This window comes from Micropterus salmoides, unplaced genomic scaffold, assembly GCF_014851395.1.
Source record: "Micropterus salmoides isolate LMB-PRFRI ecotype aquatic unplaced genomic scaffold, ASM1485139v1 Ms_hic_scaffold_23, whole genome shotgun sequence".
NCBI lineage: Eukaryota > Metazoa > Chordata > Actinopteri > Centrarchiformes > Centrarchidae > Micropterus > Micropterus salmoides.
In genome coordinates this window covers 2218419-2475056 of record NW_024041484.1, presented here as the reverse complement: position 1 = coordinate 2475056, position 256638 = coordinate 2218419, and the positions used below count along the sequence as shown (strand labels likewise).

Genomic DNA, 256638 nt, shown 5'->3' with positions numbered 1-256638 from the left:
GCACTGAGGGCAGGAAGCCTGGGAAGTCCTGCCAAGACCTCCCTGGATATCCATGGGATGACGTTCTGGTCTATGCAGAGACTGAGCAGAGTTGGGGTGGTGAGATCTGCTGTTGGAGCCGAGTTGGAGGCGTGTCAGCTTGTGAAACTGAGACAGATCCTCATGCATTATGGCTGTTATGCCCATCTTTGACAAGTCAGTGTTCTTAACGTTGGACCACAGGTATTGCTGTTGCTCGGGTTGTTATCTCCCAGGCTGAGCTCAGCCAGGTGAATAGGCCAAGAGCAGTCCCTGTCCACGTAGATGGAGTTGAAGCTGAGGTTCAGAGACCTTTTTACAAGAGCACCATGATCACACTTTTGCCAGTGAATTCCTGCTCCCAAAACCAGATTATGCAAAGAAAATATATGTTATAGCACATCCAGATTTGTTAGGTTCTGAAATGATGTTGGAATTTGATAGCTGTTCAGATTGTTAGCCAAATCAATGATTTTCAGTGGTTTCAATGAAATGTCAGGGACGATATAGGTCACTGTAAGATGTATTGAGAACTTTGAGTTCCGGAGAAATCTCCTGCAGGCCACAGTGAGTTACCTTCATCTTTACCTATCTTCGCAGGTGTGGTCTTTGTTAGTGAAAATATAATATACTGCACATTGGAGCACAAGGTGGTGATTAGAAATCCCTCAAGGTCTGGAGGAATTTATCTGCAAAGACAAAAGATGAACTTTCAGAATAATACTTTGAGTTGACTTCACTATTTCAGTTCACTTTCCTTGTTTGTGGCTACAGAGGCTTCAATATAGGACTTTATTGACTTTCCCAGTCTTTGATCAACTCCTTTTTTACCTTATAATAAATGGTGTGGTTATATGTATATTTATTAAACAGTGTTGGAAATCAAAATATTTTTGTATCCATTATCTCAGCCTTTTCATTTGCAACAATACTATATATAATTTGTGTCAAAAAACATATAGTATAATAATAATACAATTATTGTTTATGAATATATTACTTTATCTTATTACAAATTTAGTTTAAAATATGACTTAGACTAGAGGCGAAAATGAAATACGCTAATTCACTATTTTGCGCAGGTTTTGCTCACACTGTCCTGTCATTTGGCTGCGATAGATCACATAGCAAACCCTGTTCATTGGTGGGCAGGACACCCGGGTTTTCATTTACAACCACATCACAGTATATTTGGTAAAGCGGTCATGGGGCCACAGAAACATGTACCTTTTTGTTGCGACAGGCCCTTCAGCTGGCACGTTCCCAGGGTCAGGTTGCAGGTGTACAGTCCTAAGCATCCTGTGCAGTGTGAAGAAGAGCTGCAGCTCCTTCTTTGGATTCCACTGCAGCCATGCTGAGGATAAATAACAACTATATGCTGTTATTGTCTTTCTTAGAAAGAGGAAGAGTAGTAAGGTAATGTGAAAGCTCATTAGTGTTTAGAAATAATGCATTTTACTGATTGACAAACAGCTCCCTTAATAATGTACTGTAAGAAGTAGGACAGTGGTCCTGCTGTCGACCTTTGTTCACAGGATATTTTATTCCTGTTGGAGTTCCCAAAATTTCAAAAGATACCAAATATGTAAGGCTGAGTTTTAGAGAAATATGAAATGAATAAAATGCGGAATATTTTCTTTGAATGGAATAGTGCAGTCATTAAAGAAAATGATAAGGTCTTGTGTTTGAATATTTTACTAATGTAAACATATAGATGTCTTCATTGTTATGTTAATATTATTAGTATTCATCATATTCAGTTTACTGTTGTATGCAGACGTATCTTTAATAAGTGTCTGTGTTGCGCTGGATGAAAAGCAATGGCCCAGAAGGTAGAAAAATATTAATTCCATTCACCTCCATTTTACTGGGAAGGACACAGATATCTCAAAACCTGGACACAACACCCTAACTACTGGCATGTCCAATGAGAAATTAGCTTCTTGCTAAACACTCATTTTCAAAGATTTCCTTTTCCTTGCCTTTATTCAACTTCTGTGTAATTGCGGATTATATGATTTTATCATTATGTCATTATGCACATAGTATGGTATCATTTGTTTTGGCATAAGATAAATAAGATTTACAAATGCATACAATAACAGTTTTCCAATGCCACATCAAACCTGAAATATTAATATTTCCGGACGTATTTTTAACTTCAGCTTCACAGATCTGATCATTTTCACTTCCAAAAGCTCCCTGTGACAACTATCTAAAGATATTTGTGACTTTTGTGTGTATTTACAGATTGTTAAATGTGTGTGCACATGATTTTGTTTACTGTTGTGCTTGCTGAAGTGCGATACGTTCACTTCCCAACCCTTTAATGTATCATATTAATGTTACTGCTCCCCTGCTGCTGTGTTCTATGACTCTTTTTGTTCAGCACTCACCGTGTCTGAGTTAAACTGTCCAAAATGCCTCACATGGCCCACTTTGACACCCTTCTTCCTGGTGAATCCTCCGAAACCTCCGTGCAAGGGGACCATATCTGTTCCCTGTGTTGCTCCAGCATCATAAGAATACTCCTGTCTGGCTTCAGGTAGGGAGGACCGCTGTCTCCCACTGTTTGTCATCAGAGGGGGAGGCTGAAAGACGCTGGTCCACCCAGCCTCTCTTTGCCATGGTGTTATCAGTCTTTTACCTGACTCTACAGAGGGAATATGCAGGCAAGCTATGTAGAAGATAAAAAAGCATTTCGTCAATAGGACATGGACATCCATTGGACTCTCTGCAAGTAATTGAACGGTTTCCAAGCTCCCAAGTCTCCAGCACTGCGATTTCATTTATATGTCCCTTCCAGCACTCCACCTCTGCCACGCCCTGCTCCAGAGTGTTTTGCAGTGACGTGATTAGTTCCCTGATGTGTCGCACCTTGACATACAGACCAGCTTTTCTCTTTTATTTCCCAGAACCAATGGGTGCTTTGTTGCAGAATATGATGCGAGGATCTATCCAAGAATAAGACAACTATATTGATATTTTCATTTCTCTGCCACTGATGTGAATGAGAAGTGGAAAACATGTGACAACAATTAGTGAGCTGTCAATCAGTGATGGAGGCCTGCCACACTTTGGATCGGGTCAAGTAGAACTCAGGTCAAGACTGTTAGTGCTCTGACTGGTAGACTGTCAGTGTGTTCAGAATTTAGAGGTGGATAGGAGTGCTGTAGCCAACTTGATTTTTGATTTGGATGTGTGTGTTGAACTGGTTCTAAGTGCAGACATAAATATTCAATTCAATTCAATTTTATTTATATAGCGCCAAATCACAACAACAGTTATCTCACAGCGCTTTCATAAAAGAGCAGGTCTAGACCGTACTCTGTGATTTTCTGTATTTACAGAAGCCCAACAGTTCCCACCAAGAGCAGCACTAGGAGACAGAGGCAAGGAAAAACTTCCTTTTAAGAGGCAGAAACCTCGAGCAGAACCATGGCTCAGGGTGGGCGACCATCTGCCTCGACTGGTTGGGGTGAAGGAGAGAGAGGGAGAGAGAGAGAGAATGGGGGAGAGAGAGAGAGAGAGAGGAACAGCGAGAGGAACAGAGAGAAAGAGGGAGGGGGATGGAAGGAGAGAGAGGGGAGGGAGGCAGCCTACACAATATACACACAGAGGTACAGACAGTAAAGGTGATGTTGCTATAGACTAAATGAAAAATGGTACAAATATTTATAGTAGTGTTAATGATAACAATCGTAATGTTAATGATTATAATAACAATAATAACAATAGGACTAGTAATAATAGTTGCAGCAGAGGGTGTCGAGCAGGAACACGGGGGCAGCAGGTGACCCGCAGCCACAGATCCAGACTCCACAGCTCCAGAGCCAGAAACACCTGCAGGAAGTGATAGGAGGAGAGAGGAGAGGACGAGAAAGCACAAGACTACCAGAAAGGGGAGAAGTTGTGTTAGTAACATGCAATAATGGGATGAGGTTGCATACAGAGGGAGAGAAAGTAGAGGAGAGAGGAGCTCAGTGCATCATGGGAAGTCCCCCGGCAGTCTAGGCCTATAGCAGCATAACTAAGGGATGGTTCAGGACTCACCTGAGCCAGCCCTAACTATAAGCTTTATCAAAGAGGAAAGTCTTAAGCCTACTCTTAAATGTGGAGATGGTGTCTGCCTCCTGAACCCAAACTGGAACCTGGTTCCACAGGAGAGGAGCTTGATAGCTGAACGCTCTGGCTCCTAGTCTACTTTTGGAGACTCTAGGAACCACAAGTAACCCTGCATTCTGGGAGCGCAGTGCTCTGGTGGGGTAGTAAGGTACTATGAGCTCTTTAAGATAAGATGGTGCCTGACCATTAAGAGCTTTGTAGGTAATAAGAATGATTTTAAATTCTATTCTGGATTTTACTGGAAGCCAATGCAGAGAAGCTAAGACAGGAGAAATGTGATCTCTTTTCCTGGTTCCTGTCAGAACAGCAGCGGTCTGGATCAGCTGAAGAGTCTTAATGGACTTTTTCGAGCAGAACTGATAATAAGGAATTACAGTAATCCAGCCTAGAAGTAACAAATGCATGGACTAGTTTTTCTGCATCATTTTTAGATGTTCTCCCCATAACATGATTTTGACGGACTAGCAACACAAGCTGAGCACAGAGAAGAATACAGCTGCCATGCGGGCTTAAGTCCAGTCATTTAGTCCCAAGGAAACAAAACAAATCCCAGCAGACACTGGTTTCTAACCCCTTGTTGCATGTTGTTATGGGGATCAAAGCAATATGTGCACATCAAACTTTGGTGGTTTCTAGTCCTCAACACAGGAAGAGCCTGTAAAGAGTTCATTAAATAGTTACCATTGTTATTTATTGGTTAGCAACCAATAACTAAATCTTTGATGGATGTGAAAAAGTTCTCAGCGTCTTTGGAGTTTATTTTCCATTGTTCAATCGGATGACAAGAGTGGATACAAACTGGTTAATGATATGTGTGTGTGTATATATAAGAGCTGGACGATATGGCCAAAAATCATGATAAAAAGTTTCATATATATATCTTCGATATTGATTATTATCACCATAAGTATCAAATTGTTTAAATGCTGATTTTTGCTCCTGAGTGAAATCTGATGTTTACTTGTGGTTTAAAGTCTTCTTTATGGTCAACACTTGATTCCAGTGGATCACTTCACAAATCTGAGGAACAACATTAAAAACAATTATGATTATGAACAAATATTCATGAGTTTTCCTCAACAAAATAAACATCCTAATTTGTGTATGATTCAAGTGAATAAAATCAAACATTCAATATTTATTGAACAATTGAATATTGAATTGTTATTGTTTTATTGTCCAGCATATATACATATACAGGTGAAACTCGAAAAATTAGCATATCGTGCAAAAGTTCATTTATTTCAGTAATTCAACTTAAAAGGTGAAACTAATATATATATAGACTCATTACATGCAAAGTGAGATATTTCAAGCCTTTATTTGATATAATTTTGATGATTATGGCTTACAGCTTATGAAAACCCCAAATTAAAAATCTTGAAAATTAAAATTAGAATATTGTGAAAAGGTTCAGTATTGTAGGCTCAAAGTGTCACACTCTAATCAGCTAATTAATCCAAAACACCTGCAAAGGCTTCCTGAGCCTTTAATTGGTCTCTCAGTCTGGTTCAGTGGAATTCACAATCATGGGGAAAACTGCTGAGCTGACAGTTGTGCAGAAAACCATCACTGACACCCTCCACAAGGAGGGAAAGCCTCAAAAGGTAATTGCAAAAGACGTTGGATGTTCTCAAAGTGCTGTATCAAGGCACATGAATAGAAAGTTAAGTGGAAGGGAAAGTGTGGAAGAAAAAGGTGCACAAGCAGCAGGGATGACCGTAGCCTGGAGAGGATTGTCAGGAAAAGGCCATTCAAATGTGTGGGGGAGCTTCACAAGGAGTGGACTGAGGCTGGAGTTACTGCATCAAGAGCCAGCACACACAGACGGGTCCTGGACATGGGCTTCAAATGTCGTATTCCTCTTGTCAAGCCGCTCCTGAACAACAACCAGCGTCAGAAGAGTCTTACCTGGGCTAAAGAAAAAAAGAACTGGTCTGTTTCTCAGTGGTCCAAAGTCCTCTTTTCTGATGAGAGCAAATTTTGCATCTCACTTGGAAACCAAGGTGCCAGAGTCTGGAGGAAGAATGGAGAGGCACACAATCCAAGATGCTTGAAGTCCAGTGTGACGTTTCCACAGTCTGTGTTGGTTTGGGGGCCATGTCATCTGCTGGTTTTGGTCCACTGTGCTTTATTAAGTCCAGAGTCAGCGCAGCCGTCTACCAGGACATTCAGAGCACTTTATGCTTCCTTCAGCAGACGAGCTTTATGGAGATGCTGACTTCATTTTCCAGCAGGACTTGGCACCTGCCCACACTGCCAAAAGTACCAAAACCTGGTTCAGTGACCATGGGATTACTGTGCTTGACTGGCCAGCAAACTGGCCTGACCTGAACCCCATAGAGAATCTATGAGAGCGAACAATGCAGAAGAGCTGAAGGCCGCTATTGAAGCATCCTGGTCTTCCATAACACCTCAGCAGTGCCACAGGCTGATATCCATCCACACCGCACTGAGGCAGTAATTCATGCAAAAGAGCCCCATATGCATGATTATACTTTTCAGAGGGCTGACATTTCATTTAAAAGCCTTCTTTTTTTATTGATTTCATGTAATATTCTAATTTTCTGAGATTTTGAATTTGGGGTTTTCATAAGCTGTACACAATAATCATCAAAATCACTCTCTTTGCATGTAATGAGTCTATATAATATTAGTTTCACCTTTTTAAGTTGAATTATTGAAATAAATGAACTTTTGCATGATATGTAAATTTTTCAAGTTTCTCGTGTGTGTGTGTGTGTGTGCACACACACACATGCCAATGGCATGCTCTTGGATGATATTGGATCATTCATCAGATTAGGCGAGTTCAAGGCCATGATGAATTTGTCTCCACTGTCTGGGGCCCATCTATGAGTAGGATTTAATTTATACAGGTTACTGAGTTCCCTTTTTGTTTAGCTTTTTTGTATAGCTCTGCTGATGACATTGGTGGGCAGGGGCTAAGGATGGGGGAGGGTAACCTCCTATGGCTGTGCTTCACAGTGGTGAGGTGGTGGGCACGTAGGGAGTCGGGGGTCCAGGCTGAACTTTTGTGTCTTCTCACTGCGGGGGGTCCTGGAGTGGTGACGGGGAGGAGGAGGTCTGGGATGGTCTCTAAGTAGAGGAGGGAGTGGGAGCACTGCGTCCCAGGGCCTTGTCTTTGAGGGCCTTTGCAAATATCTCCACCCTCTCTCTGTGTAGATGGAGTCCATCATAGAGGTACTAGCTGCTAATGACTGGGAGTAGGGCCAGGTGGACATTGGCTAAGGTGGGACATCCTCCTCTGATCTCCATATCAATGTCATGGATGACATGAGGAAGGGTGTCTGTCCACCACAATGCAGGTGTCAGGGAACTCCCTACTGGCCTGCTCCGCCATCTTTCTCTGTCTTTGTGAGGGCTGTGCAGGTCTTTAGGGTTAGGGTCTCCTGTGTAGATCACCAGCATTGAGGGCTCCTGAGGGTCGTCACTGCCTAGCCTGTGGGGCTACATCAGATAAACAGCACTTTCTAAGCAGGGAGAAGCTAGTTTGAGCTGACTGTTGGCAGCTGGCTGTGTGGATGTCTCAGGAGGTGCTGTTGGGATGGATACAGAGCAGAGGTTGGGACAGTTTATCTACTTGCCTAAGGTGACTTTGGCCCCGAAAAGAAGAGCATGACATTTTGTATTGAGAGTTTAGTCAACTGAAAGTAAAGAGTTCTTTCAAAGCAATCATGACAACAATGTAAACAGACAGACCAACAGACTTTTGTGGGCAATTCCATCTTAAATGTAGTACTATAAATAATGTACTTATTACACTGATTTAAACTGAACTGCACTTACTATACATTTCCTTTAGGAGATACAGTGCCCTCCTGTAGTGGGAACAGCAAGGTCAAGTTATTTTTGGGGTTTTTTGCAATACACTGATACACATTTGGATTTGAGATCAAAAGATTATATGAAACAAGAGATCAGAGATCAGTTTTTATGGTATTTACATGCATATAGCCTACTGTATGTTTTCCAGTTTTATAAAATAGCACCTTAAGTTTCGAACCTGTCCCGTCTTTAGGTGTGCAAAGGGGTGGGAACATGTTCTGCAGAACAGGCGTTTTTTGTTGCTCAAGTGCTTCTTGTTGTGCATTGATTGTTCACACATGACAGGTCAGCCATTGCCAACAACATCCAGAAGGTATCACAGTATCACAGTCTACCATTCGCACAAGACTTTGAGAGGCTTGATGCTGTTTTTGCATGCTAAGGATATGCAACCAAATATTAAGTAGTATTCACTTTGATTTTCTTTAAGTGAATCTGTTCCCATACTTTTGCTCACCTAAAAATGGGGGGGTTGTTGAAACAGAAATTTCTTTTGTTTCTTAGATGTTGATGGTACAGAATAAAACTGAACACAGCCGTTGTTTGTTACAATGAAGAAGACATGGTAGGTTTCTGTATAGGCTAGTTTTTAGAGATCTTTGATCAGTGTTGGAATGTAACTGTATAAATTGAACTTGCCTCTCACTTCTTGTCAGGAAACTCGCTGAGAGTTGAGGCAGAACATCAGGGAAAACCAGAAGATTTTCTCCATAAAATATGATCCGGTTTCTCCAAAAATCTATGAATGAAGTTGCAAAGTTGTGTTTTGTACAGTAGTCAGTGAAGACCCGGCCCCCAGAAACACACTCTGGCGGCATCTATCATTTTTTCCAAACCTAGTTCTTGTCTCATTTTGGGTTTGATAAAAAGTATATTCCTTAAATTCATGTTAAAGAAACAACACATTTGGTCTTTGCAAACTGAAATGTTGTACTTGTTTATATGCATATAGATCCGATCACATCATTCGAGACGTATTCTAATGCCAGGTGTAAACTAACGTACTTATGATCGAATCACCCAAGATGCATGTTAATGCCAGGTGTTATCAGGGCCTTTGTAACCCTGAGGTTGTTTATTCTCTGTAAATAAACCAATCCTGATCTCACTCATATTTCCACACAGGTAGCACTCAAACTGATTAGCCAACTGAGAGCGCATGTTGTGATCACACACACACTCATACTCTCCACTGTGGACACACGATGAAAGAGATACGAAGTGTTTACCATGAGACGGTTGTGCACTGACATAACTGATGTGTTGTCCCCATGGAGACCAACCTCGAGCACAGGATGTCTGCTCTGGCGATGAGAGGCTGAACAATGCCAGGGACGGTGTTGTGGTGTCATGCACCAAAACACACACTGTGATCAAATGAATGGTCTTACACTTTCAAACAGCACCATTGAAATCATGGAGGACGCAGAGACAAAGACAGCGATGGAGGAGAGAACACCTGCTGCCTGCTCTGTTTGCTTTGCTTTAACTTATTAGCCCTGTGCTGTATGGGCTGATGGATGTTTGCAGGATATTGACTCCTGGGATCCAAGCAACATACTATCACACTGTGGGTATGTGGCTTAGAAATTAGTCTGTGCATATTCCCCTATTCCCACACCAAATGTTATACACTTACAGTAATTCCATCTTATTAGGTATACTCAGCTAAAACTAATACATTTTAATCCAGCAGCTCTGTAAGAAATCCTACCTTCATGAAGGCTCTAATGTGCCTTCCAAATGGTCTTTTTGGCAGCTTTTAGGAGTTTGTGCAGCTGTTGACTTTCAAGGGTGCACTAATAGATGAGCTGCAAATGTATATTGTGAGTTCTTTGAGAAAAGATTCTGCTCAAAATGACACAAGACGACAAGAGCTTTCTGAATTTTCATGTTGATGTATGAAGGGCTTTCATCTTGTGTGCTTCATGCTGAAAGCAGGTGCTTTCCCCTATTCTTCTCAGGTAAGGATAGTGACGTGGTGGTGGTGGCAGGAGGCTGACCAGCAGTAGCAGTGAGAAGTGGAAGGGGGCTGTGGATGTATTCAAGTTTCATAAGTACAATGGGTCCTGATTTCCATTTTTTCCCATATAATAGGCAATAGTGTAAACCAAACTCCAAAAACAAACAAACATTTTGGCCAACCTTCACGCTTTCTAGTCCAAACAAAGGAATTCTCACAGATAGAGTCACATGACTGTTTCAACTTACTTAGTGAATAGAGCGAATTTCAGTGAGCAAACTAACATTTTGACAAGTAATGTCCAAGAAATACCAGAATAAATTACAAGAAATGGCATGTAAGCACAATGGTCAATTTAATAATAAGAATAAAATATTGATTTGCATTGTAGTCATCATTGCAATGTCACCTTCTTGTCCAGGCCTTGTAATTCTTTGGATACCACAGAATATCAAGTCTGATACTTGGTCCTTGAAGCGCCTGGCCACTGGAGAGTGGGGTTCATCTCTTCTGACTGCAGTCTTGTGTTTTTTTATTCTTATTTTCAGTTGTCTGCTTTGCCAGTGCACTGGAGTTTGTAGGGACATAGGTACGGTAGAAAACATTGATGACCTCTGTGAAGTTTGACTCTCTTTGTGTGACTACAAAATGTGACCTGCAGTGTAATTATATTTTGTTTCATTGACCGACAGTCTTACAGTCATGACTCAGCCTTATGGAGCACTCTGGTTTAGACCAACAGAGAAACACCATCCATCTGTTGGATGGCGGACTTCTTTTCTGCAAGGCCAAGTCTTCCCTATCAGCCTTTGATTAACTATTCAAAATACAGTATGTGTTTGGCATCTCCTATAACCAGGTCTTAAACAGCATGTACAAATTTGTACAGACCACCATCTACAACAGTGATGTTGGTCACTCTCACAAAACTCCCAGAGTTAAGGACTTCAGGGCTGAGCTCCTCACCTGAAGAGTTATGATCTTTACATGCTTTGTTTGCAAGTCTGCTTTTGTCATCATTCAACAGGCCAGTCATCTCATGCTATCACATTACCCTGAAAGTGTTGGGAAAAATGAAAAATGCAGGAGTATGTGAACCATAGAGTCCTTTTTCACTCTCCAAGTGTTAACTAATCCACTCTGCAAAGTGCTACAAAAACCCGCAAAAACCCTCCTTTAGTGTTTTACTCACAGAAGGGTCTAGGTTTACACTGCAGGTGTTGGAAAGTCCTGAAATGGTGTCAAACAGTAGCCGTTATGGAGTATATTTGCATCCTCCCTCTTCAAATGTAACTATATTTGAGCATATATTTTACACTTTTGACAATGTTCAGTGAAAATATAATTGTTAAACTTACACTTCTCTGTTAGGATTAGAGTTTTTTATGGTACAACTCACAGGGTGGTACAGTGGTCTGTTGGATAGCGCTGTGGCTTCACAGCAAGAAGGTTGCAGGTTCAAACCCTGGTTGCCCTGGCCTGTTTGCGTGGGTTCTCTCCGGGTGCTCTCGCTTAGAAAGCTCTCCTTGCTTTGTCCCTCAAATCTTTCACAGCCATGTTGAGGTTTCCTGTGTATGTAATGTTGAGGCCAAGGTAAGTGTAGTTTTTTTGTATGTTGCAATTTAGTGGTGCCTAATTGGAAATTGTGTGTAACCTGATTTCTGTATTGTTTCTGAAAGATCATTATCTTAGTCTTTGCTTTGTTTGCTGTCAGGGCCCATGTCTGACAGGATCTCTGCAGGAGGTTAAGGTGCTGCTGCAAACCTTCTTTAGTAGGTGAAAGCAACACTAAGTCATCTGCATACAGCAGACCTCTGACCCCCCCCCCCCCCACCTGTTCCTGTTGGTAACCCAGCTTCTTACAAATTCTATTACTAAAACCTCTCTAGATGGTATTCTTATAGCAGGCATAGAGATTGTGATAAACCAACTGGCGGACAATACTACACTTTTTCTCAGAGATGATACACAGATTTATGCTTCACTTAAAGTAATAGAGCCATTTTCCAAAGCATCTGGTCTATTTCTGAACATTAAGAAACGTAAACTCATGGCTGTTAAAAAAACTTCTACAGAGGCCTAGTTAACTCTAACCCTATTATTAAAAAGACTCAAACAAAACTAAATCAGTGGTTACAGCGGGATTTATCACTTAAGAGTCCTTATTAAGGCCTTATTAAGGCTGAAGTAATATCTAGGCTGACTTATGCTGCTCTGTCCCTGTATCTTGATGACAAAGTGTGCTGGAAAATAGACCAAATGCTGTTTAATTTTTTGTGGAAAAAACGTATTTATTATATTAGGAGGAGTGTTATTATGAATACCTATGAGTATGGTGGGCTAAACTTTCTGGACTTTTCTACGTTAAATAAGACCTATAAGATTAATTGGATTAAATAATTTGTAAAGAATACGGACTCGATGTGGAACTTGATTCCCAATCATGTATTCTCTATGTTTGGTGGCCTTAACTTTATGTTGGTTTGTAATTATGATATTGACAAAGTACCTGTTAAGCTCGCTGCTTTTCACCGGCAGGCCTTTTTGTCATGGGCCTTAATTTACAAACACAATTTCTCTCCACACAGATATTATATCTGGAATAATCGTGACATTCTGTATAAAAACAAGTCCCTCTTCTTGGGATATTGGTTCAGGAATATAATTTTACTGGTAAGTCAGCTTGTAAATGAGGAGGGTTTTCTTCTTACTTCTTACCTTCAGGTTGTATCTGCATTTGATCCTGGTGACTATCCAGTAGGTAAAGTCTGCTTCTCTTCCCATCCACCTAACAACAGAGCTATTTGTGCCTTGTTCCAACAAGAAATAGTTTCTATTCCATATGTCATGTATTATTGGAATAAGTTTGTCAATGATCTGTGCTGGAGAAACATTTGGATGTTGCCCCATAAATATTTACTTATTTACAAGGTTATGGAAGTATCCTTTAAGATCATTCATTGTGTGTACCCCACTAAGTATTACATGAAGAGGTTTAAAAATGACATCAATCCTAAATGTACTTTCTGTGAGACTCATATAGAAACGATATTACATCTGTTCTGGCACTGTACTTTTGTAAAACAATTTTGGCAGGATGTATGTACTTTTATTAATGATTATATTTATCCAGGTTTCAGCTTGTTCTGGAAAAATTTTCTTTTTGGGGTTTTCAGTAATGAAAAGCAGCACTATGACCATTATTTTAAATAATAAATTTAGTTTTGTTTCTGTCAAATTTCATATACATAAATGCAAATTTATAGGGAAAAAAACTATTTATGGTCTTTAAGAAGGAAATGAACTTTATTTATATGTGTTGTAAGTATCCTTGTATGTTGTATTGTTAATACTTTTGTACTAATAAAGGCATGGGGGGGGGGGGGGTCTACGGCATCCACCCGGCGCCAGGCGGCGCTGCATCCACCAGGATCCATCAGGGATCCCTACGCAGTGCGGGCAGTACCCGGCGCGAGGTTTTCGGTAAACTCCGACTTGAACCCGTACAATAGCGAAAGAGGCCGAGCTGCAGCGGAGCTGTCCGGAACATCCGGCTGCAGCTCCTCAACATAAACAGCAATGGCGGAGGCAGCAGTAGCGTCTACGGCGGCTTCAGCAGTAACAGGAGGTTGGACCAAACACGTAACCTGCAGGTAAGACAAGACACATGACTATTAAAATATCGAAGAAGATTATATCGTCTATTGTTTCACACCAAAATAGTGGCGATGCGTTGGCTGGCGAGCGACTGACAGAAGCGTTTTCTGAGGCTCGGCTCAGCTCCTGGCTAGCTAGCTGTTCCTAGACTGCTGTGTTGTTGTGTTCGCTGTGTTGTGGTCACATCGCAGACTGGTGTGCTAGGTTGACGGCCAGTTTGCTAGGTATGTTTTGAACGATGAACTCGGCTACCAGTAATGCCAGACTCTAACGTTAGACTCACATTAACGTTACGCAGAACAGCTTCCATACAATAGAACAACAAAACCCATAATGCCAGTGTTAACTAGAAGGTAACTTAGCTGTTCACAGGCACTCAGCACACGTTCACTTTAAAATGAACCAACGGTTAGAACCAGCGAGCTTTGCTGGTTGGTGAGTGTAACTTGCATTTCTTAGTAGCTAGGTGCCACGTCCAGGTTACATTAGCTGCCGTAACCAGTTCATTTGTTTGTTGTGACCGCGCAATATTAGCCGGATTGCTTTACTAATATGAAAGTGAAAGACGACATCTACACACAGCTGCCTCGATTTTTATTTGTAGCGGGTTGTTCAGCCTTTTAAAGTTAACACAACTCCGTGTTATGAAAATAAACAACTGTTTCCTGTTAAAATTCTAGTTATATGGGTCTATTAACTAAACATTGTTCTTATTTTGTATTTTCAGATATTTCATGCATGGTCTTTGCAAAGAGGGAGACAACTGTCGATATTCTCATGATCTGACCAGCAGCAAACCTGCAGCCATGATTTGCAAGTTCTTTCAGAAGGGAAACTGTGTGTTTGGAGACCGTTGCAGGTAAAGACACAACTAAAATCAAAAGTTCTTTGACACAAAACCCCAAAATGATTCAAATGTGGATGGAATTAAAAAGGCTTGGGTGTTTGTACTCAACTGGCATGCTCAGAGTCAGCTGTGCTCCCAGTTGTCAGTGGAGCAGTATTATAACTTCCTTTCTAAAACCAGTTATACTCTCAGCCAAGTGACAGCACAGCAGCTTTGGTGGGGGTTTCTCAGAAGTGTTGCAGCATGCTGCTCAAGTGGACCTGACACCTGAGACTGCTGCTTCCTAATGTCAACATGTTGTTGGTCTGCGTCTGTGGCAGCTCAATGTTGGTCCAAGGAACTAGAATCACTCATCTGGCATTTCAGCACTGCTCTGCTGGATGAAACTGTGTATTATAAAATGTGGAGAAAATCTGAAGTTCTGTGGAGCCAGTGTAGGTTCAGCATGCCTGCCAGCATACGCTTCCCTCTGCCTGTCTCACCATAGGTCTTTGTTAAGATGGAAAGGACAACACTTCCAGTACATGCATGTGCGCTTGGCTGGTCATTTTGGTAAAATGGGAAGATTCTTTTGAGCAAATTTGTGTTTTGTCAAAAACCTACATGATACACATGGGTCTGGTCTGTGTTTGAACATCAGTGTTTTATCTTAAAGGACCATACCACTGAGCTAACCATCTTGGTTTTGTTTTAATTCATTTTCTGTTTTATGTGAAAAATCAAGTTGAAACATTGTTAACTATGTGTATATTATATCGCTTAGTGTTTTGGAAATAAAGTGATCCAGGTTCAGGTGTGATGAAGGGGTTTCGAGACTGATGAAGACTTGCACAGTGTGGTTTAATGAGACTCGGCCGAGGAGACGCAGTGCTGGCATACAGTTTGTGAACACATGCAATGCCAACACAAAAAATCTGAAGAATTCTTCCTGTCTGGGGATATTTATCCTTCGTAGATCTTCAGAGATTTGCTAAGTGTCCAAATAATGTTGTTGTTCACCCCTCTAGACGTGTGAAGGTTCTTTTGGTTATTTGTTCAAATCAAGACACTCTGCTTTCCCAAGTTAACCTTTGGTAAGCACACTTGTGTGTCATTTGAGCCACACTTTCTACATAGAGCCACTCAGTCTTCTGTAACGAAAAAAAATAAAGATAACCCCGACCTTGGGTTACCTAACAAATGGATAGCAGTGCATCATTATCAAGACAGCTGCGTCAGTCAGTCGACCAAGCAGGCAGAGAGAGAACCTGACCTGCTGAGTCCCTGGCTGTCACCTTTGGATTACTTTTGCCCAGCAATGGACCCCATCATTCCCTGAGGAGAACTGTGTCATAGTATCCATATATTCCTTCACAATTAGCTGCACAATTTGGCCATGAGATTTGCCTCTTGCGTTCAGTTGTACATTAAAAATATGTTTTAAATCGATACATACGGTTAATAACAAAGATGTCCTTACAGTTTTTATCATAGCTTCAGGTTGTCAAAGGACACTCATTTTCATGAAGCATCCCCATCCATGATGGTCCAGAGTACATTTCTAAACGCATCTTTTGTATCTTAATTAGATCTGTCCAACAACTTTCCTCTCCATGCACGCTGATATCAGTGTCAACCAGTGGCTTTCTAAAAAAAGGAGAACACTGCAGCATGCCTATGGTCAGTCATATTTATTTGAAGTAAATGGGCTTAAACATGCATCGGTACGGTCCTCTTCAGAGGCGGATTAGGCTCCCAGTTTGTTGTCAAGCTTGAGAGTACCCAGACAGCAGCAGCCAAATGCAGACGGTGTCTGCTCCGTGTCTGGCTTCAGGAGCATCCCCATAGTTACAGAGGCACTCAAGACCACCCCAACAGCAGCAGGGGCACAGCAGTTACTCGCATACTTGATAATTTTTCTTGAATAGTCAGCCTATTGCCTTTAGGAAGCCTTTGTTTGAGTCTAAATAGCAGCGAGTTGTTGTTGTTGCTTTGTGTTTAGTCACATTCCTCCATCCTTGGTAAGGAGCTGCAGTAAGGAGGGTTATGTGTCCCAGGGGCCTGTGCACCCTGTAGTCTGGAGAAAGGCTCTCGCTGTGGGGGTTTATTATGTTTGAATTCCCTGGGCCCTGTCTATTGTGATGAGCTCTGTCCTCGCTCTTTCGCTCTGCCTCTGTGTCTCTCTCCCTCCCTCTCTCTCTTTTGCAGCCCCCAGGGCCAGACGGAGTGCACTGCAGCCTGCATGGCAATTGCATAATGCTCTGTTCCCTCCTGCTCTCATTCCTCATTCTCTGCACCCCCCCATGTGCTGTTGATTCACTCTGCTGCAGCTCCCCCTCTCATTTATTTATGCATAGCTCCAGCACAAGTGTCTTCTGATGGAGCTGATGGAGGAGGCTGGAGGAGATATAGGCCAGGTCTTCCTTTTGTAAGGCTGTGTGCACAGGCTGTCATGGCCTGATAGTCATGCGTTTTCTATACAGAGGCCACTCTAACAGACCGATCCATGTGGACAGCTGAGGATCTATTATCAGGGCTGCAGTGTTAATCATGTGATTATTATTGTGATTTTGAATACCTCTAAGCAATCTCATTCTTATAACAAGGGTTCTACTGTACATGTATTGGGAAGAGATTAGTTACATTTAAGCACTGCTCAGTTCTACTGTGTTGGATCAACAAATGTGATAAGTATAACAAATGCCACATGACAAACTTCATAAACAAAGTAGTCATAAACAACTACCGTGTGTGCTGAAAAAAGAAGAGTACTCTAAATTTCTTCTCCCCTCAATAGCAGACCTTTTTTGGAACAGACTTGATTTTATTCATAAACTTTTCCCCAACAAATGAAACTGAGTCACAGGTAAGCTGCAACTAATGATGATTTTAGTACTTGAACTTCTATAGATTATTTCATCGATGCATTGTTTAAGCGTCATTAATAATAAGTTGTCAGGTGGTGCGACCAGCTAAAATATTGATTTAAACTGATAAATAATAGGTTAAAGCGAACATGTGGTTCACAACAATGATGATCATGGATACTGTATTGAAAACGTTTTTTTTGTAGAATTTTTTTTCCTCCATCAATAAATGTAAAATTGGATGCTGAAGATACTAAATAGCTGGCCTCTACAATGCAATAATCTTAGATAATTTGACAATTTAACAATTTGCTAAGCCTATAGATGCTCTCGGGAATGCTTGCCAAAGCTATAACTTAGAATGAATAGTAGGGAAAAAATATTTTACATATATTTTTTCTTTCAAATACAAAAAAGGTGTTTTAGTCAATAGTCTCTATTGAAGTAAAAGTAATGAACTGATTAAAAACAGGATACATGATATCTCATTCAGTAAAACAACTGGAATAGGCTAAGTCCTGTGGATACACTGTATTAGATTTTAATTGAACAACAATGTTTTTAATGTTCTCTCACTGTGCTTTCCACTGTTGCCTCACTATTTGCTATTCTGTTCTGGACCACTGGCTAATTGGGAGTTTCACAGTTTTCCCTCTATCTTCCTCCTCAGATAACTATAAATAGGGATCTTCAGATCCGAGTCATTTAATATTTAGTATCTGCCAATTCCGAGTCCCGATCCGATACTTGTATTTTACTAGATAATACAGTTGCACAGTCGACACTTCAGGATGGTTATGTTTAATTAAATTTCTCTATCCTTAAAAGTATCCTAGTGTGTTGCTTCGTGGCAGCTTTGGATTGAGTTACCTTTTACCTTTTTAGTATTCATTTTTTAGGTGCCTTATTAAATTGGTAGTATTGAACGCAGCTCTTCTGAAGCTAGTAAACACAACCTATTCCCATGAAAGAGAGTGTAAAACATTATTAATTTAAAACAACTTTTTTAATTTTAATTTTCAATCCAAACATTAGTCACTTTAGAATAACTTTCGTTGCAGTTGCGCCACCTGACATACTTTACAACTTATTTCAAATGAAACGGGCTTATAGTATGAAACTTGTATTGACATGTTTGCTTTTGTTAGCAAGTTTATACATATATTGTTTGGATTAAATAAAAGGTTTTATGATAAATTAATAATTTATCATAAAGTATTACATTGGTTGTACTGCCTGACATGGAAAGTGAACCAGGTATATTTGTCATTTTTATCATCAGGGATTTACAAACCTTTTCACTCAGACATAAAGGCTACTTGCGGTCCTCTGGATGATGCAATAACCTGTTACATTGACAAAAACATGCAAATTGCTGGACAGAAGTTTTTCAATTATCTCAGCAACTTTAAAACTATTGGAAATTGTAAAATTTGGCTTATTTGAAAGGTTTTAAACATCATGCCACAGTATTTTATTTTGAATTTAAAATGCTTAAAACACAATTTAAAATCTTTTCTTAATCTGTTTATTTGCACAGACGGTTGCACTGCCTGACATTTTGGGAGTTTTAGATGCCAAAACGTGAAAAATTAATCACACAAAATGGGTTTTGTAGAATAAATTTATATATGTTGTGAATTGATTAAAAATAATAAAAGAAAAGAATTCACTCGGACACAAAAATATGCATGTCATGTCATTGACCCAGGTGCCTTTTGAAGGGGAGTAAAGGATGGAAAATTCTGTATGCTCAGTTATTAACGTGGATTTGCTCAGAGATAGGGTTGGGCGATTATACTGTGAGACAACATACATTTGTCCACCATCTGAGATTTACCAGAGCCGTTACCAGTGTCAATGTTGCGTTTGCATTATAGAGATGTTTGCCACATTAGTAAGTTAGCTAAAAAGCTAAAGCCACATTATACCCATAACACTGCCCTAATACTCTCGACAAACTCCGATGCTAAAATAGGAGACTTTTCGAGTGGCCTTTTATTTTGGCCAACCTAAGGCCCCATCCACACTACTACGTTTTAGTTTACAAACGGAAAATTAAAATGAATACGATCTCCGTCCACACCAGCGTTTCCACTGCATTTTGGAGTTGATCTCCGTCTACATTAAAACGACTAAAAACGCACAGCTAGGACCCGTTCAGGTGCACTGGGCAAGCGTGTGCCAGTGTAAACATGAAGCAGATGGTCTATGCGTCATCGTCTCTTAAGTCCTCCGTTTTGGCCCGTCTTCGCTAAAACGCCCTCCGGAGTTTTGAAACGCAAAACGGGGTCGGCAGCACTTCAAAACGTCTCCGTTTTAGGTCTTCGTTTTCATCGTTGTAGTCTGGACGGGAGGTGCAAACGTAGCAAAAGGTCTCTGTTTTAATTCGAAAACGCAGTAGTGTGGATGGGGACTAAGGCACACCTGTGCAATCCCCATGCTGTCTGATCAGCATCTTGATATGCCACACCTGTGAGGTGGATGGATTATCTCTGCAAAGGAGAAGTGCTCACTAACACAGTGACAGATTTCAGAACAATATTTGAGAGAAATAGGCCTTTTGTATAGATAGAGAAAGTCTTAGATCTTTGAGTTCAGCTCATGATGAATGGGGGCAAAAACAAAAATGTTGCGTTTATAATTTTGTAAAGTGTATTTAGAGTCTCTGATACTGGATGTAATTTTGTTCTGTCTGGCTGTCTTTTTGTTTCTATCTGCTGTACTCGGGTCTCTCTTGATCTCAGTGAGTTACCTGATTAACAGCAGGTGGTGTATATAAATGAGGGGATATCTTGTGCAGGAATGGTGTTCCTATTTTTTAAGTGTCAGTAGTTAAATATCATCCTATTGTAATCTCTGACCATGCTCCGCTTTCTTTGAATATTCAGCTTTCCCCTCAACATCGTGGAGGTTTGATACTTTTTTTCTTTTTTCAGACCACGAATTTAATACATTTATTGCAGCTTCAGTTGACGATTTTATTGAAATCAATCAGACTTGGATTGAACCTATTTCCTGTTCTCTGCTGTGGGAATCACTAAAAGCGTACGGGGCCAAATAATCTCCTACTCTGCACATTTAAACAAAACGCACACAACCAAACTTCAAGAGCTATCGATTAAGATTGACAAAATGGATAATAGACAACTGGCCACCGACCCCTCTTACGCTTTACTTAAAGATCGTGTTGAATTACGGTCTGAATTTGACCTCATTACAACTACTGATGCAGAGCACCTTCTTCTACGTTTGCGTTCTGCATATTATGAACATGGTGATAAGGTGAGCAGACTCTTGGCCCACCAACTACATCGCCAGGCATCCTTGCGCATGATCCCTCAAATAAAAGATTCGTCTGGCATACTTCATACAGACCCTAATACCATTAACTCAGTCTTTCGCTCATTCTATTCCTCCCTGTATACGTCTGAATTTCCATCTGGGACTCCTGACATGAATGCTTTCTTAAGCAGTCTCAACTTCCCTACCATTAACCCAGATGTTGCTAAAGATCTTGATTCATCTTTGACCTTTAGAGGAAATCAACCTAGCCATAAATAGCATGCAAAACAATAAAGCATCTGGCCCTGATGGATTCCCAGTAGAATTTTTTTTTTTTTAAAGATTTAAATCTAAATAGTCGCCTTTATTGCATTCTGTATATAAGGAATTTCTGCAGGATGGCTCTCTTCCTCGCACTTTACGACAAGCCTTCTAGAACTCTGCTTTTAAAAAAAAGACAAAAAGGCTTTGGCTTGTCGCTTGGAAAGAATTCTTCCTATCATGGTTTCAGAAGAACAAACTGGATTTATAAAGGGGCGTCTGCTATTTTACAATGTCCTCACCCTTATAAACATTATCTATTCCAAACACTCCACCATAATCCCTGAAGTGGTGATCTCAGTTGACGCTGAAAAAGCGTTCGACAGGGTTGAATGGGACTTCCTGCTTGCTGTATTACATAAATTTGGATTGGGTGATGCATTTATTTCATGGATACGCCTTCTTTACACATCCCAGCTAGTATCTCCACCAATGGTATTCAGTCAATTTATTTTACTTTATCCCGTGGCACTTGACAGGGTTGTCCCTTGTCTCATTTACTTTTTGCGTTAGCTATAGAGCCCTTATCAGTTTATCTGAGGTCCTCCTCCTCTTTCACTGGGATATCACGTTTGGGAATGGAATTTAAACTATCTCTTTATGTGGATGATTTATTACTGTATGTTTCCAGCCCAAGTCTCTAACCAGGACTCTAACTTCACTCTTCTCTGCCAACTTCTCCCCATTAATGTCCAAAATCAAATCTGACCTTCATAGATGGAGATGTTTACCTCTATCGCATATAGGAAGAATTAACACAGTTAAAATGAATATCCTGCCTAAGTTCCTCTTTTTATTCCAATGTCTCCCTCTATTCTTATCAAAACGTTTTTTTAAGATAATTGATCGAGACATTTCTAGCTTTTTGTGGTGCGGCATGGCCCCCAGAATAAGTAAGCCAATGCTTCAGAGATGTAAACTCAGTGCCGGCCTATCTCTCCCAAACTTCCAGTTTATTACTGGGCATCACACATTCATAAAATCTTATTAGGGCCCGAGCACGAACCGCTCAATTTTGGGGGCCTAAACATACCCGAAAACTCACCAAACTTTGCACACATGTCAGAAGTGGTGAAAAATGTTGTATTTTATGGGTTTCGCGCATGGGCGTGGCAAAATGACTCGCTAGCGCCACCTAGAAAATTGGAAAAAATTAGCCCCTCGTCCCCGTTCAACCTACATGCACAAATTTTTCTGGGGACATGTATCATGTCCAGACGCACAAAAAAGCCTCAAGAATTTTGAATTTTACAGCCATTTTTGGATGTTTTACACACTCCGTACTTTAACGAACTCCTCCTAGGCGTTTAGTCGGATCGACCTCAAATTTCTGCTGTGCCTTCTAAAGGCATTGACGATGAAAAGTTGTGCTATGTGTGAGTTTTCGTCAATGGGCGTGTCTGTGGCGTCAAAGATCAACTCTTCGCCTTGACACAGGAAGTTGTTGTAACTTCAGTGTACATGCTCACATCTGAACCAAACTTTACGTGCTTGATAACTCTCCCACCCCGAAGACATCTACACGCCAATACCGATTTTATATTCATAGCGCCAAGTGCTATGTAGCTCCACTAAGGGGACACAGGAAGTGAGGTATAAACTCTAAAAATCTGGTACCAGTTTAGGAAGACTTTTAATTTTGATTCCGCGTCTGCTTTAGCTCCTTTACTGAAAAATCACTAATTTCAACCTGCACTATGTGATCCCACATTCTCTATCTGGCACGACAAAGGTCTCAAAACTTTCAAAGATCTCTATAGGAATGGTACTTTTCGTAGCTTTGCAGACCTGTCGAGTGAATTTCAGCTTCCACCGTCCCATCTCTTTCGCTATTTCAAAGTTAGACACTGCGGAAAATCATTGTTTCCTACATTTCCCTCCGCACCCCATTCATTTCTCCAAAGCACGTCTGTCACGGATCTATCCCACTGTCACTGATAGTGTGATAAATGTCATGGCTCTCCCTGCAACCTAACCCACATGTTCTTTTTCTGCCCATTATTGTTTTCCTTCTGGCAGAACTATTTTGATAGCATCTCAAAAATACGGTGGTGTTCCTCCCTCCAGTATGAACAAAATGACTTGGCAAGGAGCCCTGAAGCTGTTCTGGAGGCTCGTGTTGACCTGACTTGATGCTTGATGTTGCTTGTTACTTTCATTTCAGCCATCTGTTGCACATAGCCTACTTGTAATACAATATGAGTAACATACTATGAAAGTAAACAAAACTTTGTCTTACACCACTGGCGGGTCGGAAAGGAGAACGAGACCTGGGCCATGAAACCATTCTGTGTCTGAAATGTCAGTGTCTGAACTAGGTTGACGACTGGGTGCTCTTCGTCTTTGCCCAAGTCCTCTGTTTATCTGCCTACCCCTGGCATGTGTGCTATATCGATGAGAAATTTCAGTGTCTGCTCTGTCGTCTCCTTCACCTCTGTGATTGTCCTGTCTGTGTCACTGCCACCAACATGGCAATCCTGTTTTGACCCACCAGACTCGTCTGCTACTCCATTCAGAACTCTGATCAAAAAATTGTCTGAATCCATTTACAACTCCAAGGCTTGCGCAGATGCATACGGCGCCGGCATTTCGGATCTTCGGAAAGTTATTGTGTGTAATTATCCTATCCTAAATAAACTACTCTAACTGCTGCACTGACTCCCTCCAATCCTCCATAAACCGGGTGCTTGTTCGTATTGGCCATAATGACACGGCTCGTTGGGAATCTGAACGGACAAAAAAGGATTTTAATGAACTTTTTAGCCTTTTAAAAAGCTGTCTTGGCAAGTCTTTGTTTAGTCTTTTTTTATTTATTTTTTTTTTTATTGTTATCAGTGGTCCCTTACCAATGCTGTCCCATGACTCCGAGCGCATAAGCAGACTTCTTAGCATCAACACCTGACTCCAGTCCACCTGCAATGCTCACAACACACCGTTTTCTTTTTATAGGACCGATGAAGTGCACCCAAACAGACTAGGTAGCTTGTCTTTTAGCAGCCAACTTACAACATGCTATCGCATGACTACACCACATCCCTAAACACATTCCCTAAAGTCTTCTCCGCCCACCTTGGAAGTTTCCTGTTCAATTACCCTCACCTTGTGACCTCACATATCACTACTTCTTCCTCCACACAAATGCTCTGCTTGCCTATTTTTATACCACTTCACAACAACAAACTGCATCTCCTCACTGTGGTCTCAACGTATTTCCTTACCATGTCATCGCAACAGTTCACACGTAAATCTCTTCGATCTCCATCCTCCCAACAAATCCCAAAACATCATCACCTGAAAATGGGGGGGCCACTGTTTACAGAAAGGACATTAAAATAACCATTATCTCCACCCCAGCTGTTCTGTCATTTAAACATCTCGCCTTCAAACTATCTGCTTCCACTCCCCTTATCACTGCCATTATCTACCTAACTGTATCTAACAACCAGTTCAAACCATTTTAAATCTGGATTCTGCTTACAAGAGGTGGCTTTGACTCAGGAGGTAGAGCGGGTTGCCCGTTAATCGTTAGAAATCGGTTCAATTCCCGGCTCCTCCAGGCTGCACATATTGGGCAAGATACTGAACCCCGAATTGCCTCTGGTGGCTGTTCCGCCAGTGAGTGAGCGAGCGAGTGAGTGAATGAATGTGTGTGAATGTTAGTTTCTGTTTGAGCACCTAGGCTCAGTGTATGACTGTGTGTGCATGCAATTTAGTGTAAAAGCGCTTTTGAGTGGTCAAAGACTAGAAAGGCGCGCTATACAAATATGGAGCATTTACAACACAGCACTGACATAGCCCTTCTCAAAGTCACCAATGACCACCTCCTCTCATCTGTCCACCTTAACATTCTCATCATGCTCGACCTCAGTGCAGCCTTCGACACCATTAACCATTACGTTCTTCTTTCCTGACTGGAAACCTACCCAAACATCACAAGTACCGCACTCTCCTGGCTCCAGTCTTATCTCACCAAGAGACAACAGTTCATCAGCATCAACAACTGCACCTCTTCCACCGCTCCTTTGTCACAAGGCACCCCCTAAGGGTCGGTGTTTGGTCCCCTCCTGTTCATCATGTACATCCAGCCACTCTGAAATATCATACGTCAATATGGTCTCCACTTCCACTGCTACGCCGATGACGTCCAGATCTACATTTCCACCAAATCCATCCCTACACTTACCTCTACCACTCTGACCAATTGCCTCACCGACAAACCTGGATGCAAACCAGCTTCCAATTCACTTACAATAAATCTGACATTTTCATCATCGACCCCAAATTACTCACAAAAAACACCAACAACTTCAGTCTCCCCATCAAAACTCCACCTCATCTCTAGCCCCACAGATCAACAACCTCTGAGTCATCTTTGACAGCTACCTCACCTTTGAACACCACATCAACCGCATCACCATGACTGCCTTCTTTCACCACAAAAACATCCTGATGTAACCATCCTGGCCCTCTGCACTTTCTCAGGTTTGAACACTGCAAACCGGCAAAGAACGAGGAGCTGCCAGCCCCCCAGACGCTGCCGCTGCCCTCTGTCTCGCTGCCTGTCCCATCAGACCCAGAACCCAGTGGGCCAACACCTGGTCCAGGGGCACAAGACTGGGTCAACGCTGCTGAGTTTGTTCCAGGACAGCCGTACTGTGGACGAGGTGAGTGACCAGCATTCACGGAAACTTAACCATGAGTTCACACTTTTAACAACTTTTTTTTTTTGGGATTGTCTTTCATAATTTAACATTTGATGTTGAACCTGGCACAAGATAATTTGATCATTAAATGGAAATAAGGGGTGGTGCCAGCACATAGACTCATACCTGATCCTCTTTCTGAACGGGGTGTGTGCGCGTGTTTCTCAAGGTAGCTGAGTTTTCCAGGATGCTCAGCTCAGTTGGAAACGTAGTGATGAACGGCTTGCCACGCTGGCATCATTTAAAAAAAATTTTTTTTTTTTTTGTCTGTAACCCTTTTGGGGTCTGGGTACTTTATTTGAGATTCAAACATCCTGTGTCCATCTGACTGGGTCCATTTAGGCGTGTGAACACTTTTATTCAAACTCCAATGCCGGCCAGACAACTGGACCAAGACCACCTGAAAAGAACTCAGTTTGCCTTCCATTCACTCGGTCAGTGTGAACCCAAATACTGCAACTAAAAGCCGTCACTTTTCTTTGGTCTGAACTAAGCCAACTGAAAAACCGACGTGAATGTTTCCCAAATGACAGATTTATTTTTTTTATGTGAAGATGAAACCTGCTGTTTACATTCTCCTCCGACACAAATTTAAAACATGCACTGCAGAATGTTCTGGGTGTGTACGTGTAGCCTATGCATGTAAATATGTGTAGTATATTGATTTATTTTATATGTTACCGTATTTGATATGCATTTTAATTATCTGTTAATATCTGTAGCATGACAAACTTTCTTTTCGTTATACACCCTTGTGTTGCAGCTGAGCCAGTGAAGGTGGAGAGCTCCGTCCCTCTCATCGAGGAGTTTGACAGTGACGCAGCAGTGGATAACAAAGAGCTGAGGAAGCAGCTCTGTCCGTATGCTGCTGTTGGAGAGTGCCGCTACGGAATCAACTGCGCCTATCTCCACGGCGACGTTTGTGACATGTGTGGCCTCCAGGTGCTCCACCCCACTGACAACAACCAGCGCTCCGATCACATAAAGGTAACCGTTACAGAAAGAACCTGCTGGTGGGTCCACATCAACCATGCTGGGGTGTGCAGTCACTATCCCTCTGTCAGACATCTCCTGGAATACTCTGGATTTTCTACAGGTTTACAAAGGAAATCAAGGCAACGTGAACAATGAATGTCTGAGAATATCATAGGAGCTTTTCCACAGAATGCTTTCATACTTATCAGTTGTGTTGTTTTCTATGTGTTCATCCCCCTGGCTTTGGGGATCTGTAGAATATCTATATTTCACTATAAGACCTCTATGGATATCACCATTTTTATGTTTGTTTGGCTGTGTTTGATTAATTGTTTCTTGCTCATATAGTCCACCTTCATTCACAGATTTGTTGTATTTAATTAAGGTTTTGAAGTCCACTGTAAATGCAGATCGTTCAGCTCTTTACTACAGACAGATTGCAGTGTGTTGCTTCAGTTACTAGAGCTTTTTCTTTCAAAAAAATCTTAACAACTGAGACCCAAGGTTAACTTGGCAGAATCCATTTAAACATAACTCATGTAGTCTAATGGTAAGAGATGTTGAGAGTTGACACTTTGTCAGCCATATCAGGTAGGCCTATAGTCCATGAAGTCCAGTTTAAGTAGTCCATCCGTTTGCCAAAACGCTGCACAGCAGTTTAAATTAATTTACTTCTGGAGAGATATCAGGGTAAGTTATTTTTCTTTCATCACAACAACCACATGTTAAACAGTAAATGAATGCCGTTCACATTACAAAGTCATCTACTAGCAATGTGCATTTGCATGTATTTGATTGGCAAGGCCAGTGCGGTGCGTTGCTGGAGGATGCTGCACTGCATTACAGCAAAACTTGAGCCAGCTTCAAATGTTGTGCCTACAATGGCCACAGCTGCTTCAGTGCAGTGGTCACATTTAAAATGAATAAGGGAGCTGATGCAGTGCTACTGTAGTCTGAACACAACCTGATAAAACATTACCATCTAGTCTGTAAGAAGTTTATTAGAGCAAGAGCTGTAACATTAGAGATGTAGTGAACACCTTTTGTATTCTCTGCTGTTGGTCGATGATGGTTATCTGAGGAACGGAACCCTGGGGAACTGGAGAGGAGGTTGTGGTGTTGGTTTAACTGTTCCCTCTCCTAGGCATGCATCGAGGCCCATGAAAAAGACATGGAGATTTCCTTTGCCATCCAACGCAGCAAGGACATGATGTGTGGTGTGTGTATGGAAGTGGTGTTTGAGAAAGCCAACCCAAGTGAGCGCCGCTTCGGCATCCTCTCCAACTGCAGCCACTGCTACTGTCTAAAGTGCATCCGCAAGTGGAGGAGTGCCAAGCAGTTTGAGAGCAAAATCATCAAGTGAGTCACTTATACATGGCAAATTAGGATTTGTGAAGTGTCCCCAGTAGATTCTGGGCTCCATCACTCTAAGGCTAAATAGTGTTAAATCTGTATCTTTGGACAAGAGATTGAAACTAAAGACGGGAAAAAGTTGCCATGTCTATGTGACAAACAGTGTAGAAGCCAAATTATATTGCAGTTAAAGCTACCTGACACACAAAACAGAACCGAGACGCTTTAACCAACAAATGTCTGACATGTCTTCTTGATAAACCCATTAAACAAAAATAAATGATCTAAATTGCCATTGATTAATCCTCGGTCAGTAACCTATTCACGATCCACAAATGGACTAATGAGTTCAACACGATTATCTGTAGTGGTTCCACAGTTAGTCCTTGTTATGTCAGCTGTATTGAGTTGGTGATCTGCAGGCTTTAAAATGAAAACCATTTAGTTAGAAATATTCATAGTTCCAGTTCTCTAAACTGTCTGGAAAAGAAATTACAGGGATAGACTTAGTTCTAGCTCGTGTCATCCATGTGTGCCCAAAGACGAAGAGCATCTGCTTGTCTACTTTGAAATACTGTAAGGCATCATATCTAGACACAAGTAAGGTCACTGACGGTGGCTGTATGCAGGATAGGCAAATCGTTAATGAGTGCTAAGATAAGCAGGTTCAGGGAGTCAGGGTCAGGTCAGCTATGACACCAGAGTACTATATTCAAGGAATCCTTCTCTTTTAATCAGATCACTTTCATGTCCCCTCTATTTTAAAAAGTGAATTTGGACTGTATTTAAATACCAAAGTAGCCTGCAGTTCTTAAGTTCCAGTTTGTATTTTATGGGCTCATCTTAGAATCGGTAAGATTTTGAGTTTGTGAAATTATGGTCAGAATAATTTTTGAAGCCTGTTGTTGTATGTCAGCCTTTTGTTAAAAAAATAATAAAAAAAACTCAGTTTGAACAGAATGTTTGTACCTGTGGGACAGGGCTCCAGACTAGTTGTTTTTTGACCTCCGTCCCGGAACCGTCCTGAAAAACAATTTGAACCGTCCTGAAGTTAACGTATAGCGTCCCAAAATCAAAATGTTGTTTCTTTACTTTATTATCTTCTATAGTTGTTAGTGACATAATAAATTATTATAAATTGATAAAATAAATAATATTTATTTTGCTTAATTCAAACAAAAAAACTTTTCAGTTTTGTTAATCTATCTGTTGGGGCACATTTTTACCTTGATGATAAATTATTTAATTTCAGTTCAGTTAGAAACTCCTGGACTTTGTTTCACCAGCTTTTCTGCTCATGTTAAAAACTTTCTGCACGTTCAGAATCTCCCATATCTGTGTTCTGACATGTCCAGAAGAAAATAGACTAACATCATTATTTAATGAGAATTCTTTTTTTAAAAGTCTACCTGACCTACACTCTGCTGTGCCCCCCTTCAGACTGTACTGAATGAGACCAGTGCGCTGCACTTCATCAGAGGTAGCAACTGAAACCATCACTGCCAATCAAGCAGACATCTCAGCACAAATCCTCATGTTAACTTCTGCAGCTCCGATGAAGTGCAGCTCACAGTCCCAAACAGAGCCAGATTGTGCTTCAGGTTTTAGATGTTTATAATGCAAAACTCTACCGGCGAGTCTGCTGGCAGCGACTCAGCGTGCACAGGTTACTTCACGATCACGCCGTATGCTGAGTTTCATCAGCTGGGTGGAGATGATTCTCGCCGCTAGTCGGCGTTATCAGAATGTTGATTTGTTTTTCACTGCATGACAAGATTGATGTGTGGCGCTAAACGCTAGCCTACACAGTGCGATTGAGAAGTCAACAAGCCGTTTGTCACTGAGAGGACAGATGGACCTTTACCGCGGGAAGAGGTGAGCAGCCGGCCTCCTGTGTGAGTCCGGCGTGACTAGTAACAGTGTGAGAAGACGACCTCCGTTGTAGTCAGCGCTCGGTCGGTTCAGTTTGTCATTTGCTAAGCGTAATAAATAAACACCTAGGTCTACATAATCCCTTTTGTCCTAGAGGTGTCCTACAGAATATTTCTCTTCGTCCCAAACAAATTTTGTATCGTCCCCAGGACGCCGTTAGTCTCTAGCCCTGCTGTGGGAAAACAATTGAGAATCTAATGATAGACGGTATGCTTAAATGATATAGACAGGTTAACTAAAGAGTTAGGTTACAAGTTGTGTTCTTATTAAAATGTGATGGGCAGGATGTCACATTGGCCCAATCCCAGTGTGACCACACAGCTAATCTTTAACCTGACTACAATGTTCTAGGACCCTTCTCACCAATTGTTTGTTGGTTTTTTGTTTTTTTGCAGGTCTTGCCCAGAGTGTCGAATCACATCCAACTTTGTCATCCCCAGCGAGTACTGGGTGGAAGATAAGGACGACAAGCAGAAACTCATCCAGAAATACAAGGACGGCATGGGGTACACAGACCGTTCCCTATATTCAGGGACCACAGAGAATACACTCCCATACATTCACTACACAATCTTTAAACAATAACAGTATCACTGCTGCACAGAGACTGATTCTACCAACTGGTCTGTGTCTACTGTTTGAAACAACAAGTCAGAGAAGCAGGGAGCCAGTTCATAGTGTTTTTTTGCAAATTTAGGGGGGTTGTAATGGTGGGAAACTCAGCAGGAAGCAGTAAAATAAACAAAACTAAAACTCTTTAGAAAATGTTGTCTTCATTTAATTAAAGAAAAGCTCAACTGGGAAACATGCATCACTCAAAGATTGATTAGTGATGCTAGAGGTGTGTTTTGGTGTTCTGATCACTGAGACAGTCTAATTTGCTGTGCATCCTCTCTGGCTTCCCTTTCTTCTTCTCCAGGAGTAAACCGTGTCGATACTTTGATGAGGGTCGTGGAACGTGTCCTTTCGGCTCAAATTGCTTCTACAAGCATGCCTTTCCTGATGGGCGGCTGGAGGAAGCACAGCCCCAGCGAAGACAGAATGGATCCAACAGCAGGAATCGGGTAACTGTTCACACTGTCTCCTAACATACTGTCATACTATTCACCAATAAGTATTCCTAAAATACATTAATGCGAGCAAGATTGTAATTACATGGATTGGTACCGAAAATCCGAGACCTATGCTCTCGAGGCAGATAAAGACAAAGTGTCTGTGGACACACCTGCAGCAGCCTCGTCAGTGAGCTGCTGTGGAACGATGTCGGTGCTCCCTATTGTGAGTTTTTTTGAAGGCGGTGTTAGCCGGAAAGTTAGTTTGGAGCCCTAAATGTCCTCAAGTCACTATCGTCTTTTTCTGATTTGCTGTCTTAAGTGACAGCAGCTCTAATCTAATACCATCACTGGCTAGCGCTAAAAATAAATTTTAATATTACAGAGAGTAATGGAGCTGAATCACATTCTGAAATGTTCAGCAGAACTCATTTTTCTATTTCTTAATAAAGCTTCCATCTGAAACAACATATTACTGGCTAGATAACATTTGTATTAAATTGTACTCGGCATGGAATTATTCCTGACTTTTTTTGATTTGATACCGGCCATCAGCTGCCCTGCTCTCTAAACGTCACTCAATCACTAGTTTCAGTGCTCATGTCTGCTTTTATAGTCCTTAAAACAGTAACTACATCTCCTTAACTGTAGCTCCCTCTGCTGGATTTCGAAAGTGGAAGGTGTAATAACATGCAGGGAGATCAGAAAAGCACACTTTACAAAATTATAAACGCAACATTTTTGTTTTTGCCCCCATTCATCATGAGCTGAACTCAAAGATCTAAGACTTCCTCTATGTACACAAAAGGCCTATTTCTCTCAAATATTGTTCAGAAATCTGTCACAATCTGTGTCAGTGAGCACTTCTCCTTTGCCGAGATAATCCATCCACCTCACAGGTGTGGCATATCAAGATGCTGACAGATAATAATAATAATAATAATCCTTATTTGTAGAGCACTTTTCAAAAACAAGTTACAAAGTGCTTTAACAAGTGTAAAGAATAATACAAAAAAAAGATAAGAGCATGAAAATTTAATATAAAATACAATAAAATAAAAGGGATAAAATAGAGTCAAATAAGATCGGGAAAAGCTCTCCTATAAAAGTATGTTTTAAGAAGGGACTTAAAAGAGTTCACTGACTCAGCCGACCTGATTTCCTCGGGCAGGCTGTTCCAGAGCCTCGGGGCCCTGACAGCAAACGCTCTGTCCCCTTTAGTTTTCAGTCGAGACTCTGGAACAGACAACAGACCTCTGCCCGAGGATCTCAAGGTACGTGCTGGTGCGTATGGGACTAAAAGGTCAGAAATATAACAAGGCGAGAGGCCATGAAGAGCTTTAAAAGTGATCAATAGAATTTTAAAGTCAATTCTAAAACATACTGGGAGCCAGTGTAATGAAGCTAAAATAGGAGTAATGTGGTCATATTTCTTTGTTCTGGTTAAAAGCCTGGCAGCTGAGTTCTGGACAGTCTGGAGTCGATCAATAGATTTTTGGGTTAAACAGGTGAAAAGGCTGTTGCAATAATCCAGGCGTGATGAGATGAAGGCGTGTAAAATGGTCTCGGTGTCCTTAAAAGTTAACATAGATCGAATTTTAGCTATATTTCTAAGTTGATAAAAACATGATTGAACAAGCTTTGTGGTGTGCTGCTCGAAATTTAAATTACTATCAAACCAAACACCAAGGTTCTTTGCCACAGGCTTAATGTGATTTACTAGGGAACCAGCAGATGGCAGTATTTGATTTGCCATCTGCTGGGACCCTGCATGGGTACTGCACAGGTGTGCCTTAGGCTGGCCACAATAAAAGGTCTTAGGCTGGCCACAATAAAAGGCCACTCCAAAATGTGCGGTTCAGTGTAGAAACACATCTGAGGTGTAATGCAAACAGTAAACCTGCAATAAATACTACCACGCTTAAAAGGTTGTATATTTGTATTAATACAGTCCGATACCTATGTAGAGAGAAGATGTCTTAACTCTGTATTATAATGCAGTCCAGTTCACCTTGAGCACAAACTGTCAGAGAGCTCAATTTTCAGTTGCAGAGTGCCACCGACAGTTAAAATATGTAAAGTTAGAAGTGTTATAGGACAGTTGTGTGGAATTGCATAACAAAATCTGAATGAAAGAGTCCAGTCACTTCTGTAATGCAAAAACACCATAGTTCAGCTATTTATTGCCTTCATTAGCTCGATTTTGTTTTCCACTTTATTTTGTAAGAGCAAGTATTGGGCTGTGTTTATTGTAAACTTTGAGTGTACTGCTCTGACCATTCACAACTTTTCTGATAAGTGGGAATAAAAAGCCCATGTGAAAATCGGTACTCATCCTAAGTAGTGTTGGGCCAATAGACGATGTCATCATCAGATGGTTAATGGTTGAGCAGGCATCGTGATTGTAAAAATAAACAAATCCCCCCCCACCTCCAGAACTCGAGGCGAACGCCGCTGTGGGACATCTTTGACGAGCGGGAAAGCACCGACTCCTTTGACAACGAGGACGAGGAGATGGTGACGTTTGAGCTGAGCGAGATGCTCCTCATGCTGCTCGCCGCAGGAACTGACGACGAAGTGACAGATTCAGAGGACGAGTGGGACTTGTTTCACGAGGAGCTGGACGATTTCTATGAGATTTACCTATAGCAGCCCCACCTATTAACCCCCACCCCCACCCCCCATGTATACTAGACACTAGGATGGACTGTCTTGTGTGAGTGATGGACAGTAGCTTTTCCCCACCCCCTGTATTGTGGCAGTGCCTTTAAGCAGGCCATATTAATAAATGAACTTATAAAAGGTTTAAAAAAATGTCCAAGTCAGTGCGCTCGTGCTAAACATTTTCTAGACATCTATCCTCGTGAGTCTATCTTGTGCGGTTCTTGTTAAAAGGTAAAACGATAAAATGACAAAAAGAACTCGATATAAGATTTAACAGAAATTATAACTTTCTTCAAATATTGCTAATAAACATTGTCAAGTTTATTTGTGGGTGTGAGTTTGACTTGTTTGTCATCTACCCAGCTGTTAATACATACTCCTGAGACTCAGAGGATGCACACTTTGCACCGTTTACTGTAATCATGATGGGCATGTTGTAAGATTTAACTTTTCGAAGGCCGGAACTTCTCTTCTTTGTTTATTTCTTTTTTTTTTTTCTTCATTAAAGCTGCTGATAGGCAATATATTGTGCTGATGTTAAATACATTAACCATAATCAATTTCACGTTGTACGGAAAAGTATTTACTGTGGCCCCTACAAATCTAAACAAAAGCCTTTGTGAGGCCTTTAAATCAAAATGGAACACAAGCTGTCCATCAAAGCCCAAAAACCCTCGGAGGGTTTGTGGCTGTGCAGGGGGACCACTAGCCCTGATCCTTGGTAGCCGTCTTTGTAACTTGGACATTTCAGTCACAAATTAGTTACGGAAAGAATGTTAGAGATCTGAACGCACCAGATGGTAGACACCCTCCTTGGAGACAAAACAAAGTGAGAGTGGATAGTAACGATGCAGGACTTCTTTTACATTCACCAGCGGGATGTATGGACTCATATGGGTCAGTACAATATTGAGCTTATGAAATGATGAGTAATAATTTCAAAGCCTGTGCTTGCTTATGAGCTTTTGTTAACCTTGTGAAAAACTACATGATAACTCCAAGTTTGTCAATGTGTAAAAAAGATTTGGAGTAGTAGATACATAAGGAGAATGTTTAAATAAAACCTGAGCACTGCAAATCAGTGGTCAGGTTACAGCAGGACTACTGAACAAAATGGTAGTCACCTTTTATATCTTCTAGCCACCAGAGGCAGCACTGAGCACACTGCTGCTAAGCACTGCAGTCTGTGAGCTGTTCTGTGTCTGCAGCTGCAGGGTTACACAGATGACTACCTGGGACCTTGATACACTGTCTGACGGGTCTGGTTCAGGGTTCAGGGCTCAGGGTAAACCTGCTAAGTGACCCCAACCTTCCTCTTCACGCACCTGTGCACCTATTGTAGTCTTTATGTGCATTTAATGTGAAATGTTATGTCAGGTTTCCCAGATAATTCTGTCTTTCTGCAATCTAACTACAAAGGTCAGTAACCTGCCCAGCCAGAGAGCCAGAATAAAGATGGACCTCTTCATTTGATATCTTTCCCTTCCACCGTTCTGAATCTCAGCATCCAGGGACCAAAAAGCAAGTCCTTCCTCAGAACCAGGTTAAAGAGTCAGCGCTTGTGATTACAAACTCTTCAGCTGACTGACAGAAGAGCTGAGAGACTTTTCATTTCCCACCATGCCCGTGTAAAGTGTCCACTCACTGTTCTTTGGCTTCACTGAGTAATGCATACTAAGCTTTGCTGCTGAGATGCTCAGCCACAGACTCCTGATAGCTGGTCTCAACCTGTTGAACTCCGTTGGAATGCATATGTTTATACTGAAATGTGTGTTTTCTATGTTCCACAGCCATTCATCTTAACTTGAATTAAAGTTTATTATCAATCGGTACTGTGTGGAGTCTAAATCTTTTTGCTTGTGTTGACACAGACATGAAAGTATTTCAACTTGAAGATGTGTGTGCGCTCCCTTTCAAATGATTAGCTAAGTCCTGATACTTTCAGTTTGCTCTGTAGTTCTAATGTACAGCTCAATAAAGCTGCACCAATCAATATTTATGTCATTTATATTTTTACTCATTTAGCTGATGCTTTTATCCAAAGTGATTTACAATTGCTGAACGTGTCGCAGTCGGAATCAAACCCAGGTCTCTCACACTAAAGCCATGTGTCTTAGCCACTGGTCCATCACCACCCACTGTATTAAAGTACTCCAAGTATTTCAATAGGCGGCTATTTCCTGGGCCATTCACTGTGACACCTGTCTGTGATACTGAGTCTATGAGTTTTCACCTTTTTCTGCTTCCCCCGAGTGGCCAGCTGAAATCAATGGATGCTGCAGTTCCTTATTTCGTTTGAGATCAAACCGCTTTAGTCACTTCTGGCTGCAGGATAATCTCATGGTGATTGGTGACATCAAGATCTGGTCTTAACAAGCAGCAAATCATCAAACCCCATAACTTACACCTTGAGAACAGAATGCATGGTCACACCCTTGTTAAACTCAAGGGGCACTAGGAGATCCTCAGTGTCGGCTGCTTTGTGCTAATTTAATTCAACATTTCTTTAGGGCCAAAGTATCAGGTGATATAACTGGGACCTTAAGGTGGGTATGAGACTTTCACTGTATAATAACCGTCTCAGAAAATAGCATGGTTTCATGGTATTATACAGTTGTTGTTAGTAGTGTCAGTTACAATCTCCAAGGGAATTAAAGCAAGTTGTTTGGGTTTTTTTGGTCAAACTCTTTATTATAATTTCACAAAAACGTTCTCCTGACAGACATGAAACTTGATTTTAAGCTGAATCTTTTTAAATAACTGATACGGTAGATTTAATTACCGTAGATAAGCAAATGTACATGACATGATAACCAACAATATTCATACCACCGTGAAACCGGTATACCGCTGGAACCCTAGTCCTGCTACATCTGATCTTGAGGTCCTGTCTTGAAGAGGGCCCTTTACTTTCTACACCATCATAATTTCAGTTTTGTGCTTACATTCCTAACAGTGAAAAAAAAATCCAAATGAAAAAAACTGTATACATACAAAGAGTAGGAGGAATGGGGTTTAGGGCCCCAAAGGTTAATGCGGCCCCTGGTAGCACTGACAAGCAACACTTCTGTAGATGAAATACTTAAACAAATCTGACAACCAGTTAGCAAGAATATTTTTGTCATTAATTGAATAAATGCTTTCTTTTCTTTTTCTGTCAGTCTTTTGTAGCCTATATAAAATACTGTTGTGTTTGTTATAATTATGCCTGTGCATATATTTATAGGCTACTCAAGTTTTTGATGTTTGATTAAGGCTACTGAAAAGAAGATAACTGAAAAAGGTGATTCAAAGCAGCACTTTGGCTTCTCCGAGCTGCTGAGGGGAATTTGTAATTATGTTTTAAATTTACGTAGGAAATCATTTATTGCAATGAAAATCACTGCTGTCAAAAGCAGCTGTGGTCCATTCCATCAGGGTCCAGGCCTTTCTTTGCGCATGTCTCTTTCTCTCCCCCTTTAAAGGCATCAAGAAGGAAGTAAAGCGCAGAAAGGGAGGCGACCGCACAAATACAATGATCTCAGAAACTGGGAACGACAATCCGAAGGCCGACTACCTCCGATCCGAAGCGAGCTACTGCCCAGACTCCCCCGTCTCCTCTTCTCCGGAATCTGGGCCGCTGAGCAGGAGGCGGGACACCCAGACCACCAGCGGCAGCATCATCCCGGAGGAGAGCGGCAGCATCCAGCCCCTGGTCTCCTCAGCCGCGGCCGCCGCCTGCATCATGACATCGGGGGAGTTCATCCAGACCGCTCCCCTGCTGGCGCACAGATCCAAGAGGAGCCTGCTGTACAAGGCGCTCTGCTTCCTCCTCCTCATATTCCAAGGCGGCATTCTGGACTTCTACCTCATCATCTTCACCGACCTGTACTGGTGCTCGTGGATAGCCACGGACCTGGTGGTGATCTCGGGCTGGGGGATTTTCTTCATGAAGAACGCCCGGAGCAAGAGGGAGCGGGCCTGCGGCTTCCACCAGAAGAGCTCCATCTTCGGCTGCAACCTCGGGGAGTTCACGTACGCCTACCTGGCCTGGCTCATCTACGTGATTGCCTGCACTCCGAAGGTGGTGCTCATCCTGGAGACCTCCATCCTGGACCTGATCGCGCTCAAGGTCCCGTGCGGGGTGACCGGCTTCAAGATCATCATGCTGCTGTCCGCGCCCCTGCTCTTCTGCCTCATCAACTCCATCATCGAGGATCTGAACGGGGCGACGCGGCACCACTCCCAGAGCTGCTTCATGAGCACCTGCCTGGACCTGCTGGACTGCTTCACGCTGGTGGAGATGCTGCTGCGGAACGAGATCCCCACCGTCTACCTGAAATACACCGTGGTCTCGGTGTATTTCGTGGCCCTGGCCGTGCCGGTGATCTGGCTCTACGAGCTGACTGCGTCGGAGCTGCGCTGCCGGTGGCTGTGGGCCCGCTTCTCCACGGGCCTGGTGGTCAACGCGCCCCTGCTGGTGGTCCGGTGCTTCCAGGTCTTCGTGTACAAAATGCCCGTGTCGGTGTTCATGTTCAAAAACACCTTCTTCTTGGTGTGCAGGTTCCTGGAGCTGGTGGAGCAGTGCGTGGCGGTGCGGGGGGTCCGGAGGCTGGCCGGCGGCAACAACCCGGCCCAGTTCTCCCACTGCGTGTCCGAGAACGACATGTGTCCGCACGGATACGTCAACACCCTGGCAGTCACCCAGTCCTAGAGCCCGGGCCCAGGGCCCAGGGCCGCTTATTAAAAGCCGTCTGCCTGTGGTGATGGCGGGAAAGTGGAGAAGTGGTGCTGCGTTCCAGACACAGCTGGAAATTGGAAAACCCCAATTCGGTCCGAATTACACCTGCATTTATACAGGCTGCAAGGTGTTTAGGCAGCAAAGCATCAACTTAGACTAAATACTTTCCCACAAAATGATGTAGGGAACATTAATTCAGTGTGTAGACAAAGGAAATACTAAAAACTAAAAATCCCAGTAGGCTAATCTTAAAGAGCCATTTCACCCAAATCGCAAAAATACATGTTTTCTCAATAACCTATGGTGCTGAGAGGAGATTACTGCCTCCACATCGACACAATGGCAAGGCTGGTCGCAAACATGGGCAAATAAGGAGCTGTGGGCCCCCGTCGAGCACCATGTCTACCCAGCTTAGTTGGGTTATAAGATGATTAAACACTCATTTATTTATATGCATCATGCGGAAATCTCAAAGATATATAAAGACCAGTTCCACTGAAAATATCTGCAGGGTTAGATTCCACAAGTCAGAATGTTGGCCCTTTAAACAATATGTTTCTTTGTATCAAGAGCAAATATACACCAAAACCACAAATAGTAAATATAATGATGAAAGAAACCCAAAGAGACATTCCAGTTGTTATTTGCTAATTAGGGGCCTCAAGGCAGCTGCTTAGTAGTTTGGTCATATCAAGGGCTTACCAGTGCAAACTCCTTCGCTGAATAACAACAGTGCAATTGTACAGTTTTATCTCTATTGTTGCAAACAGGTCCCTTACGTCACTCTGAAACAAGAAGGAGCAGTTTGCTTAGCCAAAAACCTCAGAAAGCATCTTCTCTCTCTCTGTTTGTCCAGCCTGGTCTAAAATAACACCAGTATCTAAACACTACACACTCAGGAATACTCTAAAATACGCATTTCTATGACATGTTCCTGCACACATCAGCGTTCAGCCTGGGCACAGGCCATCAGCTATTTTAAATGCTGCCAAGGGCCAGCTGTGGATGGGGGGGGGGGGGACTCATGATAAAATGGATAAAAACACATGAGCCAAACATATTACCAAACACATTTGTAATGAATGAAATTACCACAAAGTAACTGCTACTTATACAACTTGAGATCTTCCAGGCCCCTGAGGGTCTGGGCCCCTGAGGCAGTTCCCCACTTGGTATTCCAGCCGCAACCAGTTATGGTGGATATAGTGTATTTTGCTACATTGGAAAAATGTCAGATAAATGCATCTCTGAGCTGAGTAACCTTTTGGACTTTTCAACTTGGAATTCGGACTTTTGGGACCGATTACATTTTAGATAAGAGAAGAATGGATTTTCCAATTTTAGGACATGTCTGGAACGCATCATCTGCAGCAGCCTTACAAAGCTCTCTTTTCAGACCAGTCTACAGGTGCTACAGTCAAACCGACACCTGCAATAGCCTACAACAAGCAGAGAACAGACTGCAGTGCATCGGACCTTGCTGAGTCGTGTGTTCAGTCTGTGAGTTTCACCGCTGCACTTGAATTTAATACGGAGAGACGCATAAAGTGCAATTTAAAGAATCCTCTGGTCTGACTCACCAGGGCTCCACCCATTCAGTGTTCTATTGACGACAGTGTTGTGGTCTGTGCTGGTTCTAAATGCTGTGTCTGGTGCTGAGAGTAGAGTAGACATGTTTGTGTAAGTTAATGCCATGCATACAGATCCGACAGTGCCATTACAGGTTGACAGGTTTTCTACAGCCCCGTTCAAACGGACCACTGACCAACAAGAGTTCCTGTTGGCATCTCTGGCTGTGCTACTGTTCTACTACTCCAGTCACTTTTTGGATCACAGGTCCTAAAAGATCACTGGCTACTGTCATTTTAAGCACTGTAGTTCGCCACGGACCGGGCGACCATATGATCATTCATAGACCTAGGTTAATTCTTTTTTTCTAAAAGGTCATTCCATGTACACAAATGCTCAGCAGACTCTCTCTTTTTATATATATCTATATATAGATATACATACATATTTATTTATTTATTTATTTTGGTAGCCTATTACTTTCTTAGGAATATAAAGTAGTAAAATATATGGAATCCCAATCTTTCAAGAAAATCAATAAAAAGATTAGTGATGACAAAAATAAAAACTTCATTTCAGTACGCCATGACACAGTAGGTCATTTATTACCGTCTCTTACTGGCCAAGTCAATCATGAGATATGAAGTCTGAGTCACAATCTAAACCTACTAAGTTTTACATAAAGCTGCACTGAACAATATTTTTACCGTAACAATGGATCAAATGGCGATGTGAAATGTAATGTTGCTCCTAGTGAGGAACCAAAAAAGAATAACTCCAATCTCTGCAGTTCCTCTCAGCTTTTTTGATTTCCCATCTCTCACAGCAGTATCTCCTCTTATTCACGATCGTCATGGAGACAAAGCTTAGGCTATGTGTTTTCTGTGGGATGTAAGTGCCTCTCAAAGTAAGCATTTGGCAGACGAATTATCACATGACAAATATGATTTTTTTTAATCTAGATTACCTAGTGGAAATGGGTTTCCATGACAACACCCTCCTGTTTGGTGCCACAAAGCAAGTCAGTAGATTTCCTACCAGCGATCCAATGGCACACAGTCATCAGCGCTTTCCATCGGACTATTCCATCTATGGAATTGAAATGAAAGAAAAGTGACATGCACGCTGCACACGACAGGGTGTGTTGAAATCCTTTCCAGAGTGTATGTGGAAGTTCACATATTGATGAGTTGAAATGGGAGACAGTCTGGATCCAGGTGCTGCTGGCTGGGATTCCATTTCAGTGGTCTGTGCTTTATTTATAGCAGTGCATTCATTAGACACGTACTGACACTACAGCTTTGAATAACAGCAGGTACAGTATGTCATGGCATGATCACTGTCCTCCTTCATTAGCGCTTCAATAAGCTTGCAGTAAGCTTGTATCTAGCACATGGCTGATCAGAGTATATTAGATGTGACTGAAGAGGATGTATAGTGAAGACATTGTGCAATATGAGTCAGAGGGGTCTGAACTGATTTTAGTGCCTAATATTTTGGAGCTGAATGAACTCTTACTTCATTGAGGCAAATTTAATCAGTGTGCCAGCTTTGTTTGCTTCTCTGTGAGCGATCAGTGTGTTCAGGTCGGAGGCTGTGCCTTGTGAGCAGCGTAGGACGACTGCTGAGGGGTCAAGAATGATGAGGTGGAAAACCCACCATGGATTTTGTGAAGTTTTAGCCCCTTTACGGCTAATCCCAAATACTTTAGCTTCCAGGCAGCCAGTTGTTTCTCATCATTTCAATACAGCATTGAAACTGAACTTGCAGCCACTATGCTTGTGTAGTAATACACTTTGAAAAGTCTGCACCACATGCCACATGGTATGTGTACTGTTGGTCTGGGTCTGTTTTTCCTGGTTTCTTCCGCTTTTGAGTCAACAGCTTGTGGATAGCGTGTCCTTCCCTGTTCAACATGAGCTTTTCCCAGTTTTGCTTGGAAGAACTTGAATGGCCTGCACAGAGCCCTGACCTTCTCACCAAACATCAGTGGCCAACAAACACTACTGGCCACGGAGCTGTACATGTCAATACAGACTGAAATGAAAATTCAGTCAACCATGAAACAAGATTTAAGTATGAAACTGTGAAAACAAGATATGATGTTCAAGCTGTATTGGAATGAACTCATACCAGTGACTGACTGGAGGAAAGCAATCTCAAAACATGCAGTTTCCTTAGAAAATGGCCAGCATTGATGCAAAGTGCGTGAGATCTGTAGATAAGGGTAAAACCAACTGGGACTTGCAAACAAGTCACTTGTTATTTGAATCACAGCAGTGCCATAAAAAAGGTTTGCCTGGCTAATTCTGCTCTAATGGGTCTTGGCCATAGACTGTATGGCCTTGGCATAGGTGTCATTTACACTGGGGACGCGGGGGACATGCCCCCACCACCATATTTTTTGAAAAATAGCTTGCAACAAGGAATTTTAAATAACTAATACAAATTCTATGAGAAAGGTTTACTTGCACAATAAGAAAACATGAAATGCAATTTAAATATAGAAGAAACAGATCCACCTTGTCCAAAAAAAGTAACAAAAAAAACAAGCTGATTACTGATGATTACTGCATCATATTAGATTAGATTTGTCACCGGCCGCCTGAATTTTGCTTCCCTTCATATAAATAAAGACATTTCCACCATACGTTGTCTCTAGAATGCAGGAAATTAAGAGTTTAATGCTCAAAATCTCCCCCCAGACCCTCCCCCCACCAGACCCTCCCCCTCCCAGTCTATTATTTCATCAATGAATATTTCTTCTAAATAGTGTAGGACTATCTTGTTGTCTTGTTCTCGTGACTCCAATATTGTAAACTATCACGTCGAGTGGACTAAGTGTTTTGTCACACCCCTAATATGAGCCCATAAATGTCCATCCGTCCATCGTCAAACGCTTATCCTGTGTACAGGGTCGCGGGGCCCATAAATGTCCCCAACACTTGTAAATACAGTGTCAGGTGGAACCTACAAGGATTAAGAACTTAAATTAAATCAATTTAAAATGAACTGAATCTCTATCTAATTTAAAGGTCCACTGTCAGAATGTTATTGCTCCCAATACTATTCTAAATATTCAAAAAATATATCTGGGTCTATTATTATGCATTTGCCAAAATCAGGGAATTGTTCATTTACCTATAGGGGTCCTGACACACCAAGCTGACGGTCAAAATGATGGCTGAATCAGCTGAACTGCCAAAGCCATAGCTGTGGAGATTGGATCTAAAGAGGGTTTAATCCTAGACTCATATTCACACTACAATGTGGAGTTCAAATTTCTTGAAGGAACCTTCTGCTGTTAGGAAGCTTTCAAATGAATTCCATGCGGAAAAAATTAAATCTTGAGTCCTAATAATTTAATAATGGAAACTCTGAAACCCTGCGATTTTCAGCTGATGGCTTCTTCTGTACAAAGACAAACAGGGGAGGTGAGCAACGCTAACAAACAATCCTAAATCTTGTGCATTCTGTTGCATCTTGTGCGGCGGAACTGACCATGTTTAAATCTGTTCACTTACCCCTGAAAGGTCCGACCTGCAGCCGACACAGGTCAGGGTGTGTCTAATGGTGTCCACCTGACACGTTTCTAGTATTTTCTAACTACAAACTAGGTACGTTCTCCAGAAAGCTGTCTGAGCTTACACAGTCCACCTCCTGTGGGTCAGCTTTGACTGGAGCATTGTGGGTAACGGGGCGGGACTTACATTCAGTCAATTCAGCTGTAGGCAATGCAATGGATTGTTTATTCTACATAATAATAATTCATTATGATCATTCTAGAACAATAAAATAATTTGACAAAATAATCTGATAATCTTTTCCAGAGCTTTCAACCACATCTCCCAGTCTTCCTCAGTGGATAGAGTTTGCTCAGGGGTCATCATATGATGTGGCTCTATGGTCACATGATTGGTGGTGGTGTATGGAACTGTCACTGTGACCCGTCTGTGTTCAGAGAGTCTCTGGTGTCAGATGTCAATGCCGTCCTTGATCTTTCTCCGATGACCTTTGACCTCCTCCCAGTGGACGCTCTATGTGGTTCTGGTCTGGTGTTCACAAACAGCTGATGGTGTCTGTTTCACGTGATCATGATGATGACACACACACACACACACACACACACACACACACACACACACACACACAGGCCAGTCTTCCTGGGTTTTCCACCAATATGTAAACTTATGTCACATGATGAGAGCAGCGGTGTCTCCATGACAATGACTATCTGCTCATGTAGACCGTGAGATGTGGTTGGAAACTGTAAAGTGGATCCTGAGATTATTTTTGTCAGATCACTATTGACAAGGCCCAGAAAGACTTTGGCTCTCAAAAATTAAATAGAACCTAGGATCAATAAAGCTTTCAATTTCAAATCCTTGAATAGTTAACTGCATCAGGGTGCTGCTGTGAAGTCTGAGCGCTCTGTGGAGGATTACAGATCACAGAGCTGCTGCTCTACACACATGTTGTATGACGTTATCTGCTTCAGCGGTTCTCTCAGCTTCTGTTTGCTTATTGCGTATCATATCTTGCCAAAGTATTTAAACGCATTTTATACAATTTTGTATTATTTCTATGTGCCGGTAATCTATGTGTCCTACGCTGTTGGAAAGGCTCTCTAACAGTCTTTATTTGGATTTGCACATGAACCTTACCACACAGTTTTAATCACAAGCAGGACCATTTGTTTACATTAAACTTTAAGCTGAAGTATAGTGGACCTTTAACCTGCATGGACAAGCACGGAGCATAGCTACACTGAAACAACCAAAGGCTTTCATGGACCTGGATATTTAAAGGAGCCGATCATGCTACCCAGAATCAAATGTTTTCTTCTTCTTTGGCCTTTGTGCAATGAAAAACACAACGTGTGCAATTGAGTGAACAACCCCGTCTGATATGATATGGGCTTTTATTTTCTTCAAACTTGTTTACAGGGAAAGAACATTGCTGTTTACAGAAAGGATTCTACCTTTTCTGTTAACTTGTGTGGTGTATATCTGTACTGATATAATCCAATCTATGTACTGTAGATGTAAGAGTATTATGTGGTTGAAACCTGAAATAAATCTGAGGAAAGTACTGTACACAGAGGATTGATTGAGTCTTTTAAAATGACACCCCCATATATTATTAAAGAAAATGTAATCCTTACATGAACACGCACTGATAATGTTATTGTATTTATATTTAGAAGACAACACATTTTAACAGCAGAAAAAAAAATCTGCAATTTAAAACCTCAACAGTAAACTTCAGAAAGAGTATGGATCTCTTTCTAGATACAACTTTACACAACAATGTTCAACAATCATACAGGTTGACTGGCCAACTTATTTTTGTCCACACCAAGCAACAACTATGCGGGGTCAGATTAACCCAGTACAAAATGAGCTGGAGGCCCCTAATGACCCCTCCATTTCCCCCAGCTTTATTTTCTCAGGAGCCCGACACAACATGGGGCATCAAGATTTGGTTTATGCTAAATTGCTAACATGGAACTTTCTGGCTCTTGAGGATCGGGGCCCCTGGGAAGTTGCTGTTTCGGCTGGTTGGTATTGTAATCCAGCCTTGCAACCTTCCGTGTGAGTGATGAACAAAAAGCACGGGTTCATTCAGTTGCAGTTCCTCTAATGACCACTAGATGCTGCCTCCGAGTCCAACATCTCTTAAGGCAGGTCACAGATTTTCTCTTTTTCAGACCCTTTTGACTGAATACAACAAATTAAACAATAAAAAAATAAATCTATATGTGCACCAGATGCTCTTTCTACTTCTTTGTTCTGTGAAAGTATGATCATGTTGATTTGTCTTTGTGTGTATACATCATACTAATAAATGGGTTTATTAGTGCAAATCAAATTAAGCACTGGTTATTATATCGAGAAAGTCATCAACAAACATTGAATGTCACATATAAGCCCCACACTTTACTGGCCACAGAATTACCTCTGTCCAGCTGTGTGATCTCACAGCGTTTGGACCTTCAGGCACTTAGTGAAAGTTCAGTACTCGTTCCTGCGGGTGGATTTTGGACTATCAGCAGCGGTTTCCTTCAGATTGTCTGAAACAGCTCCTCCTGCAGCCTTCTCAGAGCCACCAGGGGATCCTCTATGAAAGGGGGCTCATGCTGGGAGGACATTTTGGAGATGTAGCCTTGATCAGATCCACTGCTCGGACCCTTTCCGCTGGGCTCCAGAACCTCGTCCTCCTCCATCTCCTCAGGCTGAGAGTGGCTGATTTCAGATAGAGGGAAGTACTCACTCTGCATACATGAGGATTCTGGAGGGTTGGAGTCCAGGGAGTTCTGTAGGGCTGAGCTTCTCTGGTCCGAATGAGTGGAGAGCTGGATCACAGGTTGTAGGGAATCCTCTTCCTCATCCTCAGTGGGAACTTGACCCATGGGTTCTTCCTGGACGGAGAGCCAGTTGTGTCTCAGTGGTGGCGACCTGTTCAGAACAGGCTCAGCAATGTGGACAGATACTGGACTGGGGCTGTGAGGATACAGGTGATCCGTCAACACTTCATCCAGGTTTGACAGATACTGATATTTGCACTTGGGGCTCACAGTTGCCCTAAGTTCTACCACTGACGACAGCTGGCACTCTGTGTTCAGTTCAGGTGTAAGGACACGGACACTGTTGCGGTCATCATTGATTTCCACCTCACGGACGTAGACAGGAAGCCCCTCTCGGATTAGAGGAACACACTCTAGGACTGGAGGGATCGTCAGCTGGTCGATGAGCGGGTTAGCCTCAGTCAACACTTCCTCCTCACTGTCCACACACTCCTTCTCAAACCAATCAGGATTTTCCAGCTGGTAGGCCTGGAAGGTTTCGATGGCATTCTTCAGGGCTCTGCCTGAGGGACAGTTGAAATATTCGTCCCCACCGATCCCGCTGATGTGGTTGACCTGACCTGGCTGGTACTTCTCCATGTCTAGGATGCGGAAGTACAGCTCTTCGAAATGCTTCATCAGCTTGTACTTGACCGCAATGTCAAAAACCGATGGCACGTCTTGTTGGCTGCTGATGACATCAAAGTAAGCCACCATGTACTTACCCAGCATGCCTGCCTGGTGCATGTCTGGCAGGAAGAGGTTGAGAAAGGGAGTAAGCATGTCGTCAGTAGGGGAGGCAACGTCTTCCCTCAGTGTCACCCGACCTTCCCCGCACATGGCCCTCCACTTGGCCTGGACGCCTCGTGAGCACAGCACCAGGATTTTGTCAGAAGGATTTTTAAGCTGTTGCCGTTGCCATTCAAGCCAGCGAAGGCGACCCACCATGCCAACCGAGGTGGAGTCTAACAGGTCCACCAGCACCTTGGTGCCACACTTAGCCTGGAGGAAGGCACAGAGCTTTAGCACTATGTCCCTGTAGAGGGGGTGGTCCTGGGAGTAGATGACCAGCACTTTGGGAGGTTGTTTAAGCTGCTGCTGCCATGGTTTCTCACCTCCCACAGGTACTGTAGCAATACCAGGTTTGCCTGAAAGTGCACAAGAGCACCAATAAGATGCTATCAGCAAATTAAGAGTCATTTCAAACCAATGTTTCTTTATGAAAACAGGAACTTTTAAGTCCAACTCAGTAGATACAGAACTGAAAATGTATACTAACCTGGCTTCCTGCAGCGGACGCACATAATAACTGCCATCACCACACACAAAAACACCACGCCCAGGGTGACAAATGGGTACAGAGGGACGGTGGGCGCATCTGTTGGCTTTGCTGTGTAAATCAGAACACAGTTCATTACGGCTGCTTTTTTTTTCTTTTTTACAGAGTAAACTACGACGTTCATGGTCCCCGTGGCTAAATTCCTATGACTGTGTTGATCCCCTGAATTTTCCTTTTATGCTTTTCATTCATCCACTGAAATCATCCACATATATTGTTTTTCTTCTCTTTTTTTGTCCAAATCAGGTCCATGAGTCATGGCAGTCATTTAGTAGAGTCAGATTTGGTCTAAGTTTAGCCCCGGATGGATGTAGTAGAAACAGATGCTCTTATCTTTTTTCTTGTGAATAAGTGCATGACTCTGTCCAACTGATGGTAAAATGTTACTCATTTATGTTATCAAAATCGAAGCTGTGGGATTCAGCCTTCAGCTTTTAATTCTCAGCAAACAGTGGCCTAGCAAAGAAGGGCGGAGAGCTATGAATGGACAGAAGGAATACAAACTGTTAGTCTGTAAGGATAACGAATGAGAGATGTTAATTCTGGGGATCAATTTAAGGACATGTTGATGAATTAATGTATAATGTATGTGTGTATAAATAAAGATTTGTAGTTGTTATTTTAAGTTATTAGTCCAACACTTTGCTGCAGTCCAGCTGGAAAACGTTCATCATAAGAACCTTGTATTAAGGTGCTTCATATCACTGGGCTCTTTCAATTTGTTTGGTTTTGCTGTCTTAGTTGTTTTCCATTCTAGCCACTAACACACCAGCTACTGCACACAGTCTCCTGTATTTCCAAAAGAAGCGTTAGCTGACCAGCTAGTTTAGTTAGCCAGCCAGCTCCAGTCTTTCATCACCACTATTCTCACAGATCTCACAGTCAGATCTTCGTAGAGGTTATGAAACAAGGATCATACCATTTTGGCTGTATGGGGGTGCTTCATGTCTGATTTTACATAGAACTGCCAGTTTTCTAAGTTAATATACAGCCTATTATGATATAAATATCATCATATAATGCTGTAATAAATATGTGAAAAGAAATGTGTGAATAAATCCAAAATTACTACCCTAACTCTTAAGGAAGGGGGCGTCACTGCAGGTGTGGGCGTTGCGTGCACCTTGTGGGACTTTTGATCATTTATCACCATTGATGAACCACACAAAGAACATATTGTTTTTAAACAGTACTTGGTTCGATGATCAGTTGACTATAGGCAAGACTAGACAATTCTGATTCAACTAAGTTCTTAGTTGGAGACGCCAGAGACATTACAGGTCATACTGTACATCTGGCACATGCTTTACCCTGCTGGTATTCTATATGCCAACATACCAGGACAAATATCCAGAGTTTTCCTTTTACGGGTACAGTCATTGCCACATTTTGGGAAGAAAGGTTGGATCTGCAAGAAAGAATAAAGTCACATTAACTCTAGGCCTCGCCAGCTGAAAAAATGAGATTAGTAATTCACTAATATCACTCAGCAGAATAGATCTGACAAGATTTACCTCCGCATCAAACTGGCAGCAGGATCTAGGCCAATTATCAAGGCTGAATTTTACATTCAGGGTCTGATTAGCCTGGAGAAGAGAGTTTTTCAATAGAAAGAAGATGACGTAAGAACACTTCACAAGACAATAAAATAAAACAATAAAAATAAACACATTTCTGGTACATTTGAACATGAACAGGGTGGTAAAAAAAACAAAACAGAAAATAGTCAGTGTCGCGCCGCCCCCCCCCCCCTTAATTTAAAACCTTATTAGATTCTAAGACTAATGCACAGCCCTCCAACAAATCCCATGACCTGATGTGTTCCACTGAGGGAAGGCTATATACTGTATTAGAACACAATACAATAGAGAACCCCTAACAACAGCTTTAGAAATCACCATCATGACCACCCAAAGATTTGTGGCACAAGGCACACAGGTCAAAAATCCCCACAAGAACCTGGTCTGTGTTTTAAAGAGGAGAGTAGAATTAGTCTTAGCTAAGTTCACCCTCATTCTGTCTTTTCTAATAATCTTGTTAGATCTAATAGTAAAGACAGTTTCAATAGCATCTGAATATCCTGTACCCAGCAGGTAGACAGTAGTCCCAAGAAAGGACAGAGGGAGTTGCTGACACCTCACTCCTAACTGCAGCTCAGCTCCCTGTGAGGAGGCTGAGAGCTGCATTTTCAGGTGGCAGTATTCTTATTTGATGTCAAATTAAACCAAACTAAAAGGCGTAAATGTACTGAAGTACAGATAAAGTCCTCACACACACTCTGCGGTGTTGTAACTTGGATACTGTGCAGAACAACGTGGTATGTCAGCCCTAAAAGGTCTCTTTGACTGTTGAGATGTGTGTATTCAAGTGGTTAGAAAACATAATGAGCAGCCTTTTCTACAATCAGCAGAAAACAGTGCACAGAGAGGCAGGGCACGCAGTTTCCTGGACTGAAATAAAGACAAAAGTGGGGTAAAAACTAGGCTATGGTACAAAACAGAGGCTGCTGTAATGAGCACATACAGTAATGTTCTGGGTCAAATCGCTGAAAAGGAAACTGCATTCTTCTTCTGTGAGAGACAGCCTACTGCAAACCCACTCCTCAAATACAGAATCATTTGAATGTCCAGCATGTGACCTTACACTGTATGCATGGTGTTCTTGTTTAATGGCAGAACACTTCACAAAAACTTTGTACTTCTCAGCGAATCTGTCAGGATTGAAGCTGACAGCCAGCGCAGATCTTCCACTGGCTGCAGTGATCTGAGCCAGACTGATGTTAGGCTGCCATAGACTTCCTACAGCACAGCAACAAGACAACATGTTAGAAATGGTTTACATGATATACTCATTCTTACTGGACTTTAGAATATCAAGGACTCACCTCTCTCTATGCAAAACTGGGTCATCAGCACTCTAGGATCTTGACAATCTAGGTTAACCAAAATCAGAATTTCATCAAAGTCAAGAGGATTTAGTGTTGCAAATGAGACAGATGCAAAAAATCCCCTTGTTTTTTTTTATCTCACTTTAAACATAGTTGTTGTGAGTTTAGGAAATTGTGCAACATTATGAATAAGTTGCACAGTACGAGTATGCTGCCTACAATTTCTAATCCATGTCGGCTCGCTTTGCCATAGTAACATTTATATTTAAAGGCTCACTTTGGTTTGGTATTTCTCTCTAACGTATCACACCTCCTACAGCTTCAAGGTAAAGTGGAAAGTGCTTTGAGTAGCTGGAAGACTAGAAAGGCGCTCTACAAGTACAGACCATTTATTAATCTGACACTCTTTCTCAGCCCTCAAACCAATTTCTGATGCTCCAAAAATATATATTATATTATTAAATAATTAATTAATATCAGAAACCTGCAATGACTACTCAACTACTTTGACCCAAAATAAAGATTATATGTATTGAGGATGTGATTGAGTGGCGTCTCTCCTCTGTAAAATGTCTCTGAATGCAGGCAGTGGACCAAACCACTCTGGGACACATTGGACTTGCTTGTAGAGGGCAGCAGTTAACGGTTAGGCTTGTATAATGGGGAAACTACACAACCACTACACAAACGTAAAAGGGCCTACTGCTCAGGTCAAGGCTCAGCAGTTTGCCTAGATTTAACCACATGGTACCTGCCACCTATTTCCAGGAGAAACGCCTAAAACAGCATACCCAAAATAAATTAGTAATATTTCCTCAACCATTAGGCCTAGATGCATAATTCTGATCTCTTTTGAAAGGTCAGAAGCTAAGGAACATAATCCATTGTACATTAACTTATTTATTTTACCATTACAGACTACATGGAGATGCATAAAAATAAAATAAAAGCTATGATATTTTCATCCTCGGCTGGTAAAAAAAGCTATACATATATTTTAATGCAATAAACCATCAAAACCATCATAAGGACGATTATAATGCACCTGAATATCTTCTAATACAACTGTAACTGTAATTCTGATGAAAAGAAACTGATATACATTATTAAACAGTTTTTGACAAAATATACCAGGCCAATGTCCATGTTTTGGCCATATTTACTGTTTATATGTTCACTTTTATTGGGAGTTCTCTTTAAAACACTATGTCTCTCCATACAACCACGTTCCAAATATTGATAAAAACAGTCAATATTCCTATGAACAAAAGCACATCCTACAGGGCTGTAAGTGGGCTCTTTCTCTTCGTATTGAAGAGACGAATTGATTGATATGCTGTGTAGCTCCTATAGGTCGCCAGCAGATGCCAATAAAGGCTGCCTCCGCCAAAGCAAGCTCTTCTCTCCCTCAATCTGATGACAGAAAGGAAACTTATCAGCTCACCGGCCTCACCAAGATGGCAGCCCGCAAGGACGGTCTTTATTGACACAAGCTGTTTTAGGACTGAAAATGGCTATAACAGCGAAAATTGATCACCTGACTGATTTCAGGCAGATCCCGTACCACTTGGTTAAAGGCCAAAGGACACTCTTTTGAGGACAACAATAGGAGTAAAAGAGACATCTACACCAAAGTAGAGAAACCATCTCTCAATGGGGGAGGAGGTCTGCCACTTATTCTCTATATACAATGCTGTCCTTTCATCCTTTCCCAGGAGATTCAACTAACGCTCACATTTGGCCTCCGTGACAATGCCGACGCCAGCTGTTCTGACCTGGCCTCAGATGACTTCAACAACCATAAAGAGTGTTGTTACAACAGCCAGGAGCACTAACAAACCAAGTTGTATCCACCACCTTGATGACGACCCCACAGAGGGCAAATAGCTGGGACTCCCTGCCAGTCAGTCAGAACTGAAGAAGCCTCTTGGATGAGAAGCAAAATGTCCACCAGTATCTTCAACCAAGTCCAGCTGCCCTTGATTTAACCTTCCCTGAATAACTATGACCTGGATGACTGAAAACCTTCACAGACTTCTTTGGATTCTCTGAGATGATCTAGTTCAGATTTGACAAGTCTAGGTAGTCTGTTTTTTAATCTGGACCTGGTCTAAAGTGGTCTAGATGTGAAAAAAGAAATTGCCCTTTTTTGCATTTTCACGTGTGCAATTAAAGGTTTTACAAATCTAAATGTAGGTTGATATCAGACACTGTTGACACTTTACCCAAAATGTGTAACACGCTTTCACATTGCTCAACAATGTAAGTTAAGTTTCTCTTAACCGCGGACAGCGAAGCTGTGAATTAGAAGCTAACTTTAGTGTTGGTGTTTCAGTACATATCCTTTAATCCTGTAGAATCTAATTAACCATTTTATATAAGCTCCACACACACAGAAAACAGACTGATTACATGAGTTAAAAATGAACAAATAAGAAGGCTGAAATATATTTAATAAAAGAAAACTAAAGTCATTCATAACTTCAACCAAACAGTGACAGGACAATGCACAGACCAACCAACCTACTGCTGGTTTTGACTCACCAGGAACGCTGATGTTATCGCCAACGTTGTAGTTGCTGTGGCCCAACTCTGGTTTAGGGATGTTGAATACAGAGACCCAGTATGACTGACCAGGGTCCAACAGCACAACAGCCGAGAAAGACCACTGAAAACACAAAACAATACCGTCATATTATTGCCTGTCAGGGAATTAAAATGTGCTGACTGGGCTTCACCTAAAGCTATGCAACGGTTGTCCCAATCAGGGCGTTCTCTCTTGATTCTGGTCTGTAGCATTTAATATTCAGTATCTGCTTCAGATCTGATATTTATAACTCCTGTTATAATACAGCTGCGTATTTCACCTATATTAAAATCAACAAGATCAATCCAGTTTAGGGAAAGTATACGTGAGAACTGAATAGGTCTGCATTTCCTTTTAAATACTTTAACCTCATCATTTGAAGCTTTGGCCACGTTTAACATGAACATCCAACACTGTAGAAAAGTCATAAAATGTGGAAAAGCATAATAGGTCTCCTTTAAGAAGCAACAGTCTGCTTTTCTGCTTTCCTTCACTGCTTTTCCTCTGGAGTATCAGAGTAACCGTTTCATTCTGTAACACCCCATCCAAAGGGCTCAAGCTAGCTAATACTGATCAAAATGTGACCAGGTCAAGAAATGATCTTATTAACTGTGTGCATAACTATGGTGTCCAACAGAGCTCAATGCAGTGCAGCTCAGTAAAACACGAGCCACTGAAGAACATATCCCGATTGCTTTGACCATCTTCAGGGGAAAGAAATGCTGCAAATAACTAAAACACAAGCAAATTCAGAAACACATTCATCTATTTAACAACACATACATGGCATAAAGAAGCTGCAAACACAGACAAAGAAATGCTACAAGTCATTCAGAACACAAGAGACCACTAAAAACTGGAATTATGGTCAAACTGGATGGTAAAGTTTCCATAATACCAGCAGGACATATTTAAAAGAAACATATGTTCTGACTGAGTAAACATCTCAGTAATTGTTGTAAGACACCCACCTTTTCTTGTGATGGACTTCTCATTGGGAGTTTGTCTTTGAAAGAATATCGAACACACAGGTTCTGGTTGGTGGACTTCACAAGGACATGAAGCTCAGTGGCTTTCAGGTAACCAATGCTGCCTGAGGAGAAACAGAAGGTCACTTCCTGTCTCAATGCTCCTTCCCGTCTTCGCTACATCACATTGATCATGAGCTTAACTAAAGTCCTCACCAGAAATTTACACAACTAAGGTAAAAAGCTAATTTAATAAAAGCAGTTTACTCCGAGCTCCTCCCGCGAGTAAACAGCGTAGTTGTCAGAGCAGAATCCAGATCACCAAAAGCTGGAGCGCTGCTCCCTGCTCCTCTAGCCCAAGTTTAGCAGCTCTCACCCGGCCAGAAGATTTTCAATTGCCCACTCTGCCTGGCCCTCTCCACACAACGCTCTGAAGCTGTCGGTGACGTACGGACAATCTCAACGTTGATAGGCTATCGTGACTCAGCGTCATGCGACTTCTTCGCTTGAGTTGAAAATATTCAATATATATTCATATCCCCGCCCCGAACGCTCGCTTTGACAGTGCAAACAGGCAGTAAGAAGTGAGGCATCAGCAGGAAGAGTGGGAAAACTGGTGGATCCTGACCTACATGTGCAACAAGCATTTTTCTCAAACTGTAGAGTTTGAATCTAAAGTTATTCAAGGCCTAGTTTTAATTGTTATGTTAAATCAGTGGTTCTCAAACTTTTTCTGTCATGACCCCCTTTTAAAAGACAAAAATGGCTCATGCCCCCCCACTACATGTAACTGGATTGAATTCTTATCAGTCATTTCTCTACATAAATCATGTTCATTCAACTTAGTTCCACTCCATATTTTACCTCAGCAGTTTGCCTGCCCCCCAGTTTGAGAACCACTGGGTTACATAATGATCTTAACTGGTAATTAAGATTCAGTGGGATCATAACTCCAAATAAAGCAAGGTAAGGAAAAGGGACACTGAGACAGAATGACAATACTGAGTGTATCAACAAAGCTTTTCCTCTCTGGTGGACATAAGGAGCTAAAATGATCCTGTGATGTGCTGAAGTCTAATGTTTTTAACTAGCTACTGGCATTTTGTTAATATTTCAGCTCTTGGTTGCATATTGCGGTGCTGACGGTTTTTCCCTCCACTGGGTGTGTTATTTAGAGTATGACGAGTTGTGCGCCGTCTCTTTCCTTGAGCATTTCAAGACAGCAGAATGACTCACCATCATCCTTTAACTTCCAGTTAGCGACCACCACAGGATGAAGGTGTCCTTTCTCATCCTGCCTGGTGTCAAAAGACACCTTCAGGTCCTCTGGACTGCTGGGAGTGTAGTCATTAACATCCAACCACTTACTGTCCCAACAGTTACCTGCTTACACACACACAAAAAAAATTGCTTGCATTATGAGCATTAATATATTTACACCAAATCTTTTTTGTGTGCTAATTCACTTTTTAATTCAAATGCAAGAAAGTATTACACAGCTCCATATCAGTGAGTCAGTTTGGCGCAGAACACTGAAATTTTGTAGGATAAAAATGTTTTTAAGATGGAGAGTATGCACCTACTTTTGGTGACTAAACGTGTCTAAGAGTATCATTGTAACCCCTCAAAACCCAAATCTGTAATCTGTGAGTGTTAGGCACTCTGCTTTCTTCAACATGCGCTTAATAGACTAGACACATGAATACAGTTTAAACAAGAGTATAAAATCCCCTCACTTGTGCTGACTGTACACCTCAGACCCTGTGGCAGGAGAAACAGGAGAAAAGCAAAGATTAGAGATGCTGTATTGTCAACATTACAAATATAAAGACTACTGAAGAGCTTTACAGAACACATCTGACGAAAATATCATTACACATGAAACAAAATCAACACCAACAAGTTTGTAGGGCCCTAAAAAAGGCACAGCCCTGTTTTGTCCCAATCGCCTCCACTGTGTGTCATGTTATGATGACATTTTGGTTTGTTGTTACGTTGTTCAAAATGATCTTCAACAAGAAACTTTTTATACTAAGTCATGCGTCTAAATGCCAAGACAAAGCCTATATCAGAAATGAACAATGATTAATTAATAAACGAGTGAATTATTAATCTTGGTGAGTGAAGCAGACAGGCTGTTCCAGGTCAGAACTACATGGTAACCATTCCAGTATCTGGACTAACGTTGGTTTTAAGTTCGCCTATATTTGAAATAAAATTATGCTTTTTTCCTAAATGATCTGACCTTTGTTTCTTATTTGAATTTTCATATTTTGCGACATACTCACAACATTACCATATCAAAAAATGCTGTTAATTATTCTAATTGGACTTAGTGTTTCTGTCTGGCCGAGCATTGTTCAGTCCCAGCCTGTCCGGGGCTGCTAGCTTAACTAAACTCACCTGTTGAGAGCAGTTGGCAGGAGCCCATGTTGAAAGCCCCTCCGTGGCCGTCAGAGACACGCACGTTAAAACCGAAACCAGTCGCAGAAGGATCATTTTAAAGAAAAAAACCGTCACATCCATCATTTCCAGTCGAGAAGTCTCTGCTTTTCATACTGCTGTGGTCTAAACTAAAGCCAAAGCGCGACAACAGCGCCTGACCGACCCGCTGTTGACTAATGAAAAACTTCCTGCTCGCTATGCAAATTACCGCATCCGTTTACTGTAAGTTAGTGCATGCTGCCTTCAGGTCGCTCGGGAATGTAGGGCACTATTCTGTTAACTTTCTCTCTCTCTGGTTATGATCTTTACTGCATAAGGGTCACGAAATCACAGACAGGCATACAAAACATGTCATTTTGTTACAAAATGTTTTATTCCTTGAAACCCCCCCCCCCCCCATCAACTAAAATATCCTCCCACAAACACTTCACTTTACTAAATGCGCATAGACTATTAACAATAAACAGACTGAAAAAAGTAAATAAATTCTAAAAGGTTATTTGCATGTTCTGGCAGTGAATTCCAGCTGAAGGCTGCAGTGGTAGGTAATTTCTAGCAGGATGTTTTTGACCTGACATTCCTCCTATAAACATAGAATGCAACATGACTAGCTAGTCATGTCTCTTCCTTGTTGTGTGGGCTCAGTGGAAAATGTTGCTGCACTTTCACACAACTTCAAAGTGACACATTCCTGCTTGATCTTTTGTTCTTCATCATGATAATAGAAACAAAATCCTGCAAACTGCACTACAAACACAATTTTCAAATGTAGGCTCATATTTATATGAATATGTCACAGCCCGGCACTAATAAACGGAAGACATAAATGACAAAGTAATTTATTTAAAACAAAATAAGGAAAACCAACCCAAACTCATGATTAGGAGGAATCTGTAGTGTAGGGAGTGGATTCAATTCAATTTTATTTATATAGTGCCAAATCACAACAGTTATTTCACAGCACTATACATAAAGAGCAGGTCTAGACCGTACTCTGTGATGCTATTTACAGAAGCCCAACAGTTCCCACCAAGAGCAGCACTAGGCGACAGAGGCAAGGAAAAACTTCCTTTTAAGAGGCAGAAACCTCGAGCAGAACCATGGCTCAGGGTGGGCGGCCATCTGCCTCGACCGGTTGGGGTGAGAGAGAGAGAGAGGGACAAATAAATAAAAGGAAACCAAGCACCAACGCCTAAATGTGTGTGTCTCATGCCCCTGATTACCCAGCAGCCCTGGAGACAGAGAGCAAATCAACAGCAGTGTGAACCCAGCAGAAGGGCCGTCACAATAACAATTCAAAGTAAACTATATACACTTGTACAGAATGTAGATGGAGAACAGTCCAGTGGGCCAGCAGAAGAAGCCTAGAAAGCAGGCTGAGGGTGGCTCGGAGTCCAGGGACAGCTGGGACTGGAGCAGAGATAAAGCCAAGGTGGTGCTGAGAAAATGGAAAATAAAGAAAATCCACATCACATCATTCACCTAATCATGTTACAAACACACCAGTGATGTCATGGTTTACTATAATAATGATCTTTTTGAATTGATCAGGCCAACTGCCATAGTCTACTTCTGATTCCATCACTATGGAATACCAGTTATTGTGAAACCCATGAAGTCTCTTGACTTGAACTAAATGATTTCATGTGAGCTGTAACCTAAATTTGTTTAACATTATACAGCTAACACAGCGCTAACAAACAGTAGCCTAGGTAAACAGGCACTGCACAGCAGACTTACCTGGATGTGACAAGGATATACCTGATCCTGAGTGTTGGGTTAAAGATTCTCCACTTTATCTTTCACCTGCTGTTGAAACCACGCTACAGTCCTTCTCGTCTCCTGCAGATGAGGATGATACTAGGTAGTTTTCCTTGTATTTTCTGCTTGATATGTTTGACCTATACATTCCTTTTAAGTGTAAAGTGTATTGGGACCATGCTGAATGGTGAGTCTGCACAAGTAAAAGTAAAAATTGGATTTATTGATCGATTGATTGGTAATCCTGTCAGCTCATGTGAGGGAATGTAGCAGTTGCCACCTGCCTCTCATACTTGTGGATGTTTTCTACAGATTTCCACTGTACACACTGGACAAAATTCCACAAATACACAAAAGGGATGTCACAAATGTAACGGGACCCACAAATGGACAGGAAGTGGTCCACAAATTTGCAAAACCCACTTCACATGTACAATTTGTTGCATAATTTTGTGGATAAAATTTTTCACAACACAAATTTGAAAATACATGTTTGTGGACAGTAGGATGTTTATGGATTTTTTTCCTACAGATTTCCCCGTTACACATTTGAAAAACTTCCACATATAAAGTGCTTTAGCTACAGAGGTACCTCAGGGCGTTGACTTCTTGATAGAGGGTAACTCTTCCTCTATATGACAGTTTTTCCACTGCCGCAAGAAAACTTTGACCCAAACCTATGTATGGGACAAGGAACATTCATTTGACAAATGGTGTAGGCCTACTGCTTGTAAGGTTGAGGATTTTGCTTAACTACGTGAACTTACTGTGCAGGACTATGTACCGTATGCCATTTCCAGAAGCATCTGCATCATGCCCGATTTTTTGCAAGGGAGGTGCTCAGTAGTTCCCAAGTTGTTTTGCTGCCAATGAAACTAGTGGTTTATAGAAAGTTAAATGGAATGATCAAGGAGGATAACCTAAGCCAAATCCTTCAGGCAAACCTAAATCAAACAGAAGGTAGCTTCTTGGATGCATCTGGTGTTCCAACAGGACAATGACCCCAAACACACATCAAAGTGGTAAAGGAATAAATCAGTCCTAAATTAAGGTTTTAGATCTTTCCCAAAGTCCCGACTTGCCCCATTTAGAGTATTCAATTCAATTTATTTATGTAGCGCTGATTCACAACAAAGTAACCGGTGCACTGTGCTGAAGAAAACAGTCTGTCAGGAAGTCAACAATTTCAGCCGGCCAAGGGACATTTAACCAAATATTTGCATTGCTGTGTATTTTGACCCAGCATATTTGGTCATATTTTAGAAGACCCATAATAAATTTATGAAAGAACCAACCTTCATGAATGTTTTCTTGTGACAAAGAAGCATGTGCCTCTAATCATTCCATCTCAGAAATGATGACATACACCCTCTTTACAACTGAATGTAAACTTTTGTATCACAGACAGGAGGGCTATTATATAGGGGCTTCCATGTACCGTTATGTGCCCCAGTACAGTTTATAGATAAAAAAGATGGTGAACACAGTTTAATAACGACAGATAGGAGAGCCAGCTCAGTAACCAAGTACATTTGGTTTATCATATCACACATGCCACAGGCAGCAATACACTGAGAAATAGAAAGTACAACACAGAGCTGTGAATCTAACTGAATGAGTACAGGTGCTCTAGTAATACATGTAATAATTCCTGAATAGTATGTCAGTAAAGGAACAAATCCGATGTGTTTATCAGTCACAGCAGCTTAGAGATTCACTTTAGTGCTGGGAGCAATCTATAAAGACATTATGGGATTTCTGTTTATCATTATTTCAGATCATATTTCTAACTGTTTTTGTCAGCCAGAGAGAATAAATGCATGCTCCAGCAAATCAGTGATTCTCAATCCTGAACAGGCTGTATTCACCATACGGGAAGACAAATGTTTTCCAGGAGTCTCCTGTCTCTGCAGAGGTCACAGGCTAGACACGATGCAGCAACGAGTGCATCTATATAACAGACTATTAATACAGAGAGGAACGACGACATGCTGAGGAGCTGAGGAGGGAAGACAGATGAATGAGGAACACGGCCTGCTACTGGAGGAGCCATGTCACATGCGTTTGATGTAAAATGACTTGTTAAAAATCTTTTAGACTGTACTTTTGTCTTTCTTTAATATAATGATCCTTAGTTTTTTCATTTCATGTTTTTTTGTAATCAAATTGTGTCACTGTGCTTCTGCCACAGCTCAGCGTGAAAACAGTGTTAGGGAAAAACAAAAAGATGGGTATTTGGAAATAAAAACACTAGAAGAAAATAACTTGACTCAGACTGCTCAAGCATCAAAGTATAAACTTGGAGTTTAACAGATCAACTTTGCGGAATAAAAAAGGAGAATGGCAAAAAATATAGTCAAAAACATTAAAGAGTTGTGTATGTCCTTGTAGATACAAAATCAATTCTGGGCACTTTTTCAAAAAGGAAAAATGTTGTGTGGTGTATAATATATGTGCATTTGACACCACAGTTGCTACACCACTGTTCTGTGTCTCCATCTAGTGGATGTCAAGTGCTGAAAAACACACACACACACACGTTTTATTGGGACATTTCCATTATTTCCATCTCCAATCATGATTTCTAACCAGTGTAACAGCTTGGGATTTAGCAAACAGATGTACAATAGGAAAACAAATCTGTAAAATACACATTAAAATAAAATATATAAAGTATAATGCAGATGAAGCAAATATTTGTTGGTTTGTAAATAAAATATATAATAAAAGGATAAAGGACATGATAACCAGACAGTCAGCATGTAGAACATTATATCTGTTAACCAGGGTTTCTTTCCTGGATGCAGATACTGCACAGAAATCTACACAGAGACTTTTGTCATTTGTAGAATCCAGTGCAGCTGATGCACTCATTCAATTAATATTATAAGAATAGTTATTCCCCAGTGTTTCTCACAAGTAAGATAACTACTGTATATCTGGTAATCCAAGGAAGGTTAAAATCATTTCCTTTGATTAGATTGAGAAAAGAGCAGCAGCACTGATGCGTTCAGGTCATGTGGGACAAACGACAGCAACAGAAAATAGTTGGATAAACCCAGATGGTGATTGGCTGTGTTGTATTGGCTCAGAGGTAAGGGCGCACTGGTGTAAAACAACTGCCACGCAATATTCATGAAATGAATATAATGATGAAAAAGTGTCATGGGGGAAAAAAAATCCTTTTGGATATAAATTTCTATGATGAAGTGAACTCTAAGAAAACTAAAATGAAAGTGAAGGAAACAACACTGCACAGAGCGTTCGGTTTGCTTCAGTATGTGAAAAGTGAATGTAGGTGAAGACGAGTCACTCTTCCAATGAGCTGATTGGACAGAACCAACTGGAAAATGGAAAAGCTTTAACTGTATAAAGTGTCACACATTTACTTTTTAAAAATGGGACCTAGTCCAAGCCCTGTGGGGCCACCTGTACTAAGTTGAATATTATGCCGTGTCTTTCTTTAACCACCTATCCAAAAAGTTATTTTTAATTTCTTCCTTTCTCTTCTTTTCTAAAGTCTGCCTGTAAATGCAGTGCAAAAAGCGGACTGGCTGAAAAAGAGCCCCTGAACTGACTCGTGCAGAGTGTAGATGAACCTCCGCAGCAGCGCCCTGCTCACAGTTAAACATTAATCACATATTTGGTTTTTAAAGCAGCAGATCAAGATAGGTTATATTGCACAGGATGAGCAGAAGCTGAAGCTGCTGTTAGTAATAATCCTAACCTCTCCTGACCTCATATGTTGATATGTTAGAAAGCATAGTAAAAAATAAGCCGTAAAAATAAGTCACTGCACAGGCATACAGCTGCGTGTGTGTGTGTCACGTTTGGCAGAACTGGAACACAAAAGTCAATCTGAAGAGAAACTCTCAGACGGACCTGCACGCTCCACTATCATCAGACTGAATTCCATTCACAGTCTGAAGAAGAAGAAGTCATCCATCAGAGGATCACACAGCTGGATGTGGACGCCTCGGCACTGCTGGGCACACAAATAAAAGGTTTCAAATCATACTGAATCAGCAACAAAGCACATTTCTGTAAGCCCGTCAACCTCCTCTGAAATATGACTACCTTGATACCTGCCGCTGTCAGAAAGTCTTTAAAGATCCCCTCCAGACATCTTTTAAGGGTCTGCTTTGAATAATAATGTGTGTCTCGTATGGTTTTCCTACTCAGTATGAAAACAAGTTTCACTGCTGGACACAAGATGCAAGCATGTAAGGAAGTGAAATGCATGCTCGGGTTGAGATTAGGTGACTGACCTGGCCACTGCAGAATATTCTTTGCCTTAAAAAACTCCTGGGTTTTGCAGTATGTTTTGGGTCAGTGTCCATCTATACTGGTCGTCCAATCAACTTTACTGAATCTGAGGAGACAGTATATCCCTATACACCTCAGAATTCACCCGGCTGCTTCTGGTGCATCATCAATAAACACCACCCCTAACCCTACTGCCTCCCCTGGGTGTTTGGGCTGATCTTAAGATTCATCTGTCCAAAGAATGCTGTTCCAGAACTAGGCTGACTGTTTTAGATGGTTTTAGGCAAAGTCTAATCTGGCCTTTCTATTCTCGAGGTGATCAGTGGTTTGCACCTTGTGAACACCTGGTGAACCATCTGTGTTTGCTCTTGTTAAAGCTGGGGTAGGCAATTATTTCAGCTTATTTTGTTATATTAGTAGAAAGTCTCTTTACGTCCCGACAGCAATCAATAAATCAAATGCTTTGACAAAAAAAAAAAAATCTGATCTCTGTGGCAGCACAGTAATAAGCACAGCCAATGACTGGCTGGCTTAACTGCCTGTCTACCTGCCTATTGCACACACGTGCACTATGTGCACTCTCTGATACTTTCTATATCTAGCCAGTTCCTCCAACGTTGCCTTCTCCAGCTTTAAGTGTTCTCTTCATGTAAGGCAGGATAATGATATGCCTGCATCCTGGAGAATGTTCTTCACTTGGCTGGAGATTGTGAAGGGGCTTTTCTTTCACCGTGGAAAAGATCCTGAGATCATGCACCACTTTTTCTTTTAGAATGTACTCAACTGTTGTTTTGGCCACTGCTAACAGTTCCTGCCATCTCTCCTGCAGATTCATTTTATTTTTGCAGTCTAGAGTAGCGATCAGACAGAGTTTTTAAGCCCTGGAATATGTTCTAGTAAACAGATAAAATAACAAAACCTGTCCAAATATATATGGATCTGTAGCCATTCTGCTCGGTGGAGTTCAACAATCCAAACTGAAGTAACAATAAGCATAACACATTTTTGAGTGGAAGGGGAACTGCCGGTAGACCAGGAACCCAAGACCAAAAAAAACACTAAAATGATCCCACCTCTGCTCTGGAGCGTCAGACTTCTTCATCTTCTTTGGGGGACTGCCCTCCCACTCAACTGGAGGCTTCTGAGCATGCTCGCTGGTCTCAATGCTCATCTGAAGAGAGGGGCAGAGAAACTTTTTATTCCAATGGAAGCTCTGAAAATGGGCCCACTTCAAACTAGAATGTGACACGAGAGTGGATTGTCACACCTGTCCCATCTATTATAAAAATCAATAGATAAAAAGTGGGCCTATGATTCCCATCCCGCCGGCTCCCGTTTACTTTTTTCCCCCGTCCCGTCCTGTCCCAGTCACGCGATTAAAACCCATCCCACTGGAATCCTGAAAAATGTCAGCCTCTACTCTACAAGTAAGAACAGCTCAGACAAAACAAAAAAAACACAGAGTGTCTGTTGTATAATAACTAAACTCATAACTTAAATTAAATTAACATAAATTTTGTGTTGATTTTGTACTCCATCACTCAGAATAAGAAGCTGACTGAGAAAGTTAGTGGATGAGAGTCTTTCGAGCACCTCTGTTATCATTTTTTCTATCTGCAATCACTGATTGTTTGGCCACTTGGGGCCAGCAAAACTGACAACAACCTTTTTACAACCTTATAAAGTATATCTTCTTCTTCTTATCACTGTATTAAGCTTTTACGCTGAACCTGTTAGCACATCCAGAAGACACAGTGCAACATCATCATTTATTTGGAGTCATGTTTGTGTCCACCTGATGAAGTCAAATGTTCACTGTCCTCTTAGCTCCGGGATGTTCTCCAGAGAAATTGTGATTAGCTGCTAAATACTGGGAATCCAATAAAATGAGCTAAAAGAGTGTGAAAAGCTCAGTAGAGCTGAGGTGGTGATAATCTCTGTGGGTTCAGCATTACGACACCTTTTACATTTCACACAGTCATTTCATCCCATTGCTAAAATATAGATACTGATTAATGCTTCTGTTAGAGGAACAACCACCAAGTTCAGTCCCGATTTCATCAGGGTTGCATATATGGATACATTCATTATTAACATTATCATAAACTTGGGGAAAAGCAAATGAGAGTCGATTCCACTGATTTCAGACGCATCACTCCCTCAAACAAAGAACACGGGGTGAAACATTTACATCAGTCCTCACTGTATTTGCTTTTTCTACTTGAATGTCGCGACTCAAAAATTTAAAAGTCCATAAATGTTAAGCAGTTTGACGGCTTCACTGTGTGTGTGTGTAACTCACCATGTTTCTCTTCTTGCTGGGGTTGCTGCTGCTGTGTGTGTTGGCGGTTGAATGGAGTGGTCTGCGGCACAACTCATCTCTTTGACGGACTTCTGTCTTAGGCTGCAGCTTCCTGTAAAGAGAACACACACTAGGTTAGCAAGTAGGTTGATCTGTAGAATTTAATGATCTCATACACAACAGCGCTGCAATACACTTTATGACGCTTAAATTGCTTCAATTGAGAGTGTGTTGTCATTTTTAATGCTGCAGATAATGTTGGTGTCATATTGGAATGCATGCTCTTGAAAGGAAGTTCTGAAACAGAGACTGAAACCACAACAGAAACGTCCGCAGTCTCGTGTTGTGGTTCTGAGGGACAGAACTGGTGGTAGCTCTGTGTGTAACGTAGTGCATTTCTAGTAGATTATTTCATTATTTCAAATCTCCACCTTATTTAAGTATTTAGTCATGATGTGAATCTGCTCCCTTTCTCTTTTCCCCATACTCACTCACACCTACACCTCTGGTCTCGCACTGCAAACGCTTTGGCATGCCCCGCCTCTTCCCGCCTCTGTTCACTTTCTCCATCAGCAGTATGTGTTATGACGGTGCCGTTTTGTAAAGTCGCTGCGTTTATTGAACACAGCATGTGCGCTGCTTGTGGTTCAAAACAAATGTGGTACTGACTGACATCTGCACTGGTGTGTTCACGGTTGTTCTGTAATGTAAAATTTTCACCTTGTCTATGTCTTGTTAATACCAGATAACTAAAATGGGTTGCCAAATATACTTTGGCAGGTGTTAATATACCTGGGCAGCCCGCCCAACTAAAGTATATGTGGGAAACACAGTTAGGGGGAGCTGTCAATTTTACACCTGTACACTGTGAGTCTGAAAAAAAATAAGAAGTTAATATAATCAATTAATAATGCACATCGTAATGTTATTAACAGCTTGCTCATTTATGAATATATTGACATCAAACCTCTCATCTGTCCGGGACATCCTCTCACAACTTTCACAGCTGTTAGCTGTTTTTTGTAATGTTGAAGTACATCAAAAACAGTGAAAGCATTGAAACAACAGCTACCGAGCTGATACGACTTAACCAAAGAAAACAATACATTTTTGATAATCACTGAGAGCAACAACTGACAGATTCAGAGATGACAGTCCAGGCAGTGTGTGAATCAATAATTCTGCTATGTGCAGACAGACACACACAGACACACAGCCCTCAGCCCTCCCCAGTGGTGTGAGCACCGCTGACCCCTGATCCTCTAAGCCTGTCCTCTCCTTGGTCCTTCACCACAGCTAATTACAATCCCTGGAGTTTAGAGCCGTCAGCCTGCAGCCTCAGCCCCCATCTGCTGGGTGGTCTGAGCTCTTTGACAGCCTCCTCTCTCTCCTCTCTGACAAAGTGATAAACTAATTAGCCTGGCCAGGCATGCCGAGGTCGGGGCCCTCGGCATAGCTGGCCCCTCCACATAGCAGGGCTGACCCGGACCCTACTCTGGGGAGCCGGGGCCAGGCGGGCTGAGAGTGGAGTTACTGAGGTCTAGCTGATTAATGCTGAGAGGCTGTCTGAGAGACAGACAGGCCTGAGGTACACTACCAGTCTGTGTTCAAAGTTTTACTGAGAGTCATTCTCCACCTACTGACACTGATGCTGACGGACAATCAAACCCCTGCCCACACACCTAATACTCATCCCTTTCTATTAAATTCATTATTTTATTAAATACAGGTGGAAGCTTTTCAACAGGTAATAAGAAACAGGAAGACAAACAATGAGAATACATTAAGTCCGGAGATTTTCTATATTTTTCTTCTTGTTAATAAATCTCATATCAAGACGCAAACCAACAATGAACCGATCCTTGCATTGGTGTATCTTACTCCTATGTGCCATAGAAATATTGTCCAAAAACTACGAAAACACACTAGCCACCGTTGCACCGGGTAACACACGCTGTAGTTTATTTTGACTCAGTCCCACATACACTGTCCTGCTGCGGCAAAATCTCACTAGAGCACCAAATGGGATCGACCCGCCGCTGAAAACAGTCCCCAACAAATGCCCCGTTTCTTCCTGTTTGAGTAATGTTTGCTAAAAACATAACATAAAGTGGCATAACATGTGTGGTATATTGGGTTTGAATACTTTACACTCTGCATTAAATACAGAACAGAATATTTACATTATAACACATCATTTAAAGAATACACTCGCACAGACACAAATACAGAATACAAAGCACTGCAATGTGCCATCATACAGTGTCATACAGCGTGGAAACAAGTTGTGTTCTCTAAATTTAAAGAAACTTAAGGCGGAATTGAAGGAGAAGATCACAAGTTTATTTTTAGAATAGTATCAACTGTTCTAAATTGGGGCTGTCAGAGTTAAGGGCTTTGTCATGTGTTTAAAGCAGTCAGCAACTTTTCTATTAAAGTACACTCCAATGAAAAAAATGAGTATTAACATTGTAAATTCAGTTTTAAAAACACATGGCACCAATTGATTTCGTAGATCTCATAAAAGACTCAGAGACACCCTGTGTGTGTGTGTTCTTGTACGTCTGAGAAAATGTTGGCCAGTCCTGGTTAGAACTGGGTTTAGGTTCAGTCCAGGATAAGGGTTAGGTATACATTTTTCATGGTTAAGGTTAAGGTGCGTGCGTGCGTGTCTTCGTCTAACATACCTGATAGCTGAGCTCAGACTTTGGTACCAGTCATTGAGATCCTCCTGGTTGCTGGACATCAGCAGGAGTTTGGCTTTGGGGAAGGTTAACTGGGGGAAGAGGATGTAGAGGAGTCGTTAGGATGTTGGCACTATGAGTGTGTATGAGGTGTTTTGGCGGGTTTGAGGTACTGGTTTGTCCCTGTCACACTGACAATAGAGACTTATGTGTCGGTGCAGACAGTGGGTGCTGTTGATCCAGGTTTGCTAGTTCCCTGTTGAACTCATTCGGAGAAACCTGCTGCTGTGATTACCTGTTAAAAAGGCTTTGTGTTTCTTGGCACTGAATGAGTCTTTAAGTTAGATTTGCTTGTTCATATTTCCACTTCTCCCTGTTCCCTGTACTAACATGTTGTTTGGTTCAACTCAAATCTGATGGTCTCCTTACACCAGATCCTGTGATGTGACGGAATGGGTACTGGATAAAAGGACAGTCGTATTAAAACTGAAGATTTGTTTGACAAATTTGTTTCTATGCTCATTTTTGTCCATGTAACGTGCACCATCTACACCTCTTGAAACAATAACTGTTCTATATTATATATATATATATATATATATATATATATATATATATATATAGACAAGACCAATGAAATCCTCAAAGCTGTAGTCTCACTTTATCAGCCAGATATGGCAAGTTTCAGATTTTAAGGTTAATCAATAGGTTGGATCTGAAGTTTGCACATTTGTGGCAGCCTTTAGCAGTGATTATCAGTGAAAAACAGTCTCCAGTGTTTCCTAAAGTTTCAGTGTTCATTTGTGGTGATCTGAGCCTGAGATTAGGGAAAACAGTTTTCTAGATCTGCACATGGACTTTCCATTCTGGTACACTTTTAAACTTATCAGCCCTTTAAACTTCATTTAGAAACATAGAGTTAACAGGAACAAGTACTAAATATTTAAAATGGGTGGGGAAGGTAAAGTCTGTTCTTCAGCAACATTTAGTCATTTCAGTAAAAAAGTCTTTTCATCTGAAAGTGTTGCAAGGAAATTGGACTTTTTCCCACATTAAAACAGTTTCCATGACAAATCATAGTTTTCCAGGACATTTTGTCAGTTTTCAGATTAGATGATTTAGAAGATGCATTACAGCTCTGCAGATCTTCCACGAGGCACGAGAACCATAAAAACTGTAGATCTATCCACCTTTAGTTGTATTTCAATGGCCTGGTCATCTTTTAGTCACCGGAGCCTCTCTACAGCAGACTGCAGTAACATTATAAAAACAGTAGAGGGCAGGCTAAATCAAGCAAAAACCTCAGCTAGTCAAACTGGAAAACCTACTGCTGCATTTCACAATCATTCATCGCCCTCAGCACTGACGGATATCTGAAGGTAAAGAAAACACACAGAGCAAATAAAGCCGAGTAAAGTAACATCATTTCTTAAAGCAGGTCACATTTACAGGAACAAATTCTGTTCCGTCTGAAACTGGACAGAAAAGTGTTCTCAGATCTCTTGTGGACTCCTCTCAGGTCTACAAAGTGACAGGGTCGTCTTCCTTTGAGTCAACAGTAATTATCAACTTTCTCATCCACATCCAGCGCTAAAACCAGCCTCGGATTGAACTTGTCAAACAAACCAAAGGGAGATGTCCAAGCCCAAACAAAAGGGGCTTTAAGTGCAGCATAATTACACTGGGAAAGCTACAGAGGATCAAAATTAGGCCTTTACCGTATTAAATGACCTTTTACATTTACCCACGGCTGCAGCCTCTACACAGGAAACCAGCTTGTTGAGAGGTGCTGTATCGATCATTGCCATGTGTATTTGGACAGAGCAGAACATATAGCTCATCAAACATAATGATGTTTTTACACAGGGCGAGGGAGTGGCTCTCATTATACATTTAATAGATTAAGATTTCAAATGTACCATCATCAAAAGTATTATCTAATTACAGAGTTCAGTGAGTGGGGCCGAAATGAGTGCCGCGTGATATTAGGCAGTCGCCACTTGGGGGACGGCGGTTGATTTATGCACAAATAGATTCCTCTTCTATTGCAATGCGGTAATTAGGGATTTGTCAGGAAATCTGACCCTCTTAGGTAGAAATTACTTTGTATAATAAGAACGGCAGAGCACGGAACCTCATTGCCGCACATAATTTAGCTTGATTATTTATACATCAAAGAGAATCTGTCAGGGATGTGGGAAAATATTCAAGTAGCGAGGGGATATTAGCAGGAGGAAGACGGCAGACAGCGAGAGAGGAGAGAGCGAGGAAGGTCGAGGCAGACGGAGGGAAGACAGAAGATGAAGAGAAAAACGTGCGGTGAGCCACAAATAAAAGCCAGCTCTCTACAAACATGTGTGACCAGGAAAAAAAGAAGAAAAAAAAAAAAAAAAAAAAAAAAAAGAAACACCGACAATTTTAATAAAAGCAATTTTTTTTTTTGACTTTGCATATAGATTGCCATGGCATTTTCAGCTGTCAAATTTAATTTGGCTTTAATTTTTCATGGCCATGGATGAGGAGGGCCCTGGAGTGCTGACAGCCCTTTTCCTTTAGCTCAGGTTGGGGCCCGGGATCAATAATGTGTCCTTATGAGAAATTACGTGTAATGCTATTGAGTATGCATTTGGGCCTCGGTGGGATAAGAGGCTAATGAAATGCCATTTCTGCCATTAGATAACGTGCAGTGGGCCGGCGGAGAGCGGCGACAGGCTTGAGGAAGATGTATTTACTGGAGGGCCGGAAGAGATGGATCTGCAGCCTAATCTGATCCAGCAACTGAGATATTCTGTTACAGCAGGCAGCCATCACTACGCTCCCCAGCTCGCAACACAGGCTACACGCACACTCCAAATAATACAGCTCTGACTAATCTACCCATCAGCAGCCTTTTCATTAGTCCTTTGAAGGATGCTTTTAATTCACACTGCCTTCAACAAATCATGACAATACGTCCCTGGGCCTGCCAAGAGGATCTTACAGCAACACACAAGCCGGGTACTCTGTAGTCTTTTATGTACTACCAGGATTACCTGCACATTCTCACAGAAGACATTCATTTTATATTTCACCCACATCCTAATGATACAGTTCCCTTTGTTTCTCCAGACTCTACCGAATGGCTGTGGATCATAAAGGCTGATCAGGCAGGTAAACCAAGAACATTTGCAGCAACAAGCTATGGAAGCTCTTACTGTTCAGTTTTGGGGCAACACTTTTGGGGCAACACTTTTATTGTGTTGACCAAAATGTGTGTGTAGCACTGAGTGCTGTTGAGTATAAAAAAGTGGTATTAAATGCCTGGTCAAATGTTAAAACTATTTTTTATTTAGCTGGCTTTAATTGATTAGTCATTAATCATCAATAGTAATGACACCGAAATAATAAAGTGATTTGTCAGCCTAAAATGTACTGCATGTATATTATAGTAAACAGAATCTCTAGGTTATGGCATGAACAGCTCAACATGCCAGGAAGCATTTTATAGATAATTGATTAGGAATAGTCAAAATAATAAACAGATTAAACAATAATAAATAATTGTTAGTTGCAACCCTAATTTTGCTCAGGCTAATTTCTTGTACAGCTGTTTGTGTTTAAACAGCATTTCAAATGTGAAATTCTTGTTTTGTTAAATTAATTTAAAGGGCTTTATGAAAAAACATGTTTATATTTTTCTCCATTGTCAAAATGACTGAGATGTTGATCCACACGAGACTGATATCATCACATGTTCTCTATGTTAAGGGAAATATAGCAGGTGACTTGTGATGGAATTGAACTTTTTGAAATTTAAGGGATTATCCATTCTATGTTTCTATCATAATTTTGAAACCAGCGATTCATTCAGTGTATATGTGCCCATCTCACCCACACCCCACAGCATTTTAAAGTTCCAGCTGAAACAAGAAGCTAATCAATTATTTTGTAGATAGACAGAAAATGTATTGGCAGCAATTTTGATAATTTATTAATTATTACAGCCGTCAAGCAAATATGGCAAACTCTGGTTTCATCTTCTATAATGTGAGGATTTGCTTTATATCATGGTGAAGTGAATATCTTTAGGTTTTGAGCTGTTGGTCAGACACAACAAGACATTTAAAAATATTACCTTAGGTTGTTAGAACTTGTGAAGAACATTTTTCTTTTTTTTTGACATTCGATAGACTAAATGATTTTTGATTAATAGCAAAAATGGACAAGAGGTTAATTGATAATGGAAATGATCACATAGTCCAATTGAAGTGACTCTTACTCTGCTAAACAGCTAAAACACATATCAAAGGTGAAAAATAGTTACTGTGCTTCTTAAATCTGCCACATTTCTCAGTTTGATATCATTGGTTTCTTTTTCCCTAATAAATAAAAAAAATCACTTACTGAATTATTATCGGTTAATTTTCTGTCTAGTTTTATTAAGCCACTAATTGTCTCAGCCCTACTGTGTACTACGAGTCCCTGTGTGACTCAAGTGTTGATGTCAAATTGCATCAAATGCTGCCAACATTTTGGACAGACAGCAGTGTGAGCAGACAGTAGAGTAATCAAACCTCTACACACCGCTGTGCATCACAGGGAAGCACATTAACAGCACAACATAAAGAGCTCTGAGCGAGAGCTTATCTGCTGAAATGAATATTGATGCCATGCAGCATTGGCACTAAACTCTCGCTGCATAAACGCTTTGGTTACTCACTCAATGACGCGCGACTTGTTCCTTTGAATGTTTCATGACAGCAACTACATCATTTAGACACAATTTGTCAGCCAGCAGCTGATGGATCAGACTGAAAAACGAGACACATTAAAAGTTCAACTTTTGGGCTACATCAACAATGTGAGGAGGGAGAAGAGGTGAGGGAACACAGGTCTTCTCCGGCAAGCAAGACTAAGTGACATTTTCATTCAAAATGGAAAACATTCAGGAAATCTCTGTTTGGCAGATTAGTGAGCATCAAGGCCACATGTAAGACGAATCAAAGCAACACACATCAAAAGTGAAAATTAAATAATGCCTCTGCTAAGGACTCAGTCATGTGTATACTCAAATCAATGAACAGATGTCTCCCCCACCTGCTGCCCAACAAACACTGAGCATTTCTATTTTAACAGAAAATCTCAAATCCTGTATCAATTAGTGTGGATGGCCCTACATAGCAGGATGATATGTACAATAAAACTGAAAGCTCGGTGATATTCGCTGACTTAACTTTATGAATCCGTAAGATAATTTGACTGTGGCAAATCAAAATATGCGTTCTCTAAAATGAGTAGTACCTATAAAAAACAAGGTATATATAGGATTAAACAGCATTAACATATCCGCATGCTGCTGCTGCTGATTTGTGATGCATGTTGTGTTTATTACTATTTCTATTGTGTTATGTTGATTATATTTATTGGAGAGACAAAGACTAATTTCAAGTCTATTTTAATACAGTACTTTTATATTTTATTCCTTCAGATCCCACCGTAGAGTGACCACACTGTAACAGATGCTCGATAAAATACACAGTCCGCTTGTGTATTCCAAAGTCGAGCTGATGCTAAGATGAAGCCGTATCAGCCTGAATAAGACAAACCGAGTGGGTATCTTCATCCTGGCAGACGTGTGTAGGTTGTCTGTGTTTTGTACCTGCAACAAACCAACCTGCAACATCCAGGATGTCAGCTACGAGGCTTCAGCTGTGGAATAAATCTTTGCACAGACTGAGACTTCCATCTCTTACACTGCAGTTGCACTATGAGGGAATAACTTTGCGGCTAGTATAGACAGGAGGCCCAATAACTCTTTCAACATATACATGGGTATGAAAGTATTGTAAAAAAGATCTGGAGAATACATAGAACAAAACCGAATGCTAGAAAAGTTTCCTGCTGTATTCCTTATGTATAGTTCTTTCTTCTAATATGAATTTTCAGCTACTGTTCATAAATAAGTCAGTACTCCATTAATTAATTTATTTCCTTGCTGGTTTTCTACTGTTATTTTTCAGTCTGTTTTCTACTCCCACTGTGCTGAACACTATCAAACAAAATATTTCACAGAATCCCAGAAACTCCCTGATCCCTTTAATGTTCTGGAAAGAAACTTGTCACATGAACAACACTTAGGTAGGTAGTTATGAGGCTAGCTGGCTGGCACTCACGCTGAGCAGGCCTCCCTGGCTCCTGGTGTGGCCAAACACCTTCTCCACCGTGCAGTCCTGCAGGGGGTAGGCGTGCTGGCCAGTAAACTTGTCTCCGCTGGTGGTTCGCAGTGGGCTGCAGCGCTTGGCCTGCAGCAGCATGTCAGAGAACAGGAAGAACATCTTTGGCTTAGCGTCTGCACCTTTAGGAGGAACCATCTTCAGCCAGCCCTCACGGATGTACCACCTCCCTGTGAGACGAGGGAGGAACAGACAGAAATGCACAATCAATATCTTTAGCTGCTTGTCTGGGCGGCAGGGAAGCTGATGGCTTTCCCAGCATGCATTTAGATACCTGGGACACATCTCACATCTAACACAGAGACAGAGAGACTGTTTGAGTCTATTGGCCATTTAAAGTTTCCAAACCACGTGACTAGGGATGAGGATCAATTCATCATCATCATTTTATCAAATCTGAATCAAATTCCGAATCCGTTTACCGACCTTATCGAACGTCTTATCGAAAGATGCTTATCAAATCTTTTTAGGTAGTTTTTCTGGTGGGGAATGAAGACATCGTAGTTAAAATATTTATTGTTTTATTCCACTCAGTATCATAACTAAACCAGTGAAATTCTACTGTGCTGAAAGGATGTGGGGCTTTTCACCACATATTTTATCACTGCTATGGGAGATTCATTAACCGTGACTAGACTAATTTTTCCTTTTGCAGTAAGTGTTAGCTCCTCACTGGGGGCTGTGCTACAGCTGCAGAGGCTAAACACAGTGGAAATAATATGAATTCTCCTTCATCATTTAACAAATATCACCTAAATAAATTGCAGATTTCACTTTTTTTTCCACTTAATGTTACCCAAAGGACAAATGGTCATTGCACTGCTACAGGACACAGAATACAGTGTAACACTGGCGATAGGCTGAGGCCAAGCACTCATCATGCAACTATCAGTGGTTGGTCAGGTCTTTCTTTAATTCTCCACACAACCACTTCTGCTACTTTTCATGCAAACAACCAAGTGCCTTACCCCTCTCTATGACAGCAGGCTTTTCACCCCGCCTTCAAGTGTGCCAATCCAGGGGTGCGTTTCCAAAAAGCATTGTTGCTAACTACAGTACCAACTTCCATGGTTGGAAAGATGGAGTTGTGACGCAACCGTTTCCAAAAACCCTAGTTCGAACTATGGATGTAACTACGTTGGTTACTGACATGTGTTACCCAAAACCACAGCTCCGACAAACATTCGCAGCCACTGTCGTAAAGTCAACAGTTTGAACTAGTGCTCCTGACCTGTGGTTAGAAGCTTAATTCAGAGTGTCTACGTCATAGATAGCAGAAGAGGTAGTCTAAGGAGTCAATCAGGAGCTGGTTGTAATGTGAGTAAGGTCAAATGACAAAACAGAGAATGAAAAAGACTTTTAATATTCCCTTTATGTGTATGTGTGTAAATTTCTAGGCTATGAAGAAGATGGGTGTTCTCTACTCTTCATTACAAATATATATAAAAAACTTATTAAAGTACTGTAATGAATTAATCCCTGAGAGCTTTTGTTACCATTATTTCAGAGAGAAAAAAAGAGAACTCACGGGATTTGAACCTTTGTTTAGTTATTGAATTACTCTGACAAGCTCACCCATCTATGCCACTGAGCTCTTCTCAAGCCTTGATGGACACTGGTGGGCCAGGTTTTATTCATAATAGTGTTGAAAAGAAGCTATTTAGAGATTAAACCTATTTTACTTAATGTTTTGTAATCTCTAATAGTTCTTCATTTTTTCTTTTAAAAAGTTGCTATTGCTATAAAAAAGTTATATTAAATAAAAGGATTAGGCGATATATATTTTTATATTGTTATTTTACTGTTACTTGTTATTGCTGGTACAGCCAACTGTCATATTCAGGCTTAATATGAGACAGTTTGTTGTTCAGTGTTTTGCAAGTTTCTCGCTGTGAAAGTCAGTCCGAACACATCTGGAAACATTGTAGTTCGAACTATGTTGTTTCAAAGTAACATGGTTCAAACCACTGTGGACGGGTGAAATAGGATGAATTGTCTTCACATTAAGAAATATGCAACAAGGTACAGCAGCATAACTTCATTGATTATTTAAATATCCCGGTACTCCGACAGGATTGGTCAGAATGCACTGACAGCAGCCTCTCTGACCATGAAAGGAAATCGTTAAACACACAGAATTCTATTTACGCATGATCCATGATAATAAAGATACAGACAAATAGAAATGCATGGCAAAAATAGCATGTTGTTAATATTTCACAAATCATGTTTTCAGGGGAGCTACTGTCTTATTAAGAGCAGCCGAGCTCCCCCGTAGTTTGCACCCTGCCTACAGTCTCAAGCATCGAATTCTAGTAACAGGAAATAACGGTGCTCTTTTACTCACGGACTTGTTTTTCTGGTGCTGAAATGTTTCGCAGAAATTTTATTAGTAGTAGTTATATTACTGTGTTACAGGAAAAAGCAACACATTAGTGCAATTGCATTACTTTTTTTAAGGTGTTACTCCAACACTGTACTACTGTTGTACACACTATGTTTAGGGATTAACCACTATCTCTTAGGCCGCCTTTAAACTAGATCATTAAAGTATTATGAAATGCACTACACAAAACTAGTTCCCATTCAAGGTGTAATTGTTTCCAATTATTTAATAGCTGGCAACTATTAGATTTCACTGTTGCAAATCTGACCAACAACCAGATGACAAAAAAATTCTTCTCTTCATAAGATTTTATGTACCTCTTAGAGATAAACAAGAAAGCACAAAAAAACGGGAGAGGGAAGAAGTCGAGTTAGAGGAAAGTCTACTCTTAAATGTGGAGATTGTGTCTGTTAATGCCATAACAGCTAAAATGAAACTTTTGGCTGTTTACTGGTCAATGTGCTGTCTGCATGCCAGATAGGCAACTCTTCACTAGAGAAAAGTTCTAGGTAAATTGTGTCATGCATGCGCATCAGATTGGCACGGTAATCAATTTATCAACATGTCCGGTCTTATGCTGCTCAGCTCATTTTCATGTTTTTGCTACAGGTTGTCAGCATTAATTAGGCGGACACTCTAAACTTTTCCTATCTTCTCAGTTGACACAAGTTGATTAGAGATCTTTTAGTTCTAGTTACTCTCAATGTTGAAAGCTGAACATGATAAAAAATTGCTGAGGGATTCAATAAGCAGATTCAGTACTGAATTCTGATTTGATAAAATGCAACACACAAGGTACCGGACATCACTACATCAGTGTAAAAATGGTAATAATCATTCATTCAATAATTCTCAGCATCAAATTGCAGAACTGCAGAAAACAAAAATAATGAGACTAACTAAGCCATGCTGAATAGAAAAGATAAATAAGGGCTATTTGAAGAGAGAAAATAAGACGAGAGAGAATCAGACTCAGTGGGAGGTAGGCATGTTGGGGTGTGGCTGCTGACGAAAACTCTAATCTCTTTCACCATGATTGGCAGCAGCATGATGATAGCTAATAAGCAGGAGGTTGACATTTGGATAGATAAGATGAAAATTCAGCCTGGGTCCAGGGTGTTTTTGTAATTGCCCCAGCCAGTAGCCTGTGATTGCAGCTAGTCTGAGTGGCCGGAGCTGTGCCTCTAGGGCTCAGGGAGGACATTTTCAGCTACAGACAAGCCCACTGAGATTAAGTGGCAGGGCCAGGCGGGGGTCAAATTGCTTTTAAAATGCCATGGGTCTCAAACGGAAAAACAGTCAAGAGAAACCCCATGACTCTCTCTCAGGTGTTGCGTGGAGATTGGAGCACTGCTTGTGATCGTTCTATTAAATGTAATATAAATAAAACGTGTTTGAGCATTATACAACTCATTAAAAGACACAGAACAAGTAGTAATTTTCAGTCTTGTCATCTCAATGCTCAGTTCAGGAAATTTTGAATAAAAGAGAACTGTAGTGGGAGATGTCCTCATGAAACAGAGCCCTCACGCCCTGAGTTCTTTCACAATTAACTGACAGACTTTTATCCTCATATACACATATGTAACTTTACAGGACTATTCTCACATTCTCTACAAGTTTTCTGGCCTCATAAATGCAGCAAAAGGACAGAATGTAATGCTTTAAGATCATTTTATGAGGTATGAGCGCCAGGACATGCGTGGTGACCTGGAGGGCAAAACAACGGACCAACACCACAACAGATTTTATTTGGATCACCTTTCAACTTAAGAAAAAGAAAGATATGCACACAAACTGTAAGTGTTGTGCACTACTGATCCATATAACATTACAGCATCTGCTGCCGCATTTCTACCGTTAAAAACCGCCAGATCTCTGCCACCGCTCAACTGCAGTAATGTTTACTTTTACCTTCTGGGGAATCCCTCACCTAACACAGCCTTGTCTCCTCCTCCATTAGTAGGCTTAAATCCGAAAGCACAACAACCATCCAGCATTTTGGCAACGCAAAAAGTAACAAACTCAAAGTAACAGTGCATCACTTGCATATTGGTTGGCAGGCAGCAGAAAATAACGTCTTTTTTGCCCTCCAAGGGAGCGTTTTCCTTGGAATGTGACGTCACGTGAAAACTAAGATGGTTGTGCTGCTCTGTGACTGCTGAATGAATGTATACATACACACGTATTCTTATGAATTGGCGCTATATAATTAAAATGAATTGAAATTAAATATCAGGGCTGTGTTGCTGCCTTTGTTTTCGGAATCTTCCCCATCTAGCATTAAATTATTTTATTTCCCATAAAGGGGGACTCCTGAACTACCAAGTCTCTTGGGGGACTTGCAAGAGACACATTTAAAGCCAAAACAAAACAATTGGTCAATTAGTTGATTGACAGAAAATGATGAGGTAACGTTTTTTTTTTTATGATAAATAATTCTTAATTAATCATTCTTTAAGAAAAAATAATAATAATTTGCCAGTGGCAGTTTTCTTTTCTTTAGGGGATCATTTTTATTTCAAACCAATATTAATTGCTTTCAATATAAAATTTCAGATTATAGGGCTGACCCGAATAGTTAAAGATTCGATGGGCGGGGCCTGACTGTCAGCGATATGGGGGTGCTCAACCTCTGATTTTACATAGAACTACCAGTTTTCTCCCAATAAGTTAACATAGGCCTACAGCCTATTACAATATACACTTCACTTTTAAGGCTGTAAATAAACGTGTAAAAAACATGAAACTTTCAATAAATGTTTTTAAGGTGCGTAAATAGAGCCACAATTGTAAACCTAACCCTGGGGCGTATGTGTAGGCGTAGCGCGCGCGCGTGTGTGTGAGTGAAGTGGTAAAGAGGAACACTTGCTGAAGAGACGGAGCTGTTGTGCTGTGTGTGTGTGTGTGTGTGTGTGTGTGTGTGAGTGAGTGAGTGAGTGAGTGAGTGAGTGAGTGAGTGAGTGAGTGAGTGAGTGAGTGAGAGAGAGAGAGAGAGAGAGCTATGAACTATAAGCTTCAGTTTACAGTGTAAGTTGAATGATTAGAGACTGCCACTCTGCAGCTTCTTAAGATTACCAGTCGACTATAGGCAGGACCTGATGATTCTGATTCGACTATGTAAACCCTTAGTCAGGGACAGCCCTAAATGTGTATTAAGATTGCTTGTTTAATCTAACCCACAGTCCAAAACCAAATATATTCAGTTTGCACTCATTTATGACAAATAAATGCTTCAAATCCTCACATTTTAGAAGTTGAAACCAGCAAATGTTTGAGATTTTTATTTGACAAATGATTAATTTTCTATCAATTGACAATTAATTATTCAACTAATCATCGCAGCTCTAGATTCTTGGTCTTGATATCTAAAGCAAATCATTTAAATATGTCAATACTTGGGCACTGGGAAATTGTGATGGCCATTTTTCACCATTTTCTTACACAATTGACGAATACCAAACAATTCATTGAGAAAATATTTGGCAAATTAATTGATGATAAAAATAACTGAAGGTAACTGTGGTGGAAATATCTGACATTCAGTCCCTAATGTTGCTCATGCTCTAAAATCACTGTATGCTACATTTCCCATAGAGTTGCGAAGTGGGAGATGTTTCAGGCACCCCTGGATAACATCCAATCACCAAAATAAAAAAATTCTATTACGTGCGTTGCTAAAAGCAGGTGGAAGCTAAAGATTACAGTGTTGAGAAAACTGGTTTTACAATCTGCAGCTTAAAGAATTTAACTTTTGGATTCTGGGTCTTTACATCCAAAAACCAGGGTGCTGTGTTTTGTTCACCAATTCAAGAATGAAAACTTTTGATTCAATTCAATACTGATCTTTGACTTGCTTCTTTTCCATAGCGATGGCGGGCAAGGTTCATGGGTATTGTATTTAGAGCCACCCACCATCCAAACTGATGTGATTTCAAAGGACAGAAGTTGAAATAATTAAGACTGGTGGTCAAAATATAAATCATCTTCATAATCAAGGAGGATCCCATGTGTCAACGTTAACGAAGAAATTGTTTAAAGATATATATTTTTTAAATGCAACAAGAAAATTGACAAAAATGCTTACAGAACCAGCAGCTCATCTCACTTTGCACCTCTATAAAACAGCCAACAGCATCATTTCATTAAATACTGCATGCCTGTTAAATGCCCATGATAATCGGTGTGATATTATCAGCTGATATGAGTTAATTGCAGATAAATCGGCATCGATGTTAATAACAGCCGATAAATTACATTTAAAAAGGAACCTTATGAGTGTTGTCATTGCATAGTTTGTCCACCAGAGGGCGCGCTGCAACTTCCCTGTGGCAATCCACCACAAAACACAGCAATCAGCTGACCTAATCAGATTTTAAAATCTTGAAATATCAAAATCAGTATCAGTCTTAAAAATCCGATACTGGTTGGACTCTAATGCTCACATCTTTTAAACAATTGGGTTATAAATTTGTGCACTCAAACATTGTACATCTGTTTTCAGAAACTGAGTGGTGGTGTGGATAAAAATACCTAGCATTTTGGCAGTGTAATTGCAGACAACAATGCACTAGCATAAGTGCTCACGAGGGTATGTTGGCTACAGAGTATATTCGATGTAGAAGTATAAATTGGCCTTTAAAGTACAACTGAAATCACATTTAGTCATCCGTATTTGTAGTCAAAAATAACATCAGCATGTTTTTTAAAATGTATTGTTAATAGCTTTTTATTAATAAAAAAAAGAAATAATGTCTTTGGGGAAATATCAGAAATGCTCCTTGTCTCAGCCAGCTGGACAGGTGTGCTGGCATTGTGAATAAGAGATATAATAAACAAACTTGCACTGTAGCCTACAAGTCATGGACAGACAGCATGTCATTAGTGAAGAGTAAGGACCACACCAGTATTTAAGTGACATTTGCATCTATGTTTACATGCTGTTTAATGGGCAGCACCTGAGCAGCTAATTAGCTTTCTAGCGTGCAAACTAGAATTAGAAAAACTAGATTTTCCCCTGGTGAATGTTTGTTTGGTCACTTGTTCAACAGGCTATGGTGCAGGTCAAGATGTTAGTTCATGTTTGCAAGTCAGATAAGGAGACTTTAGCAGGAAAGCTAATGTGGGTTGTTCTTCAAAGTCTGTGGCTCTTGTGTTATGTAGCAGGCTGCTTGATTTTTTTCATAGGCCAATAGGCTATTTAAGAACATTTGGTTCTACATAGATTGATAAAAGAACAGTATTCTTTCTAATTAATAGTAAACTAGGTTTTTAACAAGAGAGAAAGAGAAAATGCAATTTAATATCAGTCACACTTCAATAAATACATATATAATTTTTTGTTATCACAGAATGATAAGTTTTCTTTGTGCATGAGCAGTAATGTATTACATGTTTGCTCAAGCACCAGAATGCTGTCAGTGTCCAGTGTGGTGAAACTGATGCATTTCAGTAGACAAAGTATAGTGATTATCCAGATGTGCTGGCATCTCCTTCTGATGCTTTCACTATATAAATGATATATCTGACCGGGAAGTGTATGCTAAAGGTCTCCATCTACATGGACAGTCATGTGTCTTAATAAATGACAACTACTATCTGTTGAAACAAATAAAAGTGAATTCATGTACTTACTGTTTGTTTTTAAAAATGTTTCAGTATTAATTAAACTAAATTCAATTCTACTTTGAAAAACCAAACTATTTTTCCTCAAGATTGATCAGATAACCCGTATCAGATCCCCTGACAGACACAGTTGACAGAGTAGAGACACTGGATATGCTCTCTGAGGAGGTGTCTCTTTGTGGACCAGGTTCTCTTAAGGCCCCCTGCCTACATCTGACCATCCACAGTGCTTTGAGGATGCAATAGGTTCAAAGAGTAGGAAGTGCCAAGCACTCCTCTCCATGTCCAGGCCTTTCAGCTTCCCTTGTCAAAGAGCACCTCTGCTCTACTACAAAGTATTTTGAGCTGGACCAGGTAGGGGGGCTTAGGAAGGTGGGGCAAGAAATAAAGATTGATCTACAAAGGGTCCTGCTCCCCCTGATGTGTTTGAGGCCAGAGGAATAACAGAGCAGAGGGCAGCCACTGTGGCAGAATGAAGGCAAGTCAGGTTTGGCCTCGATGAATTTGGAAGAGTCAACAGGCTTCTATCACTTAGTTTATGACAGCAGAGATGCTCACAAGTCTTTGAGCTAGAGTCCAAGTCAAGTCTCAAGTCTCTGAGCAAGAGTCCAAGTGAAGTCTCAAGTCTCTGAGCAAGAGTCCAAGTTTACGTACTGCGGTAAGCGTGTCGACTCATTTCCGTTTCCGGTGCTTGTGTGTTGGCAGCGTGTTGTGCTGCTCTCGCTAAATACCAGTTACATTTGTTAGATTACAGCGGCTAACTGTCCGCTAAACACTTATTCTTACAGTAATTTTGCCTAAGCACTCACAGTTCTTTCCATCTTTTAGTGACTGCTGTTCAATCTCATAGTTGTTCAAAAATATTGGTAGCTAACGCTACAGTACTTTAGCTTAGCCGTTAGTGATGGCTTCTCCTTCTCCCTCTCGCTCTCCTACTTTCTCCTGCTCGGGGTGTCAGATGTTCAGTTACTCTTCTGCCTCCTTTAGCGGTAACGGTACGTGTAATAAGTGTAGTATATTTGTAGACAGAGAGACGAGGCTCAGTGATTTAGAAGTCCGGCTTTGCACCTTGGTAGATCGGTCTTTAGCTACTGTAGCTAGCCAGTCCCTGGTAGTCGGTGCGAAACGGCCTGAGTTAGCCTGTGGTAGCCCTCCCCCGGGATTTCCTGAGCAGCCAGGAAGGGGTGGCTGGGTGACTGTCTGAAGGAGGAAGCATTCAAAGCCCACGGGTCATTACCAACCTGTTCACGTTTCTAACAGATTTTCCCCACTCAGCGACACACCCGCTAAGAAACCAACTCTAATCATTGGCAGCTCCATTTTGAGAAACGTGAAGTTAGCGAAGCCAGCGGCCATAGTTAAGTGCATCCCTGGGGCCAGAGCGGGCGACATCGAGATGTGAGACAGTCCGTACTCTGAATTCTTATCTGAATTTGCAGAGTTTTTGTCAACTTTAGTCCTTAAAACAGACAAAGTTATTATTGTAGGGGATTTTAATATTCATGTGGACGTTGAGAATGACAGCTTCAGTACTGCGTTTATCTCTCTGGTAGATTCCATTGGCTTCTCTCAGAGTGTTCATGAACCGACTCGCTGTTTTAACCACACCCTCGACCTTGTTTTGGTATATGGTATTGAAATTGAACATTTAGTGGTGTTCCCACAGAATCCCTCTTTATCCGACCACTGTTTGATAACGTTTGAGTTGGTATTGCTGAACTACACGACTTGATAATGAATTTAGAGCTGACGGAATTGCATCCTTAAATTTAGCTACAGCACTATCAGACAGACATCTTGTATAGAAATTTCTATACAAGATCATCTTGTTGATAGTGCTGCAGGCTCGCTGAGAATGACACTCGACTCTGTAGCCCCTCTAAAAAAGAAAATAATCAAACAAAGACGGTTAGCTCCATGGTATAATACTGAAACTCGCAAATTAAAGCAAATATCGCGGAAACTTGGGTTGGCGTTCCACCAGACTGGAAAATTCACGTTTAATTTGGCAAGACAGTCTTAAAACTTATAGGAAGGCCCTCCATAATGCCAGAGCAGCGTACTACTCGTCATTAATAGAGGAAAATAGGAACAACCCCAAGTTTCTTTTCAGCACTGTAGCCAGGCTGACAGAGAGTCACAGCTCTATTGAGCCAAGTATTCCCATAGCTCTCAGTAGTTACGACTTCACGAGCTTCTTTAATGATAAAATTCTAACTATTAGAAAAAAAATTCACCAAGACCTGCCCTCAACTGGCACCAACTTATCTCTAAACTCAGGAACCTTAGAAACAGCTGTAGAACCAGATATATGTTTAGACTGCTTTGCTTCCCTCAATCTTTACCAACTAACTTCAATAATTTCTTCATCTTGATTCTATCTTTTCATGTGACAACACTGAAGAAACAACACTTTGCTACAATGTAAAGTAGTGAGTGTACAGCTAGTATAACAGTGTAAATTTGCTGTCCCCTCAAAATAACACATCACACAGCCTTTAATGTCTAAACTGCTGGCAACAAAAGTGAGTATACCCCTAAGTGAGAATTCCAAAATTGGCCAAACTGAGCAGATCTTTGAGGATTGGCCAATAAGAGTTTTACTACCCATGTTCATTATTGTTTGTGGCACAAGACATATTGAATCAGTGTATTTCTGATTCTGTATGTGGATTTAAAAATTCAGGAAATGTTTCCTTTTTAATTTAGTTACTTAAAACGAATACACAATTCATGAACAACTAATATAAAATCTGAGCTGAGTCATTATTAAATCACAGCTGAATCGAATCACTGCATATGATGTTTTGTTACAAATTGGTCTGTATGTATGTGCGTATCTTGATTTGTATTGAATAGTCTAAGATGGAAAGAAACACATCCTTACTGTAGATCTGCTCATTTGATTAATTGTTTAATCTAAGGCATGTTAGAACGTTGTAAAAAAACAACAACACATTTTTGTAAGATGACAACTCCAAAATGCTTGTTTTGTCTGAACACCCCAAAAATGTACAAATTTACGGTATTAAAAACAGAGAAAAGCAGCAAATCATCACGCTGGAATGAAAAAATACTGCCACTTTTTGGGTGGATTAACTTACAAATCGTCTAAATGTTTTAGAACTAAAAATGAGAAAGACGATTCTACTGTGTAGGATGGGCATGTTTAAAGGACACGGAAAAACAATACGTTTTTGTTAAACTTACAATAATGCGTACTTTAATAAGTTAGTCTGATTGACCACACCTCAGAAAAACATGCATACATAGAAATGACATAAGACTAGAAACTAGAAAAATAGCATTTCCTGCAGAAAACGCATGTGAATGCTGACATTAAATAAAATAAGTCTTAAAAGCTCAAATGCATTGCACTTATAAATCTGGAATTTGAAGTAAAGAGATAAGAAGTGAATTGCGTTGCTAAAAAAACTGGAAGCTAAAGTGTTACATGAAAAGACCCAGAATTTAAGACCTATTTTATTTCCATACTGTCAAAAAAAGTGCTAAGGATATGGAGGAAAATCTGAGTCCCAGAATTACTCGCACAGTAATCGTGTATACAGAGCCGGTCATGACCTCAATGGGGCCCTCTTACCTGGCTTGTAAGCTTTACAAACAATTTGCCATTGCTGAATAGTCACACCTGACACCACAGTGCTCTCACTACAATCCTCCCTCCTCTAAAACAGTCTGATTCTGCAATTAGCCTGAATTGAGTGGACACGTCATCTAGACTTGTCTTTAGGGTACGAAAAATCCAGGGCTGGTTTGAATGGACCTCTGCGCACTAACTCAGCCCTCATAAAGTCTGTGTTGACTTGCGGCCAATCTGCTGGGTCATTTGGTGGAGCAGCAACTGTTCCAGTAGGGTCTGAGCAGCTTGGACCTGATGCTGGCTGTACATCTCTGTTTGAGGCTGCCTGTATTTTACCAGGGTCTGTGTGACCTGCTAAAGACGCCTGGACTGGGTCTGTGCCATTACTGGTTGAGGCTGGATGTGGATCAACTGTGCTTGTACTGGCTGACTGGCTAGAGTCCAGCACCTACTCTAATACTTCTACATTATACTTTTTTGTTCACTGTAACTTTTTCTTGCATATTGGCACTTCTCACAAGCAGCCAGCACTCTTCTCTGCCCCCTCAATATCAGGTTCTTTGGGTGATTCATAAATAAACTGCATTACCCAGGGGGCACTACGGTATGCTCACCTGTTCCCGTTCCCGTTAGTTGTCTAAATGGGGCGGGACAAAAAATGTTACATTACGTGTTACAGCACATTTTTAAATGTTGAACTCATTGTTATGCATGAATTGTTGTGATTATGGACAAGTTAGTACTTAGCATTAGCACATTAGAGACTACCTACCAATGCAGACAATTTTTCTTGCACAAGAATTTAATGAAAGAACAAAACCTACAAAAATTTTAAATGTTGCTTGTGTATTGCTGTAGTTTAGGGCTGCACCTTAAATTAATTCATATAGAGACTATTTTTCAAATCAATTAATCCAACGATAATTTTTTCGATTAGTCGATTAATCGAAAGATTAATTTATTTTTGATTATTCTAAACAGGGTTTCTGAAGGTTTCACCTGGTCAAATTTAAGACTTTTCTGGATCTTTTTAAGACCATTATGAATGAAATTTAAGACCTACATCACCATTTAAAAAAAAAAAAAGAAATCGTACAAAGGAAATGCAGTCACAAAATTACTTGCAGAGTAAATAAATGTATTCCAATGTAACAGTACTGAACACAGATTAGTTGGAAAAAAAAACAAACATACAAAACATATTAGCATGAGGGGTGTGAGTGAATGAGTGTGTGTGTGTTTCCTGCGCACTACATTAATCTGTAATCTAGTTTCCTTTTTTTTCGTAAAAGCAAATGAATTTAGGTGGGGGTTTGGTGGTCACCCCCAATAAAGAAATATGTAATTCCACACATTTTGGAACATTATTATTACCACATCTGCAAGTAATAAATTGGAAAGTCTAGAGCAGATTTTGAATAAACCACACCCCAAAAACTAAACTTGCTAAAGAAGTCTACTGGTTTTGAATTATAACCATTAGATCTGGGAAAAATTCATTTGGTTAGTTTTAGGGCTGGGAAAGTTAACTCGTTATTATCGCGTTAAAGCATTAATTAATTAACGCCGACAATTATTTTATCTCATGTTAACACATTTTTTAAAATTATTATTTTGAAAGTCTGTTTCTCACTGGCTCTGAATACACATCCAGTCAAACCCTGGGTCACAGGAGGGGCGGGATGTTGATCAGCCTGTAAATCAGCCACCCAAACAAGCAGCAGAAGGAGGCTTCAGCAGACTACGCTGGATGCAGCGAGTGGGAGAAGTAGATAAACAAAAGCAAGACAAGCGATCAAACACCACAGAGAAGTGGAGAGCTGCACACTGCAGGCTCCTTAGTTTTGGGGAAGATGTCGGTCTGAGGAACGTTCTTAAAGTCACAACGTAGTCGCTTGGCCCTGCCGGGTTGCTCTGCGCTCCACAGATGAACAGGAGAAAAGCGCTCGGCGAGTAAACGGCAGGCACTCTATGGAGAGTAACCATGGCAACGGCTTCTGTGCGTTACACAGCTGTAGCCTGTTTAACTTAAGTTAAAATTATAGGCTTCATAACTTTACCTGATAGGCCTTCATCTAGTTTTCTCTGCCATGCGAATTCCCTCCTGTTGACGTTCTATTTAGGAAAATTTAGGACAGTTCAACTTCGGCGGCGGGCGTGTGCGTGAGGCGAGTACCTCACCTCACTCTAACAGGGACACTTGCTACTGAACAGACTGTTTCTGCTGCACCCTGATAAAAGAAAAATGTTTCTGCTGATACCTGATCAGAAAAATAACACAAGAATACTGGACTCTGATGGTAACTTGTTTTAACAAGCTAGATAAAAGGTAATTCCCTGGCAGTGGCAAATACCTTTGGTTTATATTTGATTACATTAATGTTGAAGTTGAGATTTACAAGAAATATTTTATTGCTACTGTGTAAAGGGAATACTGCTGGTTAAAAACCACCTTATTTGTTTTAAGCGTTTGCAAACCACATGTTATTGCACTTTTGTGTACATAGCAGTACATTTAAACTAAGTGCGCAATACACTACTTTAGAATTCATTATTCAATTTTGCACAAGACCATGCCATTAATCTCAATTAAAAATTGTAATTGTTGCCCAACATGTTAGTTTAGATGCCCTCCACAATGATTTTACATTCATGGCGCAGCACCAAGCAGTTTTGAGCCTCAACACCTTATAATGGCAGGGAAAACCCTGTTAACACCTCAGAATCATTACAGATAGGATTGTTAATGTCTGTCCTTTCATCACTTCCCAGGAAACTAAAAAGACGTTTACTTTTGGCCTCAGGTGAAGATGCCAACCATGGTCGTTCAGACCCGGGTGGCTCCAACGACCATAACAACCGTGGTTACAACGTCCAGGAGCACTAACGAAACAGTGGTATCAATCATTTAGACAACGGCCCCACAGAGGTTAAATAGCTGAGTTTCCCTACAAGTCAGTCAGTCAGAACTGAAGAAGTCTGTCGGATGAGGGACGAAACACCTTCAAGTATCTTAAACAAAGTCCAGTTGTACTTGATTTTTACCTTCTTTGGATAACTGTGACAACACACAGACTGTTACAGAATGCTTTTTTCAATCTGTTACAGTCTGTGTGTAAGCATTTTCCCACTCATAAATGGCTGTGAAATAAACAAAAAATAAAACTACATCTGCATTCACCATTCACACACATTCAATCACAGAGCATAAGCGCTCAAACAGAAACTAACATTCACACACATTCATACACTGGTGGAACAGCCGCCAGAGGGGTTCAGTTCAGGTGACATGAATGAGCCGGGGATTGAACTGCCACAGTTGTAACATGGGGAAGATGAAGAAACATTAACAAAATCTATTTTAAGTGACTACTACTAAACAGAAACACGCTCCTCGTGCTGATAATTCTAATAAACCATGCTTGTGTGGAGAAAAAGTAAGCTGGATTAGTGGTGCTGACTTGCTGCTGTCTCGACTGTGTGCTCCAGGTGTTGTATGATGATGTATAAACAGTGAAAAGGGAGTTCCTACACTAGCGATGATGTCACCCACTCTAGCTGCGAAGATTCCATCCAATACACGCTCATTATGAACTCAGAAAAGGATTGAGAAAAGCCAAAAACAAATAATTAGAAAAAATATCAAAAAGCGAATACAGAGTTAATAGTTGAAAGTTTGGCAACTAGTTAAAACTTAAAAATAAGGCTGTAGATTAAATTATTAGGATTTGAAGATTCATCCATTGAAAAAAATGAGTGAAGCAAAAAACGTATGGAAGAACAATAATAAAAAGAATAATAAACATTTGAATAACGAAAATGGGAATGCTGCTGAATCAGCATTCACAGTTCTGTAAAGTCAAAAAAAAAAAAGTATGTGAAATGTACGTGAAACAAGACAAAAAATGTGAGACATCTTTGTTTTAAATTGAAAGAACAGGCAGACAGACAAATTTGTGGGCTTCCAGGGGAACAGGCTGACTGTCTGCTGTATCGATGTCCCATTGATTCAGGCTTTGTGTCTCAAAATCACCCCCCTCATCTCCTACAGAGCTACTTAATATGTTTGAGAGGCTCCGACGCTTCTCATCTATAAAAGGCAGAGCTTTTCTTTTACCCATATTAGAGGTGGTGTTGGTGCGGAGGAAGGAGAATGAGTTGGTGTGGGGTTGCGGGGTGGGGTGCTGCTGCTGCTGCTGCTCTGAAGTCTGCCTGGTGGGACCGGAGCTTTATTGGCTGGAAAGGAAGCCGGCGGAGTTGCAAGGGCCTGAGAACTTGGATGAGAGGAAGCTTTTGAAACTTCCCACATCGGCATTAGAGAGATGAGCTGCTATTCAGCGCTCACTCCCAGTCTACATGAACACATCCACAAATACACACATAAAACAAGCCTGCATATCCAACACAAACACACACACACACACACACACACACACACACACACACACACACACACGGCTTTGTGCACACATGCATTCACTCATATCCAAACACACACACACTTCCTTTTTATCTGCTGGTCCACAAGATGAGGCTGGGCTCTAATTGGTCCTGGGGGAGATTGGCAGGGTGAGCAGAGCAACAAGGAGGCCAGACAAACAACAGGAGGGAGAGTTGCAGGAAGAAAAGGGCCACCGCTTCATAAGTAGAGAGGTAACCACAATGGAAGAGGGGAAATAAATGAGTGAGAGGGAAGGCAGGATGAATGGGGAAAAGCACATTCACTCGCTAATAGTTAGCAGAACTGCTCTATTAATATAGTGTGCTCAGTGTAATATGCAAAACACTTTAGTTTCCTGCAGAAAGTCCATTGAATTCCATTGATTAAAAGCAATCCAAGCGAGTACCTTGAGAATGTCTCCATACTTAACTGATCTCCCTTGAGTTTATCTGTACCTCTTTTGCTCCCCCCACTATGTGTCCCAAAGGACATACAGCAATAGATGCAGAAAGAGGTAGAGAGGAGATGGAGGTGGTTCTTGGAGGAGATCATAGGAATATGTGATCAGAGGTTCCTACCTGCAGCCAACACCTTTGTCTTTCGCCCTTTCAGCAGTTTCTGCACCCGGCAAAGCTGCAGGTGGTTCTCGTGGCACCGGGTATTGTTCTGGATACGCTGGGACACCTCACAAATCGCAGTCACCGCCTCTACAGAACACACACAAACATTTGTAGCATCCTTCATCATACATGTGAAGACAATCATTAATGAAATCCTTTCTGAGCAATAAAATACTATTTTTGATATTAGACTATTGTGGGCAAAGTTACAAATCACCTTGCGACAAACACAAACATATATATATTATATATACACACACATACAGACACACACACACAGTATACGTATGTGTGTATACGTACATACGTATACATTATTTGAGAAGTTAAGTTAATCCTGCTTCCTCACAAACCTCCCTCTACGCACTTTTCTGAGCACACCCCTGATGTTCTGAGCCAACAGTAGCTTCTAAATGACACTAACGATAAAATTACATTCACCTTGAGAGAAAAGGAAAGTCCAAAACACATATGATGGTTTATAATGCTAATCTCACGTCTTTGTTTTAGATCAGATCTGATTTTTTTTCTTCAGGATTTAGATGCCCGGGCTCCTAAGCTGAGGACCATTTGTTTACAGTATACAGGCCTTTCTCACTGGTAGGTCTCACATGTGATAGATATCTTTTGGAGATTTTGATACCCTACAAGCCTGAGCAGCTGAAGATCCTCAGGCACAGCTCTTTTGCTTCTTTGGGCCCAGGTTAAAGACTGAAGATGGCTGGGCTTTAGCCATCAGCGTGGGGCTGATTCTTTAAAATGACCTCTCAGCATTTTTGCAGCTTGGTAATCAAATGGTAATAGCAGGGTTAATGTTAAAAACTCTTTGCGTCGATGCTTCGTTTAATCCACATAACTATACAGCACACTGTTCCGCACAGACATTTATTACTGTCGCGCTTATGCTGTGCGAACACGACGTGATTATGATGCCGCTATTTGCAAAGTGGAGGAACAGAGAGAGAAAATAGTGAGGGATGAAGAAGAAAGTGTCCAAAGTATGGGATTATTTCCCGCTAAAACAAAACAACAACTGTAATGTCACAGTCCGTCCACCGTAAAACGAAACTTATGTCGCCTAAGTTACCAACAGCACGACGGCACCTGATCAGAAAGCAGCCGGTGTTCTGCCAGCGGACCACAGACAAGGTAACAGTAACTTTAGCATTTAACTGAAGTCATGATTGATTGTTGAGTTGAAGCCAAAGTAAGCCGCAGTCCTCACAGTCAGCTGCAGCTTAGTATAACTTGTATAGCACTCGTGTGATGTCTGTGTTGGTAAAGCAGTTGTCTGGTTGTTGGTCTGATGTTTGCTGTATGACACACAATGAATTTCCGATAATAAATATCTATCATCCATGTCAGCCAGCCCTAAACAAAATGTGGAAAAGTGAAGCGCTGTGAATACTTTCCGGATGCACTGCATGCGTGTGTATTATTATTAACAGATGCAACATGATTGCCCTTATTGACATTAAACTTGGATTACTTATTTCAAAGTGGATAATTCTATTATTCATATTATAAGTGTTAAGTGTCTTACAGCAACTGATGAGGCCAAGTTTTCAACCATGGGAGAAAGAATAAAATTGGTCACAAACATAAATGCTCAGACAGTGGCCTTTATGCCCTCTGAAACCTGGTTGTTAGTGACCTTTCAAATGTGAATTTCTGCCTTAGTTTGGACATTGCCTGCCATGTAATCATGTAAGCATGTTTAGTAGTCCTTTTGTTAAATAAAACATATTAACTGAATCCTGCTCTGACTGGTGTCTGCATTTGGGCCCACACTTGCATTCGGTCAACCTGACGATTTTAAGAAAACATTATGCTTACTGCACCTTTAAGTTATATTAACTTGAGTTGTAAAGCTAAACTGCCTTCCTTACTTTTGCTCCAGAACACACACAGAGGACAAATCATCACTTCTGTGTGCCAGTCATAATAATTGCTGTAAACATTTAAAACTACATCATTCACATGTCCAAAATAACAACAAAGAGCTGGATTCTAATTTCAAGCTCAACTTTCCTGCTTTTGTTCTGAGCACCGAAACTCAGCTTATGAACTTGATCCTCAGGGCGGTATGTCTACACTAACATAATCATGGCCTAATTGCCTCACTTAACTTTAATTACAATGTAAACCCAACAAGGCATCTGAGTAGACTTTTTCCCTTTGTTGCACATGCTTGGAATATTTTCTTTTGCTTGCTTTCGAAAAACAACAACTCCTAATTACAGTATTTTTGGGCTGAGTTATGGCCGAGGTATTAATAATACATCTAGCCCATTAGACATTCTGAAGACATATTCCACTTCTTACAGCTCTTTATTCCATTTATTCACTATTTAGACCATGTTTGACCACGGGATGAGGATTGTTAACTTTTAGTGTTAAATCTCTGACACAGTTGCTTCTAGTCAGGTCAGACTTTGTTATGGTTACTACAGTGGAGTTAGGCGTTAGATGTCATATGAAAGCGGGCTGATGTAAACTCCTGAAGCACAATTATAACAATTAAATCCAGTCTGAATGTACTATTTGGGGGGGGGGGGGGGGGGGGGGGTAGAGACAAAGAGGAGAAAAAGCGAACAGACACAGAGAAGCACAAGAAGAGAAAACAACAACAACAAAGCTTCTTGTGATTCTATCTGCTAGTTTGCTTAATCAGATACAATGTAATTTGTCTGGAATTTCTTTTTTTAAATAATTCCCTTTACAATACAACCAGGCTGACTATAGGAAGTTTTTACACACACACACACACACACACACCCAGTAAAAAGCAGCAGTTTAAAAAAAGGATCTCTAATGAGAAGAGGAAGAAGCGATGGTGGAGCACATTTAGATATGTACCTTCATCTTAGAGTCAGGGACTGTTTTAATTTGTAAGCAAAGGCAGCACACCAGCGATGAGATTTTAATTGATACACATAAATAATTCCTTGTGTACATTCGCACTTGAGTCAGATTCACTATTTATTTGACGATTGAAATTAGTCATTATCGGGATTCGTGTTGATGTTGAAGATTTTATTTATTAATAAAGCTCCCACTTAATATCCTCTGATCCGCTCCCAATTAATTATGTCAAAATCCACATCAAACCAGAACTTACATGCATATTGAGCTTTGGCTCACTTTCATTTCTCTACTAGCAAAGCACTGCGGTGACAACAACAAATGAGGAATGAAAGGGATTGAGAGCACTTTCCTTTGTTCCTCAGATGAAGATAATGAGGGCTGTCTATCACTATGACATGAGTCTGACTGGTGCAATAAAAGTCTTCACAGGTTGTTGGGTTTTTTGGTTTGTTTTCTTGTTGTTAATGGTCTGTACTTGTATAGGACCTTTTTAGTCTTCTGAGCACTCAAAGTGCTTTTACACTACATGTGACATTCACCCATTCATACAATCATGGCAGAGGCAAGATGCCATGTGCTCATCAGAAAGAACCTCATCATTCACACATACTCTGACACTGATGGCACAGCCACTGGGAGCAATTTGGGTTCAGTATCTTGCCCAAGGACACTTCGAGGCTTCGGGGGAAGCCGGGGATTGAACTGCCAATCTTCTAATTAGTGGGTGATCCGCTTTACATCCACGAAACACACAGAGAGAGAGAGAGAGAGAGAGAGAGTTTGTCTCCTGTTTAATCTATGGATACTTGTGCCAGTGTTTTGTAAAAGCTTGTAAGTGCAAAAACAGAACGTGCGTTGTGTTTTTTTGGGCGACTTTATAAAAAAAGAATACTACTGACGAAGAAAGTCAACAGAGCAGTGGTGGACAAGGTACTAACATCCTTAATCATGTTTTCACTTCTTTGACGATAAAGATTAATGCTCTGTCGGCTCTTGTGCTAAATAATAGGTGTGGTCTTCCATTTGTTCAAATTTCACTTCTCTTTTTACTTTTAATAAACAGACGACTTCTACTACTAATCTTCTTCTCCTTCTTCATATTCAACGTAGTGACTAGCGTCTACACTGCCGGAATTCTACAAAAAGAAGAACAATGTAGTGAGGAAAAGCGCGCTGTAGAGCAGTTTGTCCATTTGTGCTACTGTAGAAACATGGCAGTGCAAAATGGCGACTTCTGTGTAAGGAGACCTGCGGTGTATGTAGATAGAAATAACTCATTCTAAGGTAATAAAAATACAATGGTTCTTTATGTAAGGTCTTTATACACCACTGAAAACATACTTATGGATATCATATTGCATTTCTGACAATAAATCTTCCTAAATATTACACACTGAACCTTTAAAGTATTACAAGTAAATTGAAATTATTTAAAAGAAAAGCAGCAAATCTGTCAAGCTGATGAAAAATTACTATTATCAAAATAGTTTATACCCCCAGCAACACCACCCCACAAGCAAACCTGTCGTTACAAAGGAAAACACAGTATCCCTAACTAAATATATTGGCCGGTCATTTTTTTGGACCCTGCTCTTAAGAGTTTGTAGCCTATCTTAAGAGTTTGTAGCCTATCTAAAATGGAAAATGCTCTGGTCAGAGCTGTCCCTGTTATGACCACAGGAGAGCCACGTCTGATTGACACGCACACTCAGCTCACGCTTCCTGTCTTTTTTAATTGTGAATGCAGATGTGGACGTGGAGTAAAGGAGTGACTGAAGAACACAGCAGATACGCAGACACATATGGGTTACAGTTGCCATACGAGCTCTTTATTGCTTCAGAAGCATTTTGAAATTTTAAGAAAAGTGAATATATATGTACTATTACCCATCCTTACTTCAAATTATACAGTGTAATACACTCTAGGCCATGGCACACATCCCTACATCATCACGTGTTGTCAGGTTCCTGTAGTTGAAAAACCCCAACAATCAAGACAAATTGGAAGAGGTGACAACAACATGAACCTCAGCTTCACAAATATGAGTGTGCAGCTGCAGACACATAGTTTTACAATAAAAGAACTCAGGGTTAATCTGCAGACATTTTCCCCGAAATGCAGCAAAATGAGTAATGAAGCAGCTTCACAATCGGAAAAGACACTTACTTGAGATCTGCTGAAACTCTGGGTTGTCTGGACTTGTGTTGGCAGTCAGGTCTTGTAGGAAATGTTTATACCTGTGAGAACAGAAAATAAAAAAGATCACTTTGTGCTCCATCTAAAAATTTCACTTGAAAAAGGAAAAAGTGTCTATTGGAACAACAAACACTTTTCCTTTTCCATCCACTATTACTAATGAAAACCACTAACAGAGCCACAGCCAGTGTTGAGCAGCACATACTTTGTCCAGTCACTGCAAACTGGATGCAGCAGTGCCTTACAAAACCAGAGGAAAATGTACACACAGTCTGATTTAAGCTCCTGGCTGATGCAGATGGAGAGGGAAGGTTTTGCTTTGAAGTAGTGTTGATGGTGACAAACCCTGACTGATACAGCTGTAACATGATGAGATGAACATCTGCACTGGTTTTACCTGGGCCCTCAGACACATTGCTTGACAGAAAATAAATGAAGCACTGACTGAAATGATGAGTGAATCAAACCTGAGAAAACCATTAAAAATGGGTCCATTTAAAAAAACAACAACTCAAAAACATTTATAAAATTAATCAAACAAAAATTAGAAATTAGCATTTTACAATTTACATTGCAACAGTGTAATTAATTTGCGTTTTATGAATTACTTTGATGGATAATCAAAGTAATGGATTGTTTCTACACTCTATTACCACAAACATATTCGAGCTGCAGTCTCTATTCATTAGTCACTGTAATTTCCACTGTACATTTGTACATTTACAGAAAAACTGACGCTACTTGGTGACCATTTTCTTTCTGCTCTGCTCACCTGCCACCGTCTTGTGCAGAGTTGTGCATGTCTGCCATCTTGCCAACAATTGCATGCACGTCTCGGTTCCTCTCGGGTCTATTCCAAGTACTGTTTAAGAACGATATAATATTCTTATTAATGAATAAACGTCCCGCAAAGTTCACGCACAACTCTCCCTCTTCTACCCCAAACACTATGCCAAACTCTCCCTCTTCTACCCCAAACACTATGCCAAACTCTCCCTCTTCTACCCCAAACACTATGCCAAACTCTCCCTCTTCTACCCCAAACACTAATGCCACACAAGGTTACAATTTTGGATTTATCCACGCACTTTAAAGAGATTTATTGAAAGCATCTTTCGTTTCACATATTTATTTACAGCATTATATGCTGAACTTTATATCATAATATATGAACTTATTGGAAGAAAAACGGTAATTCTATGTGAAATTAGATGTTGAGCACCCCCATATTGCCAAAATGGCATGATCCTCATTTCCTAACACCTCTGCGAAGATTCGACTGTGAGATTGGGAGTCGAATCAGGCTCCACCTATCGAATCATCAAATGGTCGACTATTCGGGGTCACCCCTAGTTCATTAGGCTTACACAAACCTAGGGAATATGATGAAATTTTAAGCTATTCAGATGTGTAATGCATGCTTGTGGACAGCACTGCTGCTGAAAATTGTATTGGATTTATTTCTTGGTAAATGCAATTTCAAAGACTAAATTTGTTTACATGTGATACATGTTGTATTGATGTTTTATATGCAGATATAAAGCAGCACCTCCGCTGCTGCAACTCGTTAGGAAAACCCAAACGTGAAATGTAAAGGGAACGAGACCGAGAAAATATCGTAAATTCAAAACCTTTTTCACTAGGTAACTTGAGCCCAATTTGTGTACAGTGTTCAGTGACATTCAATAGTGCTACACTGTGAACAACGATTCTGTGTTGAAATCATAGAAAGAAACAAGAGACCTGTCAAAATAGCACAGCTAACAAATAGAGGTTGGTAGCAAGTTGAGACAACAAAAGTTTGTCATTATGGATTATATTGATATCGAATCGACAGGAACACTGTAAACATGACGCCTTTCATCTTGTGTTTTTGCGGACAAGAAAGGAATGGTTAATATTTCATCTTTTTTTAAGGGAGTTTGGCGTAGTATTTTCCCCTGGAAAGTGCAGGGATCTTCTGTTTAATTCAAACTACTATTAGGCCTAGTGTTGTATGTATATATTTTAAACTTCCTTACAACAAAATATGATCAGGTTGTCTGATGTTGACTGTGGTTTGACTAATGGTTTACAGTCTACAATGCATGTTTGCATTTATTACTGACAATGGATAATCAGGCAAATTGTCAGCTAATTGTACTCAGGTTCTAACAGCTGTATGCAGTAAATGGTTAAATTAATATAATGAATTATTTATAAATAATTGTTCATACAGCAGTTGTGGAAAAGCCACATACAATTTAATTAAGTTGGGACTGTATTTAATACAATGACTCATATAATTTTTTGATTGTATACAGTTTTGTCTTAATACTATGTATCACTTATTATTCTTGCACCATTGATTTTGGCCTGCTGCCCAACAATTTGGCCTCTAAAGTCATTTAATCCTAGGCATTTAATAAGGCCGGAAAACCAGTGTACTGAATCGGCGCATACCAAATATTTTTTACACCGTTACCTATTTAGCGATTCACAAACAACTGAAACCAGTCTTTTTTTAAATAGGTGAATTGACTGAGTCAGTATTGTATTGTGACGTAAAGCTTCATTTATACTTCTGCATTAAGGGGTTATGCCATACCCATGGTGGCTACACTCCGCAGCTGACGTGCACCTCCTCAAAAATATCACAACTTACCAAGGCTACGGAGACACCACAGGGAGACGGAAAGAGCTGTGATTAGTCAGTCTGAGTTACTTGTGTTTCCTCCAACAAGTTTCTTATGCTGGTAAAAATTGTTTGGAATGAAGATGAGATTAAAACGGGTTTAAAAAGTTATTTTTTCCTCATCAGACTAAGTGACATCTCCATTGCAAACCTGATCATTGCCCCCCGCTAACCTCCTTCACAGTGAATGAAACAATGTAAGAGGCAGTGACTGCACTAGTCCGCTATTCCCCAAATATTTACTGCTGAATACTCTCTAATTGAATCTACTGTATTTCTTAGCAAAGTGTGGCATGAAAAAAACAAACAAAGCGCAAACTCACCCGTCGCTCTATTAGTTAAAACAAAGTTTTATTTGCTTAGGCCCTGGATGTGTAGCTCATACTGGCTATATGGTCACTTGTCTTTGGAAACATTGTGCATGTGAAGGCATGTTCTTTCTATAAAAGTTAATAACCCACAGGTTTCCCCAGATCAGATTAGGATGATTTGCTGAGGTAAAGTAAGCCAAATATAACAGCCTGGGAACTCTTCAAAACAATAAGTCAACTCGTTGACTTGGTAAGGACAAACTCTGTGGTCTATCTCCTTGGTAACCGAAGGTCAAGATTATTTTTATTTTGTTTTAGACAGACTAACTGGCTGGCTGGATCAATGTAGAAAGTGTTGCATGTGACTTAAATGACTTAGGTTAACTTAGGTAAGAATAGTGTCTTGTTTTGAACCAGTATCCAATAGACTCTTCACACATGTGGATGGGTGAACAATAAACTTTTTTGGACACAGTGAATCTCTAGGACTAGGAAGGATAAATACAGGATGTAGCCTTCAAATTTACTTTATTTTGCCTTAGCATATTTGTGTCTGATTATATAAGTGCATAGTTTCTTTGGCTGTGAAGACCTAAGGCCTGAATAATGTTAGTGGTCGGTTGGTAAATTTGAGACAAGAAGACTCCATGGGTTTATTAAACCACAGCAGCTCACCGGTAATGTGAGGTCAATTCTGGAGCAGCTTTGGGCTGTACCTGTAATTCTTTGGGAAGATGTTCTGGGGAAAGCACATTTAGAGGGGGCTTATTTTGGTAACTTAAGACCAGTGCTGTGTGTATCCACAGGTAAAGCAGGCTTTGTTTGCTTCTAGCTTCAGTGGCTGAGATGTCAATTTTGAGAGTTGTGTTATATACTTAAAATGTTTTCACTTAAAAAGGTCATCCGATTGCCAACCACAGACATAAGAAAAATAAGAAGTGTGACAACTTTTGATGCTGCTGCAGTGTTTATTGAATGTGCATGTTTAATGTTTTAATGTGAATTCTGTAAATATAGGTAGTAATCAGTCCACAGCAGATGCTAAAATTAATCTGAGTAATTCACCAAAAGTAAAGATTAAAAGTAAAAATTTACCCCAGAGGGACTAAAAGTAAAGATGTAAAGAAAAGATCAATCTGCCAGTATCTGGCAAGCAGAGTCAAAACTGCAAGTCAAAATGTTCATCATCACAATATAATGCAATGTTTTCCTCACACATGTCTGCAGAAATTATAGGTAGACCAAAAGGTTGGAGTTTCGTTTTATCTTTGTCTTTGCTCATGTGTGAATGGACAAAGGCTGTATTGCTGTTTAAAGGGTTGTTTGATGAAGAGTAAACTGCTAATAGCATGAATGTTAATTCCAACAATGAAAATCCAGCCTAGGATTTCAAATATATGGAAGAATGTTTGACAGTGTGGTCAGCTGTGGCTTACTGGCATTGCGGTATGACTGAGGATGGCAAACAGTGGGTGTCTGATCAGTGCAGGGATTTCATAGATTGAACAGAGTCCTAAATATGTTGCTGCTTGTCATATGTGCGTGGTGGAGGCTGCAGAGATGATGAAAAAGAAACCCCTTCATGCTAACTATATTTGACAGCTGATTTTAGCGTTGATTCCAAAACCCCAAAACAGTTTATCCAACATTTTCAGAAGGTGCGGGAATCAAATGCAGGCATAAAAAAAATTATAATTTAAACCACTACAAATTCTAATTAACTGCCTGTTGCCTAAATAATTTCAATTGGCAGATAAAAACATTTTAGGAAGTCAAACATAGGCTTGAGGTTGAAGGAAGAAACCCCTCCTCTCCTCATAATGGCTGAGGACAGCAGACGGAGGGGTTCCCCAGAGAACATACACACCCCAGACACATACAGAAATCATAACAATACATAGTGACGACCAGCAGAAATCAGTATTACTTCTGTATGTAAGCCAAAATAAATAAATCCATATATTCCATTGTGTAATTCCGTTACAGTGTCGGTTGACCGATCAGACCATAGCAAATTTATATATATCAACTCACTCTTATGTTCAAGAAACCAGTTTGAGATGATTTGAGCTTTGTGACATGGTGCATTATCCTGCTGGAAGTAGCCATCAGAAGATGGTACACTGTGCTCATAAAAGGGATGGACATGATCAGCAACAATACTCAGGTAGGCCTTCGTGTTTAAACGATGCTCGGTTGGTACTAAGGGGTCCAAAGTGTGCCAAGAAAATATCCCCCACACCATTAAACCACCACCAACAGCCTGAACCATTGATACAAGGCAGGATGGATCCAACAGACCAGGTGGCAAAGGCCCGGACCCTTGCTGAAACATACTGCCGGAACCGCTCTGTGACCTGCTGCTTGTCAGGAATCACTCGGGACTGCCCCTCCCCGCTGCACGGCGGCCCCAGCCCTGTGCACAATGCCAGAGAGCCACAGCTGGAGCGCCTCGTCATTGTCAGTACTTTAAAACAGTAGGCTGAACAATGGTTTTTTTGCTGTAATTAAGAGTTGTGTCAAATAAAGTATAGTAATTCCCTTCAAAAAGGTGAATTGCCCTAGCGATACGTTAGAGTTTTACCGTAAGATCAGGTTTATTTCATCATTATATCTGCTATTCATCTGTTGTTTGATTCTTTTATTAATCCTTATTTATTCACTTATTAGCTATCTAGATGTAAATACTATCTAATACCTAATTTAATCAGTAAGAAGTTGTGTTTTCTTTGAAGCAGAAGACAAGTTTAGTCTATGGAAAGAATTCAATTCCTTCTGAAGAGACTGATCAAATTTATAATTGAGTTTTAATTACTCTGGCTTGTTTTTCCTGTTTTCCATAAACTGCGTTGGTGCCCCTTTGAACAGCTGTTTAATTAAAGTAGTGTTTCTCCTACACTAAATATACATTCAACATGATTAAGAGGATGAAATAAAAGCCTAACTTAAACCGTACAGTTTAGAAAATGCAATTCATTTGTGGTTAAATTGAGTAATTTAATTTCAGTTTCCATCTAAAGCAACAATTGTGAAGAGTGTCAGATTCCTCTGAAATCTTTATCTTGTTTACTAGGGTGATGTGACCTTGAAGTGCATTGACAATTGACATTGATTTCCACTGTGTCTGTCTGCCATTGCAGCCCTCACTTTGTGCAGTCTGGGCTTCCTTTAGACACAATGTGGTGCCACTGAGAGAGGCCATTTGTGATACTAGCAGACTATACCACTGCTACTGGTCCATGTGGTGGCATGAGTGAGATGAGATTTGTGTTGGAGAGCGACAACAGTGTAGTGCAATAATGTAGAGAATACAACACCACAATAGTGATTCTTTAAACTGCACTGGGAAAAATGTTTTTGAAGACATCTGTTTACTAAATGCCAAGCTGAGTCAGAATTTCTATGATCATGCTGAATTTTGGTAGTGTATTGTAGTGGTATTTAGAAATATTTGGGTAAATACTAAGGGTCTGTTAAGTTCCAATATAGGTACATGAATACATGCTTACAATATTTTAATTCAGGTTGCATTAAATCCTGTTGTTCAAATATCTAGCTGTATGAGAGTGCACATGTTATCCTGTGTAAGGAGCATGCAGAAGCTTTTATTTTAAAATGAACAGGTTTGAACATGTACATTTCCATGGTAACTGAGCAATTTACTAATAAAAAAAAAAAAAATAATATAAAACAAGCAAGGACCTTTTTTCAGATTGTTTTGTCAAATACTGTTTCAAAGGCCAAGAATTGTCAAGCTTAATTATGAGGTCACAGGGTATAAAACCCTGTGCTGTAAAATTATAAATAAATCTTCCTCTTAATTACGGCTGTACGATTTGGAGAAAGTGTCATATTGCAATTATTGTGGACAATATAGCAATTCGATACAACGGAACAAATGGTACTATGAGTCTACTTGCTTGATTATCAAAAACAATGCACAAAATACATTTGAAATGTGTATTTCTCAACAAACTCAAACAAAGTTTGAAGAAGGAGCACATATTGGCACACTGGCATCCTGACTCTGGTTAAATCTACAGGTGCTGGTCATATAATTAGAATATCATCAAAAAGTTGATTTATTTCAGTAATTCCATTCAAAAAGTGAAACTTGTATAAATTCATTCCACACAGACTGATATATTTCAAGTGTTCATTCTTTTTAATTTTGATGATTAGAACTGACAACTAATGAAAACCCCAAAATCAGTATCTCAGAAAATTAGAATATTGTGAAAAGGTTCAATATTGAAGACACCTGGTGCCACACTCTGATCAGCTAATTAACTCAAAACACCTGCAAAGGCCTTTAAATGGTCTCTCAGTCTAGTTCTGTAGGCTACACAATCATGGAGAAGAATGCTCACTTGACAGCTGTCCAAAAGACGACCATTGACACCTTGCACAAGGAGGGCAAGACACAAAAGGTCATTGCTAAAGAGGCTGGCTGTTCACAGAGCTCTGTGTCCAAGCACATTAATAGAGAGGCGAAGGGAAGGAAAAGATGTGGTAGAAAAAAGTGTACAAGCAATAGGGATAACTGCACCCTGGAGAGGATTGTGAAACAAATCCCATTCAAAAATGTGGGGGAGATTCACAAAGCGTGGACTGCAGCTGGAGTCAGTGCTTCAAGAACCACCACGCACAGACGTATGCAAGACATGGGTTTCAGCTGTCGCATTCCTTTCCAAAAAGGACTGGACTGCTGCTGAGTGGTCCAAAGTTATGTTCTCTGATGGTATCCCTGTTCTTAATTGGCCAGCAAACTCGCCTGACCTTAACCCTATAGAAAATCTATGGGGTATTGTGAAGAGGAAGACGCGCAATGCCAGACCCAACAAAGCAGAAGAGCTGAAGGCCACTATCAGAGCAACCTGGGCTCTCATAACACCTGAGCAGTGCCACAGACTGATGGACTCCATGCCACGCCGCATTGCTGCAGTAATTCAGGCAAAAGGAGCCCCAACTAAGTATTGAGTGCTGTACATGCTCGTACTTTTCATGTTCATACTTTTCAGCCGGCCAACATTTCTAAAAATCCTTTTTTGTCTTAAGTTATATTCTAATTTTCGGAGATACTGAATTTGGGATTTTCATGAGTTGTCAGTTTTAGTCATCACAATAAAATGAATTGAAATATATCAGTCTGTGTGTAATGAATGAATATAATATCCAAGTTTCACTTTTTTAATGCAATTACTGAAATAAATGATGATATTCTAATTATATGACCAGCACCAGTACATCTGTCCACTGCAGAGGCACTATCTACAACCTGGAGGAGGAACTAGTGTAAATGTGTATAAGTATAATTTTAACATTAAATAAATGGTATATTGTTTAATTAAAGTACTGTTAGTATACCGTTAATATATTAATTACTATGTTCATTATAATTTCATAATAGTTTACTATTTTACCACTTGTTAAATATTAGATCCAGTTATAGCAGTTTAATTTCTGTGGGTTGTTTTTATTCATTAAATCATTGTGCAAGATAAATGCTCTACATTGGTCTCTAATTTGTTAACGCTAAGTAGTGAATTGTCAGTAATTATATTGTTCAACATTTGAAAGTTTGCTGTAGTGCGTCAAACTTTTTTTAATGTCCCGCCCCATCAAGGCTGTGATTGGTAGGTTGACGAAAAGGGACAGACAAGCACATCGGCTTTCTGAAAAGCTGAACATGTTGAACAACAAAAGGCACCGATAGAGCTAACGTTTAGTGGCAAGTTAGCTAAACCCAAACCTTCCTTATCTTCTTCCTATTTTAACCCATCTCTGTCACAGAACAACGGCCTACCGGCATTTCTCTCGGTGCTCTGGTGGCCAGTGTGACTATGATTTGAATGTTTTTGGGGTTACGGTAGGTTGTTGTGTGAGTTGATGAGCTTCAAACCAGAAACAGACAAGCTACATGTGAACATCAGCCCAAAACCACTTCCAGCAACCACTGGGAAGAGAGTCATAGAGTCATAGACCAGGAGTCAATGAATGGCCGGAGAAAGGTCAAGAAGGACACAGCAACAGACTATTTTTGAGCAGAGAAAGAAGTTACCCCCCTATATACAGCCAACTCTAATCACATGACTGAAGTTTCATATTTTGCTCACTTAACAACAATGAAACTATCTCCGTGACAATTCAAATTAGTTTTATTTATATAGTGCCAATTCATAACTGAAGTTATCTCATTGCACTTTTCATGTAGAGCTGGACAATGCCACACTATGTAATAATATTTATGGTGATCCAACAATTCCCACAATGAGCAAGCACTTGTCAACAGTGACGTGGCCTTCAGAAGTGGGGACAGAGTCTTGTATAACCAGGCCAGGAACACACTGAATAAAAGATCAAAGCAGCAAAGAGGAGCTACGCTGAAAAGCTAGAAAACAGCTTCACAGCCAACGAACCTGAGAGGCCTGCGGACACTCATCAACTACAGGACACCATCCCCCAACACTGCTGGTACTGAACGACTGGCTGACGAGCTGAATGGATTTTACTGTAGGTTTGAGAAGCCCACAGTCACACCTCTCCCCTACTCCAACACCATCTTCAAAGAGTCACCTTCCCCCACTGCCACGTTGTCACCCCCCCTCACCAATCCCTCACCTGCACTCACGATCTGTGAAGAGGATGTGCGCCAGCTCTTCCAGAGGCAGAATATCAGGAAGGTTCCTTGCCCTCCTGCCTGAAAATCTGTGCAGACCAGCTGGCCCCCATCTTCACACAGATCTTCAACAGATCACTGGAGCTGTGTGAAGTTCCCTCCTCTTCAAACGCTCCACAATCATCCCGGTCCTCCATCTCTGGATTAAATGACTACAGGCCTGTCGCCATGACATCTGTAGTCATGAAGTCTTTTGAAAGACTGGTGTTGGCCCACCTGAAGGACATTACAGGCCCCTTGCGGGATCCTGTTTGTGGACTTCAGCTCAGCGATCAACATAGTCATTCCAGACATCCTCAGCACCAAACTCACCCAGCTCACTGTGCCAGCCTCCACCTGTCAGTAGATCACATACTTCCTGACTGACAGGAGTCAGCAGTTGAGACTGGGGAACATCACATAAAGCACCTGGACCATCAGCTCTGGCGCCCCCCAGCGGTGTGTGCTCTCCCTACTGCTCTTCTCGGGTTGGCTGTTAATCGGAAGGTCGGCGGTTCAATCCCTGGCTCCCCCTGGTTGCGTGTCGAAGTGTCCTTGGGCAAGATACTGAACCCCGATTTGCCCCTGGCGGCTATTCCGCCAGTGTATGAGTGAGTGTGAATGTTAGTTTCTGTTTGAGCACTTAGGCTCAGTGTATGAATGTGTGTGACTGCTGAATCGAAAAGACTAGAAAGGCGCTATACAAGTACGGAGCATTTACATTTCCCTCTACACCAGCGACTGCACCTCAAGAGACCCATCAGTCAAACTCCTGAAGTTTGCTGACGACCCAACGGCCAATGGCCTCATCCGGGACGGTGATGAGTCGGCCTACAGACGAGAGGTTGATCAGCTGGCTCTCTGGTGCGGCCAGAACAACATGGAGCTTAACATGCTCAAAACTGTGGAGATGACCGTGGACTTCAGGAGGAGCCCCCCACTCTGCCCCCCATCACCATTCTAAACAGCCCAGTGTCTGCTGTGGAATCCGTCAGGTTTGTGGGTTCCACTATATCCCAGGACCTAAAGTAGGTCAGTAACACAGACTCCATCATCATCAAGAAGGCCCAGCAGAGGATATACTTGCTGCGCCAGCTCAGGAAGCTCAACCTGCCTAAGGAAGTATCTGAAACTGCAATTCATCGAGTGGCCACTTGAGGCTGGCTGCAGAAGGGAGTCAATCTCCATTGACCCCCATGTTAAAATGCCCAAATTTACAGCAGAATAAAACATGTTTACAGCCTGGTTCAAAAAATGTTTTTAGTGCATATCGCTAATTTTGCCCTTCGTGACAACTGTGAGGGGGGTGACCTAGCCCAACCATAAAACTGGCACCTTTTTGATTCCAAAGCTGATAACGCGGGGCCTGACTGTTAAACTGACAAAGGGACACGAACCAGCCATTGGCATTTCCCTAAACAGCCTATCAAAACTGGCCCCCCCACACATGTTTCCGTGGCAACTGACCTTATTCTTTGTTTTATTACCACATCAAAAAGGAAAACCCCTGTCTCACGTGACAATTGTTTCCTGTTACCAAAAGCTTAGAACAGTACAACCGTTCAACCATTGAGGTTGGATTGTGGAAAATATTTGATTATAATACGTGCAAATAGATTTCTTTCTTTAGACATTAAGTTTAGAAAGGCAGTCCCTTGGGAAACCTGAGACGCCCCCTGGGGAACCACGCCCCAGGCAACAAAAGAGCGACACGCAACCTCGCGCGCTCTCTTCTCTTCGCTGTTGGCTCTCTTCCACTCTGCTCTGCTCGCTGGACGCTTCTGCACGCGCGTGGCGTGCCTCGCCAGGCAACGCCCAGACTCGGCCAGCGAAACAGGCCTTTTGTTCACCTGAAGCTACACACCTGAAGTGCCGCGACATCGATCTGCCTTCAGTTTGTTTTATTTTCTTTATTTCTTTTGTTTGTTAAAGTTATCAGTCCGTTAAGTTACACTGGACTAATTCAGGAACGACCAAGTTCCATTTTAAGCCTTTTTCGTTGAAGCCAACTTCACAGAGGTCAGACCAAGCCACGTGGTCTCGCCAGCTACAACGAAGGAAACCTGAAAACAGCCAAATTGCCAGACGGAGGAGGCGTTTTCAATCAGACACGGAGAACCCCGGAGAATCCCTAGCAAAAAGCCAGGATCGGGCAGCTAGCGTGGGACCCGTGCAACAGGCCAAAAGCAGGCTGTCGACAAGCAGTAAGACTTAACACACGTTCTGTGATCAGATATTCCCCTCTTAACTCCTAAATTATAGCATTAGTTTACTTTCATTAGCTCTTCTATGCCGTATGAGTCAAATGCTTCCCACAATCAAACCTCCAGGCTCATTGTTCAGCAAATGTTTGTTCCCTGTATCCAACCATCTTTTTATCACCTTAGTTAGAGAATAAATTCACTGTAATATAATCAAGAGCTGTGTGTGTTGCCTATTTCTAGTTCCTGCCAAGAGAATTGACCCTTTAGATATGAGACTGACTGACTGATTTAAGATAATTGAGCGATTATTAACTAACTGATCACTAGTAATAATTGTATAGTTATTCAAAACTACCTAGAGGTCCGGAGACTCTAGGATTATAACAACTCCGGTGGTGCCCTTAACGAGGAAAATTGTGATTTTATGAATCTTCAATTATGAATTCATAATTGGGTATCAATTCTCATAAATTTATTAAAATGCATAACTAAAAATGTTTAGGTCTGCTACAGCTATATAAATAAAATTGAATTGAATATTGATGTTTTCATGAATGCAAGACAAAAGTTTAATTTATTAAACTATTGCTTTTGTATTAGGAATACTTAAAATGTATCAAACTAATTATACATAATAAAATAATTCTTCATTCATCAGTTTCATATTTTAATTTTAAATAGTGTGATCTAAACTTAACTATATATTACAGTTAACAGCTGTAAATGAAAATATTAAGATGGTATTTATAGGCTAACATTTTACATATGTTAGTAGAAAGTAAAAAATGAAATGTTGACGTTATATACTGTTTTGACATTTCTTTAAGAGACAAATGTGACATTGACGGAGAAGTTACTGTGTAGTGAAAAACAAAGACTTATCTGCACACTGAATAGTTTTGAAGCCCTGTAGGAGGTGTAATTTATTGCAACCTCTGAGAAGGTGTGGTTTACATTGTATAGACTCACCTATTTACTACATGTGCATTCGGTCAGCTCTGAGACCTCAGAGTTTGCAAGGTCACAATAAAAAACACCTAGTGGGATTCATAATTACTCTGTGCAGATCATTCTCATTCTCATCATTCTTTGTTTTAGCACTTACCCACAGGATGGTTTCGATGTGCCCACATTATTCTGTGTTTAACCTAGACTTATATCAGAGCAGCAAACAAGGCACTCTTCAGAAACTTCAGGCTCTCTTATACAGTATATGGGTACTGGGTGTATGGCTCCTTATTTATCTTAAAGTATAAGGTAGAAAGTAAAAATAGTCCTGCACACAGAAATTCACTGCTTAATTACTTTTCAACATTTCATGTGAAACATGTTTGGGAGTATTTTCGCTTTTCAGCTTATACTAGACTGATGTTCTTTAGCAAGAGTTCAGTTTCATGTTTTATCTGTGGTATAAAATTATCTTTTCAGTAAGTAGTAAAGACAGGGAGTGCTAATATATATAGAATTTATTACAATGTGAACCATAAACCATATATTTTTTTTAAATGGGCCTAAAACACAAATATGGATAATATTTACAACTCAAACTAAACAGAAGGAGAAAACGCCTTTCCACGTCAGTCCACGCCAACAGATACAGACTTCCACGACAATAACAAGGCTTCCAGGTCTCTGGCACCAGGTGGGACATCTGACCCAAGGTGTGACTCTAGGAGGAAAACGTGTAATAGAAGCTTCAGGTGATGAAAAATATGAAGTAAACAATAAACGTAATTCAATTCAAAAAGTGAATCTCTGATATTTTCTAGATTCATTACACAAAGTGAAGCATTTCAAACCCTTTTTGCTTTCATCTTGATGATTACGGTTTACAGCTCATGGAAATAAAAACTCCAGTATCTCAAAATGTAGAAACATTTTAGAATAAAAATACATTTTTGTATTTTAAATTATACGGAAATGTCAACTGGAAAAGAGCTCTCTAATCGGCTATTAACTAAAAACATTGCAAAGGTTTCTGAAGCCTTTAATCTCTCAAGTCTGCTTGTGATGCTCACAATGAACTTTTCCACAGTATTCTAATTTTTTGAGATGCTCCTCTAAAAGATGCCTCAGTGTTTTAATGCTGACAGCATGTCACATTCGCAAGAGAAAATGGAATAAGGGAGACTCTTTAAATGTTTTTGTGTTGTCCTCTTAAGACAGATAATTTTATATCAGCTGTCAAATGTCCAGTAGCCAACTTGTCCTAGTAACGTTACTTAACAGTTAAAGCAGGCGTGGAGGCATCAGATCCTCAACAAGAATCTTGTGACAAATATAAAAAGTACCTTTCTCTCTCAAGTGTCCTATTCCAGACAATAATCCCACACAGCCCTGCCGACAGCAGCAACATTACTCAATATAGTGGTTATAATTAATTAACGTGATAACAGCCATGGCTAACATTTTAAGTTATACAGCTTCCATCATGTAACTAATGACTCTATCGCTAGCTTATTACATTTATTACAAGTAATATACTGAGGAGACGTCCAAATAAACGACTCGTAACTAACGTTATGTAAAAGGGTTAATTGATTTGCTTCAAATTGTTCGTTTGAGCTGTAAGTACACATTAACATAATTAATAACTGATTCATAGTTAACTGTTAATATTGGTCTCAACCAAATCTAACATTAGTGTCGCAAAATAACGTTACCACATTTATATATTCAAAGCATTTAAAACCTTGTGAAGTATAATGTCAATAACAGATATGAGTTATTTTAATATTTAGTCTTAAGTCTTACCTTGATGAGCTGACGACCATAAACGTAACAAAACGGCCAGAGGTTCCAACCTCCACTGTACAGCACCGGGGGTTTAGAAGCTACCTCTGCTAATGCGGAGTAGCAAATAGCATTAGCTCCTTAGCATGAGCTAACTCGGTCATGTCGAGTTAGCTGGGAGTGGTTTCAGCAACACGTCACCTCAGCTCCACCCATGACCCGCCCCTTTGCCCATTTATGGTTATCCGGGAGTGACGCGTGGTGACACGGTGCCAAGATGGCGACGGCCAGCTCCGCCCAATTCGGGCTTCAAAAATGCTCTTCAGAAACCAACAGGTGACGTCACGGATACTACGTCCATTTTATATACGGTCTATGGTGCCAACCTGCCCTCCATTCAGGACTTATACATTTCCAGAGTCAGGAAACAGACAGGAAACATCACTGCAGATCCATCTAACCCCAGACACAACCTGTTCCAGCTCCTCCCCTCTGTTAGGCGTAGTAGTTACAGAGTTCCTGAGTCTGTACGCCAAAACCAACAGACTCAGGAACAGTTTCTTCCCACAAGCCATCACTCTGATGAACAGCTGATTTCTGACTCACAGTGTCAGGAACAATTCCTGTGCAATAACCCAGTAACTCTGCCTCTAATCAGCCACCTGTTTACCGGTTACCCCTTATTATTTATTCACCATTCTCTATTTCAGAGCTGGTCATACTGTTCTTATTGTTATATTTTCATATTGTATATACTGTTTACCAAATCCACCTACCTCAAGTACATAATACCAGCACATAATACTTATTTATTCCAGCATCCTTTGCACTATGCTCCATTGCACTATGTACATGTGTATGTGTACCTGTATATCACATCCACCTCCAACATGTATAATAATAATAATAAATAATAATGATGATAATAATTTGCTCCTGCATCCTTTGTGTTCTCTATACTGTAGCCTGTGTTTGATTTTATTATTGTATTATTGTATGAGTACGCACATTGTGAGAAATGTACAATCCAAAGTCAAATTCCTCATGTGTGTACACTTACCTGGCGAATAAAACGGATTCTGAAAAACACCCTTTAAACAAGCAGAAACAGGTTTGGCAGCCAACCCTGCATTCTGGGAGCACAGTGTTCTATTGTGATAATAGGGTTCTCTAAGAAGGTTCTCTAAGCTCTTTAAGATATGATGGTGCCCTACTAAAATTAATTTATCTGCTTTAACAACTAAACTTGATAAAAACTGAGAATTCAGGTAAAAGTATGTATGGACGAGGAGTGCGGTACAAAAATAGAATTGGATGCAGTGTCTTCCAGGTTGGGTGTGACGGACTAAAAACAAGGCTTCGAAGATAGCTGCAACTAGACCTCCTCACAGTTCCTCGAGGAATGTGAATATTAATATGACTGAGGGGAGTGGATTCATTTAGGCCAACATATTCTTCATGAATCAGCCAGGTTTCACTAAGCCAAAATAAATCAATTTGATAATCTGACATTAAATAATGTACAAGAAGTTCACATTTTATTCTCCTATATTTTGTACTAAGGGAGCAGTGGTGTTAATGCTTATTACGTTTTTTCACATAGATCTTCTGTTTACCTTTGATCTAATTAGTTTAAGTGGTTGGGGGCAGAAACAGTCACTGTGGTGTTCTGGGTGGGTAACTGCTCTAATGGAAGCACAGAGAAGCATGTAGGACAGCAACTCTGCCTCCTGGTCTGAACTCTGGGTTGTCATGGTTTTTGGTCCACTAATAAATCAGTCAGATTTCTCGATAAGAGAGCTGCTCCATCTAAAATGGGATGAATGGTGTCACTCCTAATCAGACCAGGCATTTCCCAGAAAGTCCACCAATTATCTACAAAGCCTAACAGCGTTGGCTGGACACCACCTCAACAGCCAGTGATGGAATGATGACATGTGGCTAAACGAGTCATCACTGGTCATTGGACAACTGAGCAAATCCATCTGCCGAAGAAGACCATGAGGTGTCGTTAAGGCTTGGCCTAATATTAACCTGTGCACTGCAGGAGCTGAACTACAGAACAGCAGGTTAGCACAGTTGTGGGTCTGTGAGTGGAAGAGGAGGAAGAGGGAATTGTTCTTGTAGTTGATTGCTGATTGGAAATGAAACAAGCTCCAATTAAACCTCCTTCAATTAAGAGACACTTAAAAAGAGAAATACTGTAACTTCTTTCTCTTCTTGTCTCATTGTGTAAAAACAAATCCATTACAGGCATTATTAGCGATGGATGCCCTTATTCTTATTAAGAAGTGGAGACGAAAATCTAATTAAAACAACTGTGTAACAAAAACGGAATACTCTAACGAGCATTATTATAGCACATTTCAAATAATGTAAATGGAAGTCTCTCGTTTAGCTGGCCTGTCCCGCTCATTAGCGGCAAAGCAAAGAAAAGATAATGAGACTATAACGCAATCTGAACCATATTCTAATGAAGAATGCAGCTTTAGAAAAATGCACTGGTGAAGGGATGTCTCTGCCGCCGCAGCAGCATGAGCTGCTAATTCCTTTATAATATGCAGATGATATGCCGTCTTTTTTTCTCACTCTCTCCTGGCAGACATGTCAGGTCATTTGGGCATTTCCACACACATCAGTAAAGAAAAAGGAGATGAAGAAAATATCTGTCTAATTATTTTGCTTCCCATTCATGTATTAAGGATTCAAATTTGTAATTAAGAGTCAAGAGGCGCTGGCAGGCTTCTGCATGGGTTAGTGAACATGGCATGGGCATGTGGGTAATTACTCAAATTTAATAGCTTAAAAGGAAAGGAATTCACATCAGTGATAAATACAAAAGACTAGAGATACTTCACTGTCCAAACTTCAGCAATTACAATGTAATATGAAGTGATTATGAAGAGCATCTTATCTTTCTCTGAAACGGCGAGTTACAGGGATGTCGTCAAAGAGAATGGTGTCAATATGGACATTAGGAAATCAAACTCTAGAATAACTGAAGCTTTTATTACTGTGCGCTGCTGCAAGAGTCAACTTAAATTAATGTGACAATTGGAATCGGACAGTTAAGTAAATATATATTGCAGGGAAATATTTGTCTGCCACTCAGAATTGTACCAGCCACTTTTTTTTATTATTTTTTATTTAACCTTTATTTTACCAGGAAAGAAATCCATTGAGATTTTTAATCTCTTTTACAAGGATGTCCTGGATGTCCTTTTGAAATATATGCACTAAATGAAAGAAGAGGATTTAGCTAATTTAGGCATCATGTAATGTAAATAAAGTTGTCATTCTTAGGACTTATGTCTTTCAGCAAATGAATCACCCCACCTTACTTAACAATCACTAACAACCAGGTATTTCACAGGTACTGAAAGACAAGTAACACAACGCGCCACAATGTATTACAGCCAGTGCTCAATACAAAACCCACAGTTCAACCACCAATGAGTCTCATCAAAAATCTCCTCTTCTGGATCCCAGCAAGCAAATAAAAAAATACTCATTTTGAGTTTCAATAGAAAAGTTGCCCAAATTTTGATGCTTGTCACATTACAGATGATGATCGACACTAAAAGTATAGTTACAGGTAAAATGTGAGATTTGACTAGGGCTGGGCAATAAAACAATAATGATGATTATCGCAATATAATTTTCCTCAATAACAATATAATAAATGTTCAATATATCGTCAATAAATATTTGGTTTAATTCATTTGAATCATGAACAAATTAGCACTTAATTTTGTTATTAAAATATATATATTTTTTATTTGTTGAAAAAGATTTTATCATAATAGTTTTAATTGTTCTTCCTCAGATTTGTTTTGTGATCAACTGTTTGGCATCAAGCGTCACATTCTGACCAAAGTAAACATCTGGTTTCTTATATTTATACTCAGAAGCAAAATCAGCCTTTAAACTTGAAAGAAATAATGATTTGACATATATCGTGATAATTATCGATATTGAATGATATGAAATGTTTTTATCGTGATAACTTTTTTGGCCTTATCACCCGGGCCTAGATTTGACATGTAAAATTTGGAGTATTACCAAATAACCAAAGAAGAAACAATATATATAAAAAGAATAAACAAGAAAAAGCAGAAGCTGTTTCATGTAGTGCGACAGTCCCAAAAATATTTAAGACATAAGGTCATACTAGCAACTTGGATAACAGCAATCAGGTTCAGCCCTAGAAATATAACTGTTTAATTTGTCTGGGTCAGTTGATTCTGAAGAGCTCATATTCAGTCATCTGAAGCTGGAACTTTTATTTTCAGCTGTGAAGTGTGGGTCTCTACGTTCAATCAATTAATGATTCATGACAAAACACCATAACTGAGGGACTTTTTTATTGCAAGCTTCACTTCAAACCTAGCCATGAACCACAGGGTCAATTGAAAGACGATTTACACAAATTATTAACTGAAATACAACTCGGTCCCTGCAGACCATGAAGAAGACCCACTTAAGAAAGGCTCCATCTTTCAGAATTTTTTCAAAAGAAATGAATGAACACTGGCCTTCAATTTTAATCTCACCTTTACAATTGAAAGACAAACCCAAGCATGGCCAGTACAGCACACAGTTACACACTTCTCAATGCTCAGCAAGTATGAGAATGACCCCAATACATCTGGAGTTGTTCGGCCTTTACATAAAAGCATGCTCTATAATTAGTCGACCACTTCCCTTACTAAATAGTGCTCAGCTTAGAGCAGATAAATCCAAGGGCCTCCAATTGCTGCCATCTCTATGAGAGCTACATCTCTATTGTCGACACAAACACGGCCAAAACAGGCAGAGAGGGCTGCTATTCACTGACACAATGTACTTGAGACCCCATCACTGTCATAATGGTGATCTCAGTTGGGAGGATGCTGATGACTGCTCCAGCCGGCTCTAGTGAATGCCACTTAATAAAGGCAATGATTTTATTCCTCCCCCAGCAGCAACATAAGTATCCACACTCCAGGCCCTCCTCACCATCCATCATGCTTGAATGGTGATAAGTGACAACAATTTCCTGCTTTTCCCAGGCACGGAGCCGGAGCAAGGTAAGGCGCCAGCCATAGATGATTATCTAGCCATGCCACTTAAAATCATCATACAATTAGACACATCCCTTGAGTCTCCTGAGTTTCACTGAGAACGACAGACAAATCAATGATGATGATGGGAAGTGCAGAGAAAAGGCCAGAGAGAGAGGGCTGAGCTGGTGAGAATAGGGCTGGCTGATTAAGTGTCAGACAAATACAAAAATGATCAGCCTATACATACTGTGCGTGTGTACAATATACATTTCAATGATTAATGCTGTAAATAGAAGAAAAAAACTTTCAATAAATGTTTTTAAAGTGCGTGAATAAATTCAAATTTGTAACCCTAACCCTGGGGCGTCAGTGCGCATGTGTAGACGTAGCGTGTATGTGTAGTAGCAAAAGAGGAACAGTTGCTGAAGAGACGAGCGGAGGCCCAGCTTCACTGGTGTTGTGCAGAGTTGTCCGCACCTCGCTGGACTTTTGGATAATTTATCACCGTCGATGAACCACACAAAGAATAATATAGCGTTTTTAAATAGCCAGCTACTTGAAATAGACCCGCCCTCCAGACAGATATTTGCTAAGACTACCCAGCAAAAGAAGGCAAAACTTCCATCTTCTGTGATAAGAGTTGATGTCAGATATCTCTGAAGCTTAGATTTAGGTCTTGGAGCATTCCTTCGTTTCCCTGACACTTGAAATCACTTTCACTCCTTAACTTGCCTTGTAAACATCCATTTCTTGCATCAGTTTGATCTTGATTTCTTGCAATATAATCATTTTAATACCTCATTTATTTACTCTATTCCCTTGTAAAGACATTTAGCTACAAATAAATGTTTTCACATATTACAAAGTCTTTGTATGCGTCTCTTCAAAAGCAGGAACTAGGATCAATGTATTGAGAAATTACAACTCAGTACAAATTACAACACTTTTGTTTTCGGACATGGTGCCCCTTTTAAACAAAAATAAACATGTATTATTGTAGATAATGCAATTCTCAACAGTCTGGTTGGATAAGTGAACTCCGGTAGCATGGTGGAAGTCAATGTCCAAGGATTGAGCTGTACTCCTGCAATTCATCGATTAAATCGATTACTAAAATGCATCGACGCAAATTCTTTGTATCGAGGCTTCGTTTAATCCATATAACTATACAGTACACTGTTTCGCACAGACATTTATTATTGTCACATTTCGCACTTAAGCTGTGTGAACACAGTGTGATTATGATGGCGCTGTTTGCAAAGTAGAGGAAAGAAAGAAAAGAGTGAGGGACAAAAAACAAAGTATCCAAAGTATGGGATTATTTCAAGCTAAAAGAAAACAACAACTCTGTAATGTCACAGTCCATCCACCGTAAAACGAAACTTGTGTCGCCTGAGTTACCAACAGCACGACGGCACCTGATCAGAAAGCACCCGGTGTTCTGCCAGCGGACCACCTTAGTATAACTTGTGTTGGTAAAGCAGTTGTCTGGTTGTTGGTCTGTTGATCTGATGTTTGCTGTTTGACACACTATGAATTTCTGAAAGGACAAATAAATATCATCCATCAACGTACACAGCTGATCCCGCTACCGTGGGGGGAAGGAGGAGCGCCGCCGCCAAGCAAAAGTACTTCTTAAACAATGCATTGATGAATTGTTGAAATAATCTGTAGAAGCTTCAAGCACTAAAATCATCGTTAGCTGCACCCTTAATGCAAACAAGAGGTAAGTGAATGGTTGTTACTCATTCACACCTCAAGTCAACATTATTAATTAGGGCTGCACGATTAGGAGAAAAAGTCATATTGCGATAGAATGGAAGAAATTGTACTATGATTCTACTAGCTTGCTTATAAAGGAAAATACTGCCATTTAGAAATACTGCCATTTGAAATGTGCATTTCTCAGCTCAAACAAAGTTAAACATACATAAGAAGAATACTGTTTTTTTTGCCACTAGTCCAAAAATACTGATTTGCCACACTGTAAGACTAGTATAAATGTAGTATAACATTATAACATTAAATTAAAAAGTATGTTATGTTAATAGTACACTGTTAATATATTAATTTCTGTATTCATTATGGTTTCATATAATAGTTTACTATTTTACAACAAGTTGAATATTAAATCCATTTACAGCAGTTTCGTTTCTGTGGGTTGTTTTATTCATTAAATCCTTGTGCAAGAAAAATGCTCTACACTGGTCTCTAATTTGTCAATGACTTGTCAATCATATAGTTCAATATTTGAAAGTTTGCTGTGATTGGTCGGTTGACAAAAAGGGACTGACAAGCACATCGGCTTTATGAAAAGTTGAACATGTTGAACAACAAAAGGCACTGATACAGCTAACGTTAACCAACGTTCTTCAGTCTTACTGCTTCTGCGGCCTACTACACATCTGTGTCTCAGTCTCACACACACACACACACACACACACACACACACACACACAGGCATTTCTCTCGGTGCTCCGGTTTTGAAGTATCAGCAGCGGAGCAGGGAGGGGGGGGTACGGTAGGTTGTTGTCTTAAACATTACTCACACACTGCCCATAAATATTTTTTCTGGTTTTAGGGGCATTTATGAGAACCCAGTGTGGGCGTGGATTATGAGCAGACTGTAGTGCACACAGAGACAACAGTGCCACAGACACACAGCATTTTTTTTTATTATTAAATGAAATCGTACCCTTTTTGCGGTTATGTAATGCATTGAAGCAGCAACTCTGTTAGAGGGATGAACACCATTCCAGCTACTAGTGTGTGGTGATGACCCAAGCCAATACACAGGATGGGGATAGGGTCTGATCCAGGCATTCTTTGATCGTATCAGCTATACAAAGCCCAATCCATTTTCTGTTTGCCTTTAGTACGCCAGCTGCCAAGATGTGACCCCTACTTTCCATTACAGCAAATCCCTACAGCATTGAGAGCAAATTACATGAACTGTAGAGTTAAAAAAATAAATACCAGCCAACAGTTTTAATTAACCTAATGAAATGACAAAATGCCCACCGTACTTAAAAATGACTCCTTGCTACAGATTTATAAAAAAGAGCATTGGTATTAGATTGGTATTTGCTATTGTCCTTGTGTATGTAAATGGTAATACATGATACATGCTGGATTTATAGACAGTGTACATCCAAAGCACTTCATAATTTTCCTCTCATTCACACACTGATGGCAGCGAGTTACCATGCACGGGGCTGGGCTGACCATCACGAGCAGTATGATGTTTACTTTTGCCAAAGGACACTTGGACATGTTGGACCTGTGAATCAAACTATCTATCCTGTGATCAAAAGGGAAACCCACATCTGGCCTTGTTGGGCCTCACAGTCTCGTAGAACAAAGAATGGCCCTGACATCCTACAGGCCTGACCCCGGCCTGCTGAATTCCTAAAAGCCTGAATTGGAGTTATTTCAAACAATGGACTGTAAAACAGGCGCCAAAGCCCGTTTCACACCTATGTGCGAAATAGTGAGTCAGAACTAAAAGCAGAGCAGCTATTGGCTGCGCTTGTAATCCTTCATGTAAGTAGACCTGAGCACAGACAGAACATTGTCTTTTCCACAACTGTGCAAGCGGTGATGGGAGACACAACTTTCTCAGTGCTGTACTTTCTTTGTTCCTGAATACACATTTTACTCTCTGGACGAGCTACTCTGTTTTCTTCTTTTTCCTACCTACTCGCTACCAAAAGCGACACGTAAGAGGCTTTCGTATGTCTGGGCAGCAGATAGTTCTATAACTTTGTTATTTTAACTTGTACAAGCTTCATGTAGCAAAATGGTCACACTGTAGAGCCCTGTGGTATATTGTATGTATACAGCTTTTCTCTGTGCCTTTCTCTCCTCCGTCTGCTTACTACCCACACATGCACACCACGTGATCTCTGAAGCTAACCAGACCTGTGACCCACAGCAGACTAGCATCGGAGGTCTCCAATTTTTTTTAGTTCAGGAGAGAGTGATTCACATGGTTTGAACCGCCATCTTGATTCCAAAACTTACACACACACACACACACACACACACACACACACACATACACACACACACACGCTTGCTAGATTATTGTATGTTTTTGTATGATTTGCTTATTGGCTTTATTTCATTTTGCTTAAATGATAGTGATTAATAGTGATTTACTTGCTAAAGTTGTTGATCATTGATCTGTGCTTAAGTTGAATAAATCCTATTATAATTTTAAGAAGTTATTGCCTGTGATTATTTGTGTATAATGTTGCAGTAAGAGTTTGTTGCCACGGCCAGTGTACGGACTCACCCTTATCTGTTTACCATCTACAGGTGGACAAACTCTCTTTTAGACTGATCATATTTGGCTCATATTTGAATATTGGCCCTGATTCCAGGTTGTCACCCCGTATTTATTAATTATAATTAATAATTTTGAATTATTAATAGTTTTATTAATATTTCTAGAATATCTTTGATGTTCAGCTATAAACCAAACCTGACCATATGTTGAAAACCCCAACAGCGAGAGAAAAGGTTGGATTGCTGCATCCCTATCATTTTCCAAGGCTTCGAAAGCTACATTCCAGAGTTCCACATTATCCCAGAAGTATGGGAACAGTTAGACAATAAACAGAAGGTAATTCTTTGTTGCAGAGGAGAGAGTGAACATAAATGAGATATCCAGTGTGATATATCTGTCTCAGATGTGAAGGTGAAGGGTCAGCTCATAGCAGAGACAACTTCTGTCTTGCATGATAGATAACATTGCGAGTGCTCGACTGTACATCTGGTGAGATGAGAAGATGAAAGGGCCTAATTAACATAAACCACTGTCATGATATCGTTTCTGCCCATTCCTCCTCGTATTCCACTAATTAACAAGCAAAATCAAGACCGCATGAAATTACCAAACAACCAAACAAAACTGGTGCTTAACAAAATTGATTTTGACAGTTTCTGGAAAGTCTGAGTACTTACATGGCCGCTACATCAAATAATAATAATTACATCTGTCACAGAGACTACACATGGTGCAGTGCAGCGGGTGACTGGTGAAAGGAAAACAACTAAACAGCAAACACAGAACTCAAGCGTGAAATCTGTGACCCATCTACAGCAGTGCTCACAGTGGTGGAACAGCACCACCATCTCACCACCACAAACACCCAGTTTGGAGATTTCTCTAAACTGCAAGTAAAAAAATTGATTTTTTTTATACAACTTGAGCATCAATTAAATACATAAAACTGAAGATGTGTTAGAAAAAATTTCTGGTAGTTAATTGAAAGCTTACACCCTCTTACAGTGTAAGAGATGAGCAATTTGTGATGATCTGTTCCTTCCCTGTGTTTTGGCAAATACCTTTGAGGTTCTCTGAACTGTATATAGAAAACAACTGTGCTAATGTAGTTACTACATGGAATATATATATGTGTGTGTGTCCCCGTGTAGAGTTAGAGTTATTTAGTAAGTAAGAACTGTATTTCTGTAAAAAAAAATAAAATAAAAATAAAGATAGAAAACAAAAAGAAACTCAGAGTAGCAGAGTGGTGAGTATGACACAACTCTGTGCACCTTCATAAGTTTGCTGCTGGCCATTTTCGATGACCCAGTGCACCTGAAATCAGCTGTATATGATAAATATTTGATGTGTATGAGGGAGTGGGCTTTCCACACAGATCACAGCTTTATTAAAGTGCTTCTTATTAAAGACTATCAAGTCATGAACAGATTATGCAGAGGCGTTTTGTAAACATTGATAGATTGTTAATATGCATTGTATGCAAAACTGCGACTGTTTCAAAGTGTTGTGTTTATTATTGTTACCATCGAGACAAAGGTCACCTGACTTCATCCTCCAGCTCATAAACTCAAAATGTTTCTGAGTTAGTTTGTATCTGCTTCCGTCGAGGTTCCAAGCGAGCTGAGGCGATACTAAAAACACAGCAGACTGCTGATTGGTCAGAGAGAATAGTCACTATTCACTGCGTCATTATTGTGCGCACCTGACAGGCCAGCAGCAGAAAGTTTTATATTTTACAATTTTTATACCATCTGCAATGGAAAATGGAACACGGCCAAACCGAGTAGAGTCGAGGCGTACTGTGCAGTGGAAAAGGGGCTTATTGGGTTGAAATCTTTAGTTAATAACTTAGGTGGGGAGTGGGTCAGGGGACTTAACTCATACCAACCCAACCTGTGGTGTAACACTAAGTTTATGTAGTCACCAGTGTACAAGTTGATGTAAACAGAAGGCAGAAATCTTACTGATCAATCCGTTGAATGGGGAGTTGAAGCAAGTCCTCAAGCTTTTGGTTGTTGAACTCTGGTCGGGCTTCCTGTAGTTTCTTAAAACGCCTGAAGGCTTTGTTTTTCTTCAGATGGATCTAAGACAACGCATAAACCATTGTAAAGTTATTCTCACAGACATACAGGGACATTTACAAGACACAACTTTCTGCATTGCAAAGTAACATTTTATGATGCCCGGTAACTTTTTTATTTGGACTGTTCGATATTTTGGGGATTATATTGGGAACAAAATCTCTTCCACATGCAATAATAAAATCACCTTCCCTGTTCAAGAGAAATCCCATCCAAACAGGGCTTAAGTAACAGATTTTCCCAGTTTCCAACATTATTGCTCCTTGTTTCTTTTGTTGAGAAAATAGTAGAAGAAAAAGTCCTGTACACACTGTACTTACTAAAGACTAGAGCTGTGCAATATGATGACTAAAATCTCATATTCTGATTTAGATCATGTCATATTCCCAATAACGGTATATATCCCAATATAGAACATATTTTGTAAATCCAATGAAATTTGATGAACTCGGCAGGACAAATATCATGATATAGAGTGAACAACGACACAGAAAGTAATGTAACTGTAATTACTGTTAGCTAGGTTGTGGGTTAGCAAGCTGTCACTACCCGCTGCTGCAAAGTAAACATGAGAGGACGAGACGGTCCCAGAGCAGAACAGCAGCTCCAGAGAGCGATACAACTCTCCTGCTGCTGTTCTGCTAACATCACAACAGCAGCATGTCTTGGTGAACTAGAAAGTAAGCTAAATGTCCAATATCCAACGTAAAACTAACTTTACCGCAGTGCAAAGCCTCATCCCCTCCTCAAGTGTTGAATCTGCGACATGACTAGTGCATTTCTCAACTTGAACAAAGTTAAACAATATTCATAACAATAACTAGTAACTAGTGTTGCTCTACAGAGCAGGCGGCTAGAAGCAGCACATGTCAGCACACTGGCATGTCTAATGCAGTCCACAACCTGGAGGAGGAACTGTACATGAGTGTATTAAGTATAACGTTAAGTTGAAATTACACTGTGTGTGTGTTTTTTATATATATATATATATATATATATATATATATATATATATCCCTACTCAAGACTACACTTAATGTACTATATCTTTGTAGCAGTTCATATGGCTTAAAGGCATTAATATGATGAAAACTTAAGTAAGAGGAACATATATATAGGGCCGTGTGATATGACAATATATATTGTTTAACGATAGAAAAATGTCCATCGTTAACAATTATGCTCTATCGTTTATTTCATTGTGTCACAAATTCCACACTTTACTGTAATATTTCCGCGAGGGGATGGTGCTTTGCACTGTAGAGAATCTAGTTTTAAGTTGATATCAGACATCTATCAAACATCCAAAGTAAAACTAAAATCCAACTTGAAACTAACTTTGCCGTGGTCCGTTTTTCCACATGTTGTGATAAACTGCTTCAACTACACAGAGGGAGGCCAGCATGGACCTAATTAGTGCTAATCAATTAGCTGTGACAAAGGGTGTGTGTGTGTGTGTGTAGGTGCCTGCTGGGACACATGTATGCATACATGTGTTTCTACTATACGATATAGTTGGGCTTATATTTTGAAAATAATATACATTTGTTTCGTGTTAATACATCCATACAGTGACCGCTAGGGGCATATATTTTGAAAAACACACCATCATGAGATTCCTGTTACGGTTCACTTACTCTATGGGTCTTTTATTTTGAATAGCATCATCCTGTTCCCTGTGAAGATACAGTTACTTTCTGGGTCTTTTATATTGAAAAACATCCTGACTTCCATTTGCTGTCCATAACAGTAGTGCTGCCATACCACACGGTGGTGCAGCTGGTCAGAAAGCTCTCAACAGTGGACCTGTAGAAGTGGCTGAGGATCTAAGGTGACATACCGAACTTCCTCAGTCTCCTCAGGAAGTACAGCCGCTTTTGAGCCTTCTTGACCAGAGGTGTGGCGTTCATTGTCGAAGTGAGGTCCTTGCTGTGATGTGGACGCCCAGATATTTAAGGCTGCTCACCCTTTCTACCTCAAGCTCCCAGATGAACAGTGGCTGATGAGATCTCCTCTCCTTCCTCATGTCTACAATTATCTCCTTCGTCTTGTCAGTACTGAGGATGTTGTCCTCACACCATGCCACCAGGCTGGCCACCTCCCTCCCGTAGGCCGCTTCCTCCTCGCCATTAATACGTCCTATCACTTCGGTGTTGTCCGCAAACTTCAGTACGATGTTGTCCTTGTGGGAGCACAGTCATGAGTGAACAGCATGTAGAGGATGGGGCTGAGGACGCATCCCTGTGGAGAGCCAGTGTTCGTTATAAAGGTGGCTGAGGTTCTGTTGCCGATCCTGACTGACTGGGGCCTGCCAGTCAGAAAGTCCAGGAGCCAGTCGCAGAGTGTGGGGTGCAGTCCAAGTGCAGACAGCTTGTGGGTGAGTTTGTGGGTGATGGCTTGTATTAAAAGTAGAGCTGAAGCCAACAACGAGCATCCTGATGTAGGAGTCTTTGTTTGGGCATACTGCATTGGGTCCAGGGTGTTCGGTATTGTGCTCTGAATGTGAGCCAGCACCACTCACTCAAAGCACTTCATTATGATAGGGTTATTTTTGGGTAGGGGACTGATAGTTGCTGCAGGAAGGTACAGTGTTCTGGCTGAGGGAGAGGAGAGAACATCAGCTGAAGCAGAAGAATAGTAGCTCATTCAGTACTTTGCAGCTTTGTACTCCGTCTCATTGCCAGATCTACGTGCAAGAGAGTGAGCACGGAGCGTGTGGCGCACCTGACTGTTTATGTTTACTGTCCAGGGCTTCTGGTTGGGGAACTTCCTGACTTGTTGTGTGGGCACGATGTTGTCAACACAGGTGCTGATGTACCCAGTCACATGCTCATCGTAATCCTATATGCTGACTGCCAACACATCCCAGTCTGTTTGAGCAAAACAGTCCTGTAGGGTGCTCTCAGAGTCGAGCTTTCAGTACGTAAACAAACAAAGCAGCATGTAACCTTTCAGACCCAATGCAACGACAACACCGCTGCGCAATGAAACCCATTATTTTCAATGGCTTGCGCCACGCCACGGCAGTTTGTTGCTGCATTGAGCATCGCTCGGCGAGCGCACAGGCACAACGTTGTCAAGGTAGTTGAACAAATTGCTTCTTTTCGGAAAGGGCCTTTATGGAAGAACGTAGTCCTCTCAAGACCTTCAGTCACTGAACATTTAATGTTACATCCTGCGGCCTCCTCCTGTCAGTGTTGAGAAACTGTTGCCAGGTGTAAAACACTAACATAACATCAGGAGCTTATAAACTTCCAGGACTACCAATTACCTGCATTTCAGTTATTAATAACACTGCATGAGATGTTCTCAATTTCATTTTCACTAAAACTTATATGGATGAGAGTTGATGACAATAACAGTTCAGTTTATTCCACTCCTTAACAAATTCCCCTGGGGAATAAAAAAAATTACTATCATCCATCCATCCATCGTCAACCGCTTACAGGGTCGCGGGGGGCTGGAGTTAATCCCTGTTGAGAATTTATTTTTTGGGAACATATTATTTGTAAGGATTAATAAGTTAAGATATAACATTCATATTCATAAAACTGTTAATCTGTTAAATATGCAGTTAAAAGGAGAACTGCATTTCATTTCATTTGGAGTTAATAAAGTAAGTTCATAAAAAAGGGACTTCATTACCCAGGAGGCTCTAGGAAAGGGAGTATGTGAGGTGATGACGTCAGTGTGTGGCCGGAAGCAATGCTATAACTCTTGTTTAGCACACGCTATATGTATGTTTTTTTGGCCTTTTGTTTACTCACTAAAGGACGTCTAAATGGAATTAAAAGTTTCGCTTCGTCATTTTTAGTTATGAGCTGATTCTGCTAGCTTACATCGGGCGAAAGGCGGGGTACACCCTGAACAGGTCGCAAGTCCATCTCAGAAGTTATTATTAGTCTTTTAATAATAATAATAATAATAATATTATTGCTATTTGATTTGCACACATAATCTGATGTGGGTCATAAATTACTCTCATTAAGGCACTGAGTGAGTTCTACTGTTCAGAGTGATCACTGGTCACTAGGGCTGGGCAATAAAACAATAATGATAATTATCGCAATAAAATTTTCCTCAATAACAATATGATAAATGTTCAATATATCGTGAATAAATATTTGCTTTAGTTTATTTGAGTTACAAACAAATTAGCACCTAATTTTTTCTGTTGAAAAAAAAGGCCTGAAAAAAGATTTGAACTGTTGATGCTTGTATGTTGTTCCTCAAATGTAAGTCGCTTTGGATAAAAGCGTCTGCCAAATGAGTAAATGTAAATGTAACTAATAATTTGTTGAAAAAGATAATAGTTTTAAATGTTTTAACTCAGACTAGTGAAGTGATCCACTGTTTGGCATCAAGTGTCACATTCTGACCATAAAGAAAAGTTTAACCACATAATTAACCATCTGGTTTCTTGATTTTTTACATGGAAGCAAAAATCCACCTTAAAACTACTGATTTGAGAGAGAGTATGATAATTATCGATATCGAATGATATGAAATGTTTTTATCGTGATAACATTTTTGGCCATATCGCCCAGCCCTACTGGTCACCCAAATAAATAGCACACCTGACACTACAACACACTTCCTGGTTCAGTCAGTTATAAGGGATTACAAACTGCAAAGAATCAGTGCAAACTTGCAGGGCTTGATCCATAATTAATGCAATAAGTCAATGCTCTGCAGATACATGCATTCTCCTAATTAAGACAATATTTTCTTTGCACCTTTGATGCAAAGCTAGCAACAGCGACATATCTGCTGGTTTTGCTCTCAGCAGGCCAGTCCTCAAACAGAGGATATAAAATTTTAACAAATCAAATCTGATCTCATAAGTTCTGCACCTCTGCACTGAGATCATGGTCTTATCAGATAGGTCGACTGTATCAGGATCAGGGTTGGGCCGATAGATGATGCCATCGTACATCGGCAATGGCTGAAAAATGGTTGATGGTTGAGCAGGCTTTTTGGGAATTTTGGGAAATGTTAATTTGCTTTCTTCTGAGATAAAGATGAAAAAGACATCTACCTTATGCCTGTGTTAAGTATGGAGCTGGAGTCAGAAGGTGGTTACCCTAGCTAGCATAAAGACATGAAAGTGTTGCCATAGCAGTGCTGGCATCTCTGACAGCAGTTGAACTGATGGTTTTAGCAACAAAGAATCTAATAACCACTTGTGCATTTGTTATTGTGTATTCAGTCCAATAAGTGAGGAATACACTGGCCAATTTTCCCACAGGGATTATTAACAATCAAACCACATCAAATATAATAAACAGCTTGTGAAATGCTAAGCGCAATACGAGAGTCTGACAGAGTGTCCTGTGATAACAAGGTGATAATGCTGTGTTCCTACCCCGAGCACTTTGCTGGCATTATAGATGTTGTCCACATATGTGTTGTAGTAGTGCAGATGTGGGCAGAACTGGTCGAAGCCCCGGCCAAGGTAGCCATTTTCCAAATGGACCAGCAGAGACCTGCAAAAAAAAATAAAAACAGGTAAGATATACTCAAAAAGAAAAATACCATACAGGGTCTGGGCCAGCTATAATGGCAACTGGCATCTCAGCTGTAGTTAGTTAACTTTAAAGCTGCGAGTTGGCCAGCGACCAAACATAATCACTTGTCTGTTAATATGGTTAATATGCTTTCTGCATACAGCTATTTTGGCATTGTCAAGACAATTTTCATCAAAGAAATTATCATTGTGAAATTTTAACGTTTGAAAAAGTCGTCAATGAGCTTTGTCTTTTGCGGTTCAAAAACACCACCAGTGGTGGAGGTTGTCCTCAATAAATGATCTAGGTGGCTGTCTGTTACAGGTAACAGTCTGATACGTTAATGATAATAGCTTAGGCAGTTAAGGTTCAGAACTGTCAGCTGCATTAGTTTACAACTATTACCATTTAGTGAGATTTCAAACATTGACAGACATAACTTAGTTTTGTGTTTGATTCTGTCACAAACAGCATAACACAGTGGTCCTATACAGCAGTTTGTCATTATTCCCAGAATAGCTTACCCCGCCTTTATGATGCGGAGAGAAATCAGGAGTTCATAATATTTAAGTGAATTTACAAAAAATGTTCTATGCGCCCTGCTTTGTATCTAGACATAAAATGCCAGTACATCTAGGGCTGAATGATATGGCCAAAAATGTTATCACTGGGTGGTGATGGCGCAATGGATAAGACTATGCCTTTGGTGTGAGGTTCAATCCCCCACTGTGACCCATCCTCCATTGTGTCCCTGAGCAAGATACTTAACCCCTAGTTGCTCCAGAGGCGTGCGACCTCTGACATGTACAGCAATTGTAAGTCGCTTTGGATAAAAGCGTCAGCTAAATGAATAAATGTAAAAAGTTTCACATCTTTCAATATCGATAATTATCACGGTAAGTATCAAATAGTTTTTTCTTTCGAGTTTAAAGGCTGCTGTTTGCTCCTGAGTGAAAGTTGAAGAAACCTGATGGTTAATTGTGGTTTAAAGTCTTCTTTATGATCAACACTTGATTCCAAACAGTGATCACTTCACAAATCTGAGGTAGAACATTAAAAACAATTATGATAAAATCTTTGTCAACAAATATTCATGAGTAAAATTAAGTAAAATCTTTCATTTTTCCTCAACCAAATAAACATCTTAATAAAAAAAGTCCTTATTTGTGTATGCATTTATACATTATACATTTATTGGACATTTGTTATATTGTTATTGAAAAAAAACTTATATTGCCATAATTATTGTCAGGGCTTGACATTAACACCCGCCAAATGCGGTTGGATTTCAGCCCACAAGCCACTTTGGTATGTTGAAAAATTGTAGTCTTTTCAAAAGGCATCTGAAATAACCCCCATGAGTACTACCTGCAGTAATGTTTGCTCATTGGTCAATTCGTGAACCCTATCTTGACCAACAACACTGTAAACAAGGAGACGCTGGCCGTCGGACCAAGGGCTGTTTTAGCCTGCCGTTAATTATCAACTTAACCAGCGGCAGCCATAGCAAGCTTTTTTAATGAGAATCCAGACAACAGGCGCGTCTCATTCTCCCCAGTGGTGCCGCCGCCCGAGGGTGCGCACGCCAAATATGACATCCAGACTTTTGTCAAACAAGAATATACATATCATATTACACATTTGTGGATTGTTTTCTGTGGGTTACAAATATTAAAGTCCAATAAAATCTTCCATAAACATAGCAACATAGCAGTCAGTCAGTGCGTAAGTGTGCGTGGCCGACCAGTGTGGAGATAAAATGTACAGGAGAACAAGAGAAAGAGAAAAGGCGGGAGGAAAGTGCCGTTTAATGTTGTAAAATTACACACATCTTATGATTATGGGACATGGTGTTACTAGCAGGGCTGCCCTTATGTCACATCATATCGTGATATCACAACTAACATTCCAGAGTTAATTCTGGAAAATAAAGACCTGTATACTCGTTTCAGGAGGACGTCTCATGATAATAAACATAAATCCAGTCAGAGCTCTGATGAAATGCAGATGCAAAACAAACAATCCAAAGTGCCCAAAACTGATATAGGCCTACATAAAATTTGAATCTTGTTGTCTTAATTGTGGATTTTTTCCTTAGACAAAACAATTTATTATTTGTATACAGCCTGTTCCAATATACATTTCAATGTTTAATGCTGTAAATAAACATGTAAAAAGAATGAAACTTTCAATAAATGTTTTTAAAGTGCGTAAATAAATCCAAAATTGTAATCCTAACCCTGTTTTGTCAGTGCGCATGTGTAGGCGTAGCGTGTATGTGTGAAGTGGTAAAGAGGAACACTTGCTGAAGAGACGGAGTTCCAGCTTCATTGGTGTTGTGCAGAGTTGTCCGCACCTCGCTGGACTTTCGGATAATTTATCACCACACAAAGAATATTTTATCGTCTTTAAACACCCGTCTACTTGAAAAAGACCTGCAAGGAACGGCGACGTGCAATCGCCATGCACAAAAACACACATGATTCGACCATAGTCGACTTGACGATTCTGATTCGGCTAGGGAACAGCACTAGTGTCTGGTTTGGGGGTCATCCCCCAAGAATATTTTATTTTCTAATAGAAAAAATGCAACTTCATCATTTTGGACCACAATTATTACCACATCTGTGTACAAAAAGTTGAAAAAGCTAGAGCTGATTATAAATAAACACCACCCAAAAAGATAAATTTGTTAAATGGCCAAAAAGTAAATCAATTGCAGAAAATGTTGGTCAGAAAAATAGCACTTGTACTGCATTTGTAGAACACTCTGACGTTGCCACTATAATTCATAGGGTCACTGTCACTCATTTTTAGGGCATGCAAACAAGCAGGCAGACATCATTACTGAGTCACAACAACATCCTCAACTCCAACACAGGGCATGACGAAAGTAACTATTTCAATATGTGTGGCATATTTTTTGTGCATCACAGACCTTTGACTTCCCCAGTGAGCATTTAGCCTCCAGTCAAATCGTATTGGACTTTGAATTAATGCACATTACTGCCTGAGAATGCACTGCTGCTCTGCATCAGTGGAAAGAAGGAGCTCAAATAAGGCACGATCACATCTGAGGCATCATTTTCAGCAAAGGCACACATGTTTAGAGAAAGTGCGGAGGTTGAGCAAAGTTCAGAGGATTGCTTTCCTGTTAATGGGAGGTTTAGCAGGCGAGGCTCTGTAGTGTCATTTGAAGGCCTCTCCCTGTGGGTGACGTATTTACTGGGACCCAGACGGTGAGTCTACCTTTAGGGCACCCAGGGCCACTTTGTAGTGAGAACATGCCTGCTGAACTGAGGAACAAAACAACCGGATCAAGGCAGAGTCAAAGCAGTCATTCAGCCTGTCAGGCACATTACAGTAACACGGACGCAATTGGTTGGGGGTGTTGACACTTGTGAAGGAGCTTGTTATCCAAACTTAGAGGAAGTACCACACATGCACACACACAATCCTACTCTCTAATGATGTTCCCAGAGACTTCTGTTTCGTACATGCTGTAAGAAGGAGCACTTTGCTGTTGAAGTTGATTTAAATAGATTTTAATGAAGTTGTGCGCCAAGGTAGCCTCTGTTCATAATCAGGAGATGCAGGAGCAGCCGAGAGAGTTCTAACGAGGGCAAAGGGCGGGAAAAACTGTGTTTCCGTTTTTTCCCCCCCTTTCACTGCCAGAGGCTATTATGATAAATATGAAATTATGGATTACATTTTTTATACTTTTTTTCACAGCAATTAAATTGCCTGGACATCAGCGGCAGGATGGAGACAACATTAGCATTCCGTGTGTGTCACATTAATCCACATTAATTCTGAGCAGTTGCGACATCTGGGAGAGTTACAACCTCGTCCAAACAATTCAGGCCGAGGCGCCTTAATTTGGGGAAGGATTAAACAGAGGAATACTAATTGTTACGACACAGTGCGAGCATCCGCTAAAGATAAATTACTACTTAGTAAATAAATAAACATAACCACGAATCACTGAAAACAAAGCAATAAAGCAGCATTTTGTTGCTCCAAATGAATTGTACGATGTGACCTACATCTCAGACTACACCTATTCTCATTATGAACCCCCCCCATCCCCCGTCCCCCTTTCAAATCCATTGCTGATTGTATACTCTTTACTGGATCCACTGACTGCTCTTTCAAGTTGCTGATTCCTGTTTGTCATGTTAGCAGCTGGGGATAATTGGGTTGCTCCTTCTGCTGCCTGCTCTCTGTTCTCTATAAATACTCAGATTGAATGGCATGGCATATCAATATATTCACGTCTCCTTTTATGTAACTCAACAAAGCTTAATGAAGGCAGAATTCATTACTACTATTCCCACTGCACTCTGGAGTTAAGTAAATAAAGACTGAAACATCGATGCATACACCTCAACTCTGCAAACACTGACACACTTGTATTACTATCAGAGAACCATTAGGCTGTGCAGGGCCGACAAGCACGGCTCTCACAGACGATTCTGCCATTGAAGTGGTTTCTTGCTGCTTTGTGAGGATCTCGCTCACCCTTATCTTAGGAATCAGTGTCCAGCCGCAAAATTCATCTTCCGGCGATATTTCTCTGTTTCTCTGATGAACCTAGGTAGATTCTCAAGCAAGTCTGGGATTCTTCATATCGAACACATCCAGCTGGAATTAAATGTGGGCTGCATCACATCATGACCTTGTTTTCTGTATGTGCGCATGTCTAAGTGTTTTATCTTTAGTCATTTCTTTTATTGATTTAAAAAAAATCTCCTAGCATTTTAAAATGTGTAAGACCACGCTGCTTGTTATATAATCTATTTACACTAAAAGCTAATATCACCAGAAAAATGTCCAGGACATTTTTGTCGAGTTTAGCACAAAGATAAGAAGCACAGAAGAAAAGCTCCAAAACTAGCTTTGTAAAAAACTGAATAGTAGTATATTAGTAATATAAATTGGCAAATGTTTGATTTAAAGCCTTCCATGACTGCCATGACCCTGGTGAGCCCTAGGAAGAGCAACAGGCGCTTCTGTGTTGCCTGGAGTCAAGTAGAGAGCAATGAACTCTATCTGCACCAAATCAGTGCTACAAGGAGAAACCAGTGTTTTCTCTGCCACCAACCAGACAAGTGTTTAACTACATCAGTTAAACAAAGATAAGTAAATACATGGAACTGATCTCTAATGCCACACATTTTCTGTGTAATCCAGACCCACCACAAGTTAAAGGGGATGCGCATGTCAGAATAAAGTTCCTTTTCCTCGCACTCCCTAATTCTGGTGCCGCACGTCCAATATTTGATGTCCCTGGGCTCCAGCCCTCTCCAATAAGTTGATACTAATTATATTTGCATACAGTGTTTCCCCACACATAAACTTTGCTTGGCCAGGCCACCCAAGTATATTTGGCGACCCATTTTAGAATTTTGCAGAGAAACACAAAGTTGTTATCTATTAAGACAAGAGCGGACATGAGGATATATTACAAGCATGGACAAGGTAAAGCGACAGTGAACACACCAGAGCAGATGTCATTCGGTACCACAAAACGTTGGTTTTGATCGTTGCGATAGGCTTCGTCATTAACAAGCCTCCTCCACATACAGCGCACCTGCAGATGTAAAAACGGAATCGCTGGTGGAACAACACGACTTCTTTGTCTTTTCGGCGACTTTATAAACATAAACCTACTACTGATGTAGAACGTCAACAGAGAAACAGAAAGAGGCGGAGCAAGTCGCAGCGTTTGCAGCTGAGGTGTCCGTGTGTGGGGGGAAAAGAACTGAAGGGAAAGGAAGCCGATTCAAGTTAGCATGTGAGTAAACACTAAAATAAGGCAGAGAATTAAAATGGTCAAAAATATAAACCCAAGTCTAATAGAAATAGAAATATGGCCCCAAACCCGGGAGTCAGCTGCCCACAACAGGCCTAAAACAGCCGAGGTACCAGCACAAAAACACACCGCAGTTCAAACACTGCTACAGTGGTGATGAGAATCAAAGCCACCAAGACAACAGCTGTCATGCCTTCCATCTTTATGTACAGTCAATGGTTTATACATAACACTGACGGGACGTGTTATGGACACATTTAGGTCACTACCACAACAACACGTTTGGTAGGTACAATACCTAAGCCTCCATTTGACCGAGACAAAAAAACAGAAGCAGCAGCAAGCCTTTTATAACATGCCCCTCGTTTATACTGAGCTTGTTCAAAGCTCACATTCACACCTATGACAGTATATAATACTTGATGTTTCATGGTTGAGACAGATAAGAAAGTCAAGTATGTAACCATCTATGAGAGCTAATTATCACAAATGTTATTATCAGTTATTCTTGGCACTGTCACACAGTCACGCAATGTATACCAAATGCCATAATAAAAGAAAGTGAAAAGAACACAGGAAAATCAATCATTTGGCTGTGGTAAATCAGTCTAGTACTAACAAACTGTCTCTCCATGGACCATTTTTAAATGGATTGCTTGCCATTATGTTTCAACCATTGATTCAATAAGGGGCTCATAATGAAGATGTATGGGGACTGTGGAACCATTTATCCAATACATCTGACTGTGTAATTCATAATTCAGTCTTCATTGTAGCACTCTCAACAAGAAAGCCTGTCAGTCTGCAGAGGGTGAGAGCCTGAGGAAACACACATCACTCATTATTTAGTCTGGAAATGGAATTCCCAATTGAAGGTATCCCAGCCACTCCCTCCACAGTTTGTCAGACTGTGCAGTCTGACTGGGTGTGTCTTGTCCATTAATTTGTGTTAACTGTGAACTGCAAATCTGATGGGTTCCTCAAGTTTAGATGCTGACTGCACCGGCTGTAGTTACATAATTTTGTGGGCATATGCATGTTTGTAAATCCTGGCAATAAAAGCATGCGACAAGCCAAACCATTCTCTGTTTATGTCTAGGAGACAATTACTGATTTTGTTTATGGCAAACTGCTGTTGCAATGAACACTAACGTTGATGGTACAATAAGTTTCTGTACATTTAATTTACTTATTCAAAAAAGTTAATTTCGTGTTGATACACCCGTTTTGCCCAGTGAGGATTGGATAGTGTGGTTATTATTTCCCCCCTTTCCGCCAGGCGTAAACCTGGAGGGGATCATGCCTTTGGTGTGAGAGACCCGGGTTCAAATCCACTGTGAGACACCAATGTGACCCTGAGCAAGACACTTAACCCCTAGTTGCTCCTGAGGCGTGCGACCTCTGACATATATAGCAATTGTGTATCTCTCTCGCGAGAGAGAGAGTGCACGCTTTGGATGAAAGCGTTAGCTAAAATGAACAAGTGTGTGTTTCAGTCCACAGCTCATCTCGCATACTACCGGACCAATCAGCCTATTATTTTTGTGATTTACATTTCATTTTGTTGGCAGATTCTTTCGTCGTCATTTTGAAATTGATAATGATAATCATTCTACTACTCCAGCTGGCCCGGCCCATCCTGTTCCCCACCCACATGCCCCAGACACACCTGGCGGCTGGCGCAATACAAATTAGTGTGAAAATGTTTGAATTGCAGTGTATAGAGGATCTGTTTACAGTGTGTGTGAGAAAAGAACTGTTTGATATATATAGGGTGTACAAAGTTTAACTCTTACTGCTTTGAATCCAAAATATCAGTTTTGTTATCAGCTTTCTGAAACCCATCATGAGCTCTATTTTTCTACTTTATTGATTTAGCTAGCTGAAACCGGTGCCTTAGCATGTCAACTTGTAGAAACTTTAACATCAACCTTTTAATTATGTAACTTTCTGAAGTCTTTCAAGTGCACTCTGGGATTTTAGTTTTACAGCACTTTGACAGCAAGATCAATGTGACGTCTAGACATGTGGTAAGATCAGCTTCTCTCAGCTCTGACTTCCAATTGGCCAAACCGCCCCCTGAGATCTTCAACAGCAGATCAGGTAGGCAACGAGAATTAACTTTCTATGGTAGCAATATTGCTCTTCACTTGAGATATCACCAGGAGTAATTATACCTGATATGCAGTAATGTTTCCACCAGGGATGAGAACACATCTACAATGCAACACAATATCACTGCCCCCGGCTAATGGAGAAGATAAGGACGATGCTTTGGTAAACTAAGAGTTTATCTAGTCTCCATTCTTATGCAAGAGACAAACTCCCAACCTCATCCCTTTACACAGTCTCTCACCACCATCTCCAATGCATAGATAAAATTTAAATTATTCAGAGGATACTTACTGGTTTACTGAATGAATGGCTTTAATTGAACTAAAGATGCTTTCTCTAATGTCCTCCCTCAGAGTTCCTTTGGCCTTCAAGATCTCCACAAAGTACTGTGAGAAACAAGAGAGCAGAGGGAGAGAGAGAAAAGCACATTATTTTTCAGTATTTGTATTTAAAATGTAGAACTGATCTGATTGGATATACATTTGATGAATGGAAATCATTTTGAGAAGGAGTTGCTTTCAATGCTCACATCTCAATTACTCTACCAACACAGAAAGCAAATTAACAGCAACAACAGATCCTTCACAAACAGTGTCGGGGTAATATTATTACTTTCCTCAGTTACTAGTAGTGTAACGGATTACTTTTCTAAAACAGTAATATTATTACAGTTACTAATCCAAGTAACACTGCATTACTGCATTACTGCACACACCATCACTGATGTGAATGCGCAACTGCACTGCAGGTCAACGGCATCGGACCTTATGTTTTTCATGTTGCTGATAGCCAAAAAGCTAAAGGAAGAACGGAGAACGGGGGAGAGAGGCTTCTTTCCACAGCTGTAAGCTACTGCCTTTATTGTGTCACAGTTTAAGATGCAAATAATAATAATAATAATCTTTATTTGTAGAGCACTTTTCAAAAACAAGTTACAAAGTGCTTTAACAAGTTTAAAGACAATAATACCCAAAAGACAATAATACAAAAACAATACAAGATAAAAGCAAGAAAACATTGAAAAGACTAAAATACACGTTTAAGATAAATTTAAAATGAGTAAAATAGAATAAAATAAAAGGGATAAAATAAAGTCAAATAAGATCGGGAAAGGCTCTCCTGGTTTGGAGCGAATAAACCAGGCTACAGCAAGCGTAGTTACGTCAGTAGTTGACGTTACACATGGCTGTAATAAATAAGATGTATGGGTTCCAAACCAGAAACAAAACTAGTCGCATGAACCTGATGGCCATTGATCTTAGAAAAATGGAGAGAGGTCCTCAGAAATATGTTTCAAGCGGGCAAGTTGCTACGTTATGTGAATATCCGGTGTTATGGCGAGTTTTGCATGCCTGCAGAGAATTGCATGCACCTCCAAATACTGCTTTTTTACGTTTTGTAAAAATACTGAATACTGCTCTTATAAATAGGCTAAATGTGCAGAAAAACAGTAGTTCAAAAGGTCAGGATTAACTTGTTTTATTTTTTTATTTCAGCCGGTGGTGTTAAGAAATGATATATGCTTTGTAAAAACCATACTCCTTGCTGCTGCTATGAATATGATATTAGTTAAAAAGTCGGGAGAGACTGCTTTGTTTGGGGGTGAAGGTAGAGGTCGTGAAAGCGGCGTTTCCCATACATTGATTTGACACATGTGTATGGGATAATTATCAATGCTATATAAACGCAATATAGTAACATAATGAGTAACGTAACTAGTTACTTCTATTACCCAGTAATAAGTAAAGTAATATTATTACTTTTTTAGGAGTAATAAGTAACTAGTAATATATTACAATTTCTGAGTAACTTGCCCAACACCTCATTTATAGAACTGTGCATAGGATTTACATCAAAAGCTTGAGTGCGCACGAAACACAGAAATTGTTTCCGCACGAAAATATTATGATTTATAACACTGGAGCTCGACCCCCTTAATGAGCAACAGGAATTAGAAACAAAGGTGAGCCAGGTACATCATTTGGAATACTTTGTTTAAATACAGTTAAAAAAGAGTAAAGTTGTGTTTAAACATTTCCTCACACAAACCAATGAGACATTTTCTATAGTTTTTAGTCGCTGCATGTTCCAGCGGCGAGTGCACCATGAGTACATTGAAAATACTGTTACATTTTTCCATACTTCCATAGTTTTTACAAGCAAGGCATCACATCCACATGCTGGCGCAATGCGTGTGGCGTGTGTATGAAAAGTGCTAATATATGAAACTATGCACTTGTATTTGCTCGACTGAGGTATCAAAAACACAGCAGTTTAAACGTAATGTGTCCTGCTGTTCCCCTTATTAATGAATGAATTTCATAGCAAGCAAGTATTAATTACAGATTAAATTAAATCAAATAGGTTTTGGGTTGTTCTGAAAAGATCTCATTTAAAAAATATTTCTTAAAGAGGTGGTGTTATGCTCATTTGCAGGTTCAAAATCTTATTTAGGGGTTGTACCAGAACAGGTTTACATGGTTTAATTTAAAAAAAAAAAAACTATATTTTTGTCATATTGCATATTGGTGCAGCTCCTCCTTAAGTTTTAACTGAGTTCTGTCTCTACATCACAGTAAAAACTTTATGTCCACTGACTGCATAATACTACCTCTTTAAATCATGTTCTTTTAATTGTGCACTTGAGAGACTATCAATTAAATGGGTGTTTATTTGTTTAAGAATGTTTTTTCTACTAAATATTATACAAAGTTTTATATAATACTCATCTCTCTGCCATATGAGTCGCAGTTTGACATTTCTCCAGTTTATATGTGCGTCCTCAAGGGAACACACTCTCCCGTCAAGTTTGTTTTTACTGTAAATCCCAAAAGTTAGAAAGTGGCGTACGCCTTCTTTTGTGCGTATGCTGCCATTATACTGTATATCTGCATGGCTCATATGAAGCACAAGTACAGAGGGCTTTTGTTGTGCCACAACACTCACAATAAAGCGACAGCTGTGTTGGTCTCAAGTCATTTGAAGTGAAAATGGCATTAGCAAACTAAATGTGCATTAGGCCTAAAAATTACTCCTAATTGGAGAGAACGGGCGGAGGGTGAGTAATTGTGTAGAAATGAGGCTGCAGTGGTGGGTGGGAAAATCTGTTCTCTCCACAGGAAGGAAGAGTACCATGAATGCTACCTTGAGTCTGTTAATATGCATTATACAGTAAAAGTGCACTTCACATGTTTTAATGCAGAAGTGGAACATATTGTATAGTATTACCTGTTTGTTCAACTGTTTGCCTCTGACAATGTTTGGCAATCCTAAAATGATACATCACGATATCTGTCTTTTTCACAGGCATTTTGCATTAAATGCTTGTGAAAAAGTTTATTTGCAGCAAAGCCAAACTGTTAGAAAACAGCACAATTCTGCAGCACACTTTTTTCAGACTGTAAATTAAAATTGCAGAACTGTAGAGAAACTATGAAAAATTATTCTAAAATAATTTCTTTATAAATGCACATAAAAATGCAAATTCACTGAATTTACTGAATTTTTTGCTGAAAATACAAATGGCTGTGTACCACAACGTCTAATATATACATCGCATTTTAATAACTGTTCAGCGGCACAGCATTGTGCTGCCCTTTCTCCACCTAGTGATAGCTGTATATTTAGGCATCATTAAAAATTATAAAACCTAAATAAGAGTCTCAGCCTGAGGACATCTACATGCTAGTTAGGAGTTGCGCCACCTACTGGCAACAGGAAGTAAGCCCTGTGTGACAATCGTGATTCCGTGACATTTTGTAGTCCTTCATATTCTGGAATCTAATGTAAAATTAGTGGGTGTTCTCTAGCGCCACATAGGGGACACTGGAAGTGATGTTTTACTCTTTCGTGCAGCATCCAAAACGTGTGAAAATTCTGAGCCGCATCAATCGACCTCCAGGGACTACGCCGGAGATGCAGCATGCCCCGACATACGTCGAAGGTGCGAGGGCCCATTCATCACTATTGGATTGGATTCAAGACATCTTAAGGTCCCCAACTGTATAGGAGAAACCCTGATTTTGAATCGGAAATATCGAACATGTTTGAGGTTAAACCAGTGCTCCTGACTGATATAGTACATACAGTGGTGACCAGCTCCAGCTGCCGGCAGTAGCGCTGTTCTGTCTGGACCAACTCTTTGGATATTCGGCTGCATTTTCTCTTCCAGCGGTCCCTCTGCTCCTGGATAGTGGTGCACCCGAGGGGAGCGGACGGACCAGGGGAGAAACTCATGATCACAGTGATGGGTAGGACACTGCAGAGACACAAGCAATCAAAACAGGCCAGGTTTACAGACAGGCATTGCACTAACGATAAATCAAACATGATGCCACATACATATGGGTGTGTACTTGGCTTTTACTAGAGCCCCACAGGGAAAGAAATTGTCAGTAGTCAAGTAATAACCTGTTTAAGAGAAGATACTTCACAGTACTGCTGCTGCATGCATTTATGCATATTTGCATAATACATCAAATTTATTATTGAATACAGTATATATATTTTCTTACTAAATTGTTGACATTTTTATCATCCACCACATGATTAACCACTCTTTTGATGAAAAATGTGCTTAAATCATAAAACACAGAATTCAATCGACTAAATAAAATGAATCTGGTATAAATTTAAACAGATTTCATAGGACGCTTCACAACTGTTAGCAAGACATGTGATTGGAACTCCACGAATCCACCACAAAACAAAATGATGATTAAACACAGACTCCCAGCCTAATGAAACCAGAAATATGTGAGTGACACAACAGCAAGTGAGGATTTTAAGCATTGGTCAGAGTTCCTCTCAAAACTACACATTAAGAAGAGTACCCTATGAGACGCTGGCACAGACCAGATTTCCAACAACAAATTAGCACCAGCCAAATGCTGGTGAAACATGGAAGTGGCCGGTAGATTTCAAACATAAAATAATTGCCATTGAGTGGCTGGTGAGTTTGAACATTTATCTGTCAATGGTTGATAGATGTTCACATTTTAAAAGTTTATTTTCCACCCTGAAAGCAACACAAGCTATCATGTGATACAGTTGGGACGTTGTTGAGTAAATTAGTACCCTATATTATTTGTCTTTATTGCCATTTGATACTATATGTATTAATATATTAATATTACACATTAAGTAAACATAGGTCTTTTGGACACTAGCCTATATTTGACTAACAATAGCTTGATTTGCTGCTGGTAAATCTCACAAACCTGATGACATGTTGCTTCACAATAAAAGCCTCCCACTGGTTCACTAATGGAAAGCCTTTATATTTGGAGCAGCAAGAGGAAATTCTCAATTTACATTAACAGTAACTTACTAACTACTAACATAACTCAAACACAGCAGTAGGGAAAGTAAACAGTGATAGGTCTGATAACCAAAAGCAGGAATGTAGAAGCGAAACTAAACACCAAAGCACAGAGATTCAGTTTAAAGCTGAAGTGAATAGTAAGGATTCCAAAGACAGAGCTCTCTCTCCAGTTACTAACACAGCCACGCCCGTGTTGAGCCAGTCTGTTAGCACAAGACAAAATATCAGGATAGCTGCTTTCAGTCCTGCTACCAAGAAGGGTCCCAAAGGTGCAGGTCAGAACAGAACAAGCAAAATATACAAATGGAATTTTTACTTTGATTTTAATTTAACAAGCACTTTCCCTTATGTCTGGAGAATATGACTTGTAGGCCTGGGCATCTCTGTAACACCACAATGCTTGCATTTGCAATGATAGATGTTCTCCTGCAATTTGGATATTGTACTTGACCATATTGTTATTTAAGTCTTTTCAATTTAATTTTGTTCAGCCTCAAGGGAAAGGTCTAAAATATGCAGATATATGTCCCATGATATCACATTATTGCAGTTTATGCATCTGTGTTGCATTTTATTCTGCTGTTAATTACATAAGAAGTGTCAGGAAATGGAATGCATGTCGCAGCTTCTAGGCTAACGTTACACTGAAGAAGGCAGCTGTTAACGTCAGTTTATAATTCATAATCAGCTGTTTGCACAGGCTGCAAAGTAGCATAAAGGTGTTCTTTAATTTAACAGTAGTAACTATTAGGCTAGGCCTATAACGTTATACAAAATAACCTAAACAGGACTGGCGTTGGACAGGTTTTAGTTCAGACATTTTTTTTTAGCCTTTTAGTCAAACTCGTTAACGTTAACATGGTCCGCACCTGTAACATTACAGCTGCACACTGTTAAACATTAGCCTACATACAAAGACACCAAACTGTAACATTAGTATAATTTCATGTAACGTCGCTGTTACATAAAAGGTAACGTTAGGCTATGCTTTTAGTCGGAAGGATATTATCACTATCACACAGTCACTGTGAGGAAGCGACAGGAAGAACATCTGTCAAATGTTCAACCTGCTAACGTTATATGTTACAGTAACGCCGTGTGTGAGAAACTAACTGCTGTATCAACAAGCAACGACTTTACAAAGCTTAGAATCCGTGTGTTGAAGTAATCTGGAGCTTACCTTCAGGTAACGTCTTCACTTTGAACCAAGGCGCTCTTTTCGGCTTCAGCTTCCTTTTTCCGGGCTGCGATGTTAACACGGACGCTGATTGGCTGCTACACACTGCGCCAACAACAGGAAAGACCTCCCCCTGTGTGCACACAGCTGGACCTATGAGCTGCACGGAGACTGCAGGAGCTACACTCTGAACTTTAGTTAACACACATTCACTACAGATATTTATATTTAGTAACGGACGCATCACAAATGCTGTGTTAGGCCTACATGTCCTTTCCTTTCCAGGAACATGTAAAAACTAGTCCCAAAACTATTAGACTAACCAGAACCCTAAACTCTAAACATGTGTGGCATGGGATCTGTACCACTGAATACAAAAACTCTTCATGTCATTTAAAAAAATATTACTGAGAACATGACCTTAGTGTACTCAACAGTAGCAAAGCCTCTGTATACCTTGAAAAAAGTTGCTCAATCATTTCAGATTCTACATCACATTTATCCTGGAGTTTGTAGTTTGGTAATCCAGCTGTGCTTTTACTCATTTAATCTAAGGAATAAGTCATATTAAATGCTTTTTGTATACTTGAGATTAAAATGTCCTGTTTGTACTTTTTTTCACTTAAAGATCTAACTGAAGTGGCAACAAGTGCTGATAGATGGTGCACTGGTTGAGAGTGGATCCAGAAGAAAGCGCAGCTCAGCAGTTTTTAGCTCATTATGAGATAAAAGTGATGCCCTCAGTAATCAGGGCATGACGCAAGAGGCTATCGCATGAAATCCATGAGGACTGAGGACTTTCAGGTAAAAAAAATAGCATGCATTTTTTCTGGAGGATATTCCAGGCTGTAGTTCATGTTGCCTGCAGCCCCACAGAGCAGCAGGAACACTGACATCTAGTGCTGCAGGACAGGACACAAGTCAGAAGTGTGTACACATGTAGTACTGGATATCCTATGGCATCTCAGTGGTTTCAACCACTTTCACTCACAAACTAATAAAACTGTATCTTGCAGTTTCACTGAATTCACATGTGGGTAAGTAAATAAAGAACTTTACTTTCTTTGTATAGCAACATTTAAAGAGCAGAGACGTCACAAATGCTATTATGCGTTTTGCTTCACAAAAGAAATCAAGCTTCCAACATACATACAGACATAAAACATCATAAAGAAAAATAAAACAATTACACAAAGACAGGTCTACAAATATGAAGTCAGAAGACACTTCCAAAATTTAGGAGCCACATTCTCAAAGGCACAGCCCCCTTTAGTGTTAAGCCTAGATCATGATAACAGGAACTTGGATACTGCTTGTAATTTGGGGCTGCATTAGATCTCTACTGTAGGCACGTGCCTGACCATAGAGCTCTGTAAGTGATCACAAGAACCTTCAGTTGGATTCTGAATTTTATTAAGAGAGCTTAAACTCTGTGTCTTGTCTTTTGTGTTTGTTAATTGCTGATAATACAGGCAAATGTTGCGCTATAGTGACTGTTTCTGATTAAAAACAAAAAAAATCTTACTCTTTAAAAGAATGTCCACAGTGTTGTCAGACAGACACTTTAGTGGACGTACTTTGACGAGGCGCAAATGCCTTCAGGGATTACATTACAGCCCTGTTTCACTGCTGTTGACTGCAGCATTCTCACTTAATAGTGAACCAATTTAAAAAAATGTTGTCCCAGTTTCATAGTCACATAGACCCGAGAAGATGGAAAAATAGGGTCCAGGTTGAAAAATACCAAATTAAGCCTTTAAGTTATGTTACGTTAGATTTATCTAGTTGACACGTTTATCTAAAGCGACTTAAAATAAGTGTATCAATCAATCAACCATGTGGATACAACCCAAAAAGTGCTACATTTTACATTTAACATTAGGTCACTAAAACTTCATATGAAGTTGTCACATATGTTAGTTAATCACACGTGTTTTTTCTTTCCTGTGAGGGAACATAAAACAGAAGCAGACATGATGACCTCCCAGCAGCTCTCCGCACACCAGGAGCACAACATGTTCAGCAGGTACTGTGGTGGAGTCTAAAGAGAGTGAGGTAAAACACTGCAAATTGCTGAATAGATAAAATGCACCTTTAATGAGAGGACTATTAAAATGCATGATATTGGTAGGCCCGCTCTTTATTGTTTTCAATTTCATTGTGTTTCCAGTACATTTGGTATTATAATAATTGGCCCCAAAACAGACTGGTGCAAATTAGGCCTCTTTTGCCTCGAGGCGATGGCGGCATGAACAGGAGACCACAGACAAAGGGTCCATTTTTTTACCTGAGGATAGCAAAAAAAAAGAAAAGTAAAAGCATCAATAATCTACACAAGTGGAGGAACTCTCCCACTCTCCCAAGGTTCTGGAGCCCCTCTGTGTATTATTCATACCAGCTATTGCCAGAGGACTCATAATTGACCTCTGCACTTTGTAAAAAACTTCATGAGATGAAAGAATGTGATGTTTTGTAATTCAACTTTTGAGTCCCCCTATCCCCAATCCAATAGTATTGAATTGCAAGTCATGAATTATTCAACGCATAGGAGGCAAGTCTACTTTAGCTGGAAGATGTTATATGAAACAAGGTTGCAAGACCAAGAGATATCAAATTAGTTGGCTCTAAAATAAAAAAAAAACAACAACAACAAATAAACATCACATCAAAATAAATAGGAGCACTGTAGGACAGGTATCTCTTAAGTGAATAAAGGGGAAATATTACTGTCAAATAGCACTTTTCCTGCAGTATGCTGGCACTTAATGTGAAAAAAAATCTCTTAAGTGTTTATTGATGTGGAATCCCATTATCTACCATTGCTGAAGGGGGGCAAAGGCTTCATTTATGTTTTAATGCTTCAGCACCTGCTCTTCACTTAACTTCCAAGTTGTAATTAACTTTTTTTTTTTTTGTCAAATGGTAATTGTGACGTCAAGTGTTGACACTTGAGTCTTGCTTCTGGGGTGCTCACAAGTATATAATTGTATCAGTTAGACTTACGTAGTATAATTGTGATGTTTCTGCAATTGTTTGAGAGCTTACAGTAAAGTCTCTCTTGTCATGAGAAGGCTGGACTCTTTAAATTAGGGTAATCATTTAAAGTATACATCTGTCTTACACAAACCTTTTCCAACTTTGTCGAGATAAATCTTGGGTTGAAGAAGTATAAATAAAGCATTAACATGGACATTAAATAAACAGAAATATGTAGGCAGAACAAAAACAGAACAAGAGCTGTTCAAAAGCAATTAGCTGTAATTGCCTATTGTCTACCTTTAGTAGCCTTGGTTAAAACTCTCAATCAGCCTTTGAAACATTGCACTCCGCACTCCAATGCTGCTTTGTGTTTTGTAGAATGGCGAGCTCATTAAAGTGAAATGACCATTTGGCCTTGGGAGAGAAAAATAATCACATGGAAACAAACAGCTGCACAAAATTGAGTGACACTCGAGTGGTGGAGGACCATCAAAACAGCCATGTGTTTGCAAAACCCAGTGGTTTTCATGGGTAATGATAAACTGTCTTGCCCGCAATTACTGAAAGCACTGGGTGGCAGGGTTTTTAATGTGTGTCAGTGAGGTCTGCTCCTAATTGTCGGTCAGGGACAGTAACTCACTCAAAAGCTGTCGCTCATGCATCAAACTGCAAAATAGGCCTGGATTGAATTGTCACATAGACAAGGTCTGTGGGGCTGCAGAAAGCCTCCAAGATATCCCAACACACTATCCTGTTTGTACTCTGCTCTTTTAAATTAGCACCAAATAACCACACCAGGGTACCATTCTCCCCCCCCAAGAGATCCTGATAGACCTCACCTAGCTACAACCTCTATACTTTTCAGACAGCATGGGTATTGCACAGGTGTGCCTTAGACTGGCCACAATAAAAGGGCACTCATTGCATATATATATTTAAGTTCATTACCTGCCTACATTCTGTTGCTACCTGTCCATTACCGGTTCTCTTTAAGCAAATACATACAGTTACTGTATTACTACACAACCTGTCTACATTACAGTTTATTAATTTAATCACCACAGTACACCAGTCTACCTCACTATTATATTTTATATAATATTTTTATTTTATTATATTTATACTTTATGCCTTCATTGTAGATTTTCTTTTTTCCATTTTCCTTGTGTGATTTGCTTTTGTATATTTTGTATTAGCATTGTTAGGGTGAAACTGAGAACAAGAATTTCATTGCCAACAGCTGCTTCACTGTAATTGTTGTGTATGCCAAATAAAGACCTTAAACTTATAAAACCAAGTCTTATCCTGCAAAATATATTCAGAGTCTCAGCAATGTTGCTCTCATGTTGCTCTCATGTTGCTCCTAGTTTTCCAGGAAACACCCTTAATTTGGTTGATTGAACTTGCCAATGAACAGGTAGCACTGCGGCAAATGATACCTATACTACTCAATGTGTACAATTACTGTACTAATGCTGAGGTACTTGTACGTAACGTAACATTTTTTGGTACTTTTTACTTCTACACTACTACATTACAGAAACAAATATGGTACTATTTACTCCACTGCATTTATCTGACAGCTTGACTACTTTTCAGATTAAAATGTTACATTAAAAACATATCAGTTTATAAAATATAACACATTGGTAAAGTTGGTTACTAGCTCATTTTTATTTCCTTGTGACCCTCTTATAATGAAGCTATGTAGCATAATTTTGTTGTTCTTCTTTTCTCTCCTATTAATTATTTTACAACTCCTCAGATTTATCTTGTGACTCTTTGGAGGGATCCATCCCCCAAGTTGGTAACCACTGGATATAAATACCTAACTGTTAAACCATCTCTACTGCAATCAGCTTCAACCGTGAAAAATGTTGCTTTCACATTGACGCATCAGTATTAATAATTAATGTAATCAATTACAGGGGCTGCTTTTCTACAAAAAAAGTACTACTACTACTTCTTCTACTACTACCATTAGTATTTTTAAATACAAGACATTTACTTGCAATGGAATATTTTTACATTGTTGTATTGGTAATTCTTCCTTCACTGCAGTAGTAGGGGAGGTTTAAAACTAAAAAAACAGCAAGGATTTATGGTTATAAAGGAAGAGACGATAGTCTTCATTGTTTGGGCAAATAGTGCAAACAAGTCCACCATACTTTACCTATGCCCCATCCCTGTAATCTAGTCTTTGGTTCATTTATTCAGTATTAGTTTTGTCACATCTATTGCTGTTCATTCACCTGTAATCTCTCTTATTTTCAGTAATACTGTCTTATGTGCAGGCCAAGACATGCAGGCACAGACCCAGGCTCAGCTCTGTGCATGATAATTGTTGCAAGTTAACAACAAATGATTGTCAGGTCCAAATCAGGTTTTAAAACCAGACTTGGTCCAGTGGAGACCTTTCAGAAGTGAGTCACTACATATCATTATTAATCCTGCAATTATTTTAAAAGCTTTAGTCTTTATTAGTAGTGGTGTGAAAAGCAGAGTCAAAACATATGCTTGTCCTCAGGATGATGTCCACTGGATCGGGACAAAAAAATCGGTCGGACACCCTCACCAATACACCACCCTTCCATTTAAAAGCTCAGATTAAGGGTGTGACAAAACACTTAGCCCATGAGATGTAACATTGCACAAGATTGTGGCCATGACAACAAGACAAGAATATATTTTAATAGGCCTACTATTTAGGAAAAAAATGTATTGATGAAGTAATTGATACGGGGGTCTGGGGGTCCTCCCCCAGAAGATTTTGAACATTAAACACTTAATTTCCTGCATTCTAGAGACATTCTCTGCACCTGGGAGGCACAAAATTCAGGTGGCAGGTGACAATTCAGAATAAAAAAATATAATAGAATATGATGCAGTAATCTGTAGCTTATATTATATAGATACTATAGGAACACAGTTTTCTTCTATATTTACATTGCATTGCAGGCTTATTGTGCAAATAAACCTTTTTCACAGCATTTTTATTTGTCAATTAACATTTCTTGGTGCGAGATATTTTTCAGAACATTTTTTTAAAAATTCTTTCAAAAAGTGGTGGGTAGCCTACATGCCCTAGCGTCCCCAGTGTAAATGACCCTCCTCCCTGCTTCACCTCCGCTCTCCTCCTGCTCACTTTCTCACTCAGCCCTGTCACTCGCTAACACACGCCTCCTCCTCTGCCTGGTAGGGGCTACGGCTCTCCTTTACTCCTAAGTGCCTGTGCCTGCTCTACGTCGGATTCTGCAGCTGATGTTGATGCTACTGCAGCCCCGGTACCAAACACATCAATTGTTTTTGCGGATTTGGCGGAAGCCGGCTGAAATTTTTTGGGGGGAGCCGTAACGCAAGAAACAGAGAGCAGAAGGGGTGGGGGCTAGTAAGAGATGTGACAGGGCCGACCCAGTGTCAGTATAGAAAATTATCCAATGGGCCACTGTCCATGCTTTATGGGCCGATCGTTGGCCCATTTTGGAAAAACAGTTATATGAATACATAATTTATGTTACACTGGCCCCAAAGGTGCGTCGGCCCACTGGGCATTTGCCCCGTATGCCAGATTACCAGTCCAGCCCTGCCTGTCCTTGTCACTACATATCATTTTCCCAATCAAGAACTACGGAGCGCCTCCACATGACAACAACTGGAAGCTGATTCCACCAAGCTCACTACAGGGGACCATTGGACTCAAGTGTGGTTTGAACCCTGGACATTTGACACACACAGGTTTCAAGTATACTTCATCAGAACTGCTTGTCAGATGGTCAGACAGCTTCGGAAACATTGTTGGGTATGTTGGAACTGTGTGGGTCTGTTTCCCACAATTTCAGTAACTGCTGAAACCGACAGTCGGACGTTAGCACACACTGCATGCCCTGATTGTCCAGCTGTCAAGAGTTAAGAAAGGAGCCATGGTGTGAACTTCTCTTTCTTGTTTCATTCTTTATAAAACTATTTCTATTAACCATGAACAACTCAGTGCAGCACTATGGAAAATGTGCCTATATTTAAACTATATTGTGTCCCTCCCCCTCTTTAAGACAGCCAGCTTTTCACCTTGCCTTCAATGGCTTGTTCGGAACAATTATAAACACTTTTGTCAGACATTTTGTTTCAGAAGTAATCACTCAGAAGAAATGATTAAAGATATAATCACAGAACACTGTCAGTAGTAATCAGAAATTAATCATGAAATTGGCTCATTTGGACTAGTTTCTGAGCTGACATCTAGAGAGTCCCATGTTAAAACAATGTAATGACATTTTGTGTATGTGTGTCACCATATGTCAATAGTTACACATTTCTGACAGACATAGCAGTGGGAGGCACATTAACAGTACCAAGAGTGCCACAGATGAGAGGAATAGAGTCAGTTCTTTAAATTAAAGAATTTCTTACATTTTCAAGCAGAAGTTGTCAAATAAAACCAATTTAAAAGGCAATTACCATCATGTGATCTCCTCACAGCTGTGCTGCATGGGCTGGTTTCAGAAGAGACCCTTGCTAATGAAGGGATTATAGAGATGAGGGGAACTGGTAAACATATGTTGGTGAAAAGACAGAGTTCTGCTGGCAGCTAAACTGTCATGTGGTTGGCTCATGTTTTCTGACCTGGGCATATAGAGTGTTAAATAAGAGCGATGGAAACAAAATATATAAAGAAAACTATTCAAGTGAGAAATAGTAAGTTATTGAAAAAGGTTGTGTTTGTTGTGTAAGGTTTTTCCTCATAAGGATCTTGTACAATTACATTATTTCAATTAGCAATTTTAAATGAGATTTTATTTATATAGCTCCAATTCATAACAGAAGTTATCTTTTCATACAGAGCAGGTCTAGACCATACTGTTTGTAACATTATTAACAGAGACCCAACAATTCACACCATAAACAAGCACTTGGCAATGCTGGCAAAGAAAACTCCCTTTAAAAGGCAGAAACCTCAAGCAGAAACTAGCCCCAGGCCAGCCAACTGCCTCTGCCAGTTGGGTAGAGAGAGAGACAACCACAGAGAGAGAGAGAGTACACACATTAGCACAATGCATGTTCGTTATAGAGATGTAAAATAATAGTAATAGTAGTGGTAATAATATTAATATCGGAAAACCTGCAGAAAGCAAAAAAAGGAGCGAGTAGAGGGAAGAAAAAAGCACTTAACTACAGGAGAGGGAAGAGAGAGGAGCTCAGTGCATCATGGGAAGTCTCCTGGCAGTCTAGGCCTTTAGCAGCATAACTAAGGGATGGTTCAGACTCACCTGAGTCAGCCCTAACTCTAAGCTTTATCAAAGTCTTAGTCTACTTTTAAATGTGGAGATGGTGTCTGCCTCCTTAACCCAAACTGGGACCTGATTCCACAGGAGAGCAGCTTGATGAAGGCTCTGGCTCCCATTCTACTTTTGGAGGCTGTAGGAATCACAAGTAATCCTGCATTGCAGTGCTCTAGTGGAGTAACAAGGTACTATGAACTCTTTAAGATATGATGGTGCCTGGGATTTGTATGTGAGGAGAAGGATTTTAAATTGTATTCTGGATATTGCAGAGAGCCATTGCAGAGAAGCAAAAATATTATATGTTTTCTTGTCAGTACACGTGCCACAGCATTGTGGATCAAGGTAAGGAAAATGATTTCAAAGAGGCAGGATGTTCCTGATTTTTGTCAATGTTACGTAGGGGGAAAAAAGTAGTCCTTGAAGTTTGTTTATTGTGAGAGTTAAAGGACATATCCTGATCAACAATAGCTCCAAGATTGCTTACGGTGGTGCTGGAGACCAGGGCTATACCATCTAGAGTAACTAAATCTTTAGACAGAGTGTCTATGAAGTGTTTGGAGCCAAATACAATAACTTCAGTTTTATCTGCGTTTAACATGCAGGTCATCCAGGTTTTTATGTCCTTAAACCATGCTTGCCTTAATTTAGCTAACTGATTGGTTTCAACTGGCTTGATCAGTAGGCATAATTGGGTATCGCCTGCATAACTATGAAGGTTTATGGAGTGTTTCCTGATATTATTGCCTAAAGGAAGATGAAGATAATTGGTTTAATCACTGAAAAGCTAGCTTGCCACATCAAGTGAAAAGAAAGTGTGACTTGTTGTCAGGGAAGCTTGTCATGGTCAGTGCTAACTGCTTCTTTTCATCATGTAGTGCACCCCCTTCCCACCCGTCACCTAACTATTTCTCTTAGAGTGTCTCTTAGCCTGGAGGATCTCCCCAAGGCTGAACCTCCCAACAAGCACACTGCAAAGTGAAAAACTATTTACCCACAAATTAAAGCACTGCACTGGTGTGGTGCAGGAATCCGTACTTGAAAAACAGGGCAATTACTTGGAAAGTGTGAGCCAGGGGAATAGGCCTTATCCAGAGAGTAGGTGCGGCGTGTAGTCAAACTTTGTGTTAAATAGAAGTGGGGTGGTGGGTGGGGAGACATGTTACGCAGCTGAAAAAGTGATCCTAGAGTGAGGAGAGAAAAAGGGAAAGCCTTGCAGGTTCATTACATCATGGAGTATGAAAGTTGTGTGTGTATGTGCGTGTGTGTTTCTGTGATTGAGAGGAAGCAGGCTCTCCAGTGGAGATTGCTTTGTTGTCTTTGTTTAGGACGGAGATCGACAGACTCATGGGAGGAAGAGGGATTGATCGGGTGTTTGTAAGTTAACGGAAGTGCGCACTAAGACATTTTTTACTACTGGCTGCTCTGTTGTTACAGCAATCATCATCCTGCACATGGATACACAGAAAGGACTGATAAAAATCCCATTTACATGTTTACATGGCCAAGAAATCTGATTTCTCCAGGAGACACTTACCTGGAGAAATCAGGTTACTCTAATCCCCTACCCTGAGTACCAGGTTTCTTCTTAATGTGACGTGTAAGGAATCTGTTTTCACCAGAAAACTGACTGAAAACATACTGATTATTTACTGGTAAAACAAGTATATCTTTACATAAAAACGTGCCTGTTCTAATCTAATATAATCCAATAAACATCAAGCAAAACAACTTGAACATAAAAGCCTCCAGAGGGCTTTTATGTTCCTGTCATCTAACTTATCTCCATGTTCTCTCACTTTTGTATTCACTAACATAAAGAAGGAGAAAATGGTAGCTGCAGTAAGTGCTTCACTGCTTGCATCACTTGCCTTTCCATCCCAATCGCAGATTTTACATTGACTGAAATTACATATCTGCTAACCTAACTGCCCCCTATTCAGATGGCTTTTGACTTTAATAAATTGCCTACTGAATTGCAGCTTCATAAATGGCTCTTAAACGGAGATCAGGTGTTGGTCTGATGATGTTTTAATTGTAACTTGCGGAATGTATTAGCCATGACCTACAGGCTTTTGTGGCAGGTTTCATTCAATATGTATGTGCATTCAGACACCTCGGGTTTAGAAAGGTTAATTAACCTCTGGTGGCAGACCTTTTCTTTGTACTTAACTTGGTCTATGTCCTGATAGTGCCATTAACCCACGCCCTAGCCTCTTAACCTCCTCTATCATTACCAACGTAAAACCCATTAAAACTTCCTATTGATTTTTTTTTGCACACACCTACTACATTTTCTGTACAGCTTTGTAACATTTTTTATATTCCACATACACACCATTAGCATTTTATAAGTGTGTAGCATTGTGGTTGGCACCAGAGGGTTTTGTAAATAGATGGAAAGTAAATCAAATTAGTTATTAAACAATTACGTGTTTTTTTTATTAGTGAAACAAGATATGAATAAAAGATATTAAATGGAATTAAACTTCTGAATTAAGTTGTATGAAAAATGATACTGGAATATATTTGAACATTTCTGTTTGGAAAAGGTGTGTAGTATGGTAGAACCAGAACTTCATTCCCTCCACAGAGAGTTACTTTCCTAATTTTTGTGTTTACATGACCCCTGGAGTCAAAAAACAATCCCGCAGGAATGATCAAAGATTTTTTTTAGAGTCAACTGGTGAGGAACCAATCCTTACACTGCAATTGACGATAGGAAGTACTTTCACAAGACCAGCGCTGATCTGGGTGAACACCCCGACATCATAGGTTACTGCCCTGCTATCCTTGTCAGGGGCTACTCTGGGACACAGAACAAAGAACAAAGAAAGTGGTTATGCAATATGAAAAATGAATGTATGCCAAGGGATACACAACAGGAAGAGTATGAAGCTTCGATTCAATATGCTGATTTTGATGTATGAACAATATAACGGAAGGAGGGGGCTTTAATCTTGAGAAGCAGTCAGTGTAACTTACACTGTCCATTTCCAGCTAAACAGAGGCTTATTTTGACCCTTTTCTCTCTGCTCTGCTTGCCTGCCATTCACTGGGAGAAAACCAGAAGTTCTATGTAAAATCAGACATTGAGCACCCCCAAATAGCCAAAATGGCACAATCCTTGTTTCATAACACCTCTGCGAAGCTTTGATGGTGAGATTGGCAGTCGAATCAGGCTACTCCTGTCCAAGCATAGGCATGAAGCTAGCAAACTGGAGGCTAGCTGACTGGAGATTAGTAGTCACAGAAATGGGAACAGGCGGGGGCTAGCAGGTTCCATGGGGGTCACTGGAGGAATCTAGAATAACCAGCCTGACTTTTTTGACATTATAAATTCCAAGTAAGAGCTTACCCACTCCTGGAGCCCCCCAAAACAGCTAACGGCTTTACCTTGATGATATGTAGCTTTTCAGCTGCAAATATTTAAAGAAATGTTTTTTGGGAATTTGATCTCTCTCACGTAACTGATCAAAACAGAGCAAGACTCCGTCTCACAGAGATCCTTAACTTTTTGGACACGTTTCTCAGCCCAGATTCTGAATCCCCCATCTTTAAAACCAGGTTTAAGCTGCTCATTACCCCAAATAGGAGTAAACTGAGATATTAAAGATACCTATATGTTTGTGTGAGGCATACAAAATTAAGATTGTATTCCTAAGAAAGGGATTCCTTGTATGTTTCTTTAGCATCTTGATATCTGATTGATATAAATATAAACTAAAAGGTAAATCTGGAATGGACTTTTGCTCGATGGTTACCCAAGCTGGGGGTGTTGTTAAGGAGAAATAGAACATTGCTGAGGTTAACTGGGTCGCCTAATAATACCATCTGAAATTGGGACGATATAACCCCCCCTGTTTCATAAGGCATATATAGTAAGTGAAGGCAAAGTCTGGCTCTCGTTGCTCTCTAAACAAATCCATCCAACCAGCGTACAGGGTTGCAGGGGCTGGAGCCAATCCCAGCGTACATCAGGCAAAAGATGGGGTACACCCTGGACAGGTCCATTGCAGGGCCACACATAGACAAACAACCACTCACACCTAAGGACAATTTTGGACGCACCAATTAAGGAAGGGAGGAAGCCGGAGCAACCCCACAAAGACAACATGCAAACTCCACACACAGTAACCAGGATTTGAACCCACAATCTTCTTGCTGTGAGGCAACAGTGCCAATCACTGCACCACCACACCACTTGTTCGCCGAACAAATTGACTAAGTAATTTATTAAGTGTATCATAAAATGCATTGGACAGGGGGAGTGGGAGCGCCTGAAAAAGATATATACATTTAGGCAAAATAGACATATTTATTTGTCCAATCATTGATATGGGTATAGTAGATCATCGATCAAGTGATTCTACAACACTGTCCAGTAAGTGATCAGAATTTGCTGGAACTGTCTTGTGATTCTAACACCTAAATAATTAAAACCTTCAATAGTGGGAGTAAATGGGGTATCCACTGTGGGGGTATTTCTTTGTTCCTTATTAAGAAACAGCAACACTGATTTGGAATCGCCGCTATTTACGTGTGAGTGCAGCATTCTGAAAATGTTCTTTTTGCGTTTATTGCGGGATCTCTTTATGAAAGCGGCTACACTCTCCCCTCTTTCCCACCGGACTCCTATCCCCAACACCCTTACAAATCTGTGCCAATCAAACACAAGTAACATGAAACGAACATAAACAACAACTACTGAACCCCCAATTGGCTCAGGAAAAGCGAAGTAAAAGTCCAAGCACCAGAAAATACTAGGGAAGGCTGGAATGCTTCATACATGGACAAAGACAGCATGACACAAAGGAAGACACAGCTTAAGACCGATTGCTGCTCGGCCAGCCGTCAGTCTGTGATCACAGGTAAATCTGCAGTCGATCGGCGGTCGCCAGTCGTTAAGTGTGAACTACAAAACGATGCATCAAAACGGCTCCCTGACACATTTCTGACACAGAAGCAAGTCTTATAGCATCTTTATAATAACAAAAAACAGCTGTTTCATGTGTCGGTTCACATCATTTCCCGTTTCACATTTCACGTGTGTTTTCTTGACAAAACGCGGTTTGGAGACCAGTGTCGGGTGACAGAGTCATTGTCAGCTCGTGTAGTGTGTGACCCTCTGTCACCGATCAGTCACGTAGTGTGAATGCCACATCGACTTCAAGACTCCCATCACAAGACGGCAAGTTGTGTAGTCTGAATAGCACGGCCATCGGCACGAGGCGTTAAATACACAAGTGAGGGAAGGATAACCAGACACAGGTTGAACTAATCAGGGTGGGGCAGACAATAACATATATCAATTATTTAAATGTGATGCATTATTATTATTATAAAACAGAAAATAACTAAATTAAACCCCAAACCACGAAAAAAATGTTCCTCCTTCTCTATCTCTCTCTTTGCATGTGTCAGAAACAGAAGAGCACAATTAACAGTGACTGCTATGCTGTTTGCTCGGTTGCCACAGCAATAGCATTGATTAACACTTCAGCAGTCGCCAAATTAATGAAGTAAAAGCTCACATAAACAGCTACTTAGAGCAGCAGTGCATCACTTGTGATGTGCAGGTGTTGAGGCAGGAATGTTATGCTGAGATCAGCCTCCATGTGGGTGGAAGAGCTCCTGTTCACACTGGCAGGCGGCCATTAACTTTCCTAACATTAAATATGGGCATACCTAAAAGCACACATTTGACAGGATTTCAGAGTAAATGTGGCTGTGTGTATATAGTTACTAAGACATGTGTATATGGTTATTAAAATATATTGGCATACGATTTGTAACACAATTTGCACAAAAATGTGCCACTACTGCACCAAACAGAAGACAGACACAGCTTGAGACTACTGGTGAACATAGTGGAGTATGCAGCTAAAGATGCATAATGCAGCTTTAAAGGCCCAAAAAGGCTTTATTATGATAATGTATTTAAAGCTTCCAAGCTTCACATTCACAGTGTTTTCAGGTTATGTTTGACCCATTATTACTTGTTAGTTAGACAGGTTTTGTTATATTTACTACCATGAGATTAACAGTACCTCCCAATACAGAAAGTTTTCATGTGTTCATCTGCTGTATATACCCCTTTCACAGCAGACATGAAGACTTGTCAAAGCAGCACAGGTGTAATTAATAAAATGAAAGACGGCCACATTACATTTAGGTAAGCCAGCTGCAGGGATCTGGTATTGTGCAAGCTCACTCCCTGTCATGGCTTACTGGGACTCTGAATTGACAAAATATCGCCGTGAAAAGGGTCTATTGTTGTCTGAAAGGAGTTTTTCACACTTCTTCGTTGCTTACAATTATGTTTTTTACTCTGGCACACATTTCATGTGTTTTGCTTGTACAGCTTTTATTTGCATGATGCTTCTGCAAATATATCAAGTTTGTGGCGTTTTTAATGTATTTCACCCTTCAAGGCACACATATTGCCAAGTTTGCGCCTCCTGTCGTTTGCTTTTTTTCTGTGAATTACCTACATTTGTGACCTTAACTTGTTGCTACTTCTCTTTATAGCAAGTCATACAGACTGTAGCTGCAGGGTGCAATTGTTTATATTTGATGTCAACTTTTTACTGATATTCATTCCAGTATATATGACTAGGACCAGTCTAATGCTTATATGGGTTTGGTGCATCCAATTCAGGAGTTACCAGGGATTTAAAGGGGTCTTTACTGTTTATACATAACAACAGATGTTTCCAGGTGTTGGGGAGTAGCCTAATCCTGCATATGTGAAAAAAGTTGAATAAAGCCTTCTGTATGCTGGGAATTAAAATGGTTTAAAGGACACCAAATTGTGTGCTGACAATTAACTTTGATCAGAATATAAAGATAATAATACATAGTAAGGTAATCACCCTTAAAAAAGGGAAAAGATAGCCATGATTTAAGGTCTTATAAAACACTAAACTATTAATTTGTAACTAACTATAAATATGAGTACTAAAAATAAATAATCAGTCAATAAAATATCAGTGCAGTATTTGGAGGACAACATAGTAATATTGTGATTTTAATTGTGTAATAACCTGATAATAATGAGGTAAGGTTGGTTGATGTTTTCACAGTATTAGGCTACTATCAGCATAAATCACATGAAAATTCTTGGAAATCTAAATTGGTAATTCCATATTGTAAGCTGAAATTCATCTTTCTGTGTAAGAACCATAGATCAGGGCTGTAACTGACCCCCCCCCCCCCCCAAAGCACAACAATCATTTGTTGTGATTAGTTGCACTGATGGGACATTCCTATCATATTCAGCATTTGATGGAGATTATGTGACTATTTCTGCATGAAGATAATTGTAGTGCAACTAAAACATCTTTAAGGTTTTAAAACTTAAAGACCTCAATTTAAATAAAAGTGAGTTTTCATGTGTTTTCACCGCATTTCAGTGGCTATGTTGAAATATAGCTTGCGGTTAAATACTAATGAGAAAGATTTTTCAAACGTTAGAATACACATTAAAAAATTTACAGTATGAACCTACAGTAGATACCTTTCAACAGCAAATCACTACAATCGTTATTACTGGTTCGGACTATGACTTTACAATCATAGGTCCATGAGTAAGCTGTCTGTCTGTTATTTTCATTTTCAGTTGCTGCTACCTGCATTTTGTCTTCATTAGGTTACAGTTGAATAAATATATTTCAACACAGGATTCCAGCACTTCCCATTAAGGCAATTCAAGTCTGGTAAATTGAATTATTTAAACGCTAAATAAAATATAATAGTGTTATCTTATTGACTCCTTTCTCCACTCCTGTTTATTAAGATACATATCATTGTCCTTGTTGGCACACATTCATATTTCTAGATGCACTGGAGGCTGTGCTCTTTAAGTACTCATTACCAGTGAACCATAGTATCAGAGCTCAATTGATGATGGCTTTTTTCATTCCCCATGAACATATTTAACTCAGAGTGAAGATACTCAGAGTTGATTGAACAAACTCAGATCAGCTATTCTGGAACCAAAAACTCTGAGTTTCCCATCACAGGGTTAGTCAACTCAGAGTTCACTGGCATGCAGCACCAGGATACTTCCTCCAACTCCCAAATAAAACAAACTTCAACAACTGCCTTTTTTCACCTATGTAACTGCAAAAATAAAGCACAACATGAATGCATTGTTACTTGTGCTCGTCAATGTCACTTTTCGTCCTGGATGGGGCGGGACATAAAAATTAGAGACCAATGTAGAGCACTTTTCTTGCACAGGGATTTAATAAATGAAAACAACCCACAAACATGAAACGGCTGTAACTGGTATTAAAGAGGTGGTATATGCTCATTTTTCAAAATCTTATTTAGGGGTTGTACCAGAACAGGTTTACATGGTTTACTTTTCAAAAAACACCATATTTTTTGTCGTACTGCACAATGCAGCTCCTCTTTTCACCCTGTGTTGAAGGCTTTGTTTTAGCTATGGAGTGATACATCTTGTCTCTAAATGATCTTTGTTGGGAGTTGCACATGCGCAGTACTAGTTAAGGACTACTAGCCAATCAGAAGCAGAGAAGGGCGGGTCAGCAAGAAGCTGGTAAACATCTTTGATTCAGCTGTACATGTTGCCGACCAGCTTGGCAACATGGACTGGAGCAAGAGTTTCAGAGTGGTGAGTTATTAATCTGTAACAAAAGTATTTTTTATCCATAAAGTTTAACTGAACTCTGTCTCTACATCACAGTAACAACTTCATGTCCACTGACTGCCTGGAGGGTAGCTAGTGTTTGGAAGGGAGAGGAGAGCTGTGTGCTGCAGCTCACTGTTTTTCCACCAGTGTTTTTGAGGGCGTGTCGGAGTAGCCGCTTGGTGCATTTTCAATCAGGGAAGCGGCTGGCCTACAAACAAGCTGTTTTCAAGCAGCTCAGAGCAGAGTTTTCTGTAGGAGATGGAAACTCCCTTTGGACTTTTAACTTTTACTTTTTAAACCTATTACATGCACAAAAAGTTATATACATTTAGCTGACACTTTTATCGACTTACAACTAGGGTTAAGTGTCTTGCTCAGGGACGCATTGGTGTCTCACAGTGGATTTGAATCCAGGTCTCTCACACCAAAGTCATGTGTCTTATCCAATGCACCACCAATCACCACCCCAACTCAGTAAAGGAGAGGGAAAGAGCCAAAAAGCATAATACCACCTCTTTAATATTATACTAGTGGTAAGCTTTGCTACACTATCAGTGTTAAAGAAGTTACTTTTGCAAGATGTTTTTACACCATCATTTAATCGTACTGCTGAGCAAAGTAAGTTAGCAAAAATGTCTATTTTGAAAAAGATTTTTTCTTATTTATTATATTTGGTAAAATGTAAGGTTTTTTCAAAACACTATTGTACATTTTTTTGTATCTCTTCTTATGTTTGTTTAACTTTGTCTGTTGAGTTAAGAAATACACATTTCAAAATTTGAGTATTTTATGCATTTTCCTTGATAATCAAGCAAGTAGACTCATCATACCATTTGTTATCATTATATCTCAATCGCAAATTGCAGTAATGTCCACAACACAGAATTTCCCTTCAGGGATCAATAAAGTATTTCTGAATTCTGATTCTGAATAATCGCAATATGACTTTTTCTCCAAATCGTGCAGTCCTTCTTACTACCCCACCAGAGCACTGCGCTCCCACATAATGGATGAATTGATGGATGATTACTATTAATGTTAATGTTATTTCCACTACCATTACATTTACTATTACTTAACATCTCTATGTGGAACTTGCATTGTGCTCACTCTGTTTCTTTCTCTCAATTCAAATGGTAAAGTCAAATGACCACTCACCCAGAGCCTTTGAGGTTCTGCCTGCTCAGTTTTCCATGCCACTATCACCTATCACAAGTGCTTGCTCATGGTGGGAACTGTTGGGTCACTGAAAATAATTTTATAATGAGTAAAGTCTAGACCTGCTCTATATGAAAGTACTGAGATAACTTTTGTTGTTTATGGTGCTTCAGAAATTCAAATGCATTACTGCAACCTTATGGGCTGTGCCAGATATATGCATCTCGCATACCTTAACCTGAGCAGGTTTGACCACCCACAAAAGCTGTGTGGGTGTGCAGGGCCTTTAAGCTGTGATAATGCATCCTATTTTATTAGTTGAGCATATGAAGATGCTCATTTTAATGGTACTTCAAAATGAGATGTACAAATGTTCAAAATCACAAAAAAAATACCACCACCAATGTAATGTTATTAAATTAGGTATTTCTCATGAAATGCAAATAAGTGAATAATAGTGAATAAGAGGACAAATAGTTTACATTTACATTACATTTATGTTTACTCATTTGGCAGACACTTTTATCCAAAGCGATTTGAGGAACAACATACATCAACAAAGCATCATCAAAGTTTAATGCAGATGTTTAAGATTAATAATCTTCAAAGTCTACAATACAAAAATGCAGGGGCATGTTTATGATTACTAAAATAAGCTTGGACTGAAGTTGATTTTACTTTGCATAGAAATCTACAGTGAAGCAGACAACAGACCACATTTGGTATTGTCTGTTCTCTAATCCCAATTAAAATCCTGGAGGCGATGGGGAGGGAGATATCAAAAGAAAAGCTGTCCCAGAGATGGGTGTGGGCTGGTGAGATGAGGGGAGGAGGTGTGTGTGAGGGTGGGGTGTGTGTGAGGGTGGGGGTGGGGTAATTATTTTGAAGGGTATTAAGTCATCAGATTTACTTTTATCTTGATTGCATTGTGGAAGTCGTTCATTATTAATGGGGGGAGCTTATTAGGAAAAGATGATTAAGCAAATTACACAGGTGTCGGATGCATTTTTCATGATGAATTTTGCCAGGATAATCCTAGATTTCCATCTGTTCTGCTCCTATCAGAATGTCACTTCAGGGGAAATGAATACAAAACAAGAAAACGCAAATTGCAGCCCTGCGAAAAGAGAAAATAAAAGTATAAATAAGACTTAAGGGTTTGTGCTGAAATAAACATAAACAGGGAATAGCTATTTTTAGAGACATTCTCATCATCAGGAAGCTTTTGGCAATTGGGACATAATAAGATGGTTCATTTTAATGGACACTGGGAATTTCATTTTATGATTATACCACACACACACAAAAAAACGACTTTGTCCTTCACCATTATGTGTGGTCTGAGCTCATTCAGTCTATTCAGACTATATGTAGGCCATTCCTGCAGATATAATTAAGACTCACCTTTCATTTGGTCTTTTATAGTGGAAGGTTTTAAAAGCCCAGTATTATTCCTAGGCACTGTTTATCACCCCCTAAGCATAGCCTTCTTTGCTCTCTGCTATTCATTGGAAGCATTTCTATTAAACTCTGATACTGATGCTTAGACTTTCACTTTAACTGAGCGGTCTTTCAAATACCTTTCATAAAAGCCATAAAATGAATGGCTCTGACCTAAGTTTTGGCTTTTAATTACACTTTGACACATTCTGAATAGTTTCACGTTTTCATAATGCAATGAGGCAAATTAGACATTTAGCAAAGCACTTACACTTGCAGCATTTGTACAAATTTTATGTATGTTTTATATATATATATGTAAAAATCCCCATCTCACCCCTTGCGGGGTGGTATGTGTCATCCTCAAGCTCGGGTCCTCTACCAGAGGCCTGGCAGTTTGAGGGTTCTGCTAGGTATCTTAGCTGTTCCCAGGACTGCACTCTTGTGGACAGAGACCTCTGATGTTTTACCAGGAATCTGCTGTAGCCACTCTCCCAGTTTGGGGGTCACAGCCCCCAGTGCTCCGATTACCATTGGCGCCACTGTTGCTCTTACTTTCCACATCTTTTCTAGCTCCTCTTTCAGCCCGTGGTATTTGTCAAGCTTCTCGTGTTCCTTCTTCTTGATGTTGCTATCGCTTGGGATTGCCACATCTATCACTGCAGCCTTCTTCTGCTGTTTGTCGATCAACACGATGTCTGGTTGGTTGGCCATCACCAGTCTGGATCTTGAAGTCCCACAGGATCTTAGCTCGGTCATTCTCAACTACCTTAGGAGGTGTCTTCCATTTTGACCTTGGGAATTCCAGCCCACACTCATGGTAGATGTTCCTGTACACTATGCCAGCTACCTGGTTATAGCGTTCCACATACGCACTTCCTGCCTGCATCTTACATTTGAGGGCCATCTTCCTGATGTACTCTTGGATCTTTGTCGTTTCATCGTGGACAGTGGTCTTGACACTCACTAGCCCTCAGCCTCCCTTGCTATGCTTGGTGTACAGTCTCAGGGTGCTGGATCTGGGGTGAAACCCTCCATCCATTGTGAGGAGCTTTCTTCTCTTGATGCCAGTGGCCTCTATCTCCTCCTTTGGCCAGTTTATTATACCAGCGGTGTATCTGATGACTGGCAGGGCGTATGTGTTGATGGCTCAGATCTTGTTCTTCCCATTCAGCTGACTTTTTAGGACCTGCCTTACTCTCTGCAGGTATTTGGCTGTGGCGGACTTCCTTGCTGCCTCTTCATGGTTTCCGTTAGCCTGCAGCACCCCAAGGTTTTGTAGCTGTCCTGAATATCTGCAATGTGGCCTTCTGGTAGTTCAACCCCCTCGGTTCTGATCCTTTTCCCTCTTTTTGATACCATGCGGCCACACTTGTCCAGTCCAAACGACAGTCCAGTGTCGTTGCTGTAGATCCTGGTAGTGTGGATCAGTAAGTCGATGTCTCGCTCATTTCTGACATACAGCTTGATGTCATACATGTAGAGGAGGTGACTGATGGTTTTTCCACTTCGGAACCGATATCCGTAGCCAGTCTTTGTGATGATCTGGCTGAGGAGGTTCAGGCCTATGCAGAACAGCAGTGGGGATAGTGCATCACCTTGGTATATGCCGCACTTGATGGTGACTTGTGCAATGGGCTTTGAGTTGGCTTCCAGACTTGTTTTCCACAGCCCCATTGAGTTCTTGATGAAGGCATTAGTGTCCTGTTGACCTTGCACATTTCCAAGCATTCCAGTATCCATGTATGTGGCACTGAGTTGTAGGTTTTCTTGGTTGGTTCATTTGTGCTGCCAGGCGTTCATGGAGTGCAGTTAGTTTCTTCAGCCAATAGGTGTGGATCAGGTCAGGGCCTGGTGCTGTCCAGCTCTTCATACCTGCCACTCGTTCTTGGATGTCTGCCGTTGTAATGGTTACTGGATCTTGTTCTGGGAGATTTCTGTTATGTGTTCTTAGATCCACTAGCCACTGAGCATTGGTGTTGTGGGATGCCTCTTTCTCCCGTATGTTCTTCCAGTACTGTTCAGTCTTAGCCCTGGGTGGATCTGACCCTGTGTTATTACCCTGCAACTGAGAGTACACTTTGGATGGTTCGGTGGAGAACATCCGGTTTATTCTCCTTGTATCTCTTTAGGTGGGTAGCCAGTGTGCTAAGTCTTTGTTTGGCAGTTTCCAGAGCCTCAGGTATCGACAGCTTGTTCTTAGGAAGCACCTTTCAGTAGCTCTGACTAACCTCTCTTGGTGTTGCCTTGATCTTGGCCTCTGGCCTTCTCCTCCATGGGGGATAATGCTCTTTGTGGCTTGTGGTGTTCATCTTATAGCCAAGCATCTCTAGGATCACTGTTGCTGTGGCGTACATCAGCTCACTGGTCTCGGTTATAGCTTTAGTAGGGATAGTATGTAGTGCTGCATTCACATCTTCTAGCAGACTTTCAGAGGGTACTTTGTCACTTAGCCTTGGCAATATTGGTCGTTGTACTTGGGGGGTCCAGCCTTGGCAATCTTGGTCGTTGTACTTGGTGGTCCAGCTTGGTTTTGATCTTCAATCGTAGGTCAGCCGCCCTTATGTTGAGTGATTCTGTGCCGTAAGGGCTTGTTGTTATTGGGGCGACCCAATCTCTGAGTGTGGGGATGATGATCATAACATCTCCCCGCTGACCTGTTGTCCTGGCTCCCCCTTGCCGTAGCATATTTGTTGTAACTCATCAATCTCTAGTTGTGATAGGAGTTGCTGTTTGCGGATGTTAGAACACTGAGCTAGGAGTAGTTTCTTTGTCAGAGTGATCTCACAGTCTCTGCATATAACTTCTCTCACCGGGATTACTTGTATAGTAGCATTGCATTAGATCCATATTTTCTGCTCTAGTCCATGAATGTCTTGTTCCAGTAGCCCATTTGTCATCAGGTTGCCCTGGTTCCCTAGTACCTGACGCGGACCTTGTTGACCCCAGTGACATCCGAGCCAGTATGGCTCTTGTGTTTGCGGCTTCACTCATGCTGGAGGTAGGCAAGTAGCATTAAAGTCGCCCTCCAGTGTATTTTGACATTTCCTTACAATGTTAATTATCCACATAGTTTGCAAAATATTTATTGGCAAATAGCTTAATTTTGTGCTCAAAGTTGCAAAAATTGCTTAGTTGCTAAAACGGGGTGGTGTCATATTTCCATAAGTCATACGTCATTTTCCAAGCTTGCGCAGGCACACTGTCATGCCTCGTTAAAAAAACTGTCACGCCTCGTTAAGTCAGAGCATCAAACCGATAAACGTTGTTGTGAGCCAGCTAACCCATTGATCATATAATTTTAAGTTAGCTAAGTTAACTAAGTTGTAGTTTGCCAGGTGTAGTTAGCTAGCCTAGTTATTGCAGTAAGTTAGCTAACAGAGGGTCTTCATTTTATTTTTTGTTTCCTCCTCTTCGTTTAGTGTGTTGTTCAATTTCATTATGGCATCTGTGCTTGTGGTGAGATGTCTTGAGTCGGAGGATAGATGACAGAAAACGCGTCGCACCTTCACTGGCCACTGTCTTATACACAGTCTGCAATACGCATTTTGCGACGGCCGTTTCACCGATGATTCGGCTGAGGAAATGGTATCAGAAGTCTGAAGCTGAGGAGCGATGCCATCAGCGTTGCTAAAATGGTAACTTGTGCACTTTGAAATGTTTAAAATGATTTATTCACACTAACAAACTAAAGTTAGTTAACAAAGTAAAAACGTTTATTAATTAAAATGACATGTCTGTGTGGAGTGAGTATTACATCCTAATAATTAATTAATTTCAATTCATGAGGTAGGTTTGAATCCAGCCATGGGCTTCTCTGTGTGGAGTTTGCATGTTCTTCCTGTGTTCATGTGTGTTTCAGTGTATAATGTTATATTTCTAAATGTGTACTGAGTTTTGTAGATGTGTAAGATAATTAGTTTTATAAAAGGAGCACTCACGGCTTTGGCCAAGCAAGAGGCAAAGATGTGACAAGAGCAGGTGCACAATCATAGGTCATAGCTACTCTGATGATGAAAACTTACATACTCTATCAAAACTGTTGTTAAATTTCAATAATGAACATTGGCACCACAAGTGTGTGGCTTCTCTGCTTGTTTTTGTCAGCTAGCAGCTCATTAATATTGAGGTCCTGAGCACTTAGCGCACTGAAACTTAAGAAGACACATTATACATACATATTATTTAACACATCTCAGACTGAACGTCAGTAGAGACAGAACATTATAAGCTTCATAAAGGTTGATCTTAATATGGCAGGGCTAGTGGTTGTTCCATTTAGGTTGGCTTTTGTTATAATTACATTTTCTTCTTTACAGAAAGGAAGGACCTAAATCTGTGGAGGCCAGCCATTATTAAATATCTGTACTCGACTGCAGCTTCTTCACTGTAATTGAGATGTGATGGTGAACCACGTTTTGAACATCCATGAACACAGAACGCTGGAACCAGTTACGACATACCTTACGGTTACGGTTTGTGGTTAAAAATGATGAGTGGTCAAGTCTTCAGTGGTGCTGGTTGTTGCCTGGTTTAATTTACAGTACAGTGCCTCCAGAAATAAAATATTGTGTAGGTAAATGTCCCAGATTGTGCAAACGGAAATGCATCACACCAACATTTGTACTGAAGTAAATCACAGCTAATTCTGTAGAGTAAAGATTCTGTTTTGAAACAGCAATTTTGGAGATTAAGAGTAAAAACACATGAACAAGACATTTTACAAATTACAAAAAATATTAGTAGCTTCATGAAGATTATTGCAGGGCTGTTTTACTGGACTGCAACAGTTTTAGTTTGGTGTACCTTATTAACAGAAACTAGTATTTAATGTACATGGATATTCTGTGGTGTGAGTGTGAGCGTGAGTGGTTGTTTGTCTATGTGTGGCCCTGTGATGGACTGGCGACCTGTCCAGGGTGTACCCCGCCTTTTGCCTGATGTCAGCTGGGATTGGCTCCAGCCCCCCCGCGACCCTGTACGCAGGATAAGCGGTTGACGATGGATGGATGGATGGATATTCTGTGCAAACAAAAGCTAATGCTACTTTTTAGTCACAAGGTGGCAGCGTTGGCTCACAATACAAGAAGAATTTGGTCTTACAAATGTTCTATATGTTGTCTTTTCTTCTGTTTTTTTTTTACACACATACAACTTGTGAACTGCATGGTCTGCCTTTTCCACAGGTTTCTCTCAGTAGTTCTGCATTTCAACCACGATGTAAACTGAGAGATTACTGTGATGGTGTGTTATATTTTATAAACATGTTTTTCCTTTCCCCAGCATACGCATCAGCCCTCATGGAGTCCACTGCACCTGCCCTGCTTAGCAGATCGGCCAAAAGATCCTCATGGATGGATGAGGCAGTTGGCCTTTGTCGGTTAACGGTTTAACACAGGACATAAATGTGAAACCAGCACAGAAGTCTTGGTTCACGGTTTCAGATCTTTATTAATGAAGGCAAAGCCAGATCAGTCCTACAATTAATATTATCCTCGGCCAAAGACATACTCAGTCACATGTGTCTATTTGCAAGATATCTAAAAAACATCTCTAAAAGAGAGATTTAGATGAAATCTGGCAAAAAATATGTCTCAGCCATCGCTTGAGATGTGATTTTTGTTGTTCTCAACATTGCAAGAAAGTATTTTGTTTTGTCAGTGTACTCAGTTAAAAGAATGGTCTGTGTGTATTTTCATGTAGAGCCAGTAGATGTTATTTAAAAAATTTTAGGTTAATAAAATCTTGAGAATTGTACAGCTTTGGTTTGCTCTTGAGTCTTTTCTAGTTTAAAATGGGCCAATTGTTTTATTTTGAGCATACCCATTTGATGCATCCACACAAATATTTAAAAGTTCCAATCTTTTGTTTGTGTTATTGTTAATTGCAATTTATAAATATTAGAATACATTAATAGTTTGATATAAAACATGTTTAATCATTAATGCACTATGCATCTTTTCAATATAGGCTATATATGATTGCAACCGCATAAAATGAGATTAATTTTATTGTCAACCTAGTGTTTTTACCATTGCTTTTAATTAAATATTTAAGATTTTTCTTTTTATTGATAACTTACACTGCACTGTAACTTTTACTGTCCTGTTTTCTTTTTCGTTGTTTTTAGCTTTTTATCATTGCTTTTAATTAAATATTTACACAGTGAGAAATGAGTAGGTAATTGAGTTGGGGGATTCAGAATAATTGTAACTCAACTATTTGCTCAACCCCTCAGCCTGTTTTTATTTTCCATTTAATCTTTTAACCCTGATTGTAACACTGTAACTTTTATTATATTTTATGTTGCTTTTAAACTTTTTTATATTTCCCTGTTACTTTTATGTTTTATGTAAAGCACTTTGAATTACCTTGATGTTAAAATATGCAATACAAATAAACTTGCCTTGCCTTGCCTTGCCTTAATGAGGCTGTATAAAATGTGTAAATACCCCATTCTTCAGGACACAACACATAAAGGTAAGGATTTCATAAAGTGCCTGCCTTAGGCCCAGCAACCTGCCTGTAAGCTGTATGGTATCATTGGTAATATAGGCACACAATATCTACAGCTAAAGCTGATGAAAATATTATTGTCAGTGTGATATAAGTAGTGGTGATGTATATACAATGTTGTGTTTCTTATAGCCTACATAAATAACTTGGTTTTAATCTCTCCGGTTTACTATAAATCAACTTTACATGCAGAAGATCAAGTATACGGTTTTATTCTAACTGGAGCCAAAATAGCACAGTTCAACAGAGTAATAGACCACTCCAGACCTGCCAGTGCAGTGTACTAAACTTTACAGTGTAGTGATGTTAACACAGCATATCGTTAGCGATCACTCAGAAACAGCCGGTGAGATTCTGGTTGCCATGGTAATTGATTAGGTCTAGAGCCTTTTCCAGGGCAGCTCCCAGGCTCAGGAACTCCCTCCCACATGAGATCCGCACCTCTGAGTCCCTCACCATTTTCCAGTCCCGCCTTAAGACCCACCTCTTCACCTCTGCCTATCCGGGTTGTCATGCTTCTTTATCTGCTCTGTAAAGCGACTTTGTGTTCGAGAAAAGCACTATACAAATTCAAATTATTATTATTATTATTATTATTATTATTATTATTACCCCCATTCTCTGTTTGAGAAAGAACGTTAACCAAAAACGGCAGTTAAAACTGGCTGCCTAAGGGTCCACCTGGATACCCCCGTCCAGACCTGGAATCAAACCCACGATCATATATATATATATATATATATATATATATATATATATATATATATACACAGAGTATGTGGTGATCATATCAACCATAAAAAAGTGAGTGTGAAAGTGATACTATCATTTATAACTGAGCATGTTTCTCTGCAGGCTTAGACCATTCTCGCCTTCCTATCCGATGATCAAACCTCATCAGCTCCTGCATTATTGAAAGGAAAAATCTCTTCTTGGCTCAGTGTGACCATCATGGCTTTTCTTGGTGTGGTCCTCTACTGCGCACCTTTATTGGGGCTCCCCGAGGACTACTTCAAGGCCCCCTCAGATCATTAGGCTCTCAGGCGGTTGAGTTTTCACCTCTCACACCTGTGAACCTTCTTCATAAAATCCATCCTCCCACAAGCAAATCAGCAATGCTGTTTGTGCAGCTTTCATCTCAGCCTTTCTTATTGTTGTTGGTTGTTGAGCTGCTAACTTGTCTGATAATTGAATAGAACAAAATTTCTTTTTACACTGACTCATTGGACACCTTAAGCATTGATGACACAAGAAGACTTAATGTAAAGTGTTTCTGGATATAAACAAGCAGAAGATAACAAAGGTGGTAATTCTAAATTCAACACAAATCTATTGTTTGTTATTTGTTGTGAGGTTTTATCAAATTAGGTCTGGGAAAGATCATGGTTTAGGTTGAAATATGTACTTTGTTAAGGAACCCCCATGGTTGTGGTTACTTGGTTAGTAAACGATTATGGTCATGGTTGTTGGTAACTGTTAAGATTACTGTCAATCCATCCATCCTAAACCTCTCTCTGCAATTTTTTTGGGCTGTTTAAGAACAGACACTTCTTCCAACCTTTGCTCCGGACAGAAAAAAGTCCCAATTCACACAGCCATTAGATACCCTTTTCAGGGAAAACATAAACATACAGTATGTTGTATTTAGGTATTTGAATAAAGGAATGGAAAATCCTTTCAACAAGCTGTCACAAAGATGGATTCTAGATGAATTGATAAAAATGGTCTTTAGGAAGTAGAAGCTGCAGCCTTTTACTGCTCTGTCATGATAAAATATGTGTTTTAGGTTATACAGTAATTTTTCAGGTTCTTAAAAAGTCTTATATCTCTAAATAAATTATCTTATAAAGGTCTTGAAGACGCACCAAAAGTTAATGAAATAAGGTCAGGTTAAAAAGAAGTACGTTTTAATAAATTTAAATGCTCTGTATAGCGCCTTTCTAGTCTTTTCACCCACTCAAAGTGTTTTTACACTACATCCACCGGTCACACGCATTCATTCTCTGAGCCTAAGTGCTCAGACAGAAACTAACATTCACACACATTCATACCCTGGCAGAATAGCCACCAAGGGCAATTCGGGGTTCAGTATCTTTCCCAAGGACACTTCAACATGCAGCCTGGAGGAGCCGGGAATTGAACCGCCAAGCTTCTGATTAACAGGCAACCTGCTCTACCTCCTGAGCCACAGCCGCCCAAATGTGAAACTTTTGTTCCAGTTTAGAATATCCTTCCTAGTTTATTGATGTTTCCTCCCTTCCAGCAACTATAAAATGACAGACATTCCCACAACTACCATCCTTCATCTGAGAAGGAAAGAAACGGAAGGGTAACCGCTGACCTCCCAACTCATGCCAAGTGAACGCAGTCAGGGACAGGGTAATTCATGCTGACCCAGACCAAAGACTCACCTTCCCATCTGAAATCACAACTTGCAACTTGCAACTTGCAACTTGCAACTGGACCTGGTCTTCTGGTCCTTCTCCTGTTGGCATGTCATCATCAGTGAGTTGACAATCCACTAGGAGAATGCTGTGGATGATACATGTGGACAAAAAAAGACCTTGGGGACCTTCAACCTTGGGGATTCATAGGCAGTTCTTGGCATCACAGACTGGTCCTAGGGATGTGGAATATCACCTCTCTAGTGGGGAAAGAACCAGAGCTGGTGTTGGAGGTGAAACGCTACAAACTAGATATAGTTGTACTCATCTCTACAAATAGCACTGGTTCTGGATCCAACCTACTGGAGAAGGGCTGGACTTTTTCTTTCTCCAGAGTTGCCTAGGATGACAGGCACCAACCCAATGTGGGGATACTCACAAGCCCTCGGATAAGTGCAGCTGAGTTGGAGTTCTCCCTTAAGAATGAGAGGGTTGCTTCTATGCAACTGCAAGTCACTGAGGGGAAGGCTCTGTTCATGGGATCTTCAACTTCTACCCCTGGAAGAATTTCTTGTGCTTACCTGGGGAGGTTAGGGACATGGAATGTGAGTGGGCCATGTTCAGTGCCCCCATTGTAGAGGCGGCTGGCAGGAGCTGTGATCAGAAGGTTATCGGTGCCTGTTGTGGCTGCAACCTAAGAAGCATAAAGGAAAGAAAGCATCAACTCGAAGAACAAAGCCTTTTTGGCTTGGTTGGCCCAGGGCTCTCCTGAAGCAGCAGACAGGTACCAGGAAGCTATAAGGGCTGTGGCTGTTGTGGTGTTTGGGGAGGCTATGGAGGAGGACATCTGGTTGGCCTCAAGGAAGTTGGCAAATTGTATGATGACATAATGGTAGTTTGATCATCCAGTCTATATGTGCTTTGTGGACTACGACCGTGTCCAATGTGAGAGGACTTTTGCTGGCCGCTCAGGCTAACTTCCGGTTTAGCGCTCCGCTAACATAAATGGGGGTAAAATTGTAAACGTGCGACCAGTGTAGCCTTTTCAAAAGTTACAGACCGAATGGATCACATTCTGATAGCGAAACGAGTCATTTCGCTCGGGTTGCGACAGTCAAATATATTGATTCACTGTGTTACAGCCGCCGTTTTGGATGCTAGTAAATGTTACTTCAAAGTGCGAGGTACTTCTGGTCGGCTCAGAGGCATTGCGAGGCTACCCAGCCGACCAATCACAGAACTTGTGGTCCGCGTCGACTTGACGTGTAGTTACATTTTTGAGGAGGTGCACGTCAGGCGACGGCGTAGCCTCTGCGTAGCCCCGTAGCCTACACCGTCACGTCATCGATTCGACGCAGAAGTATAAATTACACTTAATGGGAGCAAAGTGTGAAGTGGCTGGGATGAGAGTCAGCACCTCCAAATCTGAGGCCATGGTTCTTTGATAGAGAAAATGGTGGATTGCTCCCTCCAGTTTGGGAGTGTGTTGCTGCCCCAAGTGAAGGAGTTTATAATGAAATAAACTCAATCATAAATCAATATTTTCTGAATGAGAGTTCAATCCCACCCCTTCTCTCAATTTAGCTGGACACTGGAGAGCCTCACAATTTGACAGGTCAAAGTTCAATCAGATAGAACAAGGTAGGAACAATTCATTATTTTCTCTCCTCCCTCTAGTGTTATCTCTCTATGCAGGTAGTCTGGGTTCTATTTGTCCAGGTCTCTGAGATTTCTGCCTCAACTCCAATACAATGGCGTCCACTTATTTTTCATTTTTGCTTTAAGCAGTGTTGCATGCTACAAAGCCTACAGATATTTTGGACTAACTGATTACTAAACACTTTAGCATGCAATGAGTTGAACACTATCATGAAAGCCTTAAATGTTGTTTCAATATAAACTTTTATTGTAGGACCTCCAAACACTTAGTGAAATAGGCTTTTGATTACTTTGAACTCATCACAGTTTTAGTTACGTGTATTTCTTCAGGCCATTCAGGATTTATTTTCAGTTTGTACTCTGAATTAGAATGTGAAGGCCTCTGTGTGAGTGTGTAGGTGAGACTGATCAAGCATCTGGAAGGGAAGGTGACAAACTGTCAGGACTTGTTGGCCTGCCAGTTGGCTTCCCGGCCGTCCCGGATCCCCTCCGAGTCACATTGGATAATGTTGCAGTGAGGATGATGATGAGTAGGGTGACAGATCGAGAGAAGTTTGAAGGATGGCGTGTGGACAGACGTGTGACCTGAGAGGAGAAATTGGATTTGGCTCCTGTCTCTTGGCACTGGCAGAGGGTGGGCGACAAGCTCGGTAAACTACCCCCTCTCACACACACACACACACACATTCATGCACCTCCCCTCCATGCCATTTCCATTTCATTTTCCTCAAAGCATGAAATTAAAGCTATTTATAACCAGTCTGATAATTACATTATACTTATATCATCACGATTAGGTTTCCGGTTTTTATGATACAATGTCACAGTTTTAATTAAACCATCTCTGGCAGCTTGCTTAGCCAGCCGTGCTGTTTATTCACTTCTCACAAGCTCCAAGAGCAACTCAGGACCGAGATGACCACCTGATGACTCGCCCACTGATTGACAGCACTGTCGCCACTGCACCGCCTGTGATTACACCGGTAATCTGTATTTGACTTGGACATATCCCCATTTGATTGTGAGCCTTAAGGGTGGTTAAGATGAAGTTTGACATAGACAGATCATGTCACCTTTAAAATATTTCAGTGTCTGTTTAATGGCTAATTACATTATCAAAGCAAAGCCCAGACTGGTGAAAGTCCTCTGTCACCTTGGAGAAATAAATGATTGAATTATAAATGAAAAATCACCTGAGGGGAGTAAAAGAAAGTTGAGCTCTAATGTTAACAGTGATACTCTGGGAAAAAAATGAATGTGAAAATGTACCCTCTAGGTATTGTGCACCAAGACCTAACTTACGGGTAAGAAAGAAGAAGTTTGTGAATTATTAAAGAGTGATATATACTTAATAATAAATAGGCCATATATAAAATATACAAGCTTGTCTTGATTAAGGTGTGTGTATTCCCCTCTCCTGACACCGACAGGCCTTTGATTCATGTATCTGTGTTTGTGCAGTCCTCCTTCCTCCTCATATTCAACATTTCCACTTTGTGTTACACACTTGAAAAGGCATTGGTTCTTGACTGGTGGTATGTTGTATAGAAAGGGGCCTGAGGAATGCCTCGCCAATGGCATTAGCTCAGAGAATAGTTAGAAGCTGAGACCACCCTGGATGCTCATTCATGTTTCATTGTAGAGGGGGAGACTATGAGTGTAAATGTGTCCCACTTGAGTGAATTGTGGATATGGCAACAGAAAATTGTGGAGACCAGTAATTAATACTATGTGGATATTTCTTATTTTTTTTCTCTGTTGATCGATTAAATCATGCAAAACACTCCTAATTATATGACTCCCCACAGGATGATTTCTGTCTCAGAGCTGACTGCAAATGTCATGGATGAGCGTTTGTGGCACCAGCATTGACTCTTAACTCTGCTGGAGACAGATGGGATTGAACTTTGTATGCAGCTCCTCTTCCAAATGAGCCTCCAGCCGGGCCATCCAAACTAGTGTTGTGCCATTCATCACTGTGCTGATATTGGCCTTTCAATAAAACTCATGTAGTGGCCAGTCTGTGTGGCCCACTGGAACTGATATGATGGAGGATGGGACACGATGTCACTTAACAGCTTCAGAGGTGTCAATCTGTAAAATCTGTAATGTAACCTCACTGTTCATTAAAGATCAAACATCAACAGTGAGCTGCGAAGATAATTTGGGGATTCAATGGAGGTATTATAATTTCAGGGGATGTGCTGTTTTGGAGCAAACCCAGAAACAACCGTGTCTCCTAACAACTGTGTTTATATGCTACAAATTTACAACATCAAATACACTTATAAACATAATGTCACCCGGATTATATATACAGTATATATTTTTTTATCTTAATAAACGGCTGTACAAAATATTCATGTTGAATGGATCTGAAAATGCTTTTTATGGTCACATTTGGGCAACTGACAGCACTTGGTTAAGGTCAAGGTAAGATCATCGTTATGGTCAAATATTTACATTACATTACATTCACTCATTTTATCCAAAGCGACTTACATTTGAGGAACAGCATACAAGCATCAATAAAGCACGAGATGGTATGGCATCAATGGGGTAAATACCTAGGGAAGGAAGTAAGAGTTAACAAAAACGTGCAATCAATACAAGATAATTGTAAGGGGAAAGAAGAGGAGGAGAACAGGAAGTGCATGTTAGAAGTTAGGGGTTAGAGGTGTTATAAGAGAAAGTGTTCTCGGAAGAGTTTTCAAGAGCTTCTTGAAGTTAGGGAGGGACGCCCCGGCTCTGATGCCACTTAATGATGTTTTCAGTCGGGATGTTTTGTTTTGCTCCTCTGTAGGAGTATGTAGGTTGACTGACCCTCAGTGGCTGTACAGGATTAATGTTAACTGCCTACTGATTAATGGCACATAATATGTTATATAATAACAATATTGGTAAGTAAAAAAATAACACCTAGATGTAAACATCTGGAAAATCAGGCAAATGCCTTTTCAATTCATAGATTGGTTTTTCTAATAATGTATATAAAATCCAGTTACTGCACAGTATGCCACTGGTGGCCATGTTGGAAAGCAGTATCACCCTTTTTATTTCAAAAGCAGACAGAAATACATTGCATTATAAAACGAGAATCAAGCAATCTGATTGGTTCATAGCAGTGATATAATGAGCATATTAACGTGTAGGACGTCGAATTCCTTTGCACAGATCCGTATCACTCGGCGACAAACAGGGTTCGAGTTTTAATCTGAGCTTTGTGGGGGTCTCAAGCCACATGGTATTAAAATGCGATCTGATACTGATACAGATTCTGGATCTGATACAGATTTTACCGGCAGAGATAAATAAATAAATAATGAGAGAGAGAGAGAGAAATCATTGCTTTTACGTGATTCAACATTTCCCTCTCTCACACACACGAAAACACACACAAACACACTCAGCAGTCCACTACTTGACCCAGATGTCTGTGATATTGCAACAATAAGCTAAGTTTCAATAGCTTGTTCAAAAGACTATTGCTCAAGGAGAGATGCAATTCTGCCCTTTATGGTAGGTATAGGCTAATATTAAAGTGTTATTATTTTACGCACTGCTGGCCGCAGGCACACAAGAGCAAGCATATTATAAGTTACCAAAGTCAATCTACTGACGCTGGACAGTTTCTAGTGGCTGCACAATAAATAATAGTTCTAATAATTCTAGCCTTTGATGTATGTTGCTCAAATTGTAGTGCGTCTGTTAGCCTACTTTCTTTGCCATACTTGGTAAGAGTTTTATAAAAGCAATAGCTTACTTCAGGCCTTGATATACGCTTATTATATCACAGTTAAGGGGTGTTGTTCTGCCCGACGCGAAACAGCTTGTCGTGAGCAATTGCTTAATTAATCTTACACTATTTATTTGACAAGGGGCTGCTCCCTTGGCTTATTGCCAAAGTACTTCTTTACACTGTAGCTATGTTTATTAATGCTTTAGGAATAATCATATTGTCCTGGGTGTAAAGATTACCAGCTACTCTACAGAACAGATTAGTGTCTATTAGTTTATCTTAATCTACATCTACAACACCTTGTAATTTGTAACTGGTACCTTGTTTTGCAATGTTGTAAATATTACTACACTAACTACATAACTATATACATTGCTGGTAAACAGAGCTGAACGGTTGAGAATCAACATCCTGCAGCGAGTAAAGATGGATTTTTCTCAATTGTGATGTTACTGTTTCTAAACTCCGTGTGTGTAGAACTGAGATCCACAAATACAAGCATGACTCACAAATGCCTGTTCGAAAGTGTCAAATGTTAGGAAGATACTCCCAAATGTGGATAATTTATTTGTAAATGATTTAATATATTCACAGATTTGTGGAATTTGTTTGGGTATTTGTAGATCTCTTTTATACAAATTTTATTTGTGAGTTTTGTGAAACATCCGGGGGTGTACAAATAAATGTGTCATTATCCAACGTGACTACACGCACTGCCTCAAAAGAACTAAATAAAATGCCTCATCTTTTGCCAGTGTGGTGGCAGTCTCTCCCCATTAATTGAGAGTCATTTTGCTGTCCCTGTGGTCTCTCAAGGAAGGGTCGTAGAGGTGTTTGTAGAGGTGACCCTGCTTGGCCAGTCTTCCTTCGAAGGTATCTACGTTGTGCACCACATGTCTAGGGCACATAGTAACAAAAATTAAGAGGTACGCAACTAAGCTCCATGACAACTTGTGGATGTAGGATACATGTTGATCTAAACATTAACAAATAAGAAGCAGTGACAAATATTAACACATGCATTAACAGTCATCATTGTTGAGCAGCAGGAGTAATGGTTTCCCCACGGAATTCAGGATATCCTCTGTTGGTCTGGTCAGGGAGAACATACATAAAAGCTTTTTTTTTTTGCAGATTTAATTGTTTAGTAACTTTCTCCAAATTTTATAGAAGTATTACCTCCTGGATCCACAGAATATAAGTAGGGAGACTCTAGTCTAGTCAAACGGTGTCACATTATATTAACCCTTGGCATTAAAGTAGGTTCCATTAATGTTGATTTGCAGTAATCTCAGCTACCAAATAGTGACTATACAAGACTAAAAGACATACAAAAAAAGGCACACTGCTATTTCCTCAAAGATAACAAAGTGAACATATATCTGTATTTCTAGTCAACTTGTCATGAAACGTCACATCATCTCCAGTCAAGACAATATTCCCAGGCTTCTTTTTCTGTGATCAGAATTCCCCCGTTAAAATGACTTATGGAACAGCATAATTAAATAAATTAAATTAATTAAATGAACAGCAAATGTACATATGTAAATATAACATTTTAAATACAGATTCACATTTACATTCATGTAAAAATATAATAATATAATAATGCATATTATGTATCTTAAATATGTAACATAGTATAAGTAAAGTATTTTGTTTAAAAAAAAATTATTCTTAAAAGTATAATCCTTTAAAACTACTCATAGGTTCAATTTACATGTATTATGTATATACATGTAGAGTATACATGTATACAGACATATACATGTATTGAGGTACAGTAAACATAGTACCACCCAACTCTGTATATTACAAGGTTTGCACTTTAAAGGTAAATCGAGAAAAAACAAGTCAGCCGTTCTTCAGCAGTGAGCATATGGATGTTTTTCCATCATGCTTTGATCTAATTTGGGTGCTGAATTAACTTGCTCCACATTAAACCAGAATCATTTCCATATTTGTTTGTCTTTGGTTGTTGCATATTGTTATGGTAATTTAAACAACACTAGTTACACAGAAACTTTTATAGATTATTTTTATCCTTTTAACAGTTGCAATTACTTTCCTGTTGACTTGCAGTTTATGTTAAGCACTAACAGCACTTTCATTTTATAGTCGTGGTCTGGTTTAACAGAAAAAGTATGCTGTAACTTGAGATGCAATGTGTTTATAAACATTTAGCCAAATCATGATCCGACCCTAATCTTAACCAAAGTAATTTGTTGCCTCAACCTAACCACAGACATGAGTCTGGATGCAAACCGCGGACTCTGGTGTCAGTTTCATTTATGTTGATCATGTCTGTCGACTGAAGACCTGCTGCATTTACACCTTGCTGCTAATGTGGCCAAATGCATCCCTGTTCATCTGGCTCTGTTTAGAGTGAATGCACAGCAGTCTCCTCTCAATTAATCTTAGCTGCATTTACACAATTTTTATGAGACTGTCCTCCCAAGGCAAATGACAGCATCAGTCATTTCAGAAAATGCCCTAAAAAAAAAAAGGAGGAGGATTTGGAAGCTGACAAATGATCTGCTCCTGCTAGTGGCATCAGATGTTCTTACACTAACAAATACCACGGCAATTGTGCGGCACAGTAGGTGGTGATGATGGTGGTGGATCCAGAAGCTTGTGGCGACTGCCTTATTCAGGGTTGAAGAGCGTGTCTTGTGGAGAAGTGCGGTAGAATATTCTCTAGTTTATGAAGGTTTGGATGGGTTCCCTTCTCATAATGCAGAGACAAGGTGGAGAAGCTGGGGGTTCAGGTGAAGATCGTACCTGAAAATGGAGGGACTGGTGTTGGATGAGGGTCTGAGTCTGGGGCCAAACAGTAATGGTGGAGGGAGTCAGCAGTGGAGTTTTGGTACCCTGGATTGTGGGCGGTGCAGAAGATGAATTGTGTTGGGCTAAGATTCAGGTCATTCTTCAGATGAACTTCATGATGTCAAATGACTGGGAGCGACCTTTTTTTAAAATGTCAACGGGGGCCACTAACAGAGTTTTCTGGTGTGATTTTTTTCTGGAGAAAGGGGGGATGCAGAGCTGCAGAGAATTTAGGGTGGAAAGACTATATGATGGAGGTGAGGATGATGGTCTATCAGTGAGGACGTCATCCAGAAGGTGATGGTGTCCAGTCAGAGATGGCTGGGGCATGGTCAGAGCATTTAGAAGTCAGGCATCTGGAAAGGTGGGTTTCTCCTGACGGTCGGTGATGGTGGCTGTGTCAGTTCAGTGGTGTCTGGACAGAGCTGCTGGATGGAGAGTAATGGACAATGTGGTGCAGAGTGACTTGGATAACGGAGCTGGTGCGATGGCTAGCTGTGTAGGAGTGAATGTGATTATGATGGTCAGATAGATCATAGTTGAGGGGCTGAGAACCAGCATAGTCAAAGTGTACTCTAAGCCAAAACAAATGGTCATGCACTGGAGAGAAAGGGGTTATATGCATATGTGCAGGAGAGTGAATAAAGGAGGCATGGGTGGATGAAATTAGTGAGGCACAGGTGATTGGTTTATTGAGACTAACTTTATTTCTGGGGGGCAGTTACAAATTACGTTTTTACGTTTTTTTCTGGTTCCAGTGCTATGAGCTAAGATGTGGATGACACAAACCTGTACTGTATCTTTATGTTGTTTTTGTTACAGGACAAAAGAATGTTGAACTTTTAACAACGATCATTATGAACTCAGCGGGACTTCCCATGGTGCACTGAGCTCCTCTCTCCTTCTCTCCCTCTCCATCTGTATACATTCCTATCCTATTAATGCATGTTACTAACTCAACTTTTCCGTGTCACCAAGGTAGGAATTGTTGGATCTCTGTTAATAATATTACAAAGAGTACAGTCGAGAGCTGCTCTGTATGAAAAGTGTAACGACGTAAGTTTTATGAATTTGCACTATATAAATAAAATTTAATTGAATGAACATTAAAGGAAACAACATAAACTATGCACAGTTGCAATCAAATTACTTTTGACCTTAAAATACTGAGGTCATGACCATAAGGATAACATATTGTTGAGTTTACTAAACCAGGTTTTATAACCTGAACATGTAAGTTGGGATCTATGTCTAGGTAGAAAGTCAAATGATCAACAAGATTCAATTTATGTCCTCAAAGAGCCCATGGTGGCAATATTATGATCAGCATTCCCAGTTCCTGCAGCAGTCAAACACTCCCACAGGACTGACCCTCCTCCAAGCTTTAGTGTGGGGAAGCGTGTTCTTTGTGTCATCAGCCTTGCCTTCCTCACATACCACGGAGCCATCTATCCAAACAGTTCCCTTTCAGCCACATCACAACATACAATTGTAAAACTCCCAAAGGCCATGAAGGCCTTTTACACAGTTACATTACAAATTCGAACATCTTAACTGATAAAGATGTAATTTTGGAACACAGGTCTTTAGAAAACCTCCATCCATTGTCTGCCACTTATCAGGGTCACGGGGGGCTGGAGCCAATTCCAGCTTCCACTGGGCGAAAGGCGGGGTACACCCTGGAAAGGTCGCCAGTCCATCGCAGGGCCACACACAGACAAACAACCAGTCACACTCAATTTTTAGAGACACTAAATTAATTAACCTAGCCTGCATGTCTTTGGATGGTGGGAGAAAGCTGGAACACCTGGAGACACAGGGGGAACATGCAAACTCCACACAGAAAGGCCGGGGCAACTGGGGTTTGACCCCACAACCTTCTTGGTGTGATGCTAACCACTGCACCACCACCCTGCCCTCTTTAGAAAACCGTAATTTGTAAATCATCACAGTCTCAGGTGGACTGAATAAGTTTGGTTACAGCTATACTTTGAAACATCATCTGCCTGTGACATTCAGGACTTATTTTGTCATAATTTCTTCAGTTTCATCAACCTAGTTTGTCGTACTTTTTGTCGTTTCCCAGAATGCAAGTCAACCAAAACCGCCTCTGAAAATGGAGAGAGAGGTCAGAGAGATGTCAACCCAAACTGATCATGCCGAGTGAGTGAGATAAAGTTCGGCTTTAGTAAAACATTTAAATCAAGTGTTGCTCTTTGTTCTGAAGTCCTTTGTTTTAGTTCTTGCTTTCATGCCTCGATAACCATATGAGCTCTAAGCTGTTATATATGGACTCTGTGACTGCTCATAAATATGCTGGTCACACCTCCAGCTGAGGAGAAGGCAAACTAAAGGGTAAATGTAAAGTGTAAATAGTACACATGGCCTTTAAAACAATGTTAAGGTTAGAGCGGTGGTGCTCCTCAAGGCCAGGACACTAAAGGTTGCACACCTCTCTGTTGGCAGAGACCTCATGGTTCTGACAGTCCCTCAACACGCCACTCTCCCACTGGCAAAGCAAAACACCACAAAAGGTTTGGGCAAGTGCTACTTCTGACCTTTTCTCATCTACTCATGTGTGTGTGTGGATGTGTGTGTGTGTGTGTGTGTGTGTATTGGTGGTGTTCATTGTTGGCTGTGGGTCATAAGTACAAGTTTAAAGGCGAATGGCCCTCAGAGGTGAGGCTTTGTTGGAGATGTTTTCTTGTGTCGACACTGGGGGGTTAATTACCAACAATAGCTGCCTGACCTTCTCATAAGTCTATGTGTGAAATGCTGCAGATGTTTGTGAAGGAGCCTGCAGAACTCTGGGTGAAAGATCCATGTCTTAACACCTACAACCAGTGAGCAACTGGGTTTGCACTATGTTCAAGAGATGTCAGGGTTCAGATCCCTCACTTAGTGGAGTGTTAGTGTGGGTGTGTTGCTTCTGGTGAGAATCTGAAATCCAATTTGAGTGATACTTTAATTAGTTTAAAACGTTATCAAACACCAAATCACTGTACAGCAATGACAGATGGGATTTTGTAACTTTGGAAAGTTATCATGGCAATAATCATTTCATCTTCATGACAATGGTTTTGAGGTAAACAGTACTATTCATGATACAACCTGATTGCTGGATGACGTTGCATTGTGTTACAAGTTGAGGCCAAAATTTAATTTCAAAACATCTTATGTCTGTTGAACTTTGTTTTTGATTTTTAAACGTGGTATGTCTGTTGATTTCTCACTCGAGAGTTAGAAAAAAATTGTTTGAGTCTCACAACTTGAGCCTTTAAATTTAGTAAATTAAACAAAAAAGTTACTTTATAAAATCAAAGACCATCCAGGAGGAGAGATGGCTAAGATGTTGAACTTTTAATGAATAATGTGTATTATGACTCATCCCATCCCAACCCGTTCTCACTCCCTGACTCACATATGGATGCATGGTCAAGACCCATCGGCGTCAGTTTGTAACACACTGGAGATCCCTGTAGCGTCAGTAGTTCAACGCAGTGGGGGAAGCCCAGTCAGTTTTTGTCGGTAGAGGTAGGTTTATGATATATAACAGTAAAGACTGAGTGATGAGTAATGATCATCATGTATTTTCAAAAAAGCTTATGCAAAAATCTTTTAAAAAAAACAGGAGCCTTTGCCTGTATATTTAAAGAGTTACTTTCAAAGTTACAAACGGATGACTGAAAAAATAATTGGAGGTTATGAAGGTTTGAAGACTGTCAAGTGAAAGAACTACATCTTGGTGTGCAGGAAGGACTTGAAACCTTGAAATTGTATAAAACCAATGGGCACCCCTCTCCGGTTTCATTCTGGGTCATATTTCATGATGTTTTCTTTTTGTATTCTTGTTTATACTCATCCACGTTTCACTCCCTGCCTCTGTGTTCTGGTTCTGTGTTCTTGTCCTTATGTTTTTGTCAGTTGGTTCCATCTCATTACCTTCATCCTTGTGTATTGTCACATGCTTTACTTCCTGTTTTATTTTTGTATTGTCAGTGTCTGTTGTTTTTGTCTAGCTTTTCCTGTCTGCACTTATTCCTAATGTGTCTCACCTGTGGTTGATTACTCTGGTAAATAAAGGCAGAGCTTCCATTTTAATCGGGTGGAGCTAGAAATATGAATGCCTGCCAACACGGACACTATGAATGATTACTGTTCATCGATCAGTTTTATACAGATTAGTTTAAACGGTGATTACTACAATAATGCAGCCCACGGTAAGTGTTTCAGTGCAACTGTTGCCAACCTGACAGCTGCTTTGTGTCCACAGAATCACAGTGTTATATAGTTCATAATTAACCCGAACCAATAGAAGGTATAACAATAGGTAAATCTGATACAAGAGTATTCATGTATATACTTACATTTCAAAAATACAAATGTATCAAACTAAAAAGAAATTTGGGCCCAAATGAAACCACTGAACAGCAGTGCTGTACACATAGGCCTACAGTAGGATGGCAGAACCTGCCCTACCCATGTATGCCAGGCCTACAGTAGGATGGCAGAACCTGCCCTACCCATGTATGCCAGGCCTACAGTAGGATGGCAGAACCTGCCCTACCCATGTATGCCAGGCCTACAGTAGGATGGCAGAACCTGCCCTACCCATGTATGCCAGGCCTACAGTAGGATGGCAGAACCTGCCCTACCCATGTATGCCAAGCTGTGTGTGAGAGTAGGCTACACATTTCAGCCTTGATGACAGGGGTAGGGGGCCCCCACTTAGAGCACTGTGGCCAAGGCCAGCCATTTTCACCATCATGATGGATAATAGCTTTCCGTCCGAGTCAAAAGATAGAAAAATGTTGTACTTTTTACTTTATCTGACAGCTTTAGTTAAGTTACTTTTTACACACAAAATGTATGAAGAGTTTAAAAAATAGGATGTTTTGATATAAATTAAATTACTTAACAGTTTCCAACAGTCCAGCTAGTAGAACTACATCAGATAGGCTAATTGACAGAAATTTAATTGGCAATTCATGTAAAAACATGGTTCCAGCTTCACAAACGTGAAGATTTGCTGCTTGTACTTAATTATTTTAATCATCTTGAGTTTTCGACTGACAAAACAAGCACTGTGAAGGTGTCACTTAGAGAACTGTGACAGCATTTCTCACTATTTTCAGAATTTATTACAATCGATTAATGGAGAAAATAATCAATCGCGCATCCTTGTTGCCTTGTAGCAAACGTGCTTGCAGCTGGATCACCCGGAAACACCACATTTTAATTTCTGATTGGCTTAATGGCTCTGGCATTTAGTAGGCTACAGAGAAAGCTATGAACTCTGCAAAAAAAGATTATCATCCATTAATTGAATTTAGTGGGACAATTTTGAGGACGTTATAACTTCTCAGCGTGAGAAATACAAGGTGGGGCATGTGAGCGTGTGAACTGGCTGAAATGCATGTGTCTCATGGTGAATGGTTGAGACTTGAGAGCCCTGGATAAACCTTTGTAACAATTGGCCGATAAAGACATTTTGAGCAAAGGTTTGACCATGGCTACAGATACTAAACTCATACAGCACTGTGAATGGCCCCAAACCATGGTTTTGTAGTTGGGTTTTGAATGATATTTCTTCTTACCTGCTGGCCAATAAAGTAGCAAGTTCAATCACTTCCAATCACTTGGGTGAAATAGCTTAATATAAAAGCTACCAGCATTCCTATCTTTAAAGGCCGAATGTTTACTTTCATTAGTGCATTTACAACCACCTCTCGCCACTGTGGTCCCTCTGTTGAAGTGCATGGTATTCACCTTTTCCTTTCTCAATTGCAGCCCACGCTCCATAGGAGGCAAAAGAGCAATTCTGCAGCAAGAGCAGGTAATCTTTATGGAAGGCCTGGAAACAATGAGGACTGCGGGGGGGTTCACATGGTAATAAATGGACAAACCCAGGAGCGATTAACTCTGTTGTAATCCCATTGAGTTCAATCAAAGCGAGCAAGTAGTACTTTCAGAAAAAAGAAAGGAATAAGGAGCCAAAGGAAATGAATGACTTTGAGTGTGACACCTGTAGAAATGGATGCAGGGGATAGCCTCAACAAATGAACCCTTTCAGGCACTCTGAAGGCATTTGAACCTGGGTGAAATGCTCACAGAGGAGAGGGAATTTAATCAGCCTGTCTCACCAGTCTGTAGTCAAGGAACAGTTGACTCAAGTTTTAGGACATGATTTTACATCAAGAAAATGAAACCTGACTTGAAAGCAGAAATGTCAAGGTTTTGTGGAACCACTTCTTTATACGTCCTTTTCGGCCTTAAAGTGATCCATGAAAGCAGCTACCCTAAATGACAGCCAATACATCTTTTATTTGCTGTCCAAATCCAAAAGCCACAGAAATGTTTGATCAATGAGAACGAATTCATATTTCCAGAAAATTGGTCAGCACTGCTGTTATACAATAAGAGCCTTTACCAAGTCTGTCCAGAACAAGCCTACAACTACAGCATTAAAGAGTCATATGAGACAGTCATATTCTTATGTTCTCAGTTTTCTCAGAGCTGTGGAAATCCGAATCCAGTTATGGATTTAGTGTTTACAGAAATGAGACGCTTACAGGATATTTGAATATGTGACCAGACCCTCTGTCATATAAAGCATTCCCATAAGGGAAGAGGTCAATAGGTAATCATTGTACGGGGCAATACATTGAGAACATGTGATACTGACTGCTGGTGGAACTGTGGAGTATAATAAAAAATCTGTGTTCTACATTATGTGTTTTCTTTGACATACAGAGATTACTACAGGGATATTACAGGGATTCTTAACACGATGTTTACATATGATGACAATAAAACTGCAGAGCCATTTTAAATGAGAATTAATAATGTATGCATTGTGTTTAATGGTGAGTCAATCAAGTAGTTCAATCTGAAGGGCAGCTTTTGAGAAACAGTGGGATTATCGTGCTGTTTTCAATCACTTACATCTAGAGATGGGTGCCAAAACCCGGTATTAAATGGACCCCGGTGGCTAAATTATGAAAAACTGTAGTATTGTTAAGCTCCGACGCCATCGGTTCAGCTTTAGGTACTTATTTAGGTAAATATTTCCTATTTATTATTGCTACATAAACGTTATCTTGCACATTTTATCTCACCAACCATGTCTACTTTGTAATAAGATTAAGACAATCGTCCATTATACTTTACCGCAAATCCCAATCCAGAAATGAGATCTCTCTGGGAGCCTGTGTGCTTTCCCTCTCACACTCTACAGCACACACACAAGAGACCCTGCTCTTAATTAGTGACAATGGTGGAGAAAACTAAACGTCCAAAAGTATGGCTACACTTCAGTAGAGTTGATGCTTGTTACCACAATTGCAACAAGACTTTTTTTGTAGGGTGGGTGTGATCGAGTACTGTCACTGTGGTTGATAACGTACTTGGGCTGCCATACCGATGAGCCTGTTTCTTTGGCGTTTTTGTCATTGCATGTTTCTTACCCTGTAAACCCGTGTTCAAATCCAGGTAGTGTGACTGCTCTCAAACTTTGCTACAGGCGAAAAATGCACCGTTTGACTGCTCCCGTTGCACCATCTACATCAAGTATGTATGCTAGCAGCCTAGAGCCCCCGCTCGAAGTTAACTTAATTATGCGAACATGGGTTTATGATTAAAAGTAACCATTAGCCAGCTGATTGTTTAGCTATGGGTGGTTCATAAATTCAATCACTCATTTAAAGATTTTGTTAAAACGCAGGGAGGCGCACCCTCCTGCATGGCGGCATGTGTTGGCGCCCATGAACCTCCCTTCCCCCCACCAAGTACTAAGCTCTCCTGTTCGGTGGAACACAGAGGTTGCTGCCTGCCAGGCCCCCCCCACGGCCGGCATCCCCGCCCTTTGAGGCGGGCCCCCTCAGGGCATCAGGGTCCTGTTTTATCCGGACAGTATGGAGCTACGAGGCAGTGGTGCTGAGCTTGTCGCACACCTGTCTCACCTGGGTTTTTCACAGTGAACTGGAAGAAGAGCGGTCCTCTCCCCTCCCAGAGGCTCACCTACCTGGGTGTGGTACTTGACTCCTCTCTCTGGAGACCACGGCTCTCTCAGAGAAGGGTGGAGGCTATGGTGGAGCTGCTCTGACGTGTTGTCCCACGGGCAGTGGTGACAGCTCTGTCGATCGTGAGGCTTCTAGGCCTCGTGTCGGCTGCTCACGTGATGGTCCCCCTGGGCCTCCTGCACATGAGGAGGTTGCAGCGGTGGTTCATCCGCCTGCGTGTCGACCCGGTGAGACAGAGACGGCACCTGATAGCTGTTCCTCTGTCTGTGGGTTCGAATCTGGCCTACTGGCGGGACCCCCTCTCTCTGTCACGTCCCATATCTCGGCCTTCACAGAAGCCTCCCTGATGGGCGCGGGACCTGTCTCTCTCAAGTGGTAGACGGTCTGTGGCAGGGCCACATGCCTCTCCACATAAATGTGCCTGAGCTCCTCACTGTGTGGACGGCGATCTGACACTTCACCCCTCTGCTGCGGCACCAGCACGTGCTGGTCATGAGTTCAAGTGAGCACGCATACGAGCACACGCCTGGTTGCAATCTTAAAACCGCACCACTAGTGGCCGCTGGAAACTCCATAAAGCCCCTTTTAGAAATAACAAACAGAACTGATAAGATTACTGGTAAAGTACTGGATCAATAAGCAGTATTGGTAAGAGTAGTAATACCGTTAAAATCTTAACAATACCCATCATTACTTACAACTACACAGGTTGCTGTGGATTATCCTGCCTCTTTAAAAGCAGCATGTATTGGTTAATGTTTTTTGAGTCAATGTATTCTTCAAAAGAATACCTGGTAACAGATGAAACAAGGAACCTTACAACTAAGCATTTATTTAAAACAGTAATGTAGATACCATATAGAGCTGTGTGATTATTCTCCCACAGCCAATCAGAGTATTCTCTGTGGCCATGGTATAATAGAAGTTCTCTTGACTTATGATGAGATGATATTGTGCTAGTTCATCAAAAGTTGACTTGTACCAGAGTGTCACAAGTGTTTCCAGTAAGAGTAGTGAAGAAGTGGAGAAGGACGGAGACTGTAGAACAAGGTTACAAGGCCATGGGCAATAGGATCAGGACAGCAGGGCCACAGAGCAGATAGTATTGATAAAATGCGAAATGTGATCGCCTTTAGTCTGCACTTTTTCATTTAGGGAGGAGAGGGCAAGGGAGACAGAAATCAGCGGGAAGACAGATGGAGTGTGTAAGGGATCCTGCCGGTCTCTTAGTGTCTCGCTGTATCCTCCTGCAGTCTGCTGTTGTAATCAGTGAAGCAGCGACAGCCATCCTGTCTTAGTGTTGCTTGGCTGCCATTCCACAGTCTATTGATGGGAGTTTGGAGCGGCCAAGCCCAGCACTTTATTTCTTCATGCCACTGGAGTCAGGTCGTCTGTCCGGTTCATATCCAAAAAAGGGACACGGCGACTTGAATTCGGAGAAGGGGAGACACCTTACTTTGCGTATCATATCAACTAATTGATAAAGCCTACTTACTACCAGGTTTTAAACCAGGCAGATCAATGGGGCAAATATCTGATTCCACTCTGGTTGCAATTAACTATAGGCCTATTTGCGTTGGCACAAACCATTTTATTCCCTTTACTATTATCAATGCTGAAATTTTAAAAGCATGCCCTGGTGTTTTTTTAATGTAGTTTCCATGTAGTGTATAAATCAGTCTGCGCCTACAAAAGCATTTATTGTCAAGGTGTGCCCCTCACATAATTATGCACATTACATTTAGCTACTACAATACTAGACAAAGTGAAAACAGCCGTGTGTTAAAACAGCACAGGGGGCTCTGGAAAGTTATCGTGTAGCAACTATTTTATCTTCTCTCATAAAAATCATATTTGATTGGCCACGCTTGATGGATGATCTCACAAGTTGCTTGTTTTATTTTTTGCATGATGACCCTGCGTTTTTTTGCTGTATTGTTGGAAACCCTGCTGCATTAAAATAACACCTGCGATAACGTGCCGGATTTTGCCACCGTATTACCGTAGAACCAATTGAAACGAGCAGGCGCATTTCACTTTTATTTCAGAATAATGTTATTGCTTTTTTAAAGAGTAATAAGTAACTAGTAACTTATTACAATTTCTGAGCAGCTTGACCAACACTGGCCATAGCAACTTCTTCCTTTATGGACTTGTAACATAAATGGGCATTGTACAGCTTCACATAGGTTAACTGTAATGTTCCTTGGATTTTTGTAAATGTATGTGTACATTGATGTGTTTTTATTGAAGTTTTATTGTTGTCATCCATTTATTGTTAACTTGATATTGTTTGGCAACCAGTGTTCTCAGCTACCCCTAAACTGTTGTTAGACATTTTATGCTTCACACAGACACACAGTCTTCCAAGGCTAACTAACACCATTGAACATTTTGTACACAGATCACATAAATATAAACCTCTGATGCCTGAAACACAACCACACAGGGGCAGAAACTACAAGTGTCCTCTGTCATAATGCTTCCTTTGTTCTGACCATGTTGTGTTTAGAACAAAGAGACAATAACACACACACACACACACACACACACACACACACACACACACACCTCTGTCCTTATCACACAAATCTCTTTATTCTCAAGTTTAGAATCGATTTAGATTATTGCCAACCTCTTCCACACAGAACTCCAAATCCTTCAACCCACTATCTGTTAATGGTAATTGGAATATTTATTTATTTTATTACTAACCAGAATTCCAAATTGATAGTTAAGTATATTTCATGAGACTGAATTAAGTAATTGGCTATCAATTTTCTCTTATTTAGGAGTGGTGCCTAGAAGAGGATTTAACGTTATATTATAATTTAAAGTTGTATTGTATTATTAATTATTAAATAATAATAATCTTATTATATTATTAAATATAAATATTGAGGCCATTAAACCCTAATCCCCAGTAATGCTAACATTAGCATGCTAACATGCTACACTATGTTAGTGGTCACTTGCTGTCTTACAATGTTAATCAGGTATGTCAAATAGGTAAAAACAATACAGATGCATTTTTAATGATCTGGGGCCATATTCACAAAAAATCTTAAGGCTAAAGGTAGCTCCTAACTGGCTGAGTTAGGAAAAACTTTTTAAAATGAGGGCCACGTCACTCCTAACTTGTAAACTCGTTTTTGGTCTGAGAGTAATTCATAAAGCATTTTAGCACTAAAACTAAAAGTAGGTCCTAACCCGGGGATTCCACAGGCCGGTGACGGGGTTTTGTTTCGTCCTCTGCACAGCCTCAGCGGAGCATTTTTCCGCCCAACGTTGTTGACTTGTTGTTGATTTAATGATTAAAAACAACCAACAAAAAGAAACTGGAACTAGAACATAGTGGCCTATAGGTAAACTACTAATGAATATTGTAACTATAAATAATATATTAAAGAGGTGGTATTATGCTTTTAGGCTTTTTCCTCTCCTTTATTGAGTTACATACCTTTTTTGTGGTTGTAATAGGTTTGCAAAGTGAAAAAGCCCAAAGTCCACCCGAAAAGGAGTTTCCATCTCCCACAGAAAACTCTGCCCTGATGTAACGCTCACCAAGCGGCTACTCCGAAACGCCCTTCAACACACAGAGGTGCTGCAGCAATGTGCAGTATGACAAAAATATGGTGTTTTATTGAAAATTAAACCATGTAAACCTGTTCTGGTATAACCCCTAAATAAGGCTTTTTTAAGATTTTGAACCTGAAAATTAGCATAATACCACCTCTTTAACATTATACTTCATTGCCTATAGTATGAAATTAAAACAATACTTATTTTTAATGTTAAACTTATTTTGTCCCTTAGCTGCTGCAGGTAATGTGCCTCGTTGTTTTGGAAAAATACACATTTTGATGTTGGTAAAGTGTCCAGTTACTTCAGCACCCATTTCTTTCAATGTAGTCATCGTAGTAATGCCCCCCCCCCCCCTCCTTTTTTAATAGCTGCCCTGGAAACTGGACTATTGTGTCATCACTGGGTCCACACACACAGAGAATTAGCATTACTTTCAACATGGCTGCACTAAAACTTAAGTAATAGCGGCCAATATGACTCAATTAGCAGTGTTTGTGTAGGGGTTATTGAGTATGTGTGTTTGGGCTCGCTTGCCATTCCTCTGGGACTCCCTGAGGCCACAGTACGGATAATTAGAGTTCATGTGAGAGGGTTAACCCACCTCAGTGGGTGCAAGAGAGCAAGACAGCTCACTGCTGCACCTTGCTTTTGATGTCTGGCCAGCTCTTTCTCCCCACTATCTACCTGAATGTCAACCAATTGGGACAGTGCAAGGGCTTGACATTATGTCTGCGGGTTATCATTATATGTATTTTTTTTTCACCTGATCGATTGGCTCTGGTCTGCAGTGGTGCTTCTGGGGGTAACTGTCACTGCTAGTTAGGGATTGACCAGTGGGTATCATTAAGAGCGAGAGCGCCTGCTTGGGGGATGCTTTTTTGTGGGGAGGGGCTGTGAAGAAGCCAAGCCTTTCTCTTTTAGCCTCCTGGACTTTGTTGACCTTTCACTTAGGGAGCAGCTGGAGCCGAGAGATATTTAATTGAATGGAGTCTTCAGATATATTTGGGAGAGAGCAGAGAAGATACTGCCTTCTCAAGACCAAGCATGAGTGGGGAAGCAGAGGCAGAGAGCGCAGGGGGAGAGTTTGCTTGACCTTCAAAGCCTAATTGATAGGCTTTTCATAGATCTTGTTTAAGATGTGCGTGGTCCCTGTTGTTCAGCAGACCCTTACAACTCCTGCAGAAGTACAAAGTCAACCGCAGGTAGGGAGCCCCCAGTGGCCTGCCACAATCAATAGCCGTCGGCTCTGCTAACGAGAGCTGCAGTCACTCTCCAGCCTGCACTCATTAATGTGGAGAAATATGGGGCAACGGCAACATTATGAAACAGCCTGGAGAATAACTGATGCTCACATTCGGCAAAATAAGTCAAAATAGAACTTTAAAATGATGTCTGGTGCTTGATTGATTAGGAGAAAGTCGAGTTAACAAACGCGGGGATACATCAAAACAAGAGCTGTCTTGCAGTGCTCGCCGCTTTGCCCTCCACCCAGTATTTCTCCCTTCATCTCTTTCTGTCTCTATCTGCTTCCCTGTTTATTTTAGCTTGCTGAATTTTGATTAAACACGGTGATGGGCAACGCAGGAGGCTAAAACAGATTAATGACCCCACAGAGCTACGAGGAAAAAGTCTGAGGCTGAAGTTAAGGAAGAGGAGGAAGCTCTGGCCTTATTGTCTTTGAAAAGTGATTTAATAAGAGCTCCCTCTACCCCTTTCCCCCTTCACCCCCTCTCTGTGGAGCCAGCAGGGATATGAGGCTACAGCGAAGGTAGCGGCCTTGGACTCAGAGAAGATTTCTGCAGGATCATGTACGGAGATCAACTGATAAGCAGCTAATTTTGTGTACTTATGGGAGCAAACGATCGCATAGCCTTCTCCCCTTCCCCTCCCCTCAAGGAATTCCTCCAGCCGAGAGGATGAAAGCATGGAGCGGAGCCTGGATCTGAGGCTGTTTCAGCCATTAATGCTGATCTCCAAAATTAAAGATTTATACCACTTGATAGAGCTCACTAGCAGCAGCACACACACACACCAGATAAGAAGGATGGGGCAGGAGGGGAGCTTTCTCCTTTAAGTATTTCAGTGGGAAAAGGGGGTGGGTAGGGGGAAAACAATCATGAAGAACCACTTTTCAGCTAATTGGAATCTCTTGAATAAGTTACCAGTGAATGATGTTTAATTTGAGAAACTAGTGATCTTCAGGACACTTTGATGGGAAATTAAAGGCAATAGAACTCAACAACTCAGCCAGGATCTAAAACAGGCCGTTTTTAGTTGCCTGCATACCTCAAGGCCTGACGCGGGCAGATGACCCACTAAAGTATACTCTTTATTTAGATAACGAATATTGAACTGAGGTCACGACATGAAGTGTGGTGATTTCTTTCCCCATATTGTCAACAATTCCCATGAAAAGTCCAGAACAATCAATGAATGCATGTACAGTTTGTGTGTGTATATCCAAAGCCTGATACATATCTTATTCCTCTGTGACATAGAGCTTCATTGTTGTCGAAACACTATTAAAACCACATCAATGAGCCACACTGTTGCTCTGGGTGACATGTTATTGGCCATTATTATGTTGAACATACACATTGTAGTTTATTTTGACCAAATTTGGATTAATCCAGTTATTAAAAAAGTCTGTCCCTGACTGAGTGTTACCAGAAAAAGCCATAGACTAAACTTGGCTGCACACTCTAAACGCAGAGGAAGAACTGTAAACTCATAACTATTCATCAACATATTTTTTTGCCTTTTAACAGTCTAAAAGTATTTGGACCAAAAAATATATTCCAATGACAATTGGTGAACAATTGATTCAGGTGGCAAAATATTATTTATTCAAATGCAGATTTTTAAGATCCCCTCCTTTTGAAGCATTTAAAAAAACAAAGTGGCTTGGCTTTTAGAAATCTTTAGACATACTGTATTTAAGAAGAAAAATAAGTTATTTTCCACTATCAGTATTTGTGCAGTCATATTCTCAGTTGTATTATAGTAACCAACTTAAAATGAAAAGCTCCATGTAAGCAGTAGACTTGTGGTCTAAAAATTTGGGAGGTGCAAGACCACGCGACGAACACAAACAAAGCTTTACAGTAAGGCGTGTACAGCCCTCAGGAGCACATTGACCAAACACAGTTCAGCCATATACTAAGTTTCAGCCTAGTCTTGTTTTTGTTATTTAGCTCTGATTAACTAACTAAACTAACCATGTTGACAGTAAGAAAAATCTAGAATAATGCTAGCATTGTTGTTAATGTTAGTCTTACATTAATCACCCTGTAAGAATGAAATCCACTGTGTTTCTTGCTCTGTCCTCCATCCTGGACTTTCATTTTAATCACAACACTGCAGATCACTCTTCTGTGGCTCTGACAAGTTCCATTGTAATATTTGTAAGCTAACTTTCATTCTTTTAATTTAGTTTTTTTATGTCTGTCTCTTTTCATCCTCTAAGACCAATTAATGGTGACACGATCATGCATATCAAACAAATGGAACATGGAAAAAATATCCATCAAGTAATACTTTGTGCCTACCATTGTTTTATTTATATTTTTTTTCATTCAGTTTTCTTCAAAATATGAGCACACACACTATCATGGGACATCATCTGTGCAGACCCAGTGGGTCTATGACAAACATGAATCAACAGCATCTTATTAAGGATGACCTTGATACTCCAGATTGAGTTTAGCCTGCCAATCAAAAGCCAGTTCCCACCCATGTTTGCTCATTAGGCATTAGACAGAAGAAAGAGTGAATATTTCACATCCACCTCTTCACTATTGGCATCAGGAAACCATCAAAGGAAGGTCTGGCCAATTAGGTGAGGTCAACACCGGCTAGAGGGTCTGGCTGCAGTGCTGGCTGGACAATGGTTGGGGGCAGGAGCCTCATGGGAGTCCATGGAAACAGAGCAGAGAGACAACAGTGTGCTCTGTTAGAGGCGGTCCTTCAATGTTTAATCAAAGCACCGATCTGGCACGTTGTTAGTTCACACTGTACTTGCCTCTCTCTGCCTTACTTTACACTTATAGCAGGATAATATGATCTGCTGCAAAGTTTAATAGTGAGTGTCTAAATGAGATGGGCCCAGGGCCGTAGCCAGGTTTTTTTTCGAAATAGTGAGGTCCTAGTCCTAGGTGGATTCCGGGGCATGACCCCCCCTATAACAAAGACTATTACTAGTACAGTATAAATCTATGCGTTTTAATGAATTTTGAAAGTAACAATAATCACTTAGGAAATACCGTCAGTGCCAACACATAGATGAAACATGGACTATGAAAAGGCCAATTTTGAAATTGCTCTTTTTCAATTCAGTTTCTTATTACATTGAAACATGTGCTTTTTAGAACATTATTTAAATTTTCTCTCATTTAACACCTCTAATAAACAAATTATTATTTTTATTTTATTTATTGGATCAGAAAATCTGTAAACCCCACCCACATATACCGGTAAATAAACTGTATGTTGGCAAAAAGCATTTTTTTGGTGTCTATTATAATATTCACAGAATATATTGGCATGTGATTACTGAAGCCCCACAGCTAAGCAAGTGGGTGTTTGTGCTGTGAAATGGTTAAATGAGGAAAAATTAGGGGGTGCGTGTGTAGGTAGCCATAGTGCTGAAACAGAGTGGGGGAGAGCAATAGACAGACAAAGACAATGGGACTGAAATTCAGCCCGGCACTTTGAGACAGCAGTTATTTTAGTGTTTGTGTGGTATAAGAGAATCTGATTATTCTGAAGACCTTAAAGAAACTCAGAGTTATCAGTCAAACTCAGGCTTGACAAACTCTGACTGCCTACACTGGTGTTAAACGGTACTACAACAGTGAATGAGAAGTTGGAATATTTGTTGGCAGAATTTCTCACAATGGTGCATGCTCTGTATTTTCCCCAGAAGAATGCCTGATGATTGTATCCTGATATGAGGAATGTAAAGAAACGTTAACGGCTAAATCTAATACTGTGGTGGCCAAGAAAGCCAGAGAGAGACTTGTTGGCTAATCTCTGTTTTATATTTTATGGACTCTTCTTTAATGTGTTATATGATTACAAGGTACAAGGTTTATTTGTCATTATACAGCACAAGGGTGCATAATGAAACGGAATTTGGAGTTCCTTCATGCTACACACACACACAACAAAAAATTAAGTGTAAGGCTATATTAAAATATGGTAACATATATCCATCCATGGGGTCGCAGGGAAATATGGTAACATATAAAATCAAATAAGAAAAATATATACAGTTATTTATATACATATATGCATACATGTATACACCCCAAACATTCCACAGTGTATTTTCTGAATTTGCATCTGGGGTGAAAGTAAACAGCAGCAACCAGATGATAATATCAAAGTTTCATCTTTACAATAAACAGTCTGACTTTTGGGAAACAGAGTCCATCTTGACTGCATCGATGTAAAGTCCACTTCCTCTCATCTTGCCGGAGTCTTGCTCTGACAGCTCGGAACATGGACCACCTGCTGAGTGCTTGATTTGGGATGTTGATGGGGCAGGACTCTGTCTGCTGCTCTTTAATCCAAAAACCACGTCTTCATCTTCCAATGACTGTATTTATGTCAGAAGTAACACACATGTTTTGGCAATAAAGCCGTAAAAAACAGATAAAAAATAAAAGTTTAGCGAAGTTTGAAGGAGCAGCCGGCTGCTGCATCTACAAGTGCTGTTGGTTGCCATAAATGTAATGCAATAATGTAAATGTAATTAATAACTGCATATTAAGTCTGTTGTAATAAATTAAATGGGAGAGGGGAAAAAACTCAGAATTTCCAAGATTAATGTGGTAGGCCTACATTTACGAGAAACAAATAATCACAAATCTAAGTTTAAAACTTAATGGTCATTTATGAGAGAAAAATTATGTCTTGTAAATGTACCCACTTTCATCTTTGATTTTTTTTCTAGGATTATTAACTCCCACCCTGGCTCTAAATAGCCTATGTGAAAACATTTAGGATTCTTCAATTAGAAATTTATCATTTCATTATTATTTATTGTTCATATTATTTTCCGGTGGTTTGAGTAGCCTTTTACTGTGGAGAAGAGAGTTCTGGTATTCCCTTCACCTGCCTTGATGATATCCAGTCTTTTTGTAGAGACTCTCCAGGTGGCGACCTAAGGCCTTAAGCTGGGCTACATATCAGAAATTGGCCCGTTAATTTAAGATCTCCTCCCTAAATCACGCTTCGTAGTACAGGCCACAGGTCAGGCTAGCCAGAACACATTAGCAATAGTAAGCCATGAAATGGTGTGAAGAGTTCACTAGAAACACCAGAGGTCTTGGCATGTCTTGGCAGACTGTAACACATATTGTATATTGTGATTTTGTGCTTTAGCAAGCCGGCTAATGCCGACCGGTTGCTAACATTGTCCGTTGTTAAATACTATGTGTTATGGCTAGCCACATCAACAGCTAACATAACCCATATTACTATCGTATGTACTGGTATTACTGGTACAAAGTGTTGATATTAGCCTGCAAGAAATTATGTAACTGTACAAATCAAATGTTAAACAGTTTGTTTCTAAAACCTGTTGTGATGCAATGCAGGGGGAGCCAGCTACATTACCATGGATCTGCTGTTGTTTGCTTCATAACGTTCAATTTAGATTTATTGATTTACTGATTATCAGGTACACAGCTTCACAGCTTCTTTGGCAGTCTCAGTTGCTGTAACTTATGTGACCCACATAATATACATCAATGCAATATAACAGTGCAAGAAAACACAGAGGTAGAAGACCCATACAGTACAGTAATGTTACATACAACAACAATTTCATTGACAATCTTCAGTCTAGCTCACTAACCGTTTTCATTATCATCCATATTTATCAATGTTGTCATTGCTGAGATACACAAATCATAAATGCAGTCAAAATAACGTTATCATGTAATGAGCATGGATTAGTTCAATGTCAAGCTGATAAAATTATTACTGTAACGTTGCAGTGGGAGTTTATCGGAGTTTCCACCATGTTGTGTGATGCTACCTCTGGTGTGTCGGTCTCTGGTTTGGCTCGCTCATTAGTTTTCTGTACGAACCGAACGTTAATAGACAAGTTAATAGCCAAATTAATAGCCAAGTCCCAAATAGCTGCCTACCCTGTTTACTGGCCTGGTGTGGGAAAGCATTTTGACAAATAAACGCAGATCTCCATTCAACGCCTTGTCAGGTTTTTATAGAAGTTCTTTGGATGTATAAAACCTCTTAAACCCCACCGGGTTGCCCTCTTTAGCTGCTTCTAAGCTGCTGAGATCGTGCATAAAAATATTAATGCTTAAACTTATGATCAGTATGTCACTATGGACATGCTACAAATCGTTAGATCGGTTAGATTCTTCATAATTCAATCGTTCAGTTCACTTAATGGAAACAACGAGCCCCAAAGTCTAATTCTTATAGATTTACCTGTGTAACCGGCATGGTACAAGAGATGAAAAAAAAAGCCTTTGAAGCGCTTGTTAAGTCCGAATGTGTCTGTTCCTTGATTGTTTATAGCCTATTCCTTTAGTCTGTAAGGGTCCACCTATCAAAAGAATCAAAACAGCTTTTCATAAAAATGATTTCAAGTTGTGAATCCTGTCATGTGAAGTCCATCGCTCTCTGTCTGCTAACTTCTGCCACACTTCTCTCATCCTGCACCCTCTTGTTGTTTTTGTTGCATTGCTGCCTTCAAAATAAAAGTGCATAAGCCGTCTGTCGGAGCTAGATCAAATAATTGACGTATATTTAATGTTATTTGATCATTTTTATACAAGTAATTTTCACACTGAAATAAATAAACTCTTAAATATTAGCCTATTTCAGTTTTGTGCAAAAGGAATTAAAGGCATGTCCCATTTGGACGCCTGTCCCAAATATAATAAGGGTCAATTCAGTGATTTTAGCAAATAAAAGCCTGGCCTATTAATCAAAGTTTTACAGTAATTAGGTTAGTGATTAATACAGTTCATAGTGGATTAAATAATATTATAGGCAGATAAATCTATGTCATTATGTTAATAAAGTTAACAACAACAAGCAGCAACCTCTGGGTCTGAAAAGTGAAGCCAGTGCAAAAGTGACTTAAACCTGCATTATTTCTAATGGCCAGTTGGGGGCAACGCCACCAGTTGCAAAAAGAAGTCCAATTGCATTGTAGTCAATGACAAAATGAGGCAACTTGTCACCTGATTTATTACCTCAGTAAACACTTTCCTAATGAGTTTGTGGTCTCAATCGCTAGTTTCAAGTGTTCTTCAATACAGAATGATGTTCATTTAGTAATTTATGGTCCCATTGAGAGGAAAATAGACTATAAAGCAGAGTATGCTATTTGGGACTGTATGTTACGATGAGACACAGATGAGGGAATCAAACCTGGGAAGAAACTAAGTAAAAAATTATCAGGCAGAAAACTCACCAAAAAATCCCACACAGAGCAGGTTTGCGCCTCAGATTTTAGATGTTTAAATTGCAAAACTCTACCAGATACATTACCACCAGTGCGAAAGACACTTCGTATCGCATCAGCTGGACGAAATTGATTTGTCAACATTATTGACTTGGTTTTCAATGCTGCTCCACTCAGGTGCGCTGTATGTTGTTTTGTTTTTTTTTGAGCGCGTTTTTACAAGCTGGTAAATATGCCAGCAGTGTGACGAGGCGCTGTGCGTTTTTTTTTCGATCACCTACAGTTGAAAAATGTTAACACTGCGCTCGTCATTCTCACTTTTTACCCAGCTGTCCAATCACAGTAGAGAAGGGGCGGGACAAACACCACACCGTAGCAATGGTTACTATCCTGTGCTTCGTCCAACCTCAGCTCTTGGACCAAACGGTGGTACTCGCCGAACCCACATCCGTCCTTTGTCTCTACCTGCTTCAGCCTTCTCTTCATACAGAGCAAGGGCCAGAGCAAGTTCTCTACTCCGTGTTGACATTTTTACATCCAGTAAAGTTAGGTAGAATTACTTGCAACAAATGTATCGTAGCAACCAAAGCAGTCGGAAAAAATGCCGCGCCTCAAAAACGCTAGTGCTCCCTGCTGGCCGTTTTCAGAACAGCAGCAGGCGTTTTCAGCTGGCAAAAAACGATTTGGTGGACACGGGCCCTTAAGAGTGTAGCAGGAAAAGAAGTTGCAACAACTTGAAATACTCTGAAATATAATGTACAAATCCAGAAAAGAAACTACATAATCAAAGTAACAAAGTATTTGTACATAGTTACTTTACACCTCTCGTTTTATTCCATGGGTAATGGACATATTGTAACCAGCAGAAGGTAAATACCTCTGTGTGTATATCTTTGTACTGCTTTATCAAGATGTAGTGTGTTGCTAATTGTGATTAGCATATTAGTTGTAGCGGCTAATGTTACTGTATGGTGCTAGTTTGTGTTAATGTTTTGAGCTAGTTTAAAGCTCAAACAAACTTGGCATGAGAAGTATAGGAGCGTTGGAATGAGTAAAGTGTCAGAGAAAACGTAAATGTAACATTACACTCATTAGTCAGAGAGGACCGGGAATCATTCCATGGACCCCAGATAGAGAAGACGTCTCCCAGTCTGCTCTCACTTCAGCTTGCCTGTAATTCAGACTGTGTGTTCACGTCGGTACAGACATACCTTTTAAGGTATTTTCAGTGAATCTTAGTGCATCCTTTTATTATTTTTTCCCAGATGCACCAAGGATCAAGGCAATTTGGAGGAGGATTGTTCTTTATCTGCTATGTTGCACTGTCACTTCCGGTACAGATTCATTATGGTGGTATGGTATGTTTTACTTATTAATGTCCTGTATAGTTAGGACTCTGAATTAAAAGACAGTGTAATGTTTGTCCACATATCTTATCAGAATTATACAGAGCCCCCAGGGTTCAGGAGAATATTGTAGAAAACTAAAAGTAAATTGGACAAAACAAAGAGCACAATCTCCTCAGCTCAACAGCACAATGTGTTGCTTTCTCCACCTGTTTCAAATCATGACCTCATTAAAATGGTCCTAACACACAAGGTCGATACATGGAGAAATGACACTTTTCAGTTGCTCGTGGAACTTTTTGATGTATTTCAGTTAAGGATAGTTCACAGCAATGTTAAAGTTAATTTTTTATGAGAATTGAAAGAAACATTTCAACTGTTAGTCAGTATGGTAGATTAAATATTAAATGTTGTACTTCATTTAAGGTGCAATGTAATTCTCCAAAGACTGAATCTAAACACTGCAAGTAAAAGTTGAATAGTTTTATAAATTATAGTGTGTACATATATATATATATATATATATATATATATATATATATATATATATATATATATATATATATATATATATATATATATATATAATGTAGACTTTCTATTTTGTCTTCCAAAATAAAATTGATGTTTCATTTTAATAATTCAGGACAAATCTGTAAATAAAACCTTCATTGTCATCACTTTATTTGAATTATAAGGATATTTTACTTTGTGTTGTGATCTGTCTGTCCATCCTCCCCAGCCCCTAGTGTTTTCCTGTTTTCTCCCTTCCCCATGCGTCTGTTTGTCTGCTATCTATCTCCTGTTCGCGTTTGTGGGCGGTGCACTACCTAGCAGGCACCTATCAGCAGAAAGAAGAACCTCCAGAAGAACAGCCATCTCTGCAGCATTCCACCAATCACGCCTGTAAGGTAAAGTGGCCAGATGGAAGCCACTCCTCAGTAGAAGGTACATGACAGCCTGCCTGGAGTTTGCCAAAAAGTACTTGAAGGACTCTCAGATCATGAGAAAAAAAAAACTCTCTGGTCTGATGAAACAAAGATTGAACTCCTTGGCCTGAATGGCAAGCGTCATGTCTGGAGGAAACCAGGAACCGCTCATGGAAGGGCCAATACCATCCCTACAGTGAAGCATGGTGGTGGCAGCATCATGCTGTGGGGATGTTTTTTAGTGGCAGGAACTGGGACATCCTTGATGAAAATCTGCTCCAGAGCGCTCTGGACCTCAGACTGGGGCGAAGTTTCATCTTCCAAAAGGACAATGACCCTAAGCACTCAGCCAAGATGACAAAGGCCTGGCTACAGGACAATTGCATCTATTTTGGAATAAAGCTGTAACATAACAAAGTAAGGAAGGAAGTGCTGTGAGTACTTTCCGGATGCACTGTAATTATAATGCCAAGTCAGCGAAGTGTTTAAATACTTTTATTAAATGTGGATTCTCCTTAACCTACTCTATATCGCACATTTTGGAGTGGCCTTTTATTGTGGCCAGCCTAAGGCACACCTGTGCAATCCCCCTGTCTGATCAGCATCTTGATATGCCACATCTGTGAGGTGGACGGATTATCTCGGCAAAGGAGAAGTGCTCACTAACACAGATTTTGACAGATTTGTGAACAATATTTGAGAGAAATAGGCCTTTTGTGTACATAGAGAAAGTCTTAGATCTTTGAGTTCAGCTCATGATGAATGGGGGCAAAAACAAAAGTGTGTAAGTGTATAATTTTGTTCAGTGTATGTCACATTCTCATTAGGGGCTAAGCACCCATGAAGGTCTGATCCTAGAATCACCCCTGCAGTGACCTCACTTTCACTCTCAAACAAGTTGAGCAGAGGAGCACAGCTGCAATATCTTTCAAGTTTTGCCCTAAATTACCTGACAAGTAACACTCATTCCTCTAGTTCATCTAAACACTAAGTTCCATAATCTAAAAGTTATACATGGCATGACAGGGAAACATTACTGTATGATATACAGTAGAACAAAGGGAGAAGCTTTAGCTTTATAAAGATATGACTGTTACTGCCAGGATCCCTGAACTCAACCACACAAAAAAAAAACCGAGATAAAAAATGTTTTAATCAGGTAGCTTTGCATTTTGGAGCCAGGAACACCAGGTAGCTAAAGTCCTGTGTCCTACTACCCAGTTAGTAATATTTTATTTTTTTATTGACTCTTGGGTTAGGGTTAGGGTTAGGGTTAGCCAATCAGGGATGGAAATAATGAATTGGTGGTTGCTACACCCACCAAAAATGGTGTGTTCAAAACAAGGGAAGAAAGAGATGCAGAGAAATGTTTGACTAGGAAAATTTAGAATTTGATTAAAATTTATTTATTTGCAAAAAGAAAAACTAAAAGTTGTATAAAACTGTTAAAATTATACATCGACCGAACGTGTTTAAATTAAAGATAATAAGGCATAGGTGTGTGCATTTAACGAGTTACACCATCTCATGGCATTATAAAGTAATGTTGTACAACAACTCTGAAATGCTTTGTTTTTTCAACCCACAAACCTAACATAGGGTGACAGTAGCAAGCTAACATTAACTTTGAGGGCTGCTACTCAGGTCAAACAGTTAGCTAGAACATGACGTAAATAGCTCTGGATCAATTTTCTGTTTGTCTGGGCGAATTACTGAGAAGGCACCAATCAGAAGCAGCATTTTTATGATGTCATCACATAGAAGTGTTTTACAGTATTTTTAAACTATAAAATACAAAACAATAAAGTATTTTGATACAAAATATGAAGCTTTCATCTACCCTAGTATCATAAATACTGTCCATCCCTTTAGTCCCTTTAGCAGTTAGTGGGTGTGTAAACTTTGATAGATGTTTACAGTAATGACAGTGATGATTTTACTGTTTGCCGTTTTATCTTCCAGTTTAACTAAACTATTTGTTTCAGCCCTTTTTGATTGCCTGACGGTGTTTCTTGACCCAACAGACATTAGCCCTAAAAAGAAACCTGGCTCCCATATGATGACACTGTACCAACTGTGCTGCTGTGGAGCTGCACCTCCAAACACTGTGCCAAAAATTCAAACCTGCCTGTGAAAAAATATTCCAACAATTCACAAACATCCAGTTAAAACAATGAGAAAGTGCAGATTGTACTGATGAAATCAAAGGAAGTTGTAGCAGGACAGTTAATCTGTTATGAGTTAAGGATTCTGGTCTACTGTTGCCCATGTTTGCTCTTTGTTTTGTTGATCCTGTTTAAGTCTGTTTTTGGTTCGGTGTTTCTCTGTGTAGCCCTGTTTTATTATTTTACTCATTCGCATAATAAAGTTTACTTAGTATCTGTCTTGTCTCTTACCTTGTGCTTCCACGTACACTTGTTTCAGTTTTTTTTTTTTTGAGTTAATACATTTTTTTTGAACTGCATCCTCACCTTTTGGTCTGTATTTGGGTCCACACCTCAGTATTCACTCAGCCAACCCATGACATAATCTTCTTTTCTGCCCACCCATGAGAGACCCTAACTAACTAGCTAGACCTACACCAGATGTTTTAATTCTTTTTTTCCATTAATTAACAATTTGTAAAACATGCAATTATCTGAATATAGCAAGTTTCCAGTATTCAAGTCTCTATCTGGATGTGTTTCTGTTTTCGGGAGACTCCTGGTGTCAGACTGAAATTCTTGCAGGAGAGAGCAGAGGCCTGAGAACATAAAGACACGGAACAGCTGGAGGAGTTTAGTGTGTGTGTGTGTGTGTGTGTGTGTGTGGTGGTATACTGATGGGAGGGAATGATTGCAAGTAAAGTGAGTGAATTGTTATGGCCGTCCTAATCGCTGGAGTGATCTGAGAGATGTGTAATTTATTTCAATTGCTTTTTGACATTTGGGGAATGGCTTCTGCGTTGACTGTGCCTGAGCTCTCTGGTCAGTAATTATTCAATTACAAAAGCTAATTGACACCCTGTGTTGTCTTTTATAGGTTGATTTATGGGGTAATTGTGCTGCCTCTAAAAAAGCCACTTCACCCTTGCTATTGAAAGTCTGTGCTCGTTGTGTTCACAGGGCACTTGTCAGGCCCATGACAACCGAGAGAACAAAGATTTACTCATGTTTTTGATTGCAGCTGTTGATTGTTATTTTTTTACATGAACAATAAATGCTTTGGTATGGTCCCCCACTCTGACAGCTGTTTGATAATTCTTGAATTCATGAAGCACCATTGAAAACAATGTCACTAGGAGACTACAACACATGGGTGTCTAATAAAACTTTACAAAATCGGCTCGAACTTGGAATTGCTTAAAGTGAGAGCCTTCTGGTTTATATAGCATTGACACATTTGAACTTTAGAGAGTTAGCAATGAAGACAGGCTAATGCCAAAGCAGATAAACAGTTTGGTTAAGGTTATTTTGGTTTGCCCAATGACACAGTGTGTGAGAAAACAATCTTACTAACTAAAATGCAACCTTTCCTGCCAGTTGAAAGCATGAGCATGAATTGGAAACTGAACACAGATCATCACAGTTGTAGGTAAATGTAGTTTGTAGGTAAATGTAGTTCAGTCAGGAGAGACGTCATCTGAGTGAACAAACAATTTATTGAAAAAATGAATATGTGAAATGTGATTAGCCTATGGCGATTAAACCCTATTGTGACATCATGGTATTTAAAGGGGGTGGTGTAGCAGTTAAGTGGTATAGAAAAACGCCCCCCTATGGAGTCTAGACACTGGTGGTGGTGGTGATGGGATGAAGAGAATACTGACGATGTGAATGTGATGAGCTCTACCTGGTCCTGGGTTTGATGTAAATTTAAATAGTAGTTCGGCTTTTGAATTCAAGCTAATATCTACTATCACAAAGCCCTGTTATTGGTCCAGTTTACATTCGCACCACCAATGAAGTGTTTGGTTGGAAGTGATTTGAGACCTGGCTTTTCATGTGATCTCAGTGTGGTTGTTTGGTCTGCACCATAGTCCAAAGGACAGCTTTCACACCAGCCTTATCAGTCACTTTTATTTTATTCTTGTACTGTGCAATTAGGCAAATACATGTATTATTTCTTATACACACTGTATTATTAGCTGTACTGTATATCCATATTATAACCTATTAATGCTAAACTATACTTACTTTACTATACTTGTTTATATATTCTGTCCTGTGCAATTATATTTATTTTTACACCGTGTAACTATCACCTGCTTCGACCTGAGCAATGTTTCCTATCAATCGCATCTGTATATAAAAGCTGTATAGTATATACTGTAGTGTACACATAACTGTTATTCCTATCTTTCAATGTCTTTGATATTTTGTAATTTTCTATTCTATTTGTGTCCTTAGCCTTTGTTTATTTTTTTGTCTCTGGAGCTGCTGTAACAGGTGATATTCTCTAGTGCAGGATCAATGAACATGTCAGAAATGTATTCTGCAATTCAGAGGTCAGAAACTAAGGAATACCTTTTTTCCGTTTTCGAAATAAGTTTAAATAAGTCTGTCCCAGACTGGCACTCAACTTGACTGGTCTTGGACTTGTCTTGAACTCCACCATCACCCGTTTTCAATTTCCAGCTACTTCCTAATGTTTCCTGTTTATAGGTGTTTTCATGCTAATGGCATGTATTCCCATGATCATTACGTGAAAACTTGCTCAGTATTGAAGTCTCTCCTGGTCAGTTACATAACACCTGAACATCAGGGCTGTTTTCTCTCTGCAGTAAATGCGAGTTAGCTGCTCCTCCATTTCCTCCCTGCCACCTTTGTCTCCCACACAGTTTTAATGACTTGGAGAAGAAAGTTTCCTCTTGCACACAACTCTTCAAAATAATAAATCACAGGATTTCTACTCACGTTAATTGACATTTGACAACATCATTTGCATAATGATTCAAAACAGCCTCAAGGGAGATGCTTAAGAGCAGGGAAACATTATGGATTTGCTAATTAGTCATCGTCAATTCTTCTGTGTTGTTGCAGTCGTTAGTCTTGGTGTGCTAACTTGATCAGACAACCATAGCTTTATGACAGTCGTCATCACTATTCAATCATGATTATTGCTGCTTTTCCTGGGTGGATGAAATTACCATGTTGTAATGTGCCTGACAAAAACTTCCTGGTGAAGTTTTAAATCAGAATGTATATCCCAATTAAATGAAGTTTATTTCTATAGCCACTCGTAAAAAATGACTCAAACTCTACAAAGACAATCCACATCTGACACATCAGCTATGAATATCTATCAGAGGGTCTGTCCTAGAGATTGACCCTTCATTTGGGATTATATCAAGGAGCAAGGGTTTCTATAGTTTCATTCATTTCTGCCATCCACATCCCATCTTAACGCCGATGCATACTACTTGACCGTTGCCATGATTTGCCTGGCTACGGAATACCAAAACCCTGGTGTCAACACAGAATTGCACTTGTGCCTATACAGGTTGTCTAGTTTCAGTTGTTCCAACTTGCATCTTGACTTTGCAGTGAGCTGTCCGAGATGCTATGTCACTTTTCAAACATGATTTTATTGTAGCCAAAAAGAAGAACAATAGACTGGAGATCAGCTGAATTCAATGAGAATGCAACGGAAAACTGGAAGCAGGGAATGAGGGAGGGAAGACATCAACCAGGAAGAGACCCAGACACAGTGAGAGTTCTTGGGTGTTTTAGGTCACAATCATTCGCTCCAGTCACAGACCTTAACATCTGGAATAATCTAGTAGTCACCTCATCTGAAATCAGTGATGTTGTCTGTGAACCCTCATGTCAACCTGACAATGGTCTCTGAGATAAAATATCTTGTAGTGGAAGCAGTTTCTCTAGTGTGACTGGCCACTACGGCACTTGCGTGATAATGACATTTACCCTACCTCCTGTAAGGTACTGAGATGCTTTAACATCTCTGGGGAGAGTGTGGAGTGCGTCTTAATTTTAACCATTTCCCCAATCTTAAATAATTACTTAAAGATACCTTAAATGCATCTTTACTATAGAAACCACATAGGTTTGGTTTACTCACTTATTTCTAACCTCGCATGCACGTTTTTCATTTTAATACTTGCAGTCTTCAGCCCAAACCATAGCTGATTCAAATGACATCACACAGTTCCCTCTTGATCAACAAAAGGTATTTAAAAGAAAAAGTTATATGCAATTGTAATCCCCATGCACCTGTTTAACACAGTTGAGTGGAGATCCACTTTAACTCAATGTCCTTTATTAGCTTTTTCAGGAACAATCTTCTCATTACCCTTCCTGGTTTCCTCCCAGGGTCACGATTCCCCCATATTTCTCCTGATTTATGAAAAGTGTTCAAAACCTTTTGTCCTGAGTAAAAAAGTAGTAGACAAACTTGTTCTAGCTGTCATCCTGGTCTACCTTAAGAGACTTTAGACTGACCACAACTAATTCAAAATGCTGTAGCCAGACAAGAAATCATATGTGCAAAAATGACTAAAGAGAGGACAACTACAGCTGCCACATGCAGAAGAAGAACTAAGAATTTAAAGGTCATGAATGTATTCCTGGGTTTTGCAGAATTTCCCAATATCAATTTTCTTTTCTGACAAGGTTGGATTAGCCATAAGATTATGACCTAAAACGGAGAAGTTTGGAAACGCTGCCGACCCCGTTTTGCGTTTCGAAACTCCGGAGGGTGTTTTAGTGAAGATGGGCAAAAACGGAGGACTTCAGAAACGATGACGCTCACGCTCAGCTCTCTGATTGTCGTTTTAATGTAGATTGAGATCAACTCTGATACGCAGCTAAAACGCTGGTGTGGACGGAGATTATATTTGTTTTAATTCTCCGTTTGTAAACTAAAACGGAGTAGTGTGGATGGGGCCTAAGTGAATGGATGCCCACTATGGTAGGTCGTTCTTTTCAGGAGCCCAGTAATTGGTCTCTAGAAGGCAGAGCAGCGACCAAGGGTAAGAGCTAGAACTGTAGTGTCATTCCTACTTTTAACCCAGCACCCACACACTGGGAGATCATCTGGGACTAATAGATATTCATGTTGATATTGAACATGTGTTTTAAAGTTTGCTTGGATAAAGTTATAATACTTAATATATTATATTTTAGTTCTGGTGACACCCGTGGCTACTGGTATGACAAGTGCATTGTATTACTACAGGTACTCCCAGTACTCTGGGATACATCATGAGCAACTACATTTTCAGAAATGAGTACAGCCAAACAAACTCCAATTGTTTTAATAAAGAAGTCAGTCAATAATCTGCCATCTGATTTCATGCTGCACACTGTGAGAGTAGTTTTCCACACAAAAGCAGGGCACAGTAGAGCTGGTTAGCTTGATGAGGAGTTGGCTCTTCAACAGCTCACCGTGGCTGCTCCTGACTGTTCAACTGACATTTAAAACTCATCCCCCGCACAGACAAATACTGAAAATGACTATTGTCTTATTTGGAAGATTTGCAGCCACAACCTTATTGACAAATACATTGTTGAAACATTCTTTCCTGTGACTATTCCACAATAAGAGTTTCATATAAAAGCCCCTGTTTTAGAGGGGAACTACATAACACTGTGTACCTTCCCCACAGTGTTAGTAACTGCTTAAATTGCCAGAGTGATATGCTGCAAAACTGTGACGTATCACGTCTGTTGTCAGTGTTCTGTTGTTTGCAACGGTTGAAACAAACAAAGTGGACCAAGGTACGCTCCCCATCCCCATTCTTTTGCTTTACCCACATCCTGGAGGGAGTGTTAATTCAGTAATTATCAACTGAACAGTACATTAAACGTTCCATTATTACTGTAAGGATTAGGGGACAATTGAGGTCATGGAAGGTGAGTGGAAAATTGTGATTGTAGTTGAAAGAGATGAACTTGTCCACTCAAATGTTGTCAGGACAAGTAGAACCTCAACGGAGAAAGTTAAAACATTTGTGCACTCAAACACCAACCTGCTCTCCAAGAAGGTTTGCAGCTCTATTACCCTACTTTCCTCAATCATTATTTGCACGACCACAAGAAGTCGCTACTCAGGAAAAAAATAAAAGCCAGGAAAAAAATAAAAGCCAAACTACTAATTCTTCTAGTGAAGACAGTCTGTTGTTTTTTATTTTGTCTTCAAATTATAGATTATTTTCATAAAATCATAATTGGTTTATTATTTCAGTCATTGAAATAGAAGAAAATAAAGAATGATTAGTCATACTATATGTTCCAATCCATTTTATATATTTCCTTAAATACGGTGGTTATAGAAAGATATACGAAACATTGTCGAACGCAACATCTGTGGTTTTCTACTTGTCGTAACACCGATGTTGTCTCTGGGCCACTTGCTGTGTTGTGTTATTGTCTGATCTACTCATTGTTTTCCTACAAATTGACTCCAGTGCCGGTCAGATATTGGAGCTACTGGAACACCAATGTACCATTTCCCTTCTATTCTGGTTCTTCAGCTGCCACATAGAGGAGAGTTGAGGAACCTATTGAGAAAGGCCTGCAAACATGGGCACAGTAGGCTATTTATACTCAGGCTGAATGTGAAGGCCAAGTTATTTGGTGGGGTTAAGGAAACATAACCATTGGAAAGAGCAACTGCTTGAGAAGCTGTGAAATAATTTCCTGTCAAGGGCATAAAACGGTTCTCAATTGAGGTAAACATTTCTACTTTCAAAAGCAATTTATTTTTTAACAACCGCTGAAAGCAGAAAACATATCTTATGTTCCCTTTCCTTGAATTTTCATTTCACCACCCGCCTCTCTTCTCCCCTTGCCCCTCCCCTTGTTTCACAAGTGAGTGTTTACCGCCTGCTTGCAGCCACGACGAGAGCTGGGGTCCAGAGACTGGCAGTGAAAAATTGCCTGGTTTCTGATTGGATTTGGATTAGGGTCAATGCAATGTGTTATTTTGGGGAAAGAATACTTTCATGGCTTGCCATTGATTTTCTTCCCTCTTTTCTTCACTATCAATTAAGACTAGAGCTGTAATGTCGTCTTTGCATTGCCTTTATACAGTATGTGCAAGACTATACAGCATAAAAGCATTTCCTATGCTTTTGGTTTTATACTGATGTGATTTTATTATTTAGACTTTCTTGCTAAGTTTGACTTAGCAAGAAAGTCCAACTTTTGATTTTGAGGTTTGTAAAGTAAGTTTTATGTACATGTTTATTAAGCACAATATAAGAGTGAATGTAGTCTTCTGTTAATTTTAAGTAACACTATGTAACTTTTGAACTACTATGTAACTAAAACTCTTTTATAAAAAAGTTGAGGTCATATAAAATATAAATAAAACACACCTTTGTTCAGTTAACCGTATGGGTCGGGCGGGCGGGCAGGCAACAGATGCTGGAAAGTTAGGCGAATGCAACTAGACACTCTGGTAGGGGCTGAATGGAGATGGGCCAGTATGTGTACTGCTAGGCTGATCAGGGAAATGGGAAGCAGGTGAGAGAGTGAGTAGGGATGGTTTGGTGAGGGGAATGGTAGGAGAGGGATATGGTAGGAGAGGGTGTGGCAGGATCTGTAATGACAAGGAAAAGTTAGTAAATGGCACAGTAAACAAAGCAGGCAGCAGAAAGAATATTAAGAACTGGCTGAAATCGTGACAGTATGACTAGCAGTTTATGTTGAGTAATATTAGCTAATGTTAAAAAATGTTGGATAGATATTCAGTTTGCTTGCAGAAACTTGTATAAATACACTTTGTTTTAGCATGTCCCAGATAGGGATGAAACGGTTACCAGTTTAATGATAAACCATGGTAAAACAACACGGTTGTAAAATAATATGCAGTCTGTAGTTCCCTTCTGCTACAAAGCAGACAATATGTACAAAAAACTTTAAAATGGTGAACAGAAATAAACTATATTGTATGGAGCAGGGCTGGGGATGAATTTGAATGTAAGAGTCTAAGCCTGGGATAAGAAACTGCTCTACAGTCTGGTGGTGCGACTGCAGATGCTTCTGTATCTCTTGCTAGAAGGCAGCAGGGTGAACAGGCTGTGGCTGGGTCGGTACTGTCGTTTAGTATCCTTTGGGCTCTGCGTAGGCATACGGTCGCTATCACTGATGCTCGGGAGATGGGTACCAATGATCTTCTGAGCAGTTTTAATCACCCACTGCAGAGCCCTCCGGTCCTGAGCCGTGCACATCCCATGCCAGTTAGTGATGTTTCCAGTCAGGATGCTTTCTACTGCTCCTCTGTAAAAGCTGAAGCTGAAGAACTTGGCACGGGCATTAAGCCTTCTTAAGCTTCCTTAAGAAATACAGTTGTTTCTGAGCTTTCTTCACCAGCGTGGAGATGTGAGACGACCATGTCAGGTTCTCTGTGATGCTGATTCCCAGGAACCTGAAACTATTCAGCTGCTCCACCTCAGCTCCACTGATGTAGACAGGAGAGTGTGTCTTTATCTCCTGTTTCCTGAAATCAACAATCAGCTCCTTGGTTTCGCTGACGCCTACGAGCAGTAGGTTGTTCTCTGAGCACCACTCTGCAAGATTATCAATTTCCTCCCGATATGAAGTCTCATCTTTGTTTGAAATCCGGCCGATGATGGTGGTGTCGTCTGCAAACCTCACAACAGAGTTCCCTTCATGTCAGGGGATGCAGTTGGGGGATGCAGTCGTGGGTGTACAGCGTGAACAGGAGGGGGCTGAGCACACAGCCCTGGGGGACTCCGGTGTTGAGCACTAGAGTGGAGGAGGTGAGTCCACCAATCTGAACTGACTGGGGTCTGTTTGTGAGGAAGTCCAATATCCAGTTGCAGAGTGTTGTATTTAAACCCAGAGTGCAGAGTTTGCGGATCAGTTTCATGGGGAGATTATGTTGATACTGAGCTAAAATCCACAAACAGCATTCTGATGTAGGTGTTTTCTCAAGGTGTGTGAGGGCTGAGTGGAGGGCAGTGGAGATGGCATCCTCTGTGGATCTGTTGGTTCTGAAAGCAAACTGGTGAGGGTCCAGGAATTCCTGGAATATTCTTTATGTGCTGAAGAACCAGTTTCTCAAATCAAATGGGTTGAGAGCCACAGGGCGGTAGTCATTCAGACTAGACACTGCAGACATTTTAGGTACAGGAACGATGGTGGCTTCCTTGAAGCAGGTGGGAACCCTCTCCTGAGAGAGTGAGATGTTGAAAATGTTCCAAAATTTCTCAATCAGAAAATCAAAAAGGTCTGAGGTTATTGGTACTGTTATCGAGACAAGCGGGTCCGTACGTGTTATGTTTGTCTCGAGAGTCAACTGATGTCATTTAAATAAAATCTGACTGATATGCGATGAATAAGAAAAACAATGTTATTTAGTGACGGGCAGCGAAAAGTGGTACAGGCCCAGGGCTAAAGACCATAGTATTTATTATCAGGCTGCAGCCTCCGCCTGCTTTCTGTGTTGGCTCCTACACACACACAGTGAATTCAATTTGTCAATTGTCAGAAAATAAGCTAAATTGAAAGTCTGTCTGTAGCATAGACTGGTCTGTGGTCTTCATATTTGGCACATTGTTGTAAGCTCAGCTGCTGGCTGGGTCAAACCAGCCGCTCCTCTCTACCAGGTAACGTTACCTGCAGGCAGTGTACAGCAGTAGGACAGGAGGAAGATGTTGACAGATGTCTTGATGAGTTCTTCATTCTTTCTAAATGTGACTTTGCTGTTGTAAACTTTAATGTTGCTGCTCTAGAAAATTTAGTTTTATTTAAAATATTCTTTTGTAATCCTACAATGAATTTAAAAGCAACCAGGCAGCTAATATGCACACATCAGTAAAAGGAAAAAAGCAGTACCTTCAACTGTCTTCGAGTTGGAACACCGCCAAATACGGCTGCTTTTGGGTCATTCTTACTAAATAACCGTCACCAAAAAACAGAAAAGTATTAATAGTGGTATCACTATCAATAAAAATGAATAATCCCCATCTTAAATCAGTAATAACATCAACTAGCTGATTGGCTAAGGCAGGTTTTTAGTGCACAGCCAAGGATGTTATCAGGACCAGCAGATTTAGGGTGGTTCACACCGACCTTGTTTAATCTGGTTGAACTGAACCCTGGAGTGTCTGAGTTGGTGTGAATGCTGGACTCGAACTCTGACTCTCATTTGATCTTGATTTCCAGTATGAATATAGAGAATCGAAAAATTCTAAACAAAATATGAAAGAGATAGAAAAGCACTATTGCAACAAATACATAATAAAACAGCTAATTAATATATAATAATTATTCTTGATGAAAGGCTGGCATCTTATTGAACTTTTTTATGTACAGTATCTCACAAAAGTGAGTACACCCTTCATATTTTAGTAAATGTTTGATTATATCTTTTCATGTGACAACACTGATCACAAAATCACTTTTGTTAGATACTGTGTGTAGCATGTAGGGATGTGCATTAATTATTTCGTGGAGATTCATATGGATTCTGTAACATAAGCTGCTCTTATTATAGGTCTTTTACATGGGCTAACTTTTTTTTGCATGGTTGCAATAACTTCACCGGTCTACTTTGTGCGACAAATGCAATGACAAGTGTTGTATGATCTGTAATAAGACGTCTGATGCAGAGTTTCTTCCTTGAAATGCCTGCATTATAAAATCACTTAATACCCGTTATGAGACGTTCATATGCGTGACCATCTAAAGTCCAACACCAACATGAACCTGACAGTGCTCCATGATGTTAGTTGTCCAGACAGAAATTTGGAGGGGTTTGTTGACTTCCCATCCACTGACTGTATGACCAATAATCGAACAACATTTCCATCACATGGCTTTTGTTTACAATGTACGGACCATTTGAGTTTTTGCCTTTGCAAACGCAAACCAGACCAGATGGAAAATTGAAACAATGTATCACCCTCATGCTGTTTTGATTTAGGAACCAGACCTTGTGGATACTGGCAGTGGCCGGTCCTCTAGAGGTGGAGTAGACTTTACAGCTGACTCCTTGTTGAGGAGATCAAAGTGAGCATAAAAGGTGTTACGCTCATCTGGTAATGTGGCCTCACACATGATGGGGGAGCTCCTGCTTTTGTGGCCTGTGATGTTTTTGATGGTCTGCCACTTGTCTTTGGTGTTGTTGGTGTTGAGGTCTCTGCTGATGTCTCTGCTTTGCCTCCATGATGCCAGCTTTCAGTCTTGCTCTGGCGGTGTGTGCTTCCTTGTCACCTGACCAAGTAACAGCTGTTTTTGCTCTGGATAGAGTCCTCTCCATTCATCCAGGCCTTCAGATTGGGGAATAATTTTATTGTCTTAGTGATCACCACAGAGAATTATGTTCTGCCAGACCAAAATGGGGATGGGGGAGGGCTTTGTAGCTGCCAGGAATATTTGTGTATACATGGTCCAGTGTATGTGTTCCTCTGGTGGGGATGTGGACATGCTGATGGAATTTATGTAAAACAGTTCTGAGATCTGTTGTCATGTGACTGCTGATGACCTCATACAGTTTCTGTAGAGAATTTTTTAAATTTGCAACTGGAGGAATGTGAACAGCAACAACAACACTGGTGAATTCTCTGGGCGGATAATATGGCCGACATCTCAACAATAAAAATTCCACATCTGGTAAAAATTGCCCATCCACTTTGGCTGTGTTTGAGCACCAACCATCATTGATGTAGACACAGAGCTCAGTTCCTCTGGTGTTACTGGATTCCTGAGTACTATTAGCGCGGAACATGCTCCGCCTGTTGAGTGTAAAGCTGCTTGCACACTGCTAGAGTGCCCAACTGACATCAACATTCTAAAGTTGGCAGTAATTGGTTTCAGTCTTTAGAATGTACAGAATGTTCACAGATATCTGTTGTCAATGAGAGAGAGAGGAACGAGTAATGGACACTTTGCTAACCTACATTGACATCAAAGTAAATCGTGTGCACATGAGAAAAAAGGCTTAGTGGTCAAGGGAACACTCTCAGAATGTTGTTTGTTGGAAAATGCCGCACAACGGGGCAGTGTGCAAGCAGTTTAATAACTTGATCTGGGCTGTTGTGGTGCAGCCAGGTTTCCTGCGACTGGACATTCGCCAGGAGCAGGCTGTGAAGTGGAACAGCCTTAGGTATGACCTGGGTTAGGTTAACTTTCATCCCTGCTTGCTTTCCTCTCTTCCTGGTTGTTTTGTGTCAATGAAGACACGGGGGAAAGGCAGTAACAGAGTGCTGAGGGAAACTTAGTTGAAGAAAACCGCTTTACAGTGAATTCAGGTAAGTTAACTTTAAGCCCAATGCATGATGTGAGGAATGAGGGAAAATGTCATGGTTTGTCTGCCTACTTTGCTAATGGCCTTAAAACCAGGGGTGGACTGGAAAAAATGGCCCTGGTCAGATCACTGTCTAGACAAAGCATTTGTTGGGGGCTCTGGGTCTTTAGTCCTTCATTCTTGCGTTCTTGAGAATTTTATGCAAGTACAGCACATCACAAAATGAGCCATTAAAATACATATTCAAAACTTGAAAAATCTATCTAGCTCTCCTCAAGGAATCACCTGAGCGCTTGCATTCAATAAATAAATAAGCAAGCCATATCATCATCAATCTTATCATATCACTGGTGCTTTAGGCTGTGCTTGCTTTGACTCATTTACTATTGACCTCATCTCTGCTGCCTGTCTTATGTTCACCCATGCCAGTGCTAGTACTGGGGCCGCCGGCCAGTGGTGGGTAGAGTACTGAAAATGTTTACTCAAGTAAAACTGCATTTACTCCCATTAAAAATTAAAACTAGAATGGCCATTTCCTAAAGACAATGTGTATGAGAGCTGCCAGCTGTTAGCTGTGGCTACTACCGCTGCTGTTCCATGATCAATTTTTCAAATCTGTAGTGTCACCTACAGGTAAACTAATCTTTCGTATGCCACATACTTGCTCAGCAAACACATCTGTACAGGTTTGCTGCATTTGGTTAACATGGCCTGAATAGGATTTGACTCTCAAGCTCTGGATCTGAAAGGCAATATCTTAACCATTGAACTATTCAGATACACTGATAGAGGGATGTTTTTAACTTTCTTGCTTGATCTGATGTATTGACTTGACATGAAATGCCACTAATGCACCAACAGAGGGCACTCGATGACCACAAATGGCTGGCACACGATTTGTATGCTCATAAATGTAATTTCTGTGATGTCTAGTTGAGTCATGGAGAACAAAATAAAAAAAGCAATCGACTACTCTTAAGAAACATTATTGTCCATGTAAACAATGATTATGTTGACAAAGACAGCCAATATACAAATTTACTAACGTGCTAGTAACTACTGCAGTCAGTAGGAACTAAAAATTGGGTTTAAATTCATTAAGTTCAAACACCGTACAGCTGTGTGAAACTTTGAAGCTGTGACCAATTATGACTTGCCTAAGCTGGGGATAAAACCTCCGTCTGGCACCATAGAATTATTAAGAGGTGGGATTACGCTTTTTGTTTTTTTCCCTCTCCTTTATTGAGTTTATATCTATTTTGTGCATGTAATAGGTGACGTCACAGGGATGAAAGCTAAATGCGCCTCATAACGCTCGCCAAGCGGCTACTCCGACAAGCCCTCAAAAACACTGATAGAAAAACACTGAGCTGCAGCACAGAGCTCTCCTCTCGATTCCAAACACTAGCTACCCTCCAGGCAGTCAGTGGACACGAAGTTGTTGCTGTGATGTAGAGACAGAGCTCAGTTAAAACTTTATGGATGAAAAATACATTTGTTACAGATTAATAACTCACCACTCTGAAACTCTTGCTCCAGTCCATGTTGATAAGCTGGTATGGGGAACATATACAGTTGAACCGAAGCTGTGTTTACCGGCTTCACACTGACCCGCCCTTCTCTGCTTCTGATGGGCTAGTAGTCCTTAACTAGGAACTGCGCATGTGCAACTCCCAACAAAGATCATTTAGAGACCAGATGTATCACTCCACAGCTAAAACGAAGCCTTCAACACACAGAGGTGCTGCAGCAATGTGGAGTATGAAAAAAAATATGGTGTTTTTCAAAATTAAACCAGGTAAACCTTTTCTAGTACAAACCCTAAATAAGATTTTGAACCTGAAAATGAGCATAATATGCCCTCTTTAAGTCTGACACCCTACGAACTGAGGTAAGCCTGCCAATGACAGAAACAATTTGACTTTTTGTTGATGAAAAAGTGAATTTGTATGAAAAATGAAGTTTTTTTTAGCTGTGAGTTATTTTTGACTAGTGTGAGGTATTTTTAGTTGGAGCTTGAGTAGCTGAGCATGAGAATGTTGAGGATTTCCACACTCCAAATATGAAGCACTTTTGCAAGTTTAAGAATTGGAGAGAACATTAAGTGTGGATGTGAGTAGTTGTTTGTCTATGTGTGGCCCTGCGATGGATTGACAACTTGTCCAGGGTGTACCCCGCCTTTCGCCCGATGTTAGTTGGGAGTGGCTCCAGCCCCCCGCGACCCTGTATGCAGGATAAGCCATTGACAATTGATGGATGGATGAATTGGAGAGATGAGGGCAAGTCAGTCTGCAGTTTCCGTAGCTGTGAATGAGAACTGAACTGTGCATAATCTATAAATTAAGGTTTAAATCTGAAATACTAAAGCTCCATTAAGGAAAATGTTGGCATTTTGAAAGAGGGAAGGCTTGTGGGTACATGTGGGTATTGTGATGCCTATTATGTGCTCATGGAGATGAATCTGAGAGCAGTTTAAAAAAATGTTTCTGGTCTGCCCAAACTCTGGTAACGCGACACACTGATTCTGAGTCTGAATCTCCAAAAAGCTGGAAAAACCCTGAGCCCATTCTCATCTCAGGGCATCTCAGACACTTAATTGTTTTTTGGTGCTGAAGGGTACCTTTTGCATCAATTCAATTCAAATTAGCTTTATTGGCATGAATGTGTAACAATATTGCCAAAGAAACATACGAACTACATAAGAACAATCATCCCCATGCATTTCATTAAACAAGTAATTAAAGCGTAAAGTAGTTAAAGCATATGTGTGTTTGTGTTAAAAAAAAAATAATTAAATTTAAATAAATAAAACTGTGCGTGTTAAAAATATATTTTAAATAAATAAATAAAACAGTAAGTGTGTGTGTGTGTGTGTGTGTGTGTGTGTGTGTGTGTGTGTTAAAAAAATGTAAAAAATTTAAATAAGAACATATCAAATAAATGCATTCATATTAAAGGCTATGCCTGTTCATTTAGGCATTCACACTGTCACAGAAATAGTGAGTTACACAGGATAGTAATGGGTTGCGTTAGCTGGTGAAGAAATGTATTTTGCAACGGGTTAGCATTAGCCAGCAAACTAACATTATCTAACTTGAGCCAACTAAAGCACAAAATCACAATACCATAAAACTTTGAATAATAGCCCGGGCTTTTATTTGCTTAAATTCACTGAATTGACCCTGCCTATATTTGGGACTGGCGTCCATATGGAACAGGACTTTAATTCTTTTTGCACAAAACTGAAACTACTATCAAACAGTTTATTTATTTCAAACAGAATAATAGTTATGTAAAAATGATAAAATACACGTCATTCATTTTGATCTAGCGCCGACAGATGGCTTATGTGCTTTTATTTTTAAGCAACATCACGACAACAACACGGAGCAGGATGAGAGAAGTTAGACAGAGAGCGATGGACAATCACATGACAGGATTCACAACTTGGATTAATCTTTATGAAAAGATGTTTTGATTATTTTAATCGTGGACCCTTACAGACTAAAGGAAGATAAATAATCAAGGAACAACACATTCGGGCTTAACGAGAGCTTCAAAGGTAACGGCAGTCATCACTTTTTTTCCTTTCCTCTCTTGTACCAGGCAGGTTACACCGGTAAATCTAGAAGAATTAGACTTTGGGTCTTATTGTTTCCGTTAAATGAACTTAACAGCGGTATTGTGGAGAATCTTACCGATCTAAGGATGTTCAGCATGTTCATACTGACATATTGATCATACGTTTAAACATTAATATTTGTATTAACGATCTAAGCCGCTTAGAAGCAGCTAAAGCAGGTGACCCCGCGGGGTTTAAGAGGTTTTATACATCCAAAGAACTTCTATAAAAAACAGAGCAGGCGTTTAATGGAGACCTGCGTTCATTTGTCAAAATGTGTTCCCACACCAGGCCACACCAGGGTAGGTGGCTATTTGGGACTCTGCTATTAATTGAAGTTTTACAGTATATGCTTTGCAGTAATGTTAGTTTACCTGTGCAATAGGATAAAAGCCAACTCTGGGTTTTGACCAAGCAGCAACCTCCGGCTCTCACTACCGATACAAATACGGAAGTATCTGAAACTGCAATTCATCGAGTGGCCACTTGAGGCTGGCTGCAGAAAGGAGTCAATCTCCATTGACCCTCATATTAAAATGCCCAACTTTACAGCAGAATAAAACATGTTTACAGCCTGGTTCAAAAAATGGTTTTAGTGCATATCGCTAAGTTTGCCCTTCCTGACAACTGTGAGGGGGGTGAATTTTTTTATAACTCACCTGCTTAAATTATATAAGCCTTAAAGTTCTGCATTATTAGGGGCGTGGCCGCTTTGATTGACAGGCACCTTTAGCCGCTGCCACTGCTAGCACTCGGTCGGCCGTCTGTTAGCCTCACTCAGCTACATGGAGCTCTGAGGCTCAGCCTGTCGGAGCCTTTTGGACATTTGAGCCCGTTCTCATCTCAGGGCATCATACCGACAATTTGAGAGAGTGACAAAGCGTAGATATTTGACGCTAAAGGTACCTTTTAGCATCTGTGTGAGATGCACCGGGTGCATCTCCATGAGACGCTTCTGGAAGCGTCACTATGAGACACTCTGGGGCAGACCGGAAGTACAGACCGGAAGTACAGACCGGAAGTGCTAGCTAGCTAGCAATGTTCGCGATAAAGGTGTTGACAGCCCCCTGAAGCCCCTACCCTTACCACAACCATCAGAAATGTTGGTACCTAAACCTAAGTCACTGAATGTATGCATGTCAACCAGCTAACCCTACAGCTGCGCACATCTGCCGTCAGGCAACGTAAGAAACGGGGGCAGCCCCAAGCTGCTAAATTAGTGTAAGCAAGTGTGTTCTAATGTTCTTAATGAGTCAAAGACAAGTCAGCAAGAAGAGAAGCCAAAATGTAATGTTAATGGATTAACCTTAGTGTTAGACATTAGGGTGATAATGCTTTGAAGAAAAGGTGTCTGTGTGAAGTTGTAATTAAAGGCTCAGCTCTGTTAGCTGCTGTTATGTTAACGGTAACTTTTACTAACGGGCGATGTGAGATTTAGTTACGTCCTGTAACGGAGTTCTGCCTGAAACTGTCACACCGAGGAGCACCGATGCCACTATTTGAGCTAGCTGTCTCTCCCGATGAGAGTGTAACGTTACTATTTAAAAAGGATAACAATATACTATTCTTTGTCAGGTTCATCAGTGATGATGATTGATTCGAAGTACATATTAAAGGCAGTTTAGTCATCAATAAGTTAATAAACCCAGTATATGTAGCATTCCTTGAGATTTAGCGTTCAATCTGAGGTGATAACTGCGTTTAATCAGCGTACTTTGTGATAAGGAGCTTAAAAGGTGGATGCATAATTCGGCAGAACAGCTGTTGTAGGCTACCTGCAGAGACTTTCATCCACCTTTTTTGTCAGCATATAATGCGCGTTATGCCTGCAGACAGGTAGCTGGGCTGTAACTAGGGCGATGGTTTAGTTACAGTGAGAAATTAGGTGTGTGAGAGCCGCCTCTGAGTTTGTTTGGTGGGTTAGAATTTGCCAAAAAGGTAGTACAGTTTATTAAGAAATATAAAAATAAGATCCTTATAATAAACATTCAATAAGATCTGACTTGAGTAGTTATTGTTGCACAGTGTCCAGCAGAAAACCGTATATTGCACATATTAGGAAACGGTGTATTTCACATTGCCACCCCTAATTACTGCCACATGCCAGAGAGGTTATCATGCTGAGGCGATCTCAGAGTTCAGTAGCTTTATGGCACTTTGGAAGAAGCTGCTTAACTGTCTACCCATTGTTGTCTTTACAGGTGCCAGAGGAGCTGATTGCAGAACCCTCCAGATGTGATTAGCTGTGTCCAGCACTACAGGAGAGAACAGCTCCAGCTCTTCAGCTCCTGCTTTTCTTTTTACTCACAACATCTGAACACTACTGATGTGAAATTATGACACTGGGTTCTTATCAACAGATTCTATCATTATAATAACTCTTACAACACAAGTCATACAAAACTACTTTTACATTTGTAACCTTTTAATATTGATGTTTTCATGAATGCAAGACAAGAGTTTAATTTATTAAACTATTGCTTGTGTATTAGGAATACTTTGTTATAAAGTGTATCAAACTAATTATACATAATAAAATCATTCTTCATTCATCATCAGTTTCATATTTTAATTTTAAATAGTGTGATCTAAACTCAGCAATATTATAGCTAACAGCTGTAAATGAAAATATTAAGATGGTATTTATAGGTTAACATTTTACATGTTAGTAGAAAGTAAAAAATTAAATGTTGACGTTATATACTGTTTTGACATTTCTTTAAGAGACAAATGTGACATTGACTGAGAAGTTACTGTGTAGTGAAAAACAAAGAATTATCTGCACACTGAATAGTTTTGAAGCCCTGTAGGAGGCATCATTTATTGCGACCTCTGAGAAGGTCTCGTGTGGTTTACATTGTATAGATGCACCTATTTACTACATGTGCATTCGGTCAGCTCTGACACCTCAGAGTTTGCAAGGTCACAATAAAACCACCTAGTGGGATTCATAATTACTCTGTTGTTTCAGCACTTACCCACAGGATGGTTTGGATGTGCCCACATTATTCTGTGTTTAAACTAGACTTATATCAGAGCTCCTTATTTATCTTAAAGTATAAGGTAGAAAGTAAAAATAGTCCTGCACACACACAAATACACTGCATAACATTTCATGTGAAACATGTTTGGGAGTATTTTCACTTTTCAACTTATCCTAGACTGATATTCTTGTGCAAGAGTTCAGTTTTAATGTTTATCTGTGGTATACGATTAGCTTTTCAGTAAGTAGTAAAGACAGTGAACCATAAAACATATATTTTTTTAAATGGATCTATGATACAAATATGGACAATATTTAAAAGTCAAAGTAAACAGAAGGAGAGAACGCCTTTCCACGTCATACCACGCCATCAGCAAAATGAGGACTCTGCAGCTCTCTGGCACCAGGTGGGACATCTGATCCACAGTGTGACTCTGGGAGGAAAATGTGTAATAAATTCTTCGGGTGATAAAAAATATAAAGTAAATACAGATGATTCTTTAATAAATAGAATATAGAAGTTAATTTTCTTTCTTTTAATTCTAAAAGTGAATCTTTGATATATTCTAGATTCATTACACAAAGCAAAGCATTTCAAACCCTTTTTGCTTTCATCTTGATGATACTGTATACAGCTCATGGAAATAAAAACTCCAGTACTCAAAGTTTAAGCTTTGAGTAGCAGATGTGGAGGCATGAGAACCTCAACAAGAATCTTGTGACAAATATAAAAAGTTCTTTCTCTCTCAAGTGTCCTATTCCAGACAATAATCCCACACAGCCCTGCCGACAACAGCAACGTTACTCAAAATAGTGGTGTGGGGAATTAATTAACGTGATAACAGCCATAGCTAACGTTTTACAAGATATACAGCTTCCATCATGTAACTAAGGACTCTACCGCTAGCTTATTACGTTTATTACAAGTAACATACTGAGGTGACGTCCAAATAAACGACTCGTAACCGTTTGTAACCAACGGTATGTAAATTGATTTGCTTGAAATTGTTCGTTTGAGCTGTAACATTAACGTTAAGTAAACTTAAGGTAATTAATAACTGATTCATAGTTAACATTAATTGTTAACGCTGGTCTCTCTAATCTAACTTTAACTCTAAATCTAACTTTAGTGTTGCAAAATAACGTTACCACATTTATATATTAACAAGCATTTAAAACCTTGTGAAGTATAATGTCAATAACAGATATGAGTTATTTTTATATTTTCCGGTGTCTTACCTTGACTGTTGCTGGTAATGTCGGTAAACTGGTAACAACATGGCCGCAGGTTCCAACCTCCACCATACAGCACCGCATATAGCATTAGCTCCTTAGCATGAGCTAACTCGGTCACGTCGAGCTAGGCGGGAGTGGTTTCAGCAACACGTCACCTCAGCTCCACCTACGACCTGCCTCTTTGCCCATTTTTGGTTATCCGGAAGTCAATCTGATTCTCGTTTTCACCTGACGGGCTTCAGCACATAAAACTTAAGTCTGTGTTGTGTTGGGAGCCGGTTGTTTTGATGTTAGTGGCCTCTATTTCGTTAGCTGTGATGTCACTATGTAGAATTCAGAATCAGTTGGCAAGAGACTCAGGAGTGCGCATGAACATAAAAGCCTTTGTAAACAAATGAATTTCCCAGAAATTGCTACACAATTTTTTCACATAGAATGCAGCATAAGAATTCGAGGTTAACCGAGAAAGCTAATGAATGATAAATTTTTATGTGAGGTTACAACCCACTCACAAAAAATGTGATTCATTTCATTATAAAACTACACATAGCTCCTTTTAAAGCTTCTTCACTGTGCTTTTCTGTCTGTATCCATGCTTGTACACACTGAACATACGGTGCAGATCACAGAAGCAGACACACACGCTCTCCGTATCACACACACAAAGCTTTCTCCTTTAGTTTAGTGCATTTTAGTTAGGCTTCATCTTAGGTGCTTTAGTTTATCTGTTAAATAAATACTTGTGTAAATACATGCTGGTTTCTCTGATCTTGCACAAGAAAGACTATCCCCAACCTCTTCCATGTAGGGCTCCAAATCCTTCAACCTACTAACTATTGATGGTCATTTTGGTTATGGTTATTAATTTACTTATTAATCAGAATTCACAATAGATAGCTAAGTAGATTTTATTAGACTGAATTAAATAAATGGCATAATTTTCTTTTCTTTTAGAGTGGTGCCCCGAAGTGAATTTAAGTCTCTCACTTGATACCTTTCCGGCCATATCTATTTATTTATCTTGTTTGTTTATTTGCAGGAGTTGCTGCAGCTTCACAAGTGGCATAATCCACTTTTCACCACCTCACATCGGCTTAAAAAAATCCCACTTTAACACATTAGACTTCCCATTTCATCCAGATAATTACACAATTATCCTGCTTCACTCAAAAAAATCCATCCAGGCTTAATTGGTGTGTTGGGTGGGGGGACTTACCCAGAATCCACCGCGGCTGGGGTCTGGGGGAACGTATCCAGATAAGTCAAGCAGAAAAGGGGTGGGAAAAAGCTGCACTCGATTTTAATCTCGCCACTTTGCGAGCATTCAAATAGCCTTCATCAGACTCCTGGCTTGCAGCCCTTCCACTGTTATCAATGCCGAAAATGTCCATTTTAAATGTCAGTGTGAGCACAGAATGGAGACGCAGTAACAGGTGCTCGGCCCGAGGTGAACTGCTGTAATGTCCCTATTATTGGTTTCTCATAGAGCTGTAACATGTTGCATTGTTGCTGCTCGGGACACAGCATTCTGCCAGTAAAAGCGGAGCTCAATTATTGGCACAAACACAACCAAAGGCACACAATGGCCAGCAGAATAGGGTCTACCCAGACTACATCTGTAGCCTATGAAATAACCTTGATAAAAGTAATTGAATTTTACTGTGATAAGATTAACTTGTGGTAATTGTGAGCAGTAGAAGCCTTGAGCCCGTACAAAAGAAACATACTGTATGGCTATTGGGAATAATCCCACCCTCTCCCTCCCTCCCAAGAACATATGCAGAGAAAAAAAATAACAACTCTGAAGAAATCAAGTCTGAAATCAGGCTCTCAGTGGCCGACGCTCTTACCCAAACGGCTATGGATGTCCTGATTACCATGCACAATCTCACAGTCCTTTTTAAATGTGCTGAGATGGGCTTTAAACAAGATTCAACACTTTAAACCCCAGCAGACTTAATTAAGGGTGGGACCTAGCACATGCCGAGACGAGCAAGGAGAGGGAAAGGGGAGGAAGGAGAGAGGACTGGATCTGGGGAGGAAGGAGGAGGTATGGAAATGGTGTTGGGGAGGAGGGGGTGCACAGATACAGAATGAGAGAGAGGGGGTGTTTGTGCGCCATTTTTGCCCACCAGCTAACGTCCACGCTGAGCAACGTGCCTCCCTCCATGGCTACACACAGACACAGTTTCAACAAAACAGCAATGTGTCTTAAACTCCCCATTACTTTGCCAAAACTGCCTAAAATATCAAACAATGCACAGCCGGGGGGTGGGCGCGTGTGCCGTTTAAGCAGCCCAGTCTCATTTCCATACAGCTTTTACATGTTTCCAAAAGATATGCATAATTACAGGGTTTGTACATAATTGCTCCAACACATTACCGGAAAAAAGCCAGGTTTGTTCTTTTTTCAACATTGGCTCTAAGAAAACAGACTCTGCTTCTTTCTCTCTCCGTTCTCCGGTCTGAACAATTAAAACAATGTGGCAGTCTTTGAAAGGAGTTCTGCTCTCATTATCGCCTTCTCGTTTTCCCCCGTCAGAACGTTTACTGCTTAAAAGGAGGCCCAGGCACCTTGGCATTGAAACAGCATCTTTTTTGTGACTGTTTTTCCCCTCTTTCTATCCTTCTTCTCCTGCTGCCTTCTCTGCGCTCTCAATGTAAAAGAACAGGTTATGAAATGTAAATAAGATGGAGTCCGCGGCTCATTCTGTTCTGCTGCAAAAAAGAGCATACAAGGTGTCTTAAGCAATCAAAGGAACTTTACATAAAGCAAGTTTTGGTACTTATTCAGTCGTGAAACAGATGCACACATTGTTCAACCTAAACCAAGCAGAAATATGCAATATTGGAATGTGTAGAGAAAATATTAGGTATTGTCAAAGACTTACTTTTTGTGAGCCATAAGTGAGGCTTTTATTCATAACAGCGATGACTAATCTGTTCCTTCCAAGCTTTGAAACAACACATGCTAGTGGAATGTATGTTTGTGTCTGAGTGAAATGTCTTGTTTCACTGTCATGTTGCTGAGTGCTTTTTTTTGCAAGTGCTCGAGCCCACTAATAACCTGGGATAGAGTATGTGTGAGTGGCCGTCATCCTTTCTGTCTATCATGGTGGAGATTTGGCTATTATCCAAGCTTCTGGGATGCTCTCTTTTCAAAGTAACACCTTCAGTATTGTTTGCAGGCCGCGCGATTTGCCATCCACATGCAGAAAACAGCAGTGTCAGTGGTGGGATTGACAGCTCCCTAAGTGGTTACTCAGAGCTTCTCACTCAACAGTCTGTCATCCAATTCAAATGTTAGGCGTATCTGCATCAGGGAGAGAGATGCTTCTGTTGGCGTCATCTAGTTGTACAACAAAAGAATCAGCCAACTCGCACAAAAGCTGTCAAATATTTTCTCACCTATTGATCAACAAAAGAAAATTGTAGAATTAAAAGACCATACAAACAGCCAGCCCTCTGTAGAGGTTTGATGATCTTTTTACGGCAGAGTTAATTCTCTTCGAAGGCTTAGAGTGGGATTAATATTTCTTAAATGTCATGGTCAGAGTGGATGTGGCCCAAATTGGTCTCTGCTGACAGTCGGCAGATAGTGATTGCGGTTGGCTGCGATGATGTATCAATGCATCAGGAAGAGTTCTTCATCCCAGAACAATATACACCACCAGAAAAAAATACATCCCTCTACAAGATAAAATTACTTTTCCTGCAGAAAGTCAAAAAAATTATAGGAGTAATTCACCATTCATGGTATCAGACAGCAGGGAGGCGAAGGAAGCTAGGCATGTTTTATATGCTTTTCTCATACTCATACCCTGCTGCTGACCAGTGCAGAAAACCCAGGTATCCAAATGTTTAACAAATAACATACACATAATATAACATACAGAAATGTTACCCATTGAATCAAGCAAGCAATGCAACTTGTTACAGATAAGGAAGGGCCTGATGGAATCTGCCTTTGCTCTGTCTGAGCCAAAATGGTCTCTGTATGAGTCAAATGGAGGAGCCACTGACAATTCTAATCGAACTGCACTTTGCAGGCAATTCACCGTGTGTAATCTACGTGCCGCCTCACCAGCTGTCCCCAGCTAGATTGTGTAATATATACAAAAGGCCATCGTATTCACTCAAAATCTAATAAGGTCCACAGACTTAAAAACGCATCCACAATAACTTAATCATTATCCAGTAATAATAAAGTTGATTTCCAAGTAGGTTCCTTAATGCCAAGGAAACATTTAATTCACTAACATTGTGTGACATTTACAGTAGAGTTCTGCTTTCACATTTTAAAATAACTTTATGCTTTGGATCCTTATTAGTATGACCAATGGAAGCCATTTTCTCCCCATGCAACATTAATAGACTTTAACCTGGTTACTTTACGCTACTAAGCTTTTTAAAATTAGAACAGACAACATATCCCATATCTCCACCTGGCTGTGTATGTTTATATTCCTCCCCCAGTTAAAAATCAGTAACACCCACAGCATTTTACATTAAACATATACAATAAATGTACAAGTAGTGCACCCTTAACACATATAATTTGTTTTTCTGTGGTTGCTGTAGGGATAACACCAACCTCTGACCTCTCCAGGCTCGAAGTCCCCCAATAGACTCTGCTTCATGAATCTTTTAGGCCAGGAGAGTCTGCAGTTCAAAGTTCTTGTGAACCCAAAAAATAATAAGCTCCCTGATTAGTTTGGCTAAAAATACCCCTGGCTGAAAAGGCGACTGGTCGACCATGCCCGGACCATCTACATGCTGGGAGGCTGCATTTGAGCACCTTCTTTAGCTGGAGGGGATGAACACATCACACCTGACAGATAATCTGCTGATGGCTGGTCAGGCAGTAAGAATCCAAACATTGGCTGTAGTGGCTGGTTTATTTAAGTCAGTCTATGGGGGCAAGGAAACCTTTTTGGACAGTTGCAAAACATCCAGAAGATCCAGAAGCCTGGATGGCCTCAAGATGTCACTGCAGTTTGTTGGCATTTAGGGTATTTCATGTCCAATAGTGATCCAATCAGTCTCAATCAAGTCTTGGAAGATGTCCACATACTGGTTAGCAAGATGGTGAAAAATGGGATTTGATGTAATGTCAGACACTGATAGGAGGTTCATAGGAGTTAGAAATGTCATCTTGTCTACATTATATTTTTAAAACATAATTTTTTGTTTTACATGAGTATGCAAAACTCTGACCAAAGCCTTGCCCTCAACTTGTTACATCCTGTCTCTGTTGAAGGTTATGTTTTTCTTGTTCTGATTTGAGATACCATTCCTGCCCCTGTGTTTCCTGCTAGTGTGATTATCTGCCCCACCCTGATTCATCTCACCTGCCTCACGTGATCTTCTCCTCACTGGTGTACTCTGTGTGTTCCTCTCTGTCTGTGCTAGTTCGTCTTAACTCCCCTAGTGTACCAGCATTCTGTTTCTTTTTTTTACTAGCCATTGTTTAAGACCTTTTCCATGTATCTCTGCCTTTTTGCCCCGTGATTTGGATATTTTGTTGTTTTGTACTGGCTACCTGTATATCAAACTTTGCCTGTCAGTAAAGACTTTTCCATACAACTGCCATCTTGCTTTAGAGTCCATTGTCTGTGATTCTAGCCGGGATACAATTTGAAATTTGGGATGTTGGGGCATCATTGTATGATACAATTTAACCAGGAAGCATATATCTGTCCTAAACTCAAGGTAGCTCCGCTTTAATCTTGAGAAGCTGCAGAGCGGCAGTCTCTTTTCATTCACTCATTACATTCAACTTGTGCAGAGTTTTGCGTGCATTCCGTGCTGCCAACAGCTGTCTATTTCAAGTAGCCTAAAAAATAATAAAATATTTTTTGTGTGGTTCATCAACAGTAAATTAGGTGCGGACAACTCTGCACAACACCAGTGCATTCCATCTCTTCAGCGTTCCTCTTCTGCCACTACACACATACACGCTACGCCTACACATTCGCACTGACGCCCCAGGGTTAGAGTTACAATTTCAGATTTATTCACGCACTTTAAAAACATTTATTGAAAGTTTTAATCTTTTAACATGTTCATTTACAGCATTAAACGTTGAAATGTATATTTTAATAGGCTGTATATTAACCTATTGGGAGAAAACTGGTAGTTCTATATAAAATCAGACGTTGAGCACCCCCATATTGCCAAAATGGCACGATCCTCGTTTTGCTGCAAAGCTTCGACTGTGACATTGACTGTTGAATCAGGCTCCGCCCAATCGAAGCATCTTTGACTATTCGGGGTCAGCCCTAAAGCATAGTTTACTCTACATGGTTAGTACAGGTTGAAGAGTGAATGGATGTCATAAAGATTATCGTAGTTTGGGCTTGGAGGCAACAGAAAACCTGTGTTACATAGTGGGGCTGTGAAAGAAGGTCAAATGAAAAACCGTCCAGTTGCAATATGGAAAATGTGGTTTTGGAGCTTGACTCAAACAAAGGACTATCTCAGTCTCTGATTCTTGAACCATATAAATACGTGTATGGTTCGTTCTTTGATTATTCAGTTTCAAAACCAAATTGGAAAAACCAAAAAACAAGTGTTTTTTTGTTTTTTCTGTTTTAAACCCAAAACGGAAAAACAAAGCAGCTGCGTTTTGTTCCGTCTTTGACTGGTGTTGTATCCCTACACCACGTTCTCACTCCCCAACTTGTCACATTTGAATGCTTGGTCAAGACTCCTTGGTGTTGCTTTTAATGCTGTAGGTACCCTTTAACATTGTTTTTGCAAGTATAGGGCTCTGTAGACATGTTAGCAACAATTAATATGTAGTCCGACTTTCAAAATAAAGTGGTTAACGTTGTGAAACGGCACGTTGTTAACGTTGAAAAAAGGTGTAATTTGGTTAGGTTTTGGCAACTACACTACTTGTTTAGGAAAAGATGGTTTGGCTTAAAAAACATGTTAATTACAGAACACGAGTAACATAACTAAAAACTATCAGTGTTGACTTTTTGTTTTACAAGGGAAAAGAACACCGGTCACAGTTTCTGAACCACCCAATCACCACAATCACCTCCATCCTCAGACTTCTCTGTTATTTATACTACCACTATTAGCATTGAACTATGACGCTAAAGGCGGCCATATGCCAAAGGATGTGACAAAGTGTAGGAATTTGACGTTCTGCCAGACCAGCTGCTCGCAAGAAGTCACCTGGGATCGCAAACACACCTCCTGCTGCACAGCGGCATGAACCCTGCACGCAATGCCAGAAAGCCATCTGGAGCATCTTGTCTTGGCTAGCGCTTGAAAACAGTAGGCTGAACCATTTTTTGCTGTAATAAAGAGTTTATTTATTCCCATTTATAATATTTTTTTCCCTATGTTGCAATGGTGAACATGTATGTCTTGCTGCTGAGCATGTGTATCATGCTGTACGAAAAACAAATTCAACAGTTTTGGTTGTGTACAGTGGTGTGAAAAAGTGTTTGCCCCCTTCCTGATTTCTTAATTTTTGGCATGTTTGTCACACCGAAATGTTTCAAATCATCAATTAAACTGAAATATTAGACAAAGATAACACAAGTATACACAAAATGCAGTTTTTAAATGAAGGTTTTTATTATTAAGGGGTAAATCCAAACATGGCCCTGTGTGAAAAGTGATTGCCCTCTAAAGATAATAACTGGTTGGGCCACCCTTAGCAGCAACATCTGCAATCAAGCGTTTGCTATAACTGGCAATTTTACGGCACTGTGGAGGAATTTTGGCCCACTCATCTTTGCAGAATTGGTGTAATTCAGCCACATTGGAGGGTTTGAGCTTTTACCGCTTTTCTAAGGTCATGCCACAACATCTCGATCAGATTCAGGACAGAACTTTGACTGTCCTTTGAAGTCCTTATTTTGTTTTTCTTAAGCCATTCAGAGGTGGACTTGCTGGTGTGTTGTGGATCATTGTCCTGCTGTAGAACCCAAGTGCGCTTCAGCTTGAGGTCACCAACAGATGGCCGTACATTCTCCTTCAGGACTTTTTGGTAGACAGCAGAATTCATGGTTCCATTTACCACAGCATGTCTTCCAGGTCCTGAAGCAGCAAAACAGCCCCGGACCATCACACTACCTGTTGGTATGATGTTCCTTTTCTGAAATGCTGTGTTAACATTTACGCCACATGTAATGGGACAGCTTTTTTGACAAATTATATTTACTTAACACAGAGAGAGGAATAACATGTTCAGAGAAACACACAGTGCTTGCACACAGGATTTGTTAAGTAAAATACATCAGACTTCTCCTTTAAACTGATCTAACAACACCCATTTGTTGAGCATTACATTTTCTCATCGAGGCCGTGTTTATATTTGTAATTTAAAAGTATCATCATTATATCACGTATCTGCTTTGAAGAGAGACTTTCTAGAGGAAAAAATAGCCTGCTGTTAGCTTTGACCCCACGTTTGTCATTCCTTCTTTCCCCTCTTCACCCCACCCGACCCGTCTTCATACTGGGGACAGATTAATGGGAGGCAAATTTGGACCTTCAGCTTCACCTATTCAGCTGTTAGTATTCTGTCACAGGGGGAGATATTCAGCAGGAGCTGTTTGTGCTCTCCTGCCTCCTTCCAAGTACACATGCTTAAAAAAACTGCAGCAGACACACATGCACACATTCTCTTTCTCTCTTTCTTTCCTCCTATTTTATATTTAACTTCAACCTGTCAATTAAAGAGTGGGAGGGCAACTGAGAAAAAAAGAAAGAGGGAGAGAAGGAGACAGCAAGAAGCACAGAACTAATTAGGCAACTGTGTAATTTTAATTAGCTGTTTTGATAATTAAACTAATTAGTTCCCCTGTGTTTCCACAACGTGCAGCGGACTGGAGTTTTTTTTATTTATTTATATCAAGGCTTCAGAGCTCCACTTCGTTGGTTAATTAGTCACTTTTGCATCAGAAAGCTTTATTGATAGCCTTAATTTGCAGTTGAAATGAGAAATCTGCTGTCAATAATTCAGATAATTGCCCGCTGTTTGATTGCAGAGAACAAAAGTAAGAGGCACCGGCTCAACACATCCACAAATCCCAGGGGTCGTTTCCTGAATGCTTAGGCTCTGTGATCTACATATCAGCAAATAAGCTCCCTCCTGCCTGCTTCTCCTTCTTGACCTCACTAACTAGAGGAAAATCAGGCTAAATAAGGCAAAGATTGACCCACCACACCCCTCTCCCATCCCTGTTACTGAAACACCTCCTTACAAAAACCACACAGAGCCTGGCCTGTGATTCTCTCTCCTCTGCTTGCTAACTTATAGTGTCCTGCTTGTGCGGTAATTGGAAAAGAAGGCAGGGGAGGGGGGAAAAAGAAAGAAAGTTACTGCTTGCTTTGTAGCTAATTAGTGTCCTTGGAATTAAATGAGCAGCTCGTTGTGCACCTCCAGCTCCTGCGGCCCATGTTTGTGAATTGAATAATTGATTCTCCTCCACTAATCAGAGAGCAACATAATGAGCCAGTTTAATTAAATGGGGATCTAACCTGGCGAACACTGGGAAAATATTTGCTCGTTTACGGTTAATCAGGAATAACACAGTGAGCGGGGGAGGGATGTGTAGGATGGGAAGAAATATTGGTTTGTGTGTGTAGCTACTGGGTAAACGTAGCAGTACCTGAACAGGGAAAATAATTGTGCTGTCAGGAGGCTGGTCAGTGCCAGCGATAACCTATCATCTTATGGAGGAGGCTGGGGAGGCTAGTAGGGTCAACAAGTGTGTGACTTGACACCGAAGACCACTATTCCTCACTACTTCCCATCTGGTATCGACACTCAGTGTTTATTTTACTCATTACTGCAATGTTTTGCTAACCTTAACCAAGTAGCTCTTATTTTAAGTAGCCCTATGGGTTGTGCTAACTGTGCACTCGCCACCTCCGCTGTAGACATGCATAGGTTCAAGCTGCTTGAGCCTCCTACAGCTGTCATAATAAATGTGATTTTCACATTAATCATTTCAAATGCTTGTCTTGGAGTCTGACTAAAAGTAAACAGAAAGAAGATACCTGAAATGGTCATTCTGGCTAACTTAATAGGGACACCATTTGTCTACATGAATGAAGCTTGGGATAGCTATCCATTTAGCTTGCGTTCATGCTAGAGAAGTAGTAGCAAACAAATCCTGTCCAAAAAAATTTAGTTAGGTTACACTCTCTGCAGCAAAAGTATCCTCCTCAGTCGGCTGTAGATAGCAGTGACTGAAGGATGTTTGATTTTGATATTTGTTAAAAGCCAAACATGCCCTACCAGATTCCCAACAAAGTAATGACTACCCTGTTATAGTGCATGTAAATACCGTCACAATGATTGTCAGCACAGAAGCCGATGTATATCTTCTATTTTGTCATGCAAGCTTCCAAAGCTGTAATAAAATGAATTTTATCATGAAATTTACTATAATATACTGTGTATATGTTGAGGTCATATGCGCTGACACTGAACTTGATCACCCCACTGTCAGATCCTTTCTGGAGCATCTTAAAATGGAACAAGTATCTCTGCATCCTCCTGCCTGTCAGATATGTTCACCAGCCTCTGGCAGCAAGATGACTTGAGCGCACTGACCTTTCCTTATCACTGTGGTGGAAAGCTAAGAACCCTTAGCCAGGGTCCCTGTCGGTGCAGCCACAGGGTAGTCAGGGCCTGATAACAAAGCTGGCCCACAACTGTGACCCTGAAGTCCATCACAGCTCTGGGTGGACTGAACAAAGGTAATGAGGAGGTCAGACGTCCTAGACTGCATGAAGTGTGGGCAGAAAAGTGCATGTGTAATGAAGCTGTAATCATGTCTGGCTATTGATCACACTCCACAGAGTACATTTAGTGTAAATGCAATTAACAAACAAGATATTACTAAGAACATGTACAGCCTCTATGGGCATCATTTTACATGGAGGGCCACCAGGTCACAGAGTTGGCAGGAAATCTAAAACAAACTGTTGTCAGTACCAGATCATTCCACCCTGCTGCGTCAGTGTCCTCAGTCACATTTAATGATATATTACCTCTGCAGTACTCTGCTGCACAGCGCAGAATTGTACAATAATAATGACTAAATCTGAGATTATTACTGAAGAAAAGTAATTAATGGAAACGTTTCTCTCTTTTGTCTCTTTATAACTCGGTTCCTATTGTTGCAGTTTTCTGATCCTTCCTATCGGCAATAATGACAATGTGCTCGTCAAGTTAATAGCTGAGATCTGGGAACACAGACACGCAAGAGGCCGCATTCTGTGTGCTGTTTCTTACCAACTGCCAATGTTATATTAATCTCTTAATCAAGTGGTTTAGATTTTCGGAATACATTGTTGGTTTATTTCCAACCTGTCTGATTTAAAGACTTGATATACCTCACTGGTCGGATAGAAATCATTGGCCAAAATCATGAAAATAAGATTAAAGTTGCAATAAACCATAATTATCCATTAAATATCCTACAGTTGACAAAAAAACAGAACAATGTTCTGTTCAACAGTCAACTACAGATATTCCATATGAGCCGCCTTAAAGGTGTCACTCTCAATATGTATACATCATGTGTACTGTACACATTTCAACTTTGATACACAACTGGCATATAATTGTATGTACAGACAAGCCGGTGTAATGAAGGAAAATGTGATGGTGCTGCTTCTCCAACACATCCTCACTCCCAACTCGTCACCCCTTGGCGTTGTTTTTTAACGCCCTAGGTACCACTTTTTAGTTTTTTTGGCATGTGTAGGGCTCTGTGGACAAGTTGGCAACAATAAATATGAAAGATCTAACGTAGATAGACATTCTAAATAAAACTAGTGGTTAACAAAGTGAAACGTCACAATTTGGTTATGTTTAGACACCAAAACTACTTGGTTTGGTTTAGGTAAATATCATGGTTTGAGTTAAAATAACTATGTTACTTACGTGACTTATGTAAAGACTAACTAAAATAGAATAGCTTAAAAGAATATAAAGACTAAAAACTAAAGAGTGTGTTTTTTTTCCACACGGGACTAACACCTGTCTCCTGGGTGAAAGTCCAGTTTCTGTCCCACCTCAACCAACTCCTCACTTGGTCTTTTCTGTTATTTATATACTACACCTACTTTTAGCATTCTAAAATTTAATTAAAGGGTTTCCCCCAGGGTGTTAAACTATGACGCTAAGTGGCCTCCCAGTTCATTACAAACTGATGTCGTTGGGGTCTTGACCATGTGCCAATTTGGGAGTAAGAATGGGTGAGCTTCCAATGTACTTCAGTGTTGTGTTGTATTGTAGAGTACATTGGTGACACCATGTTACCTGCCAATGCAATTCTTAGGGCACAGTGTTTCCATAGTTTTGATGTTTATCTTAATTCATCAATGAGCAGGAGGAGCTCTGAGGGGCTGACAGAGAATCACTGAAAAAAATCTTTTTTGGGGGGAAAAATAAACACAAATGGAGCATTGAAATTCTGCAGAGGAGAGGGAGCTTTGAACCAGTTGCCTGTCAGTCTTTTTCTGTCTTTTTGTGTGAGGAGATGAGTGAGAGTTCCCTGTTCCTTCTCCATGCTACCTCTCCCCAGAGTCTGGGCAAACCCGTTGCACAGGTTGGAGAAAAGTTGAGTTTGTGGACTTTGAAAGAGGAAAGAGAAAAAAAAATCTGCTTTTGAACGTTCTCAACAGCAACATACACAACAGCCGTACTTCAGTGTGCATGGGAATAAGACTCTAAAGTCAAATAACCTGGGAGTGCAGCGCACGGCCAGGACAGCTGTGTTTTTCTATGTATCATTTGAAATCTACAGCTGGGTTTATTTTCTACACTTTCACTATTTCAGCTGTAAACTTCTGTTTGCCACTAGGTCTCCATCATACACCCCTGACTCCACTGCCATTCAGAACTAAAGACTGGAACACATTCATACAGTGTTACACGTGTTCATGGACATTATGTTAAATTTGTGTGTGTGTGTGTCTAAATTTGTATGTGTCTCAACTATGTTGCACGGTTAAATTGGGAATCATAATTAATTTAATCTGTCATTAAATACTTGCATGCTGTGAAATTTATTCTCATAAATAAGGTGAACAGCTGGACAAATGATGTTTAAACTCAGTCAGTTTCATATATTGTTATCACATGTTTGAGTCAAACACTGTTTCCATCCCTGTAAGTCGCTCATCAAGGAGGTCAATCTCCGGTGTCCCCTTTCCCCGGATGTACAAACACTGTGTGTGTGTGTGTGTGTGTGTGTGTGTGTGTGTGTATGCGCAAATTTTGTCCACCAAACAACATCTTCTCTGTTGCTTCAACAGAGAGAACCTGAATGTGAAATTTGGCTTTTTGGCTTTTCTGTCTCACCTGGTAACATTAGCTAACAACTGTCATCAGATATTGATTCAAACATTGCAAAAATCCTGATCGAAAAGGTTTGTGACAACACCTTATCCCAAATGAGCTCAACAAGCATGAAAGGCCCACAAGAAAACAAGAAAATCTGTTATGTGAAATAACCAAAAATGTGTACAAACCACAGTAACTTGTATATTTTACAGCGTACGCTTAGTTCAAATATATTGTTTCATATATTACACAATACATTGCAGATGTATTATAAAATGTATATCAATAAGGCTGTCCTGTCAAAGTCATATCGTTACCTGAAATGAATGCACAGCAGTATATGTTGTATAGAATAAAAACCCTGCAGCCTGTTGTGTTTCTATCTTTGAGATCCACTGCTATAAAGAATCCTCCAACAAGTCTGAGGCCAGTGTGTGAGTGATTGTCACTGTTAGAGCCTAATGACCCACTAGACTAGTCTTATTGTTATCGTCACCATCTAAGCACTACAGCTGTCCAAACTGTGGATGTTCACCAGCAGCCCTGACTGCCTCCATTTGTCTCAACTTCTGCAGGGCCACTTCTCTAAATCACTCCCCTCTGAAACATCTGTAACGCTGGAGCAGTTTGAAAGAAAAGAAGAGGGCCCAAAATGGTTTGCCTGATTGGTTCCACGCTGCAGTCGCTGCACTACAGCCAGCAGAACAGAAAACAAGGGCAGGAGTGAGAGAGTCGCGGCCTGGTGAATAACAGGCAGCAGCACATAACGAGCCTCATCCTCCAGCTTCATTAGAGAGGAGGAGTCCCTAACCCCGAGGGTAGAGGGGCTATTCCCACAGCGCCCATTGCACTTTTTAACAAGCCCCTGTTCCAGACACAGCCCACCAGAGATTTGTCCAGTCCACCTGATTTGTCAAGTCCGGCCCACTAGCACATTTTAGTTTAAACAGGAATCCGCCCTAGATTGTGGCGGTCCTCCGGGAGCTGCTGGATCCTCCTCTGACACTGCCTGCTTGTTTTTGCAAACAAGCAGAGTCTCTGCAGTAAACAAGGTATTATGAGCTAAAGAGCCACTGCCTCATACAGCACAGATGTTACCTCAACACAAGTCAGCAAAAGCTTCTTTAAACTGCCGCTGCTGCGCCTTTAAAACCCAAAAGCTACTACATGTGTTTGAACTTGAGGTTGGACAAAATTCTGAGGGTGTTACACAAAATGTCTCTTCTTAATGACTTACAAATCACATCACATTATAATAAAGATGTTTACTGGTGTTGACTTCCTTATGTCCTTATTTCCTACTATCATTGTTACAGTGTGCCACAATCCATCTACTGTAGGGGTCTCTGTAATGGCTCTCCAGGTATGTTTTAGCTCATATTCTGCTTCTTCTAACAGAAGGATGAGAAGCGCACAGTAATCACTCTGTTTTCTCAGAGAAATGCTGTTATTATTCAAACTTCACTGTGAATAATTGAGCTAGTGAATGTGCTGGGAAGGGCCTAGAAATGAGACAGTATGTGTGTGTGTGTTTGTGTGTGTGTGCCTTCTTAGCATTCGCCTGCTGCCTTCCCTTTGAGGAGCAGCCATTACTAATCGCAAAGAAATTTCCTCCCTTTCCTACCTGCGGGCCTGTCAGGTCGTAAATGAAAAGGAATTAAGTAAAAATCCATACGTCTCCAAGCCTCCTTCCATCCCCACCTGCCTGCAACACAACGCCGTATATCATTAGAGGAGCAAATTAAACATTAGCGCTTTGGCTGCCGCTAGTTTGGGCTATTGCTAATCAGCAGTAAAAGTTGCCTGGCACGGAATATTGCTTACCATAAGCTAAAGGTAATTTGCTTCTCAAGACGCGCTAGACGGGCTCGTCTGTTGTTGTCCAGAGCCCATGCCTAATTACTGCCAGAGGGTGATGACAGTCACTCAATGGAGATTAAGACCGAGGCGAAAAATGGAAATGTGCCATAATGCTGGAATGAGCTAGAAGTGCTTCTGTCTGCTTTTCTTTAATTCCCTCTCTTTCTCCCTGCATGGCTTGCTGCTGAAATGGATGGATTTTGAGAGGGGAAGTCAGAGACAGGGCTGTTGCTCCCAACCCAACGAGAGTGCGTTTGAACATAGATGTATTAAGAAAACTGGATGCAATGCTCCAAGGTGGCATCCCATTCATTGAAGTTTCTCACTGGATGCCTACTTCAGGGTTCGTGTTTTTGTGCCAATACAACAGTAGTTCTGACTCCTCACATACATACATAATAATTTACTGTTAATTACTGTTGACTGTTTTACTTATTTTGTAATGATTGTGCTTAAACAAATATTTAACACCAAAAACCTTTAGAGTGAAATGACTATACCAAATTAGCATCCACACTGACTGAATCAGTAGCTCCTAGCTTTCGCCACTGTAGCTCCTCTCATCGGTGTGGTGTGTGGTATTGTCAGTTCAGAATGTGAAAGCCACAGAAGGAATCCTAATGTGGTTGTAGTTGCTGAGCGTTACTGATTAACAGTGCTTGCATAGACCTAGTTTTGTTCTGAACTGAAAGTACCAGTGTGAACCACAATGAGAATCACCACTCAACATTGAGGCAGTATGAACAGTGATGCATTTAGCGTAAAACTTCAATTAATAGCCAAATCCCAAATAGCTGCCTACCTCCTTTACTGGCCTGGTGTGGGAACACATTTTGACAAATAAACGCAGGTCTCCATTAAACGCCTGCTCTGGTTTTTATAGAAGTTCTTTGGATGTATAAAACCTCTTAAACCCTGCGGGGTCGCCTGCTTTAGCTGCTTCTAAGCTGCTTAGATCGTTAATACAAAATGGATTAGTTTAGCAACATGTCCCCATACTTAAAGGACAAAATACTGTAGGTCAATTGTCCCAAAACGATATATACAGTATATATGGCCATTGGACAGTACAACGACATACATGACCGTTTCCCATAGTGTACAACCGTACAAGTACAAAAGTACAGATCTAATGATGGTGTACTAGCCCTTAAGTACGTTACGTGAGTCACATGACGTTAAACACAAGTTTAATGTTGCGAAATGGTCGTAGTTTGGTTAGGTTTAGGAAAAGATTGTGGTTTGCATCACCTAAGTAAGGTGATGTTAGTTACGTAGGTCACATGAGTCACCTACATAAAGTTATTTAAAGAGGTGGTATTTTGCCTTTTGGCTTTTTCCCTCTCCTTTATTGAGTTACATACCTTTTTTGTGGTTGTAATAGGTTTGCAAAGTGAAAAAGCCCAAAGTCCAGCCCAAAGGGAGTTTCCACCTCCCACAGAAAGCTCTGCTCTGAACTGCCTGAAAACAGCTTGTTCTAGTCCAGCCGTTTTCCTTTCATCCCAGTGATGACGCAGGGATGAAAGCTAAATGCGACTCATATAACGCTCACCAAGCGGCTAGTCCGACACACCCTCAAAAACACTGGTGGAAAAACAGTGAGCTGCAGCACACAGCTCTCCTCTCCCTTCCAAACACTAGCTACCCTCCAGGCAGTCAGTGGACATAAAGTTGTTCCTGTGATGTAGAGACAGAGCTCAGTTATGACTTTATGGATGAAAGATACTTTTGTTACAGATTAATAACTCACCACTCTGAAACTCTTGCTCCAGTCCATGTTGCCGACCAACAAACTCGTCGGCAACATGAACAGCTGAACCGAAGCCGTGTTTGCTTCTCACTGACCCGCCATTCTCTGCTTCTGATTGGCTAGTAGTCCTTAACTAGGAACTGCGCATGATGTATCACTCCATAGATGTATCACTCCATAGCTAAAACGAAGCCAACACAGGGTGAAAAGAGGAGCTGCAGCAATGTGCAGTATGACAAAAAATATGGTGTTTGTTGAAGATGAAACCATGTAAACCTGTTCTGGTACAACCCCTAAATAAGATTTTGAATCTGAAAATTTGCATAATACCGCCTCTTTAATTTCAATCTCTAAATAAGTCATCTTTGACTTTCTTTCACACAGGACGCGGACGTCCGTCTCCTGAGTGAAAGTCTTGTGTTTGTTTGACACATCCATTCACCCCAACCACCTCTAGATGTGGACTATGTTGCTCTTCATACTATGTCACCTGACTTCATCCTTTGCTATGTCATATGGCCTAACAATAAACGTAAATATGAGTCATAACAAGCTGCTGCAAAATCAACATATACAGCAATTTTTCTGGTGAGGACGGGCTGAAGTTTTGACAATTGACAAGTCATAGCACAGATCTCCTGGCCGTGGTCGATCACTGTGTTTCTGAATGCTGTTTGGTCTGAGCTCTGCAGTGAACAGATCCTCATGCTTCCTCTCTCTGTCAGCTGTCCTTCATGTTTCAGAGCCCAGGGCTATACAGCAGGTGATAGAGATCTGAGAGCATGGTTATCATAGCCCAGTCCAAACTTATCATAATTAACTATATTGCATTGCTTCTCTACTGCTTCACAGGCCCACATACACACTTAATGCACCTCTGAGCTTCTGAGGAGAAGGTTTCTGCACATTCTGGATGAAGATTCTGGCATACTATAGACACAAGTTGTTTATAATATATTCTGCAATATTATAGTTTTTGATTTGAATTTGACACTATGTAACAGTGATGATGCTCTCTCAGTTGTTATGGAACTGGAGGGGTAGACCAACTTTCTATTGATCTGAATTGAGCTTGAATGTTCATCTTGACCTTAAAGCCAGCAGTTTCCAACTGTGAAAAATAGAACAATCTTGTCTTCTTCATCGTCTTTTGCTAAAGAACTAAGCTGTACAGCGCAGCCAACATCTGGTTAGGGTTGGGACTTAATTTCTATAAGAGCTTTTATAAATGTTTTATCATTGGAGGAGTCTTATATTGAATTTTATTTGTGCATGTGCACCACGATTTCCATCCTTGGGATGTAGTCCGACTTTATTTTAATGAACTCTGTTCAGGAAAATAATTTATTGTAAGTGTGCATGCTTGGGTGTGTGTGTGTGCGTGTGAGTGTATTATAGTTAACACATAGTATCAGTGCTTGTCTTCCTTATTTCAAAGTCTAAAATAGCTCCAAATCAAAATGTCCAGCAGCCAGATACTGGACGTAGAGAGGAGGTGTAGGTGTCTCTGGCGTGAAAAGCAGCCCGGTTGGATCCCAGTACAGTCCAATCAATAGATTGTTATAGATCGTAATCACGTGAAGCGTATAATCGCCTAAAACCTATCAATTATATAGAGAGAGATAGTCGGGGCCTCCAAATCCTGGCCTGCAGCCCTCTTCCTCCTTGGATTAGGATCTGAGATTGGGTCAGGATCATAGGGGCTGCGCCCAGGCCGGCCAGATATCAGATTAATGACCACTCCAGGGGCACACATCTCAGCCAGCAGTTAGAGGGAGAGGGAGCAACGAAATACTGCAACATAAATAATACATCATTTGGTCTGGGAGCTGACATAATTATCACCTATAAGACACAGGCTCTGGCCAGTGCACGGAATATCTCACAGACAGAGTGATTAGTCTGTTTGGAAAGCACGGCTCAGATACATGTGACATAGAAAAGGGAAGACATTTTATATTTACTGAGAAACAATAATTTTCATTAACTTGATTTTGTGTATTCAGGAAAAAACATACAAATAAGAACACTATTTAGTGCATATGGACAGATAGCACTGAGCAGAGATTCCAGTAATTAGCCCCAGTGCAAAACATCTGTGTATCACTGACATGACTAACACTCAGGGTATTGTAGCCTTATGGTATGTATGGACTAAAAAATGGACGATGGAAAATACAATGTAATGGATAGAATGTCAAAGTAACAATAACAAAAGTATAAAAAAACAGCTTGGAACATAGCCTCGCTCAACAGTCTGTTGTGTGGTTCACACCAATGTTAAGGATAGAAAACTTTTTTAAATATCTATCATTATTGTTTATTTAATATTTCTGTTTTTGGCGCAGTTTAATGAACACCATTTCAGATAACCCCAGACCATCGTGGGATCTATCTATCTATCTATGCATAGCCAATGACAATTGTTTTGTAAAGATGCAGTAAGGGCAGATGAAACAATGAAAGTGAAAATCAAGTTGCTGATTTCTGTTTAATTCACTTGAACAATGGAAACAATAATGCATTGTACATTTGGTTATTATAAAACAAGTTGAACCCAGCTTTGGATGGAGGGTACACACGGACCACATTGGCCAGACCTGATCATTAGTCAATTCCTTCCAAAATTGTTACAAAGTTTCAAATAGATTCATGTGATATTTAAGGTTTTGTTTGGGTTCTAGCAAGATTGTGGTTTCACTGTATCATTAAACCTGCAATAAACGATTTCTTGTCCACTTGGAGGCAGCTCAGCTAGCTGAAATGTATTTACTCATCCAGCAGACACACAGCAGCATTATCATCCCATTTGAGTCATGTTTGTGTCCACTTGATGTATGTGATTCCCATATTTAAACTTTTTTTTTAGCTTCCTCAAATATCTGTCTGTTTAGTTGCAAGATGTTCCACTTTCTCCACCAGCTAGTCATTTACTTTCTCTCTCTGCAGTTTGGTGTGTGCTAGGTAGTGTACAGTGGGTTTTCTCTGAAAACAGCTGCCTGCTGCTGCTGGAAATGGGGTTGATTATCTTGCGGGCCATAAAACTAAAACAATGAGCGTAAAAGACACTAAAATGCTGCATAGGCGTGAGGGGAACTGAGGAGATGGTGATCATTTCAGTGAGTACATCACTACTAGTGACCCTTTTCGCATGTAGTCATTTTTTACATTGCTAATAGAACTACAGGGTACAAGGTTAGGAAAAGATGGTGGTGTCACCAACGTTGACTGAAAAGGAGTAACAAACCTAGTGTCGTTGACCTGTCCAACCATGCTGTCCTCTGAGGTTTTGAAGCTCTATAACAAAGTCACACAATCTTTCCCTTGACAGACAAGAGTCATAATCACACAGCCACCTAAGGACAATTTTAGAGAAAAAAGCAGCGTGATAATTAGGCATTTGACAACTCGTTCTTACTCCCAACTTGTCACATATGGATGCATGGTCAAGACCAGTCGGTGTCAGTTTGTGATGCACTGGGGAACCCCTTAGCGTCATAGTCCAATGCAGAGTGGGTGAATAACGTGATATGTAACATAAAAAGGCCGAGTAAGGAGGTGGTTGGTGTGGAGGGCCAGAAACCGGACTTTCAACCATGGCCGATGTTTGTTTCCCTTATCAAACAAAAGTCAACATTAAATATTTTTAAGTTACGTAGGCTACGTAAATTATGTAAGTTACACAAGTAACGTTAATGAGTTACAGAGTTAATAGTTGTTTTGAGCACAGCATGATCTTTCCTAACCCTAACCAAGTAATTTTTGTTGCTTAAACCTAGCCCTAAACATTGAAAAATGACGCTAAAGGGCTATCTAGGGCATTAAAAAGTGATGCCAATGGTTCTTGACCAAGTGTCCATATGTGACAAGTTGGGAGTGAGAATGTGTTGCATTTGAACAAACCGGTGATGCTGATTTTTTTCTCAGAAGGACAGTCTGGAACTGACACATGGATTCCTCTTCTGTTGAATGGTGCCTTACTGTCTTGACCTGTAGCGTGCTGCAGATCATAGAGATGTGTGTTCCCGTCCATGGCCAAGCTGGTAAGCATAGGCATGACCCTGCTGAAACACCTTGTTGCCAACCACAAGGCAATTAAAGTCACAGGAAGTAATTTCCGATGTGTGTCTCTGCAGCTGAAATCTCCAATCAGGAGGCTGCCTGTGAGTTGAGGCGCTCTCATTTCCTAGAACTGCCATGTGTGGATGGGAGGCCTCCTGCTTCCAGCTCCCCTCCACCCTCTGCTTTCACTAAAAAATGAAAAACAGTCTGATGGTTATGGGAAATCCAACTACAAAACAAATATGTATATTTTCAATTTATCTCACCTCCCATACCTGTCTGTGCACCCACAAGCCTTGGCATCTCTCCTAGCTGCCCCTCCAACTTACTATTTAAATTCAGAATTCCTAAGCGGATTTTCTCAATTTAGCTGTACTTTTAATCTTTGGCAAAATGAGTGATGACTTCTTTCAAAAAAAAAAAAAACCTGACAGGCTTACAGCGCACACCGGCGGATTAGTTTCCCGTGGAGATGAGGTTTTCCTTTGTGCCGCCGTGTGTCTGTTTGATGGGGTTTAACAGGAAGCGTTGGTGCTGAAATTGGATGCAGCAGGGATCGTGGGTAGATGGCCTGGGTTCGATACAGACCCCCATGCTGCAACTTTGCCCTGTGCCTTTTCCTTCATTTTCCTTTCCCTCGGGTCCTATGACTGAGCCTTTAAACGCTCGTAGACTGACTGACACACAGATGCACAAACCTCCACACACAAATACAAACAGAAAGACTGCTAGTAAACACACACAACAAAGCACACACCACATATGCTGTTAAGAATATGCACACCTGCTTTGAACAGTCCGGTTGAGTATTAAATCCCACCTGCTCCATAATCTATCAGCGAGGCCACACATTGTTGTGCTGGATGCTCACTACCTTCCATTACACAACAGTGGAACACCAGTCTGTTCATCAGCCATCCTGTTAAAACAATGTGCATACTGGCTGCCATCACCGCCAAACAGCAGGTTTAAACATTCTGCGCTTGTTCATTAGTAACTGTGATGGCAGTGTGATAAAGGCAGTAATGAAAGAAAGAAGGCAGATGTCAGAGTCTGACTGGATCTGTAGGGATAAGATGAGTGCCTGATTTGCTCGAGTCTGGAACATCTTCTGATAGCTGACTGGGGCCAGTGGATCGTAGCTGGTCCAATCAGAGAATAGAGTTGTGAAATGGGAGGAGTCACTGGCTGTTTTTCACCTTTACAAATTCCCATTTCAATATTTTCTTAGAAAGGAATAGGTCAACATTTTGGGATATACTACTGAATTTGGGGATCCCCTGACTTTTCCTCTAGTCCACCAAGAGTTCAAATTTAGTTTTTAAGTAAATTGTCTCAACAACTACTGAATCAATTGCTTAGAATCTTGGCACAGATATTCATGGTGCCTAGAGGACGAATGCCACTGACTTTGATAATCCCCTTATTATTCATTTATACACCCTCAAATTCAGCTAGAACCCCCTCCCAGCATGCTGAAATTGCTAAACTAAATTAAACCAGCCCTCACCCAGAAAACGACAACATAGGTCAATAGTTAAAGGGCTTAAAACCACCAAATTTAACGTTATGAGAGACCTCTTGCAGCCGTGTGATGAAGTGCATCTGGAAAAACACCATGTTTAGGGTATAAAGGACCACCCTCCTAACCACCTCCAAATTATCTAACCATCCACCCTCCCCTCCCCATTAAATCCAAGAGACTGGAGTTTGGTTCCTGTGTGAAACAAAAAGTCAACATAAGTTTTTGTTTTTTGTAGAATTACTTGGTTGCGTTTGGTGGGGTTTTTTTGCATTTTATAGTGTGTTTTTTTAAGCGTGATAGGTAGCGTTTTGTAGCATTTCATGTAGCCTTAGCTATTTACCGTTAGTGTTTTTATTGTAGTATTAGCTATCGCTCTCACAGGGGTGTGCGCCTAAACCATGATTGTAGGCAATTCGACCGGTTAACCCCATCTGCTAGCATATAGGCCTTGGCCTTGTGTTGCAACTGGAAACATAAAAAATTTGAGAAAATTTCGTTTTGGGAGTAATTAAAAACACTCAACTATCGACCTATTCTGTAATTTCTTGAGGATGCGTTGATTAAACTGAAGAGTATGGCTTGTAGTCAGAGTAGCTACTGCCAGACTCTTTGTCTCTCCGCTGGAAAGACAAGGAGTAAGGCGGGGCTTTGACAGTCATTTATGGCCCCTTGGGGTCCCTGTGTGGGTACCTGTGTTGTAGCTGGGACAGTGGCTCTAGTGTGTGTGCCTGTGAGTGCCAGTACATAGTCATAGCCCTACTGTTAACGTTGCTGTTCATCAGCCCTCAATACCTTGTTCAGCTCATATGTCACTGAAGAGGAAAAAATCTAATGTGGAAGCTGCTACCACAGCAGGGGGGTCAATGTATGAAATGTACCTCGCAGTCTTACCTATTACTTCACAGTTAGGGAGGAGCAAGACAATTCAGCTAAACCAAACTTTCAAATTCAAGCAGACACATAGAAGCTCATTTTAAGCTCATTAAGCTATTTTTTTTTTTACACACAATATGTGTTTTATTTGAAAGAAAATCTATGTGATTATTGGGAAAGTGCAAAAGTCAGCACCTGGTTAACTTAGCTTATTATAGAGTGGAAGCAGATAGCCTGGCTCTGTCCAAAGTTCAAAAATACACCTACCAGAACCTCTAACACCAGGGACATACAGGAGGTGGAAGAACTACAAAGCACTGCCCAGGTGCTCAGGTTAACTGTTCAGCATCTGTTCTAGACTGAGCGAATCTGTCAAGAAAACACACTGATAATGTCTGTGAAGATTCTCAGTCATCCAGGTCATATTTACCAAGGTGGGTTAAAATCAATGGGCAACCGGACCGGATGAGAGACGAGTATCTTCAACCAAGTCCAGTTGCCCTTGATTTTAACCCACCTTGGACACACCGATTATCTATTTTAAATTATATAAATTATATATATGTTATAAGTGATCTGATAAATTATGAAATATGCATCCAATGCTTACCAATCCTTTTGATTTTCCTGCCCCTCTCCCTGCTGTAATCCTGCATTTTCAATTCCCCGATTTTCTTCCCCCAAAAAATTTAATATTAGTCTGCCCATCACCCATATTTATTAGAACCAGTATCACTGCTGTTTGTGACTGTGTTTTTTACATTACATTCTTATTCCACATATTTGTCAGTTGTGTCCAAACATAGAGCGTGAGAGACGAGCACACACACGCACACAGGCAGAGGCAGGAGAGGAGCCCCTCCCCGCAGATCATCACACAAGGCGAACACATCCAGGAACACATAAAAAGCGTCACGTTATAAATTCATGAGGTTATCTCTACGTGTGATTAGAAAAGAGCAGAGAATCAGAATCGCTTGTTGACCGGCGCAGAGAAATGCTCTTCTGATGTGATCAGCCAGCTACTGCTCGCACGAGAACTGATGCTTTGCAGCGTTTCCACCTCCTGTTGTCCCGGCATAAAGCTCCCTTGATATGTATGTGGTTTGTTTTTATCTGTACATGAGCAGAAATGTAAAGACAACGAACCAAGCCCCGAAGGGGAACTGCACTAGTTATACAAATTAAACAAACTACATCAACACATAGTTTGCTGTTTTCCAGACATGACTCTTGCTGCCATGCCATGTTTTTCCAGGAGCAGAGACCTGTGACCAGTGAGAGGTCTTCATCCAGTCTGGTATAGGAAGCAGCGTCTGTTGTAGGGGTCATCTATTGTAAGGCCTTCTTGAAATTATATTAATCTCAAGTTGATACCTAGGGCAAGACTGATGATGGTGAAAGTAACCACTGCATGTTGCTAAAGGTCCAGGACTAGATGGGCTCACACAGTCTGAGACAGGGCTTGGTGACTGGGAGCCTGGGGTAAGCCAACAGCAGCCCTGCTCACTGACTGAGTATCTGTGGCCCACCATTATTCCTTTACCTCCATAATCCAGTATAGAGGACTTAAGCTTCTTTGTTTGCTCATTTGCCTGTGTGGGTGCCATATCCCAAAGCTGGACGTAGGATTAGTGAGGCATTGTGTCAGTAGCTTGTGATGATGCTGGGTTGGGGTGGGGGGTTGGGCAGGGTGGGGGGTGCTGCTTGATTAAACAGAAGCAAAAACATGAGCTTTCATTCGAGGAGGGACTGCACTGAGATAGGAGGGATCCCACAAGGACACGGAGGCTGATTCTATAAAAATCCATGAGATACTTTAGCATTTCTATAAGATCTGTTGACTCACTTTGCTTTGACGCAGCCTTGCTCACCAGCAGGGGAGGCATTTAAGTAATCTAACAATGCAGAGAGTGCTTGTGAAATAGCCATTCTCATCATTTCCTTTGATGTGTACATACATTTAACGTGAGCCAGAGCTGGCTGAAAAGCATGACAAATTGCTGGAGAGTTTCTTTTCTGCGTGGTTTTCCGCTGGGTCGGGCTGGCGGTAGGGGTAGTGCAGGGGTGGGAGATTTTGGCATTCCTTTTGGAGCTCTGCACTTGACCTACTTTTCATTAATGGGGATTCTGGGTAAAAAGAGAGCTGTTTAGCCTGTGATGAAAAGCATTTAGTTAAAGGCAGTGGATGCAGTCCCTTACGCTGACCCCTCACGGGTGTCTTGCCCATTGCGATTGGGTGGAAGCTGCTGGTTGGAAGGTGCTGGGTGAGTGGAGAAGGGATGAGCTTGGTGACACAAACACAAAGCACAAAAATGTTTGGTGAAAGCGCTGCTGGGTGGTTTTCAATGCCCTCACTCATGAATCCACAAAAAGGCAATTTCAGAGATGCTTTAAAGTTAGATTACTGGGAGTCCAAAAACAAGTCTAAAGGGGATATATTTTATCAAGAGCATTCACATCCGAGAGTGGAGTGGAGATGAGCCACCCTCTCCAAAGTTTGACTCAGGCTGAGCACCGTGACAAGCAGGTGAAAGAGAACCATGTGAATGCTGTCCAGAAAGAGTGGAGAGGGGAGAGAAATGGTACAGTGCCATGGCAATTAGAGAGTCTCGCTTCCAAGGTCCACCTGACATCAAAGAGAATAATTCAGGTCCCACCCTTATTCCTTTTTTTATTATGGCCATTCTGACCTCTCACTGCTGCAGCTACAATGTGTTTCACCAATTAGCCTTGCTATGTGGATGCAGCTGATATGTTGTCAGAGCATGAAAAGTGGCACAGCATACCTAATGTTGTGTCTCAATCTGCAAATGATTCACTCCAGCACACACATATATTTATTGCACCACATAACAATCTATTATATCTTATATATAGAATGTTCAAATTGAAAATATAGATGTTTCACAATAATATCTTTGACCGTCATAACCATCTTCTCCTCTCCCTGTGTCTCCTTATGCTCATATTCCCCCTCTCTCATTTGCTATTTGAAAAGCAACTATTAGTATTTTAACACCACAGGAAAGCAGCTTCATTGAAATGCAATGAAAACTGCACAGAGAAGGCAAAGTTAACTAATAGGCTCAAATTTTCAAACGAATGCAAGATTAAAGTCAATTGAATCTCCCATTGGGTTTTGACTGAAACCCTTTGAAAAGAAGCCCCATAGTGGGGTTCAGAAATGAAAAATAGAGCTTGTTCTGAAATATTAATAACATTTTATACCCTCATTACAGCAAGCAATAACATTTGTTCAGAAACTTACTTCTATCTTTACCTTGAGGTGGTTCATGTGCTGCAGATAGACAGGCAGGTGGTGTGTCTGTTCACCTCAGGATCCTCCAACAGAGCTCTGCACATGTTACTCATTGACACATCACAGGGCCGGATATCACTGCAAATAGACTATATTCATATTTGATCTGCGCCTCTAATATGAGGTGCCTTTTCTGATGCTATTTCATTGTGAGCATTTTTGACTCATGATCAAGTTAAAATGAATGAGAGGGAAGGCATTCCCTGACAATATTATACTGACTTGGCTCCCAAAAGAAAAAGAAGGGGGGAAAAAAGTAAAAAGTCAGGGAGCCGAACTACAAAATAACCAAACAGAAGAAAGAGAGCCGAAGCAAAGGGGGAGGGAAGAAAGGGAAAAGAAGTTGTTGTCTGACTCAAAACCTTAGAGAGAGAACTACACGGATTCCTTGGAGGGTGTTTTTTTTCCTTCCTTTGCACTATTATTTAAGGAGCACACACAGCAGATCTTGCATCAACTACGATGGCCTAGTTTTTCAACTTCATATACCATGAATTAAATATATTTTACAATACGTGCTCACATTCCCATAAATGAAGTGTGCATGGTAAACGAACAACATAGAACACATTAGGGAAAGTTGCTCTCATTCTTCGACAACAGATTCAACAACTCTTTGTCTCCGGCTCCCATTTATGTTTGCGTGCAAACACACACACAAAAGTGCATGTTCTCTCTCCCTGACTGTCTTTAGAGGATTTGAATGTGTCAAAACTCACGTTCAAGCCTGAGACAAAGAGCAGCAGGCCCACAGGAGTGACAGGAGGAAGATCTGAAAACTCTTCCATCGCCTGTAATGGGCTAGAAGTCATTAAAAACATCACTGCCGGCCTAATTAAGACGGGACATCTGGTCTTTCCTCACAGAATGGATCGCAGTGGAGTACAAATAACTCCTCTATGACAAGTTGAGAGGTGTCATACATCTCAGTGATCGTCAGTCAACATGGGAGTTATGGTGCTCTTTCATCATTAAGAAGCAAATGCTTTGTTTTTGCTGTATGAAAGAAAACAGTTAGGCAAATAAAATAAAACCAAAAACATTTGAGGTCTTTCTGTGTCTGTTCCAATGCTGCTCTTTCTTCCTTTCATGCTGCTGCCAATTAGTTGGAATAAATGTTACTCTTTATATGAGTATTATATAATCTATTTATATTCTTTAGTATAACAAGAATTACAAGTTGTTAGGCCATAGAAACCTAAACGATCAGCATTTTAAATAAATATTTAAATGGGCCGAAAAATCAAGCTACAGCCTCTTGCTTCAACAAAAGTGATTGAGTCCTGAGTTGGTGATTCATTACAAAGTGAGAAAGATTTGCTAACTTGTCTTCTCCAGGGGAATATGCTGAAAAAACTCATTTTACTCTGTGTGTACTTCATCTGTTGCACTGGAAAATATCATAGTATCGCTAAGTTCTATCTAATAAACCTTTATTCTTAACTCAGTGTCTTTTTATACGTGTGTCTCAGAGAGGTCAGATGGTCATCTCTGTGATCTAAATTAAAACAATACAAACCATGATGAACAGAGTTATGCACTTCAGATACTTCCTGCACCCTTACTGTGTAACACTTTAGATATAGGGGTCATATTGAAGAATAGAGTTCCCTGGCTTATTGCGATTGCCAGTGATGCAGCAAAAGCTGTAATGAGAGATACAAGATGACATATTAGGTGACAGAATAAAAGAAAAATTGGAATCACTAAGAAAACTAAGAGAACTCAGTCATTATCATGAGAGCTACATAATCTCTTACTAAAGTTACTTTGAATTACAAAGATTGTTGAGATGAACTGATTATTTTGTTGATGACAGACTTGATGACTCTGCTTATTCAGCTTCCAAAAACATGTTCTCCTACTACTCACTGCTCTGCTGCCACTCTGTTGTCTCCTCTCCAGCATGAGGGAAATAATCCAGATTAACGTTACATTAACTAGATATGTCAAAGAAGCCACCGTTTTTTGAGGAAATCAGGAAGTGAACCGAGTCGAGTTTCTCGACAGCTTCAGAGACATTGATAAGTTTTCATTGTAGTTAGTCACACTTGTCACTTGTCTTGCACTATTTGCACTGATAATATAAAGCAGGCATGTGCTTAGTGATTTGGGGCCGTTCTTTAAGAGTGTTTTGTTTTCTTTCCTTTTAATTACAACTCATGTTAATAGACAACACTGGCAGCTCTAGCTGGATGCCATGACAAATGGAATTAAGTGATAACTGGCAGCCAGTACAGTAGCTGTAATCACACTAACCTTGACTGCGCCACCAACAAATATCTGCCATTTGCCATCATGACATGTCATTGAGCATGCAGATGCATGTTAGATGCCTGCAATGTAAAGTTTCGGGGAGTATAGAGAGACAGGCTAACACAGCCTTGGTTTTGGATTGGTTTGGCACCTGCAGCATTTTACCAAACTCCAGGCCTGAAAGAAGTAGTTGCTTCACTTCCTGTCTTGCTTCATGTGTTTAGTTTTGTTGAAGTCAGATACAGCGAGTATGTCATGTCCATATCTCCATGACCTAGCCTCATTATGCACCACGTAGGCTCAATTTTTACACACAGGGTGGAAGCAAAACACTTTTTTACCATTAAATATGAATCTAGTCAGACACTGAAGGAGCCAATGCATGAAAATAATTGGAGCCCAAGGGGTAATATTTGTTCTCCTGAAATAATAATTATTCCTATGGTCTTTGTGAGCTCAATGCACAATCCACCATTATGTTTTCATCAATAACCATTTGGGGGTGGGGGTGTAGGGTCTGTGGGGGCAGCTGTATTTCATGCATGGTGACGGCCTCACTATTCACATTGGATAACATATCTCCTGCCACTGAGCATTCCACTCATATGCCTTATGGGCTTATGATGGCCCACATTACAATACTGGCTGTTATTCTGTAGTAGTACTCTAGTGTTAGAGGGGCTTTTTTAATACTTTGACTGTTGCCAGCAACCCGCTCTAAAGACCAAAAGTGAGGATGTTGGGGTCCTCACTTTGTGGAAACAAAAGAGAAAAAGCACCCAAATCTCTGTGTCTGTAGAGTCCAAACAATGGATTTCTCCTGGACTCAGCCCTCGTGGAAGAGCAGGGAGCCCCTGCAGTGTGACCATGAGGTCATTGCAGCCTTAAAAGAGGAGAGCACAGGTCTCTTCCTGCTGTTCCATTGGTAGCATGAGCTACTACAGGAGGCACACACCTTCAGCGCTGAACTTTGTCTTCTCTAAGTGCAGGTTTTGTATCGGTACAACGCTGCTGGGTCAGTCAAGACTGAAGTCCAATAACAAATGCCAATTGCAAGTTCGTCACCGGTTTCTGTGTGATAAAGCTGTTGTTTTATACTGTAATTAGGATTTGTGTATTTTTACATAGAAAAAAGGCTGCAGAGTCAACAGCTATACATTGTTATGAGCAAAGTCCAGGCCACAGCCGCTGAATGCAAGTTCACTGCTGGGCACTGTGTGATAAAGTAATAATTATATTGTATCTAACCAGGACCTGATAAACCTTGCTCTGTGTGGCTTTTCCCTTTTCTTATACTAACCTCTACACATACATGCTCACATGCTCTACAGACATTCACGTATGAACACATCTGGGACCCACAGCTGTATCCAGCTCTGCTCCACGTCATTTTGGTGGAGACAGAAAGAGTGAGAGAGATTGGGTTCTGAAGCATCACGGGCTTACCTGCCATTTTGGAAGACAAGACACCCACATGGTCGAGCCTCCTTTCTACTGTCAGCCACTCCCCCCAAACACACACACACACACACACCTACACTCACATATTTGCTGACTGTTGTGTGTTTTGCCTTGCTTAAATGAGATGATAGCAGTTTATTAACTTGAGTTGTTGATCATTGATCTGTGCTAAAGTTAAATAAATCCTGGTTTTGTAATAACAGCTGGAGTGATGTATTGGTCCCTGTTTCCAGGTTTGAATAACTTTACGGATATTTCTAAAATATTTTCTGTATTTTTGCTAATAAAACAAACCTGACCCACCAATCCTTTTGGCAAACTCACGCTACCACCTGAGCTACAGCTGCCCAGCACCTTTTGAAGCCAATACACTGAGTTTAAACTCATTGCAACATTTTTCATGAGCTTTGAATGTAGAATTTGCAGATTGGTAACTACACTAGTGTCAACTAAATGTTTAGAGAAAGGTAGAGAATAGTCTCACAAAAAAAGATAAAATCAAGTACAAATACTCCAAAACTGTACTTAACGTTAGTACTTGAGTACATGTACTTACGTCACTTCATAAAATAGGAAGGCCATTCTTAAGTGTTGAAAATTGCTCCATCAGTGCAGTGCACTAGCATGGAAACACTCTCAATCAATACCATATCCTATCCCAGACCTTGGATAAAGAGCTATAATAAGTGAATGAAAGAAGTCCTTATTTAGTCTAAAATAAGGCAATTTCTATGTAAATCGGCAATAAAGCAGAACTTTTACAAATGCATAAGCTTTCCTATTATTGACATGTGGTAGTCGAAAATCGTTTAGCTGCTTGATAGCAGTCATCTTATCTTCACAAGTATTTGCTTATCCTCCTCTTATATTAATGTTTCCTGCGATATTAAACCGTCCTCCCAGGAGATAAATATCTGCTGTGTAGCAGCGACTCACACTATAGCCTTTGATTATTTAGTCAGGTAATTCCTTCACAGACACAGAGCTATACCTGAGCAGCCACATTATATTAACTGCAAGCAGAATATCAATTTCAAATTGAACCTTGGATGCATTATTGATTGACCGCTGATATTGTTCTCTGAAAATAAGTGCCATTGTGTTATTGTTTAATATGAATGATAATGCCAAGCTTCTATCTGGAAATAAGGTCTTGGTGTCCTACCCCAGCCTTTGGAATAAGCTCTGATTGACCCAATTGATACTGTGTGGATTGTGAGGGAGGCAATACCGGTGGAGGCTAAGGTGCCTTCATTATTGTATCCACATATCCAGCACAAAGGCACATACATGTTTGGAAATATTTACTTTGCTCTCTCTTTGATATGACTTTGATTGCATTTTGTTGTTTGTGTGCAACTTCTCTGCTTCTCTTGCTGTATCCATTTCAGCAGCATCAATATTAAAGATATTATGCATTATACCATATATCTACCATGAATATGTTATTACTATATTTATTTTAAGACATTTACATAATAATCATTAACAAGCCTATAAGCCCTGTAATCATCCATTTTACACTGTGTATGGCTGGTTACAAGCCTCAAGCAACCCTGATCTCCAGGACTCAAATTTCAAGTACGTCTCAGTTCCAGCTTGGATAAAATTTATAGGTTTGTTTAAACATAAAGTGTGTTACAGATAAGATGTTTGATTGATATTATGATTATTTAGTCCAAATAGAAAATTTAAGAGTGGGGCGGCAGTAGTTCAGTCCGTAAGGATTAGGCTGGGAACCGGAGGGTCACTGGTTCAAATCCAGCTCGGACCAGGGCCATAATTAAACATAAAAAGAAAAAATGACAATTTAAAATGCAAAAGCTTAAATGGAAATGCAAAATCTCTACAGCTTAAATGATATGTCGTTTTCAGCGGTCACTAGAGGTGTGGTTTTAAGATTGCAACCAGGTGTGTGCTCGTACGCGTGCTAGCTTGAACTCATAAGCGAGCATAATCCGCATTCATACAATGAACACCGGCATGCCGACTGTGGCTTTTCACACAAACATGTTCAGGCTCTGTTTCTACCAATGTCCAGGCACAATACTCCCGAAAAAAAAGGCAGTGTGACAGCGGCTGTAGACAGACAGGGAGAAAACTTCTAACAACATGCTGGAAACTCAGGTAAACTCCCTCTGCAACGTTACAGTAATATTTTTATCAGCTTGAGGTTGAACTAATCTAGGTTACATGATAATGTTATATTTATTGCATATTTATATTTAGCAGATGTGATACATCAAACATCAACATTACTATTTGTGTATCTGTCAACAGCTAAATGTATTGGATGATCACAAAACGATTAGTGAGCTAGACTAAATATTAAAAATGAGATTGTTGCCACACTTTATAACAGCAAACAGTGGCTGGTCCATGCTAACGTTAGCTGGCTGCCCTGTCTTATAGGCTAGTATAAACAAATCACTCATATTTGTTTTGCATCGTTACATAATTTCTTGCAGGCTAAATGACCACTTGACATAATACTGGTGGTATATAGGATATTAATATGGATTGTGTTAGCTGGTAAATTAACATTAAACGCTATAGTATATTGCTCCGGATAACACTAGAAACTGTCAGCATTAGCCAGCAAGCTAACAATCTTTCTGATGTTGACTATTTTCATCTGACATTATAGGATTTTCGTTTGGTCTGACAGACTTCAGCACATAAAACTTTAGTGTTGTTTTTATCCTTACGTGGAGTTTGTGTTGTGCTGGGAGCCGGTCATTTTATGGTGTTAGTGGACTGCATGTGGTTAGTTGCGGTGTTGTTGCTGTGGTCGGAGAAAGGCTCGGGAGCGTGCACAGTGCTACATCCCACCCCGATCCCTTCACATTAAAAGCAGAATAGCAACAGAGAAAACAGGAGTGTGCTTCATTTCTAAGTGAGGCTACAGCACACCGACAAAAAGTCTATAAAAATTTGATTTACTGATAGACGATTTAATTGGAAACCTACATATAGACCCTTTAAATTGTAAAGATTAAATTGTAAATGACAATTGTTACCCAGTTACCCATAGTCTGGGAGACTGGTGTTTAGGACCCCATGTAGGAAATGAAAACTTATTTTAACACTTTTATTGTCCTAAAATGAGAAGTGTAATGAAAAACAGATTTGTAACACCTATTTACACTTTCATTCAAATATAAATTTCTCTGCCAAAACAAATTAACAGTTAGACTGTTACGGGATTGGGGTGTGGACAGAGAGGACCCAAATGCAGCACTCTGAGGGAAGGAGGTTTATTGAGGGGAAAAAGGGGGAGAGGGACTGGAGTGGAGGGAGAGGAGGACGTCAGGGAAGCACAGGCACGGGGAACCAAGGAGACAGGGGGCCAGGGAGCCAGGGAGCCAGGGCCGAACGAGGGGCGGGAACGGAGGACGCCGTGAGGGAGGTCCGAGGAGGAGTGGGCCAGTGGATGAGCCCAGCCGAACGGAGGACGAGGGTGAGTGTACCTGGGAGGGAAACAGACAGAAGACAAGGTTAGGGAAGACAGCGACAAGGCACAGGGTAAATGTGAAAAAACAAGAAACATGGAAGCCTGTACACGGAAGTGGCACCGGGTATGGAGCAACGACGATCAAGCAAGGATAGTGTGGAGAACCGGGGTTGAAATACAGGCAGTCATGAGGTGATTATTGGCAGGTGTGGCAGGCTGACGAGGTGGCTGATGGGATGCAGGTGCAGGTAGTTGGCTGGGCTCAGGAGCAGAGGGAGAGAGAGCACACAGGGGAGAAAACACAGGGAGGCAGGCAGAGAACAGAAAACCAAGGAAAAAAGCAGAAAAACTGATAAAAAGGAGAAAAAAA

At 40.4% G+C, this 256638-nt stretch overlaps 4 protein-coding genes across 7 annotated transcripts; 2 read left to right on the top strand and 2 right to left on the bottom strand.

Annotated features, from left to right (window-relative positions):
* The first annotated feature begins 13457 nt into the window (after window positions 1-13457).
* Window positions 13458-35422, top strand: mkrn1 (makorin, ring finger protein, 1). 2 transcript variants are annotated; one of them, XM_038738702.1, is made up of 8 exons: window positions 13458-13608; window positions 14340-14471; window positions 25394-25575; window positions 26378-26601; window positions 27734-27948; window positions 30270-30380; window positions 30794-30938; window positions 35010-35422. In XM_038738702.1, the coding sequence occupies exons 1-8, from the start codon at window positions 13535-13537 to the stop codon at window positions 35061-35063; spliced, it is 1137 nt and encodes a 378-aa protein (XP_038594630.1). In that variant the 5' UTR covers window positions 13458-13534; the 3' UTR covers window positions 35064-35422. The 2 variants fall into 2 exon arrangements, with proteins under 2 accessions (XP_038594630.1, XP_038594629.1); XM_038738701.1 differs by having other exon boundaries at window positions 33363-35422.
* A 1637-nt stretch (window positions 35423-37059) lies between these two features.
* tmem121b (transmembrane protein 121B) lies at window positions 37060-42609 on the top strand. Its single transcript, XM_038738616.1, has one exon. The coding sequence runs from the start codon at window positions 37105-37107 to the stop codon at window positions 38281-38283; it is 1179 nt and encodes a 392-aa protein (XP_038594544.1). The 5' UTR covers window positions 37060-37104; the 3' UTR covers window positions 38284-42609.
* Window positions 42610-44781: 2172 nt separating this feature from the next.
* Window positions 44782-56651, bottom strand: il17ra1a (interleukin 17 receptor A1a). The gene is made up of 11 exons (XM_038738615.1): window positions 56410-56651; window positions 55743-55767; window positions 55243-55389; window positions 54010-54131; window positions 52996-53119; window positions 50449-50496; window positions 50208-50362; window positions 49079-49150; window positions 48903-48972; window positions 47505-47615; window positions 44782-47373 (listed from the first exon to the last, which is right to left on the bottom strand). Exons 1-11 carry the CDS (start codon window positions 56533-56535, stop codon window positions 45944-45946), a joined length of 2430 nt encoding a protein of 809 aa, XP_038594543.1. The 5' UTR covers window positions 56536-56651; the 3' UTR covers window positions 44782-45943.
* A 4085-nt stretch (window positions 56652-60736) lies between these two features.
* arhgef39 (Rho guanine nucleotide exchange factor (GEF) 39) lies at window positions 60737-141483 on the bottom strand. 3 transcript variants are annotated; one of them, XM_038739040.1, is made up of 13 exons: window positions 141355-141483; window positions 138938-139109; window positions 135143-135237; window positions 126780-126900; window positions 121298-121416; window positions 96187-96276; window positions 95385-95455; window positions 90308-90436; window positions 73617-73846; window positions 67468-67556; window positions 64781-64892; window positions 63552-63649; window positions 60737-62197 (listed from the first exon to the last, which is right to left on the bottom strand). In XM_038739040.1, exons 2-13 carry the CDS (start codon window positions 139085-139087, stop codon window positions 62158-62160), a joined length of 1344 nt encoding a protein of 447 aa, XP_038594968.1. In that variant the 5' UTR covers window positions 139088-139109; window positions 141355-141483; the 3' UTR covers window positions 60737-62157. The 3 variants fall into 3 exon arrangements, with proteins under 3 accessions (XP_038594968.1, XP_038594969.1, XP_038594970.1); XM_038739041.1 differs by having other exon boundaries at window positions 60737-62194; XM_038739042.1 differs by lacking the exon at window positions 96187-96276.
* Between the last annotated feature and the right edge of the window lie 115155 nt (window positions 141484-256638).

Excerpts from the sequence above, each read along its gene's own strand:
- mkrn1 (XM_038738701.1), top strand. The coding sequence starts at position 13,535 with ATGGCGGAGGCAGCAGTAGCGTCTACGGCGGCTTCAGCAGTAACAGGA. Across the intron at positions 25,576-26,377 it reads ACAGCCGTACTGTGGACGAG|CTGAGCCAGTGAAGGTGGAG; the intron begins GTGAGTGACCAG and ends CTTGTGTTGCAG. Across the intron at positions 30,939-33,362 it reads GATCCAACAGCAGGAATCGG|AACTCGAGGCGAACGCCGCT; the intron begins GTAACTGTTCAC and ends CCCCACCTCCAG.
- tmem121b (XM_038738616.1), top strand. The coding sequence starts at position 37,105 with ATGATCTCAGAAACTGGGAACGACAATCCGAAGGCCGACTACCTCCGA.
- il17ra1a (XM_038738615.1), bottom strand. The coding sequence starts at position 56,535 with ATGATGGATGTGACGGTTTTTTTCTTTAAAATGATCCTTCTGCGACTG. Across the intron at positions 49,151-50,207 it reads AAGAACACCATGCATACAGT|GCTAATCAGACCCTGAATGT; the intron begins GTAAGGTCACAT and ends TCTCTTCTCCAG. Across the intron at positions 48,973-49,078 it reads GCTGCCAGTTTGATGCGGAG|ATCCAACCTTTCTTCCCAAA; the intron begins GTAAATCTTGTC and ends TCTTTCTTGCAG.
- arhgef39 (XM_038739040.1), bottom strand. The coding sequence starts at position 139,087 with ATGAGTTTCTCCCCTGGTCCGTCCGCTCCCCTCGGGTGCACCACTATC. Across the intron at positions 126,901-135,142 it reads GCCATTCATTCAGTAAACCA|GTCTCTGCTGGTCCATTTGG; the intron begins GTAAGTATCCTC and ends TTTTTTTTGCAG. Across the intron at positions 121,417-126,779 it reads ATGCCAGCAAAGTGCTCGGG|ATCCATCTGAAGAAAAACAA; the intron begins GTAGGAACACAG and ends GCGTTGTCTTAG.